General features: G+C 46.3%; 5 protein-coding genes and 1 long non-coding RNA gene across 11 annotated transcripts in view; 2 read left to right on the top strand and 4 right to left on the bottom strand.

The window, feature by feature from the left end:
* Positions 1-4,298: 4,298 nt before the first annotated feature.
* On the bottom strand, positions 4,299-12,186 carry LOC142581823 (cholinesterase-like). Its single transcript, XM_075691271.1, has 3 exons — positions 12,087-12,186; positions 6,893-8,392; positions 4,299-4,961 (listed from the first exon to the last, which is right to left on the bottom strand). Exons 1-3 carry the CDS (start codon positions 12,101-12,103, stop codon positions 4,823-4,825), a joined length of 1,656 nt encoding a protein of 551 aa, XP_075547386.1. The 5' UTR covers positions 12,104-12,186; the 3' UTR covers positions 4,299-4,822.
* Positions 12,187-40,105: 27,919 nt separating this feature from the next.
* LOC142581822 (uncharacterized) lies at positions 40,106-41,378 on the bottom strand. Its single transcript, XM_075691270.1, has 2 exons — positions 40,953-41,378; positions 40,106-40,304 (listed from the first exon to the last, which is right to left on the bottom strand). Exons 1-2 carry the CDS (start codon positions 41,324-41,326, stop codon positions 40,151-40,153), a joined length of 528 nt encoding a protein of 175 aa, XP_075547385.1. The 5' UTR covers positions 41,327-41,378; the 3' UTR covers positions 40,106-40,150.
* Positions 41,379-53,587: 12,209 nt separating this feature from the next.
* Positions 53,588-73,428, bottom strand: mRpL41 (mitochondrial ribosomal protein L41). The gene is made up of 4 exons (XM_075692024.1): positions 73,108-73,428; positions 71,542-71,636; positions 69,393-69,526; positions 53,588-53,753 (listed from the first exon to the last, which is right to left on the bottom strand). Exons 1-4 carry the CDS (start codon positions 73,268-73,270, stop codon positions 53,645-53,647), a joined length of 501 nt encoding a protein of 166 aa, XP_075548139.1. The 5' UTR covers positions 73,271-73,428; the 3' UTR covers positions 53,588-53,644.
* An 824-nt stretch (positions 73,429-74,252) lies between these two features.
* LOC142582373 (protein Aster-B-like) lies at positions 74,253-215,718 on the top strand. 6 transcript variants are annotated; one of them, XM_075692016.1, is made up of 18 exons: positions 74,257-74,545; positions 169,316-169,561; positions 179,272-179,442; positions 185,021-185,086; positions 186,053-186,239; positions 187,372-187,605; positions 187,793-187,877; positions 188,325-188,428; positions 193,755-193,931; positions 194,560-194,730; positions 196,394-196,783; positions 200,357-200,549; positions 204,645-204,698; positions 205,363-205,509; positions 206,674-206,740; positions 210,047-210,148; positions 210,524-210,644; positions 214,525-215,718. In XM_075692016.1, the coding sequence occupies exons 1-18, from the start codon at positions 74,427-74,429 to the stop codon at positions 214,633-214,635; spliced, it is 2,745 nt and encodes a 914-aa protein (XP_075548131.1). In that variant the 5' UTR covers positions 74,257-74,426; the 3' UTR covers positions 214,636-215,718. The 6 variants fall into 6 exon arrangements, with proteins under 6 accessions (XP_075548136.1, XP_075548135.1, XP_075548134.1 ...); XM_075692017.1 differs by having other exon boundaries at positions 74,258-74,545; positions 187,435-187,605; XM_075692020.1 differs by lacking the exon at positions 196,394-196,783 and having other exon boundaries at positions 74,254-74,545.
* A 1,360-nt stretch (positions 215,719-217,078) lies between these two features.
* On the bottom strand, positions 217,079-219,507 carry MED6 (mediator complex subunit 6). The gene is made up of 2 exons (XM_075692023.1): positions 219,008-219,507; positions 217,079-218,054 (listed from the first exon to the last, which is right to left on the bottom strand). Exons 1-2 carry the CDS (start codon positions 219,272-219,274, stop codon positions 217,665-217,667), a joined length of 657 nt encoding a protein of 218 aa, XP_075548138.1. The 5' UTR covers positions 219,275-219,507; the 3' UTR covers positions 217,079-217,664.
* A 38,321-nt stretch (positions 219,508-257,828) lies between these two features.
* The window catches only part of LOC142582372 (uncharacterized), a 74,838-nt gene continuing 72,804 nt past the window's right edge, over positions 257,829-259,862 (top strand). The window contains exon 1 of the long non-coding RNA XR_012828424.1: positions 257,829-258,109. This is a non-coding gene — a long non-coding RNA (uncharacterized LOC142582372). The remainder of the gene's footprint in view (positions 258,110-259,862) is intronic.

Raw genomic sequence — 259,862 nt, 5'->3', positions numbered from 1 at the left:
TGTCTAACAACATCATATTACAATTTCAGTCGGCCTTTCTAGGGACCTTAAGTCCGCCAGCAACAACGCGCCCTCCGTAAAGCAACATTTTCCACCTGTACGTGTGCGCAGAATTCCTTAGAATTCCACCACTTGGCATTTGACGGCATCTAGGGCCTTCATGACACACCCATTTCATTTTTCTCATCACATTCCGTGGAGGTAGTGCTCTGATTGCGGCCACCCTATGTCGACCACTGATGTCACACACCGAGATTGAAACATACAATTGCGTAGGACAAAATGATTTGTCAAGACAAAGCAGTAACAGAAGTAATTTAATCTGGGTCAGTTGCTTCAATGTTGGCATGGAAGCTTATGCAGAGCAGTAGACAAGGATGGAGACAGAAATTTACACACACACACGCACGCACGCACGCACGCACACGCACACACACGCACACACGCGCACACGCGCGCACACAATCACACACACACACACACACACACGAGCGCGGCAATTTCTTATTGTCATAGCTACGTGGACGTTCGAGGAGCATTATGCATGCGCAGCCCATGTGCGGAGGATTGGGAGGCCTCCGGAGACTCGCAGTGCGTTTACCTGCAAAAGCGACGAAGCCAAGTGGACGCACCATTCCGCACCGCTCCGTCACCTCTTCTAGAGTTATGGCAGCTTCCGCTGCTAGCACGATAGCTGTGCGCACACACATCGGCGTTCCTCCTGAGGAGCTCTGTGCTTTAGCAGTACAGAACGGTTAGGTTGTTACGGAGATATGTGAGAAGAAAAGGAAAGAGCGGTGCCGTTCTTTCTCTACTGCCTGCACCCTATCTAGGCGCAGAGTCGTGCCCGCTAAAAGGTTGCAGAATGTAGCGCCTGTTACCTCTTCCCAATCATTCTTCATTCTGTGTCGGCAGCACATGCGAGTAGAGAAGATCGAAGGGACATAATGGGACAGTCTTGTTATCTGCCACGCTCACTTTCCCCGAGGCTGCGATGGACACAGTGCGTCCGTATCAAACATGAAGTAGTTCTTGTTTGCCTAGGTATGGCCTACGTATGGGGAGTGCTTAACGCCTGCTTCACCTCCGCCGCGGGTCGGGTCGGTATTGCACTATCTCCGGTATCGGCCCGCGTATGGGGAGGTTTTCGCTTACAATGACACGAAAATTTTCTTGAACGGCAGAAGTATTCAGCTTCGCTGTGAAAGCATTAATGCCCAATTGAATGCCGCTGAGCGATCCTTCTATAGTTATCTCCTAGAGGGCAAGCGTGCGCGTTGACACACTTGGCGCGTTTTCATTTGGCCTAACCGAGGAGCAGTGAAAACGCTGACGAGAGCTCACGCGAAGAAGGAACCCGCAGAAAAAAACATTTCGCCGAAGCGTCTATAATACTTTCGCATTTCCACACGTAAGCTTAAGTGCCTCGGCCGAATGTTTTCTGATATGTGGGTAAAGCAATGATATTCGATAATTTCAACGACGCTGTACATCATAATAAGAATGTTGCTTTCGACTGCAGAAGCAGCCGAGTTGGTTTACTGTTAGGTGTTATGTCGAAACGCAGTTTTATAACAGATTTTTCAAGGGCACAAAGTTAGGCTAGTTCATAAGGATTCATGTTAAAAGAAAGTGAAGTGGGCAAGCGCGGTCACGCGAAGTGGAATATGGACAGCACAATGTATACCCGCCGTGGTTGCTTAGTGGCTTTGGTGTGGCGTTGCTAAACATGAGGTCGCGGGATCATATCCCGACCACAGCGGACGCATTTCGGTGGGGGCGAAATGCAAAAGCACCCGCGTGCTTAGATTTAGGCGTACGTTAGAAAATCCCAGGTGGAGAAATTATTTCCGAGTCCCACACTACGGCGTACCACATAATCAGATGGCGGTTTTGGCACGTAAAACCCCATAACTGAATTAAAAAACACACAAACTCTCTTCATAGTCGGCGTCTGTGTTATCCGTATTTTTCTTATTGTGTCCGTGCCTGCACGCATATCTTTTTCAACGGAAGCTTGTATTGGCTCACAATTTTCGGTAGCATTGTGGTCACGCAAAAAAATCCACTTGTTCCCAAAACAGAGCAGCTAAGCGAAAGGGCGGTTTGATGAGCTGACAGCTGCGCCGGCACTGGAGCGTGAGGTGTTAGCAAGGATTCAAGCTGCATAGGCGCGCGCTCACGCCCCGTGCGCAACCAATCAGAGCCATTTCGATTTCGCCGGAGGGGGGAGGGGGTGTAGTGCAGGAAAGGGTGTCGCGCGCACTGCGCCGGCTTCGTTTCTGTTCATGTCATTCTCGGAAAACAGATGGGACGGCCCACGCGTTTTGCGTTCCCCCGAGAAACTGGCAGCCTTCGAAGAGTGGCGCCGAGAACTCGCCCGTGAAAGGGCTCGCCGTCGGCGCGCCGATCCAGCCGTGAGAGCCGCCCGAGTCCAGACAATCCGACAGCAACCAGAAGATGCCGAGCTGAGGGAGCGGGAGGCTTAATCAATCCGGCGCCCTTACCTGTGGGTTACTTAAGAGTGACGAAGGTCAGGTGCACACAGGACAAGCTTCGCTTACCCCCATTTCCCGATAGGGGAATGGTCGGTCATTTTTTTCTACCAAAATTTTCATTTGGTTCAGCTATGAGGTTATTTGCATTGAGTTCTTGAGTACTCTCTGTGCACTTGAATCCTTGTCATTGCGCTTAGTGAATTTGATCAACTCTGATCTTTTGGTATCGCTTGTTCCGACTTATAGCAGGAGTGCCGTGACTGCCTTGCGCATTAATTTCAGTACTATACTCAAGTTACTGCACCTCGAATACTTCTGCGAGTGAATGGGTTTCTTCCGTACAGCTTTGTTCGTACTCTAATATAGCTACTTGTTGATTGCGTGATGGTGGAGTAGACGGATGTCTGCGACTAGTTGCACATTTGCAACTACAACAACAACACACAACAATCACCAAGGGATACAGTATCTTCTACCAGTGGATACCGGGTCACTGCGGAATTTCGGGAAATGACAGGGCGGATGACGCTAACCGGTCGGCCCATGATGGTGCCCAGATTATACCCATACCGCTGTCAAGAACAGATGCAGCCACAAGTCTTCGCTCCCTCGCCCGCGAGCTTACGCAGAATCTGTGGAACACCAGTGAATTCACGAACGCACGTCTCCACAGACTGGATCCACGTCTGCAACTCCGCCTACCACCAGGGTTACCACGAGCGGAAGCAACACTTCTGTGCCGCCTGTGGCTCGGCGTGGCATTCACGAACTTCTATTCATTCCTCATTAGAATGGTCGACAGCCCTACTTGCGACACCTGCGTCTTCGAGGAGATGATTGAGCAGCCCCTTTGTGACTGTCCCCGTTAGGAAGTGCCAAGAAAAGTGTTCGTGATCGCGCTCGAAAAACTGGACAATCGCCCCTTTACAGAGGAAAAAGCTCTATGACACTGGTCCAGACGGGCTTCGGCACTCATGTCCTTAAGGGCTTTGCTGAAGTTTTTAAGGACATGCAAATTCTGCGACTGCCTTTGAATGTCGTAGCGCGTAGTTTCGCGTTACTGTGTGAATTTTCTGGTTTCCATTCTTTTTCTTCTTCTTCTTCTTTCTCCTTTTATTCCCTTTACCCCTCTCCCCAGCACAGGACAACCAGCCGGTAATTACACTGGCTAACCTCCCTGTCTTTCCTCCGTTTTGTCTCCCGTCTCCTCCTGATATAAGTACTTCTTGGTGTAAATTTATTTATTTATTTATTTATTTATTTATTTATTTATTTATTTATTTATTTATTTATTTATTAAAATGCCTTGCAGGCCCGAAGGCATTCCAGAAAGGAGTGCTATACAGGAAGAACAATGATATGCATGTGCAGCAAAGTTTTAACACAACGTGTCATCTACGCCTCTTTTGAAACTTGCAAAGTCCGGGAAAGCGACGATAGAAACAGCTGGTGGTTCCAATCCAGAGTTGTTCTCGGAATAAAGGGATTCAGGCACAACTTTGTGCGATCAAGACGGTACACCAACTTTACGTTGGGGATCCCAACGGGATGTTCTGCATGATGGACGTATTATAAACTACGCATTTAGGGCGGGGTTCAAATTATAGACCTTATGAAAAAAAAACGCACAATCGTGCGCATTTATGACGGGATGAGAATTCAGGTAGGCTAAGGGTAAGTTTCGTAGGCGTAACACTGGCGTAACGAGAATAATGAGACAATATAAAACGCGAAAAACGTTTTTGAACACTTTCAATGAGTTGTATGTAAGTAGCTTTATAAGGATCCCAAGTGGCCGAAACGTACTCAAGTATAGAGCGAACAACTGTTTTGTTGAGGGCTAGCTTATGTTCACTCAGTACGGCTTTAAAAATTCGACGTAATTACCCCAGTGCACCTTTGGCATTGTTCGTACAGAACTCGTTAACTACGTTATTTGCTAGTTGATTGTGGCATCACGGGAAGCGATCTGCGTTTGCGTCGAGACCAGCCTTGGAGCCTGCGTGAACGCGGAATCAACGTGCTGAAGTCTCTCTGGTTTCAGACAACGCAGAATTCAAAGCACTGTAGAAACCTCTAACTGTTAAGTGCACCTACTAAAATTACAAATCGTCCTTGTAGCAGTAAAGCTACTCACTCGACAGTCATGGTCCCTCGAGAAGTAATTCTAAGTGCACCAAAACCAGTAAGTTTATAACTTCTCTCTCTAAATGTTATTCGCAGCTAGTACCCCGAGAGCTGTTACGTTTATTTTTACAATTCTTCTTGTTCATTAACGTGAGTTTGGCTTCTAAGCTAAGTAAAAAAAAATAAACAATCAGGTGTTAGAAGTTTCGCCACAGGGCGCATGCGTCTCCTTCCATGTAGTCCACCAGGCTGTAGTTCCCTGGTTGTAGCCACATAAACTTCGGCTCTTCGGCTGAGTACGCCGGCCACTCGAGCCCATCAGGTGCGGCAGGTTTCCTGCACAGTAATTAAACGACTGGGTGAGACACTGAGCTATTTGTGTATGAACTACTATCAATCAGTGAGCCGAGAGAAACTGGATATTACATGGACACTACAAGGCAAGGTCTAAATAGTTAATCTAATAAACCTAATGCAGAAGATTATAACTAAAAAGCTGGAACACACCCCACGTTTTCAATAAATATTGTCAGCCGTAAACTGGCCCGCATAAAAAGCAAATAACAGAAGCAAGCAATGCTTACGTCAATCATTCTTCGCAGTTAGTGACAAATACCAACTGGGCACATACAACGCCAATAGCATTTCACTGATGCCACGCTAATTTCTTTTGTTGCGTCGCCATCAGCTTATAGCACCGTTCCGCCTTCAGCTTTGGTAACATCCGACTAATTATTTCCTTACTTATCTATGCTTTTGCACCGCCAAAAACTATTCTGCGCGGGGAATCGTGTGCATCAGGCGATAAATAAATCCCAGGCCGAATTCTGAAACAATGCTATGTCTCAGCATAGGGATCAAATCGTGACCTGTATGCCCTAACCGAACCAATTTGTACTTGTTTTATTGAGAAGACAGCGCAGGATACATGACATATTAAATGCATACGATTGCAATAGTAATGTATTATTATTCAATATGGAGGTAACTGTGAACAAGTTTATAAGCGTTTTGTTACGAACTAATTATTTCCGACAAAATAGATTTCCCGCAAAATAGATGTATATCCGACAAGACGTGCAGAATTGAAACATATATGGTCGAGCACCGTAAGTGGCGGAAATGTTTGACGTACCATTGGTATTACTTTGAACGTCAGTCTGTGTTCGTTAATCTGCATGCCAAGATAAACTGAGATTTTGGTTGCGGTTTCGGTTTCATGCATCAAATGCTTCTTCACATAAATAATTATAATAGATGACGCAATCGTTGCAAAGTACTAAGCAGGCATCGCATAAAAGTTTTGTCAATGCTTTTACTAAAACAGCCTTGCTAATTACATCTTCCACTTTATCGAGAAATGATAAACCCACCAACGAACACTCTGATAAAAGCAATGTCTGTCAATAAACTTGCAAATAACGACCCACATACTTAGCACACTCACGAATTCATGGATAGCGATGAGCAAAGTTAGAGTGAGCACGCTAGCGCATGACCATGCTCCGTGAAGCGCCAATGCATCCAGCGTGGCCGCGCGTCGAAGCAAGCCCGCGCAGGAGCAGTGCAGGCCTCGCGTCGTTTGCTGCAGTTTTGTGACTCGCCAAGCATGTGTTGCGTTGAAAATAATTCCGCTTTCAGTAACCTATCGCCAGCCTTATGTTTGTGTACAGCTTGTAAAAGAGGCGTTAATAAATCTTCTGTTACTGAAACACACTTTGATCCTATCGGTACCTCCGGCTGTTCACGAAAGGAACCAAATACTTTCCCCTCATGAGAGAACAGTTTGCTTGAGGGAAAGCAGTTCATTTGAGTCTGCATGAGGCACCTTCTCGCCGTATGCATCCACTGCTCGCCGTTTTTATTTGACTAGCCAACGAAAGGGTGGCTTCGCAGCTACGACTCGGATCGTGCAGCTCTACTACCAACGAAATTTGATTCCACGCGCGTATTTTTGGCGCGCCTAACAGTGTAGCAGACGACACGAAGCCACGCTTGCAGGCTTTACTGCACCAGCGCAGGTTCGATTCGATGTATGGTCGCGCTAGGTGCACTAAAGCACCCTGGAGCGCGGGCGCTTGCTCGAGTGTTCACTCTTCGTCGACCTTTGGTCTATTTATCGTCACCCTTGGTTTATCTATCGTTGCACATCTCGTGTGCACCTAAATCTGGCCATTCACTTGAGTATCGGCTGCATATATTGACGTAAATCAGAATGTTACACCCACCACCGCATCACCGTGACTCAAGTTGCAATGTTCACTTACCCATCTCGAGCAAATGACACCAAAACCTCCATGGCATATGCGCTGACTTGCTGGTCCTCATCAGTATAATTAACACTGTTCAGAAAGGGGATTCCAAAAAAGTATGGTATTTCTTCCATATGCGCAACGTAAACCCATTCCGGATCAGCCGACTTTTGAGACCGATGGCCAAACACCATGCCGTACACGGTACCTCCGTGGTCCGAGTGGTCTTCACTAAAGAGCTTCGTTGGGCAGTAAAAATTGTGCATGGCGATGAAATCGGCCGTTGTTTGCCTCAGGCCCGCCTTGCTTGAAGAATTGCTGTTCTCCAAGTAGGATAATCCTAAAGGAACGATTTTTTTCTTGAGCCATCTCTGAAAGGTGCTATCCAAGGCAGTAAGGAAAGCGGAATATTCGTAGTCACTCAAGTCATCTTGAAGTAGTTGTTTATCAGACTGCATAAGGAAGAAAAACCCCCCTTCGTTTGCTACAACTGAAACAACTACATCCACATCTGTATAGAGGCCTTTATCAGACGCAATTGATGGCAGGTACGGGATAAACTCGGTGTTGAATGTGGGGAAAAATGCTAACGTACATGGAGTGGTGGCATTTTCTGTAGCATCGACAATTTCCTGCGCCGGCTTGCTTCGGAGACACTGCAAAACCTTTTCTGGGTGGGTTGTCAGATCTTGGAAGACATTCGCGCATCCCAGTAATGCAGCAACGGCGTTCCCTCTGCTTATGCTTTCGAAAACCGAGTCGACATTGGAGTTACTGGTTTCCGTCCCACTCATTGAAAACATGCGATGGAAAAGGCCCGCACTAAATGGTGACATGAGATGAAGGTGAATGTCCATGGCTCCAGAACTCTCTCCGACGGCAGTGACGAGATCTGGATCTCCTCCGAACGATTTAATGTTTCGCTGAACCCATTGCATAACCATACGTTGGTCCCAAAGCGCCACATTTCCTGGCGCTCCTTCGGTGTTTGCATCGAGAAAACCAAACATGCCTGATCTGAAATTGCAAGAGACGACGACGACATCTTTTAGTGCCGCTAATGCAGCCCCATCATATCTTCTCTCGTAAGCAGAGCCAATCTTGAAGGTCCCGCCAAAAAACCACACCAAGACAGGAACCTTTATCTCTTTTGTCGCTTCTGGTGTCCACACGTTCAAGTAGAGGCAGTCTTCTGAGAGAGGCGTTGGTATGTAAAAAATCTGGGGGACACGCGGCTGCATGCATGAGTCTTTAATGCTGGTCGCATTGTAGATCCCTTGCCATGGGGCCACCGGCTTTGGTTTGCGGAAACGTAGATCTCCGGTCGGTGGCACAGCGTATGGAATTCCGAGGAATACCTCAATGTCTTTTCCCAGGACTGTTTTCGAGATGCCACGCACCTTTCCTTCTGTAGTCGAGACAACCACGCCCCCCAGCGGCAACACCCACGAAAGTAAAACAGCGGCGAAGAATGAATCCTTCCACGTGCCTGAACTTCTCTTTCTTGAACGTGGGCTGCATGAAAAGAAATTATCCAGATTAATTACCTGCAGAGCAGCCACAGAAAAATTGTTTTCTGAAATGTACAGATGCCGCCCTCTCTACCACCTCACTCAATAAAGTGCCACACAGGTATTGTGCATCTTTCCTTCTGGCTGACGGTTATTTGAATTGGTTTTGCACTGCTGAATTCTTTGATATATTACTGTATTTACCTAACAGTAAGGAGGACTTCCCAATATATATTCATAATCACTGCTATGCTCCGCTTTTACATGATGTCATCGTTCTCGGTTAGTTCTGTTCCGTGCTTTCCCTATTGTTTGCCAATCCTAAACTCCACTTCACAGCTTGGTGACAGCCCTTGGTAATATCTTCGCATACATATTATAGGTATTGTTACCTGTCGAATACGAAATCAACAGCCAGTAAATACTACTTAATGTGCATATTATTTTTTTCCAATACACAAAATTAGGGTTTATGCATTTTATGTGAAAGCAAACACCGTCTCTTTTAATCGTTATATATTTAAATATGCATTGCTTAAACATTCTTCTTTTAAAGACAGCACGGCTCTCATTGTATGAAATGCAATAAAATTAGAGGACCAACATCATTTTGGAATATGAACAAGAGTATAACATGAACCAACTTAGTTTGGAATATTTGTAAAAGTGACACCGTTATTATAGTGCACAATTTCTCCTCTAGCCGAAACGAGCAAGCGCAGGCGATTTCATAATTATTTCAGTGCACAAAGCTTGGCATAGGCCCTATTCGTTTAGAGTATTTATCAAGCCAAAGACACCATAATATACTTCCATCAAGAGCTCCACGTGAAAGGTCTCGACGTTGTGGTTTTCTTACAACGTGTATCAGTATTTTCGCTTTCACCAACCCTATGTGCTAGCTTTCAAATGGGTCTTAAAGGTGTTCTTGCTAGCCCAATGCTCATACTTGCTAGCCCAGAGATTCTGCTCCGCACCACAAGAAACATCTGTTCAAATTTAGATTCTGGAGTCTACACGTGCCTAGTGACACATTAAATGGTAACGTTAAGGATAATCGCACCCAATATATAGTAAATGCGTATTAGAATTGGAAGGGTTGTGTACGTACACCATGTGGGCGTGCCACAAGGGGACACGCTTACTTAAATTTAGTCCTCCCACGATTACTCAAGCCCCAGAAATTTCTGACGATAGGCGCAAATTCCCCACAGTAACCACGTATAATTAAGGTTTCTTTCATTCGTCTGCGAAAACCCGAATATTTATTTCTCATCGTTCATTTTAATTGGGTGCTTTGCCTGCTTTCAATTAGGTCTTAATTTCGTTCTCTTTGCGTATCCTTCCGTATTATCCTAAAATTTTATTCTGACAACTTACGTTTTTTTTTTCTGCTCATCGCAAGGTAAACAAGCCCTCGCTAATTCGAGGCATTCGAAGTATACTAGATTGTCGTTGTGCGCAAGATCCATGGCTGTCTTTCTTTCCCTCTATCCCCTCTCGTCATCTGTCATTCTTATCCTACGTACAGGCAATATTTTACTTAGGTACAGCACCCTTATTATACGCCCATCATGGCGATTGTACTTGTAGACGTCACAGTATGGGCTTGTATTGCTCTATTCTCCCCACAACGCTCATGTCCGACATCGCTTCTGCAGCTGGAGGCAAAATAAAGTTGCTTTCCAACCGTTGACCTGCGTACCTACACATGTCCAAAAAGTTTTACGCTATAAACAGAGTCGCCTATGTGCCGGCGGATATGATTCATGAATGCAGTAAAATATTTGCCGCAAATTCATATGGGGAGTGAAATAGAGAGAAAGAAATCAATTACAGGCACTTTGCAGGGCTGCAGTGTGACGAATTATGGACGCATGGTAACTTAATTTGACCCCCTTGGTGGTCAAATTGACCCGGAGCACTCCATAACGGCGGCCATCGACAGGCACTGTGTTGCTCAGGGAAGGGAAACGCCATCAATCAGTAATATCGAAGTACTCCGTGTCCCGCTCACCCTACGGATGGAATTACTATGTCTTTATATAGTTGTCGAGTAGCTGCCCTACTTGATCTTGCTACACCCCTCGCAGTGGCTTAGAGGCTATGGCGTTGTGCTGCTGAGCACAATGTCGAGGCTTCAATTCCCTGCAGTGGTGGCCACAATTCAACGGGGGCGAAATGCAAAAACACTGGTGTACTGTGCTTTGTGCGCCCATTCGACAACCGCAGCTGAACAAAATTATACAGGAACAGCCAACTATGGCGTGCCTCATAATCTGATCGTGGTTTCGGCACCCAAATTACCAGTACAATTTCTTTTATCTAGCAACAAGGAAGTCTTTTATGCAGCTGCCAGAGTATCTGACTGAAAAAAAAAATTCGGCGAACATAATTAAGACTGCTTACGCCTGGGAATGCGACAGCATTGCAGTCGCTTTAGTTAAGTGTTCTCGCTTAGGTATTTATCCGCATGTCGTTGTGCACGTTGTAAACTTGCACGGCATTCCTTTTCAGGCATGATAGCGCTAGTACATCTCATTTTATACGCTCATGATTTGGCATCGAGAATGTTGTTGTTATTGTTGTTTCCTGTCACGTATGTGGCTCCTACACACCATGCAGAATTGGCCAAGAAATGTATACGCGGAGCGCAGTGGTGCCACATCGTATTTAACAATCATTAGCGCGTGATAGAAGACGATGACGACAGTGACTCGAACACCATCAGAAGTGTTGCGTGACGACTCTGAAAAATTTGTCGTCAATCCGAAAATTTCTGGACGTGTTTATGTTTGCGCCGTCCGCCATTTTCGTTACCATGTTTTGGTCACGCCGCCACCGTATGTTATCGAAATGGGGCATGTAATACTTTAGCATTTAAAACAAACCATTCGTGCGTGAGCCTCGCCTAGTTCAAAGGCATTTGCAAACGCTGTAGCGTTTTCAGTGGTGAATACAGCTCCTTACGCGTGTACAATTTTCATTTCTCTTTTGAAAAAATAAAAATTGAACTGAATTAAACATTACGAGCAATAAAAACAGCGCTAAACGACGGGACAAGTGAATGGACACAGACAACAGCGCTGACTAACAACCAAAGTGTCTTTATTCTTTCAGTCAGCATATATATGCTCCGCCGCTATCTGAAACCACAGAATCTACAGAATTGGGCATGCGCAGGGGGAATTGCAATTAATGCGATAGGAAGGCAATCTCCTTCGGAAGGAGAGAAATGGACGGAAGGCTTACACATGCTTCGCCACTAACGTGAATGTGGAAAGCTTCGGATATAAGGCGTGCGTGGTCATCACGATATTTTGACAGGTAGGTTAGGTAGGTTAGGTAGGTAATCTGTGGTTTCAGATAGCGGTTAAGCATATAATATGTTGACTGAAAGAATAAAGACACTTTGGTTGTTAGTCAGCGCTGTTGTCTGTGTCCCTCCACTCGTCCTGTCGTTTAGCGCTGTTTTTATTGCTCGTAATCATGAACTAACCAGCCCAAATGCGTACTCTTTTGAATTAAACATACGGCGTTCGATAGCGGCAGATAAGTACCATCAGAAATTGTTCAAAAAGCTTTGTTAAGTCGCTTGCGTTGCATAACGCTAAAAAATACAGTGCGAGTACGACAACTGTTTTAAACACACTTGTCGCTATTGAATGTATCAAGAAGCGCGGTAACGTTTCACTCACCCTACAAAGCAGTGCATGGCTGAGAAGCGTATGGTTCAGCCGTGAACATGTGACGCTTTAAATGTCTAAATGTGCTTGAAACCGGACCACTTTCCTCTTTCTGAACTCTAGATTCACACTGCCGAACAACTAAAGGCATCCGCACTAAACAAAACATAGAACGTGTGCCCGTACGACTTTTCCAGGGTCGCTAAAAACAGCTGCCGCCGCATGATCAAGCTTCAGAGGACTTACAAAATGGAATAAGGCCTGTTGTCAATTGCTGTTTTTAGCTTGTGTTTTAATCAAAATGTCTTTCTTTCTTTTTTCGCTCTCTCGCTTTCGTGGTCGGAGGCGGCGGGTTTTTGGTCCAACTTTCCCCGCAGATGCGAAAGGCACGTGCCCTCACACAACCGAGTTCCGTGTCACGTCTGTCTCCGAACGACAGCAGTAAATATGTCATATTACAAAAAAATAACATTTCATGTGAGCCTCACAATCTTATGAGTTATAGATATGTTATTTGCAATGGTAAAATAAATATTTCATCAACTTTCAATAAGCATACAGGGCTATTGCGGAGGTTGTGAAAGTGGGCAATGGGTGACAATTCTGAAGGCACTCCTCGGCTTCGTTGTAGACATGCCTTTGTAACATCGTATTTTAAGGGTAACGGATTTGCCAGTGTAAGCGCACAGCCGAGCCTGCCGGAGCCTGCTGTCGCGCCCCAGCTTAGGGTCGTGTGAAGGTTAGGTGGTGCTGTGGCGCACTCCGGTATGACAGTCCTTCCCCCTCTTCGGCCTCCCTCTCCACCTGTGGGGGCGAGTAGAAGGCTCCTGCACAACTACACGTGTACTCCATAAGAGGAAGCGTTAGCTCGGGTGCTCCTATCTAAATACATGTAAAAGGAGAACTCGTTTTTCTCGGTAACCATTGCACGAAATTTGGCGTAGTTTGTTGCATTTAAAGCAAGAACGTAAAATCTAGTGGCTGTTCGTTTCGAATCTTTTATTTAGGTGGTCAATTTTTTATTAAAAATTGGCAAAAATTCACAATTTTCCGGAAACGGAATTATCAAGTTTACCGCTCTGTAACTCATCAATCAAAAGTGACATCACAATTCTGTGAATCGCATCTAATAGTACATCCAAAGCGGACAAAATTGATATGTTACACATGAATCTCAAAAGCTTTAGTAATATGAAAATTACGCTTTTGCAGAGCCCTTGTGAATAACGTAACAAGTTCACGTAATATACAAAATAACATATCAAATTTGTCCACTCAATGATCTACAGATATCGCGGTCTACAGAACCGCGATATCTTTTTTTTTTTTTTGAGGCAAAGCTAATAATTTGTAAACTTCGTGATTATATCTTCTTTTCAAACTTCCGAATTTTTGAAAATTCTTGTAACAAAATTCAGACTCTAAATCGGAATTCCGCTTCCTACAGTCACTAGAATTTAACCTTCGCTTTCAAATGCAACAAATTTCATTAAAATTGGTCCTGCGGTTATCTCAGAAAAGAGTTTTTGCGTTTTACATGTATTTGAATAGGCCGCGTCGGAGTTGGGCCTGAGCTAAAGCTCTACTCTGTAGGTTGTTACGCAACGAAACAACAAACGCCATTAAAATGTTCTCACTGCAACAAATATAGGCTGTATTAATGAACACCTTCAATTTATTTATTTTTTTCAAATTGCCTGTGGCAGGTAACACAATTCTAGTCCATAAGGCCATCTACTCGAAGTCTACAGCGCTTGTCTTCGTCGTTCTTTCTGTCTCCTTGGCTATGTATGCGCTGTAAGTCATCTTCGCAAAGAAGTACCAACCAGCGCGTACTCAAACCATGCTACTTGAAGAGACGTACATTACTTGCAAAAACATCGATATCAGCACGCGGCTAAATAACAAAATTTCATTAATTAGGTCCGTAACAAAGAACTTGTGGCACATATTGCAATTTAGAAATTCTAGCGGGTGAAGCTGCAAGGCATGTCCACTTGAAAAGAATTGTGTGGATGACGCCATTTATGAGATATGCACCGTCCAACTTGAGGTAGAAACGCTCTTTCGTTCCACATACATTCTTAACAAAACGTCGTTTTATGCATTGAAGCACAAAAGTAACCGGAACGCCAATTCATTTCTACGCAAAGTTCGGGAATTAATATTTCCAAACTGATGCAATCCTGAGAATTCGTTCCAAGTGGATCCGCCTTGGCGAACTCCCAGGCTAGAATGTGTAAGTTGCAATAGGTGTTATATTATAGTTATCTAAAACTAAATTATTTACTACTAATAATGACTTCTATCCACCTTGCATGTTTCCGGAGAACTATTAGGTCAAACTCTCGCCTTTGCTTCGAGTTCATGAATTCGACTTCACCCTGCCATCTGCTAGCCGCCTGGTTAGCTCAGATGGTAGAGCGGCTGCCCCGGAAAGGCAGTGGAGTCCCGGCTTGGAGTCCCGCACCAGGACAAATTTTTCTTCAACTGCAAGGTTTTCTTTCGAGGAATCCGTATGGGTTACCTATGTATCAATTAGCTACGACTGGGTGGATGTCTCATTTCCCGTTTATTGTTAAAGTAGGGAACTTTTGTCAATTAGTCGATCATGCAATAATTTTTTTTCTTGCGCAAGTTATGTCCGCCCTTTCGGATAGACCAGCTCATGCACTAGAATTGTGCGATCTACCCTACACTGGGGGTGGACGAAAGGGAATAGAAAGAGGAAAAAAGGAGAGAGTAAGCACTGAGTGCGAGTGGGAGGGAAACTATGCACAGGGACACTATAAACGGTCTCTTAAGCCGGTGCACTTCAAGTATTGCACTAGAGCACGAATCTCCTTTCGGGCCAGTGACTGGTGTGGCCACGGTCCGAGTATCTTTGACTCGGTGAACGGTCTCGAGCCCAGTCGGTGTAAAGTTGCCCGCAGAGAGAGGCGTTGGACATCGTAGCGAGTGCAGGTACTCAATAGGTGCTCGATGGTTTCCTCGCACCCACAGGAGTCGCACATCGGGCTCTCGGCCATTCCCAAACGATAGGACTATGCGTTCGTGAACGCCGCTCCCAGCCCCAAGCGGCACAGCAAGGTTGTTTCGCCGCGGGAAAGGCTAAATGGCAGTTGTGGCAGTAGCACGGGGCCCAGTTTACGTCATCGGCAATCAAAGGCACTTGAACTCCAGAGATCTTGTGACTTCTTGCGTGCAAGTAGGCGAAGTTCCCTGGCAACGTCCGACCTCGCTAAAGGTGTTAGAGGCATCTGTCTGTCTTCGTGGGCAGACCGGGCAGCCTTGTCAGCAAGGTTGTTGAATAGCTCTTATGAATGTGGAGTAATTTATTCTTATTCTTTTATTAGGTAGTGACGTGTACAAGGGCCGCCGCGATGGCAGATGGTAATTCCACAATATCTACAACTTCACTGTGAACTACCTAATTAAGAAAAGTAGATTAAACTAGGCGTAACATCAGAGTCGTCTTAGTGGCCAATTTCAGTATGATTTGTTTCGGGAAAGTTTCGATAAAACGAGTTACAGCAGTTTTCTGTAACCATACTCCGTCGGTAGATGGCCATATATTGACAGCAGACGGGAATTCTCTAAAGTTTACAGCTTCACCATGAACTAACTAATCATGACAAATAAATGACAATGGGCATAATGTTAGAGTCATCTTAGCGGCCACATTCAGTATATTTTCTTCCAAGCTACCGGAATCATATTTAGAGCTAAAAAGCATTCGCCAGAAACTGGAGACGAAAATTTTTTCATGTCGACGCGACGCGTACACGGAAAGAGATCGACCGCTGCTGGAGGGTAGCTATATGTAGCTTCGCAGTAATATTTTGCTGTGGTTGAACAGGGTTAAATCAAGTTTGTCGAGCGATAGCACAGTTTTTCTTGCTGTGCGAAAGGACACAGACGCTGCTCCGTGCCGTCACCAATTGCGGCATTTATAATGGCATCACAACACGCAGACACAGCTCGGCGCGGCAGCAGCAGTGAGCGAATTGACCTTAATGCTGTGTCTTGCTTCAACGCGAACTAAGCATCGAAAGCACAGCTCATACGAAGCTGCCAGCACTCGGCTCACTTTGTACACATCGCAGATCGCTTTCAAGAAATGAGACCCACGCTGCGTACGCATGCAGCAGCCGCCGCTAGTGGCAGGCTAAGTGCACGTTCGACCTTGGCTGAGCTTGACGATCAAGTTTACGGAACAAGGCGAGGCGTATTCTGGGTTTGTCTCTAGAGTAGTGGAGCTCTCGCTCTCAAAGCAATAATGTTCAACTTAACGCCACTGAGAGTCCAGTTACAGAAAACGGCTGTAACTCGTTTTATCGAAACTTTCCCGAAACAAATCATGCTGAAATTGGCCACTAAGACGACTCTAATGTTATGCCTAGTTTAATCTACTTTTCTCCTCGCGTGCAAGCGAGCCCGTTGAGCCGCTGGGTGCGTTTTCATTTGGCCTTACCGAGGCATAGTTAGAAAGCAGGCGAAATGTTGCATTGACAAAGCACGCGTGGGAAAAGATATTTCACCACCAGGCAAGCCGAAAATGCCGCCCGAGACCAAGGACTACGAGCCACCACCTGAAACCACCACAACAAGAACTGCTGAATGATTTTATTCAATAAAGTTTATTTTCTTCTCCTTCAAGGGGACTATAATGCTTTCGTATTACCACACGTAAGCAGTCTTACGTGTCTCTGCCGAAATATTTATCTACCTCCTACGCATCACTCTTTAATTCGCAGCTCATTAAAGGGACACTAAAGGCAAATACTAAGTCGGCGCATACTGACCACTTCACAAGCCTCGCAGCGCTTATTTCGTACCAACGAAATGCTTAGATTACGTGAAAATTGCGTCTGAAAGTCTGCATACATCTGCCCCCGAGGTCTGCTCCCGAGCGGTGAAGTCGCCATGTTGCACATGCCAACACCGCCTTTTACTGCCATCTGTGAGTAAAATATTTTCCGAAAGACGATGTTTCAGTTTTCTGTGCAAAACGTAAACGCATGGTCATGGAGAAACCGAGCCAACACAGTGATAGAATTATAATTATGAGTGTTGTCGCCATCGGGTTAGTGCTTGAATGTCCCGGGGGAGTCCCTAATCGTACCCTGCTATTATCTCAATTTCTCGATTACCAAAGCTTTTTTCGCGATAATAATGACGTCTTAGACGTCCAACATCAATAATCTTATCCGTCAACTTAACTTAATATTTGCCTTTAGTGTCCCTTTAACCACTACAACCCACAACAGCCTGTTCGCAAAGGCTACGAAGGCGCATAAATGGCATGCTGGAGTACATGAATTTGCCGATAATATATATGTAGTTTATCAACATGATAATCTTAACTTGCCTGATCAGATATTCTTCGTAACCTTTCAAGGAACCTCCCGCCGAACTCTGCGGTTGTGCTAGGTCTACTCGGAATTCCCATGTTCCATGAGTCAGCTTTTTCAACCACTGAAGATGATTATAGACTGCCAGAACCGTTGACCTCTACCACTGAGTGAAATTTAAACAGCCCGTAATAGTACAGATTTGAGAACATTGAGGAAAACGTGAAGCATGCTCGAAGCACGAAAATCAACATGAAGAAATGTATGAATAGACCGAATAATATGCGTAGCAAGAACTAGGGATGCCAACGTCGGTAATAACATCTAACAAAACAGAAATTTAGCTAGTTGGTATCGTTATAGCACGTTAACTATAGTGCAAAAATACAGAGCACAAGTACAAGAAAGAGGCGCGTATGAGCAGCGCTCGTGTGTGTCCCCCTGTAGTTGTTCTTCGTCTTTGAATTCAGCTACATTTCTTTGGGAACTTCGCCCAGTTTGCTCAGTATACTGACTTCTTTCACATGTACAGTTACACCAAGTTGCAGCTACTGCCTCGTTCCACCAAATATACGTGCTCGCTGCTGTCTTATCGAGCAGACAACATGAGCCGCTGCGTATGTACCACTTGGTATGTCGCTGAACAGACAACTAGGGTCGCTGGGTATGTGATATCAGCTTGTGCCCATTCTTGGCCAGTCTATCAGAATGGGTACGCCAACGTATACTACGGGTATTTAGCCTTCAATATATTAAAGCTATAGCACCCCATCCGCAGCGGACACTTTCCTGTTGAGCGTGGTCAGTTGATCGATAACCGTTGCTGCAATGATTACCAAAAGTTACTAATAGCAAACCATTGTCGTTTATTTTATTATTTCGTTACTTTAGAGAATCTCGGAATTCAGTGAAGCCGTCGTAGGGTATATTTCAATACTGGCCACTACTGGATGCACTCTACCGCGCAGTTTAGGTCTGCAGCTAAAGCGACAGCTTCGAGCCTGAGTTTTAAGACCATCAAGCCCTTACTTGACTTCTTAAAAAGCATGCGCCTGGACTGCAGGCTTTAAGTAGTCCAAATTACTTAATATATGCTTTACATCTTTCCTCATCATCGCCACCTATTATGCGCCTTTTTCTTCCCTCTTTCTATCGCTCGTCTTCCCCTTCCCCCAATGCAGAGTAGCTCGCTAGAGGAACTTATCTTAGGCCAACCTCTCTGCAATTATAATCATTAAACCTTTCTATCTATCTCTTTCGAGCCCAAGTAATGGAATGTATTTGAAAGGCGCCTCTGCGTCTTGACGCCCCCTCTCGTCAGCAAAAGACAGCGAAAAGTACAAAGTATTCTCTTTTTTCTTTTGGAAAACTTCGTATGCAAACCTGTAAAAAGCACGACGTAGCTTATAACATTCATATCATAACGATGCGGGACTACGTTTTCTGTGCGCAGACGACTGTCGCGACAAGTTTCCGAGCATTCTGCTTAGCCGCCACCTTGTAAGGACGCGAAAGTAGCGCTAGATTGTTTTTTACTTCGATACTGTTTTCGCGAAGTTGACTTTTATAGCGTTTCGTCAGAATTTAAACGAGACATAATATAACAACTTAGCTGTACGTTTAGCCGTCTATGGGCAATATTGGAATTGAGCCACAGGCAGCCAATTTGTGTGTTCACTATTATATGCTCGCCTAAATGACCCATTTATGCTTAGCCACAGGCCACGTGGGCCCAAGCGCTAAACATTTCGCCACAAGGTGCGAGCGCCTCCTTCCATGTAGTCCACCAGGCTGTAGTTCCCCGGCTCCAGCCACATAAACTTCCGCTGCTCGGGGTAGTACGTTGTCCACTTGACTCCACTAGGTTCGGCCGGATTCCTGCGCAGAAGTGAGCCCCCACAGTTTGAAACGCACTCCTGCTTACATCAAGGACTAACACAAATAGGTAGACAGAGCAGTCGTTTTCTGTTGTTAGAGGAACAGTTCTTAGAAACTCCATGCAGTCTGTTCAATTTATTTATTTAGTTTTTATTTGAATTTTATTTATTTATTTATTTATGTTCTATGTTTGTTTCTTAGGTGTTTGTTTGTTTGTTTGTTTGTTTGTTTGTTTGTTTGTTTGTTTGCTTGTTTGTTATAACGGCCACGAGCCTTACAAAGAGAAGTGGGAATATAAATAAAAAAGATGTGAGCAAGTACAGTTCGTTACAATAGTTTTGCATTGCTGTTTGGCTCAACAAGGTAGGTGCATACACACTCTGACACATGTTCAGTGACGGGAAAAGGTATTGTTCGAAGTTTTTATGGGAGTAATAAATTTTGACAAGTATACAGAAACAGTATAGGTGGCCACGTGCAAGGAGGCCAGGAAGCAAGAGAAAGAGTAATATTTTAAATTTGAGCAAACAAAATGTTCTTCACCCATCTTCGGCAGTTTCCTCTTTGCAGAATGGCCCAACCTGGCCTTTTTTCTTTTTGTTTACTTCTTCTTTGTCTCTTTTTTTTTTTTGCGAGCCACCGGATGGACGCGGCGAGTAATTAGAAAAAAGAAAGCCTGCGCAAAGGCAACCGTGTGATTGCTCGAAGCACCCAAAGTCAGCCAAACTAAATATCTCCCTTTAGCTGTTACTCGTTTGAGCTCGTTGAAATAGCGAACCCAAGGCAAACTCTCTCTACGTTTCTTTCATTGTTCTTGAGGTAATTTTCTTTTCCTTTCTTGCCTGCTACAAATATATTTGCAATATAGACAAATGCATTCAAGAACAATTCGCGGATTAAAATAGTTATTTACCCATCTCGATCAAATGGCACCAAAATCTCCATGGCGTATGCACTGAACTTCCGATCTTCATCACTGTAGTTGCCATGGTCCAGGAAAGGTATTCCAAGGAAGTACAGGACACCTTCTATATGCGTAACGTAAACACATTCCGGATCAGTTGACTTTCGAGGCCGATGACCAAACACCATGCCGTATACGTCACTTCCGTTCGCTGGGTTGTCTTCACGGAAAATCTTGCCTGGGCAGTAAAAATCGTGCATTGCAATGAAGTCAGCCGTTCTTTGCCTCGTGCTCGCCTTACTCGTCGAACTGCTGTTCATCAAGTAGGCTTCGCCTAAACGAACGATTTTTCTTTTGAGCCATCTCCGAAAGGTATTGTGCAACGCAGTAAGGAAAGCGGCATATTCGTAGTGACTCAAGTCATCCTGTAGCAGCATTTCGTCGTACTGCATGATAAAAAAAGTTCCGCCTTCGTTTGCTACAACAGAAACCATAGCATCAAAAGCTCGAACTAGCCCATTTTTAGAGGCAATCTATGGCATGTGCAGGATGAACTCTGTAGTCATACATGGCGCTGTCGCATTTTTCGTGGCATCGACGATATACGAGGCGGATTTGCTTCGCACACAATTCAATACCTTTTCCGGATGTGTTGTCAGGTCCTGGGAGGCATCTACGCATCCTATTATTTCAGCAACCGAGTTTCCCGTTGTCATGCTCACATGTTGACACAGAGTCTACGTATGGATAAGTTGTTTCCGTGCCACTCATAAAAAATGCACGATGGAAGAGACCCGCACTAAAAGGTGACACGAGATAAAGGTGACATAGCCATAGCCCCAGAACTCTGGCCTACCACTGTGACAAGGTCGGGATCACCTCCGAACACTCCGATGTTTCGCTGAATCCATTGCATAACCATATGTTGGTCCCAAAAACCAACGTTTCCTGGCGCCTCCTCGGGGCTTGTGTCGGAGGAGCCAAACATGCCTGATTGGAAATTCAAGGACACGGCGATGATATCCTTCAGTGCAGTCAACTCGGCGCCATTATATGCTGCCTCCTAGGCCGAGCCTATCTTGAAGTTCCCACCATATAACCACAGTAAAACAGGTACTTTTTTTGTCTTCCTTATTGCTTTTCGCGTCCACACGTTCAAGTAGAGGCAAACCTCCGAGAGGGCTGCGAACATGTGAGCAAGCCAGGGCAATAGTGGCTGCATGCATGCGTCTTTTACGCTGCTTGTATCGCGTATTCCCTTCCACGGTGGCTGGTGCTGCGGTTTGCGAAAATGTAGATTTCCGGTCGGTGGCACCGCGTACGGAATTCCAAGGAAAACCTCCATGTCCTTTCCGAGAAGTGTCTTGGACATGCCACGCACCTTTCCTTCCGTAGTCGAGACTAGGACGCCGCCCAGCGGCAAGGCCCACGAAAGCAACAAAGCTGCGAAGAATGGATTCTTCCGCGTGTCTCCACTTCTCTTGCTTGGATATGTGCTGCATGAAAAATTTCATCGAAGTAAGCTGACTTCCGGACGAATATGTTCTAAGATGTCAAGTTTGTATGCTTGCCGTCACATCATTCATCGGAGCCTGAAAGACGCGTAATAAAACCTGCCAGTGCCGTAGAAGATAATGTCATTGTGCTTTACGAATACCTCAACCTTTAATATAGTTAGGAGCACATATTGCCAAAGATATGTCATTTCCAGAAAAACGAAAGCCTAATTACGTTGCTGTGGCTCCTTCTGGTAAATGCTACGTCCTTTTGATGGCTGCATCAATTTTTATGTAGTGTGGGTGTGCTTTATGTTTCTTTTTTCATTATTGGCATAGTCCACCCTTGGAGTCACACCCTTAGAGAAGTTCTGGATACTAAAGAGCAGAAAAAATCTCTCGTTTTGAGATTATTTTTGCTCTATTGGCCACGTATGTACATAGTATAGAAATGTCTGGAAACAAAAAATTCAGTGCCCTTTCACTCTGTGAAGAAGGATGACCAACGAAACTGTGTCTGTGGGGTTCTTAATGGCGAACTCCACCTCCGCCGCGGGTCGGCCCGGCATTGTACTACCTTCGGGATCTGCCCACGTATACAGAGTGCTTAACGCCGCCTTCAACTCCGCCGCGTTTCGGCCTGCCATTGCACTATATTTGGGATCGACTCACGTGTGGAAAGTGTTTGACGTTTGCTTCACTTTCGCCACGGGTCGGCCCGGTACTTTACTATCTTCGCGATCGGCCCTCGTATGGGGTGTGCTTAACGCCTGCGTCACCTCCGCTGTGGGTCGGCGCGGCATTGCACCATCTTCGGGATATTTTCTCTACACGCGGAGACAATAGTGGGTAAAGTAGCCTTTCACAGCTTCGCTGTAATAGAACTCTAGGGGAACACTTCGCAATGTTATCAGGAAATTTTACAATATACATGTGTTCTACGCTAATGCCTCCCTGCGTAAACCGCCAACGAGTTCATGGTACATTTGAGTGGCGGCAAGTATTTTAATGCCACTCTAGCTTCTTTGAGCGACCTTAAAACGGTGAGGGCGGATTATGCACTTTGCGGTAGGTCTCTGTTTTCTGTGTATGTTAACAAACAAATCTTTTTTTTTTTCAAGCATGGCATTTACATCTACTGCAGCTGTTTTCAAGCATCTTTGAATGTGAGTGAACAAGTGAACAACAGCAATTCTTCAAGCAGCGTTTCTTGACATCCACAAGTTCAAGAGTACAGTTACGTTTTACTTACCGTTTTCTGCGCCTCATAGCTTATTGGCGTTTAAGGTGTAACTCGCTTTTGTAGTCTGTGCGCCTCATAGCTTATTGGCGTTGAAGGTGTAACTCGCTTTTGTAGTCTGTGTCATTTGTGCGGCACCATCGGCGACTACAGAAACTGACTAAAGTTGGTGCGCTGGAGAGTATAGACCTCGCAAATTTTTTCTACAGCTTCTGCTACATTTCCAGGCTCTAAATTCGTCTGGAATTAATCATGGGCTGTTCCGAGCCTTTAATCTAAATCATACAGTCTAAGCACCTCCAGCCAATCAGCGTTCAACGTCGTTGCAGCTGCGATGCATTTTTGTGGTCATGGTTACGTATTTTGCCTATGAGTTGCTTCCTCGACCAAATCAATCTTTTTACTGTTTCCTTGTGTTTTAGAGTTCACTTAAGCTCTAAATAATAACGATTCGGGTTCCCGCTTGTATTTTTTTGAAGTTATTCGTTACGGCTCGACTACAGAATTCAGAAGTCTGTGTATAATTGCCATTTTATATTTTTCTTGTTTGTCTCCGCAACATCATTCACATTAATACTGATTTGCGCACCGACCAAACAGAAATCATTATATTCCGTTTTCTTTTGCGGTAAAAGGCCGATAGCGGGAGAACCGATGGAACACCGGTCGGCAGAATGCTTTTAGTCGTTGGCACGAAAGCCATTCACATTATTTGCAACCATCGGTGGCATCGTTGTCAGCTTAGTATGACAAGGTTGCCTCTAAGATAAATTCTCTACCAACAATTTGGCCAGTCATTGGCATCTTGGCGTCATCGGTACCATCCTTAAACGAGCACGTGCTAGTGGTGTGCTAATAGTAAATTTTGGCACCAAATCGAATACGAATTCCGTATAATGTTAGTCAGTTTCACAATTCATGCGTAAAGACGTTCCCGTCCTATAGTATTCATATCGTTAGTAAGTTTCTGTCATGACATGCACGTTATGAACTATTTTTTACATGAACTACAAATGGAGAATACGTTCAAATAAGGTTGTCTGTTCCATGCCAGCAGAGTCAAAATTTATTGTACTTTGGCTCCAAGTATATGTTTGGACGCTCACATTTGACGTTCTGAAATATTCGAAAATATTATTTACAAATACTGACAATGGTATTTCAAGATCGAATCACATAGGACACAATTCGATTCCTTAACTGAGAGTTTTGTATATTCGTACACCCCTAATACCTGCAGTTGTGAATGCGTTCCGACTGCCAGCTAAACAGGGCCGAAGTTCGAAGCGACGAGGCAACATCCTCGACGTGCTGTTTATTTAAATGCGGCCGCAGAGTGATGTAAGGGTTTTCTGACCTTCTAGCTTGTCTTCAGTGATGGACAGGCCGTCGCAGCGTAGTTCAATCTGTAGTCCGGGCGACACCCAGACGTAGCACTTCGCCGTTGTAGGTTGTAATTTGTAGCCGCAGGCTGCGCACGTTTTCCGCGTCATACAGACGTCGAGCTATATATGGTGTCCTACCCAACGTTAGCAAAGTGTTTCAACAAGCAAATTATTTAATAATCACAGTGCAAGATGCAGTCGTTGTTCTGTTGCCAAACCTTTGACAACTGAACTCCACAGGTCTTATAATTATATGTCCCACAGTGTTTTAAAGCGAAGCTTTCTTTGCCTCTTTCTTCGACTTTCCTTTTATCCTACTTGCTGCTGCTTGAATATTCAGCAGCAGCATCGGATAACAAAGAGCAGAAACTTAAAAAAAAATTTTTCGCCTTGCTATATAGCAAGGCGAAAATTGGTCCGTGCGCAAGACATATGTCTTGCGCACGGACCAATTTTGTTTCTCTGGTCTGGTTTATTAAGCATGAGTCCTTTCAGTAGCTGGCGGCATTATTTATGAACATTGCTGGCTTTTCTGAACATGCTGCTACAGTTATGCCTCCATCTCTAAAATATACGAACACGTGTTCTCCATTGATATACACTGCTTGACATACACAAGTCTGATAAACCTGTTTTGGCAATAATCCAATTGGTTCAGTCGCACTTGTTCGAATGATTGCGAGATCAAACTGTCACACAATGCTATTGGTGTCAAAGCATATTAACTTCTCGCACCAAGTAAAACGATAAACTTATGTCCAAACACACATATGAAGCGCGAATACTACGAGAGAAACTTGTATCACGACGAGCAAAGCATGGCTTCCGTCATAGTCAACGAAGATGATGGTGTCCAAGTAGTAAGTACTGTGCCACTTGTATTTGGTCATAGAAGCGAATCTACGCATTCTTTTGACCAGTGAAACAAGGTCTAAACCAGAATACTGTGCCGGCACACCGTCTTTTTCTCTAATGTCGTATAAACAGTCATGAAATTTTAACCGTATTCCAAAACTGTTAATAATCGAAAAGAAACCTTATTTTTTCATTTATTTTGTGCTTAGGAAGGTATCCTCAGCGATACAATGCGCATCAAACCTGTGGCGCAAATGGAGCGTTCTGAAGATGGCCGAATTGCTCATACTATATACGAAATCAAATCGCCTTTGTGGACAAAAGAAGCTCACAGAAGACACAGGAAGGTATGTATTACTGAGTTTATGCCGCTTGGCGTCAATGATACTTTCACAGTACCAGTTGAAGACGAGACATATATTCACAGAGTTTGCACAGTGCATATGCACCTGTGAACTCAGTAAATTATTTTCCAAATACGGGTCACTAGTGCATGCTTGGATAAAAAGTTAATTCTTTCATAAGTTCTCTGAAAACGCTGACTGTTTTTGTGGTTTTTGTTTTCACTTATTTGCTGGGATAGTAGGTGGATACCTTGAACAAACAAACTTCCTCTGAAGTTTTTCCGCATGGAGCTTTAAAAGCGTCTTTTCTAAGCTCATTATATCCACCAAGATGTAGCATTACCCGCAACCTCCGTTAAATGTACAAAAAAGTACTTCCCGCCTTCTAACTAGTACTATTACTACACGAAATCTTTCCCGGAAGAGCTGTCAGGGTTCAAGCTCATGGCGGAAACTGTCGAGAGCCACCGAAATGTATGGATGCAAAAGTGCAATTCAGAATTGTAGAGCTCACTGTGAGGAGTCTTGTCAAGTCAGGAGTGTAATTCGATTTTCTTTTATCCCGGCCTGACATGAAACTGTTGAAATGAACCTTCTTTGGAACGACATCATCACCACCGATCATTCCAACCTTATTCAACGACAAGGTAACGCAATCACAAGCTCTAGCGAGATTTAGCACAAATTCCTGGAAATTTTCTGTGTCGGCACCTATGCCCACGCAACGACTGCAATCGATGTGCCTTTTGAACTTTGAAACGAAAGGGTTGTGAGATAGAAAGCATGTAAGCTAAGCCATGGAAACAAAGTATGGCTTAAACAGGAGATACAAGAAATGTTGGATTCTGGTATCGTCAAATCTTCGACGTCTCCGTTTGCCTCATCCACTACCATAGTGTCGAAAGAAGACAGATCCTATCACTCGTGCAGAGATTACAGAATTATCAACCGACAAACGGACTTGTTCCCTACCCCGATGCCCCGAAGTGCTGAAATAATTGACGAGACCGGTGGGTGTCAATGGTTTTCCATGATAGACCTAGGTAAAGGGTCCTTGCAAGCACCACTAAAGAGGAAACCAAGATATTAAGTGCATTTATTACACCTTTCAACATCTACGTGTATAACCAGCTGCCATTTGCGTGGAAAAACTGAAGTTCATGGCTCCAGAATGTGATGAATTCTGTGCTCAAATAATCTATTGGGAAATTTTGTAGTTCGTATGTTGACGACAAGCTCGTCTATCCTAGAATTATGAATGAACGCATTACTGATGTATCAATAATTCTAAGTGCACTGAGCAGGCCAAACCCCATTTGTGTGGTCTAAAGGGTGCGAGTTTTTTTACGCCGAACTTGTTCAAATTTGTTCTTCAGACCCTGTCTTGATGCTCACGGATATTAAACTGTACACTTACGCCTCTCATTATGGAACCGGAGCCGCTTTTTATCGAATACATGCCTACAAGCATGTTGCGAAACAACTATCAGTGTTAGAATACTTTCCTTGCATATTTAGCAAGGCCGAAGTAGACTATGCTACGACAGAAAAAGAAGCATTAACTCTAGTTATGGCCCTCAAGTATTTTATAAGCTATGTGGAAAGAAGAAACTTTAAATTGTTTTCTGATGACCTAGCCCTACGTACCTCTTGCAACTCGCACAACCAAAAGAAAATCATCAATACACCTTCGAGACAACGCATCGCCAAGGACGAAAGCACCAGGGCACAGATGTCCTCTCTAGACTTCATGAACCAAGAGAAGCTATCTCTGAAGAAGTGAGTATGAGTAAATTGGGGGACACCTGAAAATACAAAACGGCAAGGTGGAAGAGCCCGAAACAGCCATACTGATCACACTGCGACTCTACTATATGACAGCCCGGAGTCGGGACGTCCTGATGGATTCATTAATATGTACCGAAATTTAACGCAAAGATTTCCGTGAGAAGTCGTGAAGACAAATCTCGCCAAACACATGAAGACGTGTCACAACTGCAAACTTTGCAAATCCAAGTTCAGGCCGCGTGGAAACAAAACGGTCACGCCGGAATATTCGAATGTAGCCTTCGAAATACTACATCTTGATCTTGCTGAACTCAGAAACAAATACGAGTGGGTCAAAAAGATGCAATCATTCCTAATTGCAGGGGACGAGCGTACGCGGTTTGCGGCTGCTCAAGCTGGCAGGGAAGATCCGAACTGCGTAACGTATTTTATTTCTGTAGAGAGATATATTCCCCAATGTCAAGGTAATCGCTGTCGGACAATTGACCGGCATTCCGGAGCGAAAGATTGCGCCATTGAGCTGAAGCAAGAGGCATCGAGCTGCGTTTTCCAGCTTCGTATCACCAGGAAACGAATTCGCTTGTAGAAAAACTAATTCCCGACTTGGAGAAACTCCTAGCTCTATACCCTAACTTCAAAGACGGGTGAAAGTGCGCACTGGAAGCAGCTGTTCGTCGCCGTAACCGATCTCAAACTGCAGTATTCGGATGTAGCCCTTACTCCATCGCTTTCCAGGAACCCTGTTGGTTACCTATGAACCAATAATTTGACACATTTGAAAAAATACCACTTTCCGAAAAACCAGTCGATGTGCACCAGAAGAAAAAGTATCCTAAAACAATGAAAAAAAATTCGACAAACGTCACCAGTCCACGATGACCGATATTGAACCTGGAGACATAGTGATGGCCTGAAAGGGGCTGGATTCAATGTGCCCATTTGTAGGCCCATATTCAGCATTGAAAACAGCAAAGCACCAAGGGATTTCCAGGACCATGTATTATCAAGGATCCCGAGGGAAAACAGAAGAGGTGTCGATAGCTAATATTCTTCAATATCATCTCTGGAGGGATGATATAGAAGAATTCTTTTATAATACTATTTATTAAATTATCATTCCTACTGGGATGGTAATAGAAGCCCGAGAGGATGTATTGATCCTGGGTGAACAGATAACGAAGACAGCAAAGAGGGAGAAGAGCGGAATGAAGACATGGAGAACCGTAACTGGCAGCTAAATAGTATAATTAAAGTCTTGAAGGCTTTTCACCTGTGTTGGAATGTTATATGATACTATAGCTGAAATCTGCGCAATTTGGTTACTAACATTACGAAACATGTTTACAGCGCTTCCGAATGATCGGATGACGAAGCACAAACACGAAATGCCCCAGACGTTATGCCACGAAGCATGAGATGAGAGAAGCATAACGAGAGATGCTGTTTTTTTTTTCTTTCGCATATGAGCGCTCAAAGGGAGAGATTTATTAAAAAGGAAGAACTGAGCATCTAGTTTAGACCGCCTGTGTAAAACATGCACTAGAAGCTATCTAGAACGTGATGCAGAGCATTCGGACTAGCGATGAGGGAAGTAATAAGTAGTGGTATGAATGATGGTTATGATTGCGAGTAAAGGTCATGTGCCTGAATAAATTAGAGGAGGCAATTAAAAATTGGGAGCATTTCTGAGTCACGCATCAAATTCGCAATACGTTTTACATGTGACGTCGCTGCGAGGGCCACATGCGTTTCCGGACAAAACGTCATTGTACGAGTGTACTTTGAACTTCTTTTAACTTTGTACGTGTCTTTGAACTTCGCTACCTTCAAGAGCTGTATCGGTTTTTCGCACACCGAGGGTGATAAGTGAAAATTATAATTTTAATCCCCGTCTTATGCTATTTAAATATGCATTACTGCGAAGGAAAGGCGAGTCTCTGCATGTTGCATACATGTATTGCATAGATACAGATGCGCCGCGCTTGTGACGTCAACCGCAGTCGATGCCTCATATTCTTCCTGAGCATCAAGGAATTTTACGTTGAGGAAAATAATTGTTCAAACCTGCTTACCAAGATTTTGTGCATCCTGGGTTGTCACTTTTTTTCGTAAGACTTACTGAATTTTAGCACAAGAATGCAATGTGATGAATCATTCTTCGTGCGAAAACAATTTTGCAAGACAGAGACGAGGGGATGAGAGCAGCTAAACGAGAGATGCTGTGTTTTTTTTTTCCGCATATGAGGCTCACAGGGAGAGATTAATTGTAAAGGAAAATCTGAGCAGTCAATTTAGACCGCCTATATAAAACATGCACCAGAAGCTATCTAGAACGTGCTACAGAGTGTTAGGACTAGCGCTGAGGAAAGTAATAAGAAATGGCGTGAATGACAGTGATAATGATTGGGACAAAAGGCCACGTGCCTGAATAAATTAGAGGAGGCAATTAAAAATTGGGAGCATTTCTGAGTCACGCATCAAATTCAATCTCTCTCTCTCTCTCTCTCTCTCTCTCTCCCTCTCTCTCGCTCGCTCGCTCGCTCGCTCTCCGATAAGCTACAACGGCATTCGCCTCCTGACAAGCTGGTTATTTCGCTCCCGACACCCTCGCGTGTGACCACGCGACACCCCGTGTTGTAAACGTTACAACAATACTTTCACCTTCTTCCCTTCCTGCGAGTATGGCAGTTAAAGGAAAGATCACGCAGCACGAATACCGCCGTGTACTCGAGATTTTTTCAGTTCAATTCTTTGGTTTTTCGTGCCAAGACCACAATTTGACTATGAGGCACGCCGTATTGGGGGACTTCGGATTAATTTTGACCACTAGGGCATCTTTGACGAGCCCCCAGTGCACTGGACACCGGCGTTCTTGCATTTCGCCCCCATAGAAATGCGGCCGCCGCGGTCGGGCTTTGATCCCGCGACCTCGCGCTTAGCAGCACAACACCGTAACCGCTGGGTCACCGCGGCGGGAACTCGGGATCTTTAAGAATACCACAGCATGTGATACTGAAGCAGTTGCACTGTAACTGCGTTGAGCCTAAGATTGCTTTTTATTTAGTAAAGCGATTGTAGATTTTACTGTACTATATCGTATGTTTACGTTGCGTTACTCGAATTAACTTGTGTGCCAATTATTGCTCATGTGGGGTTTAAATGACCATTTGAGGTTAGGATGGATATTTGGCGTGTTGATTAAGCATGATCTGAGGTGAAGGCGTTGTTGTTGTGAAACATTGTTGGAAGTGGCGCCCTGTGTGTGTGTGTGTTCCTTCTTCGTCCACCGTCGTTTTAGCGCCTTCACTTCAGATCATTAACTGACCAAGAATACTTGATTATTTAAACGCTTCCACATTCATGATGTTGCTTTGAAAATTACCTGGCAACCTGCAATACGCTCACTGAACAATTCACAATGACAAAAGTCCCGCACTGTACCCCTCAAATAACCGATTATAAGTCCACCTAGACCCACATTGATTGGAAAGGTACTTGAAGTCTTTAAAGCAGTCCTTATCAGCTCGCACATATATAGTCATTTCGAGGCCCGCCACTGTCCAGCATTGTCCATCACAGAAATCCTACGGTGCTTCGCGAAAGGTTTATACAGAAATAAAGAAAATTTGCTGGCTCATCCATAAAGTTCAGCAGTGACGCGATAGTTGGCGCAATAATATGCGCAATGGTTCTTGCGCACGCTTGAACTCCTTTTTATCTCGGAGAACCTCTGATTGCTCCGAAAAAAGAATGGGAGTCAAAAATAAGCAAAAAAGAAGAAAGAGAAAGGAAAACTAAACTCACGCGCCAAGAATAAATAAAAGGACACACGGCATTCACTGCTATATTCAGGCGATTGCAGAAGAATAACACGACAAAAAAATGAAAGAAATGCTTGATAAGATAAATAGAGATAAATATGATGCATACAGTTTTCTGATTGCACGGACCTTTAATAGGTATCTCAGGAGAAAATATTTACAATGTGTTACAAATCGCAACTACATGGCTCACACCATTTCTTTAAAAATTATCGTGTGTGCACACATCGCTCAACTCCACTTTTTTACGCAGGTCTCCGAGAACTATCGACGACAATTCTGCGCCCGGAAATTCACGTCGTTGCAGATTGTGCTTTTTCACATGAATTTAAGTTTAGTGAAATGGCCATAACGTTATACATATCAGTTTTCATAAACGCAGTGAGTAATGCCTTGCGTGGTATGAAGTGATCTCGAGTGTGAAGTTGATTCTTTGCGACTTCCACCGACACTGGATCCATTTCCTTTAGTGACTGCTCCATTGCGCTGAAGCAGTGTGTGTTTTCATTGAACATTATTGTGCATGAATTTGTTTAGTTTGTGCGCGCATGAAGCGGAATTTTCTGCTTTTGCCCGTACGTGCGTCTCTGTGTGTGTACGTGTGTCTGCGCGTGCAAGGAAGCAAGCGCTTCTACATTGATAAGATATATAAAAACCAAGATGCCAACATTTTTTTTTGCGTACCATACGTCATGCTTTTCTCCCAGGTGAACCTTCGCTTGAATAGTATCCGCAGACCTCGAGTCAAGCTAAGAGTTGTGGGAATCACAATGTCGAAAAAGGTACAAACCATCACCACTGAAAAGCTGCCTATTCTTTTCTCGATGTATTGACCATGATAAAGTATGCGTCGATATTTTTTGTTCAGAAGGAGCCGTTTCTTGTATTATCGTTGCGTGGCAGAGATACACCCCATAGGTGTAACTTTGCCTAAGAGTGCACTCTTAAGCAAAATTACACCCGTTTGCCACACAACGATAATCGTCATCTGTCTTGTCCACATTTCTTTTAACGCGGCGAGGCCGATACTTCCCAGTAACGAACGGCACGCGCGTTATCAGCATGACATAGCATTCCCGGCAGGAAAGTAGAGGGCGCGGCGTTTTCAAGAAAGGAAACGCAAGCAAGGCAGATGACGATCGTTGTTGCGTGGCAGAGATACACCCCAAAGCGTGTAACTTTGCCTAAAAGTGTACTTGAAGTATACATACACCGCACGCCTCCGTTTAAGTGGAAGCTCCCGCTCAAAAACCCGGGACCGTCACAGTGCTTCCTGCATGTTTCGTTGTTGAGAAGCATACCTTTGAAGGAATTTTTCCTGACTCATGCATCTGGCGGACCGAAAAACTACGAATTTTACTATGTCACCGACAACCCGAACCGCCACTTACCGAAAATTTGTCCGCTTGCGGGGGAACATCGAGGCAGTAGCTACTGATCAGTGTACAGTGTAGTTCAAGCGAATACCAGTAGTCGTGAACATTGATCATGTAAACATTTGTTCAGTTGTATAACTAGGGTTGTTAGGACTTGAAAAAGTACTCTGCACTGGAACTGCTTAGCGCACTAATTCATTTGGAGCTGCTTGGTATGCGTCTTTGTTCTGTATTACCGCTCAAAGATGTAATATCCGCGCCCAAAATGTACACGTCGTGCAAGATCAGCGACAAGCTGGAATTCCCTGAAGCTTAGTCACACAGCAACGAACTCAGAGATGCAGATGCACAATGTAGGTGCAATTGCGAGCAAAATCTTGTAGGGCACTTGTGCCCGAAAAGGTCTTAATTTCCAGCCTCCAAACGACACTGTAAGGGCGGCATGTTTTCATGTTTCACTGCGGAAGGCGTAGTTTTGTACTAGGAGATCGGGTAAGAGCTTGCTATTGCATATTACAGCGAAGATGTATATGGCTAGGTTTATGGGTTTTTTTTTTCTGCGTGCGTAGAAGAGGTTCGCGTAGACCAAGAAATCGATGCGCGCGGCGTCGAGGACGCTCGCCCGCGCGCCGATAACGTCGGACTGCCAACACTGAAGGAGCGTTTATAGTCCGACGTTATGCGTGCACCTCTTTACTGTGACGTCAACATCGCCTAGTGACGTTACCAGCAGTTGCGTTCTGGCCGTGCTATGGGTAGGATGTATATTGTGTGCACCGAGGAAGAGCAGCGTGCTTTCCAAGAGCGAGGCATGAGCTAAATCGGGAATGGGCGCCAAGACGCCGGGAAGCCGCTAACGCCTAGCGCGCGTCGGTCGATGGGCCTAGACCATCGCGTAGCCACCTTCCGTCCTACGAATAGCAGCGTGCCCGTGAAGATTGCCTTCGCGAACATAAGTGGAAATGGGCACGGCGGCGGCGGAAGGAGACCGCCTGTAAGGCGAGTGGGCCGCCAACGCCGAGCGATGCCCGTCGGGACCCCGAATACCGCGAGGAGGACAGGTTCGGCATTCAATGATATACACACGTCAATATAGCAACTGCGCGTCATCGGTCATGTTTCAAACGTCATCACTCGACGTTTGCTAAATATCTTTCCAGCATCGTCGTTCAGCTCATGGCCGTCTACCATAGTGACCATAAAGCTAGGATCACTATGGTAACAAAATAAAATAAAAGACTAGAATCACGAAGTCACATGTATGTGTCTATTCAATCAATATAGTATTCGCTATATATTAAATCAATATAGTCATCACTACACGCAGCTTCGCTTGTCATCCACCTTCACAGAGTGGAATGGCACTAAATTTGTTTTCCTCTGTTATCTGCAGGTCTTGGCTTGGGTATGTTCATCATTTCTGCCGCTGCCTACAAACTGGCTTTTTTCGACAAGTACAGAGGAACCACCATGTCATTCATCTATATCGCCTGGAGCGCCGCCGACATGGTTGCTCCGTAGTTGTTGAATCGCCTCCGCGTCGCCTATTCTCTCAAGGGAGCGCTGCTGTTGACCGGTGCCCTGATGATGCAGGCAGTACCCCTATCCATGCTCCTCAGCAATCCATCGCCAGTAAATATTGGCCGCTTTGCCGCTTGGCGACCAGTTACAACGACCGCGTCGGCAAATACTGTTAGCAAGGAACAACTTCCCCTTCAATATCAGTGTGCACCAAGACATGATCGCCACAGTGACGCATGGAGAACTGGGTCATACAGCACGACCAGGGAGTCGGTAGGGGAAGTTAAAGCAGAAGAGTCACTTCGCTTCAGTGACAAGCGTCCAACAAGAGGTCACTCTTATGAAAGCCTGGAAAGAACGAGCAAGTGTTCTACAGGTCCCGATCCTGGGAATGCGTCGAGCCCGCTGAAGAGCATGGCAAGCCTGCTCTCCACGCCCGCCTTCTACATCCTTCTTGTCGCCACTTGTGGCGACAAGAAGGATACTTGTGGCGTTCAGCGGCGTAGGGAAGCTGCTGGGGCCCGTCGTCGTTGTGCCGTTGTCTGACATGGCTCCTGCTAGTCGCTGTCCCCTCCTGGCGGTCGGCTTCGCACTCGAATCCCTGTCATCACTTATGATGACGGACGCCAGCTCTCTTGTGAGCATCGCGGCCCTACAGACAACCCAAGCTGTGGTGCAGGGGTATTCTGCACCAGCGCGAAGCATCCTGGCTGCCGAATATTTAGGTCTGGACAAATTCATGGCCAACGCGGCCTTCAATGGTCTGGTCATGATACCAGTATCCTTTAGCGGTTCTTCGATTCTGGGTGAGCCCAAGCAGCTGCGTCACTTGTCCCGACACGACTAAATGGCTATAGTGTTGTGGCAGTTCGAAGAAACTTTCAAGCCACCATTGCGGTTAAGAGCTTCCAAGTTTTTCCCCAGCCCTTGAGGGTTATGACACAGGGAGCTTTATTGAGGGCATCAGGGGAGTTCTCGTGGTTCTCGGTAATCCTGCTCTCCCTCGCGATATCAACTAGTGCGCCGATCTGGAGGAAATGCAACCGCGAGAGCTCGGCTACTAACTATATATACTTTTCTGTTGGAGGACCCAAGAATAAATTTCTAACGAACAGTCAAACCGATAAAAACAACGGTCACATGTACGCTGCAGCAACAGCCGTAGTATTCGAGCGCTCACCGCTAATACTACTGACACCTTTCACATAGAGTGACATAGTAAACGCCACATTACTGTATGACTTCCACATGTGCGCAAATTCTAACACCACAACTTATCCACAAAACCATCACTGCAATATAACTAAACCCTGCCCATTATTCTTGTGTATCGTATAATCAGTGACTTAATTAAGCTTCGATGCCAAGGTAACAATTGCAAAAACAACGCTCTTTTTAATCATGGCGTATGTTGCATCGGAGTAGTGTGCAGTCATACTGCTTATGAGCCTATACGTGTCCAGGACTGTTGTATCGAGCGGCTACTCGGAAAGGTACGTTTATATACGTGATCTACGCGTAAACACTTAAATATGGAGATATACTGCCAACTGCACAGCCATGCGAAGTTCGACAAGGGCCATGCGCTAGGCAATCTTAATTTTTTCGTTGAATCACACAGGACACCGAATTTTTCACTTCAATTGTATTTCATGCACAACGAAAACTCCGGCCACACTTACACATTTTTCAGAACACAAGGTTTCATAGACATAAGACAGAAAAATGATGGAACTGAATAAGAAATGTTGCAAGGCCAAATACGAGAGTGCTTCAAGTGTTATACAATCCGGCTACTTTTATCATGCCGCTCACAACACACCAACAAAGGGTAACTGAGAAAACCCTTTGAAATGTTTTCTCTTTAGCATAATACAAGTCTGTCAACTCAAGTTCTTGCAGCGTTGAACGTTTTGTACAGCACATAGTAAATTCAAGGACAACAGGCATAGTCAATTCGGCACATTTTGTCCGCGTAAACAACGTTGGGATGAACAATGTCGTCCTCTTGAATGCTAGGCACCTTTTCTTTTAAGTTGACAAAGTTTACCGAGCGCAGAACGTTGTCCGAAACGCACGTACGCAAACTTTAGACTGCTTCTGCGCTAGTGTCCTATGTCGATGGGTTTTCGCCTACGACTCCATGTCATCATGTGGCATTTTTGTATATCTAGGTCATGGGCCTGATTGGGTTTGGTTCTTGCTGTTACAGCGAAACATGCAGTTTTGAGCCCGCATGCACGACCCTTCTAAATGGCCTACTGCGCTATTTGCAGGCTTACTTCGTGACAGCAAAGGTTCGTACGAAGGGTTCTACCAGATGCTGGCCAGCGTGAACACCGCAGTTGCCATCATGCTCTGCGTGTTCTTTGTTCTTCACTGCACCCACGCCAAGCGAAGTAAGGTGTACCAGGTCAGCACAAAACACAAGACTGCAGACCCTCACACGGTGCGCAACCTCGCGTTACCTCTTTATCACACCATGGTAACTGAACTGACCTTGAGCACTATTAGACCAGACTGAAAGATGTGGAAGGATATTGACTAGTACGAAGGGAGCGGACACAGTCCAGGTGGCAGAATACCGAATGCCCAGTGAGAGCTTGTTATGTGACTATATGCTTTGCCACCAAGACACAGAAAATAAAAAGATATGTAGAGAAGCCACCTTTGTATAACTCCATGAAAATTGCTGTTGGGAAAGTTCAAGTTTGAAATTGGTGCACCCGTCGAACTTGGTTATTCCTAGACAATATCGCTGGTTTCGCTGCCCGTGAAACAGCTATAGGCTTGGTGGAATATTAAGCATTGGGACCGACGTACAAAACAACGGTAAACTGACTCGACGCCAAGCTTCAATGCGTACTGAAGATCCGAAAGACATAGAATTGGCATACTTTCTGCTTAGCTTTGTTGCAGAATTTTTCGACAAATAATGTATTGATTGTTCTCGCATTGCCTGAATAAAGCGAGATTTATTTAAACGAGCACAAAACCACAACCCCGCACCCCCACCCCCCTTCCCAGAGAAAGAAAAGCACGTACGACTGTGAAATCAGTATCTCAAAAATTGCACGTTAAAAGGGCACCTGTATCTCTTCAGTGAAAATAGGTGTGAGCGTGCGGCTCTTTAACAAATTAGTACCTCAGCACTCTTTTGCAGCTGCAGCAGCGATAACAGAGTAACCATCTTCCTTTTGCGCGACCTGTAGACTGCATGCCATGCAGAGGCGCCTGCTGCTGACCTAGATAAGCGAGTAGTGGTGCGCCTAGCAGATGAGCCGCTTGCTCCGACACGTGCAGCACCACAGCATGCACGCAGCGCATGCAATCCCCACGTGAAAAATTCTCGATTCCTGCCGAGGCCGACACAGCGAGCATGCTGCGAAAGAAAAGGGGTCAACAAAGCAAAGGTTGAGACTACGTATATACTTGCAAAAGGATAGAAAGTTAGGCGAGTTGGTACGGTAACATATTCTTGGATTGTAGCGAGAAGTGACACCCACACGAACTAGTACCCAGGACGAGCGCTAACTCTCAACTAAATCTTTATTGAAACTATCAACATATATATAACTGATTCTAAATGCCGCAAGCATACGAACATAACAAGGCCTAAAGACTATCGGTTAAACATATCAAGAGGTAGGGAAGCAAAAAAAAAAGGCACTATTTGAGATTGACACACGTGCTGAGAAAATATTGAAATTAGCTTTCTAACAGAGATAATGACGCGTAGTCTCTCCTAACCTTTTAATGCGAAATGCCTCAATTATTTCACGTGTAGTTTGGCATTTGTGTCTTGAAAGGACTTTTGTGTCTTCAAACAAAGGTTTACAACCCCAATTGAAACAATGCGACGCTAGATGTGAAGCATTATGGTTGTTAAGTGATCGTTTGTGTTCTTGTAGTCTGATATTGATACACCTGCCACTCTGTCCAATGTAGGCTTTCCCGCACTTGAGTCGAATCTGATAAACTATGCCAATTTTACAAGACACTAAAGGGGACACTTGTCTAACGCCACAATCACTCTTTCTTCTTTTGCCCCCCTGTTCAAGTTTCCTATTTATCATAGAGCACATCATAGACTGTTCATTTGTTATCGCTAACCTGTGAAAAGCTTTGGAATGTGTAAAAAGTGCTGCTAAGAAACAAGAAAAATAGAAAAAGGAAAAAAGGTTTGGTGTGGTGCCCTATGTACGTAGGTTGTCACACGGTTTACGAAACGTGGCCAGTATATACGACGTTAATGCAGTTTTCTCTTCCCGCTGCAAATTGTCTATGATGTGCCCTATGATACATAGGAAACTTGAACAGGGGGGGGGGGGGGGGGGGCAAAGGAAGAAAAAATGATTGCGGCCTTAGGCATGTGCCCCCTTTAGTGCCTTGTAACACTGGCACGGTTTGTTATATTCCGCTCAAGTGCGGGAAAGCTTACATTGGACAGAGCGGCGGGTGTATCAATCTCAGACTAAAAGAACACAAACAATCCCTTAACAACCCTAAGGCTTCACATCTAGCGTCGCATTGTTTGAATTGTGGTTGTAAACCTTTGTTTGAAGACACAAAAGTCCTTTCAAGACACAAATGCCAAACTACACTTGAAATAATTGAGGCATTTCACATTAAAATATTAGGAGCGACTTGTGTTAGCGACGCATCAATATCTCTCTTAGCGAATTTCAATATCTTCTCAGCGCGTGTGGCACTCTCAAGTAGTGCCTTTTGTTTGTTTTTTCTTTGCTTCCCTACCTCTTTATATGTTTAACCGATAGTCTTTAGACCTTGTCATGTTCGTATGCTGAAGTATTTGCTACCAATCATATATATGTAAATAGTTTCAATAAAGATTTAGTTGAGAGTTAGCGCTAGTCCTGGTCTTCTTCTAGTCTGTGTGTGTGTCACTTCGCGCTACAATCCAAGAATAGGTATATACTTGACGATATCACATGCTGCAGACTGCAGTGAGAGTAACAAGCAGTGTAGATCGGAGTTAAATGCAAGCAACACCTGAAATCGCCATATTTCCTCCTCTAGCTATCTAGCCTGTGAGCCTTTCCAGCCAGATATTTTGTACGCCGATGGTTGTTATTGCCGGCAAAAAAGGCAATCTTAAGTAGTGTATTGCTCGCATACAATGTGAACTGCAGTATGTATAAATGCGTGCGTCACAATTAGAAATAAGGGATGTTGGTATGTTCAAGAACTATAACAAATCGAACAGTCATCTTTCGAACTTAAGTATTAGTTTCAAAACTTATCGATTTGATGTAGAAATGCTTCATTTCTAATCGAAGTATTTGATTACCGGAGCAACAACGCTGATGGCGAAGTCAAGTGGCGAGGTGATGTCCAGCTAGAATTCCGCAGCGAAATTATTGCGCAACTTTCCTAGGCAAAAAAAAATAACGAAGGAGAGTGAACGAAAACCTTCGTGGTGACCACGTCGCACCCACACGTTTGCGAGAGAGGTTAAGCTGAACTTAGCCGCTCACTGCAGTAGGTATCATACGCTTTGGTATAACGAAACGGAACAAGATGTCGCTTACCGATGCTGATGTATCCGTTCACGTCGTTCACTAGACAAATACGCTAGTACGCCTATAAGATACTCAGCGTGTTAAATCTGTTTGATACCATGAAATGCTGTCACAGTTATAACGGTTACAACACAGTTATAGTGTTGGTATGCAACTACACAAAGCCATGCATATAGTTAACGACCCATCACAGCAGGACTAAAACGCTTCCTCAGAGGTGTCCATATCGAGAAACTCGGGCATACTCGTCCCCTCGGATATAGTTTTGGCTACGGTGTGAGTAAACCGGAAAAAATACAGAATATTGTTTTGTCTTTAATTTTATGTCGCATTAACTTCAGGAAGCTTAGTGGTGCCCCGTGAAGGGTGCTTGTCGTGAGCTGCGTTAATGAGCAGCAAAGCTTGTTTCAGAAAATGCAACGGAGACAGACACCCACACTGACAGCACTAGGTTACGAACCTAAAATCCTGTAAAATATAAGAAAATCACAGCACAAACACCAAACGTGGGGCTAACAGATGCCAGCCATCAAAACGAAACAAAGCAATTTGTCCTAGTGAACTATAAGGATCAGAGCCACCGAACATGTGCGTAGTTTGGCAGTTCGTATAGAGAGACGGGACACTGGGAGTAGCCGACGTCACACTCTCCAAGAGTACGACCCCGCTTGGACGCCTTGTAGTAATCGTCCAGAACTGAGAGGTTGTGATGGTCCTTGGGTATCCTGCAGACACAAAGAACGGCGTGGCTTGGAGGATTCTTAGTGACCAACAGTAGCTCTTGTCAAATAGTAGCAAGAATGTTGGCTCCTGTCAATGCAGTCGTCTTAATAAACGGCCGTATGGTTTTATGCATCAGTTTACTTCTTCACAAAAATTTATCGATGGTTTAGCGCTATGTCGTATTACACTGTAGCAATCGCATAAGTTAAGAAATATCGGGAAAATTCCTGAAATTGTGGAAGCGATACCGCAATACAGTTTTTGCCTAATGGCGTCTCTTTATGTGCACTAAAGGTATCCTGACCATAGATGAGCACTACTTTGATTTTAAATCAAATAGTCAACGCAAGAAAACGTGATTTTAGTTGCGAAAGAGCTAGCACAAGGCTGACAGATTATGACAGATTAATCTTGTACATGCACAACGCCCGACTTTAACTGCTCTAGCTCGCATTTAGTAAAGTCTTGCACAAGCCTAATATCTGCCAACATGTGTCTTAACTGATAGCCTTGTTCGTCTTCGATGGTATCCGTGTCCCTTCAACCCATCGGCCCTGTTGCAACGCATGGCGCAAGCAACAGCTGATGCGCGTACATGAAACGCGCGTAGAAGCACTTAACGTGCTCAAAGCCTTGGCAAAGTGACTTACGTGAATAGCGCATCTACAACGTCTCCCAGCAGGCCTGGAATCCTGGGCATGGAGGCGACTTCGCACAACGACCTCTTGACGCATGCCTCGCCGTCCAATCCGAAACGACGCATCAACCACGAGAGGCCCCGATACAGCGCCCATCGGTCGTGTCCGGGCTCCAGTGAGCGCATGTTGACCATCAGTTTTCCCGGGTCTGGCACAACGACCTCGAAGGGTATTGCAACGCCGATATTGGAGCCGATCAGTGGGGTTCCCGTCGGCACCAGCGTCTTTAGTGCCGGCATGACTGTCACTGAGCCGAAGAACGGGAACGTGTGCTCGCTCGAACCGGGATGCCACAGTAGGAGGAGAGAAGTCCAGAGAAGCAGCATGTTCCAGGAGGCGCGGTCGCTGAAGTGCTGGCCCGCTTAGTCACCTTGGGGCAGCCGCCTTTTTTTACCACGTCTGCAATGACCGAATCGATTGTCTCAGTCGCCAATGACACTGAGGCTTTCACGTTTCGGGTCAGCGATTATAAGTGTTGCCGTGATTATAAGTCTGCGTGTGCTGCCGAAGAGCACCGAATTTCCAAGACCTCACTGTGCCCTGACGACAAATCAACCAGCAAGATCGTCTGTGGTTCGACCCGTAGACTATAACTGCACATCGTTACAATGTTAAGAGGAAGCGTCAGCTCGGAACCAAATGTCATTTCCCTATTGAAATACATGTAAAATGCATAAATGATTTTATGAGAGACAAACGCTGGACCTCCTTGAATGAAATTCCTGGTATTTGTGAGAAAAGGTTAAATTATAGCGACTCTGAGAAGTTGGATTTAATTTAGGGATTGGAGCTTTTTTTCGAAAATTCTTGAAAATTGGCAAGTATAAAAGACTGAACCATGAAGCTTACATATCTGTAACTCCGGGCCGAAAACAGATCTCGCAGCTTTTTAAGCTGCGTGCGTTAGAGCATTTAAAGTGATCAAACTTGATGTGTGAATTTGCGGCTTAAGTGAAATTGTTACAAGGTTTGCGAAAGTACCACAATTTAGTGGTACTTTTTAGAGCGGTGTTAAACACATCAATATTTTCCACTTTAAATTTACTATTGAGTTTACAGAATCGTAGTATTCGTTTTCATTCCTGAGCTGTAGAGTTGTAAACTTGATAGTTCAGTTTTCTTGGAATTCTGCAACCTTTTATTATTATTTTGATTGACGGCCTAAATAAAAGAACGACTTCCTACAGTCACTAGATGAAAGTTATTTTCTTTTACGTGCAACAAACCTCATAAAACTCAGTGTAACGGTTACTGGGGAAAAATTATTTATCCGTTCCCACGCAAAGATAGGAGCTTCCGAGCTGAAGCTTTTTATGCACCGGTGCTATCCGATACTCTTAACTCTGCTCCTTGCCAGAAAAACGCCGCATAGCCCGTCTTAAAATTTAAATAATTATATTATATGGTTTTAAAGCGCCATAACCACGATGTGATTATGAGGCACACAGTTTTGGGGGACACCGGATTTATTTTGTCCCCCTGGGGTTCTTTAAGGTGCATGTAGAGATGATTACGAAAACGAAGTAAACGAAGATTGCTAGGCATAACGTTAAGAGATAGAAAGAGAGCGGTTTGGATCAGAGAGTAAACGGGTATAGACGATATTCTAATTGACATCAAGACACAGAAAAATGGAGCTGGGCAGGTCATGTAATGCGCCGGTTAGATAACCGTTGGACCATTAGGGTTACAGAATGGGTACCAAGAGAAGGGAAACGCAGTCGAGGACGGCAGAAGACAAGGTGAAGCGATGAAATTATGAAATTCGCGGGTGCAAGTTGGAATTGATTGGTGCAGGACAGGGGTAATTGGAGATCGCAGGGAGAGGCCTTCGTCCTGCAGTGGACATAAAACAGGCTGCTGCCGATGATGATGAAATCTAAGTACACGAGCATTTTGCATTTAGTCCCTATCGAAACGCGGCCGCTGTGGTTGGGATCGAACCCGTGACCTCGCGCCCAGCAGCGCAACGCCATACTGCCGCGTGTAGATCCGGTTTTCCTGGATCTTGCATTTGCGAGCGATATTTACTTTTACTCTGCTTATTGAATTTTCGAACAGCCTTCGCCTTCGGCCCATCTTGTGTTATTGATGGCTGGTTCAACACGTCTATTAAGGACAAATTACGCTTAAGTATATTTGCACGGGTAATTTAGTTTTACAAAGCCAAGCTGCTGGCTCAAATTATCGCACTTATATCTTTATCAACTCCAGATCTTGTGCTAAAATAACAATGTGCTGGGAAGAAAGAAGTCACAGCTGTCCCGATTACTTCTTCACCTACAGTCGTCGATACTCCATAAAGAGGACGTGCGTCAATGCAGATCAGATTATCAGTGACTGAAAAAAATAAGCAGCATCGGATATATTGTGCAACGCTCCCGCACAGAGTAAGGTTAGGTACTGTGATGCACGATTCAGCTACTATACGTACGTGTGAGGAGAACGATGGTGCCAGAAGTCTTATGCAGAACACGGTATTCCCTCTGCTCTCGGTTTAACCACTGTACAGCCACCACAAGCATACCAATCGTACATATAGAGACACCGTAGGTGGTTCGGGGCGATGTGGTGTCTTCGGGTTGGTCCGATTTCTTGATAAGGGCCGGCCGGAGAGAAACCTCTCTGATGCGCCAATCGGTTGGCCAGTGCAGCATCCGCGGTGTAGGGCTTCTTTATAGACGTCTGAGAGGGCCGGGCCCCGCGGTCTGGAACGCTTGACCGAGTTGTCTTGTGCAGGGAGGAGCTTCGCGTGAGAAACGGATGGTCCAACTGTCCACCGGAGCCGACTGGCCTTCCTTTCTTATCGCGGCTGTCTCGGCTCGCGTGAGCTCGGCGCTGAATGGGAAGAGCAAGGGACGAGCGTCTGCGGGCCATTCGAAAGCGAGCGGCAGGCCGCAAACAGCGGCACGCAAGGCGCCGAACAAAGTGAACGAGCACAATGATTGAGAAACCTTAGCTGGGGAAGTTGATCTTGTGCTGCTCCTCTGCCGATTCACGTCAGTCACGCAGCCCGTCTGGCTCACGCCGAGCAGTATACGAGGGCACCTCTGGCTGTGGCAAGTTCAAGCGCTTGCATTTCTTGGATTGAAACATTCAAGCTAAAAAGAAGCGACGGAGGAGATGAAAGGTGCAACTAGAAACACGCAGGGCTCAGTTTATTTTGTATTCTTCATTCGGCTCTCTAACGTTCTCTCGCTCTACTTTATGCACACGTAGAAGCCTGTGCTGGCGGCGCAATGCGCAGAGAAGCGCGTTACGTCATTTGTGGACGAAAGTTTGCGTCGAGCGACGCTTCTTTCATGCGCCGTTTTGCCTTTCGGGACTGAGAACACGCGCACCGCTTTCGACGCCCTCGTTCCTTTCTTCGCTTTCTATAGCGGCGTTTTCTTGCGATTGTATACATATACCAAAACCGCGGATGCGATGTAGGCGCAGGGTTCTTGACTCACAGGTAAATCAAATCCCAGCGCCGTGGACGCGTTGTGTAGATGCAGACGCAATGCTGTCGTTGTTACATCTGATGCTGTTGTTGGCGTCAAGGGCAATGGCACTAATCACGTTGGGTGTTGGCCAATATCGGTTAGTCCAGAAAAGGCACACAAAAGAAAGGTGTAATAAACAAAGTGAGTTGGATTAAGACTACATCAAGCTGAATCGAATTAGGGAATATTGTGCATCAATTAGTATTAAAAAATCATGCAAATTTCGCAAAAAGAGTAATTAAGTAAGTAAAAGTAGTTTTCACTGAACAGTAATACCTGCGAATAAGCCGCGTGCAATATCTCGCTCTTTACTCATTCGTCAACGTATCCCTGCCCATATCTCAACTTTGCAAAGGATACTCCATCACGTACGATACTGCATCTCACCACTACATTGCAGCATTTCCGTAGGTATGAGATGCACACAGGCATTATCCTTGCGCAGCGGTGTATAGTTCCGGGCGTAACTGGCTGATTATTGGCAGCTTTAAAGAGTTTCATCTTTGCTCAGCAGCTGAGCGGAGCGGAAGCACGAATGCGCATGCGCCCTCCGCTTAGCCGCAAGCGGGCTAGCGAAGCGAGAAACACGATCCGCTTACACAGTTTTAGCAGAGCGTTTGCTTCGCTCCGGTCGACCTGAAGAAGGATTTTTTGCTCCAGCGCGGCGAATGCAAATTTCACTGAAGCGGGTTCACGCTTTCCACTGGTCGTTTCGGATCAACTCTCTCTGTGCCGGATCACCCTCACTTGCTCCGCTGCCAAGGTACGGATTCGGGCGGAAATAGGACGAGAAGCAATACGTCACTTCCGCTCGCTGTGGGACGATTTTGGTGGCCATATAAACGCACAGAGCGAAAGTCGGTTTCTGTGACGTGTGCGCACAGACTTCCAGTACGATCCATCGCGGATCATTTTCGCTCTCCGATGGCAGATTCGAATTGGTGAAATGCGAGCACTCGCTCCAGGATTTCGGCGACCGACCCAGATCGACCAGTGAAAAACGCCATAAAACACTATTGTGAGAGTTACCGCCGGTAACCGCAATAGACATCCGCGCCCTCACAGCGCCGACTACCCGCTTCGATCTGAATTAGCGCTTGTTACTGGCTTCCCGCCCTGTCAGCAAGAAACAGGTGGTGGATTCCGTCCTCGCTAAGTCTCATATCAAGATGAGGACAAATCATTAGTTGTGTATTGTCGTAATTATTCAGATATGCTGTTTGTTTTCACACTGCTAGGGCTACAGACGCAGCGCCAAACCGTAAAAGTGGTTTGATTTCTATCTAGCAGATGGCGCCACACCATTAACATTGACGATTGATTAATCTCATGGGTGGTGGTAATGGAAAAGAAACCTGCCATGAGTAACTACTTAAGAGGAAAAAAACGAAATCAGGAAAGAAACCATTTATGATAACTCAAAGGAAAGCTCATTACTTTTCGAAGCGAGATCGGGATGCCTTAGAACACGCACCTATAAAGCGAGATATAAGAAGGAAGAAGAAGCATGTGCTTGCTGCGGTAAAGCTAGGGAAACTGTGGAGCATGTTTTATTGGAATGTGAAGACGTCTAACCAGAGGTCCATTTAGGCACCACTGGCCTCCTTGAAGCCCTTGGGTTCAGCAGGAGCAGTAGTAAAGCAAACATGTCCGCAATAGGCATTAGTAAGAGGAGATTGGAGGATTGGTGGAAGAAAAATAGGGAAACGACAAAAGACGGACACGTACAAAAGCACAGTTCGCAATAGGGGATCAGAAAATTTGGGCGTGGTAGTTCAAAGTGTTTTTTTTTTAATTGTTTAGACTAGGTAGGACATTAGGCAGTATAATAGCAAGAGCTTGGTGGCGCAACCCACCGCCCTGTTCCAAAGGGGACGCTCATAACATCCATCCATCCATCCATCCATCCATCTATCCATCCATTACGATGCATTGACGATGCGGAACGCTATAAAGACCTAAGTGTTCATTGTTATACTCTTGGACAACTTTCTGTGGACATGAAGGGAAAGCTACGGGCGCGTGGCAGCTGCACATGTGTTACGGCCCCAAGTAGTTCGCCAGCGTTTGATAGTGCTTTTGGGTGTCGGAAGAGACGCTGAATCGACGCAGCTTCACGTGCGAAGGTTTCGCATTTGCCCCGACGCGGAAGGAAAAAGCGGCAAGTAAACTTTTACAATCAGTGGTGTGTTTTATCTTATTTAACTGTTGCTAATAAGGTGTTTATGTTTTCTCTTTCCCAGCCAAGAGGAAACTTTAACTCGGGTGCTTCTGTCTAAATACATGTAAAAGGAGAATTTGTTTTTCTCAGCAACCACTGCACCAAATTTGACGAGGTTTGTTGCACCTAATTGCACATTATAGTACATCTAGAGCGGACAAAATTGAGATGTTACACAAGAATCTAAAAAATTTAGTAATATGGAAATACAACTTTTGCAGAACCCTTGTATATAACGTAACAAAGTCACGTAAGATGTAAAGTGGCATACCAAATTTGTCCGCTTTCGATGATCTAGTGGATGCCGTTTACAGAACCGCGATATCTGTTCTTGATGCAGAGCTGTTAATTTGTAAACTTCGTGCTTCTACATTTCCAAACTTTCGAATTTTTGAAAATCGTTTTAACAAAATCCAGGCTCTAAATTGAAATTACGCTTCTACAGTTACTAGGATTTAACCTTCTCTTTCAAATGCGATAAATTTCATTAAAATCGGTCTATAGGTTATCTCAGAAAAACATTTGTGCGTTTTACATGTATTTGAATAGGCCGCGTCGGAGTTGGGCCCGAGCTAAAGCTTCCCTTTGGTGGCCCTATCCAAATACATGTAAAAGGAGAATTCGTTTTTCTCAGTAAGCACTGCACCGAATTTGGCGAGGTTTGTTGAATTTAAAAGAAAAACTTAAAATCTAGTGACTTGGTTTCGAATTTTTTATTTAGGTCGTCAATTTTTTTATTAAAAAGCGTCAAAAATTGAAAATTTCGAAAGAACGAAACTATCAAGTTTACAACTCTGTAACTTAGCAATGAAAAGCGATAGCACAATTATTTGAATTGCATGTAATAGTACATCTAAAGTGGACAAAATTGATATGTTACACGTGAATCTAAAAAAATTTAGTAGTATGGAAACACAGCTTTTGCAGAACCCTTGTACGTTACGTAAGAAATGCACATAATATATAAAACTACACATCAAATTTGTCCGCTTTCAGTGATATAGTAGATGCCGTTTCCAGAATCGCGATATCTGTTCTTGATGCAGAGCTATTAATTTGCAAACTTCGTGCATCTATTTTTTTAGGGTTCCGGATTTTTGAAAATCTTTCTAACAAAATTCAGGCCCTAAATCGAAATTCCGCTTCCAACAGTCACTAGAATTTAACTTTCTTTCTCAAATGCAACAAATTTCATTAAAATCGGTAAGGGGGTTATCTCAGAAAAACGTTCTTGCGTTTCACATGTATTTGAATAGACTGCGTCGGAGTTGGGCCCGAGCTAAAGCTTCCTCTTGAACTAACGTGGATGAAAGCAGGGGACTGTTCAGAAGCGCCGTCACTTGCGCATGCTTTGTCGCCGCAGCCTTCCCTTCATTGCAACAGTATGGGCTCCCTGCAGTGGTCAGGCGGCGCTGCGATCGGCTCAGCCGTCAGCGCCACTGTGTCAGTTGCGCGAAACACCGAGGCGGCCACTGCTACGGAGCACGGCTACGGAGGCATGCTTTTGCCGCACTCGTTTGAAACCTGTCGGACGTTCTAAATTGCGGTTTTGAGGCAGTCGAAAACATCGAGGCCTATTTCGAACCACCGACGCTTGAGAAAGGACGACAAATTTACGACTACAATCATGTATATCGTGTCAAAGAAGTAAACAGCACGGACATCACAGTGAGGTGCTTAAGTTAAATTATGGTGTTTTAGGTGCCAAAACCACGATCTGATTAGGAGGCACGCCGTGGTGGGGGACTCCGGAACAATTTAAACCACCTGGGGTTCTTTAACGTGGACCTAAACCTAATTACACGGGTGTTTTCGTATTTCGACCTCATCGAAATTCGGCCGCCGAAGCCGGGATTTAATCCCGCGACCTCGTGCTTAGCAGCTCAACACCATGGCCCCTAAGCAACCACCGCAGGTCGCGAAGTATTTGTCACAACAAAGCAAGTATGCTTACGACGTTGAACTCAAAGTGAGTTAACAAATCATTATTTTATTCCACTTAAGTGAGCAAAAAAAAATTAATACGGCCGTGGACGTCTTTGAACTGTCATTTGCCGCTTCATTACTTGGAACGTGCCTTGCACCTCACAAATGTAGAGGGTTTGGCGAATTTGGCAGGTAAGTGCTTTTTTCTCCGTTGACAGCGCGCCTCGAGCATATTCTGGTATCGTCGTTCGGGCTCGAATGTGAGAGGGCATTACCGCTGAAGCATCATAGAGAGCAATCAGCTGAGACTAAACAACGTGGAGACTGAACAAATATGCGCTAGCATGCGCGAGATAAATGCTAATTTTCCAATACTTGACGTATGCTGCAGTGTACTCTAAGATTAGTTCTGTTGTTCTAAGTGCGAGAAAATATCGGCACGAATAAGCTCGGTTCCAGCATTCGCGTCTTGATCTTGGCGCAGGAAGAAACACAGTGCGTACAAAGCTCCAACACGGAGCGCTTACGAAGCTAGATTTGACACGCAACAACCACTGCGCGTTTGTTTTGGAGCAAGACGAGCTAAACAACCATCTAAACTGATTTACAAGAGCGGGAATCACTTCACGCGCTTTTATGCAGTTGACGCTTTATTGTGTGTTTTTACGGATGCCGCTGCTGGTTCCTTTTTATTTATTTTTTTCTTCTTTTGCCTTTACGTCTTAGTTTGTTTAACAGAAATTCGCAAGACCGACACGAACCGCGACGATCCACTTCAGCCGCCGGGTTGCTTCCCCCGGTTTTGTAGGGAACCGGTACAATTTGATACCGACTTCGCGGTTGTGACAACCCTTAACGCAGCAGTATCAGCGCTTGTTCTTTTTGTTCACACTTCTCACGAAGGAGCTGCCAAGAGGCCGCGGTGAATCCATAGGACATTTGGAAAAGCAGGCTTTCAGGCAGGCCTGAGCGTACCACGGACAATGGTGAAATGACGGTGGGAGCCTACCCGCGGTTGCTCACCGCCGCTGCTAGATGGCGCGACATGCAGGTTGCACCTCAACTGCACCTCCGCCGCGGGTCGGCCCGACATATTGCACTATCTTCGGGATCGGCCCACGTACGAGCAGTTTTTGTTTAGCACAACGATTTAAAACAGTTGCACCCTTTGGGATGTATATTTGTCCCACAACTATAATCGCCATCTGCACTGCTTGCGTTTCCTTTTTTTGAAAATGCTGCGCTCGCTACTTTCCTGTCCAGAATGCTACGTCACGTTGATAACGCACATGCCGTTCATGGCTAGGAAATACCGGGCTCACAGCGTTAAAGAAAGGAAATGCGGGCAAGACAGATGACAATTACTGTTGTGGGACAAAATACGCCCCAAAGGGTGTTATCTTTTTTATGAGTATACGTCTTTGCGGTAAATTGCACCCCTTGGGTCTTATATTGCCGCACAACAATAATTGCCATCTGTCTTGCTCGCATTCCCTTTCTTTAACGCTGCGAGCCCGGTACTTCCAAGTCACGAACGGCATGTACGTTATCAGCATGACAGAGCGTTCTCGGCAGGAAGGTAGCGACCGCAGCGCTTTTCAAGAAAGGAAAGGAAAGCGACAGATGACGATTATTGTTGTGTGGCGAGATACGACCCAAAGGGTGTACATTTGCTTAAGAGTGTACCGCTCTAGTATGGTATGTGATGACGGTAGCAAGTAAATGCCAAGTAGATGCCGAGCAGTAAAAACAGTCGCACTCTTTGTAGTGTCTCTTAACGTTATGCCTAGCATTCTTTGTTCCATCCCTCTTTGCGGGATCCTTAACTTTTTCTCAAGCTTCCTTTTCAGTCTCCAAGTTTCTGCCCCATATGTCAGCACCGGTAAAATGCACTAATTATACACCTTTCTTTTCAGTGATAGTGGCAAGCTTCCGGTCAGGAGCTAACAATGTCTGCCGTATGCACTCCAACCCATGTTTATTCTTCTGTAAATTTCCTTCTCATGATCAGGCTTCCCTTCGAGTAATTGACCTAGGTAAACGTACTCCTTCACAGACTCTAGGGCCAACTGGCGATCCTGAAGTTTTGTTCCTTTGCCCGGTTATTCATCATTACCTTTGTCTTCTGCATTTTAATCTTCAACCACTCTTACACTCTCTCTATAATCCTCAGTCATTTGTTGTAACTTGTCTCCAGTGTTGCTGAACAGGACAATGTCATCTGCAAACCAAAGGTTGCAGAGATATTAATCGTTGATCCTTACTCCTAAGCCTTCCCAGTTTAATAGCTTGAATAGCTTGAATAGCTTCCAAGCACACAGTGAAAAGCATTGGAGAGATTGTGACTCCTTGTCTGACCCCCATCTTTATAGGCATCCTCCTCCTCTTATTGTGGAGATTTAAGGAAGATGTGGAATCTCCGTAGATATTTTCCAAGACATATACGTAAGCGTCGTGTACTCGTTGATTACGCCTCTATGACAGCTGTTAGCTCTACTAATTAAAATGCCTTTTTGTAACCCATGAAAGCCATCTAGAGAGGCTCATTGTACTCTGTGCATTTCTTGATTATCCGATTACAAACATGGATGTGATCTATTGTAGAGTATCTCTTCCTGAAGTCAGCCTGTTCCTTTGGCGACTAAAGCCCAGTGTTGCCCTTATTCGATAGGAAATTATCTTGGTGAATATTTTATATAATACTGGGAGTAAGCTAATGGACCCATAATTCTTCAATTCTTTAATATCTCCCTTTTTGTGGATTAGTTTTGTTTGCATTCTTCCAATTCTCTGGAACCCTTGAAGTAGATAGTTTGTATAGAGAGCCGTCAGCTTTTCAAGCATTATGTCTTCTATATTTTTTATTAAATCGACTGTTATTCCATCTTCTCCTGCTGCTTTTCCCCGTTTCATGTCTTGCAAGGCCCTTCTAACCTCATCGCTAGTTATAGAAGGAGTCTCTGCAACCTGTTCATTACTGCTTCGAATGGAGGTATAAAGTAGTACTTTTTCTTTTCTTTCTTTTTTATTAAGCAGCCGTTCAGTTTCTAGCTCTCATATGAAAGACAGTTGGCAAGTACAATGTATTCCGATTGCTACATATCGAAGCACACATACACAAGCAAATTGTCCAGAGAGTTGAAAGACTGCGTGCTTATTAGGGTATATCATGAATCAGCTAGCGCAAGACAGGGGTAATTGGAGATCGCTGGGAGAGGTCTTCATCCTGCAGTGGACATAAAGATAGGCTGATGATGAATGCCATGCAACACATGGTTCAATATCACAATAGGAAGAAATCTTATATGCAGAAAAACTTACAGAATGCTACGAAGCTTCAAATAGCGCAGCTGCTGCCGTCTGGCTTTTTGTGCATTCTTCTATGCTTTTATGAAGAAATGCAGCCTTGTCATTACATAGAACTTGATGATATCAAGTTCTATGTAATGGTGATACCTTTCAATATATATGATATACATGACAGATACGGTGAAATCTTTTGAGTGTTAGGTGTGTCCAACTGGAGTCAACTTCTTGACAACACAGAAAGCAAATCCAGCCTGCTATTTCAAAGCACTTTTAATGACCAGAAAAACGGTTTGGTTGAGCTTACACTCAGGAGCAAAGCGATGTGTTGAACGCCTTAAAGGTTTACCCACTATGGCTTCTGTCTTGACGGTGCATGCAAGTCTTTTTGAACGAACTGACACAACACAAGGCACAGAGAAAATAGGAGATTCCGAGCCGAAACAGCCAGTTACTGCGGTGCCACTCCAGAACAGGCTATCTGTATAGATGGATGGGTGAATATGGGGCGCAGACCACCGCCCTGTATGGAATGGGGTGGTGGGTTGTGCCACCGAGCCTTATTTCTTATTTTGCTGAATGTCCTACCTCTATTAGTATTAGTATTATTTTTAAACGAAAAAAATTCACACCATCAAACTTTCTGAGCCATTCTTGGGATCTTCATTTTTGTAAGCCTCCGTAGTTTGTGGTCTCCCTATTCTTCTTCCACCAAACTTCCAACCACCTTTTACTAATCTCTGTTGCGGTATAGTGCCTACAATATACTAGTTACGGGCATGTTTACTTTCCGTAGAAGCACGAGCTATTGGGCTGGTTGGTGCAACATTTGAAGTTAGAAGAGTGCTCAATTGCCAAGAACAAGAAAAAAGATGGAAAAAGCAGACGCAGACAAGACATGCAGGTTTCCATCTTTTTTCTGCCTGTGTTCTTTTCATTGGCAATTCAGTGCTATTTTACCTTCACATGTTTGCTTTCCCCTCTGCTATCTTTAAAACCAAATGCATAAAGCCGCACTAGCACCACCCATCGTCATCATTAATTACTGGTACTGGTACACTGAGCACGTAGTTTCCTGGATCAGTCAGCACGCATGCATGTTGTCTGATCTCAGATGCCATGCGCTGCCCACCGCAATAATCCCACATCCTCTTCAAGAGACTGTAAGTCCCCTCGCGGCCAAAGATGTTCCTTTCAACATGCATATGAACCGTATAACATATTGGAACATGCGGGGGCTTAGCTGTCATTAAACAAAAGTACAGTGGTACTACACATGCCTTTCTGACAGTGGCAGTTGCTAAAGGAGCCCCGTGAGACAGATATAATTTGATGTATTGCGCTATGTATGCCACACGTGCGCAAAAAGAAAAAAGGAAAGTGAAGAACAATCCCAAATTTTTTTTGTGAGAGCTTCAACTGAGAACATGTCTTTCTCTTTTCTTTGAAAAATATTTGTTATCAATTGCATTCTCTAGGTAATAATTATCCTCAAGCCGTGTCATCGTAGACAACATTACCTTTGTCATCAGGCCATGCTGACCAAGGTGCACATATTACCACGTGATGACCATCACATTCAGTGTGGTACAGATGAATTCACTCCTCATACTCAGGGCAGGAATACTTTTGTGGAACAGACACAAGCATTGTAACTCAGAAATGGGACATTTAATATGAAATCTACAAATGTAAACAAATCACGCCTATTGATCTTCCATCTTGCGTACCCGCCACAGTGGTGGAAAAATGTCACTGCCGGTTTGGCGTGCCCGCACGCGTGCGTCTTCGGGACTTGGCTGTTCATCCAGGTGCCTGCAGCAATTATAAAAACAAAAAACAAAAAAGCTTTGTGGTCGAGGGCTGGCATATAATTTACAGCCGTCCTTATCTCCAAACTGGCTGATGATGGGAATACATACTATTCTGGCCAATCTAACATTTGTTCCTAGTGAAAACAGCACAGCATCTGCTTTCTTCAAATGTGAAGTCTATATAACCTACCTGGTGAATTTGTTCTGGACTGTGCTGGTCAATGCACCTGTTGAAATTAGGGCTAGATTTAAGCCACCCTCCCCCCGCCCCCCGATTACCATCTGTGGAACAATGGTCCAAACCAAAGAACCTGCTAGACTTTACTGAAACCTCTTCCTCTAGGGAGTTGGTGGGACACATCATAAGGAGAAGAGGCAAAAGACTGGCATAGGTTTGGCTGGAAAAAGCTAGATGGTGTTAATCCCCAGAACTCCTACACAATATGCACATGTAAAATACTTAGCCTGTTCTGCTACTCCACACATCAAACTTCATAATTTAAATATATATATATATATATATATATATATATATATATATATATATATATATATATATATATATATATATATATATATATCTCCACCCATAAAGACTGTTCCATCAAATTCCCTTTATCTTTATACCAGCCCACCAGATTTCAGGCACCAAGAACTTCGTCATAGTGAAGCCATCAAGATATTAAAAAATACATTTAAATGTACCTTCACTATAGCTCTAATTCACCACTTTGCCCTTTTGTAAGTAAGATTAAATTTTTATAAACATGGTTGATCCTGATTCAAAGAAGCACTAATATGATCTTTATTCAAACCCTGATGATAGATCTCTGGGTATGAAGTGCTGAATTAATGTTGTCAACACACTGTTTTCTTCTGGTGTCGTTAAAGTTGTATCAAGTCATGAAAACAGTCTATAATGATAATCCCCAGACCCATGTGCATTTAGTGCACATTAAATCAAACGAAGAACGGAAGCAATCTAGGCTTTGCACATGGCTAAAGACAAATCATCACCTGTCTCACGTTCAGCGATAGTAGATGGGCGAAATGTTTCAGTGCATATATGACCCTATGCCACCTGACCCCAGGCCAGTTTTTGTGGCTTCACTGTCACATTGCACCAGTCTTTGGATGTGCAAGGTTAGCCCCTTAATTGCCAATGACGATGTAACTTGCCATCACAAGAGGCATTCTCTGGTGCTGATGACAAGTTTAATCATCATGAACTTCCCACAATTTTTGCACTTGTAGTTGCTTGTAATGTTGAAAAATAATTAATACACAACAAGCTTCTTTTTTTTTTTTTCGACAAGACCGGTAAAGATGCAATGGGCATTCCTGGTACCATATTTTTTAGAAAGTATGGGTGCAAAATATGTAGGTCTAAATAACATTCCCCACTTCTAAATTTTTTTTGAAGTTTGTCATGTAGGTGTACACCTTAACTACCGATGATGAGTTAACTCAGTGTGAACTTTCCCCGATTTTCGCATATCTGTATATGCAGAGTTTCTTGTAATTTTGATGAATTAATAATACACAATGACTTTTACCAACTCTTTTTAGCAAGACCAGTAAAAATACAATAGGCGTTTCTGGTACCATATTTTTAGGAAATGTCGGCGCAAAGATATGCAGGTCTAAAAAACATTCTGCACTTTCAAAAACATTTTTGAAATCTGTCACAGCAGTGAAGGGGTTAACCCATTTGCTTAGGATTTGCAAACTGCTAGAAAACTTGGGTATTGCTACTGACCTGACCATAATATTCGCAGCAAGACGCATAACAGCTTTTGAGGTGCAAATAGCAGCATTGGATTACAAGAAACGACGTCCCAGGAAACTGCAATGCTGTACATAGATGCAGATCAACGGAAGGGAACGGTGCTATCATTACATGTGGAAGCTGATAGTGGTCCAACAAGGACACCATGGTAACTACCCTGACAGGAACTTAGGGCAGCCAGTGCGTACTACAATTGTGCTGAAACCATAGTAATTGCCATGATTTCTTACACAGTTATTCTTCTGTAAAGTCATAGTTTTTCATGTCTTTTTTTTTTCACTGACACCACTATTGATGTTGTTCCAGAAACTAAACAATGAACCAGGAAGATTTTTTTTCATAACTGAACTATCGATAATTTGATGAGACTAACAAACTCCTCAATTATTAAATTGAGGCATCTAATTTTAGAAAAGTATTGATCGTGTTTTAAAGCACCCAATTCAGTTGTTTTCAGTGTGCTAAGTCACGCATAATTATTTTTTCTGCATTAGAAAGAAAACATGCAAAATACGAAAATAACTGCATGATTACATGTCCATGAACCACGGCACCAGGAAAACCAGGCATTACTCGGAAGAATTAACTCTGCTCAATGCCTGGCTCGGCAGTCACATGAAAGTGGCGAGGTATTGGTAACAGTGTTGGTCACCGCAAACTGCGAGCTGCCTTTTCCGCATCAAGCGCGAAGCCATTTCATTCTTCAGAGTAATGCCTGGGACTGCTAGTGTTGCGGAGCACAAACATGTAATCGTGCGGCTATTTTCACATTTTGCGTGTTTTCTACACAATTATTACTTTCCTATCAGAATTATACCCATCATTTTAGTAATTATGAAGTTTGTTAATTAATCTCATCTTTTGGGAAGTTACCGCAAGGAACGCACAAGACGAAGAAAGGGACAACCACTAAAGGGACACGCTGCTAAATCTAATCTAATTATCAATAGTTCAATTATGAAAATACCCTGCTGGTGCAGTGTGTCCCTTCTGACAGACTACCATTGGTTGCACCCTCACATATTCTATATTTTCTGTTTAAGAGCTTGGCTAACGTTAGCTGGGAAACCCTGTATACTGATATGTTGGTTATGAAGAACATATCTTAAAGGGACCAACAACCAATATCTATGCTAACCGCTTTCTTCTTTTAACACTGTGGGAAGCTTACTAGCCACAGTGTTCGATACCGCAGTGATAACACAAAAAACATCGTAAAACATTTTTGATGTGAAACGTCTTTAACACCGATCAGAGCGAGACACTTGCTAAAAGCACATTGAATGAAAGCATGCTATAGCATCATCACATATCTTTGCAACCATACTAGCTACATGCCTTATTCAGGTTTTGTTGTGTAGAGAAAATAAGCCATTACCCAATCTCTCATGTTTCGTGCGTACAGATGGCACTGTGGTGATGCTACGCATAACACGAATGGAGCTAAAATTAGCCTCATGCTCAGCATTCAGAGAGGCATAGTTCGGAAGTACATTCACCGACCAGAGTGGGAGCAGCTACGTATGAGAGAGCTCACTCAGCCATAGTTGGTATAATCCATCAAACTCAAGCCTGTGTTCATATTAGTGCTCATAAGGAGATATAAGGCCTACAAGTGTGCAATTTGTTGCATAAATTTCACACTTGCTCGGCTATGGTACTGTGGTACTAAGTTGCTGTGGTACCGTACATTCATTGCACTTCACATAACTTTAAAAGAATAGCGGCAAAATCGAGGGTGGACGTGATTTTTTCTGCCCCTGAGCGTCTACAGAAGCTATGCAAACAGGTTAACACAGAGAATAATAAAAAGCATGCATGTTATACTCAACATCGCACACAATTTGCACTCATAACATTGTCTATACCATTCCACTTTCGTGTTGAAGAACGTATGTTGGTCAAACCGGCAGATGCATCAATGAAAGATTAAGAGAACATCGATATAACATCACTAGGGTAATCTCGGGTCATTTGGGTATTCATTGCCGAGATTGTTTCTGCAAACCCATATTTGAAAGTACTTCGATTCTGTATAGGGCTCATAGCAGGATGACAAGGGAGATTGTGGAGGCCTACGAAATTGCAAAATTAAGAGGGAAGGTGCGGAAAGGAAAGTGTCGCTATCCGAAAAGAAGATACGATTCCTCGGTTTATCTTTGTAACCATTGCAGTACATGTTTTCACCATGCCTCGCACACGTATACGGTTCATTGAAATGCACCACTGAATGTTCTTGTTTGTTGTCATGTTTGTTTACGCTCGTACAGTACACATTTATCAATGCGTGAGAAAATAAAACCTATAGTTGAAAGTGAAGCGTTGTCTCTGTGTATCTGTTTCTTTCTACGTCCTCGTTCAGTCACGCTTATACACTCTATCATGGATTCTAACTAACCAGCCCACCAACGTGTCTTAAAGGGGGGACGCGAGGATCAGATCGCGAAAATCGCGAAAAAGAACGATTTTTGGCAACAACGCGTTTCAGTATCTGCAATGCCTGATCTACATTGTATCAAAATGGATTGGCTGAAAACGCACTAAAAGTGCCCAAAAAAAATTAATTTATCAGTGCATAGGGCGAGAAAACAGCTTTAAATCACGTAAAATCACCTCAGTTCGCGGAGCCCTACCTCGTCTTTCCTGGCACCGAACGCAGCCATCCTGGTATCATTCGAAAACTCGAAGTTTCGCCATTCCGTTTCTGAATTCTTCGGTCATCGCCATCTTGTAACAAACACACAAACACAAAAGAAGCACAGGTCTGCGAGAGGCGGTCACACGGGCCCTGCAATGAAAGCGGGCTTCCGATTGGTTGCCGTGTTGAAAGGCGTCTCGCTATTGGCTGCTGCTGCAGCAGCGAGCAAGCTGGCAACCGCAGTGGACCACAGTTGTCTGCTTTGAAAACCACGCCGGCGTCTTTCTTCGTTTGACACTCGCAGAATTTGGATTTATGAAAGCTCTCAGGTCAGTGATGGATCGCCGCTCGTTCGAAAAGAAATTTTAAACGAAGCATGCCTCTGGAAAACGGAAGTGCAGGCCTCCTACGGTGAGGAAAAGACGGCGGCCAGCAGGAGAAGCGGAGCACCCGACTGAACACGCAGATAACGTGCCGCGTTATCTTGCACCGTGCGATTCCAGCAGCGAAGCCAGCAATTGCCCTGTGACATCGACACTGATAACCAAGCCACCGGAAGACGTGCCAACGGAGGCTCTCACACCTGTGTGTACGGCCGCGTGAGTCAGCAACCGAGATAGCATCGTTAGAGGCGATACGGGCCACCATCGCCGGCAGAGACGGTGTACCGTTTCCGACACATCGTGCGTCAGGGACACACAGCCTGCGAGTGAGCCCCAACCGTCGACGAGCTACATACAGTATGGTAACCCAAGGCTCACCAGACGAATCATCGCCCGAACATCGCACGCATGTCGCACAGTTCAGACGCGCCTCGAACCGCATTTTGTGTCAGTAGTGACTGCAGAAGCGTAGGTATGCAGCGTTTGCGACTCCCTTCACGCAATGTCCGCAATTGAGCGGAAGTTCAGTTTGACGGACCAGCAAGGCCAAGAACAAATTCCGGCCCCTTGTGACTGTGATTTCATTATTGTGCAGGTTTCCACGATGAACTCTTTGATAACTCTGTGCCCAAGATGCCAACAGCATTCTGTGGGTGCACACTGCAATACTAGGCTCGGTCTGGCAGTGAAAAGGGTGGTCATGCACTACTCCAGAGGGCTCAAAAAAAGGATAAAGAACGCCTGAAGAAGGCATACAAAGCCCGCCAAACAAAGAGGCAAAGGTGTAAGAAGATGCCTGACAGCAATGATTCAAAATATTGCAGCCCTGGTGCTTTTTAATAAATTTGCAGTGCTTTTAAAACTTTGCAGCCAGTTTTCTCAATTGCACTTTTTTGTCAATCACCTCGCTCGTGGAAAGCGTAGCCCAATGGCTGGACCGATTTTGGTCCAGTTTGTTTTGCTGCGATCCACAAGCTGCGGTGTACTTAAAGACAGTCTTGAAATGTTTCTTTATCTTTCCATTATTTAATTATTTCACAATAACTACATGGCTCCATGCAGTGAAGCACAGTCATGTGCATGTTATGCTGAGCGAAAAATTATTAGCGCACTAAAGAAAAAAAATCGAACACTGTCTTGGTGTAGATTAGACATTTGGACAAACATGCAAAGTATTCCCAGCTCCTTATTTTGTTTCGTTACTGTGCAGGCTTTCCACAAGCAAGAAACATATAAATTCTTATAGAACAAAAACTAATGAAGATATCATAATGAAATTTTAGATTTGTCTCTTTATTACAATGTGCAGTGTGTGCGCCAAATTTCAGCCCTTTCTGTCACGAAACAAAAAGTTATTTCTGATCCCCTCCTCCTCCCTTAACCAATATGCTGTCAGTTATTGAAGATGGCGGTTGTGGTCCACATGTCCACGGTGTACGAGCAATGAAGTACAATTAATTTTTCATGGAGCAAGGGATGAACGCCCATCGAATCCAAAGAGAAGTGCAGCCCACGTATAGAAAGGTGTCTCACTTTGAGAAGTGTCAGGTGTTTCTAACTTCTCATGCTGTCCTTCTTTTGCCGCTTTCCGCTTCAGCCTTAACTTGTTGGCATTCTGCAATATCACCGCTTTGTTTGCCAAGATCGTCTTAAGCTAAGATTCGGGTATCTCAAGATCCCAGGCAATGCTGGCTTTCGTGGCTCCATGCCGCTTTTCCGCTTCCTCAATAACATTCAGCTTATCGCCGAGCGACAGAGCTGTCCGCTTTCGGGACATCGTGCGTCGTGTTGTTCCACACAACTCAAAACCTCCACTGAACGCTGGTAGCTAGGATTACGACGAAGAACACGTGCGATAAACCTAGGCCTCTCTGCGCTACCTTGTCGGCGATCTGCTGCTGGGAAACTGGAAGGAGAGAAACGCTTCCCCAACGCGACAAGAGGCAACACTGCCGAGAAGAGAGGGATAAAGTGATTGCAGAGAAGAAAAGGCGCTATTTCAGCACAGCGGGCAGCTGCTGGTGGGGGGAGAGAAACGCTTCCCCGCCGCGATGAGAGGCGGTGCCACCGTGAAGAGAGGGAGAAAGTGGTTGTGGAGAAGAAAAGGTGCTATTTCAGCACAGCGAGCATCGCGGGCGGATGCTGGTGGGGGAAAGAAAAACGAACGATGAGACGAGGCAGGGAAGAAAGCTGCGCCGGAGCAAACCGGTTGAGTGGTCTCAAGCGCTCCGTATGTGGAGAGTCGGAGCAAAGAAAGAGACCCACGACACTTTTCTTTCATCCGCCGTTCCGTCCCATGCTTTGCGAGGGTCGTTGTATAATGTGGGTCAGGGGTAAAATTGCGTCGGATAACTGGGCTTTTCAATGCATTGCTTCTATGGGGACCTCGCTGGGACTGCGCTAATCCGTTGTAAAACTCGGGTCATCGCAAAACCGGGGGACATATAACTGGGGTTCCACTGTATGTGGAAAAATAGTGTAAGGTAAGTAGAACAGTACATATATCTTTAATTATCTGTATGTGCATTATTTTGGCTAGTATAAGATAGGTGCAAAGACTTTCTGATTTTCCCTCGTACCACAAAGTTCGTACACTCGTCCTCGTTATTGAAGCCCAAAGGAATGGCGCACTTCTGATGACAAGCCTATCTCCAGCTGTGGACGTGTTGGACATATTTCGCGCCACTGCTGCAGTTCTTGGAACTCACAACCTTGGCCCAGCTATCGAAAAGCCCGGCGCCCGCCTGATAGTCCTTAGCCACGGAAACATATAGAAGGAGACACCGCTCCAACATCTCTTTTTGCATGGAGTGCCGCAAATGTGTGACGCACAAGAGCAAGAGCGGCGTTAGCTTCAGCTAGGGTGTACTACACAATTGTCAAGTGGGCCGAACAGTGCTCTCCCACTGAGGCGCCACGTGTGGAAAAATTGTGGGAGAGCACTGCGAGCAAATTGGATTGGGGCGGAGATGTGCTTCGGGGCATATTCAACGTATTTTCGCTGTAGGCACTGAGACTGATTGCATGCCTAAGCTTTTATAATGGTGTTTTATTTCAATTGCAAATTTATATTGACACCTTTTTGCTATGTGTACGTATCTGAGGCATGGATTATACAACATGACATCTTCAATTTTGCTGTTGTTGTCAAGTGCATTTTCTGGTAGCGAACGTGCGTTTGTTGCATGGACACTGGTGGATGCCCAGTTCTTTTTGTAGAAAGTCTGCAGTAAAATCTTTTATGGTTTTTTTGCTTGCTTCGGTGCGCCTGCAACTCTTGTCGGCCAGTAGCAATTGTTTCAGCCAAGTGAACTGCTATTTTTAACATTGTTTTCCAAAAGTAACACATCATTTTTGCCACAGAAGCCACCTATCTGGACCATGAAGCTACATAAGAAAATTTTGTTGATACTGTGCCATTTTACGCGTGCTTCTTGGTGGAATATTGATCAATGACAATGATCAAAGAAAACAATATTATAGTGAAATAAATCAGGCTTATTAACTGTGTGGCACGAAGAGATGCAGATAACCAATGCACTTCTAAGTAAACCTAAAGGTACATAGACATACATATCCACGACATGGGTAAGAGAAAAATGATCAAATATTCTAATTGCACTGATTGAAAAAGTGAAAACTCCCGATCGGAATAAGCATGTTTCTTTTAAAAGCTGCGCCAGTTCCAGGTGAACCAATTGACTTTCCAAGAAAAGGAATCAATCCAATTATTGGACTTTAATATGAACAACAGCGTTAGGATAAAATATTGCCTATGTACTCAGACTAAATCGGGCAGACCAGGAAGTCTTTACCAATGTAATCTCTGTGGCTTGTCTGGTGATCTCCTTCAACGTGCCACCATGTGAAATGTGGCAGAAACATAGAGGCTAATCGAATGGTATTTGCTATTCAGATCGCATTTGACTTCAGAAGTAACTATTCAAAATTATCCAATAGCCGTTTCTGTTCGAATGTAACGCATAACAGCACTTTTGAAGTCTCGAAAGCAAAAGGCTGATGCAAGTGAGGACTCTTATTCCGAGTGACTGTGCTGCTGGAGCGTCGTGGCTGTTGTGCAGAGGCCCACCAGTTTCTGAGAGAATTAATTCACGGGTGCTAATTGGTTTTGCTGAAAAAGTTCCTAGCTGTCATTCAATATAAACACACTGTTTGGGGGCAGCCTGTAAATCTGCTAACTTGATTCGGGCAAGGAAAACATTTTTTTTACAGTCTCACCATGCCTGCAACCTATTAAAACTGGGTGCCCAATGTGGCGCCATACTTATCTTCTTCAACAAACACAGCAGATTTACAAATGTATCTATGTGTATGTGAGGCGTGACATTCCTTTAATTGCTTTGTTAATGTCCTTATGATAGTGCACCGGATAACTGAAAGCAGCCGTTTATAATACAGAAGCTGCTTAGTTGAGCAGACAAACAGCTGGGAATAGCATTACATTTAGGGATGAAATATAAGATAAGCGTAACATGCTTTTCTCGGAAATCAGACTTGAGAATAATTTGTTTTATTTACACCCCTAGAAAAAAGCCAAAGAATGCAGCTACCTTATTTTTTTTTTTCTAGTTAAACAAATTCTGACATTTTATGTCTTGCGAGATGATTGGGACCCCCTGTTCAGTTCTCAACACCTGGAGTTCTTTAACGTGCACCTAAACAGGAGTACACAAGTGTTTTTCAATTTCGTTCCCATCAAAATCCACAACCTGGTTTGAAACTGTGAGCTTGAGTTTAGCAGCACAACACTATATGCACTATGTAGCCACTAATTAGGCTACAGCGTCGCTTCTTTTTTTCTTCTTGTTAAGCATGGACTGCACAAGAAATTTCATAAGGCTTATGGACAAAAATCAACATTATAATGGCTACATAAAACTTTTTTCGACGCCTAAGATCCGACCACAATAAAAGAACCCATACCAATTACTCCGCATTCTGTTATGCGAGGAAGACGGAAACATGAATGGAATGTTGCACTGCAGCTTTCTTTTTTCTTATAGTATAAGAATACTTCCCGTAAATCTGAGTACAGGGCACCAGACGGGGTTTTATTTGTTTGAAGCAGCAAGCAGGAAGTTATCCTTTTCCATCTGCGTTTTGCAAGACCTACTGATAGGAAACTATATAAGCAAAAATACATAGGAGAGATACATGCTGCTTGAAGAATGAGAAAAATATTTGTTTTACAAACGAAACCGTACAATAACATAGGAGAATGAAAGCCGACACTGCGGCGGCAAGGCACGAGCAATCACTAAGTGGCAATAAAGAAAGATAAAAAGGAACAAAGAAGAGAAAGAAAGTCATCTATTCCTAAGGCACAAATACATGTCATGTGCAATTACAAACACCGCTTGAGCTGTCTAAACACATATACCAGCGCATGAAGTAGTACGAATGAGCTTTCTGAGAATTATCGGCAGCAGTTTCCAACAGCGCAACCTTGATGCGGCCCAATCTACTTCGATCGCAGCACCACCGCAGTATTTTTTGTCGTCATGCGCCTCACTGAAAGCATGCACTACCCCAGCAGCCCCAGCTGCTCGTCCCACTCAATTATACTCTCATACAGTTACCGTATTTACTCGAATCTAGGCCAGCCCCAATTCTAAGCGGACCCCCAAATGTCCGAAGCCAGGAAAAATTTTAAAAACTTACTTCAAATGTAAGCCGAATAAAAAGGTAATGACAGCGTTCACAAAATGAAAACAGTATTTAATATGAACATGCCGAGCTCACTCTACATCATCCCAGCTGCTAGGCTCGTATGCTTGCGGATGCAGACAAGCTCACGTCCATGCGCCCACGCATGTGCAGACAGTGCTGCATGGCTCGTACATGTTGAAACGTGGTGCTATCTCAGTGAACAGCTCCTCTCTATTATCGCATGCTTACCTTCCTTATCGCCATCATCTCCTCATTGCAGCACATGCAAAAGGTGTCTCCCATTGCCTCCTCCAACAACGGACATTTCTTTCATTGATGTTGAAGTCCCACTCAGCTTGAGTGTTTGACAATGCCTCTGCGGCTAGCACAACTTTTCGTTTGTGGCACCGTTTGTTTGGCGCCATTACGATAACGCCACGCCCCACACCAATACTTAGCCACCATACCAATTTGACACAGATCAAAATAGCGACGTCAATCGTGTACACCATCTCGTGTTCGTGTACTTCGGTTGGCTCTTGGCATGTCTAGTAACGGCTGTGATACTGACTTTTCTAGATGGCGCTAGCTATGCACCATATTTATCATTTTCAATAAGAAACTGGTATATTTTTTAACATCCTCGATTCTAAGCCCACCTCTTCTTAATCGCAGGGTTTACAGTTTGCCGCATCCTAAACTAAACAGGTCTCAGGCACTTACATTACGCTTACTACAGACTGGTACTTATCCTTGCCCACGGAGACTGAACATGTTCTATCCGGAGACGTATACAGAGTCTTATTGCCAAGATTGTGGTGCTTTAGCCACGCTCGAACACATGCTCTGGTCTTGTGAAAGAATTGAAGACTCGGCAATCAAGGATGCGTCCAGGTGGGAGGCTGCACTTCGCAGCCCGGACCTGGATGAACAATTCTGGGCTGTCCAGCAGGCTCACGATGTGGCCGTGAGGCTTGGCCTTCCGGTCCCGAAGTGGGAGCGGCCCGCTTAGTGGTGGATTATCACTACTTGCATGACCAAATAAAGTTTTCCATCCATCCATCCAAGTCCACCTTACGAGTTTGGTATATGATTAACTGAAAATAATTTTATATAACTATCCGCCTAGATTCGAATAAATATGGTAAATCTCAATATAATGAAGTGTGTTTAATGTGTTATAGTAAAGTGTGTTTGAAAATCAGTCGCCGACTGATTTTCCGGACTCCAAAAATTTGGACATGCTCGATTATTCGGTCTGCTTTGCGGCACCGCCATTCTCCCCATAGACAATAATGTATAACAACTGCCGAAAGTTCGAACGCCTTGCAACCTCTCGTCTGATTTTTCGGACACTCTTTGAGCAAATTCGATTGAGAGCACCATGCACCGACTCTAACCGGTGCATGATTTGACATGCTGGACGCCATTTTCGTTTTGAATGGAGCCTCCTTGCTGCCCCACAAAGTGGCGCTACTGCAAATCCCCGCTCATCATTGTTTCTGCCTGGTTCGTAGCTACAGCAGTTCCGGTCTCAGCTTAGTAAGCCATGTCAAGACAATGGTCAAGACAATCCTGCAGCTGATTTGTTTGTTTCTTCATGCACGACGCTGCAAGTAGGCCACCTTTTTCGTTTGTGCGACTGGTGTCGACGTGGTGATGTTTGCTTTGTGTGCTGTGTTGAGGTTGCGGTGATGCGACGCGGCATATGGAAACATCGCGTCAACTGTCTAATGGCACTGACAGTGCCCGCGCAGACTGCGCTGGGGAATGCCGGCAAGAGGGTGCCAGGAGGCCTAGGATTTGTAGCCTTCTGATGTGCTCCCTACTGACGCCGAAAATGTTCTGCCGAGACCTGCGCAGTGGTTGCATTGCGATTCCGGACACCGTCTCATTTGACAGTTTCACAGGTGCTGATACTGCTGTACTGACATGCGCAGAACTTGACGACGGCGAGATCATTCGTCAGGTTTCTGATGCGCCACCGGACGATGACTCCGAGTCGGAAGATGACGCACCATGTACTACGCTGCCGTCGCATGCGGAGTGTGTACAAGCAGTGACTGTGCTTTCAGCCGCCTATAGTGACCATATGACCCTCTCCGAGATTCAGGCTTATCTGATTGCGCCTAAACGGAACGGCGTGCAACGGCGCATTCACGATTTCTTCAAGCCTACTGCCGAGCCCGAATAAGTGCGTGGAAATAAAGGATTTCTTTTTTGTCTTAATCTGCTTTTTCGGACACCTGTTTATTTGTAATTTTCGCAGTCCCCGTGAGGTCCAAATAAATGGTCGGAGACTGTATAACAAAATTTCACTGCCGCCGCAAGGGAATGCCAAGATAATAAATGGAAACTTCCGTGGATGTGGACGCAGATGGTCAAATGATAGAATTACAAGTGGCTGCCTGCAAACATACCGCAAATCTCATGAGGCGCGACAGGAGCGACAGCCGAAGTGGAGCCACATTATATTCCGTATAAAGTCCAAGTGCAATGAGGTCCTATCGTGCCCTGCGCACGGTGTGCTTTAGGTGCAAGTGAAAGTGCGTGAGGGTGAGACAAGAAAAATTAACGATGGTGGCTTCACGTTTGCCGCCTTCTTCCCACGCGAGCAAAGGGAAAGAGGGGGTGGGGAGCAAGCTCGCGGTAATGTGATCAAGCACGCGAGAAGGGGCAGAGTTTGGTTCAATTGGCACGTGGCTCGATTTTTGGCGCACATCTCAGCCGTGGTTGTGCATAGATGTAAGCGCGGCTGAGCACATACGCAGCTGTGTACCCTGCTTGAGAGGTAGTCTGCCACTTGTGCCAAGAGTGGGCATGCCAAGGCCGCATGGCACCATGTAAGCTGTCTTTCTGCACGTTTAGTATTGGAGGTTGCATTAATTTTAAGTTTGCTGATAGTGTCGTCCCAGTGCAGGCGATGCTATCAGCCGTGGGGGCGGAGTGCATGAGAAACCATGGCTGGCTTCGCTAAATTCGTATCGTTGATGTGAAGATGTCGTCGACGTACACAGCATGAAACCGTATCCTTCGTCGCCGACTTTCAAATTTATCAAAATGAATTGATTTCTCATTCAAACTTGCTTTTTTCCATTGCCCCATCATTCTGAAAATTTTGCAGCCTTCTTCCTTGTGAGAAAAATTGATTGGCGACTGTACTTGCATAAAAGGTTGAATTTCAATACAACGACATTTCGATAAAACGAATCAAATTGCTGATTTTACTGACTTCGTTATATAAAGGTTTAACTGTACACTCAAGAGTCCACCAACACGAAGCGGCAGAAATCGCATCGCCATAGTCATCAGTGGAAATCGTAAGTGACTCATAGCAATGTCAGAACGCTTTGCGCCTATTCGTGCCTTTACAGCCTTTATTCTTGCATTTATCGGTGTGCATAGCAGCGCATTGGTCACTTGCCTTCATGACTGCGTATATAGTTGCCAACCATGATCGCATCGATAGCGGCCAGTTTTGTTCGCAGTGGTTGCAGCAAAGAGCAGTTTCGTTTTGATTCGGCACGCACGTTGGCCACATGCCTTTGTAACTCTGTAGTCTCCATCCATGACCGCGTCGATGGCGACCGTGATGTCATCCACAGTTGCAGCAAACAGTTTCCTTTTGACTCAGTGCGTGTGCCGGCCATGCGCCTTAAGAACCGCATGTCCATGATTACGTTGACAGCGGCCGCGGTTTCGCCCGCGGTGTTTGAGGCAAACAGTAGTTTCGTTTTTACTCAGTGCAAAGCTCTTCAGGATGAATTGCACCATCAACATCATGATGGGCGGCAACCTGGCGACAGCGGCGAGAAAATAATTGGGATGTGCGCGCAGTAGTGAAAAGCGCGTCTCATATGAAGACGTGCACCTCAGCCGTGCTGTGAAGGAAGTTGTGAGGCCTTCGCTGCTGCGAGCGCTAATCAGTCTCGAGATGATGAGAATTGCAGCTTTCGCACTGCTTTTGTGTAAAATACAAACAGGGCTTGCCGATTAATTCAGTAAATAAAAACGTGCTGACGTATTAAGCATTTGTTTATTGTTTTCTTGATACCATCGATAATTCGACATTCGTTTAACCTGGACATTTTCTTTCGTCCCATGAAATCCAGAAGAACGAGGTTTTACTGTACTGCACACCTGACAAGACTTCGCACAAAAGATGTCTTTTATTTTCAGCAATAGTGTGTTGAATGTGTTCCTGCAATCAGCCTCTTTTATGGTAGCCTCTTGAGTGAGGCACACTGGCCTCAAGTAAGAAGTAGGCAAAAGGTGATGCACATGTCTGAACAGGTAGAAAACAAAATTATCACGATTCAGTTGGTGAGGCACATTTGTCTTTTTATTTTCAGCATTTATTTACCTGTATCCCCTTATAGCTCTCCTGGCTAAACGACTGCACCTCACCAGATGCTATAAACATTCCGTGATTTCTGTCTGTGCAGTGCCGTTCTGATGGATTTACATGGCAGTGCTTTCCACGAATACAGCAGGGGTGTGAGCTTTCAAAAAAGTGATGACTGTGGTTTATGCTATAACTAGACAAGAAAATTCAAGCTAGACCATATTAGCTGGATGAAAAAGATAAAAACTGCAGTTTCACACAAGTGTGGAGCAGACAGCATTAGCCTGAACAACAATAAAGACACATCGCTGTGAATCAGCCTTCTTCTTTTGATTGGATTAATTTCATGCTTCAACAGTGTCTAAAGTACTGAGCTTATAAAGACTATACAATGACGGATGCAAATCTTAAATAAGCATAACCTAATGATTCTCGAATGAGTATGTAAATTTTGCGGAGCAAAGTGGCAGTTCCCATTGCAGGTCTTCATTGACACTAAACGTTTACTCTAGTTATGTATCGTAACTCACACTCTGCCAACTGCAGAATGCATTTAGCACACGCTTTAATGATTTTTCGGTGACTGATATATTTTAGTGTATAAAGCCTAGATAAAGGCACAGTGCTCATCAAAAGAGGTGGTTATTTAGCAGATACTTACGTACCAGTGGATATGTACATGTTTCAACATATTGAATTATGGCAAAATATGTGAATGACAGCAACACTGAATGCATCCAGGGGAGTCAGGAGCTCATAACAGCCGATGCTGTAAAACAGAGATGGTGCGTCGCATTCAACTGTGAGCCTGTCACCTGACACTCTTGTCTGCGTGCCCATCCTTGAAGTCCTTGGCCACTGCTTCAGAGTAGACTGCATCAAACAGGTCCCGGGCTGTGAATGGCCCTTGGCACACCTCAGGTGCACGGTATGAGACATATGGACCCAACTGCGCACAATGTAATTGTATCAACGAAGCCAATGGTAATGTTGTAGTGCTGGGAAAGACCCAAACACTGCCAAAAGTGCACACTGAATATTTAAAGCTCTTGAAAATGGCAATGCTTGAATTATACAGGATGGAAAGAGAAGCCACACAGACGGCAAGGTACTGACATACACACAAAATAAATTTGGTATAGGGTAAGTTAAAGCGTTCAAACTTCTGCAACACACATAAGCAAATAACTTTGCACATGTGAAGTTGTTCTCTTTCTTCGTCAGGAGGTCAATTTTTCATGCACACTGATAAACTAATCTATCACCCGATCAATGGCAAAAGTTTTGATGTAAGTTTATCAAAGCTCTTTCCTAACACATTACCCTCATGAAACACGGAGCTGTACAACCACACCCCCAGAAGTGCACTGTCACATGGTCATCGATAGCAACAGGGAGCACAGTTAAAAACAATATGCAAACAAGGATATTAAGGTGATGCTACTTCCAGATAGTACTGAGAGATAAATGTACCAAAGGGTGATAAGTGCATTGGGTATTTTTCAATTCACCATGGTCAAGCCTATCATCAACTGTAGTGGTAGCTCAGTGGCAATGGCATTCTGCTACTGAGCGTCGGGTAGCCAGTTCGCTTCCCAGCCTTGGCAGCTGCATCGCCATGGGAGGTAGAATGCAAAAGATTTTGTGTGTACTTACATTTAGGTGCAATTTAAAGAACCCCAGATGATTAAAAATGAATCTGAAGCCTCCCTGTAAGGTGTCTCACACGTCCCTAGTCTTTCTTTTGGACATTATAACCCATGAACCAATCAATAAAGCCTGTCGTTAGCGGTCACATCCCTGCCCAGAGGTAGCCCATGTGGAACCTGCAAGTGGCTGGGGCACCAGGGTCAGCAGGCCGCTGGTAAACATCGAGAGCATTGTACGACAGCTCCTAAGGGTCTGCCAGCGCCACTGGCGTCTCCAAGTGCTCACATCCGACAAATTCCAGTTCAAATTTATTCACATTTTCTTGCTACATGATAACAACATTAGTGCTGTTATTACATTCTGTGGTCGCATAGTTGTGAAACTGTCAGAGGGACCACCTAATACTATACATATCAAGCATAGATTGCAGCATGCTATAAAAAGGATACATGAGCAATAAATGTTAACAGAAAAGTGAGGGGAGGCAACGCAATAGCACAAAAGTAAAAGCATACAAATGAAAACATGACATGTAATTTTATGACAATATGCAACAATTATTGTAAGCTGGAAAACATATGCAACTGAAATATAATGTGGGCTTCATGAAATTATTTAAAATAATGAATTCAGTAAATATGAAGAACAGGCGCACTGTACAAAGTGGAGCCACAATAAGTGAAAGCAAAACTGATGCCTCCAGGAATAATAAAAACACATACAACTATTACAGCAACGTGCCTCGATCACAGATAGGAAGTGTATGAGGTCGTCATGATGCAAGGTGAATGCAAGACGCCTCATGGCAGGGTCCAAGAATGTTCAACCATTCGAATGGTTTTTCTTTTCCTCTCTCTCATGTTTTCTTCTTTAAGCTTATTTTATTGACTATCACACGACTCATTGCTGTTTTATTCTTTTTCATATTTAAACTTAGTTCTGGGCACAGAGCTTCCGTGGTCCCAGTGTGATTACAATCATGCTTTTATTTCAATGGAACAAGTTTGATCCTACGAGGAATAAGAATAAGGGGAATTAAACGCTTCAATTTTATTTTTTAGTTACAACTACACCAAGCAATAAGACAATGAAGCCAGAGAAAGAGTTAGGGAATCCAAATCACCTTTAGCAGTGGCCAAATGAAAGCCTTTCTACATTTCACATGTAATACTTGAAGCAGAAATTAGAACAGGCATCCAGCTAAAGCTTCCTCAAGAACTTTTGTCTAACAAATATAGATATAGCTCACAGCTCAGACTTTTAAAAACACAATTCACAAGCAGTGAGATATCTTTGTGGAAGTGGTACTCTTACCTGACAGTTTGTGAGGTCAGGCACTACGAGCTCAGGAACCATTTCGGGTATTGGGGGTCCTCGGTGTGACACAGATGGCCAGCGCACTCCATAAGCTGTGCACACATGTCAAAAGTGAATATTTGCTACACTAAAGAACTTCCCTTTAAGGTGCACATCACTGATGCTAAGCCACCTGGCACACCAGACAGCAACACCATAAGTACTACAAGTATTGACACCATAAGCATAATGAGTACAGTAAGTTAAATTCTGTTCATCTTGAAGAATAAGAGCCTGTGTTTGCAGTCTCTTTTGTCCTTATCAGTTTTTTGCACCTATTCTTCAAAATGAGAAATTGACTTTAGAAAATTCTAACCACCTAGTGTCTGGCAAAGGAAGCTCAAATCACTAGCCAAGTGATGCTTGACCCAGAGTATCAATAGCCAGTGCAACTTCTTGGCATGGCCTCAGAGATTGGGTGGTGCCGACGGCCTGCCCAAAGTACACTGGAAAATTTTTGAGCGATATGTTAGGTTTCATATCATGTCTGCTAACTACCAGGCACATCATCTGTGTGGTGCGATTTAAAGGCTGTTAATGATAAAATTAGACAGCTACCAGCCCTGCTGCTTTGCAAAGATTGCTTGAATAGTATATAGTACTACTCATTTATAAATAATTTGGCTAAAGAGACATTTTGTAACAGTTGGCCTTATACATACAACATTGTGCCTATCATTTTTCATGCCACCACTCGATGCATGTTCCTCAGCTTTTCCCATTTCTATGTTATCCAGAATACAAGAACACACTGATAGCAGCATGCAAGCTAGAGTACATAGAACAATCCTCATACTGATGCCAGCATATCGACGAATAAGACATCGCATGAAGGAAACAGCAGCGAGAAGGTGCACAGAAAGGGTGGCAGGGATTAGGGGATTTGACTCCTGAGATTGATTCAGAGCTGCTGTGTACGAGCAAAGAGGTCAATAAACGTGAAAACATAACATTTTTGACATTATCTTGTCCCACCAAAGGTTCAACTACGTGGCACGCATGTGAGCAATAACTGCCGTTTCACTTTGTAAACACAGTACAGGGAGGAACATATTATCGTAACTCGCGAAAAGTTTCGGTAAGCATCATTGCGCAAGAATGCACTAGGCGTATCTTCGCGGTACCGTATAATTCTGAAAGGCATTGAACGCTTGCAAGTGCGAGCGAAAATAGCTAGCCAGCGCGAATATTATTTACCTTATTTAAAGATCGTAGCAGGTAGTTCGTTACCAGTTAGTTTGACATGGTTTTTAGTAAAGGGCTCTATTGCGTTCATAAAGAACAATGGTCACGGCAATCGTAAAATGATATCGTAAGCATGAAATATGCATTTATGAGAGCCTGGCTGAACGTGAAAACTAGTCAATAACGGGTAGTAACGCGAACAACTGTGATATGCAGACGCAGCCAAAGGAACTGCGCAAGCCCCAGTAACGGTTATCCGCAGTTCCAAGAAGTAGAAGCAAGGAGTTGTCCGCCGCTTGCCACACCACGGAGCCGCAACATAGCGATAAGGCGACTCACTCTCAATCACACGATCCTTGCGACGACGATCGTGAAATGTCCCACGAATGTTGTGCACAGGAAACTTGCGGAAGTTTCTCTTTCCGAGGCATGGTCCCGTCGTTGAAACGCGCCTGATCTGCGACCATGTAACTGCTGCTACTTGCTTCAACGAGGAGTTCATTATGAGACCTGTTGCTTACTGTGCTTTGTAGATCGCGGGATTTCTAAAAAAGGAAATGTGTACTCAATAAACTAATTTTCCTGCTCGGCCAAGTTTCAAGCGAGTCAAATGTTTCCGAACTAGATACCACCGCAAACTTCAGTGCTTTCTGTATTTCACACCGCTGCCTCTCTCAATGTTTACAACGGCCTAAATTTTTCAGGCCGTACTTTAACCGTTGTTGCGTTTATAGCAAACAATAAATAATGCCAACTAAAAAGTATAATCGCACGAAAGGGTAGGCGCGCTTTTAATAAATAAATAAATAAATAAATAAATAAATAAATAAATAAATAAATAAATAAATAAAATACTTTGGCAAAATTTTGGTGCATGTTTGTGAGGGTGCCTAAACATTAAATATTGTTGATATGAACCATGTAGGAAGAAATGTTAATTGTTATTGGATACCTTTCCATTTTTTTTTTGACAGGATGAAAGTAAACTTACTTTGAAACCATTTGTGTAGCATATCTTTGTCATCGCCCCAGCGGCTCTCAGTTTCGAGTAGGGAATGTAACGAAGCCAAAAAAAAAGGTCAGATATGTAGTGTTTTGTGGTTCCGCAAGCTACGACATGCAACGGTCGTGTTACGTATCTTAGCAACTACAAACAGAAGCAGAAACGCTATAGTTTATTCATTGTGGACAATAAATTGCGCACTTATCACCAATACTGTGTGTTTCGACGAGAAGCCTAGTTTCGTAAGCACCGATTGCATAGCTTGCTTCTTTCCTGTGTTTTTCGCCACTTCTCCTAGACCTTTTTATCTTTAACGGTAACGGTTTAAGTGGCCAATACCGTCGCTTCAAGCAATGTGAACGCCCACAGTATGGTGTATTACTGAAAGCAAAAAGAGTGACAAGCGACATAGCAGACGGTACGCGCAACACCGGCCCAACAAGTAGTCTTTCTTCCCTAGATCTAGGGAAATTGGATTTGCCATTCGCGCTCTCGCTCGCTGCGCGACTGGAGTGGCTCGGTTCGGACCGCTACGCTTGCATCCCGCTGAGATCAGTTCGCTGGCACCCCTAGCTGGACCGCGGCTACAGTCCCGCAGCTGTTTTGTTTTCGTGTCGTGCGAGCCGCCTCAGTGTGTGACCCGCAACATGTTCTGATGTCCACGACCGAGCTCTTGATGGCTCCTCAAGGAGGCGGCGGCGACCGGTCATCGGAGAGCAGCAGCGGTAGCCAGGCTTCTCTCAAACGCAGCTCCAGCGGGGGAGCGCAGGAAATGTGAGTTGCTTTGGGATTGTTCGGGGGAACGTTTGAAGGCGCCGTCGTAGTCTCGCGGCTAACCCGCGTCGCTGACCGCATACGCGCGGGTTGAATGAGCCCTGATAATCGGCGTTAGCAGCTGGTGGACCTCGCGTTCACCTGTCTGCGTGTCTAGGCGCCGCTGGCGCACGTGCGGCGGTTACGGTGCGGCGACGCCAAGGACGTGTGGTGCGCTGTTCGACCAGCCGGCCGTCCAGCCAGCTGACCGGTCGAGCACGGCACGGCCGGCCTTGGCTTCCAGACGTCTCTGACAGTCTTGTCGGCACGATCGTTTCTCTTGGGGCCGTTGCTTCAGAGGGAGGCTTTTCGTGTTGTCTCGGCTGGCAGATCAGGTGACATGTCTCGAAGCGCTATCACAGGCAGCTGCGATAACACAGCTCGAGGATGGAATCGGTAGCTTGGTTCTTCAATTCTGTGTGCGGGTGCGGGCCCGATGATCAAAAATGAAAGTGCTATAGCAGCTGAACTTTCGGATAGGTATTGCTTCAGCGAGCGCTAGCTCGATCAGTGCTTGCGTCAATTGAGTTCTGGGGTTTTATGTGCCAAAACCATGATTTGGCTATGAGGCACGCCGTAGTTCGGGACTCCGGACTTATTTTGACCACCTGGGGATCTTTGACGTGCCCCCAAACGCGGCCGCCGCGGCCGGGATTCGATCCCGCGACCTCGTGCTTAGCAGCGCAACACCATAGCCGCTAAGCCGCAGCGGCGAGTTTGCGTCAAAATTCAACTGTTCTCATCCTGTCCGTCGCATTTTCGTTGCCTATGTGTTGCTCAATACATAAATGTCGAAAGATCTGGCCATCTGCCGAATGTGTAAGTTATCGTTCAGAAAGTGTCGAATGCCATGCTTTGTACTGTAGAAACCTTCTCCGTGTGCCTCTCTGCCTAGAAAAAAGTGACAGAATGCTGACGTAGAAACAAAAACTGATCAAGGAGACGTTGCGGAGTTCGGCATTGCAAACAAGGTCCTTGCAGGCGCCTCCTTGGAATCTCTCTTGAATATCAACGAGCACGTTGACGCACCTATAGACGAAGGACATCGGAGGCAGTTTTGCATAAGCTGCAATAAGGAATTCGCCTTCCGAGCCGTGGTTTACTAGATCAACAAATATACAGGTATAATAGCTTGCAATCGCGTACGGAAAAAAAAGGGAAAAAAAAGTCTTTCCACTTAGTGCGTCACACAGCTTGGCTGGCCATTACAAACTGCGCTGTTGGGCGCTTTAAAGGCAGGACTACCGAGCCTCGTGTGACGTTCACTGCAATACAAAGGAAGGAGTAAGATAAAGCTCGACAAAAGGAGACAATCGTTAACGCATTTCGCGCAGATTTACGTAGAAGTGCTTGCTTGAACAAGGGAATCGGACAGCGTGTGGAAAAGGTGAAAGGTACGAAGTATTGTAGGTGCAAGCAAGAAATTAGCAAAAAAAGCAAATGTCTTAACAAAGTAATGAATCTGAAAGCAAAACTACATCTTGGAGCAAACTCCATCGATCTCCTCTTCGCTCAAAAGATGTCGTGCTATATGCGGCTCAGGTTTCTGTGGGAATCGCATTGCAGCTTGCCGGAGGTGTAGGATGAATGATACTCGGCTTCCCTCGGTCTGAGCATATTCTGGACCCTGACGAACAGCCGTGCTTCAAGCTTATGCATGATGCTGAGCATCACTGCTGATGATGAACACGTTCTTCCCATTCAAAGCTCCTCCGGTAGAGTGAACATGGCCCCTGTTCACATACATAGTATAGGATATGCGGTTCGCCCTCTTTTATTACGTGTAAACCAATACGCACATCCGATAAAAACGACCTTCGAATATAGAATCGAATACCGAATATTTCCAGTTTCTCAACGAAGTAGAATGCATGGAGTCCATTTGCCTAAAAAAGGGGGGAAGTCGCATGTTAACATAATCTATACGTCGTGCCGTTAACAGGATGGCAGATCAGCTGAGAAGAAACGACTGGAAGGTGATCGTATGTGGTGTACCATGACAGTAATGAAACAAGGAAACGGCACATCAGCGGTGTCGTAGCAGTGTTGTGCTCGTTGAAAGTGATACACTATGCAATACCGAAAGTGAAAAACTACGCAGCACCATACATAAAGTGGCCAGACATGGCGAGATTGGTCAAATAGTAAATGGCTTTGCCTAAACCAGGAAAACAAATTTGTAGTCTGCCTAAGTCGAGGAAAGCTTATTTAACCACATGTGTTATCATGTGTTAACCACAGAAGTTATCTCCTCCATGCGTTCACTAAAGAACTGATGCGTATGCACTAACCGGGATTCTCCTGTTGCTGAATATTCGGAAGTGTCCCCACTTGCATCGGTCTATTTCCTTGTAGACTGCAGCAACGGCTATCCCTTACGGTATTAGAACAGAGACGAATATTCGACAACTTCGAATAGCGAAAATTCGAAAACAATCGAAACTTCGAAGCAATCGAAACTTCGCAACAATCGAAACTTCGAAACAATCGAAAACAGTGACTATTTGATGTGTATTTGAAATTTCCAACATTCGTACATCCCTTGTTGCTGATGACGAGTACAGTCGAGATGCGGAGAATTAATTCTCCGCGTCTGCCGCAATTCCCGGTTCGATATGTGCCGGTCCACAAGCTTGCGGAGCGTTTGCCCAGCATAACTATTGAAAACGAGGAAAGAAGTATAGTTTCACGTCTACTCGTCGTTCTGGTAATTCGATAAGCTAGATGAACCGGTTCGTTAGTTTTAGTGAGAAAGCCCCTGCAGCTGCGAGGAACGAAGGAGGGCGTGTGCCAGACCATTTGTAAATGCATATGAGGCAACATTCAAACAATTTCAAACGTAACCTTAAAACTTAAAATTGCATATAACTGTGCCACATCGCTAAAACTACAGCCTAATTACATAATTACGAAACGTAACTTAATAACATTGCCATGTAGTACAGTGGATGGCGGTCAGGTCGGTAGCAGACAACACAAAGGGGCGCTAAAGAATATTTGCAAATCATTTTAGCTTGGCATGACATTCTTTCAGTATGTCGGTGTGCATTCACAGATTTCAAGTTATTTTGTCGCATTAATAATTGAGCCATTTGGGAGCATGAAGTTATCGAGACGTATAGCATATGCTACATTGGACACTTGCTTCCTGTAGAATCCAGTGTAGTCGTTCCTTACTAATAAGCAATTAAGTAGGCCGTCAAAATTAGTGACGTCATGGCGGGCTAGTGCAGGACCTGGCGTCGCCATCCGTATTTCTTTCTTGCGTATTCTTCTGGCTGAACAAGGATTTCCTCACCGCAGTAGTGGCCGTCTCGCTATTGCAGAGTTGCCATTTACTTAATCTTCTTCAGCATCGCTTCAAGCAAAACTCGAATGTATAGGTTTAAGCAATAACCGCTGTTTGCAGCTATAAAGCTGCGAGTTCAACCGGTAATTCAAGAGTGCACTGATTCCCTAGGCTGCAGTCATGATTAATTACAGTTATGAGCTGCGAGATTAGCTTTCCCGTTTCTTGAACGCATTGGTTTCAGAGTTTACCATCGGAAAAGGAGCTTAGTGAATGTTAAAGATTTCGCTCGCAGATGCGAAGAGTGCTCACGAAAACAAGAGAGTACGGTAGTATTTGAAAGGAGTATACCGATGTGGACATTTTCGAACTGTAGCCTTATCGTTAAGTGAAGCTCCAAATACTGTAGACTATTGAAAAGGTGCTACCAAGCGCCAAAATGCCGTGAATAACACACGCGTGACACTTGTTTATTTCTTTATGATGAATGTCATCATACCTTTAGCCTTACTGCTACACAACGTCATCAAATTTTGCTCTGTTTCATGACGTTGCGGTAATGGCGATGGCGCCTGGTCCGGCACTTTGAGACGAACATGAAGGTCATACTAGTGCAGCCGTTAAGGTAGCGCAACAGATATGAAGGAACAGCTAGGCTGGATTCCTTGTGGCGAGCGACGTAGAAATATTGGCTTAAAGTTTTTATATACAATTTATATTAACCAAATGCAATCGTGACCCCTTCACACTCTAACTGCATTAGATGTGCGCCCGAACAGACCACGCTTTCAAGGTTCAGGAGTACCTCCCTAGGACAGGTCTTTTTAAATGTTCTTTCTTTCCGAGAATGGTTAAGGAATGGAATTTGTTACCGGCGAAAACTGTGATGCTGATACGTTTTCTTCAGTCTGATACATATTTGGCCTGGTATGTTTTATTCTGCGTAATACGTTTTATAATGCCTGTTGGCGCAGATGGTTCTGCCTGGGAAAAAGAGAATAAAGAATAAAATATCTGACATGTATTTCCAAACCTGCTTATTCGCTGTCATCACTTTTCATGCGGGAAAGGCGTGGCAGAGTATCTACGGCTTCTAAATTATGTACAGGCGCTCCTTTAACATCGCCTTCGCTCTTTCAGACATCGCCGCGTTAAAAGGTCACATAGAACATCATACACTGGCTCGTCACGAAATGCCAGCCCTATACGTCGATGTACTGAATTCTAAGCCCTAACATACCAGACAGTGCGTAGACAGACAGACTTCAGTGACATTCCTAACCACCTCAACGTCGTCAAACTATGGTTGTAACGACGAGCGCCGGTTGTCCTGACAGGGCCAGACCAGCAAATGCTAGGGCGAGCGCTCACGCTCGATCGATGCTCGGTGGAGCGTCAGCGACCGCTGTTTGTCGCGCTCGTTTATCTGTACGTGTACACTGCAGCGGCCGCAAAACACGAGTCATTGAGGGTCGTATTCCAGCGCACCCCAAACGAGTCCGGCTCTTTGTTGCTCGCGTAATAATTACAGTGCACGCAGTGTTTCCTTTAGTGCTGACATTCTGCGGGAAGGGCACCGTGTCCGCAATTAGGGCGCCATATGCTTGCAAGTTTAGAGTGACGCCTGACGCAGGCGAAAGATGCTGAGAGCGAGTGGGGCTATACTAATATAGGTACAACCAAATTAGGAAGGCCCACTAAGCTGAACAAAGACACTCCCTCACCAGAACATGAATTGGCCTACCTGGTGCAATATTCGGCCACAACCTCCCTGATGATTTCTTCAATTAACCAATGGCCCTCAGTCCCCAGCAGCTGCAGAGCACCTGACCAAGGCGGCAGTCAGATCTGTCACGCAGTAGAGGGTGCTAAGAATCTCTGGGTCCGGACAGGCCGCCAATGGAAACTGTCCCTTGCAACGTTTAACACCCGAACCCTCTCGAGTGAGGCTAGCTTAGCAGGACTCTTCAAGGAAATATCAGACGTTGTGTGGGATATTATCGGCCTTAGTGAAGTTAGAAGAACCGGTGAGGCTTACACATTGCTAAATAACGGCCATGTCCTCTGCTATAGAAGTCTCCCGGATAAGAAGCAATACGGTGTAGGATTCCTAATCCATAAGGACATAGCGAGCAACGTTGACGAATTCTACAGCATTAACGAAAGGGTAACGGTAGTCGTAATCGAATTTAATAAGAGGTATAGATTAAAGGTAGTACAAGCCCACGCTCCAACATCCAGTCACGACGATGAGGAAGTATATCAGTTTTATGAAGATGTTGAATTAGCGATGAGAAAAGTACAAACTTGGTATACTATAGTAATGGGTGGCTTCAATGCTAAAGGGGGGGGGGGGGGGGAAGCAGGCTGGTGAACAAGGAATTGGCAACTACGGCGTCGATTCTAGAAACGCTAGAGGAGAGATGCTGGTAGAATTCGCAGAAAGCAATAAGCTGAAAATAATGAACACATTTTCCAGGAAACGTAGCAACAGAAAGTGGACCTGGAAAAGCCCTAATGGTGAAACAAGAAATGAAATTGGTTTCATACTTTCTGCCGATCCCAGCATAGTGCAGGATGTAGAATTGATAGGTAGGGTAAAGTGCAGTGATCATAGGTTAGTGAGGTCTAGGGTTCACCTCAATTTGAACAGAGAAAGAATAAAATTGGTCAAGATAAAACAGCTCAATTTAGAGGCAGTAAGGGTAAAAGCAGACAAATTTAGGCTGGTACTTGCAAACAAATATGCAGCCCTAGAACAGAGAGATGATGATGATGACATAGAGGTAATGAATGAAACCGGATACGAGGCTAGCTTCAGAGGCAGCAGTTGAAGTGGGAGGCAAGGCACCAAGGAAAACAGCAGGCAAGCTCTCCGAAGTAACAAAGGACCTAATAAAAAAACGACAAAGAATGAAAGTGTCCAACTCAAGAGATAAGATAGAATTCGCGAAACTGTCAAAACTGGGGGGAGGGACGGGGGGGGGTGTATTCTGTTAGAGTCTACCTAGTGGACTGTCCATTTCGGCCACTGCTCATTGGCTAGGGCCGCTCGTCTCCTCCGCCCTCTACAGCTGCGTCCAATCAGCAGCGGCCGAAATGGACAGTCCACTAGGTGGACTCTTACAGAATACCCTCCCTGATCAACAAAGCGAAAATAAGGGATATTCGAAATTATAACGTGAGAAAGACTGAAGAAGCCGTAAAAAATGGACGCAGCTTGATATCAGTGAGAAGGAAACTTGGCCTAGGACAAACCAAGATGTATGCACTGAAAGATAAGCAAGGTAATGTCATCAACAATCTCGAAGGTTTAGTAAAAGCAGCGGAAGAATTCTATACTGACCTGTACAGTACCCAGAGGAGTCAGGATACCTCAATTAGAAACGTTAGCGGACAGGATAGGGAAACTCCTTCCTATAACTAGCGATGACATCAGACGGGCCTTGCAAGGCATGAAACGAGGAAGAGCCGCAGGAGAAGGTGGAATAACAGTCGATTTAATCAAAGATGGAGGATACATAATTCTTGGAAAACTGGCGGCTCTTTATACGAAGTGTCTATCGACTGCGAGGGTCCCAGAAAACTGGAAGAATGCAAACATTATACTAATCTACAAAAGAGGAGACGTTAAAGAATTGAAAAATTATAGGCCCATTAGCTTACTCCCAGTATTATATAAAATATTTACCAAAATAATACCCAATAGAATAAGGGCAACACTGCACTTTAGTCAACCAAGGGAACAGGCTGGCTTCAGGAAGGGATACTCTAATATGAATCACATCCATGTCATTAATCAGGTTATCGAGAAATCCGCAGAATGCAATAAGCCTCTCTATATAGCTTTCATAGATTTCGAAAACGCAGGTGATTCAGTAGAGATACCAGCAGTCATAGAGGCATTACGTAATCAAGGAGTACAGGCCACTTACGTAAATATATTGGAAAATATCTACAGAGGTCCCACGGCTACCTTAATTCTACACAAAAAAAGCACGAAGACACCTTTAAAGAAAGGGGTAAGAAAGGGAGACACAATCTCTCCAATGCTATTTACAGCGTGTTTGGAAGAAGTATTCAGGCTGTTAAACTGGGAATGCTTAGGAGTAAGGATCGACGGCCAATATTTCAGCAACCTTCTGTTTGCCGATGACATTGTCCTATTCAGCAGCAATGCAGAAGAGTTACAACAAATGATCGGGGACCTTAACAGAGAGAGTGTAAGAGTGGGGTTGGAAGATTAATATGCAGAAGACAAAGATAATGATCAATAGCCGGGCAAGGGACCAAGAATTTAGGATCGCCTGTCAGCCTCTAGAGTCCTTGAAGGCGTACGTTTACCTAGGTCAATTACTCACAGAGGACCCTGATTGATCATGAGAAGGGAATGTACAGAAGAATAAAAATGGGTTGGGGCGCATACGGCAGACATTGTCAGCTCCTGACTGGATGCTTACCATTAATAAAAAGGAATGTGTACAATCAGTGCATTCTGCCGGTGCTAACATATGGGGCAGAAACTTGGAGAATCACAAAGAAGCTCGAAAACAAGTTAATAGCGATGGAACGCTGGAACGAAGAACGAAGATCGATGAAACGAAGCGTGTTAGGCGTAACGTTAAGAGAGAGCGGAGCGTAACATGGAGAGAGCGGTGTGGATCAGAGAGCAAATGTGGATAGCCGATATTATAATTGACATTCAGGGAAAAAAATGTAGCTGGCCAGGTCATGTAATGCGCAGGTTAGATAATCGGTGAACCATTAGGGTCACAGCACGGGTGCCAAGAGAAGGGAAGCGCAGTCGAGGACGGCAGTAGACTAGGTTGGGTGATGAAACTAAGAAATGCGCAGGCGCTAGTGGGAATCGGTTGGCGCCGGACAGGGGTAATTGGAGATCGCAGGGAGAGGCCTTCGTCCTGGCAGTGGACATAAAATAGGCGGACGATGATGGAAAAATTTAGGGCCAACTTTTCTTAAATATTTTTATCCACCCGAATGTAGCATGAAGCTACAAAGAAAACCTATATTGGTTTACTAGAAAGAACGCTTCGCAGTGGAAAAATTCGTCTTGGTCCGGGATTCGAACCAGGGGCAAACGCCTCTCCGGGGTGGTCACTCTAACATCTGAGCTTACCAGGAGGCTAGCAGATCGCAGCGCGAGGGTGAATCAATCGAAAATTAGAAGCATAGGGACACTGAATGTTAAGGAATCTATTAACACCACCTAAAACAAAGTGGTGTTGGTTCAACTCCCTGCCTTTGCTTTCTCTCTCTCTCTCTCTCTCTCTCTCTCTCTCTCTCTCTCTCTCTCTGTGGGGGGGGTATAAATTACCACGAAAAACGAGTCTGAAAGACATTTCAAGGTAGTAGAAATCCCAGCTAAAGGAAGTGGAGGTACGTATAGGACCTTGCGTTCGAGAAACCGTCACAATGCGCAGTCGCAAGACTCCGCAGGTGCAGCGGCGTTTCATAACGCAACACGCACTGCACTAGGCCAGCAACCGTGACTCCTATTGTCTAGTCCGTTTTTAAGGGCTATTTAAATAAGAAATAACGCTCGTAGCCAGGCCGGCGGCCGCACCGTCTCTAATGTTTCCGGCAAGATAGTGCAGAAGCAATTGTGGCGCAACGGCTGTCGCTCGGAAGCCGCCGCAGCTCGCCGAGGGTGAAAGCATCCGACCCGCTCATCCGTAGCGGACGAGCTAGACGCGGGCCACCTGCTACACCACGGCAGCAGCGGCTGAAGCAGGTTTGACCAACGTGACGTGCTTGAGAAAGTGCGACTCCGCACTTATGTGCGCAGAGGTTGGCTTACCTTTCCTTGTGTCCAGGTTCGAGACTCCTCGCAGACGTCTATAGTATTAATATATATAGGGCCAGTTGTTTCGTCCGTATAGCCAACGCGAAGGGCCATTGCTGGATTGGAATGGCTTTTTCTTGATAGTTTGTATTGTCTACTGCAGTATTGCCTACACGCATTACTGCATGGTGCTAACGAGTTTTGTCATTGAAGGGTCATATATGCTCTCTCTCTCTCTCTCTCTCTCTCTCTCTCTCTCTCTCTCTCTCTCTCTCTCTCTCTCTCTCTCTCTCTCTCTCTCTCTCTCTCTCTCTCTCTCACGCACGCACGCACGCACGCACGTACGCAACGTAGAGAAATGCAGTGCTGGCGAATTCGTGGCCATCGGATCACCGAAGCTAGGCAGCACGTGGCCGGTTCCGTCACTGCGTGGTCGGGAAGTAATGTCGTGTGCATTCCGGTTTGCCGACCACTTTGTCTGATGTCTGTGATAGCATAGGAAAACTTGGACTAGTTGGTGATATTTCATATTTGACAAGCAGCAGCGCCAGCTCGATGAGTATGAAGAAATGCGGATGACAACACAAGCGCTTCTTCGTCCTCGTCTAATTAGCGCTGCTGCTTGTCAAGCTGACGTGTGTGGTTTAACAGGTTCGCCTAATTTACACTTTTTCCGGTTTGCATAATGTGATTTGTCTGACGTCCGATTTGTATTCTCGTGAGCAGCGGAATTCTTGTGTCTGGTCCCTTTTACGTAGAAACCGTTATGCTCTTCGTGACAGGGAGGTGGCCCTCGCTTCTAGGTAGAAAGTACTGTTTTACATTAGTATTGGTATTATAACTAATTCAAATAGCATACTAATTGGGCGTGTACAGAAAATGTTCATGAGTATATATAACCATCGTTTTCGTACCTCGCGCACCAACAACTTTTTTTTTAAGTTTGGGTAATTATCCTACACTTCCATCACTTAGCTGCAGACGGGGTCGTACCGACGTCCTCTTTTTATACAAAATCATTCATGCAGTTATTACATATTCGGATCGACTAGCTTCTGTTTCACAGCGTGTTCCGCAGAAGACTACCAGGGAACATAGATCCTTCCACGTTTCTGCCTTTTTCAGCATACACTCGCCTCTCCACAGATTGCAAAGTCTGTATGGGTCTCATTTTCTCCATCTCGATATCTTTCGAAACGTTATGTCTTCTTTTTGTTCCAAACTTCGCGCTTTCTCTTGAGCCTTCTTTCTAGCTGCACCACTCTCCTGTTTTCACACAATTTATCTCTCCTTCCGTATGCGTACTCCGCCCCGCAATCGTATGTTATTGCTGTATTGTTGCTTACCATGTCGCTATTTAAGCAGATTTTTTTAATAAAAGTTTTTTTATCCCATAACTATTGTTGTTGTTTTACGTTTCTTCTTTTTCTCTCTGTGTGCCATCAGTCATACCTCCGTGTTGTTCCTGGGCCCGTTAAATGCATTATTATTATTATTATTATTATTATTATTATTATTATTATTATTATTATTATTATTATTATTATTATTATTATTATTATTATTATTATGAAGTGTGGCATTTCACGTATGCCACGTGCTTTTTGCAGCGTGCTATCCTGTTGCCCACTTCGCCAGGACTATATGCAATAAATTGCGAATTATTTGGGCTGGTCGGTACATGTTGCATAAAAAACGAGTAACAACAGAAGTCCCAGAGCATGAGAAGTCCGTCTCCTTCATAGGTCCTGTGTCTTGTGCTGCCACTCGTGTTTTTTTACAAGACTATAGGTCATTTGACGCTTTGCGGGCCGTACTGTGTAGAACCGCGCCAAAGGTTTGTTGTTATATGTACTGTATACAGTATATCAGGAGCTTTGCTTTACCAGGAATCACGCGGACACTTTGTTTTAACGAAGAATATTGGTTCAGTGCTGAATCAGAAGCCAATTGCGAAGGCCCTTCTTGTAATAGCGAATTTGTTGTTTTGAGTCGTATACTTCCAATATACATGGACCATCGTTCTCGCCGTCTTCCTTCTTTTTTATGTACTCGCTTTTGTAGCACTGCTTACATATGTCCTTTTTCACTTTTATTATTCTTATGGGACGCGGGGGGATGCGTGGCTGCAATAGAAAAGGACATGGGTCGCTTCTGTCACGTCTTTATCATCATTACACCTACTCCCCTTCAAAGCGTTGTTGAGTTGTTCAGATACGTGTTACCAGAGAGATTTAGAAACACCGTACCCAAAGTTAAGCGTATATTCCAGCCGCCCTTCATACTAAAGAACTAGGGGCGGGCGAATATTCGAAGTTTCTTATACGAATCGAATACCAAACACTATTTCTGTTCGTATTCGAACAGGTATTATTCAGTGTTATCGATTATTCGTAACTAATCAGATATTTCGCAACAACCGAATGTTATCTGGTTACTCTTCTCCGTCTTCGAAACAAAGTGTCGCAAATGATTAGAAGCGAGTCAACGACAAAAGCTTTTGAAGCATTGCCGAAGCAAAATGGGTAATGCAAGCTTTGTTTGCGGTTTCGTGGCGGAAAGCCTACGTTACAGCTTGTTGTGTTTGCTTGTAGCCTGTCATTTTCTGTGTTGGCAGTCTAGTTATGTAGCAGTTTTATTTTTTATGCTACAACTTTCGATGTTTTCCTCGGAACGGACCCTTTTACATAGGTGTACAGCGCACAAGTCCTTCAGCAGCTTTCTTTTCCTTTTCTTCTTTTAAGCATCTTCTGATACTTTTTGCAACCATTCAGTTAGATCTTTCGGAAGCATAGTCATACAACATCTATTGTTTATTGAAAAAACTTGCTTTCAATCAGGCTCTAAAATTGTTGTACTGCTCTTCGTGCATTTTTTTAAAGCCAATCAATGCTCTTGTTTTTAAAAAAATTATCCTTTGTCCCTGATAGCTGGCTGTCTTTTTTTGTCCTAGTCGCTGCAGGCGTGGTACCTAGTTATACCGCAATAAGTATTCGTGCACGGGTAAAAATATGCGCCCTTTTTTGACTATTCGATATTAGATTCGATATTTGGTGCTTACTATTCGTAAATTTGATTCGTATTCGAAAAAGTTGGCATTCGCCGAGTTCTCTAAAGAACCCAAGACAAGCAAGGGTTCTGCGCATGGGCAGTGCCGCTTATACTACTCTTTGGTTATGCTGATTGATCCACTTGGGTGGGCTATTTCTCAAGCTATTTGATCACAAGGAACAGTAATTAAATTAACTGCTCGCATGCTTTGCTACATTCATGAGCGTATACATCTACAGCTGCAGTGATTGCGACGTTACTGTTGCGAACTGGGAATTATGATGATGATATTGATGATGATGACGTTGTTGTTTATTGGAACCCCGTTTGAAACGGGATGGCAACAGAAAGTTACTTAGCCTGCCTGACCTAATCAGGTTTTACATCTGCTGCTGTCTAGCGTTTTTCTTGTCTGATCTCGGTCTTTACTTTCGTCACTGAAACCGCTATCTCTATATTGTACCGTTACCTACGCTTGCAACAACTTCGGTTCTGTCAATCTCTTCTCTGCTTTTTTTTCCCCACCAATGCTGTAAACGTCTCTTACTTATCTCGACTGCTCACTATTTAACTCTTTCACCCTCTTCAAATCCCAACGTAAGGAACGTAGGTGGACCAGGCACGTACCCAGGATTTTTTTTCGGGGGGGGGGGGGGGGCACCACCTCCATCATCATCATCATCATCATCATCATCATCATCATCATCATCATCATCATCATGTTTTATGTCCACTGCAGGACGAAGGCCTCTCCCTGCGATCTCCAATTACCCCTGTCCTGCGCCAACCGATTCCAACTAGCGCCCGCGAATTTCCTAATTTCATCGCTCCACCTAGTGTTTTGTCGTCCTCGATTGCGTTTCCCTTCTCTTGGTACCCATTCTGTCACCCTAATGGTCCAACGGTTATCTAACCGGCGCATTACATGACCTGCCCAGCTACATTTTTTCCTCTTGATGTCAATTAGAATATCGTCTATACCCGTTCGCTCTCTGATCCAAACCACTCTCTTTCTCTCTTAACGTTATGCCTAGTAATCTTCGTTCGATCGCTCTTTGCGTGGTCCTTAACTTGCTCTCAAGTCTCTGCCCCATATGCATTGGCATAATGCACTGAGAAATGCACTGCATTGGCACTGGACATATTGCACTGGCAAAATGCACTGATTGCACACCTTACTTTTCAATAATAATGGTAAGCTTCCAGTCAGGAGCTGGCAATGTCTGCCGTATGCGATCCAACCTGTTTTTAGTCTTCTGTGAATTTCCTTCTCATGATCAGGGTTCCCTCTGATTAATTGACCTAGGTTAACGTACTCCTTCACAGTCTCTAGTGGCCGACTGGCCATCCTGATCTCTTGTTCCTTTGCCCGGCTATTTATCATTATCTTCATCTTCTGCATAATAATATTCAACCCCACTCTTACACTCTCTCTGTTAAGGTCTCCAATCATTTGTTGTAACTCGTCTGCATTGTTGTTGAATAGAACAATGTCATCGGCAAACCGAAGGTTGCCGAGATATTTGCCGTCGATCTTTACTCCTAAGCCTTCCCAGTTTAATAGCTTGAATTCTTCTAAGCACGCAGAAAATAGCTTTGGAGAAATTGTGTCTCCCTGTCTGACCCCTTTGTCTATAGGTCTCTCCCTGCTTTTCTTGTGTAGAATTAAGGTAGCTGTAGAACCTCTGTAGATATTCTAACGCGAAAGACGAGTCAGTAAGACGAGAAACTATTTACAGATTATATTTACAACAACAGTTGCAGCGCTGACCGGTTAGATTCACAGCGCGAGCCCAGTTCATTCTTCCTCCTCTTTTCTGGAGTGATGGCGCCTACGCGCCTCGTTCAAACAAACAAATACCTCACGCATGTAGCAATATTTTCGAAGCTTTTTACGTAAGCGTTCTGTACTCCTTGATTACGTAGTGCCTCTACAAGTGCTGGTATCTCTACTGAATCAAATGCCTTTTCGTAATCTATATAAGCCACATAGAGAGGCTTATTGTACTCTGCAGATTTCGCGATAGCCTGATTGATGACATGGATGAGATCCATTGTAAAGTATCTCTTCCTGAAGCCAGCCTGTTCCCTTGGTTGACAAAATCCAGTGTTAAACTTATTCTATTGGAGATTATTTTGGTAAATATTTTATATAATACTGGGAGCATGCTAATGGTCCCATAATTGTTCAATTCTTTAACGTCTCCTTCTTTTTGTGGATTAGTATAATGTCTGCATTCTACCAGTTTTCTGGGACCCTTGCAGTCGATAGACACTTCGTATAAAGAGCCGCCAGTTTTCCAAGCATTATGTCTCCTCCATCTTTGATTAAATCGACTGTTGTTCCACGTTATCCTCCCGCTCTTCATCGTTTCATGTCTTGCAGGGCCCTTCTGACCTCATCGCTAGTTATAGGAGAGTTTCTGTATACTGTCCACTAACGTTTCTAAGTGAACTATCGTGACTCCTCTGGGTATTGTATACAGGTCAGCTTAGAATTTTTCCGCTGCTTTTACTATACCTTCGAGATTGCTGATATTATCCTTCTTATCTTTTAGTGCATAGTCATACATCATGGTTTGTCCTATGCCAGGTTTCTTTTTTACTGATTTCAGGCTGCGTTCATTTTTTTCGGCTTTTTCAGTCTTTCTCATGTTATGGTTTCGAATATCAGTTATTTTCGCCTTGTTGATCAGTTTTGACAGTTCCGCGAATTGCGTAACGCTGTGCGGCCGCCAGTCCCATACAACCGCGTAGTGCGCAGGACTCTGCGATTCTAGACGTACTGCGCTCACTGCGAAAGGTTAGAAAAACACCCACATAAGCACAGCAGAGAAGTGGCTACGTGAGGCGGTTCGACCGATAACTGTAGAAGCGTCATTCAAAACAAGTAATTGTTCTCCACTTCCGGCGGCGTTTTCTCTACTTCCTTTTTAAATAAAAAGATGTTGATCCATAAATATTCTCATAAACAACGGTTAACTTTTTTATTATTCGCTTTTGCTTGCAGTTTGGTTGTTGCCTTGGCTCTCTCCCTTAGTAGATCGCTTAATTTCTCAACTCCTTGCTATTTTTGTTTCCAGTTGCCAATTTTGAACGAAAAGTGCTATACAGTTAGGGAAAAACAGATGAGGTAACGGGCGACAGTCTTCTTGCTTATGGGTTTAAGGGTTATTGCAGGGTTTCATGATGGACGCTCTTTCGCATTATTTTATTTCCCACCTTATCTAACTCATATTACGTGTATATGGTTCCAGGCATCTGCCAGCGTCGCGACGAGCCGTAACTCAAGGAAACAATGAAGCAAAGGGATAAGTTAAACGCAATTGGCGTTTTCTCCGGCCGCAACTCGTTCCATGAGAGTACAGACCAGCTAAGTAACAGCCGCATCTCTCTCCTGGTCCCAGGATCAGCCTAAACCAAGAAGGTTGAACTAACAAAAGCAACAGCTATGCGCGTGACGGTTGAATAGATGGTGACAACTGAACGTACCTCGAGTTAATCGCGCGGGTGCGGAATCTGCGAGAAAACTGTCCTTCACATTACGAGAGATGCCGATAACTACCACCATCTAAAAGGAGTGAGGAAGGCAGCATAATGCTGACCGATGAACAGCTGCGAAGTCTCAACATTGATCTGGCGGTGCTTTAGGAATGTGTGAGGAGTGGTGGCGTGGGTGGGGAGGGGGGGGGTTATGCCACTTGATTTCGGGGGGGGGCGGGATCCCCCCCCTCTAGGTACGTGCCTGAGGTGGACGTTCCCTACGGGTCTCGTTGGGTGAATATCTTCGCATTTCATTATATGTGCTAAGTAGTTTCTGGGATTTGTGTGGCGCATATTTAATTGCTCCTGTATGTTTTTGTCTTCAAGCAGCTAGCTCGTGCCTTTTTTCGCACTTCAACCGGCCGGAGGACGATGATGGTTATTTATTGGCATCACTTTTGAAACGGGGTGGTGACGAATAATCACATAGTCTGCTTGAGTTAAGCAGGTATTCTATGCGTGATTTCCATTCTAGCATTTTGTATGCGTCTCCATAATGTTTTTTTTTATGTTCCTGAAAACATCTACATTTACCTTGCACCGATAACAATGCTGGCAACGGAGTTCGTCGTATCAATCTCTTCCCTGCTTTCTTTTCTACCAGTACTCTAAACGTCTCTCGCTAATCTCAACCCCTGACTGGTTGATGCTTACATTCACTTTAAATCCAAGCGCTTCTGGAAAAGGTACGTTACCTGCGGGTCTTATAGGGGGAATAACCTCGTATTCCGTTAGGATGTGCCGAGTAGTCTCCGGATTTTTGCTGCAGCGTACACATACCTCATTTTGTGTCAAATATTTGCTCCGGTATGTTTTTGTCTTTCCAGCTCGAACCTGAAATAGCAAGGCACTGCCCTTTGTGTTATCGTGCAGATTTTCCCTTCTAATTTTTTTATCATTCTTGGAAATCTCCATTGTCTCTGCTGTCTCCCTTTTTCGCCCGCTGTCCCTGTTTCTATCGCTTTCTTTTTGATGACTCCTGGTTGTATTTAAACTTTCAGTTACACTGTACTTGGTTGCCAGCTTTCTTCACCTCTTCCTCCATTTTGTGTCCACTTTTACTCCTTTCCAGGTTGCACGCACCACCTCACACTTATTGTGGCCCCAAACTGCTCTATGTTTCATAATTGCGGTTTTCCGCTTCCCTTATATTTCAAGTTATCTTGGTGTACGTCTTCAGCAATTCTTTCCTTCTTTTCCGTATACGCCGGGTTATTTACATTGCTTGACTATGGATACGACTCGCCGTTAAATTGACATCACGTAATTAATCGCCTCTTCATTAAAGATCATCATTCTCGATTTCTCTGTGCTGAACTTAAGGCCTAGATTTGTTGCTGCATTGCCACACGTATTTGCAGGTGTCTGTAAACCTCTTGCATTGTCCGCTAGTAGCACTGTGTCGTCCGCGTACATCAGTCAAGGGACCTTCTGTTGCACCATTTGTCCCTTATGCATGTAAGATAAATCAAACCCTAATTCACTCCCTTCCAATCGCCTTTCTATGCCCTCAACTTAAAGCGGGAACAATGGGTGGGTGGATGCTATAGTATGAGCGTTCCCTTTCAAACGGCGTGGTGGGTTGCGCCACCAAGCTCTCGTTCTTATTTTGCCTAATGCCCCCCCCCCCTCCACACACACACACACACTTTCCCCCTGCTACCCCTGAATACAAGGGCTTCAAGTAGGCCAGATGAGCCTAAACCGACAGTTGGGTATATATTCTTAGGTATTTACTCATAGCTCAAAGTAGGTTTTTCTGTTTGATGTTCTTTGTTGTCGTGTTTCTCACTCTACAGGCCGCATACTTGCTGGTAAGCTTTCTAGTTCTTTTCCTCCACTGTGAGTCAATGTTTTTCCTGTACAAATAGCTGAACAAGGGGGAGGATGGCAGCCTCCCATGGCGGCACTGCGAAAAAGTTTGTGCAGACGCTAAGCTTTACAAGTGTATATAGGGCCAGTTGTGCTGTAGACTGATCCAGAAAAACGATGCCATGTCTTTTGACGCATCTGTAGGTGTGAGCGAAAAGTAACTGTGTCGTTGCCCCGAAGGGGTGTGCTTTGGCCTGAAATAGCAATGCCAAGGTCGCCGGTGTTCACAACAATCTGTTTGACAGACCTCGCTATTTACTGTCAATTGGCTCTTTAAATCGAATATCTCGTGACTGTAGTAAGCTTAACTTTCTCACATAGGTAAGCCACTCACTGCAAATAAAAATCAAACAGGAAATTTTGAACTAGAAGATTGTATGTGATATATGTGACTGTCACTCTGTATTAATCAAATATTGTCTTGCGTGCAATAATTAAGGGAAATACACATGCACCATTGTACATCAATGAACAATAATAGTAATAATAATAATAATAATAATAATAATAATAATAATAATAATAATAATAATAATCGGGACATCACTCTTATTTGGCAGCATGTAAGCTAATTATTGTTCACGCTGTGTTCGCGTTCGAACTGCTAGCTGCGTGCCCGCTTACATTGTAGCTGACTGTTCGTCACAAAAGACCGTAGCTGAATTAAAAGCGAGCACCTCAAGACGTAGGAAGATTGTGCACAAAAACTTCTTTGACTGACATTAGCCAACTAATGGAATAAATTGGCCTCGTTCTTTTTTTTTTTCTTTTTTGTTGATAGGTGTAAAAAAAACATGTTAGAGTGCACTGTCCCTCAGAGTGCCCCATCAAGGAAATATTGTATGTGTCGTTAAATAAACTCATGGAACTGAGGAGTGAATTGGCAACTAAGGTGCAACAAGCAAAGCATTATTACTTCACTTTTTCACTTCCACAATTTCTTAGAACTGATCCATCAAAATTTTGGCGTTACCTCGGAAAGACAAATGAGTCTATTCAAAAAAATTTCAGTAAATGATCACCTTGTCGAAAACGCAGCTGATTTAATGCATTTAATGTATATTTTCATAGTGTTTTTCCCCTAATGACAACTACAGCATACATAAGGAACTTTAGAAGACAGATGTACCAGGGATAACAAGCGAGGGAGTTCTATCTATGCTATGTAAATTGAACGAGAAAAAAAGCGCGGGTGAGGATGGCATCCCTACTGCGTTCTTGGAGCGCTTTGCAGCGCAGATTGCAGACTACTTGGCAAATCTTTTTCAGCTTTCTTTAACCACTAGTGAGCTTCCTGATTACTGGAAGATAGCGCGCGTTGTGCCGATCTTTAAGAAAGGCGACAAGCTTAACATACCAAATTATAGGCCCGTGTCGATTGTATGATTTTTCGGACGATCCCACCGATGTTACCTGTTGTAGGAGTTGTCGGACGATCTCGCCGCTGCCACCATTTGTAAGATTTAGAGTCGGGCTTGTAGGACGATCGGAGGAACTTGGGGCGACAGGACTAGGCGAGCCGGATTTATTTACATTATTTACATTTGAACATGTGGATGCATTTACACAGTCTAGCGTGACTCCCAAATGGAGCCCGCCAAACGAAGCATACAGCAAACGAGCACACAGCTCACGAGTACATTTCGAGCACAGAGCACGACGAAGAGCACTCTAGCAGCCGACAATCGCTGCTTATAAGCACTTGGTCCCCCCTTGATTCCAAAGGGACGGAGACGTTTGTCCAGTCATTGTAGACACGCCGCCTCTCCCCGGAACGGCTTATACACACGCACACGCACACACACACACACACACACACACACACAGGTGCATGGCCCGGAGCCGACGTCAGAGGGGCTTCGTAGAACTCGGAGCCGATCCGGGTAGCGCGCCCGGGTAGCACATTGTCTTGCGTCTTGGTCGGCGTGTGGGAAGGAGCCTACGACGACGTTCCCGTGGCAACTCCCCCACCCATAGCAGATCAGGTCCGCGTTGGGGAGTTCCATAACAATAGTCGGTCCGCCGAACTCATTCTGTCACAACGGCGACGAGGCTAGAGCGTAACGGTGGCGGTTTCAGCACAAAGCCTGCTTCGTCAAACGCATCCTAGCTGAAGCGACGGAGAGTGGAGTACGTGCGTATTGTTCCCGGCACAAAGTCGACTTAGTCACGCCGTGGCTAGAGGTTCGCGGCGGCGTTCCAAGATGAGGTTGCCACCGCTGGCGTAAATGGCTGGCAAACTTGCACTGCAGCTGGCCGTTCTTAACACGATTATATCTACTTGTTCGAAACTTATGGAACACGTCATAGCTGTATATATAAGGTATTTTTTGTCTGATAATAAAGTTTTGTTTCCTTATCAACACGGATTTACCAAGGGAAGATCTACTACGACTCAGTTACTCATCACTGTACATGACTTTGTAATGACATTGGACCGCTCGGGACAAATAGATGCATTCTTTATAGACTTTAGCAAGGCGTTTGACAAGGTGTCGCATACGAAACTAATACATAAGCTGAAATTAACCGGTCTTCCTTGCTACTTAGTGAAATGGGTTGAAGCATACTTGCATAGCAGAAAACAATTTGTTGTAGTGGATGAGTGTGCGTCTGATATGCTCCCTGTTTCTTCTGGTGTGCCTCAGGGCAGTGTACTCGGACCCTTGCTTTTCTTGGTTTATGTGAATGATCTCATTGAATTTTTGTCTGATACAGTGTGTATAAAACTTTTTGCTGATGACTGCACTATATACAAGAAGATATTGTGTGAGAGTGATCAGGTTGTATTGCAGGACCAATTGTTCCAGATTGAGCAGTGGTGCGGAACTTGGGATATGGAATTTAACATGCAAATAAACAGTCTTATCAACAGTTACACGTAAATTACAGCCTACTTCTTATCCCTACACTCTTTGTAACCAAGAAATAGGAAAGGTCACAAGCTAAAAGTATTTAGGTGTTTACACTTACTTCTAAATAATCCTGGTCAGGTTACGTTTCCGATATATCTGCATCAGCATTTAAGAAGTTGTTTCCTAAGAAGGAAACTAAACAAAGCTCCAGCAAAGTTATAGTTACTAGCGTGCAATACTTACATAAGGCCGAAATTAGAATATGCTTCCGTAATTTGGGATCCCGAAACTAAGCAGTATATATATAAACTTGAGATGTTGCAATGAAAAGCAATCAGATTCATTTTTGGTAAATATATAAGGTGGGACTCCCCTACCAAACTTACGCAAGAACACGGGATTACAACATTATAGGTGCGTCGAAAATATGTTCGGATAGTGTTCTTGCATAACATGTTGAAAGGTAAATTTGACATATCCATACCTTCATATGTAAAGCCCTTAGACACCACGAAGACTCGACAGAATCATGACCATGCACTGAAACCGATATTTGCTAAAACCAATGCATTTAAACACAGTTTCTTTCCCCGGACAATTTCTGACTGGAACGCTCTTCCTAAAGTCATTTTTGAGGAAGCTGATTTTCATACGGCACTGGAAAAATTGTTGTTTTAGTTTTCTTTTTGCTTGTTACCAAGTACGTATTATATGTGTAGTAATGTAACCCTGTTTGATTGCTAATAGCGTTATTCATTTGTAATCCCCATTTATACTAATTACGTTTTGATTTTCCACTCTTGCTTGAGCCTGTCATGACCTGCAGTGTTGTGAAATAAATAAATAAAATAAACGGCACCACATTTGAAGCACATTTTTTCAAGGCAATATACAGTTAATTACATTACTCTTGCAAACGTTCGGTTGTCACCCAACATTTTATATGGGACGCATGCACGCAGACTGTGGTATTCAGTTAAGTAAACCAGATGTCAAAACCAACCAGCTCGGCTCTAGCCTCTTCATTCATTCCGCGAGAAATTAATCCGAATTTAATTCGTGTAAAGATTGACGTGGACCTATGTAATATGCTTGAATACTTATGTACGTGGATCAATTGTAAGCTTTATTCAGATGAAAACAGACCCATTATCTGGGTTCCAAGCCATTCATTAGCTGCTCAAGCCGATCAAATGTGCATTGTGTGGCCGACTTTGCAGCGGTGGTTTTTCAGAATATTCCAAACGACACTGCTGCATCCATTTCTGCTATGGCTGTAGCTGCAAGTGTTGCGTAGTAGCAGACTACACTCGTCGATGGTATATCCGACACCGCAGGCAGGTTTCCTGCAACGGTTGTTTCCGCGTTGGCGTTAAGCTCCAAGCTGTGTAGAAAACAGGCCTTTCAGGCACTCTCGCTTTAGTCGCTTCCTTTTCATACCTTTCTCTTTGTTTTGCTCGCACTATTGGTGCTGCGTTTCGTACATTTCTTGCGTCTGAAACCTGTCTGTCAACCGCAGCGTGGGACGTCCGTGTGATGTCACTGATTTTAAAGGTGTCTCTCCGTGTTTATAGAGCGTACTTATTAGCGCAGGAAAAGTTGTCAAGGCCTGCTAGGTTGAGTATTTCATTTCATAAAAAATGCTTTGTAACCATTTGTGTTATGGAACTCCGGCATCGGAGCCAGCAGTCGAAGAAGTGGAGGACAAAGTTACTCGTGAGCGCTAGAGGTGGTTCGAGGCCCGGCTGGGCGCTCTTGGGCGCGGCCGGCCAGGACGGGCCTGCTGGCGTGGACTGATGGACCGCGCCGTATGTGGCTCAGGGCCGAGGCTTCAGAGCCAGGGGCCAGCTGAGGCTCTCAGATACGACACAGGGTGCGGGAGACATGCAAAGGACAAGCTTTACTGTCCGGAGCGCAGACCAACTGAGCCAAAACCCAGATTCCTGATCGCCGCTCTCCGTGCCAGGCTCGCTGCGCACGGCCCGGGCGCATGAGCCCCGCTCCGATGATGATGATGATGATGATAGTGGTGGTGGTGATGGTGGTGGCACCGCTTTGCCGCCATGCGGCCGGTGTCCCCATAGTGTGTTTGTGTGCGTGCTCAAAATGGTGCGAACTAGTAAAAAATAAAAAAAAACAAAGCAAAGCACACGACTCGCACCTAGGTTTATTCGGAGGGAACAGATCACTTTTCGAGAAAGGCGTGCGTGAATAACATTGCGCACCGCAGTGACAAACGGATATCAGAGGAAATCAAGTTGTCATACTGCACGTTTATCCCAACAGGTTAAATTATTGGTGTTCTCTCTCGCAGGGTCACAGACGTGTCGCTTATACATATACATATGTCTCGTTTTCTTTTGGTGCAATAATCCTCCACTAACTATTGCGCCAACGCGCCTGTGCTTCTTCCGAGAGGGACGTTGCTGGAAGGACTTGGCTTTTATGTGCATGCACCACCATGGCGTAGGCAAATGAGCGGAAGTTATTATTGGCAGATTTTATTCTTATCTTGATATCTTCCTTTTGATACGGTCTTGTAGTTTTTGACAAGCGAGACAAAAAGGCTGGGCGCGAAGACCGTTCGATCGCTCCGCCAGTTCCCGCACTGCCCGACAGAAGATTACTACTGTACTCGCGGACAACTTTCTGTGGCAATGAAGGCAAAGCTACGGAGGCAAAGTGCGCACAAGTGACAGCGCTCCTGAAAATAGTCCCACATTCTCCATTCCATCCGCATTAGTTTTGGCTTCGGAATATAGAAAGGAAAAAAATAAAAAAAATTAATGATGGGGTTTTACGTGCCAAAACAACTCTCTGATTATGAGGGACGCCGTAGCGAGGGACTGTGGAAATTTGGACCACCTGGGGTTATTTAACGTGCACCTAAATCTAAGTACACGGGTGTTTTCGTACTTCGCCCCCATCGAAATGCGGCCGCCGTGGCCAAGATTCGATGCCGCGATCTCGTGCTTATATATATAGCAGCCCAACACCATAGCCACTAAGCAACCACGACGGGTGGAATATAGAAAGGATAAACACCTTATGTATAACAGCAAAATTAAGCAAAACACACCACTGAGTGTCAAATTTGACTCAATTTTATACTTTTCTCTTCCGCGTCCCAGTGAAGCCACCGCCACAAAGTAAAGCTGCGCCGGTTCAATATCTGCTTCAGCAAAAGAGAAGCGTTGTCAGACGCTGCCGAACTACTGCACCCCGCAGATTTCCCTTCACTGCCGCAACAGGTTGTGCGCGACTAATACCTGCAAGCGGCTGGCATAATAGTGGCGTGCGTTTTTTTTTTTTTGTTTTTTTTTTACGCCACGAAGAAAGTATGAACCAGCTAGCCCACCAACAAGTAGCATTAAGTGTAGCCATTCGTCATCAATAAGTGACTAACCGACCCAAGCAGACACTGTCATTGTGTCACGGGCGGCCCAGTTCTGAACTGAAAGGAAGTTGGTGCCCAGTCGCAGCAGCAAAGCCCCGAGTGCTGCCATCATCGTGGGCTATGCGGAACGCCCTAGCGGGGGGCGCATTTCAGATGCGATATAAGCGAGCAAGCTTCGCTCGTGCCAAATATATGTGGCACCTGGGCGCCGGTTGCTCGGAATAGCATCAGTCAGTCGCTGTGCCGCGACGCGTCTGATGCTCCCGATCGTCGCCGTTTGTCGCGCGCCGCGGAGCATGCATGCGGATCGGTGCGTCGGACCGCGCCACGGACTGTGTGGACGGCGTTCATTGAACCGGAAAAGGTCGCGGACTTCGGGAACCGTGCGAGCATTGTGAGGCCCTCTTTACCGTGGCATTCTTTTTTCCACGTGGTTCACCGCACTCACGGTTACCGTATACGTAAGTCAGCTTGTAAAAGAGAAAGAAAGAAATCGGTCCCACTGGGATTTCTAAAACGTTTTAGCTGCGTGTGCCGCTCGATGCGTGCGGTAATGTGATAATGATGATAATGGCTAACATTGCGGATTTGCAGAATACAATAACTATGTGCTGAGCGCGAAATATTCATTTTGGCAAATACTAGAAAGGTTTAGATTGTCCACAAACACATTATTCTTTATGGAAGTGCCGGGTTATGGCAAGCGTAGACGCCAGTCACAAGGCCGGTAGCGACCTCTTGTGACACTTTGTCCTGCAACACGTGAAACATATTTTTATTACATAGGTGCTTTTGTCTAAGCAACATATAAAAATAGGGGTGTTTGTTGTCAGTTGCACCGCTGCCGGCACTTTACACCAGTAGACAAGTAGACTATAGTTAGTTACTGCTATAAAAACTCGGCGTCCCCTCTAAGTAAACTCTGCGTCACTAAATGGCGCCACGAACCTGAAGTGCTTTCTTTATGCCACTTTTTATTTTCAGTTTTTCTTTTAGATGATTTTCGGTTTTCTTAACATTCTTTTTCTTCTCATTCGGCCAGAGTATACTAAACGCTTGTCAGAAGGGTACGACCACAAGTTCAGTTCAGCCGAAGTTTCCTCCCGGTTAGAAGGGCTGTCTTGCTGCTACTTCGTCGTGCGCAGCAGGTAAATTAATCTTAGCTCGTGCCTTGGTCATATCATCGTGAAAAACGCACACGAGACTTGAACATGCACGGCGTGAACTCCGTGGCCGACATCAGCTTCTCACTGTTTTGGCTTGGTGCAGCTCGGCTCGCGACACACGGTTCCAGTCGAGTCTTACCGACTCCATACCGTCTAGTATGCCGTACGGAAAGTCATACCGTACGGTAAAGTTCGCGCATGCGCAGCCCTCGACCGGTACGATATTGCGCACTTACCGTACCGTATACCGTACTTTCCGTAGCACCCGCTGCCGAAAATTTGCACCAGCAGCGAAGCAGGATAAAGTAGGTTACTGCAATTTTACTTCTGTGTTTGTCTGATTGAGCTCTACAACACCAGGCGGCTGCACCGCTCCGGCCGCTCATGTTTACGCCCCGACCATCCGGTAATCCGCCCAAACTGCCCCGGTTTGCTGGAATAGCGGAGACGCTAAAAACCGGAGTGCACCGCCGTAGCGGTGCACTCCGGATTTTGAGTACTTTAACGTCTTTAACGGGAACCTAAATCTAAGTACACGAGCGTTTTTTGCATTTCGCCCCGTCTAAATGCGGCCGCCACGGCCGGGATTGAACCCGCGACCTCGAGCTCAGCTGCACAACGCCATAGCCACTAAGCTATGGTTCTTTTCATCGGGAGAGGAGGATAGGGCGCGCGGAGAGCCTTTCCTCCTCTCTGGCGTGGGCGATCCGGCGCGGCGCTGCTTGAAAGTATCGCTGTCGCGTGCTGCGGAACGATTTCGAGATGTTTTAAATGGTACTTCATGAAATTTACGCCATCTCCGTTCATATAAGGTCGTCAGGGAAGCCTTTCGGTGCATGGGTAACTACAGTAGGCGGAAATATCTCTTGGGGGCTCAAAAATGTGGCGCGCTTTATCAGCCGCGGTGTACGCACATTATCAGTCGCGGTGTGTCTATGTGTTGTGAACTATTTTGCTTATATCGGTTTTAATTCAACAAAGAAAACCGGTGTTTCTGTATTAGCAGCATGAAATGGTAAATCTGCTCAATATCTGGTCGCTTGGCGTAAGGAGTAAAACATAAAGCATAAGAGCGCATGCTCGTGCACGGCCAACCTAAGGCGACTACGAAACATCTAAGCAGCAGGCGCTATCAAATATTTGTGATGCACCGGCATCGTTGTCGCGCATTTCAAGTCTAGTAGGCTTGAAATTACCATATGTCTACGCTAGCCTTCTTGCGCGTGAGGCCGATGGCGCTGCTCAACACAGTGATCACTGCGGTTGGTGAACCAGAACAATACATATGCAAGGTGTACGCTTCGGCAGTGCCTTTTTGGCCTGTGTACAGCCATAATATATGAGAGGAATCGCATCAAAAGAATGCGATGCCTATTAATGAGGACAAAATTTCCGTAATACGTGTGAGTGCGTCATAGAGAACGGAACGAACACAACCGAAAAAAAAAATTCGGTTATCATTGTCTTTTTTGAAAAAGCAAGAGAAAACGGGCTAACGCCGCAATACGACCTCGCATAGTCACGCCGCACAACGTTTATAAATATATAATTGCTGATGCCGTATGCTTGGACCATGCGGTATATAGAACAAAGGTATCTGTAATCCAGCACCTACCAATTAGGACGCTCGCGCAGTTCGTAAACAGGCCCATTGCTGGACAAGCTTAATTCAGATGGTAAGGTATGCTGCTATTACTTGCCAAAACTATTTTATTCAGGGGTGGAAACCTCATCCATTGAACCAAGTAGTCACGCAATGTAACCTGCAGCGAACAGTTTGAACGGTTGTCAAAGTATAACATCATGGCTCCTATCGTAGCAGAACGGTACCCACGCTGTTACGATCGTCGCGTATGTTTCATGGCTCCTAAACCGCAGCTTAGAAATAGAGGATAATATTGCAATAAGGTCACTATAGCGAATAGAACATTCAGAAATACACAATTGGTCTCCGAAGCTGATTGTAAGCTCAAATATGCGCGCACACATCGCGCTGCGTATTCCGTCCACCTCAACGCCAGCAGAAATTCCGGCCACGACGCCTCAAACCACTTCAGCACGTCTCACAGGACCGTTTACCACGTAGAAGACGCACGTCACACTAAACAGACCGCACGACCGCGAAAACAAACGCCAGAACCTACCGCCGAGCGTATACCTGCGCTTTCACCCAAGCCAGTATGGCGCTGCTCATAGGCGGCGCCACTGCGTTCACAATATGGCGGCGCCTACGAAAAAACAGTCTATACCGCGGCGGGTCAGTATATAGTGCTATCTGTACTGACGAAGTGCTATCTGTACTGACGAGGAGTTGCGTGGAGTAAGAATGAGTCTGTGGGCTGCGTGAACGCGTTATGCTGTGTGAACACGCTATGCTGAGAGTCCTCGCTACGTGTTCAGGTATTGATTGATTGATTGATTGATTGATTGATTGATTGATTGATTGATTGATTGATTGATTGATTGATTGCAACGACGTAAAACAAAAGTCACGGTAATAAAAGGCTCTGGAGAAGCAACCACAGTATTTGCCTCGCAACAGTGCGGGCATCTGGTGATAGTGAATTGCAGCTACGAGAAACGCTGCGACTAAAGGCGCTGACAAAGACAGAAAAGATATGCACGATTGAGAAGAAGGCAGAGAAGACACTCTCTTCTTCCTCTTGGCGCCTCCTTAATTATAGCGCTGTAATAAAGTCGCATTGTCTCAAGCTCGCAAGGTGCGACGCAGTTGTACGATCCGGACCGATTCTGTGCGTGCAAATCATACGGAGGATGCCTGCAGTGACAGCGGGGCGTGCGTCGAGTGACACGGACGGGAGGACACCGGGTGTTATAGTCAAGAGCCCGACAACGCACGTTTCCTGTGCAAGAGCACCCCGGGCACGCGCTCGGCGCGGCTCCGCTGTCGTGCGCCACAACTGTGCACTGCAGCTGGCACTGTTGCTGCGCGCGCACGCCGATGCATAGTTACTCTGCCAACTTTCGTCGCTGTATGCGTGTGCTGACCTAAAAAGAAATCTGCAGCGATCAGTTTACTCGTTCGCTGCTGAATCAGTAGAAACGAAAACAAATAAAAGAATTCTGGCTAATTCTGCTCACGTGGGTGCAACTATACTGATTGACTGTTGCTAGGATTGCCGCTTCAAGAAGCGAAACACGGTAATGAAATTGTAATAATAGTAGTGATGGCAAGTTGGCATCGTTCACTACTCGCGGAGATTTCGGGTGAGATTTTAGCTCTTACTCTGTTGCCTTGCTCTTGGGTGTGCCTTTGACCAAAGTTTTATAAAGGGACTTAAAGAGACTGACAGCTGATATTTAGGGACCTAGCTTTTTATGGCACAACGCAAAGCTCACCCTCGGTTGTGTTTAAATCTGCAGCGGTTACTTCCAAAAGCGCGTGAATATTTAGTAAGCAGAACTTTTCGACCTGAGAAGCCTCTAAAAGAGTAAGGGTCCCTCCTCCAGCAAGGCTGAGAAGTAAAAGCGATGTCGATAGCCCGCCTTGGGAATTGTGACAGCCACCTATCGTTCTACTTTCGCAGGAGTGAGTCCAACTGTGGTTAACCACCTACATTTTAACCTTTTCAACCACTTTAGAAAAGAAGAAGGTGGTACAATAAGTTCACGTTGTTGTACAAACATTTCTTGTATTTCTACCGCGTTTTCTCCCAAGTGCACGCCTACGTCGTGGCTGGCTGGCCGTCGTCGTTGTTCTGTCGACAGACGAGCCAAGCCAACTCATCGAAAACGAAGTTTGCAAAGGCAGCGCCACTTTTCTGCTCACTACAAACGAAAGCTTATCTGCACATTGTAAGTCAGGAAAAACTTATAATAATAAAAAGTATACTGAATTTCAATACTAATCAAAAGTCCAGTAACAGCGTACACCAGTAGAAGGCCACTGGTGGACCTCTTATAGAGCTTCATGTTTTTGCCGCGTGGGGCGCCGAAGGTTATCTTTCGCTATTTTTATTGATAAAGTAAATATATAAATGCACGTTTAATGGGGAAAAAACGGGGCTCATTTTAGCCAAGATTGCCAGATCGCTCCAACCACAGGTAGCCAAATTAGCCTCCGCAGTAGCCCAATTGTAGCCAAAAGCGAAACTTTTGGGTAGCCCAAAAGTAACCAAAAATCTTGTTGTTTTTTTTTGTGAAGTCATTTCTTAAGCATATTGAATTAATTTTCGGCAAGAATACCTACATATTAGTTTTTCCACTCTGACCATGCATGACCTCCGCGAGCATTGTCACGGAGGCCATGCGGCACGGAAAACAGATGCTGCACAAGCGCAAGAAGTGCAGAAACGCACACATGCAGGCAAATTTATGATAAGACAAACGCGGTCTTCATTGCAAATGCACTGTTCTATTTTTCCCAGAACACCAAAAAATCACGCGAAGGACAACACAAAAATAGCACCGCGCAATAAACACGCTAAGCAATGGCATGCATTCAGGTGTTCAGTATTATTACTTGCAGCTCATGATAATTTCGCTTAACACCACACAACGCACTAAACAAAAAATTACAAGAAATGCAAGACAAAGTCCAACACAATAGACGGCGGTTGATACAAAATCTAGTACGATATATAGACGCAAATAAGTGTGCTGTGATTCAGCATCACGAGCTCATTGCGAAATGGAACTTCTTGGTCCATGCAAAATGTCAGAGCTGAAACGGGACAAAAATTCTTGGCCCGATTTAAAATCCTTGCAGCAGCCTCCGTTCCTGGCCAGGCCAAACTTCACGTGGAGGAGCGCTACCCATGTCTCGTTTGACATTCTAGTTCGAAGTCGGTTTTAATGAGCGAGACCTGGCTGAATTAACACTCGTTCGACGGCGGCATGTGATACGGGTAGTGATAGCAAAGACAGGAGGAGGGTTTGGAGATAGGGAACGGATAGCTGTGGTGGCTGTGGGGCAATGGAAGAGGATATGTTCTACGTTGGCGTGGGAGGAGGAGCAATCTGGGCAGGAAGGGTCCGAGCGAATTGCCACGCAAACGCCATGCGGCAGACAGGAAATATGGCAAATTTTGGTTAGGTTCAGCTCGATGTTCTCCCTCCGTTCTGGCACCGAGGTCACCCGCAGCGCACCGTCAACGGGAGCTAAAAGCATCTCATGCTTAAAACGTAAGACGCCGACAGCTCACATGTGGAGACAGCAGCATTCTATGTTCGCTGGCGCACGCGCGCGCGCGCGGATAGCGTTCGTTCGCAGCTGGAGACGTGTTTCCTGAGGCCAGCTTTCTCAAAGTAATTAAAATTATCAAAAGGTCGCGATCCTTGACCTTTTGACATGCATATGTGTTCTCTCACATAGAGCTTGCAAATTTTGGTTTTGTAGCAGACGCACTCAATTGCTTTAACCTGCTGTCGTCTGCATTTTGATTCCAGCTTACTTTTCATTTGTGCTTAACACTTCTTATTATTTTTTTACACAGGAAAAGATGTAGCCCAAAAATAGCCACATAGCCAAAAGGAAATTTCTGACGGCAACTCGGACAAAAAGTAGCCCAATTTGGCTATTAATAGCCCAATCTGGCAACCCTGATTTTAGCCACTACGACAGGGAATCATTCCATCAGCGGGGCTATCTTGATTCATGTTCTGAGCGGTTTTCTGTCCCTTTAAATGTGTTTTCTCCTTTTTTGTAATTGTGTTGCTGAGCTGTTCACTAATGACACCAAATAACGTTGTTCAGCCACGTAGTCACAGTATTTCCTTGCACTGCACATTTACTTTAGGCACTGCGTCTGCAGCTCTCCACACAAATATTGTGTCTGAGAATAGTAAGTACTAAAAAAAGTAATCATGTTGTGAGATCGCTTTAGTTTGCGTAAGGTGTCTAAATAGAGCTTGAGATATTCAAGTTTGGGCGATTGCCACCTGGGTTAGTGCATGTGTCTTCCCTGTATATAGCGTGTTCAGCTGTGTATTTGATGGTAAAACTGATGATTTACTACAGGCTGATTGCTGAAATGACTACGCGTCTACCAAACGCACTGCATGCGAAATAGTAGATTTCGTTTCCGTATGCTCGAGTTGTGGCGTTTGGGTCCACACTGCAAGGCATTGACATTTCTTTTTTTTTTTTTTTTTTGCTTTTCTGCTACTGTGTAGCTTTAATGGTGACGAAAAGTAAAGAAATGCGTTATCGGTAAACTTTGGACCGAATTAGCTGATGTTCGGAAGGGACGCAGGTGTCATTAACGAAAACAGAAGCGAGCCGCTTGATAACCTATATGTAACACACAGCAGGCGCACACAGCAGAAACGAAACGCAAAATATGCATGACGTTATGCGACGCATTACCAGAGCAGACAATGGAAAAATTAAATTATCGGGTTTTACGTGCCAATACCACGATCTGGTTATGAGGCACGCCGTAGAGGGGAACTCCAGAAATTTTGACCAACTGGGGTTGTTTAACGTGCACCGACATTTACGTACACGGGTGTTTTCGTATTTCGCCCCCATCGGAATGCGGCCGCCGTGGCCGGGATTCAATCCCTCGTCCTCGTTCTTAGCAGCCCAACACCATAGCCACTACGTAACCACGGCGTGTGTAATATAAACGGACACGCATTGAAGCACGGACGCCTGATCGTCACATGTATTTTGTGTATTCGGTCACATGTATTCGGTTATCTGCACTGATAATACGTTCGTGTATTGGCGAAGTGCTACGCAAGACAAAACAGCAAGCTAGCTGAGCTTATATATGCTTGGTTACGTACCTCCTGTATACTTTCTGTAACTTTACCACCAGCGCCTGTCATGTACAATGTGTTGTGTTCAGAAGAGAGACCATCGCGTTTCTTGCTGGGTTCAGTCGTAGGGGTCCTACCGTTGGCGTAGTGACTTATATAGGGCGGATACAGAAAAAATATTAGCGAGCTACGTCATTTTTCAGCGCGTATCTGATCTTTAAGCAAGCAAAACAGCAAACAGAATTAACACCTCAGCGGCGCCTCTCGGTGTTCATACAGGCAGTGAATATAATTGTGCGAAGAAAAATAAAGACCTGCCAGTGGACAACACAAGCACCGTAAGATATATGTATATACGTATGTGCATACATAAATACTCTGCACGTGCCGCTCAAGTTGCGACGCATCGTCTGTGTCTTGTCCATCAGCGGAAAGGAAAACACGCGCGAGGTTCGATCGTGCACGCTCGGAAACGTTTGTTTCTTGCCCGTTGTACATTCGCTGACACCAGCTTCCTTCTAAGGCTCCGCGCCTTTCGTCTTTTGTTACTTCTTACTTTGTCTCGTAGGTATACCGCTCCTCACGTGACGTCTGCTGAAGGACATTCTCTCTTGTTTATCCGTCTCGTTGAGATAGCTATGGTGGTTCTTGTGCCAGCGTAAGGTTTGTGCAGGTGATAAACCAGCTGAGCGGAATGAAGAAGCGTCGTTTCACTTGTATAGTTCTGTGAGAAACTTGCCAGTGAGCATTCTGGCCATAAGATCGTTAATTTCAGGACCATGCTTCCCAAACACTCTTCGGCGTGAGTCTTTTGGCACATATTGATCATTTCTATATAATGCAAAGCAAGAACCAGAAGAAAGGTGGAACATGGCACTTTAACTTAAACGAGCAGCATTCACTGTGGGTAATTTCGTTTATGCGTTTTCATCTGCTATATATACCGCTTGTCCCAGCTATCGTTAACCAAGCTGTTCAACGAAAGAAAAAAAATTACCGACGATTACGTTACTTCCTAATGCGAAATTTGAGCGCAGCAAATAAGCTGTTTCACCTTTTCGATAGATTGAGGCAAAGAAATCGAGCAACACATGTATGCGCTATCACAGAATTTTTTTTTTTCACACGTATTCCTTTAACAAAGACTCCACTAACAGTTCTTGACAGTCATGAAGGAAGCTTTGTGGTCGGAGAAATAGACTGATATATGTTCGACTTGGTACACCAATGCTTGATTCTCAAAGACGAGATCTATACAAGTGCCTCGCGAGGTTGTCACAGCCGTGGGACGCGTTACGAGCGAGAGGAACGGGATGTTCTCCCGCATAAGTGTTAGGAAATTGCTGTTTGTCTTTATGTCAACATTAAAGTCCCCCACTACTAACATCGGTGTGGATCGATGGACGGTTAATGCGAGTTGCAGGAAGTGCACGACGTCTTTCGTGAGCGGCGCTTAGCCTCTGCTTCGGCGACGCGTACTCCTGGATCATCTCGACGGCGGCGACGGTAAGCTTCTGCTTCGGCGGCACGCACCTCTGGATTCTGACGGCGACGGCGCTGGGCCTCTGCTCTGGCAGCTCGTTTAGCAGCAGCAGTAGCAGCAGACGGAGGACTTCCATCGGTCGTCTCGCTCATGGCTCAGAAAGAACTGGCAGATAATTTCGCAGTGGCGAACGGCAGCGGCAATTTCGGCTCGGGCGGTGCACATATACAGATCCGCCGCCACCGATCTGGCTCTCTGATTGCCACCGCACAGGGCGAACGGCAGCGGCAATTTCGGCTCGGGCGGTGCACATATACAGATCCGCCGCCACCGATCTGGCTCTCTGATTGCCACCGCACAGGGGTTGCATTGGAGGAGGAGCGAAGAAAGGAATTAAGTTCGAGCCGGCGCTTTGACAACCGGAGACTCGCAGGAAGAGGGGGGAGGGGGGCGGCGTGTACACCCAGCGGCAAACGATGGGGGCAGAAGCGCGCGCAGCAAGCGGACAACACGATAAAGGGAGGAGGGAAGAGATAGCAGCGACTGACTGATGCCGCTGACGCCGATAGTGAGTCAACCCCAGCTGCGGAGTTGGTTTCAGGGACAACGCCGCCGATGCCGACACAAACAATATGATACCCTCGCTTCCGCAGCGCTAAGAACCAGGTCTAGCCGTGGGAAGGTGGTCACGTATTCGTCGACGTGCCGGGGCCTACGTGAAATAACCGGCGCGTCGGCAACTGAAGAGCACCCTATCCGCCACACAAGAACAGGGGGGGGGGGGGGGGACCCTTTCCTCCTATTTCTGCATGGCGGCGACGGTGTTCTATGCAGTCACGTTATCTTGACTCTCTAGCGGCGTCAGCGGCATCCAGCGGTATCAGTCGGTCGCTGCTAGCGCTGGGGGGATGAAAGGGGGGCGGAGCTGGTTACGAGGCCGACGACAACGCCGACGACGACGCGAAACCCAGGAACGGACGCCAAAGAGCTGCGCTCTAAAAAAAAGAGTTAAAGAAACATTCTGCAGAATACGATTTTAAGACTTGGTGTTCAGTCGTCAGAGGTCTGACGACTTTCTTCTTCGTTGAACAACTTGCGAACGCTAGCTGTGACAACAGTCAATCCTATGAAGTCTGTGAAAAGGTAGCGGCAATATCCGCTTATTGTTGGGGTCACATAAAGTGTTCGTGATCAATAATTTCATTCAAAGGGGAACAGGTATCATCACAGAGACACTGTATCGTACAAAAACTCACTTGGTCTTGCGCCTAGTTGGCGCGTGAGATAAGTATACCGCACAGGAAAATTCCCGCTTTCCCCCATCGTTCTTTTTTCGTTTCTTCTTCTTTTTTTAATTCTAAAACACACGGGGAACAGCTGAGCGGAGAGAGAGGCGTTGTCCATTCCTGGTCTTTAGCCTCTCTCTTACGTGAGTGCGTGCCTGAAGCGGAAAGGCGACGCGTGGCAGCCCTGTAGCCTCTGCCACTCCTTCGACGCAATCACAAAGGCAAAGCCGAAAATCGTGCGCAACTCACTCCGGCCGCCGCGGCTACCGGAGGATAATCGCCGAGTGCGCCGGACACTACGAGGGTCGATGCTGCACAACGTGTAACCCGTGCCCCCGACGCTCCGTTCCCACCGCGCGAAGTCCGGAGACTGCAGCGGAACCAGTTCAGCTCCCTTCGTCAAAGAGGTCGCGTACGTCGCGTCACCGCCGCACACTGCCGCATTCAAAGATGCGGGCATCGCGCCGAACCGTCCTCGCACTCGAAACCGGCTGGCCAGCCGAAGCCCCTGCTCGGACCACGCATTCTGCACGTTCTTCCGTCACGGCCTGAACGCACCAAATCTACCCGCTCCCCAGAGCACGCGGCTTACGTACATTAGCGCGGCTGGGTGGGCGTGCCAGGTGGGGGCGGGAAAGAGGTTCTGACGCAACAATAAGCCAAAGGAGAGACGACTCAAGGACAGTAGGAAGAGAGACAGGGAGAAGGACGGCGCTCGCGGCCGCTCCAGACGCGAAAGGAGGCCAGTCAGTCTATTCGCACCGTTCTGGCGAGGCGCACTGTCTCTTTGTTCACAAGTGCGCGAGCCGGTGAACTCGCCGGAGCGCAGTCGTCGCGAAGTATGCGATAACGGGTTCCACTGCGAGCAGAGGGGAAAGTTGAGCGCCGCTCGAAACTGGGACGGGTCAAGGGGGCCAACCAGCTTCCCGAGCGCTGCGTGGACATCGGTGACGCCGCCGATCAGAGCGCGCGGTCAATACACTCACGTCAGTCACCCCTCTCTGAAGGCTTATACGTTACAGCATCCACCAGCGTCCATGTAGATGCAATGGCGCGATTGTGCGTATACAGACGTATACATGTGCATACTGTGCATAAATAGCCACAGCGATGAGCGCATACTGGGGGTATACGCGCGGTGCTCACAATAGGCAAATTGAAGAACAATCGCCGCGCTGCATCGCAGTAAGAAAATACTGGCCTTATAGAGTCAATTGTGTTTGCGGGGGAGGGGGGAGAAAAAGATATGCAGCGTGTGCAAGGTAGCGAATTACGGTATTATCTAGCAGCGCGCCCCTTGAACACTTGAATTCTTTATTTCATCCTTTTTGTGTTCTCATGGTACCGCTAACACCACGGCGAAAACAGAATGGAGATGATGACGATAATCATGCGCGCAAGAGCAATACAACGCTATAAAAAAATAGCCTTGTTTCCCCCGACATGCATGTAGCGATAGTGGCGCGTGTAGCAGCTTAAGCGGATGGGAATGTGTGTGTCTGTGCGTGTGTGAGAGAGTGAGATTCAGATTTAGGTTACAGGACACACGCTCTTGCCGTGATGACTCAATGGCGATGGCGGTTCGACACCCTGCCGTGGTGGCCACATTCTTGTGGGCTCGAAATGCAACAACTTTCGTGTGTTGTGCTTTTGGTGCGTGTTGAAGAACACCAGATAGTCAAAATATTCGGGAGCCTCCCATTGAAGCGTCTCTCGCAACACACATGCATTTTCGAGGCGTTCTTGTTTTCATGGCGGTGTTGAGTGACTATAGAAGATTTTACTAATTGCCAAGCGAGTTTTCTTACTAGTCAGTATAAGAAGCGGTTGGCATATTGCCTTGGTGCTAGTTGCGCAGTTATGCAGTGTGTATCAAAGTGGCTTCCACGATCAGACCACGTGTGACTGCAAGTTACTGAAACTTGCGGACTTCACGCTTCTTTCTCTGAACGGTGACCTCTGCCGCCATTGTAGTTGGTGACAAGTGTATTGTGAGGAAACGGACTTCTGCATTTAGAGAAAAGATGGTCTGGCAGTCACGAACGTACAACCGGAGAGCCAGTACTTGACGCTCGTCGCGAAAACGGAGAGAACAATAGGCTAGGCGTGATCGACTCCCAGGAGTAACTGTCCTTCCCGCGACACAGACCTCGCGGCTGGCGGCCCTGAGACTCCGTCGGCGTCGTATTTCCGTGTGTGCAGGCGTCATCTGCTCTGTCTCCTCATTGCCGCCCTTAGCCATCCTTTATTGTTCTTTTTTTTTTGTCTCCTTTCTGCGCCTGCGCGAAAAAAAGACAAAGCAAACCGCCTGAGGCCAACTTAATTGTCTGCATTTCCTTGTGACATAAATTCTCTCGTGCTCTCAATGATCGTCGGAGACCTTCAGATTGCGCTATAGCGTGGCCTTCGTCCCTCCGCCTCGGCCTTTCTCTGACGCCGCCACCGCCCCGACGCGGTTTGCCATAGAAGTGTTCCGTTTCCGCATATGTAAGCTTCCACTCAATGAGCAGTAGCAGCCTCGAGACCGTGGTGGCCGGGTTCGCGTATAAAATGGATATGAGTTTGTTATTTTTGCCAGGTTTCTTCTAATGCCCTGCGGCCGCTCGTCGCAAAATGTTATTTGGTCTTCTCATCCGCCACAGTGATTCATTGACTATGGTGCTCTGCTGCTATAGAACACAATGTTGCGGGTTCGAGACCCCGTCGCAGCGGCAGCATTCCGATGGGGCGAAATGCAAAACCGTTAATAGACCATGAATGGAATAGTGGGCCAGTTGGGACTTATTCATGATTTACTCCGCAAGGAAAGACACAGGAAAAAGTAGGAACGACACGATCGCTATCTTTCTTATTCTTTTTTTTTCAACAAAAGGTTAATTGAAAACATCCGACGATTAAGTATAGATTCAAGCATGGAAAAGTAGAACACCCCCCCCCCCCTCGCAACTCTAAAAAGTGGAAAAGGGGTGTGAATAGGTGGTTGGGCGAGGGAAGGAGTTGCGTGGCTAAACACCCAGAACATGTGTCAAAATAAGGTACATTGGACGAGGCGTAGTTACGTGCAGTCTAGATAGGCGAGCTCGTGATTAGCGTATACCATACGTTTGTTGCGTGTTAAAGGACCGGTCAAAATTAATCTGAAGTCATCCGCTGTGCCGACCCTTTTCGCGGTGATCCCGTGGGCGCTGCCATGTTTTATCACCTGGTGACGCGTCCATTACTTGCCCCAACTGCCTCCATTGCCTCCGTGTTCACAATAAATGTATATGACGCTGGTGTGGCTTAGCAAACCTCCACTTCGGGAGATATAGTAGACGGTGACTGGGTGGACGACACGAAGCTTTGGCCACAGCTTCAGAGAACATGCAAAATAGCTTTCATAGCTAATTAAGCTGTGTTCAAACGGCGCGAGCAACGTATATGATGCTTGTTCTAAAAGCAGGTCCAGATATGTATTCCAAGGTATCCAAATTGACCGATCATGAATTGAATCAAGATTACTGTGTTTTACTATTCGTTCATCATTTGGCAGATATTCTGAAGCAGCGGCTTGTCACGTTTCAGACTCAGTAAAGTTCTTCGGTGTGGTCACTATCCGATTATTTTCTGGCTATATAGTCGCTCGCGTGTGTGCTCAGTTCCGATAGATTTATTCTTGCTGCGCACAAGGCTTGCAACGTAACTGTTCTATACATTGTAATACCTTTTAGCAAAGATGTATTATCGGTAGTAACTCGCTTACTCTTGTGGACCATCACGAAACATTGAGCTTCGACCACTCGTGCACCGTCGGTGTAGTCCGTTATTTATCGTGCGTATATAGCTCGCGTATATTGACTTATTCCTGACACGTTGGCGATAGAGTGCGCGTAAGTTACCGTGCCATTTGTGGTAGATGTGCGTGGACACTGTGCGCGAAACTCACTATATATGATAGGAAGCGGCACTACTCGCGATTTCATTGTTTAACGAACGGTGCTCACTCTTGCCGGCGTCTGGGACTCACGCCCTCTCTTTGAAGGTTAGCGATACAACGCTGGCGGATGAGCAAATTTCTGCATCCTCAAGGAAAGCCGTACATCTCAAAGTGCCGGTGACGCGTACGCACAGGTGCACCAGCGGTTCGCGAACTTGGCTACACAGGAGCGCTATAACGTAAGGCTATTCCAAACATTTCTATTTAAATTCTGCAATCCGCCCTCCGCGATTGGTCAAAAACATTTTTGGACCACGCCCACTTCGCCTGTCTGTCACGCGACGTCACGTAAGCCACGATAGCTCCCCGTCTGATGTGACGTGTACACACTGATTATGCATGATTGGACCGAACGAAAGAAAAATAGTTATTTCTCATTCGACGCCTTTTCTCCATTAGCCCTCGGCTATTGGTCAAAAGTTTTCAGGCTGCATCCACTTCACCTGCTTTCCACGCCACGTCACAAAACCGCGAAAACTCACCGCGTTAAAGTGACGTGTACGCGTTAAAGATGCATTAATATGCCGAACAAAACTGAATTTTTTTTTATGAATAGCCACAGGCTGCCCCGTTCCGAAAGGAATAAAAGATGGCTGCCGCCGATCTCTCAGGCACTGGCTACTCACACCTGCCGGAGAGCATGGGCTTATTTGCGTGCAATAAAACTTTTCATGTGGCTGTGTAACGTTATCGAGCACTTTCGACACGTTTACGACCTCGCTCTGCCAACTCTTCCTTGCTGAGGATCCGTTTTAGCAACATTCTTAACCTTCCGTTGCACGCCACCGCGATTTTCGACCAGCCACCGCAAGCCAAGTAAGGGAGAGCGGACCAATCGCAGACGCCGGCACCACGCTCTTCATCCCGTTATCTATTTTCATTGCGCTGGCTCGGCCCCATTGAAACCCCCTCCACTTGAGCATGCTCCACGCCCCCTGGAAGCTAATTACAAACGAAAAATTGTTCAATGTAGGCAATGTTATTCGTTTTGAAAGCTAAGAAAAGTGCCCTCCAATAAACTAAGAGAGCGTTTGATTGGACTGTTGAGGCAACACTGCGGGTTACCGCCCGATACTTGCGTCGGCGGTTACATAAGTTTGACGTCAGGAGATTGGAATAAAAACACGTTGGAATAGTTTTACGTTATATGGCCCCAGATTAAGTCGATTCCTTAATATGCCAGTCACTATTTTTGCAGCCTACTATTACAAATGTTTTTAATCCACATGATTCAATTCAGCATGATTGGAGCACAGCGCGCTAGCGAAAATTCAGTTGCATTTCGGACAACTGATCGCACAGAAGCAAGGTAGAAGAGTTAATGGTTTCGCATTCGTGCGCCGCCGAAAGCACCATCTTGTTTCTCTAGAACAAACTGCTTCGCGAAAAGGGTCAATATCTTTCATAGCCCCTGTGTTGATTCGAAATGTTAAATGTCAATGAGTTTGTTGGTAAATCACGCTTTAATTAGTTATGTTTTTGTCACAGATTGGCTACTTTGCCTTCCCGAGTCTTTCTTCGTAGTGTAACTTAATTACGATTAGAATCGGGATCGAATCCCGGCCACGGCGGCTGCATTTCGATGGGGGCGAAATGCGAAAACACCTGTGTACTTAGATTTAGGTGCACGTTAAAGAATCCCAGGTGGTCAAAATTTTCGGAGTCCTCCACTATGGCGTGCCTCATAATCAGAAAGTGGTTTTGGCACGTAAAACCCCATTAAAAAAATTACGATTAGAATGGACTAGTACACCCATTTCAGTGCGACACTGGCAAGGAACGAGAATAGCAGACTGCATGAATGCTATCACCACAATTTTTAAGGCAAGGCACCGTAGCAGTCAACTTATGGCAGCCGGACTTGGGCCTGTTTCTTCGACGATTTTGCAAGTTCGACCACCTTCAGGTATGATAATGTGCAAAGTGCATTTTCAATTCAGGCGAGTCGGATTTTTCACGAGATTCCCAGGACAAAATTTTCCGCTGGTTTTAGGCAATTCTTGGACATGACGTACGCGCCGTCTCGTTCGGGCTTGTTTTGGTATAGTGCCATGCGCTTATTGGCTCGAATTCATCTTCTAATAGTGCTATAGAGGTTGCTGAAGAGCAGAATTCGTCCAAGCGCCACCGCTGTACGCTGCATCCAAAATGTTTAAGTGAATTGGAACAGACCCTTTGTGCTCGTAGAACAAACGCCGTCGCTCCTTTATACACAAGTGTCACGAGGTCACACTTCCTCGTTTGCCAGCACTGAGTGCATTACAGGGCGCTCTATCTTGGCAGAAAGCAGCCATCGCAAAGGTAACATATTATCACGCGGGGCAGTGTGAGATATCTCTCAAGCATCCACGTGGTACGCAGCCGCATGGTCCGCATGGTCCACTTGGCTGCCCGGCGCAAGCAGTTCAGGGCTCACGTTCGCAAAGTACTTTATTGCGCCAACGCCGTACCACGACTGAAGATTCCGTGCGACCAAGACGATGATAGAGTATCTCGCTGTTCTCCGTCACTCTAAAGATAACACGGCTTGGTAAGAACGGGCGCCGTGCGTTCCATCGTTAGCAAAGGCAGCTGGCCATTGTCAAGCAGTGCTTGCGGACGAAAAGCTTTCCGAATTCGTCCCCCTCGCATAGCTTTTCGCTAGTATACGAGCTGTGTTACTGACTGACCGAATTTGCTAACAATATGTTCGCTTTTAAGTTTATTTATTTATTTATTTATTTATTTATTTATTTATTTATTTATTTATTTATTTCCTAAAGGCCCTCTGGACATTACAAAAGGGGGCGGGAGGGGGCGATACGAGACGTGTGATTAATAGAAACACTTGACACTAAGATTGCATGCATTAGCCAGCTTCTCTTGCGAAATAGCGTGCGAATTCTTTCGTGAGTTCGGCTCACAAAGCGTTCGGCCGCGCTGCGCTGGCTGGTGTACTTCCACCTCACGGCTATAACCATATACATTCGCGCTTCGAAATAGCTGTGACTGCTATCGTGGCGGCCTTCCTCTTTCTTAAGCCGCACCACTGAAGCTACTGAAAGTGGGGCCTGTATTGACATGAGCCGAATTGTAAAGCATATTGTAACATTAGAAATATCTGGATCTGGCACTGCCAAAGTGCCGGCCAATCAGATAGCCGGCAGTATACCACAGCGAAGACGCCGGACAGTCTAATATGCGAAAACAGCTTTGCGCATTCGGCTCTTCATTTCGGCTGACGCCTCCTCGCATAGCGTCATCGGTAACGTCGGTAACCTCTTCGGTGCAAAACTTGCGGTCTGCAGTGGCTCCGTATTAAGGCGCTATCAGTGCACCCTGTTTGCCGTCCAAGCACAGAGCAGTGCGTATACGAGCAGCTTGCAAACATCCACGTGTTATTTTTGTTATACAGCCCACTATATATCGCCCCAATTTGCGGCGTTGTGTTACTTGCTCTCGGCGGCCAGGGGTGCGCACCACGCACTCCGAGGACGCTTTAGCATGCCGTAGCGCGACCTTCGCATTCGCCCCGTTACCTTGATCGGAGACCGGTCGCCATCGAGAAACGTCATCACGCGTCGCGACATTGGCGCGAAGGGGAGAACGGTGGCTGAGCACTCTGCGGGCAGCGAGCGCTTCTTGCTGCCCGCAGAGCGCTCCTTGCTTCTTGCGCGCGCGCGCGCGCGCGCGTGCGTGTGTGTGTGTGTGTGTGTGTGTGTGTGTGTGTGTGTGTGTGTGTGTGTGTGTGTGTGTGTGTGTGTGTGTGTGTGTGTGTGTGTGTGTGTGTGTGTGTGTGTGTGTGTGTGTGTGTGTGTGTGTGTGTGTGTGCGTGTGTGCGTGTGTGTGTGTGTGTGTGTCCACACACACACTCAAACATTCAGGTGCCGCATATTCAAGTGTCGTTGCTACAACACGCGCTGTGGCTGCTCGCTCGCTGCCCTGTTTGCCTCTTTCAATGAACCCCACAATGGATGTGACAATCGGCTCCACTCAAAAGTAAAGCGCCGCTTGCGACGCGTCGCAGAGCCGCCCGTTCGCACGAATAGCGGTGCGCCAAGGCCAAAGTCCGCCGATCTGTGCATTCTTCGTGCGAAACATCGGAACTGAAATAAGGACGGCAGGAAGTTTGGAGAGACGTTCTGTTCAAAGCAACACGAACATTTGGGGAGTACAAACGAGTGACATTCCCGTAAAACCGCTGGCCGCCTCAGCGTTGTGCGCATGCGCAGTCGTGTCTCCGCTCGCCCGCTCCGCTCCGCTGGCCGTAAACCCGCTGGGCTAATTGTCAGTGGCAGCAGTATGTTTCGTCGTAAAGCACCGATCTATTCCGGCTTGATATTCTGTTGTCTAGCTCAACTTCATGGTTATTTTTACAGCGAAGCTCTATAGGTTAGGGCATTTCCGTCGTCCGCGAAAAACCCGCGAACTGGCTCGTTGGCGCCCCTCGGCGCAACCGCACGAAGTGCCGCTGCTCACGCGTTCGTCGTCGTCATCAACTTCCACAGCTGGCTCCGTTGCCCCTCATTGGTTAAGTCGACGTTAGCCATTCATTGGCAATAGAAAAGTATCATCGTTTCCGGTCATCCAAAGAGGCGCCGTCGCAAACAAGAGATGTTTCGCGCGCAGCGCGAACTGAACGCGGGCGCGATCGTGAAGGGAAACGGCGGCGGAACCCTCCATCCGTTGGAGGTGAAATCGTTCCGCCAGGGGAGAAACGAGCGCTGGCGTCTGGGATGAAACTTGGCGTGCGGACGTCCATAAGTTCCATTCATATCCGGAAGTTTGCACAGCGCCATGTATAAAATAAAATAATAAAATAAAGACATAGTGAAGGACGCAGCATGGCGACTTCTATGCATTTACCGCTTCTCTGTAAGTAAAAGTGCCAGAACTCGAAACACATTGGGCGTACCGATTTGCTTTTTGTATGAATGTTCGATGGGATACTTTATATGAGGTAGATTTTGTCTCTCTCTTTTTATTTCCTTCTTCCTTCACTGCACCTAATGCTTGCGTTGCCTACAGCAAGTGTGCTTGCCGCCTCTGTCGCACACGGAAGGGGTTATATATGGCGATGCTCCGGTATCCATATATCTGTATTTTTTTTTCTTTATGTTGTGTACCTTATGTTACAGTATACACGGTATATATAGGAAAAGCTGCGGGGGCGTAGGCGTTGATTCAGGGTCGCGATCGTTGCACCGTTGCCTGAGAGGATTTCTAAGAACACATGTTCGGAAGATCTTATTGTCCTATTTTATCGCACGTTGAGGTCACTCGGTCACTGTTATCGTACGTTTCGCTGACAGTAGCTTAGATTGCCTGCATTTCAAGGCACGTGTAAAGTACATTTCAGATAACGAACTGTCGACGTAGGCATGCGCGAGCCTTGTGAGTGGACGCCTTTTGTTGGGAATATTTTCTAAATAAATTTTTGTCCGTGGTTAGACTGATATCGACGGACTGCGACTATCCTAAAACTCTTTCTCGTTTATTATTATTCTATTTTTTTTTTAACATTGGAATTGATACCGTTACATACTTCCGCGGAGCGGGATTTCTTTCCTCCGTCTTTACTTCTGCAATTACTTTTTGAGGCGAAGGATGTGAAAGTGCGAAAATGAATCGCTACAAAATTAGCTCCCTTTATACTCGGCGTGCAACCTATGTGTGACTTCTTGTACTCGCCCTGCGCACTGAACGTTGTCGCCTGTATATCTTTAAATGTATTCGCCGAGTGATTGCAGCGCGCTGTACTGCGAAATAAGACGCTCGGACACAAAGAAAGCACGAAGGCGACACTTTGTCCACTGTCTTCTTTGTTCGCTCTTTGTGTCCTAACGTCTTATTTCGCAGTACAGCGTGCTGCAAAGATTCAACATGTACAACCAGCTTGCCCCAACCTTAGCTCTTCTACATTAATCTCCGGGGAATCCTGACTCGAGACTTGGAAATTTCGAGCCCCTCTTATATATATATATATATATATATATATATATATATATATATATATATATATATATATATATATATATATATATATATAATTAACGAGAAGAAAGGGGGTTAACCGAGGGGCCCGATTTTTATTAGTCATATCATAAGAAGCCAACGAACATTGACACCAAGGACAACATAGGGGAAATTACTTGTGCTTAATAAATGAAATGAAGAAATGATAAATTAATGGAAATTAAAGTGGATGAAAAAACAACATGACGCAGGTGGGAACCGAACCCACAACCTTCGCATTTCGCGTGCGATGCTCTACCAATTGAGCTACCGCGGCGCTGTTTCCCCATCCACTTTCTTGGCTATTTATGTGTCCTAGTACAACCCTAGGAGTGTTAGCCAGCGCCACCACTCACTGACCTTGGCGGCAGACGTGGAACGTCTTTTTCTGCCGCAGGCGTCACGAGACCGTGATGATATATATATATATATATATATATATATATATATATATATATATATATATATATATATATATATATATAATTTGTCTAGTTGGGTGTTATTGTGTGAATTCTCAATAATTAGAAGCATCCGGACACTGAACATCTCCGGCGCATAGGAATAGTAAGATCACTTTCCACAGTATAGGGCTGCCGTCGCTCTGGTGATCGAATGATTCAAACTCCTTTATTATTTCATGATGAAAACAGATAGGAAGCTGCGTGCATGCTTTCGCGACAGTGCTGACTCGAATCGCTGCTCTCTGTCCTGCGGTGACGGAATCTTCGAAGGTTCGCGTACACGCGTGCGCTATATAATAACGCGATAGGGGGGGGGGGGGTGCACCGTGGATTAACTTCAATCAGCTGATATTCTGCAACTTGTACCCTATATAGGCGCGCTACTAAAGTGTTTTCTTTTTTTTTTAATTCCGTCCTGCCGTAAATCGAGCGGGTCCGCGACCTCTTGCTGAACAGCAGACTTCCGTAGCACATGGAGCACCGAGGGTGCCCGATACCGCAGTTGGGAAGGATCCCAGATTGGCTTCGGGGATCGTGGGGATCTCCGAAGTGCACGTGACGTTACGCCCACGCGAGCGTTTTCGCGCTCCGCCTCTATATCAGAATCACGCCGCAGAGGCCAAGGCCCTGTTTTTACCAGCAGAACGCTATGCAGAGCTAGCCACTACGGCTGCTAAAGGTTGTAAGACAGAGACCCTGTTGAGCTTCCTGTTTTCCTCGCCCAAATCGATCGGGCAAGAAAGGTAATGGCGAGCCGAATCATTGCAGAAGACGAGAAACCCGCAGATTTTCACTGGTTTTCCTTTGCCGCTAAACATAAATTTACAAATAAGTTTACATGACCATATTACAGAAAATTTTAAATATATGTGCCTGAGGCATAATGCTCATTCATTTTTATTTAAAAACGTAACGTCGGGCCTCTCGTACGCTGACACAACTTGAAAACGCGTTTTTTGTTGTCTTTTCTCGCATATAAAGATCGTTGATAAAACACGAAACCGGAAGTTTATTGAGGTCGCATGCTACAGCTGCCTAGGCGCGTGCGAAACCGTGTATGATCCAAGGAGGTTCATTGGTATAATCCTCTCAGTCTCGGTGTTCCTATATGCTGACGCAGCTTGCTTTTGATTGTTATGGCTAGTTACGAGCGAATAAAAATGTTGAACATAGCGCTAAATGCATAAACGTAGCCTTTTTCTAACCAAAAACAATAACCACAATCAAGTTAGTATGGAGAGTAAGGCAAAACAGTGGTAGCTTAAGAGGTGTACCAGGTTTGACGAGAATGTCGTCATCTTGCTCAGTATGACTGGCTGTCAGTTATGAGGTGTTGCTTCTTGCATCGGAAGAATGCCGAGCGTACCTACTTATAACAATTATTGCAGTTCTTTTCATGGTATAATAGATTGTCAGTGTATACGTAGTCAATATCCGTAATAAATTGATTTCTGTAATATGGACGACTTACCTGATGTGACTTAAATATTCATGCAAGAGGTTTAAAATTTTGTCTGTAATGTTCGCGCCATGTTTTCATAATATCCACAGGTCTTAAGGCCTTATGAACGCTCAATAACTTCTTAAATAAAGTTGTGTTGCATGTCATTAGCCATAAGTATTCGTAGCACATCCTCTCACCAGAGGCTGCTACTGGGATAGCAGCGTTTTGTAGAGCACGCGCCTGTTTAAAGGGCCCCTCACCAGGCCCATGGCAAATTTTGGTTATACGCTGGAAGTTGTTACTTATCCTCTAGGGAGCGTTCTGCCGCAAACATTTTTCAAATCGGCTCATTAATAGCCGAGATAGAAATATTTCAGTGCCACGAACCCATGATTTCAGAAGGCGAGCTCCACTGCATAGCGAGACACTTTCTCCACTCGCCCCGTCTAGCCTCCGGAGGCGAAATTCCTTCCCGGCGTTCTCCCGTACCGGACCTCGAGGATCGCGTGACGCATACGTCACGGGCCCCGCCTTCATTTTTTTCTCCTGGCCTTTTTCTTTGTCTTTTTTTGCTAGCGTTGCGCGTGAGCTGTTGTGATGTCTCGTTTCGCGCAACGCACGCTTTTGCGCGCTGTGCACGAAAACACAAGACTAGCAGTATAATTCAGTGCTACACGAACACTGACGCAGAACAAGCGGATCGCAGAGCATGCGCTGGAACACGGTAGAAAATGGCATAGTTTCGGTACCCGCACACGTGACTGCACGACCGTGGGAACAAGCAGACGAAGCGGAAGTACATCTTTTTTGCTTCGGTGCGAAGTAAAACAAAGAAGACGCAGACATTCCGTTTGTATTTTATTAATTCTCTAAACTTCAATTCTTCAATTCAAGCAACAGATCACACAGATAACAAATGTTGCTTTCAATAATTCTCGAAGTCACGTGCCACTACGAGCGGCGTCACACTGCGGACACGACTGCGTAGGCGCAGGGGCACGACTACGTCAGCGTCTGGCTTGGAGCGCGGCGGCCGCGAGAAGGGAAAACGGCGTTCGGTTTGAAATTTCAGATGTTTCCGCGGCGCGTAGCGATCTAATACTTTGCAGACACGATCTTTAGCGCGCATTGTATACGCCCTGCGCTTGTCAGCTCAACATGGCCAGACCTGGTGAGGGGCCCTTTAAGGGCCTTGACGAGGCAGTAGTGTTATAGTGACACTTATACGTTTCAATATATCAGTTCATTCAAACCATACCTTTCATATCCATAACATACTTCGCCAGTCATTGCCATTATTCTAACTCGTATATAGTTTACTCACTTTATGGCGACAGTTTTTAGCTCTCTATACAGCCACGCTACATCTATACAGCTACCATTTGTCATTAACCGCAGCGTAGGCTACATTGTACCATTGGTTGGCGCTCTTTGGCCATCGTTGGCCCCTTGCGCCGTAAAACCCCGTACATCACGATCATAATCATCATAAGCACTCAGTCCTAATTCGTGGCTGAATGGGATAAACGAGCCGTTTCTGCAGTCGCGCGACAATCGTTTGCGCGAAGCTCTGTGCATCCTCGAGGAGGCGCATGCCGGTTTCACGTGGCGGGAGAACGGTGCGACGACGCGACGTACGGCTGGCGGTAAACAAGCGTCGCGTGCTTGCATTCGTCGAACTGGCGCAGTGCCATGTCGCTCCATTTTCTGGCGTTCACCTCTTCCAGCCGTGGCGACGATTGATCCCCCAGGGTCGAGCTTTGCGTGAAGCAAAAAAGTACGTGTGTTTCTTTCTTTTCTTTTCTTTTCTCTCTTTCTTTTGTTCTTCCGCTCAACACATCGTCGAGAAGGAACCTGCTACGGCGGTGACTGCTGTATAAACAGCGCCAGTGTGCGGGGTCGGGTTTACAAACGCTTCGCCGAAGTTATACGAAGCAAGCTAGCTAATGTCAGATTTAGTGAAAATTTGGGGAACATTGTAGCCAATGTTCTTGAGAAGTAAAATGTGCGTGGATGAATTTACTAACATTGTAAAATATTCATTAGCAAGTGCTATAAAGCGCCATATGCGGGCAAGGCTTTAGTTAAGGTATCTGATTTAATTACAAACAGCTGAAATTTCAGCTGTTTCTAAGAAACAGTGTCGCTCGAAATTGAGTCGTGATTCTGCAAGGTCGAACGAGTCTGCTATCTATTCATGATCGGCAGCGCAACACTTACACGCAGAAAAGGAATGGGACACATGCGAATTTGTTCGCAGAAAGAGCTTTAAAAATCTCGCGATGAAGCATGAGCACAGCATAGCCAGCTCATTGCTTACTGTTGTGATGTTGGGGGTCCCTAGTTCATTGAGGTCAATCTCACCGCTGCTTACCACTGTTGTGCAACCGGGGGGTCCGTGCGGCCAACTAAGGTTCCTTGGAGGGTGCCGTGCCAGGTGCCGAAAGAAAGAAGGGTTCCGAGCGACGTTGAAGAGAATGAAAAAAGGATTATATTAAATAAAGTACATGGTTCAGTTTTACAACGCGGCTCCAACTATCGGACCACACTACATGCTAGCATCTTTGGATGTCCGAGCGTCTCCCTCTCACAGCCGTCCGTATTCGCTTTCTATGTCCTTTTCTTCCTTCTTTCCCTCGTTGGGGAATCCAGTGGCCGATCACAAACGCTGAATCGTTCACCACTTCTATCACCCCTCACTGGTATCCAACGTGCTGCTCGGGTCTCCAACGTGGCGCACCTGTCTCCAACGTGGCGCAGTAGGAGGCAACCACGTGCCAAACTGAGCCTGCCGTCGACGCTTTTCCCCGGCAGTTCTCGACGATGACCCTGTCATCGACCAGTGGCCTCTTCGTGATGGTCAGAAGAGGCGACGTTGCTGTCTTCAAGGGGAGCTGCCTTGAAGTGAATGATGAGGCGTGAACATCAACCGTGACAGCTGCGTGTCGCTGGCGGGGCATCCCCAACTCTGAGGGACCGCCATGCATAACAGTGCAAACGATAACGACGGATGGCTTTTACACACCTGCTGTTTTGTGGAGTTTAAACATGCTTCTGCTATCTCACGCTACAACACCTGCTTCACCGCGAGATAAACAATTGTTGAGCCATGGTCAGCACGCAGGAGCACGCTACGCACGAGCAAAGTACGCATGTGGTTTTTGCTTGTTCTATTGGGCACGCATATATAAGCTTTTTTTTCTATGGATAAAAACTTAATTTCTTTGTAAGCCCATGTGTCGTCTTCCTTTTCTGTCTGTAAGTGTCTCCTTTTGCACTACCGATCATGAAAGCGTCCCGACTGCCATGTATTACGTCTCGCTTCTGCATATCATTCATTTATTAAAATATTTATTTATTTATTTATTTATTTATTTATTTATTTATTTATTTATTTATTTATTACATTCTATATTATGTAAATAATTTCCTTCATCCTAGTCTATCCTCGCTCACTGACCCTTTCTAATTGTCTAATAAACGTAGACGCGGCGTTACTTTGCAGGGTCCGGTGTTGGCGGTCACGTCGATGCCCGGCTCGTGTAACCTGGCGGGTCGCACTTGTGCCCAAAATCGCATAAACTGCATATGCTTTAGTTACGCGCTCATATTGATACTGGCTGGAAACCGTTAACGTGTGCAATGAAATCGAATCGTGTGCTGCACACCGCACCTTCGGAATTTCATGCTATAGGACTCTCCCTACAGGCGCACGCCCAGACTGTATAATAAGTATTCTAATAAATATTCATTACTTGTCGTGATTATATGTGTCTATTCTTGTGGGGCTATAAAGGACGCTCTATTTATTCTGGGCCAGGGTATTGAAAAGTTAACACGGAAACGGTAGAAGCGTATTCTCTTTACCACCTGCCATTATAGTATGTACGCCCACTGACTCCCAGGACAGCATAGGAAGACAGTGAAGCCTCTATCGAGGTTGGTGATTATACACCTTAATCACATGTATTGAAGCGTCGCGGTACCGGGCGTTCTGAAAGTCGAGCAGAACGGCATACATCAGCGCCCCTGTGTAAGCGCACGACACAGCGGTTCATCGTATCAAAGCGTCTCCCGCTGAGCCGGCCTAGTCCAGACCGAATTGCTCTAAATGCGTACCTTTCGCGCCGCGTGCAGCGCGATGATGACGATATCCGCGTGTTTACCTTATAGCGACTGTTCGGAATATTTGGAATGCTAACCGTAATCTTTCTTTGCAATCGAAGCATTCGGCCGACTCGACAGATTTTTGTATTCGGTTACGGTCGAATATTCGGCATTTGTACGATTCCTGCAACGTGCCCGCGATGAAAATGAAATGAAGGTCGATGCATACAACATATATGCACTGGGCGCTTTAAAACAGCGCCAGCTTGGAGCATATAGGAATTTTCATGTTCTAGTTCACTTACGAGCTGCCCAGTTCAATGAACTTCCAAATAGCTTTGCCTGTATCCAATGAAATACAGCTTTACCGCCTTCCGTCTCCACGTTGCTTTTTGTGCTTGTGGAAGGAAAACATACTAGGTGTTCGTTGTGCGAGCCCCCCCCCTTTTTTTTCTTTCGTATTTTTCTTCTAATATTCGAACAAGAATTTCGCCATAGGAAGAACCGATATGTATAATGACGAATCGGATAAGACCATCGGTCGATATTCCAGAATGAAACGTGCACAGGTGTCGCTCGTCGCACATCAGTCGCAGGTTACGTCAATAAACCGCTGAACTTGGGCGACATATTTGATAATTATTTAAGTTAGGGGGTTTTACGTGCCAAAACCACTTTCTGATTATGAGTCTCGCCGTATTGAACGACTCCGGAAATTTCGACCACCTGGGGTTCTTTAACGTGCACCTAAATCTAAGTACACAGGTGTTTTCGCATTTCGCCCCCATCGAAATGCGGCCGCCGTGGGGAGTCGATCCCGCGACCTCGTGCTCAGTGGTTTGATAATTCTGTCTGCCGGTTAGCGCTCATCCCGTGTCAGTCTTGGTCTCTCTCTCTCTCTCTCTCTCTCTCTCTCTCTCTCTCTCTGTCTCTCTCTGTGTGTGCGTGCGTGCGTGCGTGCGTGCGTGCGTGCGTGCGTGCGTGCGTGCGTGCGTGCGTGCGTGCGTGCGTGCGTGCGTGCGTGCGTGCGTGCGTGCGTGCGTGCGTGTGTGTGTGTGTGTGTGTGTGTGTGTGTGTGTGTGTGTGTGTGTGTGTGTGTGTGTGTGTGTGTGTGTGTGTGTGTGTGTGTGTGTGTGTGTGTGTGTGTGTGTGTGTGTGTGTGTGTGTGTGTGTGTGTGTGTGTGTGTGTGTGTGTGTGTGTGTGTGTGTGTGTGTGTGTGTGTGTGTGTGTGTGTGTGTGTGTGTGTGTGTGTGTGTGTGTGTGTGTGTGTGTGTGTGTGTGTGTGTGTGTGTGTGTGTGTGTGTGTGTGTGTGTGTGTGTGTGTGTGTGTGTGTGTGTGTGTGTGTGTGTGTGTGTGTGTGTGTGTGTGTGTGTGTGTGTGTGTGTGTGTGTGTGTGTGTGTGTGTGTGTGTGTGTGTGTGTGTGTGTGTGTGTGTGTGTGTGTGTGTGTGTGTGTGTGTGTGTGTGTGTGTGTGTGTGTGTGTGTGTGTGTGTGTGTGTGTGTGTGTGTGTGTGTGTGTGTGTGTGTGTGTGTGTGTGTGTGTGTGTGTGTGTGTGTGTGTGTGTGTGTGTGTGTGTGTGTGTGTGTGTGTGTGTGTGTGTGTGTGTGTGTGTGTGTGTGTGTGTGTGTGTGTGTGTGTGTGTGTGTGTGTGTGTGTGTGTGTGTGTGTGTGTGTGTGTGTGTGTGTGTGTGTGTGTGTGTGTGTGTGTGTGTGTGTGTGTGTGTGTGTGTGTGTGTGTGTGTGTGTGTGTGTGTGTGTGTGTGTGTGTGTGTGTGTGTGTGTGTGTGTGTGTGTGTGTGTGTGTGTGTGTGTGTGTGTGTGTGTGTGTGTGTGTGTGTGTGTGTGTGTGTGTGTGTGTGTGTGTGTGTGTGTCGCCTCTGCGATTTTGCGCTTACAGTGAGCAGCAGATCCTCCCGTACCCGCCATATGGGTCTCTCGCTGGCAGGCAGGCAAGGATGGCTTAGCTCCGCTTTGGTTTGGAAAAGATCGACGCGGCATTTTCGCACGGCTGTCGCACCACTGTGCAGGCCGGCTGTTATAGCCTGAAAGCACGGTTTGTTTTCTTTTCTCTTCTAATTTTGTTGACATCGTCGTTTTCTGTGCCGGCTCCGTCTAGACCAGCTGCGCCTGTCTCTCCACAGTGAGACAGACGCAGCTGGTTTTCGTCCTCAGAACAAAGCACTGCGCGTGGATCACATGTTGACTTCGTCGGAACCAGCGCCGTTCTGCATTCGCAGCAGTTGCATCTGTGTCTCTTATTTCCTCGCTTTTGCTTTATCGAAGCTTCTTGTTATTTTTCGAGTTCAGGTTTCTCGTAGTTTACATATATGTCGCCCCGCCTCGGAGGCCATAGTCTGCATCAAACTTAGTGGTCTGTACTGTTCGCTAGCCATTTCTGCAGTCAGCGCTGATATGTATGGCATGGGTAGAGTTCGGCGCTTAGCGTGCTTGACGCGGCGTCGCATAATAGGCGATGTTCAAAACATGACAGCCGTGACGTCATTTCTGAGTCTTGCAGAGCGCAAAAGCATGGCCTTCGAGATTACCTTCGCTAGCTGCGAGGGAACCGTCGCTGGGGTATGCGATGTGGACAACGCATGTTGCTCTTGAGGATGCCGCAATGACCGGTGCTCACGCCAAAAATACCTCGTTATGTTGTTTTTTTTTTGTTTTTTTTCTTTGTGGGGTTCAGACTGGAACTCTCCTGTAGACGTGGCTGTCACTTGCGTCGAGCTGTCACTCTGAAGAGCTTGAAGCATTGAAGAGCTCAATCGCTACTTTCACTCGGCTGTATAAAGTTTCGTACGGTTACCTATGCGGCGCTGCGGTGCTGCTGCTTGCGTTAAAATGCAGAGAAGTGGAGCAAGCTTCGAATTGTTTGCTCTCTCACAAAGCCTCGAAGACTCGTCTGTCGACCAATGTCCCGTCTCTCACAATGGGTCAGTCTCTACCAAAGCAGCATGTAAGATGCTGTACTTGCAGCATTTATTATCTGAGAATTTGCGCTTTCAATGTAGGGCTCGCGCTATAATGTGTGGGAGAATGTGAACAGTGTCACCGTCGGGCCACTAAAATGTGTTTAGATAGACGAGAAGGTCTCGCTGTGGGCCGGCTTCAATCGTATATTTGGTTCGTTTACTTGTTATATGTCACCAAACGTTAATGCAATATGTACAAAGGGGGATCTGGCTGATACGTTTCATGGGCACTTAAAGGAACTCTTAGTTACGCAGCCATGTATATATGTGTTAGGTTACGCCAGGTGCAAGACAAGCCGCACTTTCCATATCCCGGCATTCCTTTTGTGTTGCGGTGCCCTTTAAGGAACTTGCATAGACTGTGGGGCCAAGTTTGCTTGTGAACGTAATGATGCGAAATGATGATAATGATTCCGATTCTTCAAGCGCCGTTCAAGCGCTGTTGCTGTGTACACATTCGTTGGCGCTTGTGGCGCCATGTATTCGTTTCACTTAGGTGTAGCTTCACCTGTGTCTGTAATGTGAAGAGGGAGTTGTTTTGGAGCCATCAGAAAATGCCACAGTCTTCGCGTCTCAGTGTTCAGTGTATGGCGGTGGGGAGCTATTTATATAAAGAATCCAGCGTTGAGTAAGGTGTGTAAAATGGCGTTTCGGCACTGCGTTGGGGTGCGCAACTGAATATTTTAAAGCGCTTTCGCGTGTACTTTGGTGGTACCGTCGTTACCGTCGTACACGCCAATGCATTTGGCGTGTATATTTCTGCGCTCTTCCTTACACCCTTGTGTCAAGCCGACTAGAGGTACGCCATTTGTAACGGGATAAACGTAAGGGGCAGCAATTCGTCCGACGGCGTCCCCGCGCGCGCTATGTGTGTGTCTAGGCGGCTGCCGAGTTCGCCGCGTATATGCACGTGCTAAGCCGTTTAGGCCACCGGTACTCGTATATGTAGTCCAATTGAGGCTGCGCGCTTCGCGGTCACGCCGGCATGCGAGTTGGAATGGGTCGGTGATAATAAAGAACGACATCAATATCGAGGTTTTGCACTCGCTTAGGGAATGCAAGCACGCGATCCTTTATTCCTCACTCATCATCTACACTCACCATCGTCATTGTATTGTATCGACGTTGGGGTTACGCTTCATTCCCCCGAGATATGGGATGAATCCCTGACAAAGAGTTACATTAGCCTTACCTACGTTAGGTTTGTGGCTCTTGTGTCATGGGTTATGACATGGGAGGCAGGAAATAACAAAAATGCATAACAACCAAAGGAAATTTACACACAAGTGCAGTAACGTAGTATTTCCATACACATAAACCCTAAAAATGAAATAAATGTAAGCACACATGCACGATACCCAGAACTAAATAAGAAGAAAAGACTTTCAAATATACAAGCAGTGAAGCATGATTACCAGTCGTGAACAGAAAAACTGCGGTACGTACTATATAGAACGTAATCACCGACAACAATTAATGTTTTAAAGAGTCCATCGGTAAATTTTATCAGCTCTTATTCTCACCGCGTAAGTTTCTTGAGCCCTTCTGTATCATTACATACTTTTTTGGACAACTCCATTGCTCCGTATGAGCTCTTTTTTTATATATTGCGACAACCGTTAAAAGATCAAAGCGGATTGCCGTGCGCGGTTTTCTTTCTTTTTTTTTCTTTTACGCGGACGACACAGCCGTCGCCACCAGGTTACCTCCTCACCCTCTTCTTTACCCTCGCCGCACAACGCTTACACAACGGAAAAAGAAAAAAAAACGTTACCCACCCTTGCCACTGCAGGGATTCGAGCTCGTGCTCCTGCAGTATTGTTCATTTGTTTGGAAGATGGACAAGCTAATGACTCCGCGATACTTTGGCGCTTGGTAACTTGTCCGGGACCTTGCGCCCCTCATAAACTTCGAGACTGGTGGTTTATGCGCGTGCATGTCGGAGGCCACGATAATCAATGCTGTAGTGAACGAGGACGACGTCATGTGCGTAGCAGAGAAGTTGTTCTCAGGAATATAGCTGTGTACGCTGTGAGAGCCTGCAAACGCTGTCGCAGTAAACAACCACATCTCATTTTGCGAGGATGACGTCAAGTTAGGCTTGAAGACGTCCTTGTGAGGACGAGACCACGACGGGATGCCCATGGCCGGTCATTAAAAGGGGCCCCTTCGAGCCGCGGTTTCGGAAAATATATGGCAAAGCTATCGCGTGCGTCAGAATGCGGATAACGCAATCAACGGTTGGTGGTCAGCATTGCACAGTCACGCAAACATTGGTCCGTCAACTGTATGATATCGGAGTCCTAGGACTGCTGCACCCGGCGGCGCGTACGGTGGCATGCTCTTCTGGGCGAGTTAGTGCATTGGCGTACGAACAGAGTACAGTAGCACGCACGCAAACTCTCAACCGCGGGCATGCGTCCTTAGATACGTGCAGGGGTTGAACGATGCTCACGTGGTGCTTTGTGTCGGCGCCTGATTTTTACATTGTTTAATTGTTGGAGAGAACGAGGAAACCATTCTTTGCTTCAGAAAAGGAAATAATGATAACGGTCTGGCTATACTTTAGACCATTTCATAAATGTATAGCACGTCTCTCCAAGCGCATGGCGGGTCGTGTTTAAATTGCGATTTCAGCGTGGATGACGTCGGAAATGTGCATATAATGTGCAGAGGCAAGAATTCGTTTACCTCTAGGGTTCCTGCGTGCATACACTGCAGCGCATGTCATATCAAGGGAGACCACGCCTGAGAACGCATGCGTCTGTCCCGCTTTCCTTCGCTCGTTAAATTTGATGATTTCCTTATTGTTTTCTTTTATTTTATTTATTTAGTGCTGTGAAACATAAAGACCCCATGCGTACACCGACACATATTGAACGTAACATCGATATCATCGTGCAAAAAAAGAAAAGAAAATAGAAACAGAGCAGTAGAATACAGACGAAGGGAAGCAAAGTGCATATTTGACCACTCTTGTTCTGCGCGCTGAAGCAAGGAATGACGATGATGATGTATAGGGTCTTGTGGCAAAAGGGCCTATGATGGCCAAAAGAACGCCAAAACATGATATGATGTAGTCGACGGCGCGATCAATAGCAAAGGGTATTTGTGACATGGTTGTACAGTGGCCTAAAAATATTCGCTGTAAACAGCGTAAAATGTGCAATATGTGTATTAAAACTATGACGATGACATGTGAAGTGTGCTATGAGAACAAAAGGTAAGAGCTATCACCAAAACAAGGAAGCGAGCTACTAAGTAGAGTATATCACTAAGCCTGTTGTTATGTGCCTTGTTTGAATGCGATGCACACAGCAGAACCACAGCAAAGGCACACGGACAAACGCTCCATGCGCCTGTTAGCCTCGACCACGTCAGGTTCTTTCTCTTTAAAGAATTACTGACATATATCATTGTTGTTGTTGTTGTTGTTGTTGTTGTTGTTGTTGTTGTTGTTGTTGTTGTTGTTGTTGTTGTTGTTGTTGTTGTTGTTGTTGTTGTTGTTGTTGTTGTTGTTGTTGTTGTTGTTGTTGTTGTTGCCGCCGCTGTTGTAGTCGTCGTCGTCGTTGTTGTTTCGTTATATAAAGCCCAAATTCTGTAAACGTTTAGAAAATGGTTCGTATACGAACCAGTTTCTGATTCGGTATCCTTGAGGTGGATGCGTCACGGCGTCGTGACACAGTGGCTGGTCCAGTTCGCGTGATTACTGCTGCTAAACTCGCAAACGCAGCCACAAGAAATGCGCACTGGGCTCTCGTTTATATTATGCGCGACACCGTCATACCTAGCTGTATCGCTACACGTCAGAAAAATTTAGCTCTGCGTCAGGACGTTACGATAATGGCAATGATGCCAGGTTCGAAATTTCAAGACAGCTTTAGTATCAAATTAAAATATCTTATGATTGTTTCCCAGGCTTCATAATTGCTGAGTGCAGTCCCTTGGCGTAGGGGGGGGGGGGGGGGGTAGGGAGGAGTTGCTGCAGTTTCTACAACTGCTCAATATATGGGTAATTACTTCTTCAAAGGAGTAGTGACATGGCATTTTCGATTTACGTTAACTCTAAATAAAAGACCGCGACCTCATAACCATAGAAAAACATAGTGGCAAGTTTCAGAACACGTTAAATAATTTGCTGTAGTATTCTACGAACCCCTTTCTTGCTTTGTTTGCAGAAAGTGGTTTGCAAAAGGTGTTTTGCAGAAGGTGTCGCGACACGATGCAGAAGGTGGTTACGTGGAAGCAGGACACCGCGACGTTTTGGCACTCGCTCCGGCTCGCTCGATCGTCTGTCGTGCTGCTACATCGGGCCGCATAATGAGTATAGCAGCATGTTGTACTCATTGAAATGAGTAGTGTGCGCAATAAATGCACCATGACAACGCTTAGAAGTGCTATGGTGAATTTCTTACGTTATATGCGGATCCTGCCAGGATATGCACGCCGTTAGTAGCGATGTGAATGCGAGCTATGATATCCATTGCATCCCTCCACCGTAGGCACTGTGCAGTTGCGCTCCCGCCGTTCACGGTGTCATCGAGCACGCGCGCATGGTTCGAAGAACGTGTGGTGCATGCTCGCCAGTGCCCCAGCACCAACGCGCCCTCAAGCGTAGATAGCTGCGCGAGGTTGACGCAACCCAGCATTTCGGTGAATGGAGCGTGGGTAGCGGTTGGTACGCACACAGTGCACTTGAATGACCTTGCCGTTGCAGTTTGTTGTTTACTGTCCCTTCCGTGCCCCTGGTGCTATGTGAGGGGACAACGAAGCCCTTGAACTCCATGGCTTGGCTTGTGCGGTGTAGGCAGCCTGCAGATGTGACTCTCCTCTCGCAGTTATGTGTGTTAGTCCATGGTACAGACTCTTTCAACTGCGATCTCGCGGGCGCCGCCATGTTTGATAACGTGGTGACGGCGCCATTGCTTGCCTCAGCTATCTTTTTTTGCATCCGTGTTTACAATGGTTTGCATGACGCCCAGGTGCGGCTCAGCAAGCCTCTGTTTCGGGGGATACCGTAGATGGTGACTAGGTGGACGACACGAAATTTTGGCCACAGCTTCAAATGACATATAAGCGCCTTCTGAATTCATGACGCCTTATTCAAACGGCGCGAGCAGCGTTTACAGTACTTGTACTAGACGCACGGCATGAAATTTATTCCAAGCGGTCCACACTTTCCGCTTATGAATTGAACCTGGTTGGTGTGTTTATTTTTTTCGTTCTTTATTTGGAAAAGACCTTGAGGCAACCGCTTGTCGTGCTTCAGACCCAGTAAAGCTCCTCGGTGCGGTCGCTATTTGTTTATTTTCTGTCTAAACGCTCGCGAGTGCGCTCAGTTACGATAGACTTGCCGCGCACAAGGCTTGGAACGTAGATGTTCTGTACTTTGTAACAGCTTGTAGCGAAGGCGCATTATCGCTAGTCACTCGCTTACTCTGTGAACAGTCAGGAAACGTTCAGCCTCGAACATTCGTATGTTGTCGACGTAGTCACCGTCACCCACGCTTCGGCGCATTGATTCAAGTGCGGGCCCAATAACTTAATTGTGATAAGTGGGCGATAGAGTGGGCGTAAGTTTGCGTGTGAGTTGGGGTCTATGTGTGCAGATAACATGGAAGAAAATATGTTAGAAAGCGGCGCTACTCCCTTTGTCACTGTGTAATGAGCGGCACTCACTTTTGCCGACGTTCCGGTGTTGAATTCCTTTTTTTGGAGGTCAGCGATACAACGCTGGTGGATGAGTGGATGTTTTTATCCTCGAGAAAAGCCGTGTATCGCGAAGGTCTGCCGACAACACAGGCAGTCATTATGTAGCAGTGGTCCGTGTACTTGATCAGACAAATTCGTTCCATTACTTAATACGCCAGCCAGTATTTTAGCAGCTAAATACTGCACATGTTTTCTGTGTACCACTCAACGTTTCGCAGCATGAATGAAGCACAGTGCGTCAGCGAACACCCTATTGGTTTCCGACAGCTGGTCGCACAGAAGCAGAACAGAAGCTGCAGTGGTTCCATATGCGTGCGATTTCGCTGAGGCAAGGTGCAGCGCGCCGCCGAAAGCGCCATCTCGTTCCCCTAGAACAAGCTGCTGTGCCAAAAGGGTCAATAGGTGGGTTTTGGAGTACGCCAAGCAGAGCCCATGAGAGCAGCTGAAAGTGTATTGTCCTAGAATGCGATGAGATATGCGCATTGCTACAGGAGGTGTTTACACCTCCTCAAGTGCTTTTATATGTACCCGTCGTCTACACACCCAATAATAATTTCCTAACTTCAAATTATTACGACGTCTCACAAATCTGCAGAATCAGGTTCCGAATTCTCAAGTTCTTTCGTGCTTAACGGCAATACATCAGAATGGCACCAACCAATCACCGTATAATGAACGAAAAAGTATAGTTTGTCACGAGCTCCAAGCTTATCGCATCCCACCACAAAGTAGTCCTTCCTTCGAATTTACTCAGCTCGAGATGAGTTGGCTTCGTCGGGCCGAGCATCCGTTCATGTAAACTCTAGCTGGGCGTGTCGTCGAGACGGCCCACCACGCTGCGTTCACCTGGGAGTCCGCCGTACTGTTGGCAAGGTCATCCTGTACATAGCGCGCCTCTATTGCCGTGCGGAAAACGCACCTAAAATCAGAAGGAAGTCGGAAGGGTCACTCTCCAAGCCCCAGCGATTGCCTCAGGCCTGTGAAAGTGTTAGTTCTGGGACATGCTGCACCCCGGATGCTACACGGCACCGTCGCATGACGCTCGCGATTTGGATCTCCCTGGCGAAGGGCGAAGACCGCCTGTCGTGCAAAAGGTACAGGCGTTTGCGGCGGTCGTGGTCGCCGGTTTCCGATTCCGTGCACTGGGGCTCCCGGACATGCACGTGTTCATATATGAAGGACGGGTGTTGGAAGCCGCTCCCGGTCGCTCGTCTTCCTCTTGAAAGAGAGAGAGAGAGAAAAGCAACGACAAAAGGAAAAAAGAAGCACGTTCTGTCGCTCCAAACAGGTGTAATGTATTTGCGCGATAAAGACAATTAAATGTCATAAGGCATATCACACCGATCTATTGCGCACACCGCGATTCGTGGTTATCCATACGCACATCTCCATTGAGCTGCTTGCACGTGCCGTCGGCTATTTCACGAGCTTACCTGACGTTCGTCTGACGTAAGAGTCTTTCGTAGGGCTGCCTTGACTGCGTATAATTATCTGTCCTTCCATCGCGTGAGAAATCCAGGCGGCAGAATACCCCCTTTGCGCCGTAAGGCCGCTCAATCTTTACTCTCCCCCCCCCCCCCCTTCGTCCTGAGCAACCACTCAGCCCACAGAAGTCACGGATGCAAAGCAAAGCGGATATAGCCGTTGCTTAAATTCTGTTTTACGTGCCGAAACTAGGATACGATTACGAGGCACGCCGTAGTGGGGCACTCGACCGCACTAACTTTGACCCTCTGGGGTTCTTCAACTTGCACCCAATGCACGGTAAACGGGCGTCTTTGCATTTTGCCCCCATTGAAATGCCGCCGCCGCCGCCGCCGGAGCTCGATCCTACGCCTTCGGGCTTAGCAGCGAGCGCAACTTCAAAGCCACTACACCATCATGGCGGGTTCTAGCCGTTGCGTTTCTGCATGTAGGTTTGATGATCATGTAGTTAACAGCCGCTTTCGTGGGACGCGGTGCTGAGCACGAGAGGAGACAGAGTGCTGCTGAAGAATGTATAGTCAAGCAATAAATATAATGGGTATGCGCGCTGACTGGAGGCATTGGCTACTGAATTTTTGAGCTTTCGACATCTCTGTCGCTCAGTCACTTCGAGGCATCGTACTCCCCAATTTCGCGCGCGGTGAGAAACGTATCGAATACGTGTTCTACTTAGTGTCTTTTATGTATTTCTTGTTGATTTCTTTATCATTTTATTCCTCATTCATGATATACGCTATAGAGTCCTGTGTCAAGTCTCGCTATGTGTTAACGCACAGTGGAGCGATGCAAGCCGGGATGCGAATCGATAGCGCGCGTTCTCCTAATCTGTTTCTCCTATATAGCTAATCCGTTGATTGACAGCGTCCGTGCCATAATGACTCGAACATTACCTTACGTTTCGGTCTTTGGTGTACCGTTCACCATTTAGTAACTGCTAACTCTCCCGAATTTTTCGTAACGCTTACGAATTTGGGCTCTTTCTACGATTTTACGAGTCTATCGTCAAAACTTTTGTTCACGAATAAAGCTTAGCTCGCCGGTTTCCGATCATACCCTTGGAGGTGTTTTGATAGTGGAAGGACACCAGGGGTAGTTGCTTCGAACTACTTTACTGAGACAAATTCTTGTAAGAAGCAAGATCGGCAGCAATAAAATCGCTGAAGAAGTCACTGCGATCTAAAAAATATGTGTTACTTGTCAGACTCTGGTGTTCCTATAGTGTTACTGCGTCTTCTGTGCGGCTCCTAAAGGTAAATCATCGTGAATAAAGCGCAGTTGTATCCTATAAAAGGCGTGTGCGCAGGGAACTCAAATTTAATTTATTAACGTTAGCAGTGTCAAAGTACAAAAAGTGTACTTGCATGAAGTCTGTCAAGCCGCCCACGTGGTGGAGGTAGAGAGAGGATGGGAGAGCTTAGAAGAGTATATATGATTCGCTCCTGGAAAAGGCATGACGTGTGTATTTGCAATAATATGGTGAACGCGGTTGAAGGCATCGGTCCGGGACCTCAGAGAGGTGCGACGGAATGCTAACGCATTTGCCGCTAAATCGCCGCTGATTATTTTTTTTAACTCGTGCTGTTCACCCTCGCCACTTCTTCCGCGTTGTCGTGTCCAAGGGATTTTAACGAAATTTGTGTCCACCGGTTGTCAGGCATGCCAATTGGTTGGTTCGTAGCGTTTTGTGTGCCGGAGACATGTTGGCCACGTTGTGCGCACAGAACGCGCGTGCTGCGGGTTTGTGCTTCCCTCATTGGCGTCCTTATACGCTTGTCGTCATCGTCGTCGGCAAACGCTTTTCTTGGCGTTTTGCTTGTCCATCCATCACGCCCCACTGTGGTTTAGATTGACGGCCGTGCGGAGGAAGGTGGAGGTGAGGTTCGCCTTCAACGATGCACGCGCAGTGCACTTGTTTGCAACCTTTTTGTCCGCGAGTGTAGCTGTGACTGGCCCCGTTCTTGGCACCCTTTCTTTGAAGGCAGTTGTTTGGCTTGTACATTTTACTCAACGCAACCTTGAAATAACATTTTGTGCCTCAGAAATCTTCCTGATGTGTGCGTACCTTTCTGCGACACCTTTAACAGCGGATCTGTTTTAAAGGGACACTAAAGTGAAAGATGATTTCTTCTGCATCAGTAAATTACCGTTCTACAACAGCGAAAACACCACTCTTACAACGATAAGACGTGTGGTAAGCCAGAAAAAGTGCAAGAACGAAATACGGGTGGCGACGCCTACTTAAGTTCCCGCACTTGGGGGCTGTGACGTCTTAGATTTTGATGGCATCTTTTAGAGCCTACTAATTATATACAGCAGTACAGGTTGACTACATTGTGTTCTAAAGGAACCAAATATTAAACATGGCAAGTTTCGGGAACCTTTTTTCAACCAACGCGGCCCAAATGCGAAAACATACTTTGGTATCCCTGACGTCACGCTGGCGTAACGGCGCTGGGGTTTCGGCGCGAAATTCACATGCTGATACTTGGTACTTCCTTTTCTCAGCTAATAATCAAACTATTTTTTTAACTGAATGCCTGCAGAGTTCTCAAACAATGCTTCATTAGTCTAAACTGATTTATTGTTTCGCTTTTGTGTCCCTTTAAGCTTTTTGTTCCGCCGTAGAGCGTTACCAGAAAGAACAGCCCAGCTATGCGCCGCCTCGCGTTGCCTATTGGCGGCGAGGAATTACGGAGTCGCCATCTATCGGAAACGCCTCGTTGGCGTAGTATGAAGGATCACGCGGCGCGCTTCTCATAGGTTTTGCTGGCAGCGCTCACAGAAAACACCACGCGCGAGCTCTCCCGGACATTTCTGTAAGTACTTTCGGAACGAGAGAAGTTTTTTGCTGTCTAAATAATAATCTTGGGCAAACTGAAAGCACAGAATCGTTTACAGACGCTATCTCTTTACCGAATACGTACAGTGAACGCCACTGCTCGCGGTCGCCTCGATGGAGTCTCTGTAACCGGCTTTCTTGCGTGAAAGGTAGGGAAACGGTGAGAGCAAACTATGTGAAATATGTCCTTATAGTGTTTGTATAACTAAATGGAGCGTAACAGAATGAAGCGTCAATGCAGCGATCGCACAGATTCGCAGCGACCGACTGCGCGTCTGCATGCTTGTCTGCGCACTGTTTCACTTTCGCCGCGTGCGCGTTTTCGCACCGTGCCATGAGCTTTAGGCCGCAGAATATGAGCATTTGACAGTATACAAGCAACCATTGTTGCGTGGGCGCTATCAGAGCTGTTCAAAAATAATTTCATTTTAGAAACTTTGACGCCTACGGGGATGTGCCGTCGCGACGATTCAATCTTTTTTTTCTTCTAAATTCTTGGACATTTCAATATTATTTCTCGTGTTGCGTCGCACTGTATGTTTATCGGTGTTCTCAGCGTGCGATTTCCCGCTGCTTCTTCTTTGTAATCCAGTGCATTAATTCATAACACAAACATGACCTTATGTCATACTTTTTTTATAATGTGCTTCTTACGCTCCCTTTCCGCTCCAGTGAACTTGCCAGTATCTATAGCATCGACAAGTTCATCGACCAAACCTTCATGACATTAGTGGGGTAGCGGACTCGGGCGAGCGTCTCAGTGCGCGCTTTCCGAAGATCGCAGAACCGGCGCCGTAGCAGAAAGCTTCCTCGCGTCTGTGCTTGCTGCACACCCGAGTTGTAGCCGATGACTGTTTGCCGGTTTTATGTTTCGCGAGCCAAGCTTCACTCAGCTTGACCTCCTGCTACGTGTGAATAAGGCTGACACCGGGCTCCGTTGCGTACGTCCGGCATTGCGGCACCGAGCAGAAGCCTACCATGTTGCGCGCCTTCAAAGGCAGCCACTACTTATTGTAGTGCTTTCAAGCGTTGTAAAGAGAGAGAGCGAAAAAAAAAACTTTATTGTTCAGTTGATCGGAGTTATGGCAGGTCTGGGTGGGGCCCTCAGTCCAGGGCTCCACTGGCTCTTGCGGCTCGCTGAGCTTGGTACAGGAGGGCCAATTGGCTCCCTTGATCCTCGCTTGCGAGTAGTGCCTCCCACTGCCGTACGAAGTCTGTGACGCTTAGAAAAGGTGTATTGACGTTGGTTGGCCGCGCCGTACATTCCCACGTTATGTGGGCCAGCGTGGGTTTTGCGCCGCACCACGGGCAGGTGTCGGCGTAATGTGTCGGGTGCTTCTTGTATAAGAGGTTTAGGTGTGGGTGTGAATTTGTTTGTATGCGACGCCAGTCTTGGGCTTGTCTTCTATTTAGTTTGCAGTGCGGAGGGCCGTAGGTCCGTCTAAAGGAGACACTCGAAGCGGGAAAATCTCGCCACTAAATGAGGACCGCAGCGTACGAGGGAATTTAAACTTTCGTTTTCAGCTCGCTTCGGCGCTCCCGTAGCAGCCAACGCGGCCGCTATGTCCACGTGATCCCTAATAGCACGTCACGCCGATGGTGGCGCCAGCTTTTCCAGTGGTGGAGCTCGAGGCCAATAGCAACCACCTGCGAGAGCACCGAGAGACGTAACCTCCTCGCACCCCACTCGCGTAGGGCGGAGTCGTGACGTCACAGGCGAGTAAAAGCTCGGAACAGCCGGCGAGGCGACACACCTCTCGCCTCTTCTACTCCGTGCGTGCGTGCTGCTGTCTGGGAAGACTGAAAGAAGTCCGGACGCCCGAAGGAGAAGCGACTTACCAGGAAGAGCTCCGTATACTGCCAAGAAAGAAGCGATGCGTCGCCGCCGAGCTGATCCGGAACACCGCGCCGGAGCTCCGACTGAGAATAGGCGACGCCGAGTCGAGGATCCCGAGTTTCTGTCAAGGGAACGCGAAAGTCGGCGCCTGAACGCTCGGGGTCGCGGAGAAAGCGATCCCGGCTTGCGACTGCTCGAAAACTTCCGACGTCAAGCCCGCCGAGACAACAACTTAGCAAAATCTAGCATAACTTCGCAAAACTTAGAAACAACTTAGCCCCCCCCCCTCCCCAAGTCTACCATAACTTTGCAAAACCTACAAACAACTTAGGCAAGCCACGTAAAAGCTAGGTAATCACAAGCTCCGCCGTTGGCTCCAGCCTTGCACCACTAGCGCAAGCTGCGCACGTTTCTTTTTTTTATGTTATATAATTATGCACTATATATACACAGAGTATATGGTGCTTCGGTTGTGAACCTTAACTCGAACGCTTCTGGTGCGTCTGCATCTTCAAGGCTCTTTCTATTCTCCCGTGTTTGTTTGTGTGTTTGCTTGCTTGCTTGCTTGCTTGCTTGCTTGCTTGCTTGCTTGCTTGCTTGCTTGCTTGCTTGCTTGCTTGTTTGCTTGCTTGCTAGCTTGCTTGTTCAGTAAAGACTGCAGAATAACTGCTGCTTCGCCGTTGCTTTCAGCTACCAGCTACACGACAACGTAATCAGCTTGACCAATCTATTCACGCAATGTGCGGAAGTTTGGACAAAAGTCTAAGCTCTCTCTTTTTGCCAGCTAAATAATACAGCGCATTTTTGACGTGTGGTCGAACGAGTGTCATGTGCACCGAAACTTGGGACACGGGCTCGTAAACCGCTATGCAGGGCATCTCGTTTAACTTATGCCAAGCTTTAAAGCAAACGAGTTGGGCACCGAAGATGGATGAGTCGAGCGGCTAGAGTAATTGCTTTTGCGAGGCGCCTAAATACATATTAATCGAGGTCAGTCATACGAATCTTCAAATACGTTTTGTAGGATGAAATTGCTAAATTTCAGGTATTTCAAAAAGATGCTCACTTGGCGAAACGCCTACTAGCACTCGGCCTCCGCTTCCACTGGCGCCCAGCCAACGGGGCCGCACAAGTATCGCCACGGGTCTCGTTAATTAAAGTTTATCATCATCACTATTTCCAACCGGAACGAGGCAGGGAGACGTATGCCCTGAGCTCGACACTGCTTCGCTTTGTTGCCCCCTTTCGGCTGGGTTAGTCGAAAGGCGGAACTGCCTTCCATTTTGTCGAATGCTGCCGTTAAACTTCTTTATGCTGAGGTGAATGCTCGTCCTTCGCTGAATTTCTTTTTAAATCCCTTTGGTGCTTATCTTATCATCAAACAATAATTGTCCTAAATATTGCGTTCATATTCCTTCTCTAGCACTGTGGGCTCGGTAATTTCCTGCCAGGAACACTTATGTCACGCATGCGGTTCCTGACCTTCAGGTACCAGGCGCGCAGCATTAATGAAAAGAAATGCAGGCAATATAGATGACGATTATTGATTAGGAACGCGATAAACTTCAAAGGATGCAATTTTTTCTTGTACATTTTACCCTGATCTTGAGAGCCCTTATACTTTCCTATGTAGTACGTTTAGTTTGGCAGTTCCCAGGTAGAGTGCATGAACTCCCGGGGGAGTACGAGAGCACTTGAAAATGGAGTCAAGCTTGAGACAAGCATTGACTCCTTAAAGAGTAGTCGGAGGTACTCCGTTTATTTTGAGAGTGCAGTTGCGACTGCGCTTAACTAACACTTGGCTGCGATTCTGGCGATGAAGGGTTGCTTGAAGAAAACCCCTTTTACCCAAGTGCCTCTGAGGAGACCGTCAATATGTCATTTTACCAAATGAAACATTAGAAATAGCTGAAGTGAGTTAGTTAAGCCTAGTGACTGGTCTAGTTGAGGAACGACGTTGCTTCATTCGGCGCACTTGAAGAGAAGATTCGAGTCGAGGGGGTGGTTTACGCATGAATACTGCGGGATAAACGACGTCATGTGGATGATGAGTTTTCGGCATCAATTTCCAACACGCTAACAGTATCGTGGTCTCCAGGCAGTTCATGCATGGCCTCATTTCGATGAAAGCCAACGGAATTACTGGATGGCAGATATATTTGCAAAGAGGGCTCAGTACTGTCGGCGACTAGCGCAGTTCCGTACGAATCATCCCGTTGAGCTTTCTTCCGCGCCACCTCAAGTTAGGAGAGGGCCGTCAGGTACCGCGTGATAGCACGGTCTCGTTTTCGCTAAAGCTCTGGTTCTAGCTTCACGTATGGATCGTCAAAAAGCCTTCGCCGGCTAGACTCCCACGCGCGCAGTTGCGAACGGTCCTTGGCCCCGCTGGCTAGAACGCTTCCCCTGAGTCACTTCCGCCCCCACGTTGTCGCAATAAACGACACACGGCCCGAGCGCCCTTTCACTGCGACCGCTGTCACCGTACGTTCATCGTTGCTCGTTTGTGTGTTCATGGGTAAATTAAAGCTGGTTAGGTTTCGAGGCCACGTAGAAGTAAGGTGAGTGCGAAGCTCCTACGTGGCACATTTAAAAGATAAGTTTTAGCTCGAGCCCTTCATCAATTCGCGCAATTAGAACGCATGTGAAACGTAAAAATGTTCTCATCAGCCAGTCGCTTGACCGCACTGAGGGAAAGTTGTATTGTGTAGCAAAATCGAATGCAGCTGATACACGGCGGAGGTAACTTGCATGTTTCAGTGAGGTAAACCGAAGTTTGGCCTGGATTGCGTAAGGCAGGCTTTATGGGAAACTATTCAGTGGAGCACTAATGCTATGCAGCAGTGGTCAGCATGACATGGTGCTTGCATTTTCTGCAGAGTCGGATTTATCGCTACTTTCCTAAGGATGGAATGTGTCGCACTATAGGCTGATGCAAAAATTTTCGGTTTGCTTTAGCACACAGCAAGAGAGCCGAATTAATAAAACAAATGTGTGCGAGTCCCATGGGACAGCTAAATATAGTAACAGCACATGAGACAGCTGACGCAAGCGAGTCGATTCAGAAATCCGGTCGAAAGTGAGACAGCGCAACCCGACGGCGTCTAAACACCAGGCTCACTTCAGGCAACGTTGTTTCAGGTTTTCCGGAAATCTCAGTGGCACCCTGCGTCGATGTAAAGAGAACAGTTCGCGATTACAACGCGCGGTGCTTTGTTCCTTTAGTGGTACACCGACTCGACTCGACTGCGTGTTATCGCGCTTTATCAAGCAGGTTTTGATAAGCTAGCCTAATCCATGCACGTATAGGCTAGCCGATGTGACTTGTCCCACCGAGCTCCGACACGATGCTCAGTCACGATCCTCTGCCAAGCTTTTACGAGCAGTGTTGACCCGCTTTTGTCCAGTTTATGCAAGTGTGTTTATATATTGTCGCGGCTTTGAAGTATTAATAGAGAGTTTTAGATAGGGGCCCCAAACGTTTTGGGGCCCCAAAGAAATAGCGTCGAAGCCACTGCGCATGCCCGAGACGCAAACTGCGTTTGGGTTTTGCGTTGGGAACGCTATTTCACCGATTTAGCGGAAGCCCAAATAGCGGCCCCAAAAGCTTTGCGTCAGCTAACAGGGCGGCACCCATCGAAGCGACGGCGCTAACCTAGCACAAAACGGTTCGATTCGTGGTAACGCGTGAAGTACGCAAGCTAGGAGAGGTGACTGCGATTATCGCTTTCTCTCAACTAGCGCGTGCTATGAAGATTGATTCATTAGACGCCGCTGATTCCGAATTCGATTGTAGATACTAGAGAGTTTTAGAATAGGGGCCCCAAACGTTTTGGGGCCCCAAAGAAATAGCGTCGACGCCACTGCGCATGCGCAAGACGCGAACTCCGTTTGGGTTTTGCGTTGGGAACGCTATTTCACCGATTTAGCGGGAGCCCAAATAGCGGCCCCAAAAGCTTTGCGTCGGCAAACATGGCGGCACCCATCGAAGCGACGGCTCTAACCGAGCACAAAACTGGGTTCGATTCGCGGTAACGCGTGAAGTTCGCAAGCTAGGAGAAGTGAGTGCGGTTATCGCTTTCTCTCAACTAGCGTGTGTTATTAAGATTGACTCATTAGACGCCGCTGATCTTGAATTCGATTGTGGATTTTATGGCTCGTAGGCCTAACACGGCTAAGCTTGGCTGGTGAAGGCTAGTAAAATTGGTTTGCTCAAAACTAAGCGCAACTAATTGTTTGCTGCTTACAGAGAATAACCTCTCAATTGTACTTAAACGCGAATACACGCAAGTAAAAATTATTATTCCTATCATAAAATGGTATATTTTATTTAATTATTTCTAATAGTTTTTCTTTGACGCCGTAGTGGCGCTGTCAGCGCAAGACGCTATCCGCAAACGTCAAACCCTATTCTAAAACTCTTCACTCCTACGTACCCCAACGCTAACACCCGCAAAGCTCTTTGGGGCCCCAAACTATTGGGGCCCCTATTCTAAAACTCCCTACTATGGCTTGTAGGCCTAGCACGGCTAAGTTTGGTTGGTGAAGGCACGTAAAGTTGGTTTGCTCAAAACTAAGCGCAACTAATTGTTTGCTGCTTACAGAATAACCTCTAAATTGGAATTAAACGCGAATACACGCAAGTCAAAATCACTATTCCTATCATAAAATGGTATTATTTAATTATTTCTAATAGCTTTTCTTTGACGCCGCAGTGGCGCTGTGAGCGCAAGACGCTATCCGCAAACGCAAATCCCTATTCTAAAACTCTTCACTCCTGCGTGCCCCAACGCTAACACCCGCAAAGCTCTTTGAGGCCCCAAACTATTGGGGCCTCTATTCTAAAACTCTCTAATGACAAAACTGTCTGTCATGGCAAGTGTGTTTGCAAATCATGACAAGTCAGTGTACGGCTTAATGTCACTGTTTTGACTGGCGTTGCTGCCTGTTTCTCATGCCGCCCAGCAACCGCAGGCGTGCGCGCTGGCAATCTGGACTGAACCTTCTTGCGGCCACTCGAAACTCTTCCGGTGCGAAGTGTTTACCGTCGCGACGGGGACAAAGGAGCTGCAAACACCGCCGTGCACTTCGTATTAGCGTGTCTCTTGTGGTCACCGGGCGCCTGCTCAACCTCGCTTCCGCGTCAGCATCGGTGCTGATATACTATATACCTATACTCGCTACCATTGCAAACGTTTGTGCGCGCGCGCTTGAAGGACCACTGTATTCTCGGGCTGTTCCGAGCTACACGACTGCGCAGCGCGGAGGGGGGGTTTCAGCAATTGACCAATTACTTTCCTGGGGCGGTAATTGGTCAGTGTAATCGGTAACGGGTCTTTTTTTCCTGTAACGCATAGAAGTATGACTCGGACGCGGCGTGTCACCCTGTCCTTGCTTTCTCCGCGCCTTGTTTCTCGTTCTCACCTTTCGATCCGCCTTTGCCAGAAATGGCACTGACTTTGCTGTTCTGCGTGTGAGAGAGAAAATTGCTAATGCATGCTCCTTTACCTCTATTAAGTTGTACCACTTACTAGGGAGAGTGACCTACTTTATCTAAAGGAGAAGCTAAGAAGCTAACACTGGATATTTTTCGAGGACCTTTGTCAAAATAATCACGAAACAGTGATGTTTCATAATTAATTCGGACAAAGCTGCAATGTCATGGAATTTGCGGTACCGTCCTAAATCTAGTTAAAAGATGTTTAGCAAAGCGATATCAGTATTTGTAAATAAATACTATCCTTTTCGCAACACGCGTTAAGGTAGCATATAAGACCACTGCTGTTCAACGTGTTGATTAATCATATGTAAGGATTTACCCATCTGTTGATTACATTATCTACGCGAATGGCAAAGGCTTTTTTTTTTCGGCACGAATATTGATAATTTTGTTGATACAGCTAACATTTCATTAAATAACATATATGTTTGGACACGGAATTTTTCAGTTCTCTGCAAACTGATTGTTACAAAACAAAAGCTGTTATCTTGCGCGATGATTCCTCTTTCTGTGAACTTCCTTGTCCTCTAATAATAAATAAAAAAATGTGTTTTCTTCCACCGTAACGACTTTGGGTCTTATTTTCTACGCATGCATGGGATGGGACCGCCATGCCGATTTATTACATAACAAGCTGTAAAATTTTAGGATTTTAGAAATTGCCAGTGGATTTTACCACTTTCTTAGAAGTTTCTATTGTATAACGCGCTTCTTGCTTCTAATTTGCGTTATTCTCATTTAATTTGGGGTAATGCAAGTGAGCAATCGATGTATAATTTGTTTCTCCTGCAAAAAAAAAAGAAGAAAATGGAAGAAAAATATAAATGCTCTTCGTTCGACTGCAGATCGTCCTTGCGATTCTCATGTTCCTCAATTTTTCATAAATTTTAAAGTATTGAAAGTTAGCCTTCTATATGGATTCGAACTACTGCTATCCTTTTGATTAAAAGCCGTGAGAGATGGCGTTGATATGTGCAGTGCAACTAGATTAAAACACCATTCTTCTCGCTCAGTCGACACTCTGAGCACTAGAGTATATTCCACGGCCGCGCACTAAGCACTAAGCCCACGCACATTATGTAGTGCCTTTTTACTAAACATGCTGTTCCTGCACCTAATTTATTAATGGTTTTCGTTTAATAGTTTAATAGTTAGTAATGGTTTTCGTATTAATCGTTTTCGTTTTGGAGAGTTTGTACTTCCCTATAGAAAAATGTGCAAGCGGTTACTCCCGCTGAATAATTTTTCGCCACTCACTTTGTCAGGGTACTGCCACCGCTGGCGTACAGTCAGTTTACGTTGGTCCGGACCTCAACTTTGAAGGCGCGCAAGCGATCGTCAGTTTTTTGGAAATTCGTGCAGCCTCTATGCGGAAATGGGAGACATGTTTACTTGTCAGCGTTGCTCTTTGAAAGCGCTGTCGCCCTGCCGTCAGCCGTCGACAAATGGCGACGGCTTGTGTCATCAGCTGGCCAGCCGCTGTGCTGTTTTGTTCTGTTTCTTTTTTTTTTTCCCTTGAACGGGCCAAAGACGTGCAGGATTCCCGCATTGCCGTCAAGAATACCTTTTCGCGCTTGCCCAGACAGCGCTTTCTCACCGTATATGAAAGGTGGGCAGACGTTGATGACAGCTCGTACGGCGGAATAGAACGCTTGTCCCATCTGGTGGAGTATTCTCCGTGTTATTCCCGCAGAGCTAAATACCCGGATGAGAGAAAGTGAAAATGTACAGCCAGCAGTGGCCTCTGCGGCTGCTCAGTGCATGTGAAGTTGACGGGAAATGACAGGATCACGGCGTAGTGATATGAATGCATTGCGTGGGCGCGCGCTGCCATTGTTCGCTGTGAGATTTGCACACGACACGCTCGCAACGAGGGCTAACTGGAATCGTCTCACTTTTCCGCTACGCCCACCCGTTTGCCTTAGGGGATAGATATTGTACGAACCGATGCAAGTGGCCCACCTTCTCCACGTGGCCGATACTGTGCTAGGAAAGCTGCCACGACCTCGCTTCTGCCTACCTCTTGACCTGGTCAAGATTGTCGCTATGCGCAACGTGTCTCACAGAAGAACCTTGCGTAATCTGAAAGACCGGACAGACTTTGAACGGCATTCGATTATATCATAGCGCTGTCTGGTACACGCGCTCTGATTTGGATATGCCCTGTCTATTAATTTTGAAGGTCTCGTGGATGCTGGAACGTGTATACGCGATGACACGTGTAGTGTCTCACATTAGAGTGCTTTTTCTCTAAGAGAGATTGTTCTTAAAGCTGTATGCCATAGCTCCCTTATGTGCTCCGATAAGCCGCATTCAGATAAAAGAGCGTTCGCTGTGGACGCCATGCAATCTACCCCTGCGTGACATTATCGGGATTATTGTTCGATCCCCGGTATCTCCCTTGTTCGAGCAGTACGTCCTTGTTGCGAACTTTGAATGCGCATTATGGATTGGTGTCTACGTATGCGGGCTTGTTTTTATGTAAGCCGTGCAATTTCCATGGCAGCCGCCGATGTACTGTTGTCACCAAATTTGACGATATCTTTGTGGCCGTCTTAAAAGTGGGCGCATGGCATGTCAGGCTATTTCGAGCTGGAATGTTTCCACTTAAAATTGCGCGCGCATTTCAGAGGTGCCCATAAACGGCGCTTCACTGCTGCATCCTGCGCGGTAGTTTGCCTAAAGAATTCAGCGTTGTTTGTTGCCGCACACAACGCCCCGGAAAACAAGCAATATACAGACCACGACGTCTGACGACATCTTCAACCCTCTTGTTGTTGGTCACCTCAGCAAAGGTCCAACGTGCACATGATCGCATATACATGCCTTACCGACGTGCATGTCGGACAGTCAAAGCAAGGATGGAATAGTAGTGGTAACTGGCGTTTTGTTACCGCTAGTGTGCTGCAAGTTATACACGCCTAACTCGAGTTGTACGTATTGTACGTATATGATTAACAAGGGGTGTGCGAATAGGTATTTCTGAGACCGAATCGAGTACGAATCGTATAGTGCTTGAAGCGAATAGAATCGAATATCGAATACTTTTTTTAATAATGAATATCTGTTATCACAACTTTTATAAAACGGTGATCACATCCCAGTGTTCTTAACGTTAGCAAGAGTCTGTTATTACATAGTACGTTATGAGGCGTTGTTTATTAAACGCACAAATTGGGCATTAGGAGCAAACAAGTTCCTTCGCATGAACATGGCTCTTCATAGAGTCGGAATGATTGCTGTACAGTCTGTAAAGCATGGCTACCTAAGTGACGTACCCTGCTGCACTACGCAAATTCTCGTATTTTATGTCTATACTATGCCTGCAAAGGTGAAAACTTGCGGTACTTTTGCTCCGATTTTACCTTTATTTGGGCGCAGTTGACGTAGTGAAATATTCGAAAAGTATTCGAAAAATATTCGAATTTATGAATAGTGACTATTCGATATGAAGACCAAATCGAATGGGACACTATTCTATTCGTTATTCGAAAATTTTGAATATTCGCACACCCTTATACTCAAAGTGTGTTACAGATACGGAAAATCGCATTGAAAATGTTGGCTACTAGTTAATGGAAGTATATGCAGTGTGTAGTAAATTCATAACGCATTTCACTATGGTACTACGTGTTCTGACGGGCTGTTTCGTTGTCTCACTGGTGGGTGATAGTTACCGCGTATTCGGCCGCATAAATATCATGAACAATACCGCGCCAGTTAATCATCAAAAGGCATCACGTATATCTTGTATTTAAATATCTCGTCTACATGGTTGCAGCATATCTTAGAGAGCACCTCGTGATTCTTATGTATCCCCCCTCCCCTCTCTCCTTTTTTTATTTTTTTTTTTTTGTACAGGCATTGTTCTACTATGCAAGAAACGCGGCAAGTCCAGTAGAGTGTCCCAACGGTCGTCGAATGTTACCGTGGGTCTGAGGGGTGCCCGTGATCTATCCCTCCTTGAGCCAGATAGGCAGGTGTACTGTTCCTCTCGTCCCCTGATTGCCCCATGTGATCTTACTGTTGGCCCCCTTATGCGTCTTAGTGCTAATCTTGATCGTTTTGTTTCCGAGCTATCGCGTCGCAGCCATGGTTAGTGCAGAGCTGTCTGCCCCTTAGAGTCGTTTGGCGCATACGATAGGGCTCATTATCAAGCGGCGGGAAACTGGCACACACAAACAACATTTGCGAACTCTGTCTGCGAGAGCATCTGGCCAGAAGTACCGTGTTGGGCTACAAACACTCCTTTTCGGTGCATATCGATGCGAGGTCGTTGTCGTTTCCAGGGGATGCCTCTTCTGTATGTGTAGCCACATTAGCATGAACTGTTCCTTGAGGGTCGAGCTAGAACAATACCTGCTCCCTCTCTTTTTTTATCTCTCTTTCTCTCTGCCTCGTACATCACGTCTGGCTAAGCAGTGCTAGTTTTGTGCTCAAGCGTCGTGCCCACAGCAACGAAGCACAAAACGTTTCATATTCACGTCCGCGCTTTGGTACACACATAACCGAGATCAAAGAACACGGCCACGCGTTTAATGTAAATGTAAGTGGCGTGTGTTCGTGCACGCTCACAGCACATGGTCTACTGTAAACCACGAAGCTGTGTTTATACCCAATTATATGTGCTTGTGTGTCACATGCTTATAATATGAATGAGAAGCCGGGGAGCCCGATTTTTTGTTAATCACAACCATACGAAACCAACAGATAATGCAGCCAAGGAAAGCATAGGGGAACTTATTTGTAGTTTTAATGCGAAAGTATTATATGGCTCCTGAGGCGCAAAATCCGGCTTTGGCGTGACCACGCCATGTTCAAAAGGCTTCAAACCCTCGACCTATGGTGGGAGTCGAACCCACGATCTTTGGAATTAAGGCGCAGTTAATTGGAGCACATATAATTAAGGGATAGTTAATAAGGCACTCGAACCCATGACCTTTGGTGGGAATCGAGCCCTCAACCTTTCGTGTTTAGTTAAGGCGTAGTTGATCAAGGTACAGTTAATTAAGGTAGAGTTAAAGCACTCGAAGTCTCAACCTCTGGTGTTCAGTAAGGCCGTCGTTATGAAGGCACGTACAGTAAATTAAGATAGAGTTAATTAAGGCAGTCGAACCCACAACCTTTAGTAGGAGTCGAACGCACGACCGTGCGTTGTGCGCACCGCACCTTATGACGAACACCGTTGGTCGTGTCGCGGCGCTTCTGCTGACGTGGCCGCAACGCTTTCGCATTCATCCACGTAGTACCCCTTGAGTTTTTTTATTTGGAGTGCAGAAATAACAAGCCAAAGAGAAATGAATGTGGACGAAGAAACAACTTGCTGCCGGTGGGAGCCGGACCCACAATCTCCTCATCACACGTGCGTTGCACTGCCAATTGTGCTATGGCTGCGGCCCTCCCACGTCCACATTTTTTGGGCATGTATGTGTGCAGGATTTGGCCCTCGAAACGCACGCTTAACGCGGAGGTTGCAGGTTGGTCTTCCACCTGCTGCAGGTTGTATTTTCGTCCACATTCATTTTCCTCTAGCTTACATTTCTGCACTTAAAGCAAAAGTCAAAAATAAATTTCCCTATGCATTCCCCGAGTTCATTGTCTGTTGGCTACATATGTTTATAATATCTATGGCACACTGGCGTTCTTGCAGGTACTTTAAGTTCAAAGTGAACCTTTTACTCAATACGGTAAACAGTTGTATGTGATATATATATATATATATATATATATATATATATATATATATAACGTAGTAGTTCTGTGGAAACCCGCAAGGTGAGAGAAATAATGAATAAAGGGAAAATCAGACATCCACCCGTTCGTAGCAATTGCTACAAAGGAAACCCATACGGGTTCCTCGAAAGAAAAGCCTCATAGTTGAAGAAAAATTCGTCCTGGTCCGGGACTCGAACCTGGGACCACCGCCTTTCCGGGGCAGCCGCTCTACCATCTGAGCTAACCAGGCTACGTACGGGTGGATGTCTGATTTTCCCCTTATTCATTATTTCTCTCCACCTTGCGGGTTTCCGCAGAACTACTACGTCAAACTCCTGCCCTTTGCTTCGTGTTGTCGACAAATTCGACTTCGCCCTGCCGTCTGCTAGCCGCCTGGTTAGCTCAGATGGTAGAGCGGCTGCCCCGGAAAGGCGGTGGTCCCGCGTTAGAGTTCCAGACCAGGACGAATTTTTCTTCAACTATGAGGTTTTCTTTCGAGGAACCCGTATGGGTTTCCATTGTAGCAATTGCTACGAACGGGTGGATGTCTGATTTTCCCTTTATTCATTATATATATATATATATATATGTATATTTGCTGACTTCTTTTTACATGTTGGAGCTGCTACGTGGCCTTGCCTCTAGTGAGATCGTAACGCAGAGCGGTGAGCATTGCGAAGTTCGTTGTGCCAGCACCGGGCCCCGAAAACAAGCAACTCTGTGTAGTAGAGCACAAGTGGTGCATGCGTCGGACGCTGGTGTCGGGGTTAGTGCGAAGAGGAGCTCGACCAGCCTCTTTTGCGGAAACGCTGCTGTTCCGGTCGATCACCTCTCACGTTCAGGAAGAATACTCGCCACGGTGTCTGCTCCTTATCATGCGCAACCAACCTGGACAGCAAAACAATGCCCGTTTTTGTGTACATGTTGTGTCTAAAGGCAATATTTGCTCGGGCTTTCTTTCGCAGCTGTGTTTTTCAAGCGACCGCTGCTCGCCCTTCTCTCGTGATGAGGTGCACGAAACGCACCGGGTACTTTGAGGATAGGACGCCTCGATGACGAGCAGTCAGAGAAGAAAATTTGCCGATGACAACGATTCTTCTATAGCTAGTGGTTGTGCTGTAAGAGTGGAAAGGTAAAATACTGTAGTTGGTTCTCGTTGAGTCTGAACACTGCTTGCAGGAAAAATGCTATCGAAGCGACGACGACGCAGTACACTCGCTGAACTAGAAGACATGCAGGGACCATTGAGCGCATCTTCTCGGAAAGTCGCAGTACCCGTGACGAACTGAATGTGGACGCACCTACTCCCCACTGGCAGTGTGTGTTTGGTATTTGAGGATGCTGAGCAAAATGGGAATCCATTTGTGGTGAAGAAAGACGGCTGACAGATTAGTTGTACAATAGCAGGGAGAACACAATGAAGGGAACAATATCTCGTTTTTTACAGCGAAGCTGGATATGGCTAGCCGATTCGTCCGTCCGTCCGTCTGTCGGTCGCCTGTACGCCGAGAACTCCTCCGGCGCAACCCCATGTGCATGCGGGAAAAAGAGAGAGAGAGAGGCGCGCGATTAGCCAGCACCACCTAGATAGCGCAAGGCATGCTTTCTCCGGTCCAAGATGTCACGCTACCTGGCCGGAAATTTTCATTGACAGGGTGACGTGATGAAAGCGGTGACGCCAAAATCACTGTTGCCTACTCGGGAGTATCCCCATTAGGTTCTATGGTAGTCGTGCCAGGTGACATGACATCATGCATCGGAGTGAAAAGGCCCTGTGTTATCTAGGTGGTGCAGGATTAGCTGCGCCAATAGTGACGTCGTTGCTCTCTGTCGCAGCCGAGAGCGCGCGCAGCAGTTTCTCTCCGGCTCCGAAATGGGTAGGCCACGCGTCATACGTATATTCCTTAGGAGCAGGAAATTTTCGTTAATAACGCCGCGAGCAGAACCGGGAACGAGCTTGTCTACGCCGTGCCGATGCTCCAGCCCGGCCACAAGAGCAGGCTCGTGCAGACGAGCGCAAGCAGCAACTGCGCACCGAGGATCCGGCAGTCTACCTAGGAGTCGTTTAATAAACCGTCGGGATAAACCCAGTGATAAACACACCGGGGTCGCACGTTTCAGCTTCGCTGATTAACCATCTGTACGGAGTGCTTGGCCGGTGATTTTTCTTCTTTCTCTCTTTTTTTTTCTTTGCTAAGTTAAACTTGTACAAAATAATTTAAGGTTCTATAGCTTGTTGTGCCACGAATCGCGACATTTAAGGGTCGAGACAAGAAACAGCGGAAAAGCAAGAAAGACGATCCGTAGAGATGGCGTTCTCCCCCCCCCCCCCCCACCCCCCTACCGCCACCATTTACTTCACCGTTTTGCCAACAGAACCGAAAGAAAAGGCTTTCGCTGGAGCCAGAAACATTGAGCTAAATGTGGGCGCGCTTTACACTGCTCTTTGAAAGATTCACAGATGCTCTCTTGCTGTATACCGGACAGTCTTGCGTCACTGCCAGTCGATTCCCTTCGAATGAACTGAGAGATACGAGGATTTTAACTTGCACTGTCCGTCCACGCTTCACTGGATGTTTTCCTTGAGCCGAGCGTCGGCTCGCGTGCCTCGCATTCTAGCGACCGTCGTATGGGCACAAAAACCGCGAAGCATAACACGGCAGTGCAGTCAGGCTGCTAACATACCTATAGTTCGACGTCGTCTCTAAATGTCGCCGACCGACAACTTCCGGAAGTTTATTACGTCCCCGTGAGTCCACCTCCGACGGAAGTAGCTTTCCGGGCGACAAGAGTCGGCCGAAGAAACTTCCACGTCCGGTTTTGCGGCGAAACGATCGTGTTGTTTTATAATACCCCGCTGCTCGGGGTCAATGTCCTGACGGCAGCCGATATGCGACTTTTTCGTGGCACGCCTTCTTGAAGCGATCGGTGGTCAAGAAGCTCCCCGCGTGCTGGCACGTAGCTTCGAGTGGCATCGTCTCGCAGTAACTACCCACTCGACCTTGTGGGAACCGCGAAGTCGCACATGGCTGTTCCTAGCTTTGAGTTCAGACTTCGTCTCAAGCTCAATGTTGCACCACTGACGTTAATCTCTGTCTAATAATAGCAGTTCCGTACTTGGCTTTAAGGAGGAGTATATAGCCATAGTGGAATGCGGCTTTTACTTGCCGCCGGTTCACTGGCGCCGGTTTAATTTTAACTCGACAGCGGACGTCACGTCGAAATGCGCGTAATTATTTGGTCTCTTTGGAGCCGCATGACAGTTATATGAATGTAAGTACCGTGCCTAGCTTCCCTGCCGTGTGGCGGAACAATCGCTAGATGAACAGGCAACCTCGAGAGCTTTCCCTACGGCTGCAGTTCTTTGCGAGTTGAAAGGGTTATTATCCGTGTGGCAGTCCAATGGTCTTTAACGGCGTCTTTTCGCGAAGTACGCAGACACGAACAACATCTCGAAACGCCGAGTTTATGTTGCGACAGATACCTCTTCGACAAACTTATAGTGCAATGGGGCTTGCACAGATTTGCCCCTTTCAGTATCATTCCATTGTTTTGTTGGCAATTGACAACTCGATCGTATACATTTATCACCCATTGCATCAACTAACGGCATTTATTTCTCACCTACTTTGGTCAACACTCCGGCAGGTATACCTCCGGCTTCATGTTTTGAACTCCCGAGCTCGCACGAGCCGATATGAACGCCGCTAATCGCGTGTATTCGTTTTCTCTAATCGTTTTTCTCGGAAGCCTGTGAGAGTGCATGGATTTCAGCTGCAGAACTTTCTCAGCCTGCTATTTGACTACGCTGTTCCACCAAACGTTCACCCATTTTCCAAGGAATTCATCTATCCGGTTCCGTCTGTGCGTTAGTTTGCATCTGAGCATAAAATCGGGCACGTTTAGCATTCAACAGTCTGTCGCAGTCGACGCCGTGTTTTAAAATGACAGCGAGGCTGGCGCATGCTCGAGGCGCTTTTGCTTGCAGACGCCGGCCTTGGCGGCGTATCGATACAGCGCACGTACGCTTGTGTAGCTTTTTCGAGCCTATATATATATACCGATGGCCCTGTGCGCTTTTTTCGATGTTTTCCTCCAACGCTTGTGTCATTACGGCAAGCCTCTGGATGCGCTTTCCCGTTGCGCACTAATGCCCAGAGGCAGCGAGCATAATACGCAGTTGGGGTAGACTTGAACGGCGAAATTGACTGCGCATCCCTTTTCAGTGTGCAAACTTGCATGGCACCTTCGAGTAAAGAAAGGAGAGGAAAGAAATGCTGATATCAGAGGTGGCGGTAGATCGTAGGAAGGCGTTTTCTCTAAGCGAAGCACGTTTAACGACTGAGACCTCTGTGCTTATGGACTCACTCAAACATGCGGCGCGAGCGAAACGCGCTTGATCTTTTCTGATGTCGGCAACCCGGCTTAACAAGCCAGCGTGGTTTCACAAGTGTTTCGTTTTAGGCATATATATGCTTGGGGCATTTACGGGGTGGCGAGATGGGGTTGGGTGCAGGGGCTCTTTACGGGTCTTGTTCTGACTTCACGAAAACTTTTTCACTGAATTGGCCTCTGCGGAATATCGCGTGCGCGTACTTGACAAGATCCAAGCTCCGCATCAACCGTTTAATTGTACGGACGGCATCATCACATTGTTAAGGTCGACGAAGTCTTCACTAACGGCCGGCTGCTACCTGTAGCTTCTTATACAATCTGTGTGTCTATGATATTCTGTGAGTTCGTTACACGCCGCGGAAAATGCGTGCTATTACGATGTTCGAAACGCACATCGGTAACTACCCAGTTTTCGTGCTCTGCAAAAATGCACGCTCCAACGCGAGGCCACTGGGCGTCAAAGATACGCCGAGAAAGCGCCGCTGTGCGGTTCCCCATTCATTATCCCCGTCTAACTGTGAGTGCTGCAGCAGGACTTCGGCTTCGACGCTGCGTTGCAGCGAGCACAAGTGCACGCTTGTACGCCGCGGGTGTGACAGACGCGTGGGTAAACTTCCGTGCCTGGCTAATTGCCGCGCTCGGTCGCCCGGGCGGAGGTGCCTCGCCGTCGGCGCCGTCGATAGCGCGGCGTCGCCCGCCCGTGCTCAGACAAAAGCCTTTTGTTTCCTTTTCGGAGACTGCGCCGAGTCGCGTGCGTTGCGTGTACGAAGAGGTCCCGCGCGCCGAGCGCTCGCTCTCCGATATGCGCGGCTGGTGTGCCGCAGACTGAGTAAACACGACGGGTTGTTGCGGAAAGGTGACCTGCCCCCCTTGATAGGACGCGCGGAGAACTCTCCTGTCGCGCCACGCTGCTACGGGGTTCGCGCGGTGTGCTCCATGCCCCCCTCCCCTTTCTCCTCCTCTCCCCGCACTCTGCTAAATCGCGTCCCACGTGACCACAACAAGGAGCCATCCTGCGCGCACAGTTATGCGCGGCCGACCCGAGTGCAGAGCACGTCGACGAATGAGCGCGCTACAGCAGTGCACAGCATGGTGGGCGTCCCCGTTGGTGCCCTAGCACCGAGCATTCTCGAAGCACTCAAGAACCGCGCTAAGGCACCTCCGATCAACTACAGGTGAGCTCCTCAGAAGCTGATGTGGACTTGCGTTGGCGAGCTTCCTCGGTTTCGTGTCTGAGGGGCCTTTCCTGTTGTCCGCTTGCCGACCCGGGCCCAGTAAGATGGTGAGAATTCAGCGCCCCTGTTGTCGGTTTATTTCTTCGTCCATGGTGTCGCCTGCGCTGCAGAAAATATAGTCGAACATGACGGACAAGCGCGCAGTTAGTCTTCGATCCTTTGCTCGACAGCTGTGGTCGCTGAGGAGGGTGAACACTTGAATTGTTCCAGTAGTCTCGGGCGTCCGCTTCTTTTATCTCTCCCGTCGACCCTTACACTCACAGTTTAATCTTTTCCTGCATTTAAGGGTCGCCCAAGATTGTTGCAATCGCTACTGCTAGGACACTTATGTTCCGCTCGCACTAGATATGCCGTGCATCTTCGCGAGTCATACTACAGGCTGGAAACGCCGTTGCGTGCACGAACGGTTGACAGTGCACCGTCCCTATAGCAGCGCCGATGGCGATAACCGCTCACTCCCATATTTCGCGTGCCAAGAACGCGCAGCGATCCGACGGGAGGACGGTCCGAGCCCGAATTCGGTCCACACTTGGCGTCTTTACCTCAGAATCCTCCCATCGGGGGTCCATCGCATTGAGCCGTATTCTCGTTGTCATTTCCACGAAGACAATCACCGATACGTGTGGTGTGATGCTGCTAAAGTGTTGATGCATAAGTGTGGCGCTTGAAAATACAGTTCGTTTCCTGATCTCGGAGGCCACGAGACGATTTGCTGCCACCGAAGGCATCGCTCGTCCCGACTGCGAATCGGTCTGTCCGCTTTCGCTGCTTCAGTCTAGGGGAATCGTCTTTGCGGGCATAGGATCGAATAGAAAAATGGCGCCCAGAGTGATCACCGGGCACGCCTGCTACCTGCTGCTCTTAGACGATGGAAAGGTGATTGCGTGCCGTATTGTAGACACGAACCCGCAGTTCGGGCGTTACGCGTCCTATCCACCTCGGACCGCCCCATCACGCAGGTGTGGGAAACGCACCAGATGTACCCTATGTAAGACAAAGGCATGCCGTGGTGCTCTGGTGGTTGCTTTCCTATGCATCGCACCGCTTGTCTTCAACGCGTTATGCCTGCCGCCGTGATTTGCGCACGACAATAAAGGCCGTCGCACGACGAACGAGAAAGTGCGTGCATGCGTTTCTTGCTGTACAGAGCCTGAACACGAAGTGCGCTGTTTCCGGAGCACACAGTTCTGAGCGATTTTGGGTGCGCACGGAACTCGGCGTGTTTCCCGGCTCCCCGTGATTCCTTTGGCATCGGACGACTTCGGCTGCAGGACTAGGCTTGCGAGTTCGGCGCAGGAAGTTTTAAACCGCGTAATTGCTATTTGAAGTTGTTACGTTGCAAGCGGCAAGCCTGCACCGAAGGTGGCACGCATAGGCGGAAAGTTTTCATTTTTCCGGGCGGGGGTGGGGCACTTGAAGAAACTTTGTGTTACTTGGAAGAACTCTTCACTGAGTGACGGCCTTATATAAACATTGACAAGACGCCATAGTAGGAGACAGTTCAATTTCCCAACCTGAGTCCTCTCCCACCACCAAGAATCTGGCGTCTCTCGGTGGTGTAATCTACCTTCGCGTAATTGTCGTATACTTCGCTATCAGTAATACTGCTTCGCTTTTCAGGCGAAACTGCAGCCTTTCAGTTTTGTTTTTTTTTTCTGTGAGTCCGAATGCAAGCGCTTCTGCGCATGACTGCTGTTGATTCTAATTTCGAGTGAATCCGGCTTGACCTCATTTCGGTTACTGAGTCGATTACGCAGGGTGCCCGATTTGTCACGCACCAAGACTTAAAGAAACAGCACTTGCGTTACTCGAAGAAAACTTAGCGCATATTGTTTCCAGTACAGTGGAGTAGCCGCCAGCTATTCTTTCGTTCCTGAAGTTTCATTCGGCAATTGCAATTAATGATCTAATTCGAGAAGTACTGCCCTAATTATCAGTGTCAATGGGTCATCTGAACGTACCCCCAGATGACATCTAACTGCTGTGTTTTCAGCAACGCACTAACTGCGTGCAATTTTTTTCCGCCTGGCAAAAAATTAAACCTTATGAAACATGAAAAATACCTCGGGACTGCACTCCCACCCGTATCATATAGCAGCGCCCTCGAGTAAGCTGATTGAGAACAACTGCATTGCCTGTCGCAAACCCGAAGAGACAGCGCATCACCTTGATAATGGTACGGAAGGAGCACCAATAGCAGGCTTCGCGGCTTTGCAGCTGTTCCTTCCTTTCTACGTCACACTTATGTCTCTCAAGGCCGACTGATCACACTGATAACAAAAGCCACTTGATAAGTGGCCAAAGCGCCGCTCTGAGCACGCACGAAACGCGAAAAGCAGTGTAATTAAATTATGGGGTTTTACGTGCCAAAACCACTTTGATTATGAGGCAGGCTGTAGTGCGGGATTACGGACATTTGGACCATCTGGGGTTCTTTAACGGGCACCTAAATACACGGGTGTTTTCGCATTTCCTCCCCATAGAAATGCGGCCGCCGTGGCCCGGATTCATCCCGCGATTTCGTGCTTAGCAGCCCAACACCATAGCTGCTAAAAAGCAATGTAATAGGCATATCATGTTTCAAAATCCCGGTTTTGCTCGCACGGCATCGACAGAGTGCGCTCGCAGCTATATTTCGTGCCAGAAACTAGCTACGGACCAAAGCCAAAATTAAGTGACTGTTTTAGTTTTCATGAAAATGTATACGTGCTGCAAAAACAGGTTCAGGTCATAAAATAAAAGAGTTATAAACAGACCGGAAAGGAACCCACCTGATGAGGAAAGGCAAAACCGATGCGGTCAAGAAAGTAATAACCACTTCTAAATGAACCGAAATTGCAATCGGGACGCCTGCACAAAAACAAACAAAACATACAGCAGATTTCAGTGTGCCCTTATTATCTGTGGATTCATAAGCGCCGTTGAACACCAGCTGCTGCCTAGAGGACGTGTTCGAAAAGGTGTGCTTCTGCAGCTACGCAGTAGTGAGTCCGCTTTATCACATTTTCAGTCATAATAATAGTCATGTAAATAAATATGCTGTGAAAATTAGCAAAAAGCGATTGGAAGATTGGTGGCTAAAAAGCAGAAAGGTGACATAAGATTAAAAGTGTAGAAAGGAGTATTTAAAGAAAATGGCGAGTTTTAATAACTTACAACGCAGTTAAACAAAAATAAAAAGCTGAGCATGGTGGCAACTGCCATCACCCCGTCTCAAAGGGGACGCTCCTACCTTCCATCCAGTGGCTTTCTTGGTGACCGACGCTCGAATTTACAGCAGACATCGGTTATCCTTGCCTTGAGCTAGTCTGACGTCCGTCTTGATGATCTAAGCACGATCTTTTACATAATCCCAAAGAAAGAAATCGAGTGGGAAGAGGTCAGGTGACCTAGCCGGACAATTTCCAGGCCCGTGCCTTCCAGTTTATTGCGGACGAAGAGTCGCATCCAACAAGTTTCATACTCGGCTGCTGCTGTGTGGTGGGGCTCTATCTTGCTGATACCACAGATGTGGAAGGCGTGACAACGGGACTTCGCTAAGAAACTCATCCACCACTCCTTCAAGAATTTCGTCCACGTAACGCTGTCCAGATAGTGTGGGATCGAAGAAGACGGGACTGATTATATATTACCGACGTAAATCCCGCACCCCACATTGAACGACCACTGGTACTGGTGCAGATTGCGCTTTACGCAGTGTGCATTGTAGTCGCTGTAATAGTATGCATTATGTAAATTTACATGGGCGTTCCTTCGAAAATAGGCTTCATCTATGTACATATGATGCTGCTCAAAAAGTGCGGTGGCTCATCGGCTTCTGTGAGGACCCAATTCGAGAAATCTATACGATTCTACAGTCCCTATCTTCCAAGCATTGGCGCTGGTTGAGGTGGTACGGGTGAAAGGCCGTCGTTTAGAATCCTCCAAACTGATTACTTGGAAATTGGTACCTGGGCGGCCACGTACCGCATGCTAGCATGAGGGTTTGAGACCATAAATGCTAGAACACTAGTGTGTAGGCTAGGATTCAAAGCTTCTCTGGTACTTCTAATGCGCTTGTTCTCCTGTTGTCAGGATTTACAGAAATAAAGCAAAATATGAATTAAAAGCCGTGCACGTCCGCGCCAACAATGATGCAGTAAGCTATTAGCCACAATAAAATTGTAAGTGAAAAGGTCTATGCAAGTCAAAAGAAACCTCAAATGATGTGGGTGACAAAACTGTGGCAGTGGCACGTTAGGTGGGGGGGAGGGCAGGCGTCAGCATCGCTCGGGGGGGGGGGGGGGCTGCGGAGACTCTCCCTCCCCCCCCACCCCCTTAGTCGGCGCCAATGGAGACAGGCGTCCTTCCGGTTATTGCATTTTCATGATTCGAGTAACAGAACGCTTGCTCAGTTTGAACCATTTCCATGCGTGCAACGTGCGCTCCTCAGTGACAAAATTGCATTGACGAAATTGTGAGTAAACTTGCTTTTTGACACAATTATGAAGCTGAAGGCTTTTAAATTATTTTTTAGCTTAAGTAATCAAATAAGTTGACTGCAAACAGAGAACCTGAAGCCTTGTATTGTTTCAGTAATTGCCTCATTCAAGTGCGCTCGGTATATTTTCGTTCCTTGCTTCATGCGTGTCTTAAAACTTACAAGAACTGTTCAACTCCATGAAGAAAGAAAAGAAGCTGGTAAAATAACGTTCCAGATTATTGAGAACGTAACAATTATTTAATTCACTGTCTACGATACGGTGTTCTAAAGCGATGGTGATGTAAAGCGGTCGCACGAAAATGCGGGAGAAGAAAAATTTGCTGCAGCAGAAAATGCGGCAATTGCGTAGCACACTATAGCGTAAACGGCTGCAAAGCACTTAGAGCTGTGAGTCTCTCACACCTGTAACGTTGCCTGCACGGTGCTCACGGGTGATTGTCGTGCGTATGCTGTCAAGGATTTGCATACGTTCTCTGCGACTAAACTGATATTTTCGCAAAATCCCCCCATCTTAGCGACGCGGCAATATATTTGGTTTCTGAGTTTATAGTTAAGGCATGCACATGAGCGCCAGCGCAACTTGATACGCTAGCCAAAATATACGTTTGCGCTAATTCCCTTGATTGACTAAAGAGAAACGACTCTATACGAGAAAAGTACTAATCGCAAACCCTTTCTCGTGTTCTTGCCTCTTGTTGATGCGCTCCTGTTATAAATGAAATCCTGAAACCGTGATTTTGGGTCCTCTATATCGATTTATAACTTTGTGGGACGTCACTCTTATACGTTGACTAGCTGAAGCATACGGAAGCAGTCGCGACAAGGTGGATTGCACGTCTTTGATTCGCGCTGTAGTCACGTCACAAATGTATACAGTTATCGAGATCATTGACAAGACGTCCCTCGCTGTATTGAAGCGTCACACTGGACGTTACGCAGTAAAGATATTACTCCTATAAGGGTGCTGCTAACACCCTCAACCTCGATAGGTTAAGATCAAATCGTTAATGGAGCCAAACGAAGTGTTTTTTTTTTTTTTAGGCATTCAAAGCGAAGTTTTTCTTTGCCTCTTTCGGCCACTTTTCGCGTGCTAGCTGCTGTCTTCCACGATTGGCTGGTGCCGGACAAAGTCTTGGCTGGTGCCGGACACGCCGCCGTTGTCGTCGTTTCATCTTCGTCATTCTGTCGTATCCATTCCAGTGCCATCAGCCCGTTGTCGTCGTTCCATCGTGCTCAGACCGTCGCCGTCATTCCATCGTCGTCGTACAGTCGTCTTCATACTGTCATCGCACAGCCGTCATCGGGCCGTCATTATTGTTCCATCGTCGTTATTTTATCGCAGTCATTCTAGTGTCGTCACCCTATTGCTGTCATACAGTTGTCGTCATTCCAACATCGTAATTTCACTGTCATTTTTTCGTTTTCGTCCGGTTGATCCGCACGTTCGAGCACCACAAATAAGCGTTGAGCGAAGTGTCTTCCGCTTCAAACGTGCCCAACTTAATCGTGTGCTTTATACTCGCCAAACGAGGACAACGTTCTTCGCAGACATCAGTGAAAACTTCGCTTAAACCGATTGTCACATCGCGTGGGATCAGCATTTTTTTCTATGGCGTGTAAACATAATTGGAGCTGCAACAGACAACTCTAAAGCTGCATGGACTGCACTTTCATAGATATCGCTCGTGCCGGATACTTTGGTACGTACCAAGTTGTCACAATGGGTTCAGTATTCGTCCACGGCTTCAGCTGTTATTTGAGGTCGCGTTCATCTACAGTGTCTTTTTTTCGTTGCTTTTTTTCACTCACCGTAAGGTTAAGGGTGCTAGGTGACGCGAGAGTGCAACTCGATAAAGTGATAGATTGAGAATATGTTCCCTAGATCAAGCCCCAAAAAGACATTCAGTGTTCTTTAAATCAGACCGGGGTCGTCTCATGTGGTATGCCCATTGATTAAAGAAACAGTTAAGGGTGTCTACCAACCGGGAAAACCGGGAATTCTCAAGGATTTTGAATAGTTTGGGAGAAACTCAGCGACAACTCGGGGAATTTGTGCTTCAATCAGGAAAAATTAGCTATCATTTTATTGAAAGAGAACGAAAGTCGCCCTACTGCTGGCTCGAATAAAAGAGAGGAGTCGTAACGAATTGTCTTTGACGCCGTGTCGTCGGCTGGAGGAGTTGCCAGGTTACAGTCAAGGACCGATTTTCCGGACACCTGATTTTTGTGAAATGCCCGATAATGTAGACGTCTTTGCGACACCACCACGAGTCAATGTATATGAACGTCTGTAATTTCAGACGCAAAAACCCTTCGCCGTCCGATTTTCCGCACTTTTTGCCGCTACCGCAGGTCCGAAACGGTATTAATCAAAACCAACACCGCCGTTTTGATTATCCCGCCGCCTCGAACCGGCGCTCTCGCACGCAGATCCGCTGGCAGCCGTAGCCACGACCCCGGCAACGCGAAGCGAAGATCCTTCGACGTTCGCTATTAAGGTTTTTGCCGTTCGGTGCCGTGTTTTTCATTGAACGAATTCGCCGCTCTCAGTAATGGCACCGACTACGCCTCTGTAGTCCTCACGATTGGCTTCGAAGCTTAGAAAGCGTGCGCGTTGCATGACGCCGGTTTATGAATGGCAGCTTCGCCTCAGCACAGGGATGTTACGCGGTGAAGCGTACGTGAAGTATTGCGGTGAAGCTTAACAACTGTGCGAAGGGGCAATTGTCACGGGACACAGTACGTATTCCATAATTATACACGCGTGCACGCACCGTTCCCTGTCACAGTACGAGCACCGATATGCCTAATAGGTGTACTGGCAGGCCTCCAGAGATTTTTCGGACGTGCCTGTGACGATTTGAGCCCTTAAGGGCAGTAAAAGACACGCATCCATTTTTTCGGAATGCCCGATTTGATTTTTCGGACGTTTTCGTGTCCCCTAGGGAGCCCGAAAAATCGGACGTTAACTGTACAACTGATCGAGAGGACGCTTCAAATGGTCCGTGGGGCGAACGCACGGTGGAGCGAGGACAAGAACAGAAATTACCGTCGCATTGAAGGATTATCGGGAAAGGAACTGTGCCGCTTCTTCTTTGAAGGACCTCGAGCTCAAAAAGCAAAGTGTTGGCTGACACAAAGATGCAGGTGACCCTCATCCAAACCAAAATAAGCTCTTAAAAGCAGTGAAACACGAAAAGGGGCATTGTGCGTGGGCTGAGAGTATGTGAGGACAGTTGAGGTGGACTTTCCAGTTGCTGAGAAAATCTCACTTGTGACAAAGTTCGGGCCTAATGCCTATGATCTTGCTATCACTTGATAGAAATAGTTGATTTTCAAAAATATTTGCTTGTCAATGCATCTCTTTTTATTCGTATTTGAAGGTGTCCGACTCTATTTGCAATGGCCTTTACCATTTTTTTTCTTTTTCGGAGATATTTGATGCGCAGTTTACTATCCCCTCCCTTCAGTTTTCTATTTTGAATAAAATACACTACTTCTTATTATTCAAACTGGATTAAGCTTTTTTTTATTTGCTTAAAATGCTTGCTTGAGAGTGACAGCATCGGGCGACGTGGCGTCAGCGTGTCTTGACATAAAATAAAGTTCTGTGTCGCTCAGGGAAAACTTGGAAAACTCAGGGAAATTGAAAATCTCAACTTGGTAGACACCATGAAGATGTTTATGCTGACACACGGGGTGTCGTTGGCTACCCGGTGGCGAATATCGCTACGAAATCGCCACTCCGCTCGTAGATAAGGGGCTTAGCTTTGATCAACACAAGTTGGCAGCCTATGTTGGTTTACATGACATTTGGCTGCAGCGCATTAAAAAAGACGAGGGTGCGAGAAAAATAAGGTGACACCAGACTTACCGAAGAGCTCCGGCTTGACTTGTTCCGCGTGGTCGCCAGTTTGACAGCTTCCGGAATCAAGCTGAGACGCCGGGACTAGATTATGGACAGATTTTGCATGCTTCACTGTGGCATCGAGCTTTCGTTTAATCACGTGTAAATGCCCATCCTTTCTTTCTAAATGTTAGCATTAGAAGCGCCAAATTTTTAAAAAAAAGTATATGCGTGTAAAGTGTGGGAAGCCGGTCACCTGGTAGAGATACGGGATGGGAGAGCTTACGAAGAGCGCGTATGGTATGTATATATTGTGCAACTGAGGGTGGTCTGCTCCGGGCTACCGTCAGCTGCACTTGGTTCTTCGAAGAGGCAAGACGTGTGTCGAGTGAGCTTCTGAACACTCTGCGATGGGGTGAACGTGGTTCACATCGTGGATCTGGGACCTCAAAGAAGTGCAACGTAATGCTAACGCGTTTTGCTCGCGTTTACCGCTAAATCGCCACTCGCCCTTAAGAGCTCCGCTGTAAAAAATCATGCTTCCCCCAGGATTGTGACCGTGTGTCAACACAAAACTATCACGACTGGCTCCAGCGTCGTTACTGCTCGTTGCTGCTGGCTCGTTGGCGACCCGCGGGGCTGCGAGGTGGCTGACACTTATTACAAGGTGGCTGACACTTATTACATGGTGTGGGCCTGCCAGAAAAATTCGGCACTCACCCCCCACCCCAACCCTACCCGAGAGGATTGGAAGGCGGCTCTGCTTGGTTGCTCCGACCTTCAGGCCCAAAAGGCCTTGGTCAAGAGGGCCAGGCTGGCGGCTTCGACCAATGGGGTCCCGGACTAGGGACTCCACCTAGTATGTAGGGCTCCTGCGCGAGTCCACACCTCTCTTTCTTGTTTAATAAATGCTTTCCACCACCACTACCTGCCGGACGAACGCGCTCATGCCACTGGTCCTGCGTTCGTCGACGTCATTAACTAATTAATTAAAACAGCAATATTACAGCGTATTTCATCGAAGCTGTTAAGTGAAGTGTTAAATGAAACAGACTTCACTGGTCATCCTTCTTCACCGAGTAAAAGGACACTGCGATTATTCTTTTTTTTTTTTTTAATTTTATTCGTTCTGGTGCTGAAGGCTTTCAGGAAGCAGTCGCGCATTCGTAGGTGTCTTCTGCATGCCAGCCGTCATCAGTTGTAGTAGTGCGCGCACTTCCTCTGACAAGCGACAAATAATTCCTGGATTTTGCAGTTACACGCGCATATGAAGAGCAAATGTTTCTTTGCTGTCCCCCCCCCCCCCTTGTCTTTGTTGATTCATGACGTTGAACGTCCCAAAGCATGGAGGCAGGAAAATGTAGGAGAGGCCCCAGCCAGCACGGACGTGTTGGAGATAGTGTGGCGGATGTCACGTGCTGTTTTTCGCAAAGGAGCACTTGAACTGGTACCCCAAACGTCAACGTTGCCATAGTAGCCGCGTTTCTGAAGCTCCGGCTGCTGCTCTGGGCCTTTGAAAAGTAAGACAAGTTTTTTTTACGCCCGTGTCATTCTCGCAGCACACCTCGTTCGTGAGACAAGCTGACTTTGGAGCGCGGTGTGTAAACTTGAAAGTTGTTTGGGGTCTGTGAGTGTGAGTGTTAGTCAACACCAAACACACTCTAGTAATCACGGCGCGGATCTGCTTCACCAAAACTGTTACAGAAGTTTCGTAGGCTTTGTTCTAACGCACGTCAGCAGCATGCACTTCCGGCGGCTCGTAGCAATGCCAGTTCAAAGCTCGCGCCTATCTGCTCCGGCAAGCTGATTGGAGGCGCAGAGGGAGATGGCACACCGACATGGCTGTATTTCCGGCTTCAAAAACATGACATCGGGACCTCTCCTATTTCGTTTCTTTCCTCCATGTCCCAAAGCAACATTGAGTTTATGAGACTCCGTTGTGGATGGCTCCGGATTAATTTCGGTCACAAGGGGTTCGCTAACGTGCGCACGCAGCAGATACGGTATGAAAGTACGGGACTGTTCGCAAAGAAATCCTCGCCTTAAAAATCTTCTTTTTCCCGCGCAGTGCGCGGCTACAAGACTGCACTGTGATGTTTTCACACATCCGCGAAGGGACGCCGAATAGAGCGCAGAACGAAGAATTACACCTAGAGCCATTCAAAGGAAAGTTCTGTCCCTGCAATGCGTAAGATTTCCATTTCCTCTTAAGAGTGAAAGAGACGCCAACCTCAACAGTGCAGGGCTAATGATTAGGAAGAACCACAGATCAGAATGATAAGGCACCAGCCGTGGTTGAGCAGTGGCTATGGCATCCACCTTGCTGAACACCAGTTATCACCACCCGTGGCGACCACATTAATTACCCAACGCTCACCGGTAGCGTAATAAGCGCCGGCCGCCACGCAGTCAGTTTCGTGTTCCATCGCTGAGCATTGTAGACTGAGTTACGTAGCTTTTCTGTTTCTCTGTTTTTCTGTAGTTTCGCTAGCATTTTCTGTTCACGACTTTTTCGTCATTTTACAGGGAAAAAAGTATATTGCACGGCTTACTCTCTTATGTTAGTAACTTTTACTCTCCTCGTGCTTGCAGCTTTCCTGGTGTACGAAAGAGTCAAATGCTGCGTTGCCGTTGTAACACTAGCCTAAAAGTACAGATAAGGACGTTATATGGAACGTGTGACAAGACACCCAGCAGCATTCTGCGACACACCTCTCGAGTGTCCACTTCACGAGATTGTACAGCCATCCTCCGAGTGGTATGACTTGACCGAACAGCGGCTGTAGTTGCTTTCATAAATTAAGACGCATAGGCTCGTGCATACGAAATCTATCTGCCTACATTGTGAAGCTGCACACAAATATTATTGAGGATAGTAAAGAGACGAAAAAATCTAATTTCGCGGGGACCATTTATGTTAAAATCAAGAAAATTTTTGTCTTTCAACTTAAACAGTCTTCTTTTTTACAAATAAAAAAAAAGTTTTCTTTTCTTGAAATATTTTTTTTTTGTAATAGAAATATCAATTTGCTCTTCTTGCTTGGTTTCGTTCTCTCTTTTTTTTCGCTTTATCTTTATAGTGTATTGTTGAAATAAAGAATTTGACTACATCTCGTCTGGTCGGGAACTAGATTCATATTAGATGCATTATTCATATTAAATTTATTATGTTGGTCGGCGTTCTGCTTTTTTCTGTATAGTACTTCTTTGTGGCATTTGTTTATTCATGCTACCACTAAGAGGCAGTGTGTGCGCGGCCCTGGCTCCAGGCGGGGCCCCACAGACATGGCTTTCTTCGTGACTTGCACACAACTGCCACTTTGTGTGTCGTTTACGTCGTAGAAGCAACGTACCCCTTCCCTCGCTCTTTCGTTTTATTCACAGCTGCTATGACGTGTATCAGCGCATCAATTTTGCCACCAGTGTAGGTCACCTGCAATGTCGCATAGGCAGGTCATAGGACTCGCCTTGTGTCGCTTCTCGTATGCGCTTGATTGTTATGTCGATTTTGCTTTCCAGAGGTCCCCGGCCTCGACTGGGACGGCGTGCACGCCCGCCCATTCATCTCTCTAATGCGATGAGTAAACAAACACTGTTAGTGCATGCTTCCAATATTAATGGGAAGCCTGCCCGGCGGAATGAGTTTGCGAGAGGACGCCGGGCAGGAACCAATTTCGCTCGCAACCGCAAAGTTATCCAACTCTGTTCTCCGACGCCCACCCCTTTCTTTGATCGTGCAAGGTCCATCGTTGTTTTCTCTGTTGGAAGCGTTATTTTCTACGTGGGTTGTATTTTGTACGTGTTGTGTGTGCGTGTGCGAGACGAATTTGTCGTCGTGCAGCTAAACGTATCACTTTCGGGGACGGAAAGAAATGACGCGAACATGCCAATCTCCCGAGGCAACGGCTTGCCCTCTCTCGGTAGTCATCCCCATTTCCCCATTTTCCCCTTTGCTGCCTCATTATTTGTGTCCTTCCTTTCCTTTTCTTGGAACTGCACAGCGCCGTTAAGGTGGGCCTCTGGAGACAGTTCCAATTGCCGTGTAAACTCGCGTACAAGCCTTCTGGCGGTACCGCATCAATATTCCAGTTCCTCTTCCTTTATTCCCGAATTTGTTCTTAGCATTACCATTTGTCGGTACCCCAGTAGCTGCGCGGTGCTGTGGATGTGACTTCGTAGCGATAGGTAGAACTTTGTTATAATTTGACTCACACGCTGTTCTTTTTTTCTTTTCTTCCCCACTTCGCAGCAACGGCGTCACCCGCCGTTCCTCTCCTCCCGCGGCACCGTCTCCCGAAGGGGCCGCTGCGGTCGTCGTCGCCGGCGATGAAGGCGCCCCCAACGGCGGCGAAGGTGGCTGCGGCATCGCGCAACCCGCCGACGCCGCGATGGCGGCTGCTGCCCCACGCCGCATCGCTGCCGCCGCCACCGAGTTGCAGCCTCCGCAGCCAACGTCAGCGGCCGCCACACCGTCGGAAGAGTCGGCGCCCGCCTGGTGAGTGCGCTTCGCCGCGCGGCGACCTTTCGCGGCGTGTGTGCCATGCGGGTGAGCCTCCCGCTTCTTGGAGTAGTCGGGAAAAGGGGAGGTTGATCGACAGCGGCGGCCCGCCTCCCGGGTGAAAGCCGCGACGAGGGACACGGAAACAGCCCCGCTTTTTGAGGTTTTAGGAATCCGTGAAGTTCGGGGAGAATGACGGTGGCTGCGTCCTCGGAGAGCGAGTGCAGGCATCGTGTGTGCGCTAGTCGGTTCGGCATGCCGTCAAAACGCGTTGACAGAATGGCTCGAAGAAAATGGCCCGAGCAACCTCATGTCGAGTGACCGAGCGACGGCGCGACGTGGCGCGGGATCAACACTCGCTGAGCTAAGCGGTGACGTGCGCGAGTGTTGCTTCGCTCGGCGCTGGAGGTGCCGAACGCCGTTGTCGTCGTCGTCATCCGGGCTGCCTTGCGCTTGCACGCCTGGTCGCTGCGCGGCTCTACGCATAGCAAGCATTGTGGGTACGACGGCTGCCGTGCCATGCACCCGTCGCCTCCATCGAACGCATCCCGCCTGGCGTCGCGGTGGCTCCCTGCGAGCCTGCGCGGGGCGCTTCGCTGCACCGCGCCAGTGCGGCCGGCGGACGGGCGCAAAACATTGCGCGCTACAACATATTCTTGATGAGAGAACGCAGGAGTTGGTTTCTCGCTCGACGGCGGGTACTACTTTGTGTACACGTCACACGCAGTGATTGAGCAAATAACTGCTTCAGATATCAGTGTCGCGAGCAATAAAGCAGCAAGTGTTGGCCAGCGCGCGCGGATCTCGTCTCAGCGTGGCATGCCACCAGGTTACTGCTGTCGTTGTCGCGTGCGGAAAGGCAGAAACGTTGTTCGTGCAGCGCTCGTTCAGGCGGCCCCAGTTAACGGGACGACGGAGGGTCGATTACGACGGTGAGCTGGCTCGTTGCGCTCGAGCAGCGGAAGAATTCATTTGGCGAACGTTCTCACAGAGCCCGCGGGGAACGGCCGCCCGCGCACGCTGAAGTATAACGTCGCACAAAGTGCCCTACGTCCTGACCAGCAGCGACAGGCCAACTTCTAACCGAGATCGGCGTTCGCGAGGCGGAAGTTCTGTGCCCGGCGCTCGATCATTTCCCATTTTTCTTTTCTGCTTTTTCTTCTTTGTGTGTGTGTGTGTGTGTGTGTGTGTGTGTGTGTGTGTGTGTGTGTGTGTGTGTGTGTGTGTGTGTGTGTGTGTGTGTGTGTGTGTGTGTGTGTGTGTGTGTGTGTGTGTGTGTGTGTGTGTGTGTGTGTGTGTTTTCTTGCGAGTCGTAACAGCAGTGCGCTACCATCACGCGGCTAAAAACGAAATGACCAGCCAAGCGGTTGATGCCTTCCCACGTGCGATGCATCCTTCTTGATTCCTCAATCCATGTCATTGCCCTGCTGGAAGTACAGTGCGAGGAGGCGTTTGGTTCTTTATGGTCCCGGGTCGTGTCGTGCGGCCTTTATAGCGGCGAAAACGGTCTCCCCTCCTCTCCCACCCTTTCCTCCGGGAAATGTAGTCCGCGTCCTTGAGCACCGAGGATTTGAGTGAGCGAAGCGCGGTAGCTGCTTGTTGTCAGTGAATTGCCAACAGCGTGGCGCAGGCAGCCTTTAAAAAAAATGGAAAAGAACGCTTTGGCGGGGAAGATCTACGACTGACACCGTTGTTCAAACGTGGGCGCTGGACGGTGTGGCTGGGCCGCTATTGCATAGATTGTCGAAGCCGCAGGAAAAAAAGGAAAGGGTAAACGCTGAGCAACGTCCCAAACCTCCTTATTGAGCGCATCGCCATCTTGGCACCCATCCAGATACGGCTAGCAGTCACAAGAGAGCAGCTCTCTGCCAGCGCTTGGAAGGCTTCAATCAATTCGGACGACAATCTGAGGAAAGCTTCTCCGGTGCGGATCCGCACGCGTCTCCGAAGGAAACTGAATATATGGCCCGTTATTCGAGATTCTGTCTTATCTTTTTTCATCATCTTCCTCTTTAGCGCTATGAAGTCTGCTGAATGGCTTCGTATTGCTTTCTTTAATAATGCGTGTGCTTTGTTCTCAATGTTTTAGGAAGGAGATCGTAGAAATGTGCCTCATAATGTCTAAATCGGCAGGATCACCGAAGCTTGTCACATTCGCAAACGTCTTGCTCGTGTTGCATGTTTGGTATATTTACAAGGACAATTTATTGCCGCGTGTCGTTGTCGAAGGCCCTGTTTATAGTACTATGAGGAACGTCATTGTTAACTTTACTCATCATGCTTTTTAACCTAATCATCTGTACAGGTCTAATTCCACGATACTTTTTTTATTTGGATCCATTTGCTAGTACCTATCGGCGCCCAGCAAGATGAAGGGGACAAAAATTTGTAAAGGAATATGTGAATGAAGCTTGAGAACCGCGCAACGAGTGATGGAGCGAAAAATGACAGGCGTTACGTTGGGAAAGAGGAAGACAGCGGTTTGGATTAGGGAGCAAAATAGTGTAGCCGATATTTTAGTTGACGTAAAGCGGAAGAAATGAACTTGGGCAAACCGCGTAATGCGTAAGGCAGAAAACCGATGGCCTACTAGAGTTACGAAACGGGTGCCAAAGGGAAGGGAAGCGCAGTCGAGGACGACAAGGTTCTTCGTTCTCGCATAAAACCCGATAATTCCCGGTTTTTGCGCCCGCGAACAAGCTTTATGAAAACCGGGGTTACACACAATTCCTCCTCGAATTCTGCCGTTTCGTAAAGGATAATAAATGCAGATGTTACGAAATTAATTAATGCTACCCACCTTGTGTGAGGAAGTGTCCCAGATATGATATTATTAATAGTATATATACATATACACGCCTTGTCTCAAGCGCCAAATAGGCATATATATATATATATATATATATATATATATATATATATATATATATATATATATATATATATATATATATATATATATATTCAGGGCCTACCGGCCCTGAGTGAAAGAAAGCTTATTTCCTTTTTAGTAGCTGCGTTTACGTAAATGCGACAATCGCGCATAGCGTCGCATTTGTCGAATGTCGCATTCTTGTATATAAACGGCGGTAATGCGCTAGGAAGCGAACACAGCACTTACGTTGTTCGGCATTGAGAAAACGTTTACCCAACTATATGTTACGTTCAGAAAGGGTGCCAGATTCGGCTAATTAGCACTCCATTAATTTGTTGCACGAGCGTACAGCGGGAACCAGTAAAAGAGGACGACAACCGACAGGAACGAAAGGCCCGACAGCTCTGGATAGACACAGAAATACTCAATATGCAGATGATAACGTCCGTCAGAAAGGGGCTGTAAGCTAAAGAAAAGCATCAAAGCTCTTTCAAAGCATGTCTTTATGCACTACTATTTGTACATTATTTTTCGTGTTAAAAAAAAAGATACACTACAGAGAACAATGTAAAGGGATCGCCAAACACGTGTCTATTGTTTTTGTCCATGTAATTTTTTGTACATATAAGTTCATCACATTATTTCCGAGGCGCTCTTTTTGTCATTACATGTATACTTGTGAGTGATCTGTCTTGTTTAAATAGGGCATTTCTGCACTAAAGGTGGCCAGTGCCTGTTTTAATAGTTTGTGAAAGATACCACAAAATTCCCGAAGTTTCGGCTGCTAGAAAAAAAAGTAAAAAAGAGAAAACAATTTCTCCCCGGTTTTCCTCTTTGAAACCGATTTCTACCCACGGAACTAAACAAAAGAAAAGCAAACGAAGGACCCTAAATATATAGGCAGTGTAATGAAATTAAGATATTGCCAGTCGTAGGATGGTGGCAGTGGCGCAAAACATGTTGCTGGAGGTCGCTGGGAGAAGCTTTCGTCCTGCAGTGAACATAAAATAGGACGTTGATGATTCGAAGGCAAAATGTTCATCTTTCTTCTGATTAGCAAGTGGTGCGTATACGTAGGTGACATTTATTGTAGGCTAGAAATATGAAATCGCGGAGTGCGTGTCGTTAGAAGGAAGATGTTACGCTCACCTCTTTGCGCCGTTCTGTGTGCAAATGTCACCTTCGGAAAACTCTTGGTTACACCGCATGGCAAGCTCGAAAACGCAGTCTTCATCCAGACCAGTCTCTTCATGAGTGGAACGGAAGCGCGATCTTTCTATAGTCATAGCGGTCCAGCTTGTGTGTTGTGTTCAAATCGGTGAAGCGCGTTCACCTGCAGTGTGGCAACGGCAGTGCGAAAGACGACGACGGCCCTGGCGATGTCGTCGGTTACGAATTCCGGAGACACAGGCCTTATTCTTCGAGCGATAAGCGAAACGGTTCATTCGCCAGAATCGTTACAATCTAGCCATATAACTGTCTGTTCTTGTTATTAGAAGGAAGAGGCTTAGAAAGAATGAAGTTCCAAATGAGTGAATGAAATCGTTGGCGAAACGCGGTGCAGGTCACTCGTCAGGCGCCAATATTTGTTGTCGCACTCTTACGCTCTTCAATCGCGTCTGCGTGAAGGGTTTTATCAAATAAACTATAACGCCTCTTGACAATTCGTAGACGTGTTGGGCCCTTTACAAACCTGGAACTCCGCAGCCGGACGCTCCCTACAGTTTCTGACATGCGCAGCCCGATTCTCCCCAGGCATCCCCTGTCGTCTGCTCCGGTACTCTACGCCAACGAGGTCCTCCAGTCTTCAGCGGCAGCGACGACCATGACGTGGAGGATTGGCTCTCGTCATACGACCGCGTGAGTGCGCGTAACAAATGGGATGACACAGCTAACGTCATCTTCTATCTTTCTGGAGTCGCTAATCTCTGGTTCCGAAACCTTGAATCCAACCTTACCATCTGGACAGCATTTATGAATTGTTTCAAAGAAGTCTTCGGTCGCCCTGCTGTGCGCAAGCTTCGCGCAGAACAACGCTTGCGTGGTCGCGCTCAGCAAAAGGATGAAAACTTCACCAGCTACATAGAAGACGTAGTTCACCTTTGCCGGCGCATTAATCCCGCTATGCCCGACGCTGAAAAGGTAAAGAATGCCATGAAGGGCATAGAGGATGACGCCTTCCAAATGCTCTTGGCGAAAAATCCTCAAACGGTTGACGAAGTCATTACCCTGTGCCAGAGCTACGATGAGCTCCGCAAACAACGCCTTACTACGCGCCGAACTGTCGCGCCAGACGACACGGTTTCGGCCCTAACCCACAGTTCCAGTGCTGCTCCCGCCCACTCTCCGTTCCACGACCAAATCAAACAATTCGTTCGCGAAGAAGTCGCGCGCCAACTGTCACTGCTGCCTGCTACCCAGTCGTCTGAGTAGTCTTTGACCCTGGAACTTCGACGGGTCATACATGAACAAGTCAGCGATGCACTACCTCTCGCTAATCAGCCACCTTCAGCGCTGGTTCCACTCACGTGCGCTGCCGTCGTGAACCCCTTGAGCCGCCTTCGGATAAGCGCCGCCGAGGGCGAGAAATCGTGCACGTTCAGCGGCTCAAGCCGTACTTCGATCCACGTGTGCTATCCTGTCCGTAGGTCGCCGAGACGGCTCTTCTTGTCCTGAAGAACGAGCAACAGGCACTGCTCCGAGAAGGACGACGACGAGTTGTTCGAAGCCTTGTGCCTGTGTTGCCTAAGCTGTGTGACCTCTCGCTTCAGTGCTCTACTCTCTCTGAGGGATTCATCAGTTAAACTATAACGCCTCTTGACAATATGTATATATAATATCACGACCTCCTTGAGGCATATTATTGTACAATGTCGTTCGTTGTATGCGCCACTGTGTTTCACACTGCCTTTAGCGCCCCACTGTCATTGCTAGGCATGAAAAATTAACGTGTCTTCGCAAGTAAGGTGCACACCGATGAGGCCGTCTGCGCGCCCCGTTGCGCCAGTACTATGCATTCTTGTCTGGCACTAGAACACGGAAGCGCGGACAGTGGAGGGTGGAAGCGCCTTCTTAGCAGGGCGTTCACCGAGAGACGATCAAACGATTAACCCTTGTCTCCCATGGCAACGGAGCGTCCGGTCAGTCGCACAAGGTGCTGTTATGGTACCTGGTCGTGCGCCCATATAAATGTTGAGCTCATTGTCGCATTAAACGGTCACAGAGACATCAAAATTTAAGATTTTGCGTCTGCTTCAAGTAACAGAAGTATGTGATTGATTTTGCTGGTTGTATTCAATTAATTATCCCGCCAGTCTTTTTGTGAGCCCTTCGGAAGCCCGAAATACGATTATGCAAGAGTTAACTTCTTAAAAACGCACACGTGTCTTAGGGGATGCTTGCACTGCGTTATACATGTCTCAACATTACTCATAAAGGTACACTCCCAGGAAGAGCAAAGAATGTTTTTTTCAAAACGCAGTCTAAACAATACAAAGCGTTCGCAGAAACATGGAGACTTCAGTTGATCGACAGCCGGGTTCCCTCGTTCACCCACTGCGAGTTTGTTTTTTAAAACACAGTCGTGGCGCATTTTGTAGCCCTACACATTATCTTCGATTACTGCATATGTATTGTTATACTTCTGCCTTAAATTTGCCTGTATTTAAGAGCAGACTTCGAGATCGCTATCAGTGACGGACGGGTGACCGCTCTCGCACTGCTGCCACAGCCGCCGAGCACTTCTGACGTCCCCGGTGTGCATGAGCGCGTGCTGTATCTGTTGTTTAATTCTGTTATGACACCTCTTGATTTAAGTCCAATGCAGAACGAAAGCCTCTCCCCCGATAGTATCCAGTTAACTGCATCGGCTGAACCCATCTACGCCTGCGAATTTCCTAATCTTATCACCCCGCCATATCATACGACGAAACTCAGAGCTATGCAATTGCTGAAAAAGAGGGAAACATAAGCGTTTGTTCCCTGAAGCACCCGCTCCGCGGTCGACGGGAGGTTCAGCGATAAACGGACACGTTTCGCTAAAAACGCGCCACTTACAAGCGCTACTTGAAATACTGAGCACGCGAGCAGGTTTGAGCCTGGGCGGCGTTTATCAGCTGCTACAGAAGCTGCTTGCTGGCCCGCTGGGTCGCGTGTTGAAACGGCGTCTTTGTGCGGTTCATCTCTGGACACTATACACACAACATTGAGCGGAAGATTCGCTGCTGACACAGGCGCGGCACGTTACAAGGAAAGCGGCAGTTCGCGCCAACGGCGGCATTTTTCTTTCTTTGTCGGAAATCTCTACGTTCACGTCGAACGGGCGAAGATGTCTTCGTGTGCCGGTTGTAAGGTGCCCGGGCAGCATGCGTCCAGAGCTGACTTCGCCTTGACTTCTTGCCGCGCTGATGCTGCCGTGTGATATACGGACACTGGTCTTCTTCATTGGTACCGACTATCGTGTACAGCTTTGTGCCTTCCTAATGGTGCGTCTGTATTGGAGTAGCAGGAATCTCCATACTGCTGACATTGTCTTCGTGAGGTAAGGTGAAATAATCCGACCTACGATTCAGGAAAATCTTGGTGCTTCGATAGCGAACTTGCATGGGCACTTGCGGCAGCGGCTCAATATCAATGCCCTGCTGCTGGGCGCGAGGTCGACGGTTCGATTCCTGGCGACGGCGGCTTTACGATGCAGTCCGAGCGCAAAAAATGCAGAATGCGTACGTTTAATAACAGAATACAGATAATCAAAATTAATCCGGAGCACCCGATCAAGGTGTTCTCCACCACAGCGCTGACGTTTGAATACCAAACGAAAGTAAACTTAGTTTCATACTGTAATTAATGGATAAATTTCAGGGTAATTTAACGCAAGGAATCAAAACAGAAGGAACACACCCCGGTCCGTATCTTATCTTTTTTTTTTTCGTACGATGTTTTTGACCACCTGTTCTCGCAGAACCTCGCCTGAGATCAGCTACGAGAGGCTGTCTGCTTACTGCATAACAACATGCCCTGTTACACACCGGCTCCATTGCCAGTCGCAGTTTACTGCCGTTTCTGCGTGGTAGTGACGGCGCAGCTAAAGTTATTTGGCCCTGTCGAAAGTTGCCGCTGTGTATCGAGAGTACTGCGCTACAAGGAGATCAAGTTAAACTTGTGAGGGCAGTCTTTGCTAGATGGTTTTGTATAGTCTCTTCAGTGCACCTTTTTTTATTAAGTGCTTTATTTGTGGTTTACTTGTATTTGCAACACGGACGATATCTTCAAAGAGCTGGCCACGAAAGAGCGTCTAGCTACTCCGCTGCTACGCGATTACGTATATCTGCCTTTTGCATACAGTTCCTTCGCTGCAGTTAACATCGTAACTGTGTACAGCGCACGAGCTTCAGCATAGCGCGACCTGTGCCGAAAGACGAAGCCGCAAGCAGCAGTGCTGCAGCGGTGACATTTTTCTGACGTTAACCGAAGTGGGCGGAAATTGTATTGCATTCACTAACCGTATTTCGCTCATCTGCTGACGCTAATTAGCAGGCATCCTCAGGATCGCCACGAACGCTTTCTTTTTTTTTTTTTTTTCGAGAAAAAAATTCACACCACGAGAGTGTTTCTGTAGGTGAGCACAATCTCCCAGGAATTACGCCACCGGTGCTGCTGTTCCTGGGTTCCTCTTAAACTATTCCCGTATGCGTTTTCTCTAGTAAGGCTGCAATTTACTGAAGCTCTCTGCACCCTTGGCTAATGTGGTGATACTCCGGACGCTGCGCACGGCCGCTGAAACGTTCTGAATGAATTCTAAGGAATTTCGAATGATACATCAGCAGCGACAACGCCGCGAACCTTGGAACACAGCGGAGCTGTAAGAGATGCCGTTGTGGAGGGCTCCGGTTTAATTTTTAGCGCCTATGCTTTGCCTTTCACTGTGCACCGAAATACGCAGTTATAACCTCACAAGCGCTCTGTATTACGCTCTCGACGGAATTCGGTCACAGCGACCGGGATTCGAACCTGCGAGCCTATAGTGTCTCAACAGCACAACGCCGCAGTTACTGCGTTACCGCGGTGGTGATACAAATGCACTGATCTTGCGCACGCATCGAAAATAAGGCACGCTATCAATACGCCTGCGAGCACTAACGTGCTCATTGCCTTTGTGGGCAAGATAAGCGGCCATGGTTACTTTCGTTGTTTTTTTCTTCTTTTTCTTTTCATCAGCGCTTCATGTGTCTGTTTCGTCTCACTTATGTGCTTCCAAAAGTGTCGTTGCATTGACAGTGCGAAACTTGTCCATATCTGTGGCGTTTGTGAAAACCTTGTAGCACGCCTGTGTCCGCTGTTGAATGTGAAGTGTGCGCCGACCTGTTAATGTATATCTTGTGTCAGTTGACGCACAGCACGGTAACTTGCGTGTCATCCCAAAGTTTGGTCATGTATGGGGAAAAGGTATGAGACGATGTTCGTTCTATTTGGAGAAACATGCATGAGAAAGGCGTAGAAAGGTAAAAAGGGTATATAAATTACCGTAAGACGGGTTGCGATAGGGTGGCCCAGGGCTTGGTGGCAGTCAAATTGTGCACACAGAGAGAGCGTAGAATAGATGTAATGGGGAAGAGAGGAAAGGGGGGATTAAGATGGATGAGAAAAGTAAAAAATGGTAACAAAGGTTGAGACAGCCGTCAAACGGGCTGTGATAGGCGCATTGGCCATGGTGTAACAGCAAGCGATGGGTGAGCAGGGTGATGGGGCGCACATGTGGAAAGGGGCGAGTGGAAGAGAGGCTAGACAGGGCATCTACGCGCTTACTCGATGCTTGCGTGCTGCATCATCGTAGCCCCACGCCGGTGGCCGAGGCGTCGGACCGGCTGCGTCCAAGGCCCGCAGCCGCGCCGTCCTCCACGACACCAGCGGTTAACGCAGTGGCAGCCACGGCGGTGGCGTCGGCCGAGCCGGACGCCGCGTCTAACGCCGAATCGACCGGCCAGCGGACACGCCGCCGTAAGAAGTGAGTTGACTTGCTCTGGACGATGCCGCGACGCCAACTGCTTGCCGAAACCACCCTAGATACCCGCACGGGATCCGCTAATCTTGCTATTACCCAAGCAGTGCAGCCAGAACTATTCCGAGTATTTTCGCTTCTTTGCGCACATTTCTAATCGCTCATAGCTGATAGCGCAATACTGCCACTGACAGGTTCAAGAAATCAACATGACTTTCTTGCCCGACAAATCGCAGTGTTCAGTGAGATATTTTACAGCTTCGCAAATTAACATTTTTTACGCATGTCGTGAAGTAATGTTTATATAGTATAAATCCTGATACTATAGTACCAATATTTAAAACATGATTCCAGAACGTGCTACGATATAGCGCGTTGCATGGGCGCACAGGGAGTGTTTCACGGCATTCAGTGTGCTACGCGTTCTGCATGAAACTTTAGCCCTTGCATGCCCGTGCTAGCCCCCAGGTGATAGCGCTTATTCTTGTGTAGCTTGTGTAGTTTGTGTCGGCTATGTCATTAGCATTCGTCAGTGTTGCGTACATTTTGTGCGACGTGCTCGTCTCTCTTGCGTCGTGTGCTTTCTGTTGATCAACATTGCTAGTCGTACCGTGTTTGTCCAGCACTTCCTTTCTTTTTCATTTCAAATTATCGAGAGCACGCCGCGGTTGTCATTCAGGCATTTCTCTAAATGAAGCACGAAAATTCTCCTTTAACTTCTCGTCCGTCGATTCAAAAGTGCGTCGAGCTCAACCACTAGTCGACAAAGCTATGATGAAAAGCCAGCTTATTGACATCGTAAGGCAAAGTGGACGCAAACGCGCACTAATCTGTGCAAACGCCTATGTCTCTTTGGTATATTGCATCGTTGTTTTTTGGAGCACTAGCATAGCGCAATTTGTTGCCGCCATAGGGAGGCGCCATATACGCAGGCAGCCCCGCAGGAGCGCGAATTGATGTGTTGGATTCGACATCACTGTATGCTGGAGCTGTTTATTTAAGGGCCGCTACTGCGGTTGCATATGCAATGTCAGTTCGCGTTATTATTCTCGTGCATTTTCTCTTATCGAGATCGTCAGGTCCTTATTTTGCGTCCTATTCGCGCAAATAAAGTATTATAGCAGAAGGCTAACGACATTCTTTTAGGCTTGCATTTGAGCTGTTCCTTGGATAGAACGAGATTCCTTATATATATTTTTTTCGTTGTTTTTTGTTGTTTCTTTGTGATTACCGCTGCGACTGTTTTGTCCTAGCTAGAAAGGCACGACATCGCCACAGTGTAATACGTCGACTATACACTAGGCGTTATCTTAGATTCGTGTCATCATCTTAATATAGGGACACTGAAGAGTAAAGTTCAGTTCATTTGGATTGATGAAACTACATAGCTAAAATATAAGAAATCTTCATTTTGGCACGCCACTGGAAGCCAGAAAGGGTGCAAAAGCGAAATACAGGTGGCGACGTCAGGAACAGAAAGGAATATTAGTTAACGCTACGTTTGTAAATTGCATTTCTGTAATGCCGTAAGTGTCACGGTTGCCTCGAGTGGAGACTTAAGTCAGAAAATTTGTAAGAACGGGACTAGTCCACGTCACGCTTCGGGAGAGCTTCACATAGCGCCCGCGGTGGATGCACCGCCGCGCTAGCGCAAGTACAAGGTGAACTGGAGCAGACGACGAGCGGACGCCACAGGCGTTCTGTACGTACGCTCGTCATTGCGCAAGGGTTGACTGCCTGTATCGGCGTGTGAATATTGCCGAGACAACGTGCAAATCGCCTCCCTATTTATGTGCAGTGTTCAGAAACATAAACGCGAACAATTTTGAAAGAACTACAACGCCTTGTTTCATTTACAGGTTAAACTGCGTTCGCAACAGCGGCTTAATTCATAATTCAAATTGTACACCTGGACTACTCCGGTGTTAGGAACCGACTACACAGGAAGTTCATGTCACACTTTTATGTAAATGTGCGTAAAAAAATTCAGCGCTTATCCACTCTGTGAAGAAGGATGACCAGCGAAGCTGTATATGTGGGCGCCTTAACGGCGAACTGCACCTCCGCCGCGGGTCGGCCCGGCCAACGTTTGGCCCGGCATTGCGCTATCTTCGGGATTTTTTTTTTTTTTCTACACGCGCACGCGATAGTGGAGAAAGTAGCTTTTAACAGCTTCGTTGTAAAAATCCTGCGTTTCAAACTAACAAAGCTAACCAACTGATTACTAAACTAGTAATTACCATATTGCTAGACATACTACTAATTATTAATTACATGTTATTACGAAAGTATTACGGATTATTACTAAACTAATTACCAACGAACTACTGTTTATTTTACTAACAAATCTAACCAGCTGGTTAGCTAGCCAGCCACATAGGTAATTACTAAACTAATTCGAACTAATAACCAACCTAACTTAGTAACTATAGTCTAACAACTACGAGTACATGAACTAAGCTTAATAAGTAACGTAACAAATTACAGTAAGAAAACAAACTCAACCACTAAACTAATCACATAATAACTAAGTAATCTACATACCAACTAAATAAATAAGGTAACTAACAAAACTAATTAGCTAATCAAATGAATAAAGCTAACCTACTGGTTAACTAATTTCTCTAACTGAAATAACAACTATTCGCTTATAGCCTACCTAACTACAATAACTAAGCAAAATTAATTAACTTACCAACTAACGACTAATACACTGAACTAGCTAACCAAATATGGCTTATCCAATTAACTGGACAAAGTGCAAATAGAGACAGTTGAACGAAATAGTTAGTGCAAGGAAGGCTACTAGGGGGATAGGGGGCGACGTCGGTCATAAAATGTTGCCGTGCACAATTTAAACACAAGCGCATCGCACATTAAATTATTTTGTTAAAAGTTACCATTGCATGATCACTTTACAAACAAGCTGAAATAATAGTGGGAGAGGCCTTTCCAAATGAAAGATTTGCATGATTGCGCCGCCCGGTCATCTGGTGCGGCAGATTGTTCACCTTCTACTGAGGCCGGTGCATCTGGTGCCGCTTTCTGGCCCTATATGAAACTTTCAGGGAAGTTTCATGGCCAGATTAAAAGTATCAAAGGCCTCTGCTATTATAGTAGTGACGCCAACCTGCCGCTACCGTCAATGACGCCATGGATTTTGACAGCGCCTTCTCGAGAATGCGTGGCTAAATGCTTGTCAATAAATATTTACTGCATTCTTACTAAAGCCTCAATATGGGAAGTTTGAAAACCTTTTATGCACAAGAACTGCCCAGATACGGAATCCATTTTGCAATCTGTGACGGCACGTTGGCGTGCCGGCATTTTGAACGAGAAATTTAATGGCGGATGTGCTTAAGTATGCTTTACCGCAATACAGAAGCGGGGTGTGGTGAAGAAGTTTGCAATTGTGTACTGCGGTGAAGCAGAGTGACAGAACCTAATAGTTGATTCACCATAAAAAAAAAGAAGTGTACCGCGCAGTGCGCCATGAAAACGTGTATTGCAGTAAAGCATACTAACAGTCGCAAGACCGAACCACCGTTCAGTGAAACATATTAAAAGTGGGAAAGAGCGAATTTGGCATGTCAGACTAGATCATTCTATTCAAAAATTCACCCTTTCCATTTATCTGCGCATGCCTTAGACAGGCACGACTCACTGTGGCTAGAAGACAAATTTTGCCTGCATCTACCTGAACATTTGTCCTTTTTCTTTCTTGTTGTTTTTTCTCCGTTACGCTCTGCTGCTCCGTGTATGATAGAAAAAATGCCACTATTTATCCTAGGAGCGCAATCACAGTTTCTCAGTGCACATTCGTGTTCAGGTAAAGCAGTTCTTTGCGTGGTAATGATATCGATGCAACACTTGCACACTTATCACCTGCCTTAATGATCCTTTTGGCCTATATTATTAATCGAACCCATTTGTCATGGCTTCTGGCAACCACAGCAATTTCCGTGGTGGGCGTTGTATGTGGGAAAAACAGAGCAGTGCTTGAATGACAGGCTGAGGCAACGTAATAACAAAGTTAAAATGAGGAGGGAGGGCCATCTGGCAATTCATTGTAGAAATTGCAAATGCAAGCCAGACTTTAACGCCTGTGCTGTGGTTGCCAGAAGCCATGACAAATGGGTTCGATTAATAATATAGGCCAAAAGGATCATTGAGACAGGTGATCAGTATGTAAGTGTTGTATCAATATTATTATCATGTAAAGAACTGCTTTGCCTGAACGCGAATGCGCACTTAGAAACTGTGATTGCGCTCCTAGTATAAATAGTGGCGTTTTTTTCTTATTAAACATTGTTGGAAGCGGTGCACTGTGTGTGTGTGTTCCTTCTTCATCCACCGTCGTCGTCGCGCCTTCACTTCAGATCATGCTTAACCAACATGCCCAACTATCCGTCCTAAAGTTGTAAATGAGGGATCCAAAAGAACTTTGATTGTTCTGCAATCATATATATTCCTCTATAATTCTTCCAGGGCTAATTCAAAAAACGCTACTAGAAATCTTTAGTTTATACTTTCGCTTGTTTACTTGTTCTTGGCAGAGTTCTTCCTGCGCTTCTGTCATGCACAACTCCATTTGATGTGGTTTCTTGTTCACCAAGTAAAGGAGAGGTGTATCTCACAGGCGTACCTGTGAGGTACACCTAATTTCAATTTTCTTTTGCGGGTTTACACGTCTTTATGGCGAATGGTGCGCATTATTCACATTTGTACTAGTAGAGATAACTCCCCCCCTCCTCATTTGCATAGAAAGAGTTACCTTGGATTGAGCCCCCCCTCCCCTGAAAAAAAAAATCCTGATACGAACAATCTGGCAGCCTGCGAAGCCGTTGTTTAACGAACCATGGGGATTAAGTCGGTGATAAACACCGGGGCCACATGTTTCAGCTTCACTGGTTAACCATCTGTATGAGCCAGAGAGAAACTGCTGCGCGTGTGCTTGGCTGCGACGGAGAGCAACGATGTCAATTACTGGCGCAGCTAATCCAACACCACCTAGGTAGCAGAAGGCCTTTTCATTCCGATCCATGACATCATGTTACCTGGCTCGACTACCATAGATTCTAATGGGGATGCTCCCAAGTAGGGAGCAGTGATTTTGACGTCGCCGCTTTCATTGTGCCAGCCTTCTTGATGGAAATTTTGGGTCAAGTAGTGTGACGTCATGGATTGGAGTAAACAGGCCTTGTGCTATCTAGGTGGCATTGGCTAATCGTGCACACATCTTTCTGTCTCTTTTCTTTCTGCACATGCGCATGGGGTTTTCGGAGTACAGGCAACAGGCAGACGGATGAAAGAATCGGCTAGCCATATACAGCTTCGCTGTGAAAGTGAACCATCATCAGCTGTGGCACGCTTCCACAAAATGACGCTCACTTCATCACCTCCAGGCATTAGCTTCCACCAGTTTGCCAAGTCTTAACGAAACTATCGCTTATTTATTTCTTCTGTGGATGGGGGAAACTCAACGAATTCAGATTCCTCCGGGAGTCTCTGCCATGAGTATTGGTTGCGCTTGCAAATTACCATTGCCTGGCATGAAAAAAGCCTGAGTGCCTATCTTGTGCAGGAGGAAGCCTGAGGGCTCACCAACTCTCCAGGTGTCACTGCATAGCAGCCGGAATGAAGCTGTCAGGTGGGTTTGGGTTTCGAGCTGTGCTGCTGCAGGGTGCTCTGGCAAGCCTGTAACAGGGCAGTTGCATTGTTCCATTGCTCCTGTAAATTAGTACTCGCAAATTACTATGTTTTCATCCATGCAATCCCCAATGAAAAGAATAATTTTGCCTATAGCTGCGGTCTCACGAAAATACGTTCAGCACTGCTGTGAAGTCGCACCTGAAGCTACATATAATTCTTCTCTATATTCCTGTGAAACCACACTTGGCTTAAACAAATAACAGTGAAAAATGTACTTCTATTCCTTTGTGCAACAGTAGTGCAGAATTTTTTATTCACATTTTATTGTTGTCAAATGTCTTGCACAAAGATTGATAGAAGGGATAAAGAAGCAACACATCCTATCTGATACTATGCTAAAATGTATCACTGAAAATGATCATTGCAACCTATAATACATATGCAGGTAACCTTGAAATGACCAGTTAGTTTTTTAATGTGTAAGCCAGCTTAGGGCATGTTTTTTGGGAGTAAGCTTATCCCCAAGGCCTTGTGATGTTGCGATAGTAGGATATTGAAAATGCCACTGGGAGCCATTTGTCTTGGCGCAAGCATTGATATATGTCTCCAATGCAACTGGAAACTTCATTATTCCAAGGCACTTGGTTTTAATATGAAAATCATGGCAGGGTCTCTTCAGCCATAAGTCTGTTTCATCTAAGTGTTTGGAAACAAATTTTTGGCACACCTTGAGATGTTTTCTGCACATCATCTTTTTGTAAATAAAAGCAACTGGGATGCGTAAAGTGTGACAGAAAAGCATGCATGACGGTACTATCAGTTGGCATCGGCTATTGCACTACGCTTGTGGTTCATGTGCATCCTACTGTGCTCGCAGGCATGAACTCTGATTACAGATATAGAGACTAATAGAAAGCACCACGAGAACAGCTGTAGCCCTTGTCCTTACCTGTACACACTGCAGGTGCCCATCACCATCAAGCCCAAGCCAAAGCCCACAGCTGGGTGCTCGGTCTCCATGTTTCGATGGGGATCGCACAGCGACCTCAGCTGCAGTGCTATCACTTGATGCTTCTTCAGAGAATGCGGCTGCAGTGGGTGACAGCCAAGGATCTCTGGATCGAGCATCAGACTCATCTCGTTCTTCCCAGGTAACAACTTATTCTGCACTTTCGTTAAACATGAATTCCATAGAAATCCACTAGAGGCGTGTCCATGAAAGGAAAGTTGCCATTCATGTGGAAGTCAGAGTTGTCTGTCAATTCGCCCTTTCCCTGCCACCTGCCAGCCTCTTGGTTGACTGAGCTAGTAAAGTGCCCAAGAAAGGTGATAGCATTAGGTTTGATTTTTGGGTGTGGACAAATTCAACAATAGGAGTTCGTTCATGAGGAACATGTGTAGGTTCCTGTTGTAGTTTTGTGCTGCTTTTAGGAGGATGCCCACCTGCCCTTTCATTAGGGTTACTTTATGAACTCTTGTGAAGAAGGTGTGTGTTAAAGCAGCCTCCTTGTTTTATTGTCCTGAAATTTGGTACAAGAGTGGCGATGACAAGCCATTGGTGTTTTCTGTGGTGTTTGGCATACACTCTGCCATGCCACTTTGAAGCTGTAAGCCAAACATAACATGTACAGAACAGCCGTACAGTATTGCAAAACAGCATGCCTTCATGCTGTACCTGGCTGCTGCTTTATCTCAGTGCCCACTCAGATTTACTTTCTAAAATATGTGTGAAATTCAAAAAATCTGTTCCCTGCACAAAAATACCTTCATCTTCATTGCTGTTTAACTTACCGTAATTAGGGGAGTGTGCGAATATTTTGCATGTGCCTGGTGTCAACATTTCTGACTTTCTGGATGGAATCTGCCAGGTGCACTTTTGCTTTGTGATTTATTTCCTTAGCTTTAGAGCACATCTTGCTAAACCGCCTTTTGCTGTATTCCTTGGCACCTCTCACTCGTTCAGTGCATTTCTTCAATTGAGGGCAACCCTTTTGCTGCGCGCTCAGTCTGTAGGGATCAAAGGGCACCCAAGTTATCATTTTGTAGCAGAAGTAGCACAGCCAGGGAAAGAAGCATGTGGACTGTGATTTCCACAATAGCATTAGGAGCAGCAAGTTAGACTAGGTGGTGCAGATGCATAGTGTGACCTTGACATGTGCACCAATATGTTTGCATGCTGAAGTTTTGGGCGCACGTGTCAATAGTAAGTCAGAGACGGACTGTGATACTACTTCTAAGTATTCTTTTTTTGCTACCTCCGTAATTCACAAACTTTTGTTCCAGGCTATATATGAGGGCCACATACAACTGACCTGCCAACTCATGCCTGGTATGCATGTTATGCAGCCACTGGCACCACCCTCTCTTCTTGGCTGCCCATCGGAGATGGGGATTTCGCCACGGCCCAGTCCTGAAGGGACACGCGAGCCCTTAACCCGAAGCCTTGAGAAATCTACAGACAGCAAAGGAAGTAACAAGATGCTTGAGAAGAAAAAGAAGACATCATCCTGGTACAATGTAAGTTGAGGTTCTCCTCATCTAGATTGAGTTTTCTTAAAATGGTCAAGTCTACAGTTGCACATGTTCGTGACCTTACTTTCATTGCTTGATGATGGCGGCAACTGTTGACGACATGAATGAAATGAAACAATAGTACATGTTGGGCAGTGACCTCTATTGGCGTTACTTTTGGCTGGCTCTGCAGATGCTGAATCCAACGTACAAGTCGCGCAGTGAAGACTTCAAGCGGCTCTTTAAGGACTTGCCTGAGACAGAACGACTCATTGTTGGTATGCTCCGCCTGCTTACACAGGACCATGTGCATCTACCCTAACTTTATGGCAATGCAATTAAACATTTAGTTATCTCTCAGCTTGGCACTCATCAGCTTTCTTTTTTTATTGCAATGATGTATGCACAATTTTCAGCAGATGTAATACAAAAGGGATAATGGAAGAATGTTATGAAGTGCACCAGTCATGACTGGAGAAAACCAATGTCATCATTTAATATCCTTCATTGACAAAATTAAAGCAAACCACTGTGACAAGTCATGAACATGCAGCACAATCTAATTTTTCTGTTATTTGAATTTGTTCATTCAGTTTTTTTATTTGCTGCTAATCCAGTTTTCCTTTCTTCCTTTGCAATTGTTATGCGAAAACAGCTTTGTGTCATGCAATCGACCTTTTCAAAAGAAACAATGAAGCCAGTAACAAGAGCCTGGTTTTTTGCAGACTACTCATGCGCCCTGCAGAGGGACATCCTTGTGCATGGGCGCCTTTATGTGACACAGAACTTCATCTGCTTCTACGCCAACATCTTCCGCTGGGAGACCAATGTGAGTCGTTAGCTGTCTCCAGCCTTGCATGCAAGCTAGGCATGGGTGGCAGCCTTTTATGTGCAGGGTCTTCCACTGTTATGGGTGTGCTCTGATTAGTTTTATAGCACTATTAGCTGGCTTCATTGTGGCATCAGGGCGCAGAGATGATTAGTCTGTCATCAAAAGTAGTCTGCTTAACTTGTCATATCTGCTATTTCTTTCAAATGAAAAAGAGAAGATAAATTTACACTGGCTTGAAATGTAAAACTTTGGAGGATGCTTAAGCTTCACCTTTAAGGGTGGAACACGATATGCATAGCATTCCAATATCCCTGACTGCTTCTCACGCTTCCTGGCAACTGCAGCTTATGTAACTGTAATGTTTACCGGGAATACTGGCGATGAACGCTATGCACGAAGGCAAGCTTTCTGGCAAAAACACGGCCTCCTGTGTGGGCTAATCTTCTGTTATTGTTTCATACTTTTAATATTTCAGTCTGAGAAGATTTAACGTAGAAGGCATGCACTGTCGGTGTTTTGTCTCATGGCGTCTGTGGGTTGTCATTCTCAAAATTCCGAGCAATAACTTTGTAAAAAACATAAGACAGGGCATGAGCAATTTTAGTGATAAAAGAACTGTAGTGTCATACAAAATATACGTATATGGCAATTTTTACTCACAGGATGCCCGGCACTGACGGCAGATGCCGACACTAGATTTTATGCGACACAGGGCTGTTAATGCTATTTCATTATTACTGTGGTCCCCCTTACAGTGAGAATAATCCTGTACACACAGACATGTGAACAGAAGTGCAAGCTGACGGGGGAGGAGGGGGATAGTTTAAGGAGGCCCAGTGAAGAAGGCAAGGATTTGTCTCGTGACGTCTGGCTTGCTATACAACACGTTGTTCACTGTGATAGAAAGGTGACATTGATAAAGTTAAGGGCACCGAACATTGAATGTGAGTTTCCTACTCATTTCTGATTAAATAATCTCGAACAGCTCCACTTGAGGCACTTTTACAACACTGCAATGAGTTTCAACAAGACACTTCAACAAAGCTTCTACAAGGCACTCCCTCACCAGAACAGGAATTTGCCTACCTGCTGCAGTATTAGGCCACTCCCTCCCAAATGACTCATTCGACTAACCAATGGCCCTCAGTCCCCTGCAGCTGCGGAGCACCTGACCAAAGCAACTGTCAGATCTGTAACACAGCGGAGGGTACTAAGAATCTTTGGACCCAGACAGGTCGCCAATGGAAACTGACCCTTGAAACGTTTAACACCTGAACCCTCTCAAGTGAAGCAAGCCTAGCAGGACTCTTTGAGGAACTACCAGCATTGTTTGGAATATCATTGGCCTTAGTGAGGTTAGAAGAACTGGTGAGGCTTATACAGTGCTGACAAATGGCCATGTCCTCTGCTACAGAGGACTACCATGTAAGAAGCAGTTCGGAGTGGGATTCCTAATCCATAAGGACATAACGGGCAACATTGATGAATTCTACAGCATTAATGAGAGGGTAGCAGTAGTCGTAAGAAAGCTAAATAGGAGGTATAGAATAAAGGTAGTACAAAGCTTTGCTCCAACCTACAGTCATGATGATGAAGAAATAGAACAGTTTTATGAAGATGTTGAATTAGGGATGCGAAAAGTGCAAGCTCAGTATACTGTAGTCATGGGCGAATTCAATGCAAAAGTGAGGAAAAAGCAGGCTGGTGAACAAGTAATTCGCAACTATGGCATGGATTCTAGGAACACTCAAGGAAAGATTTTGGAAGAATTCGTGGAAAGGAATAAGCTGCAAATAATGAACACCTTCTTCAGAAAGCATTGCAACAAAAAGGGGACCTGGAAAAGCCCTAATGGTGAAACAAGAAATGAAATTGATTTCATACTTTCTGCTGATCCCAGCATAGTGCGGGATGTAGAAGTGTTAGGATTCACCTCAATTCAAAGACAAAAAGAGTTAAATTGGTCAAGAAGAAACAGGCCAACTTAGATGCAGTAAGGGTAAAAGCAGACCAATTCAGGTTGGCACTGGCAAACAAATATGCAGCCTTAGAACAGAGAGATGAATATGACACAAAGTCAATAAATGGAACCGTAACCAGGCTGGCTTCAGAAGCAGCAATTGAAGTGGGAGGTAAGGCACCAAGACAACCAATAGGTAAGCTCTCCCAAGTAACAAATGACCTAATAAGGAAACGACAGAGAATGAAAGTGTTCAACTCAAGAGATCAATCAGATAGAATTTGTGGAACTGTCAAAACTGATCAACAAGGAGAAAATAAGAGACATTCAAAATTATAATGTGAGAAAGACTGAGGAAGCACTAAAAAATGGACGCAGCCTGAAAACGGGGAGAAGAAAACTAGGCATTGGACAAACCAAGATGTATGCCCTGAAAGATAGGCAGGGTAATATTGTTACGTAGGAAGACACCGACGAAAAGCTATTTACAAGTATATTTACAAGGCTACAAGGCAATACGCTGCGCTTGGCCAAGAGGCAACAGCCCGCGCTAGCTTCTAATCGTCGTCGTCGTCTTCACACTGCTCGCCTTTCGTGATCGCACATACTGTGCCGTAGCACTACCCCCGGCGGCAAAAGCGCCGTCCCGGAGCGACTAAAGATCGGACTCGGAAGCAGTGTAGTAGGCCTTGAGCCTACTGACGTGTACGACATCACTAGATGCCAGAGGAGTGGACGAGGTGGAACCCACAGGAGCAATTTCGTAAGTCACAGGCGTCACCTGGCGCAGCACGCGGTAGGGCCCTGTGTATCGCGAAAGGAGCTTCTCTGAAAGTCCGACGTGACGAGTGGGCGACCACAGGAGCACGAGCGCACCAGGCGAAAACTGTACGTCACGATGGCGGGTGTTGTACTGGCACTGCTGAGTGGTTTGTGAGGCCGTCAGTCGAGCACGGGCAAGCTGGCGTGCATGGTCGGCGAGGGCGATGGCGTCGCGCGCATACGCGCTTGTTGAGACCGAAGCAGGAGGAAGTGCCGTGTCTAAGGGCAAGGTAGGTTCGCGACCGTACAGTAGATAAAAGGGAGAAAATCCAGCGGTGTCGTGCCGGGAAGAATTGTACGCAAATGTTACGTAAGGAAGGGCAATGTCCCAGTCGTGGTGGTCCTTGGAAACGTACTTGGCCAGCATATCGGTAAGAGTACGGTTTAACCGCTCTGTCAGGCCATTGGTTTGAGGATGGTATGAGGTAGTCAGTTTGTGTTGAATGGAGCAGGAACGCACAATGTCAGCGATAGTTTCGACCACGGTCAGTAAGGAGCTGTCGTGGGGCGCCATGAAGCAAGATAATGTCACGCAAGAGAAAGTCCGCGACGTCAGTGGCGCAACTGGTAGGGAGAGCCCGAGTGATAGCGTATCGGGTGGCGTAATCAGTCGCGACGGCTACCCATTTGTTCCCAGAGGATGACGTGGGAAAGGGACCGAGCAGGTCTAATCCAACACGAAAGAACGGTTCCACAGGGATGGTGATCGGCTGGAGATGACCGGCAGGTAGCACCTGAGGTGTTTTCCGACACTGGCAGGGATCACAGGCAACAACATAGCGTCGAACGGAGCGAGCGAGACCAGGCCAATAAAAGCGGCGGCGGACGCGGTCGTACGTGCGGGTTACCCCAAGATGTCCTGCTGTGGGTGCATATCATCAGCAATCTCTAAGATATAGTAAAAGCAGCACAAGAATTCTATACTGACCTATACAGTACCCAAAGCAGGCACGATACGTCCATTCGAAGCAGTAATGAACAGGTTCCAGAGGCTCCTTCTATAACTAGCGATGAAGTTAGAAGGGCCTTGCAAGACATGAAATGGGGAAAAGCAACAGGAGAAGGACTACCAGTCGATTTAATCAAAGATGGAGCAGACATAATGCTTGAAATTTCAGAAGCATGGGAAGACAGAGAAACAAGCTTAGAAAGCTGAACAAAACGCAGTAGAAGAAAGGCAGAGAGCTGATCAAAAGGAAGCTGCAGAAAGAAAGGAATGAGAGGAGCAGAGAGCTTTTGAACTAAAGCTAAAGGGACTAGACTTGCAGTGGGATCTGGCCAGGCAATCGGCAAATAACATCTCAATAAATTAAAGGCATTCAGGTGAAGCAGGAGTAAAGGGATCGCATGCCGTCATACAAGGTAAATAATGACATGGGATTGTTTCTCATTACTTTTGAACGAACCTGCGAGAAAAACTGGTTGGCACTAGAGTTGGCCACAGGTTCAGACCGTTCTTCCTGGCAAAGCAACTGAAATAATTGCAAGGCTAACGAGAGACAATGCAGATGACTATCGGGAAGTAAAAGGTGCTTTGCTAAGGAAATATCGGCTCTTAGCAGAGGCTTTCTGGCGTCATTTTCGTGAGGCAGCTAGAAAACCGCGCGGGTCTTTTCATGATTTCACTTATAAGTTGAAAGTCAATTTAATTGAGCAGCTAAAAGGGGAAGATGTGTTCGGTTGTCACGACAAAGTTGTTGATTTAATCTGCATGGAGCAATTCTGTGGGTCCTTGAACGAAAAGATGCGCCTATGGATTCAAAACAGGTCAGAAAAAAAAGGGTTTGAATGAGCTGCAGTGCTAGCAGGTGAATTTGCTGCACGTCGCAAATCCGAGAAAACACACGTCAGGCTGTTCACTAAATTCAGCAAAGAGGAAAACACGCACCCCTTTCACAAAAAGAAAGCTGAAGGTGGGACAAAAGATGTGCAGACCAATAATTCAGGACAGAATAACACCGCAGTGAAAGATGAAAGAAAAACAGGAAAAGTGTTTAAGGCTAGAAAACTAGTTGATTGTTTCAGTGGCCAGGAGACTGGACACCTTGCAATCTGCTGTCAGAAGCCTAGAATTGTTTTTTCTTTCTTGAAAGGTGACGATGGCAACTTGGCCCTCTTAGAACCCTACCTTTGCGACCTAGTAGTGAATGGAATGTCGTGTAAGGTACTTAGGGACTCAGCTGCATCAGTGGGCATTGTCCACACTGCGTATGTGAAACCTGAGGATGTCTCTTAATGACCCGCCATGGTTGCTTAGTGGCTATGGTGTTGGGCTGCCAAGCACGAGGTCGTGGGATCGAATTCCAACCACAGCAGCCGCATTTCAATGGGGGCGAAATACAAAAACACCTGTGGTACTTAGATTTAGGTGCACGTTAAAAAACCCCAGGTAGTCCAAATTTCTGGAGTCCCCCACTGTGGCGTGCCTCATATTCAGATCGTGATTTTGGCACCATGTAAAACCACATGGTAAAACCACCATGGTAAAGCCCCATAGTTTAATTTTTTTTTGTCTGTTAATGGAGCTCTGATATGTGACAGGTGGTGATCCGGTGCAAAGACGTGACCAGCATGACCAAGGAGAAGACTGCCCGTGTGATCCCCAATGCAGTCCAGGTATGCACGGACCATGAAAGGCACTTCTTCACATCATTTGGCGCGCGGGACAAGACATACCTCATGCTGTTCCGCATCTGGCAGAATGCACTCATGGAGCAGGTAAGCTGCGTATGCACTAATTCCTGCACTCTGATATCAGCCCCCTTGAGGACTGTGCCCCAAAGGCATTTGCTGAATGTCTGAAGTGTGGAAGTGGTTGGGCCAGTTCTGTTACGATGTGAAGTGTTGGTGCAGGGGCAGTCATGTTCCACCAAGATGGCCTTCATATAATGCATTCCACAGCAACTGTTGTGCTGGACATTCTGTATCACTCAATCAGTTAACATGTCATGGTCTCAAACATCATGCTTCTGCAACTGAACATTCACCCAAACATGGGCTGCAGTTGTAGAAACAGCTGTCAGAACAACTCCAAAACTTGTTGTATTCACCTTTATGCAGAAGCCATTTGAATGACTAATGCTAAAGACTTACGTTATTTGGTTGTGGATGTTGTGTTCATATTACCTTCTGTAACTTTAGGCAACTTTCTAAAACTTGGGCATGAGGGTGTAGTCAAAGTTCCTGCATACTTTATTATAACTGAATCGACCCAGCAACTTCCACTGCCATAGCTAATGCACTGTGTGTGGCCAGGGGACAGACTTTTCCGGGTACTGAAATCGGAATGCGGCTCGGGCAACCTCCACTAGGGTAGCCCTGCTCACTGTGGCCTTGCTCCGGGCAGCCCATGTCAACACAGGAGCTGTGGCAGTGGGTCCACTACAGTTACGGAGATGAGCTGGGGCTGACGAGTGACGATGACGACTACGTCGCACCGCCATATCTGGAAGACGAGGCACGCCGAGGACGGCTCGCCGCTGCCCTCAAGGCTGGCCCTCAGCCACCTAGCCTCTTTGTGAGTAACAGTGTTGGTAACTTTTTTTTTACAAAGTCAGCTGGTCCCGGCCCAGAGCGCTCCAGTGATGACAATGATTGACTCTCCAAATTTTGTCTTGTTTTAATTGTTCCTAGGCACCTACTTTACTATTTCTTAAGCTAACTCTAAATTACCTCCTGCGGTTTTTGAGTCAACAGTTGGAATGTGAAAAGGCAAAAACAACCTCCAATCTTGAAACAATATCAGATATCAAGGTTTTGCTTTAGAGAAGAAACTTTGATGCACCCTTATGGCTTACTAATAAACTCTTCCATATACAATTAGGGTGAATGCCCTCCTTGGGGATAAAATTGTGGCGAGGCATTGACCTTAGCCAAAGTCCCTTGAGGAATTCTACCACAATTCTGTGGCTGTTTATGTCACTAAAGTAGTCTACAAAGAGTCAAAGTTGTTGTTAAGGTGAAAATAAGCTCGCTAGATTTAGCAACTTTCTCGCCAAGTTACCAACACTGGTGAGTAACATGGGAGCAGGACGAGTGGTCTCACCATGTTGCGAAACGCTGTCTCTAATGAAATTACACCATTGCTTGTGCTAGTTGGTACCTCTTGTGTAGTGGAATAGGCAACTTTATCTTCACATAAGTGGTGTCTTTGAATGCAGGGAGCTTTTGTGGGTGGAAATCACGCAGGCCTGGAACACTAAATCTAGCCGAGATTTTGTGGACGGACCCGAGTTGCCATTTCTATGTTGTGTGCATATTGCACATAGGGGGGCACTTAGTGGGCAAAGGCTTTCCCCTGGCTGCTGTTTGTCTTCACCTATTTTTTACCACAGTAATGAGTCATTCAAACGTCAGGTAATTCAATAAAAAAATATCTGGTTTGTTGGAGCTTGAATTAATGCTGCTCACCAGTCATTAAAAATTCTTAGCAATGAAGCAATGTTTATAACTGTGTGCCACCAAATGTTGGTGTAGCTCCACAGATAGAGAAACCATGAACATGGTTGTTCTTGGAAAGCTTAGAAAATGCTATCATTAGAAAACAGTAGTTAGGCACAATGCAGCTTTTGTAATAGGCTTGGATATGGCATTATGCACAGTGCACCACCACTACGCATGCTCTCTCTGTACAATCTGTACATGCTCGAGCCGCACATTGTAATTAATTGCATGCAGCAATCCTTTTATTGCCTGTGCGTCACTCAGAGGGACCATTTTCTATGTGTAGCAAAGGCAGCTGCATAGATGTTGCCATGCAGATGCATATGGTGATGAAAGCCCTAGATAATCCTCAGAAAAGGACTTCCTTCCTTTAAACAGGTTCCTTCCTTTGTCATTGCACTGAATTGTGCTCAAGTTTTACCGTGTGCATGTGTTTTCTTCCTAGAGCCTTGGGAGGCTGGCTTTCCCACAAATCTCACTTGCATAGTAGTTGCGCTTGCTATATCTTGATGTGTGGAATTGGTGAAATGATCTCACATTACATCCAGAACACAAGGTTCAGAATATCGCAGGTTATATTTGTGGGAAACTGCCTTTACATTTGTGCAAACACAATGTGTTGGCTGAAACTCTGAAGTTGAAAGCGAAACTCTAGCCTAAAGTTTCCTGATCAAGGCTATTCCCCTGTCGGTCCACAAAGTTGTGCCACCTGAGACCTTTGAATAACCATGTGCCAGGAGGAAGAGCTTCCCAATGGAGAAGACGACGAAGATGAAGAGGCCTCGGGGCCTGAGCTGTTCGCAAGTGCCCGCGAGGCTCAGCATTCGGAGATGCCAACAGACTTGAGTGACTCAAGCGACACAGCCGAGCCACCCGAATGTCCGTCGACACACGAGGGCAGGCAGATCCTGAACCTGACGCTGCCACTGTCTGTGGACCAGCTGTTCACGCTGCTGTTCACAGGGTCGCGCTTCTTCCATGACCTTCTGACCTCGCGCAAGACGTACGATGTCACCGAGAGCAACTGGCAGCCCTGCCCCGAGACCGGAAACAAACTGCGCCAGCTCACCTACACAGTCACCCTCAACCACGCCATGGCCAAGGCAGCACAGACAACAGAGACACAGGTGACGGAGGCTTGGTAGCCTTTACTTGTAGGTGCCTGCTTCGGGTCTGAGAGTGCAGTTATCCTTTCATTGAAATGAAAATAAGAGACTTCGTCAACATAGAGCTACTCGTTTTCATTTAAGTGCAAGGAAAGTTCTAGTTAGTAAATAAAATAAATGAATACGCACATAACCTGAGTAGCACAAGCGTGCTTGAAAAGTCCAAGAAAGCACACAGTGCCCCGGTACACTCCATAATGTTGAGGGTACTATAATTAAGTAAAGGCCAGTTGACCATTGCTGGCAGGGGTCGACTGGTATTATTTCTTTACTGTAGATTGCACATAAGCACCGCTCATAATATAGATACAAGGGATCGTAGCTGTAAATTAATAGCTAACAAAATGGGTAAAATTATGAAAAGAAAAACAGACTGAAAAAGTTAAAGCATGTTAAACAATTTGCATTGTTCATAACACTGTGTCCCTACTCATACATGCCAGTTGTGTTGCTTGCTTTTCAAGAACCACCCAAACAAGTGCACCGCTTTCTGTTGTGCTGGTTTCCATGGTCCGGGTAGCTTGACAATCATTGCAATTGGCACTTAAGTTCAATGGGAAGCATTTAAGATTTTTCCCTACAAATACTGGCTTCATATTCCTGTTGTGGACTGTGTCCATTATTCCATGATGTGAATTAGGAGGAGACGTTGTGGGAGACTAGATTACATGCTGTGCAGATGCCGTTATATGTATACCTTGCAGTGAGAAAGTTCTGTGAAATGTAAAAGCTAGGCTGTTAACAGCTGGTACTTTTGCAGTCACTTTCAAAAAAATTTGGAGGATGCTTAAAGGGACACTAAAGCCAAATACTAAGTCAATGTGGACTGTTTAAATACCATTCTAGAAACCGTGCAATGCTTGTTCCACACGAAGAAAAGACATAGTTTACAAGAGAATTACATCTGAAGGGTTTGAATGCCTTTTTCGAAATTCAACTCTCCCACCACCCAACCGGGGGAGTGGTGACGTTGCATACGCCATCACCACCCTTTGCTGCCGTCGGGGAGTAAAACCCCGCCCGACAGACGGCGCTACCGAGCCAAGACAGAGTGGTGGATTTGCCACTGCAGCTGCTTTTTGGTCAAGTGGCGTAGACCGTTCGGGCATCCCGCGATGTCATATGGAAGTTGAATTCTCTGCTACTTGAAGTTGTGCGAGTTTCGCGAGCCAGCGAAACCAGTGCAGCACTGCACGATAACGAAACAAGTGAAACGCAAAAGCGTGGGCTGTTCAGAGTTGAGCAAAAACGAAACCTTTCGACCGCCCGCATCGCTGTCAATGGTAACTTCAATTAATTTTTTTCTCGAAAATGAAATAGAACTGGACAAATAGCATTTTCTGTCATTTTATAATACAATACAAAGATGTTTTTTGCAACGAATGGTTGAGTACTAATGACAGAATTTAACTGAGGGGTGCTTTCGTCATCGGGCAAGTGCTTGCATGTCCCGCAGGAGTCTCTAACCATGTCCTGCATTTACCTCAATTTCTCGATTTTTAAGGCTCTGTTCGCGATAATATTGGCACCTTAGATATTCTAGAGCACTAATTTGTCATTTTAGCTTGACTTAATATTTGCCTTTAGTGTCCCCTTAAGGTTCGCCTTTAAGAGTGGAACGCGATAGCATTAAAAGATCCCTGACTGCTTCTCATGCCTCCCGGCAACTGCAGCTGATGTAGCCGTAATGTTTGCCAGGAAGCACTGGCGGTGAACTCTGTGCACGAAGGCGAGCGGGCGAGCTCTCTGGTAGAAAAGTGTCCTCTTGTGTGGGCCGCGGATGCACGGAGGCGAGTGCGACCTGAATGGTGTTGTTGCAAGGAACTGAGGGCAATATGCCGCTCCATGAATGGTAGAAATACTGGAAAGGGGGTTTATGATTCCACGTAACAGAATTACGTTTTCTGGTATATTCAAATTACAATCCAACGCTATTTTGTCTGTCGGTTGTGTGTAAGCCGTCCTTAACGATTTTTCTGATGCATCTTACTTTGAGGAATTCAATTAGTTCAGTAATGCCTTTGCAAAACGCAGAGGGCCTACGTGGTTGTGGTTCGGAATGATTTTTCACCAAACGATATCCAATGTGAGATGCCGACACCGCATTTCTTGCAACATGGGGCCCTTAACGCTATCGCGTTACAGCCAGAAGAATATACTTTATTCATAAGAAGGGGGGTATAGTGCTTGCTGTAGGCCACTCGTCCATGGCCTTGCTGACTGAATGCTCCAGGAACTGTGTAACAAATTCTGCCAGGTACATGATCTAAGATAAGTGCTTGCAGTAGGCAAGCACTTAGGAGAGTGTGGGGTTTAGTTGGTAGTTGTGGATGCAGAGGAAAAAGTATTAGTGGCATTGCTGGAGAATGGGAAGCGGGGTTTGTTAGGGCATCAATCACAGGAGTCAGAACATATGTATGTTAAATAAGATTACTGTGTAAAAAATTTGGATTGTGTGTCACAGATGTGCAAGAGCTCACATTACACTATCACAAGGGCCACACCATGGGTTCAGGTTGCACAGCAAAGGGAACAGTAACTTTGTAAGCTACATGTCATGCTAGCTTGGCAAAAACACTGGCTGTTTTTCACAGCTGAGCAAGTACTACCAAAACAAACTGGTGATGTTATCAGTGTGAAAGATATCAAGTATGAACACACTGCATTGGTAGCCAAGAAGCTTGTTAGTTTCATGGAACACATACCTTTATATACTCCATTTCATACATACAGGCAGTGTTGTGAAAGCTGCACAAGTTTTGCAGTTATAGAAGTCTCACTCTGTATGTTTCACAGTTCAGTTGTTTTAGACTTGTGATGGTTTCTGCGGAATAACTAGTTAAATAATGTATAACAACTACAACTTGTGGACATAAGGTTAGGTGAAATTACATATCTTTCCATCTTACACTTCCAGTATGCGACATACTATGTCTTGGTTGTGAGCGCAAGCGGAGCACTGTGGCTGCTCGTCACAGAAACGTGTCAACCCGCTTGTTTGGTGGTAAATAAGTTCAGATCTACGACATAAATAGCATGAGACTTAATGTTACATAGAATTACATGACACATACCAATCTCTCTCTTTCATGTGACACACTATTTTGTGGTGGTGATTGTGAGCAATGATGGAAGTCACTCTAGCCTTCATAGTATTGCCTGCTTTGTGTGAAATGGAGTACTGTAGTTTGCAAGTGTAGTGATGCAGTGACTCTTCATGGCAAGTTCCGGTCACTGATTTTGCCAGTCCCTTAAGCTTCCTTCATGCAATACTAGTATGAAAGGGTACAGGGCATTCCTTTTTTTCTTTTCTTTTTTGCAGAAATGGCCGGAAATTTGGGAGCTTACAAAACTACAGCACAAAGTTCCATAACTGCACACAAAATCCATAACTCAGAACCAAAAATAGATTTCACAGTTCTGTAACATGAATACAGCATTTCTTTTCCTGCCATGCTGTCAACCTTCTTACACTCGACTAGCTGCTGTGGCATTCATGCTAATTTGCAGTTACTGTATTTTTTTCCACATCAGATTCTGCACAAGGCAAGCCGACCGGGCCATGTCTATGCCATTGACTGCGACGTGCAGAGCACAGGCGTGCCATACTGTGATGCCTTCTGTGTCAAATCCCACTACTGCCTGGCTCGGCTGTCCGACAGCCGCTCCCGCCTGTGCATATATGGCTGCGTCCGCTACAAGAAGTCTGTCTGGGGGCTTGTAAAAGGTGCCACACTTCCGCAATTATGTTGCAGTAGTCCTGGCTTATCTTGAAGCCCGAGAGTTGAACATGGCAAACAACACAGATGATGGGACAAGTGATAGGAACAGGATGGATGCACTGTCCTATTTACATTACTTACTCCATTGCCTGCAGTTTTTGTCGTGATAAGCCAGCTAGCCCAGCTTAGAACCCTCGGACATAAGTGTTCCAAAGACTCATGGAATGAAAAATGATAAATGCAACATTTAGAGATAGGACAGCAGTATGAATTAGATAGCCACATGAATAGCTCATCAAGCTGAGATCAAAAGTAAGGAGTGGAATTTGGCATGTCATGTAATGTTAGAACATACCAGGTGATCTTTTTAACTGAAACAGATTTCTAAAAATAAGGTCCGACTGTTCCGAGGATGATTCTCCGCTACTCGTCCCTTCAGCACGGCAGACACTAGGTAGGCATGAAGCCATTGCAGTCCGTTTGCATTGCAATTTGTTAACTTCCGTTATTGGGTTTAAAGCCCATGTTGCAATGGAAGTATTGCAGCGGAATGCTGCAGGGGGCTAGAGCAATTTACATTATTTTATTCTTTAGGTATATTCTGACAAAAGTTTGTCTTTCTTCATTCCAATACCGAAACAGGGCACACAAACAGCGCTGCCCATGTTATTGTCAATTCTGTCATGAGGTAGAAGAAAGTCAGTGCCTGTTCTCATCTTCTCTGTGTTCTGTCTCGCATTATATGCACTAGTCATAATAATGCTGAACCAACTCACCCAAAGCCACATCTTACTGCTGCTGCTGATGGATGCTCTGTGGTCACTCTTAAGAAGCAGCATTACCTAGGCCCCAGCTCCCATTTCTTCATTCAAATACATGTATAACTTGGGAGCAGTCTCGTTGGACAAGCACTAATCTGTTTTAAATGGAATTTGTTTTATTTCTGAGAAATCTGAGTTGTGCAGGAAGCAAGATTGAAATTTAGCTTCTCAAATCTGTTACGAAAAGTGCCAAAAATATTTAAATTGAAAAAAAAATGAAGCACGAAGTTTACAAATCCATAACTCTGCACCAAAAACAGAATTCGCAGTTCTGTAACCTGCATCTGTTAGAGCATCCACAGCCAACAAGTGTGATATGTGAGTAAACAGCTTATGTGACATTGGTACAGTTTATACAAGGACTTTGCAAAAGTCCTACTCACAAATTAGTCGCATATTTCAGAGCAGTGTATAATACATCAATTTTGGCCACTTCAGAGGCTTCATAGGTGCAGTTTACAGAATTCAAGTAGGATTTATTATTGCTGAGTTGACAGTACTTCTTGATAGTAAACTTGATATTACTTCAGGTTTTTATTTTCCTTTTCGCAAATTTTTTTTTGTAAAAGAATTCATGGACTAAGTAAGATATCTACTTCCTACAGTTCGTGTACTATAGATTAACTTTTATTTTTAAGTGCAACAGACCTAATCAATATCAGTGCAGTGGGTATCAAGAAAGACTGCTCGTTCCTTCCGCATGTATTTACATAGGAGCTCCTGGGGCAATGTTTTCTGTAAGAGCAATAGCAATTTAGCAGCCAAAGTGTGCTCTTGCACTGAGCATAAGATTGTTCAACCAAGTTGTTGCAGTCAATGCGGGCAAGTCTTGCCCCTTGCAGTTGTTTTTTAAGGCTATCACATGACTCTGCAATGTAAACTGCGATCATTTGGTTAGTCTATTGTTGAGCTCAGCCCACACTCAGTTATGGCCTCGTTCGCGATTGATGACAAATGTTGAAGGAAAAAACCAGTCACAAAACACAAAGGACAAGAGGAGAGGTCCACACCACAACGACTGGTTGCAGAAGGGTTGAAATCTGGGCCATTTGGTACATAGTTGAAGGAAAAAACCAGTCACAAAACACAAAGGACAAATCATTGTGGTGTGAACCTCTCCTCTTGTCCGTTTTGTTTTGTGGCTGGTTTTTTCCTTCAACTATGTACCAACTGGCCCAGATTTCAACCCTTATGACAAATGTGCCATCATATGGTGCCATTTGCTCAGCGACCCACCATGGTGACATGGTGGCTTTGTCATTGCACTGCTAAGCCCAAGGGCATGGGATAGAATTTCGGCCATGGTGTTCAAATTCTTATAGGGGTGAAATTCAAAAACACCAGTGTACTGCGTAGCAGGTGCATGTTAAAGAAACCCAATTAGCCAAAATTAATCTGGAGTTCTGCACTATGGCATCCCTGATGATCATATTGTGGTTCTGGGATGTAAGACCGGGCCTCGGCAATTGGTCTATAATTACCGTCCTATATCCTTCATAAGCAATGCCTGTAAAACCCTGGGGCACATCCTATATACAAACATAATGAATTATCTCAATCTCTTATTAAATCCAAATCAGCACGGCTTCTGGCAAGGAACATCCTGTGTTACACAACTCACCGAGTTTGTACATGAGGTATGCGAAGCTTTGGACCGTTGTAGCGTCATTGACTGCATATTCATTGATTTCAAAAAGGCTTTTGACGTAGTAGATCATGGTCTCTTAGTCCACAAGTTTCGCTGTTTAAATGTGAATGAGAAGGTTGTTGAATAGATTAGGAAATATTTAAGTTTAAGGTGTCAGTATGTCACAATAAACTGAGCCAAATCAAATGTAACTTTCGTCACGTCAGGCGTCCCACAGGGGTCAGTTTTGGGACGGTTGCTTTTTCTTGTGTTCATTAATGACATATCAGAGAATATTACTTCCCACATGAGACTCTTCGCTGATGACTGCGTAGTCTACAGAGAAGTGAAAAATTCCCAGGATTCACTTGGTTTGCAGGAAGACCTAAATACATTGCACCGGTGGTGCGAGCAGTGGCGCATGAATATAAATTTGCAGAAAACAGTACACATGTGTTTCACGAGGAAAAAGAGCATACCTAATTATGTCTATAACATAAACGGCCGCTTATTGGAAACTGTTCTCGAGTACATAAGTATTTAGGTGTGTACATCACCTCAAAACTATGTTGGCATCGACATGTTGATTATGTTGCTGGGAAAGCTTGCAAAATGTTAGGTTTTTTGTGCCGTAACACGACAATGTTTCCGCAAGACTCTAGGAATTTACTATTTAAGACTTATATTAGGTCTACGCCGAAATATGCTTGTACTGTATGGGACTCGCCGACAAAGACCAACAGACAAAAATTAGAAAGAATCCAGAACTTAGTGGCCCGCTATGTTTCTGGGAATTATAGTAGATACATTGGTGTGTCTGGCATAAAACAGGAATTAGAATGGGAACCCCTTGAAGTAAGAAGAAGAAAGCTAAGGCTTAAATTTTCTTAATATATATTACGGTAAGATTGCTATTCCTAGGAAGTACACTTTTCATCCACACTGTAGATCCAAGCGGGTTGATTATAACCATAAAGTGCGTGAATTCAGGTCAAGAACCAATATGTTCAAGATGGCGTTTTTTCCTCACACTGTTCGAGAATGGAATGCTTTATCTTCATTTCTTGCTAATATTACTGACAATGAAGTGTTTGGATTGTCATTATGACTGCCCTTGTAATATTTTTTTTTTGTACAACCCCCCCCCCTTCACTGTAATGCCACTGTGGCGCTGTGGGTAAATAAATAAATAAATAAATAAATAAAACCTCGGAATATAACTTTAAAATTTGTGCAGCCAGTGAAGTAAGTTCATTGGAATGAGTTGGTCTCTGCAATAAAGCTTGAAAAAACTTTGTTGTAACGTTTGAAGCAGGTGACAAAAGACAATGCACACACATGAAAAATACTATCTTATGACATTTAACGTGTACAGTACAAAAGCTGTTCTCACTTAACCTTTGCATGTCTAGTCTTTTTTAGTATATAACACAAGGTATTAAGTGCTTTCCCTTCGCAGTACAGGTTCAAGGAAAGAAACATAGTGATCATATGGTACTCTGTTTGGTGAGAAATGCAGAATATTAAGTGGTTAGCTTTACCACAGCCTCACACTGCTTCACTCACATGGTTTCACTCGCACTGCTTTATAGCATCTCTGTGCTAAAATACATTGCAGTCATTCTTTTTCTCACTGAATCATTTCTTTGCAGCTGTAATAGAGAAGAATACCCAACAGGGCCTGGAAGGCTTCTGCAATGATCTCGGTGAGTTAGGTACAAAGCAGCACATCTGACTATGTACACATACTAACACATATCCTGTCTTGCTTATTGAAGGTGTATCATCTAGTCCCACACTGATTTACTTCAATTAAGACTGCACACTAATTAGGCAGACCATTTACAAGCTCAGTTAAGATTCCTCTTGCTTGCTGGCAGGCATCAGTGCCTGGCATACAAGATGTATTCACTTTGTGTAGGAATGGTTGTCCAGCCAAAGTACTGCTTTATTTGCATATTACTATATAACTATATGAAGGACAACCTTGGGGATTGTGTTTTTCCCTTAAATGTTGTCGGATGAAAGGGAAAGTGACAAGAGAAAGTCTTCCTTGTGGTAGCATGCAAAGGACTGCTTGCTCAAGTATGTATGTGTTTGTATCACAGGGGCTGGCAGTGCTTACTGGCAAAGGCAGCGAAATCCTGGCTGTGGCGGCCGCACTTCAATGGGGGGCTAAATGCAGAAACGCCTGTGTACCATGCATTGGTGCACATTAAAGAAGCCCAGGTGTTCAAAATTAACCCAGAGTGCCCGGCTGTGGCGGGCCTCATAATCATGTGTGTTTCCCATGTAAAAACCCAGAATTAAATTTTTGAGCCACCTCAGAGTCCACCTGCATATTCTGAGTAGTTTTGGCAATATCTGCAGAGTCAGCACTGCTGCGAGAAGCAGAACGACTGCAGCCGTCTGGTGGTAACCTAAAGCAACGGCGGCGGCGCCTTCAGGGTACCAAGCGTAGCAATGCCAACCGTGATCACTCCAGCAGCTCCCAGGCCGGATTTGGATCCTCCTTTGGTAAGGGCTGCCTTAGAGGCACTGCTCTTTGACCATGACAAGTACTTAGGCTATGCAGTCATACCATGGTTTAACGAACTTGGATCTAACAATTTGTCACATATGATGAGGTAAACTCAAGATGCTTTTTTGCTGATAACAGCATGTAATGAATATATGCTTATAATGAATATTAGACATAACTATGGCATTTTTGTGTCAGATACAACTTCGTTATTACGAGGTTTGACTGTAGTTAGCTCTGTAGTTGGGATAACAAAACTGCATCAAGGCAGCTGAGTAGAACGCTTGCATTACAGCATTAATCAACTCTGTGACTTGATGGAATGGAGCAGGTTTACACAAAAAGGGTCAAGTGTAAATAAAATTGATGTCATCATTGTGCACGCTGCAACTGTTCATTTGCTTTGATTAAAAGAATGCATTATAGTAGTGTACATTGTATCTTTTGTAATAGCTACACACTGACATTTTCTGAGGTCAGCCAAGGGCCCATGGTGACCCGTTGGTCCAGCATAGCTTGCTAGTCATGAATTTTAATCATCAATTAAATCAATTTGTGTCATCTTCAGGTCGAGAGAAGCACTGTCATGTCAGTTGTGAAATGGAGGCCAAAATTTGCAATGCTCATTTGACTGCACCACATACTATAGTATGTTTTGTCGAACGCACTGGCAGAAATTTAGGCCTCAGTCCTTTTTTGTCATCGTGTTTTACTTGAACAGGTAAGGTTGGTTAATGAGCAGCAGATAAGTTAAAGAAATAAAGTGTAGGTACTTACAAATTTAATTCTCGTCTTGCACATCCCGACCATCACTGCATCACTTTTTTTTGCATTGGTGGGAATGGTTGCAGGGGAAATGTTTACAAACCTATTGTTTAGGGTTTTCATTGTTGCTTTATTATTCAATGCTCAATCCTTTTCGCACGCAGATTTTCTTCATCTTTTCAGCTGTGCTCTTTCTGAAATGCTGCATGTTTTGCTTTAGAGATTCTATGATTGTAGTATGAAAGCAACCAAAGCAAGTTGTAGAGCAGCTCTGTGTCATTTCTTGAGCACTACAGTAAAAAACCATCCCTAACTAGATCCCAGACATAGCAGAAAGGGCACAAGTTTCATTCAGAAAGAACCTTGACATAATGGTTCCATGTTTTCAATTTCAGTGCTTGCCAGGAGCTCAGAAGGTCGTCGTCTGGCAACTAGCACAGCTGTCAAGGTCCTGCTCGTGCTGTGAGTCGCATACTCTGATCATTGTGTACTATACTTCATTTTGATCTTGCATGGATGCAGACCACTAAGCAGAGCATTAGGTTTGTCTTAAAGGAACCCTGAAACGATTTTGACGATTTTGTACAAACGTACTGAGTCATTAAAGTAGGTCCTTCTGATAGTTAATTGACACATCTAAATGCTCCGATTAAAGCGTGTAATTTATTATAAAGTTTTAAATATGTACATAGCTGCCGATCGCAGCACATCGCTGGGCTGAATTTTAAACCGCCCCTACCCATTTGATGTCATTTGCCCCAATGACGTTAGTAGGGAGAGCTATCCGATTGGCTGCCCAGGGCGCATCATCAATCATCTTTAAGGCATAAGCCTTTAGTGGCTCATGAGTGTCCGGGCACAGTCCACGGTGGCAAAGGAAAGTGGTGATCAGCAGCGAGGGGAGCAAGGAGAGGAGGCGCCATGCCAGTAGCGCCGTGCAAGTGGGTGCGTGGGGGTGCGCGCATATCGGGTGCGCGCACAAAGCTTGCAGTCGTATGGGTGTGACTGCATCCCATGCTCACGGCCACAGCAGCATCCATTCACAGAACAGTTCAAACAGCAACAGAGGTAGTCATAGACAGGCTTTCACCCATCACAGTTTAGCTCAGCAAAGTGCCCATAGATTTTTCCAACTTTATGGTGAACAAATGTTGTTCGTAATAGTTGGAACGTTAGTTAATTTGTTTCTATAAAAAGAAAGTAACAGAAAGAGAATGCACAAAAACAATTTCTCACTACACTTAAGCACTTCCAGCACACAGCAAGCGTCGTCTGCTTGTGTTACAACATGCTCCATTTTGACGAGAGCTTCGCGAGCACCATGATTCGACTTTGTTGTGTTGTGAGCTGCAATCGTAACGACTGGCGACATGTCAAGCTGCGACATCGTGTCCCTCTGCAAGGCAGCAGACGAGCAGACTGGCTGCAGCGCATTGGACTGTCGCTATCTGATCAGCACCAGGATTTGCATGTTTGCGGCCATCACTTTACACCGTAGGATTACTACCACAATAGCGTTTTGCAAGTACTGCGTACGGCTAAACGCAAGCGCAAAGGGACAGGACCTGGCCAAGTGGTGCTGGCTGGTGGTTTCAGCGGCAGTGTAACTTGAACCCGGAGTGAACACCCTCCTGTGCCCGTGGGTGTGCGTGGGAAAGGTGAACAGAACAGGGACGGATGCGCATCTAGCGAGACACCACATTCCAGTCTCCCTGTCTTACTTTTACTTAAATAAATGTTGTTTTCGTTAAAGTAACTGCTGTTGCAGCTTCGCTCTCTCTCCAAAAGTGTGTTTAACACATTTGTTGAATTTAGAAATTGGGGATAATTGGAGCTGTGGGTACTATGGGACAGGAAGAATCTTAACTCTTGCAGGTTTGCACTTACGTTTTATTTTATTAATGTTAATTTCGAACTTTCACAAGCACTCATCAGAGGTGCTGCGCACCTATTGATGTTCAGTCAAATCCACTTATAACAATATTCAAGTGCCATGAAAGTTCCATTGTTGTAACCATTAATTGTTATAATTGGGTTGCATGAAAAAATCAAAATAGGGAAATGTCAGAGCTGATGTGAGAAAACTATAATGGTGGGGAGGCCAGTGCCCATCCCCACCACTTTCCTCCATCCGGCTGATGACTGTGTTCACTTGTTTAGCTGCTTCCAGGGCGCTCCGATCGCGTGCAACAAGCCACGGCTGTCGGCGTTAAAGAATGGCACTTCTATAACAAATGCAATAAGGGGCCACGGGTAGCAAGTGATGTGTGAGCACCATTGAGGCATCGCATTGGTGGCCCCAAGAAGGGCCTTTTAAAAAATGCGAGAAGGTGACCGCGGCAGCCTGCCAGCTTGAAAAATCAAGAAGAAACCCTGAGGCAAGATCGCCACAAGCATCTCGCCACGTACTTCTCACTGGCTTGCACAAGAAAACCCTGTCTGTCAGCCTTCCATGCTTTACACGAAGCGTGCTGACATCCTTGCCGGCATCCAGGTGCTCCACGTAGTGCAGCAGGAGGTTCCTCACGAAAACGAAGCCTGGGAGGGACTGAACCTGCTGCTGGGCCTCCTGTGAGGACAACATTGAGGCAGACTGCCCTACCACGTCAGCGCTGCCGTCGTCGCCCTCGCTATCAGTTAGACGCAATTAGTTTCCAAATCTATAGCTGTGCGCTTTCTTTTTACCAGCAATGTCATGCATTCTGATGACAGCGGGCGGATCGCCATCTTCCGTTTCGGCGGCAAGTCAAACGAGGCTGAGAAACTACGTGGCCAGGAACTATTTCGACACAAACAGCAAAGATGAATGCGAGTAATTAAGCTGTTTGCAGAACTGCGTTGATGAGGAGCCAGCGAGCAACATGCAGGCAGCGCAGCTGGTGCAGTCCATTTGTGTTTCGAAGGGTGATGGGGCATAGAGCTATGGGCGCAACCCATTCGTGTTTGGAGGGGTGGAAGAGTGACGGGAGAGAGGCGTGCGGAGAAGGCTGGAAAATGAACATGCGATGGCTGTTAGAGCAGTGGGCCATCGTGCAGCGGCTCGAATGTCTCGTTTTCTTTCTTTATTTTTTTTTTTTTCTTAAGAATTTCGCATTTCACTACCTTTTGGCTCGGACACCCAGCAGCCAGACTTCGTGGTTATAATTGATAATGTGGCATCGGGGCATTGTAGTAAGCGGGTTATTTCACCACGGAAAACATACAAAAGTAACGATGGAGCAGCTTCTCATCGTTATGACCCATATATTGTCAAAACTAGTATTGTTATAGGTGGGTTCGACTCTATATTCATAGCCCCGTTCAAGTGGCGACAACCAACCTGGTAAAGGGCGAAAATATCTGGTTGATTATAAATAACATGAAACAAGTAACAGTAGGAGAGACTGAATGAGCTTAAGTATCGTAAATTTACGACTGGCTCACAAGGGATTTCATGCATGTATGGTTCACTATAATGCCATGGTGACTTTGTGGGGTTCCTGAACATGCACCAAAATTTCAGAATTTGGGTATTGTTGCTCTGTTCCACTGTTGAACTACATACAGCTGCTGTTACAAGGAATGGAACCCCCAACCTCATGTTGTGCAACATGTCATAATGGCTGAGCCACCAATGGAAGCATGAGTAGGAAAATTATGAGTGTGTGTCATTATACTTTATCTTTCATAGTTGTCCATTTAATGCTGTTGCTCTTCATTTGTTTTAGTGGTTGTCCATCTTTGTGAAATGTGCACCTGAAATGTTGCACTGGTGATGTTTTATTGCAGGGTGAGCCTGGTGCTATTGATGAACATTGCATTGCTCTACTGGCTGTGGGTATCGAATGCTATGCCCGACAGATCGCCCACGCTCGATGTCTGGGTACTCGAGTGAGTATGCCTATATTATCAAAATGGATGTGGTAGAAAGAGCTGTGCAAGGTTGTAATTACAGTGTGCTCTTTTTATTATGTTACACTTAATGGCATGCTGGCTCTACCATTTGGCCACTTGGCAAGTTGCTTTTGCAATTTCAATATTCAAAAATAGATTGTATGCAGAGGTGTATTTTTCTATCTCACATTGGACGTGACAATAAAATCCGGGATATTGAATGGCTGTTTTGTGGGAAAACTGGCTTTCAAATGAAGTGCTGTAGCTTTAATTAGCAAATCATGGCTATAGCTTGAAAAAAAGGCTAAGCTTGAAAAAAAGGCTAAGCTGGATGGTGTTTATAGCCGCCTCCTCACTTGCCCTTCACGGCAGGCCGCCTCCGCAGAATGCTGAAGATTGGGTGCGCCTAATGTCTCAGCGGGAGGCATTCCACCGGCAGCGCCTTGACCTGTGGCAACGTGCCCTGCATGACCTACGGCACCAGTTGCATATGGTGAGCCTAATCTTGTTGAGTGCTTCTAGGTTTACGACTGCAGTAGCTCCTATGGGGCCCTTTGCCCCTTTGGAAATCATGATGGTATCTGATGATAAAGGTTTATTAGTGTCCCCTTTGAAACGGGGCAGTGGCAAATAATCACCTAGCCTGCTTGAGTTAATCAGGTATGCTATACATGCTTTTCATTCTAGCATTTTTGTATAGATATATATCCTTAATCTTTCTTCTTTTCCTCAAAACTTCTCTATCTACCTTGTACGACTACCTATACCTGTAACAGATCCGGTTGTACCTCTTCCCTGCTTTTTTTCCACCAATACACTAAACATCTCTTGCTTATCTTGACTGCCGACTGGTTGATGCTTCTGTCCACTTTAAATTCAAGCGCATCCGGAAGGTGTACATTACCTACGGGTCTCAATAGGTAAACCCCTTCACATTCCATTAGGATGTGCTGAGTGGTCTCTGGACCTTTGTGGCAGCATACAGATACCTCATCTTGTTGCAAGTATTTGAGTCAGTATGTTTTTATCCTTAGGCAACCAGCTGGGTCTTCAAATAGCAAGGCACTGCCCTTTGTGTTGTGATACAGATATTCCTTTACAATTTTCCTCCCCATTCTTATAAATATCCACGGTATTTTTTGTTTCCATCCTTACATCTGTTGCCAGTGTCGTGTGCTGCCTAGTGTGAAGATGCAAGATTATATAAACTAAGAGGAAGATCACATTTTTGGCACACTTCCCTTGCTTCACATGCAACACATGAATGATACCAGTATGTGACCTTCGTCAGCCATGTTGTTCTGGCCCTTCCTAACGACCGAACTTTCCTCATATATAGTAATACATCTTTTCTTACTCAGCAGGCAACAGTATGCATGTAGTGTGGTCATAGAAGTCTCATTCTGCACTTTTCCCGGAGCAGTTGCCTCTCATCTGTGATGGTTTGCATGGAATAAATACTTTGTGTACTATGATTACAACTTGTGGATGTGAGGCTTTATTAAAGATCACATATTAATTATGTACTTTTGTATTTCCAGTACATTGCATGCTATATATTGGTTACAGGTGCAAGCAGTGCCCCATGACCTCTGGTCACAGAAAACATGCCACTCCACTTGTTTAGTGGTATCAGTAGATATGTGACACTTTAGATGTAATAATTACACCATGTTTTCTACATAAAGTATGAGACTGATGCAAAACAAAACTACATGGCAAATGCCTGTATATTTCTTTGATGTGTGACACACTATTTGTTGGTTGCAAACGCGACCAGTGAGAGAAGTCTCGCTAACCTTCCTAGTGTTGCCTACAATGCATGAACGGGGGTATAAAAAGGTAAGTGCAGTCAAGTCAAAGAAATAGACTCACTTGGGCCGTTAATGCTACAGCTATCTGTTTTGACAAAGTGACCCGTCTTTGTCTCCTTGTTAAAACCTTGGCTCCAGGCTGAGGCTTTGCTTGTTTGCCTGTTGTTTATAATGTTAAATTTCCACCTCCTGCAACTCCTTTTTTGTTTACATAATTCTATGTGGTATCTAGGAGGAAGTGCAGTTCTGTTAACTGATGTAATTGGAAGCAGTCATCAGCTGGACATGATGGCGGCCTTAATTCCTGGCAATTGCTGGCTGTACATTGCTGGACAGAAAATTTACAAATGTGTATAATTTGAAGTTTGGATTTATTTAACATCGATCTGCAACAATGGTGAGCTGACAACAGGGCACTCGAATTGGCCAAATTTATAGGGGAACGTTGCTGCATTGACTACACTACATTATTTTAAAAAATGCTGCATGTTTAAGTATAAATGCCTCGCCTGTTAGCGTTAAAGACATGCACCTTTTTTCTTTTTAAGCAAATAACATTCTCTCGCTTTTTCATCCATTATTGTGGTCGGTGGTTGGCAGTCGAAGGGTGGAACAAGGGCACCAACACGATGAGCGTGCGCTCACATTGTGGGGAATGTCCTTGCCAAGCACCAACTACCATAGCCCTTTGAGACAAACATTCTATATACCTATACTATCGCTGGAGATGTGCTGGTTAAGAGCTTTGTTCTGTACGGAATTACGTAATGAAACAGAAAACTATACTTAAGTATCCTCATTGGGAGAAATGTATGTCATCAAGCGCAGCATTTCTTTAATAAAGTGAATAGCTTTCTTGAAGCGTTCGACCATTCACTTGCATTGACAGCCATCATTGATGGTATCTGCATATTTTTTTTTCCCAGATAAATACAGTTGTCTGTCTTTCAAAGTTTCCTACATTGTCCCGTCAGTGTACAGTACTCATGGAATGAAGCATGACATTCAGAAAGTCGGGCCTGTGGTGAATCACGGACTCGTTCGCCAACACCCACAAGCAATAATCCTGCTCCAAAAACATTCTCACCCTCGCAGTACACCACTAGGCAACACCTTACTTCCACAGGCAGTGCTGCATGTGCCGGGGGCCATGCACTCACTGTTGCATTTCACTGCGCGAGTAGGGTGCATCCTGCTGCAGGTTGGTAGGGATTCAGGGTATGGAAAGGCAGACATGCATTGGACACAAAAGAATGAGAAGGGACAACAGAAGTGCAGACTACGAACTGAAAGGTCATACAGTGGCATCAAATAAAGACACAAAACCTATCCCATGCTCAAGGCAAAGCATATAATTAGTACCATAATAGTGGTAGGATGTGCATACGTCAGCCCTTCATTATATTGCACCCACCGTGGTTGCTCAGTGGCTATGGTGTTGGGCTGCTGAGCACGAGGTCGCGGGATTGAATCCCGGCCACGGTGGCCGCATTTCGATGGGGGCGAAATGCGAAAACACCCGTGTACTTAGATTTAGGTGTACGTTAAAGAACCCCAGGTGGTCGAAATTTCTGGAGTCCTCCACTACGGCGTGCCTCATAATCAGAAAGTGGTTTTGGCACGTAAAACCCCATAATGTAATTAATTTAAATTTAATTTAAATCATTATATTACACAAAAAGGAATTGTCAAGCTTAAAGGGGCACTGAAGATGGAGCTTTAGTAATCCAGAAATGAAGGTAAATGCAGGACACAATTAGAGACCTCCTAGGGACGTTCAAGTACTAGCCAGATGATGAAGACATTCCTCATTATGATTCTGTGACTGGTACTAAATCACTCGTAATAAAAATATCATTGCATAGTGTTATAAGATGAAATAAAATGCTACTAGTCCAGTTCTATTTGATTGAAGAGCAGCTGCAGTGGCAAATCGGAACTCTGTCTTGGCTCCGTTTCACCATGGCTGTGCGTTTGCGTTTTACTAATGAACGGATCAACGGCAGTAAAGGGCCGTGATAGCGTACGCAACATCACCACTCCCCGCTCGGTGGGCGGGCTATTTGAATTGCACTAAAGGTATGCAGACCTTTCAGACACGATTTTTTTTCCATAAGCTAAGTCATTTCTTAACATAAAGTACTGTGAGGTTTCTGGAATAAGAAGCCAACAAAGACACAAATTACTAAGTACAAGTAATTTTCCCTATGTTGTCCTTGGTGTCTTTGTTTGTTGGCTTCTTACAATATGATTAATAAGAACGTCATTTTAACAGTCCAAGTGGACTTTGCATTTACCTTTGTCCCTTTAAACCATTGTCTTCCGCGAATACCTGCAAGTGTTCATGATGGATGGATTGACACTGGCTGTTTCACATCTTTCTTTTTCACCACTGTGTGACCTTTCATTTCTTAATCAGCATTTGTATTGTCCTTCTGGAGTCCATGTTTTTCTTTGTTTTACATGCCTGCCTTTCTATACCATGTAACCAAACTTTGCATCTGGTTCACTTAGTTCGCGCCACAGCTATGAACAAAGCACGTTGTTGTGTTCGTGCAGATGGAGTCCTCCCTGCAGCGGCTGCAGGAAAGTCTGCAAATGGCCCCCGTGACCAACAGCAGTGTGCCATTGCCTACTGCCCCTTCTTCTTCTTCGCCCGGCGACTTATGACGCGCTGTCTAGTCCGCGAAGGCAAAGGGGAGGCATCTTTCGTCCTCATCACCGTCCCTCCTCTCTTGCCTTCGAAGCAGCAGTTTGCCTGTGCTAGAGAATGTGTGTGTGTGTGCACAGCCACGTGTGATAGAAAGCAGGGGACGCTCCCTGCTGTGCAGGGGCGCGCCCCCGACTAGGTTGTGCCCTCCTAGTCTCTCTGCTGGCACCAACCTGCCCTGCCTAGAAGCTGCGTTGAGGTGCAGATTGGGACGCTGGGACGCCTTGAATGAAAGCAGTGCGAAATGTGCAGGAGTTCATGGAAACTGAGATTTGCGCTAACACCCAGTCTAGTAACTGAACATGTATATCTGTGCCGTAGATCTCTCAAGTGCCGGCACTTGCTTGATCAATGTATGACAGCGAAGCAGCCACATGATGCACACACCAAGATCTCCGAAGCCCTAGGTATTCACAATCGAAGTGCATCAGTAGCAGCAGTCCCTTCGATTGCATCTGCAGAACGGAATGAATTGCCTTTCTTTTTTTCTTAAGTTATGCTCTTAATAATATTTATTATGGCACATGGATTTGTTCAGTTGCTAGTTACGACCTGTGTGTCCCTTCTTCTTGTAGTTTATTTTGCACTGTTTTCTTTTGAGACATCTGGATATGCTAGCGTGCCAGCTCCACCACAAAACCAGCTTTCGCCTCCTGGGCAGTCGTCCTCGTCAGCAGAGTTAGAAGTGGCAGCGGCCACACCCCCTTGTGGAGCAGTACACCTGGCAGCTGGTCTGACAGGCACTGTGCCCTTTCTTCTTTTGGAGGGGGGGGGGGGCCCTCCCTCACCTCCACCAATCAACCTCGGCGCGTCACGCCCAATATGTGTGTAACGCATCGAGATGCTGCAGAGTATTTTGTTGTTTCACTCTTGTTGCCTAAATTTACGAGGTGTAGTTTTGACATTGTTGGTTGGATTTTGCGTGTTTCGAAGTATGTCTACCCTGGCATAGCTTACCAAGCCAAAGCCTGTCGTGTCACTCCTCCTAACACACACACGATCATAGACCTGTAATTTAAGGGCAATAAAATATTTTTCTCTGATTTTTCTCGAATACACCTTTATTTTCTTCAGAGTGCACCTATTGAAAGAAAACGTATGACTGTCTTGTTGGGATGTGCTGTTTAAGCAGGCTTGCAGCTACATCTATGGAAAAGCCTGCAGTTCAAGATCCATTGTGGAAGCCTGCGATTTCACTGTGACAGCAGCATATGGCTTGTCAACTCTCCTTGCCTTATATTCACTGGTGTAAACAACAGAACATGGGACTGTTTCTCACCCCATCATCGTGTGCGGAAGACGGTCACTTCATATGCGGTCGGTGGCATAACCGAAATGAACTGGGATCCAGCCCATTTTCAGCATGGGAGCGAGTGGCGCATATTTGTTCTCAATCTGAGTAAGGTGGCATTCCCCACAAGTTTTTGTCTGTCCGATAGTGGAAAGACACCGTTCACGGGCGCGAGCTTGGGGCGGCAATGTCTTTCATTGAAAGTAAACACAGCTTTAAAACAAAGCAGGCATGTTATGCTACCATGACAGAAAATGGTCGCACTGCATGTACCCGTGCGACTTGATCTTGCAGGTCCATTTGATCTTGCAAGAGACTAAGTGGCAGTAAGAACAGAATATAGAAGGCATTGTTGTTAGGCTCTTGAGTCCAGAGAGATCAGAAATAGTGGGAAGCCTCAATGATGTTATGCATGGCAAGCTTTTGCAGTCAACTGCTTGATCCACTGGTGTATATTTCAGATTTACCTTTCGGTCAGTGAAGCAAGTTATGGTGTTATTTTAGATACTATGTGAAGGCACCTAAGCACACAACTAAGAAATTCTAGACAGTCATAATTCATTCATGAAAAGCTTTCTGTACCAGCTGGGAGTCCTAGTGAATGTGCCTTCTCAATAGCAAGATAGCTATGACCTTCTGTATGTTTATCCGCCGAGTTGTTATACTGCACGGCTCCACGAGAACATAGCCGGCCATTAGGGCATGCAAACAGGCGGCTCAGCCATTGTGGGACGTTTGCAGAGTGCCGACTATTATCGGATACAAGCTCCGCCACTAAAAATATTTACAGACTTGCATGTTGAATGTGACAGTGCCACTGAAGGGCACAACTCAAATTTTTGTGCATCAATGTGTAAAGGGAAGTGAGGTGGAATCCTGAAGCACCTAGAGCACAAAAGGGCAGCCAGTAAATATTGTGTAATCCATTCATAATCACTGCGTCAATAGAGTGACTGTTGTCACTCCTAGACTAGGTGTTGTAGATTGGGAAAAGTGATGAGTTGTGAACTTAGGTATGTCCCAAGCCAAGCTGCATAGTGAATTTCCTATGCCATCTGTTTCATCGTAATAGCAAGAAAAAAAAAGCACTTAACATATGACAAACGGTCAGCAGCAGTAGTGTGTACACTGTATTGGAGGAATATTTGCAAAAGTTGTTCCACAAATGTTGGCTTAATTAAAAATAACCACTTGTAGTGCAATGTTCTCATTATGGTGCAGAGGACAGGGCTGCCAGACTGCAGCATGGGATCATTCCAGTTAGCAGCGATTAAATGTTTACTTCAATTACAGGAATGATGAGGTCTGCATTTGGAAACTGTCACTGAAGGGAGAGAATATTGTATATGTAATGGCTTGCAATGTCTTGATGTACAATGCAAGTAAACATTGTACTACAGTAGATTACCTTAGGTACAGCTCTGCACAACTGCAGCAGAGATCAGAATGCACTGTTTACACAGATGTGCTGCTCCATGTTGCTTGCAAGAGCAGCACTTGAATAACAACTTGAAACACTGTTGTAATCAGCAGAAGTGGTGCAAGGTGGCATAGAAACAGGTTTTCGAACTGCTCTTCAGACAGGACAGGTGGCATGGCTGGCTTTCTTCATGGAACATGTGCACAAACCATGTCGCTCAGCCTTCTTGCAGCAGGGAGAACTTGCAGAAAGGCAGTGACTAGGCACCATCTAGTGCACTAAGATGCGGGCCGGGTCTGCTTCTTGTCGGCGGTCTTCGCCGGCTTGACGTCGGCGGGCTCCGGCTTGGGCGGCTCGGGAGGGAATTTTGCCGCCAGCTCAGCGAGCAGCATGTCAACGCGGCGCCGCTGGAACAGGCTCGCGCCTGTGTTGCTCGGCGCGGTGCCGGTAGCGGCGGGCGTCGTGGTAGTAGTAGTAGCAACGGGGTTGTCCTTGAAGTGCCACCAATATCCGCGCGACGGGTGGTACCTCGCGTAGCCCATTGCTTCGTGGAGCGCGCCCTGCAGCGCATGAGCAGCACCCAAAAGTCTCGAGTTGAGCACTGAGCCGAGGTCCGGCGCCTGGTAGACAACGCCTGCCAGCACGTAATAGTCGGCCAGCGGTGTCACCTGGGTGGCCACACACGCACAAAAAAAAAAAAAAAAAACACTCTTGAGCTGAAACAAACATCCAAGCAGAATAAAAGCCAGCATTTACCTGACGAAAAAAAAAAGTTGGGAATGAACGAGCGCCAGGACGTACGGCCAGACCCTGAGAAGCTGGCTGCCGTTGCGGAGTTCTCACGTCCTACAGACAAGAAAGCTCTTCAGCTGTTCGTAGGCATAAAAATTAACGACGGAGCTAAAGTTGCCAGGGCATGGTAAGACACTCTACAGAACCCGGCGTGAAGCTTAGATGCTGCAAAATATAGGCTGGGTTTGCCAACTACTTAGAAATTTATTACAATTTTTTTTTAATATATATGTACTCCGATCTTAGACAAGATCTTAGCAGCGTGGTACACGAGTAGGTTTACAAAACGAAATAAATACAAAAATTGGGACCTGCACTAAAAAATTTCTTCATACAAGGGTAAAAACAAGCGTTTCAACGTTATTTCAGCGATTTTTTCAATCGTAACAGTCAAGCAGTGTTATCACTAACAATCTCAGTAAGCGCAAAAAAAAAAAAGATGTTTTTTATTAAAGATGTGAATACCTTGCTAAATTTATGAAATTATCCATAATTTATATTATTTCATTTCTTTACGTTTACTTATTTTATCGGAATTCCTAACAATATTTAATTACACTTCTAAATTACAGTACTATCGTCCCACGCTCCACTATACAAATCTAGTTTCTCTCTACTTCTAACCATACGGAAAACCGCCTGCTTCTTGGCCAATCCCCCATAGTGGGTACGCGCCACTGTCGATGACACAAGACAAGATGTGTCTCGAAAAGTGATAATGAGTCCTGTGTTAGTTTTATCGGCCAGCTTATTCAAGTAATACGTTTGACAACTTTGTGCTTCATATAAAGGTAGCTCTTTCACTGTATACATTACCGAAGTTAATTACCTGGGTAGGCGAGTGGCGATGCTGTTTGCGCACCACGTACAGGATGGGATCCTGTGCGTGCAAGAGCACGTATTCCAGGCCCGTCATGTGAGTCAACTGGTCGGGGTTCAGACGCTGCATCTTCACAATCTCATTGTTGCACGTGCGGTCATAGAACGGATTGCTACGTTCTGAGAAGTAGTCCATCACATTCGACGGGTCCAGCGCGGGCAACCACGCTGTGTCGTGCCACGAAAGGACCAGAGGGTTTTCTTTTCCCGCGTCCATGGCTGTGTGTCGAGCGAGAAGGCCCCACGCTACGATGTTGGCGCACGCTAGTTCTACAGATGTTTTACAAATTGCTACGTGGTTCACCGCACAACACTTAACGCGCCACTGATCGATCACGGAAACGAGTACAGCTACAGTACGAATACACCTACAGCACCTAAACACGACCTCTGCAAGCACAAGGCAACCGAGACAACAACAACAATGCGACAACGCCAGTAGACACGCCGCTCTACCAGGGCCCGCACACTCTCAAGTTCAACAAATGGCCACAGAGGGTGAAAAATCAATCGAGGCGCGTTTCAGCGTAAGCGCGCAAGTGGAGCTACTGTAATTTGGTCGAATACTTTAATTTGTGCTTTCTCTGCTAGGGGCGCTGAACATGCTGAATTTTTTACTTTACACAAACCATTGACATAAACAATCGAGGAGTCTAAGGATGCTTTTTTACCTCAGGCAAATAGGCAGTTGCTTTTTTTAAAATTTGATTGTTGAAGCTGCTTTTTAGTCATAGCGTCAAGGTTTTTGTGCTTGATTAACTACCGACAGCCTATTGGTATCGATGTGTTTCCTGGCCGTTGGCGTTCGAATACTACGGCGGTAAAACATTTTCGAAAGCATGCTGGTTTCGTCTGCGAGTTACTACATAGACTTGCTGTAAAGAGGTCTACTCTTGGCAAAAAATAGTGCCTCATTTTGTGTAGGCGTTGATTATCATAATGAATGCGGCGGAGGTTGAGGGAGTACGCTTGAAGGTACGTTTTTATGCCGTTGATCTCCATAACACCGTAAGTACGCAAACCGATGTCACAGAACACTCGATGCATCACTGTGTGTTCTTCGTCATCGCTTGTTTGCTGTACGCCTACTAATTCTTCATTTCTTCTTCAAGTGTTGTATCCTCCTTTTGTCCTTGTTCTCTTGTGCTTCACTTACAGTATGTCGTTCCGTCAGCTGTAATGCGCATTTCCAAAACCAATACGTTTGATAAGACGCAGTGGTTATCATAATTTCACTACACATGTATTAAGCTGGCACATATGGTTCAGATACAGATACCTGTATGCGGACTTGCACGACGTTGATGCGGAGATTAGGATAATTATGACACCCGTAAGGAAGAGGCAGCTGACGGCCGTAAGCTGTTGCGTTCTTTCCGCCAAACTACCCGGCCTGGTAGTGCTGTAAAGATGCTGTATAAAAGTGACACGCGGTGAGAAATTATTATACTTAGCAGCCGACCATACGTTTTGTAGCTTAGGTCTTCTTGTGCGTTTGTGCTACCCTTATTAATGAGCCATTTCTTGACTATGTAACCGCGTTTGTGTGGATGCGTAGACGTGTGCTTTTTGTTGTACTTGTAAAATGCAAATAAAATATTTTCAGGCTTACTCAATCTTTGGTGTCGTGTGCGTTTATTCCAGTCTAGGCCATCGTGCCACCTGGAAACCGCATTCTGTCAGTAGCCCTACACGAAATGCAACAGCTGGAGCGCGGCGGCACAACTCGGGGTAACGGCGGCGTAATAAACGAAAAACCGCTCGGGATGCCCTTAAAAGTCAATTGAGAGTGTGCCTTAACTCGATATGACTCAGCGCTACATGTATTCTGCTGCGCCTCGATCGTGTTCCCGCCAGTTCGGTTGCTGTGTGGCAAACGTAGCGCCTACTTATATATGTAGGCGTTACGTTTGCCACACAGCAATTAAACTCGCGGGAGCACGATCAAGGCGCAGCAGCCAGAAACCCAGTAAAGCCACAGAACACCTGGTAAACTGTGCAAAACCCCGTTTCCGTTTCCTGTTGTACAGCGCCACCCGTGGTCGCATACTTTAGTTCACGACGCCACCGCTACGCTTATTTCCGTAGCACTGTGGAAGGTACAGTTTCCCTTCTCTAAGTTTGTATAGGTGTTCTGTGGCTCTACTCTGCCATCTTAGTGGTGATAATGATGATAGCGTTGGTGAGTTCTAGTTTCGGTTTCAAGTAGCACGTGTGTCCCTAGTGGTTGTTGAATATTCTAAAATACAGTTGGATAAAGTGAAATAGATGTGTTTCGCAGCTTTTGGAAGTCACTAGTTTTCACAGCTAAAAAATTAAGCGGTCGGCAAAGAACACTTCTTTTCGTTTATTCAGTTTTCGGCTACTGTTGTTATTCATTTTCAATCGGGCATAGCTCGGGAAACGGCGGACGGTGTAAGTCCATCGTACTTAATCTGCTTACACAGCAGCACAAAGTTTCATACAATAATTCACAGCGGTAGTGATGGCAGTAGAATATAGTAGGTAGTATGGAGGGGTTTTATGTCGCCATTGCCTCCGCCCACCGTCGCCGTTTGCTCACTGATACTGCAGGTCGGCTTGCGTCTAGCTTCGGTTGTTGGGCTAACTATGAAGCTGGTAAGATAAGACAAATAGATACAAGTGTCGAGGTACGGTAGACGCAGAAAAGCAAGCCAACGAAGCATTGGAGAGGCATGGCTAAATAGAGGCATCATATGTGCGGCTCTATGGCGTTCGAACACCAGGATATCTTGATTGGCCACATTTTTCGGATTTGCCTTGGTGACAACAGCTAGGTAAGCACAAGTATTATACTAATGTCCTTAGCAGGTGCACGTTTTGCATGAGTGCAACACTGTTGTATGGGGCTAAGTTTTTGGGCAAGCCTGCGTGGCATAAGAGCAGTGTGGTTCGGTTCTTTCCTCATATGACGGTCACTAGTCTGTGCTGCCGATGAAATACATGTAATAACGAATGGGCATATGGAATGGGCTTCAGTTAACATTAGTTCGGCTGCATCTTTTGTTCACAGTTTGCTTTGTCCTCGTGTATGGCGAGGACTAAAATCGATTAAAGAGTGTGATCGATCTATTTTATTGAGCTCAGTATTCATGTGCCGTTACTGTGGCATCGATGCAATTAGCAACCCCATTTTGCGAAATTTTGTACCGCCGATGGCTGCGGGAGCCATTAGAAGACAGCTTGAATAAATTTTAGCAATAGTTACTGGTTTTCACATGGCTTACCGAGATTGGAAAACAGCTACAACATTTACGGTTAGTTGGGACATACTGATACCTTTGTTCGCTTCTACGTACGAAATAGGGAACTGAATGAAAATGGCTTATGTATTTTGACATTTTCACCTTGCTTCGAGTCATCTTGCAGTCACACAACGATAATCGTCATCTGCCTTGATGCGTTTTCCTTTTTATGCGAAGCATATTAACGTAGGTTTCGGGCCTTCGCGCGACGCCCGGCGGTGGCCACCATTGACCCTGAAGTGGGGTCACAGGACATGACGTCACGTGATGACGTCACAGGCTGCAGATGGGGCCTCATATCGCGCCGTCGGACGTCGCCCGGCGGAGGCCTCCACGCTTCGGTTCGCGCCGTCGCGCGTGACGCGGCGGCGGCGCCACCATCGCTGCATCACGTGATATGTGACGTCATGTCAGGAATGAAGCGGCGCGCGCCCGCCGTCGCGTCAGTCTCTGTGCCCGCAACCGCGCCAGCGTCTTTGCGCCGGGCGTGTATGCGGTCAAGATGCCTCCAAACGCTAAGGATACGCTAAGGTTAAGCCCAGTGGATGCTTCGCATCCACTGGGCTTAACCTTGATAAGCCTCCAATTTTTTTTGAAAACGCCGTGCCCGCTACTTTCCTGTCGGGAATGCTATCATGCTGATAACGCGCATGCCGTTCGTTACTGGAAAGTACAGGGCTCGCAGCGTTAAAGAAAAAATAATAAAAACTTTATTGCAATGGAAAATATTTGTAGGAGGGGTGGTCGGAGCCTCTCAGTCCAGGACCCCACTGGCCTCTGCCGCCTGCCTGACCTGGCTAATTAAGAACTTTTGTCCTGCCAGGTCGGAGCGGGCGTGCTGTGCCTCCCACTGCTCCATTGTGTTACTGGTATTTGGCCTATGAGGGTGTTTAGTGCACTCCCAGGTTATATGTATTAGGCTAGGTATGCCACCGCATCAAGGACAGTTGGCCCTATAACGAGTGGGATACATGGCGTTTAGCAATTTTAAATGGGGGAATACCCCGGTCTGTTTACGCCAATCGGCGGCCTCTTCCCCGCTAAGTTGTGGGTGAGGCGGCGGGTATTTTCTGCGGACTCCGCGCTGACGAGCGAGGATGTCTTTGGCATTTAAATTGGTGGAATTTTGTGAGAGATAGTGCGCGTGGTTGGGGTTAGAAGAGGACGCCGTCGCTCGGTTAGTGAACCCTCGAGCTAACGCGTTAGCCTTTTCGTTCCCCTGTACCCCCGCGTGGCCCGGGCACAAGAGTAGGCGATGATGGTGGTTGAAGGATTTGGGGATTATCGCGAGGCTAGCCGCAGTCACGTGCCTCTTGAGAAACATGCGACATGTCTCCTGAGAGTCCGTGACCACGACCGAGTCCCTTTGCGAACGCTCCGCGTGAGCGAGTGCGATCGCCACTGCTAATATTTCAGCCGAGGTGGGGGATCCCGCCGTGGCCGACGCGGTAATTTGCTGTCGGCTGATCGCGTTCACGACTGCCAGGGCGTACCTCCTTTGGTAGCGCTGCCCGGTCGCTTCTGCATACACAGCTGCGTCCGTGTAGTACGTGTTGTACCTATGGTTATTAGAGTACGCTGATTGAATGTGTTGTGCGCGTGCTTTGCGCCTTTCTTTGTTGTACTCGGGATGCATATTCTTTGGAATTGGGGCTATTGTAATTTTGGATCTCATCGAAGGAGGCAGAGGTACAGCTTGCTCTGTGAGATAAATGGGGTATGCTGGGATATTGAGTCTAGCCAATATTGCCCTACCAGTTTTTGTGAAGCTGAGGCGCTCCCTCTGTCGCATCAGGGTGGCCTGCCTCAGTTCGTCGAAAGTATTGTGCACTCCCAAAGCTAACATGCGCTCCGTTGAAGTACACTTAGGCAGGCCCAGAGCAGCTTTGAAAGCAGTTCGGATTATTGTGTTAGCCTGCTTTTCCTCCTCCCTGTTCAGGATATGGTACGGTAAGCCATACGTGATTCGACTAACCACTAAGGCCTGTACGAGCCTTAGGGTATCGTCTTCTCGCATTCCCACTTTTCGATACGTCACGCGACGTATCATTTGGGCTATGTTGTGGGCTGTGGATTTTTTAGTGTCTGTAGTGCTCTCCCGTCGCTCTGAAGCCACAAACCCAGGACTCGCATCGTGGGTACCTCTCGGACTGATTGGCCCTCAACCACGATGTTAATCGATCCACTGGATTTGTAGCCTTTCGCGTGCATCCGGATGACCTCAGATTTTTCGGGTGCGCACTTCAGGCCACTTCATGTAGAAAATTTCTCCACCGCTAATACTGCGCTTTGGAGCGTATATTCCTTATCCCCTAGTGAACCTCTGCTCGTCCGCAGCGTGATGTCGTCTGCGTAGAGCGTGTAACCTAGGTCGGGTATCCGATCCAGATCGCGCGCGAGGTGACACATCGCCATGTTGAAGAGAAGAGGAGATAATATAGCTCCTTGAGGTGTTCCTTTGTCAGGAATTTTAAATAAATCCGAAGTGATTTGGTCAATACTGATGCTCGCCTCGCGGTTGGAAAGAAACGCTCTTAAGTAATTGTATGTGCGCTCACCACAACCGGCGAGTTCGAGTTCCTCTAATATTGCGGCGTGAGAGACGTTGTCGAAGGCTCCTTTGAGGTCTAGTGCTAGGACTAGTCTCTCGTCGCTGTACGGTAAATTAGTTAGAATTTCCTCTCTAAGTAGGAGGAACGTGTCCTGGCAAGATAAACACGTGCGAAATCCTATCATGGAGTCCAGAAACCAGCTCCGCTCTTCCAGGTATCGCTGCAGTCTACTATGATACCCTTTCATAGAGCTTACCCAGGCAGGACGTGAGCGACACCGGCCATAGTGTATCAATCGAGGGATTCTTTTTTGGTTTGGGGATCATGATTATTTTAGCCAATTTCCACTATTGGGGCAAGTCTCCCTTGGCCCAGCACTCGCTATTGAAAATCTTTGTTATTACCGCTAGGGCTATTGAATTCATGTTTCGAATCATTGCATTTGTGATCGAGTCTGGGCCCGGTGCCGAGTTTTTAACTGCGGATTGTGCCTCCTCATACACTTCCACGTACGTTATTTCTTCGTCTAATTTAGGGTTCACATCCCCCGCATATTGTCTCTTCGCGTACGACGATCCCGTGGCAGGTGAGGGTCCTATGTACTTTTTCTGAAGAGCATGGACTAGATCTTGACCTGTACCCTCGAAGTTATCTGCTATAATTTGGAGCTTCTTGTTATTCTCAGTACGCGTGCTCATCGGGTCTAGCATGCTTCGTAGTATTCGCCACGTATTGGTCGTTCCCAGAGTTCCTGATGGGGTCCCACAGAACGTCGCCCACTCGTTTTTAGCGGGCTAGTTGACGTGGCCTTGGGCTTGCTCTGCCAAGAGAGCGATGCGTTGCCTCAGGTGTTTGTTTAGACGTTGTCTTTCCCATCTCTTGGCCAGTTTCCGCCTCTCTTCCCATAGGCTGACCAGGTGAGAATCTATCACCGGCACTTCCGCTGTACGCTCAATGGCTTTATAGTGGTGTCCCCGTGTGCTCGTCGAAGGAATTCAGTCCATCCTCGCATGTTGGTCGGGGCTGTATCCGACTCCTCCAGCGCTCTCTGTAGTTCTCTATAACAAGGCCAGTCAGTTAATTTAGTCATTCCTATTGTTCTCCGTATGTTGGGCGTGGAGAGCGCTACTCGGATTATGTCGTGATCTCTTCCCAGGTTTTCGTCAAAGGAAAAGAAAGGAAACGCATCAAGGCAGATGACGATTATCGTTGTGTGGCAGAAGAGGCACTCCAAAGGGTGTAAACTTTTCTTAGAGTGTACGCTAAAGAGAATAGAGGCGAAAGCCTGAGCTCTGACGGGACATTCATTACATTACTTGACATTTCAATTCGAAGGCGTTGTTACTTCCTATTACTTGTTTTCTCTCACCAAAAGTCGTGGGTTCAAGTGCCTTAACTCGACCTTAATTAGCTGTGTCTTAATTAACTGCGCCCTAATTCATACCAAGGTCACGGATTCGACTCTTATGAAAGGTCGAGAGTTCGCCTGTCACCAAAGGTCGTAGGTTCGAGTGCCTTAATTAACTTTATCCTAATTAACAGTGCCTTAATTCACTTCGCCTTAACACCAAAGGTTGTGGATTCGACGGTCGAACTTCACGATGTCAATTGGAATCCAACATGGAGATATGGCCGGTTCGCCCGTACGTACGAGTGGGTTCGACTCCTACCAAAGGACGAAGGTTCGACTCTCACTAACGGTCATGGGCTCGAGTGCCTTAATTAATTCCATCTTGATTAACTATGCCTTAATTTGTCTTAACTTACACCGCAGGACGTGCTGACGTTTTTTCGCATCGGCTTCACGCTTTGATGTAAAGAATTGATGGCCTAATTCGCCCTAACTCGCACCAAAGGCCATGGGTTCGACTCCCACTAAAAGTTGACGGTTCGCCTGTCACCAAAGGTCGTTGGTTTCAGTGCCTTAATTAACTTTGTCTTAATAAATTGTTCCTTAATTACCTTCGTCTTACCACCAAAGGTAATCGGTTCGACTCTCGACCTTCACGATGTGAACTGGAATTCAACTTGGAGATATGGTCGGTTAAGCTGACGTTCGCAAACGCCATTTTGTAACTAAAATCAGATACATTGTTGGCGTTGGAAGTTAGCCAAAGGTTGGTGGATTGCTTGGCTTTATGTGTCCACGGCAAAACCACAAATGAGGCAGTGCGAGGGGACATGGGTTGGGCCTCGTTTGAAGTCAGAGAAGTGCAGAGCAAAGTTAGTTTTGAAGAAATAATCAGGAACTAGGATCAAAATAAGTGGGCGGCTAAAGTGCAAAAGTATCTGTACTTAAATAGCGTCGACACAGAACGGCGGAAGAGGTCAACAAAGTTAGCAGCTAAGTACAGGGAAATTGAAAGTGTAGATAGACAGCCAGGAGTAATCAGAAAAAAAGGGAGAGAAACAAAGACAGCAAATTAGATGCAAAGAATGGAAACGAAAAAGACCATGGAGATTTACAAGAATGAGAAAGAAGGAATTAGAAGGGAACATCTGTACGATAATATGAAGGGAAGTGCCTTGCTATTTGAGGCTCGAGGCCTAAATACAAAACATGCCGGAGCAAAAAATTCAGCGGTGATTACGATACTCCCTACAACGAAATTTGAGCGCAGCTCTATACGTGGTTTCATTTCGTGATATATTGGCTGGCGCGGACACTGTTTCTCGTGTGGCACGTTGCAAATGGGGCGAAGCTTTGCCAAACAAGTAACACTCAAGCACATCGATAGCGGCGAGCAGAGTCGATGACCGTTGAAAATCCGATCTGTTGTTCAAGCGCGTCGGCTTTTATAGATGACTCGTCGAAGGCTCCAGTGTAATCGCTGGTGACCGCGTGGCTTCCAGAAAGTACGACATAATTCGCCTCTCGCATGCAATCAGATTACAAATACTATGGCGCCATCTCGTAGCCTAGCGCGGCACTCTGCTTTCCTCTTCACTCTTTCGTCATACTTTCCTCCTCAGCTTTTCTCCTCGCGCTCTCTTCCTTTATCTCCCGCTGTGCTCAGCGTTCGCTTTTATCTTTCGCTGTGTTCGTTTACTCAGTTACGAGGGACAAAGCTGGCGCTCTCCGCAGGAAGGGCGCTTAGGATCTGCGCTCTAATATTCGCATTTAGATGAGGCATGTGTATGCGGCTGCCGAAATCCGGAGACCACTCAGCACATCGTAATGGAATGCGAAACAATTCATCTAGCGAGACCAGTACGTAACATACAGCTTCCTGTAGCGCTTGGATTTGAGGTAGGCAGTAGTATCAACCGGTCAGTAGTCGAAATAAGCAAGAGACGTTTAAAGTATTCGTGTAAAAGAAGCAGGGAACAGACTGATACGACCAGGCCCTTGCAGGCATAGGCAGGGGTACAAGACAGATAAAGAAGAATAAAGGGTTATATCCAAGAATGCAAGAAGGAAAAGCATTGGTAGCATACCTGGGTAACTCAAGCTGGTTAGGTGACAATTTCCCCCACCCCGTTTCAAAGGTTATGCCAATAAACCATCATCGTTATCATCCTCGCTCGACGGGCTCGGCGGGCGAGGAGGACATCGAAGCACCACTACTTGCAGGTTACACTGATTCGACTGAGTGTTCTCATTAGTCTCGCTGGAGAAAAGATGTCCTTGCGATGCACCACACTGGTATTAATTTGGACAATCTAGTCAATTGTGAGTGATGCACAGTGAAAAATAGCTGCTTCAAGGTTTTGGAAGCGAAAATGCGCTGCTGTTGTGTGCTTTCCTGCGAGTCCAGCCAGCAAAAGAATGTACAGTCGGCGTTCGTTTGTAAGCGATATAAGCTGTTCCAGACTCTGAACATAGAGAAAGAAATTCAACAAAAGCGGACATTCCCATAGAGACCAGCGGCCGAATCGACTGTAGCGCTGCAAGCCACCGGCATTAATACCTGAACCACACTTCCGTATTCAGTTTTGGGCGCGCGCGTTTTGAACGCTAGCTGTTTACGCCGGCTGCGCTGATCGCCGCGGCATATTTTTGCTTCTACTGCTCTACCGCGCCCGCTCTTGGTGCGTAATCGCTTTATATTTAAGTAATAATGATTGTGAACGATCTTTACAAGCCCCCATCGAATCTGCAGTTTCATAAAGTAGACGCAAGACGCCTTATAAATCAGGAAATGTTTATTTTGTTCTATATAGATGCTCGTTCCGGGCTTTTGGTGCGTTTATCCAATGTCGTGGCACCAGGTTAGCAGCAGTACTTCCCGTACGAGGCCCCACCGGACGCCGTCAGGTGAAAAAAAAATTAATAGCATGTGTCATTTTGGTATGAACATCTTATAGGAATACTGCGTGTAAAGGCGAAACGTGCGAAAGTGGTGAATGGGCGGCATTACAAACAAAACTAATTCGCTTCTACATACACATGGAGTACAAAATACCCGACTCCAACCCAAACAATACCATATATAAAACGTGAAGAAAACATCCGATTGCCAAGCATTCCTCCATTCCCGGGCCGTATTTCTTGCACATTAAGAGTACAAATACACGGTCGAGCGCGCGTTTCCTATAAAACTATACTTGGCCTCAGCCGACGCGACGGTATACTCCGTACACAAAGGTGGCCACAACGCAGCCTCTCAACCAGCAGACCATGCTGGACGTAATTCTACTAGTACGCAAGACAGATGCGTGGGTGCAAAGCCTGTTTTCAATCGTTCAGAAGACAGAATTTTTGAGTCACAAGTTCCTCGTGTTTGAGGTCCTTGGCGTTATCTTTCGCGCGTTCTGCAAGCGCAAGCAACACATTGCAGTCCAGTGTTGTCACTCCTGGCAATCGTTAGCTCGTCGCGTTTTCGACGAGCGTGAGTGCCGAAAGAAGGTATATGCTGTTTCGGGGCCATAAAACGCGTCACAAACTTGTCCCACTAAGATTTAGTACACGCTAAACTGTCACCACCGCCGAGCTGCTTTTCGCTAACTGTACCACAACGCCAGACACGACGAGTGCGCCCAAAAAACACCGAAATTAGTTACAATAACCTGGGACCCGTAGAAAGCGTCGCAAACATCTCCCAGTAGGAGTTATTAACTCCAATTAACTGCGCCAGGACGGCTGAGCTGTTTTACGCTAACTGCGTCACAAGTCTGTAGACTTGTGACGCAGTTAGCATGTAGGGCACGGAACCTTGCGGCACGGAACCCATAGGTTCCGTGCCGCAAGCCTAAATTGTTTGAAATGCGTCGCAGGCTGTCAAACAAGATTTCTCACCTTGCCGTAGTCAAATAGTGCAGTGGTACGTGCCGTCTCGAAGTGCAGAAGAAACGAAAGAATACGCCAGGAGCTCTACAAACCAGGCTAAACCCCCCTAAATAAAGAAGAAAAAAAAAACAGGCAGAAGTCTTGCTGAACAGGCCAACGCTCACATGAACAACCGGCTTCGCTCGCTTCGGTCATAGAGCCGTATGATAGAGCTTCGGTGGCGTGTCTGGCGCATGACGCATGCATCTGGCTCGTCTGGCGTGCCGTTAGCGTGTTGCTAGCTAACGCAAGAAAAGTAAGTCGCAAAGCATAAGTTCATTTATACGCAAAACTTTTTTTAGTTTTAGCGGCAAAGAATGAAAGAAATATAAAACGATGGTCGCATTATTATTTTCCGATGCTCGCGGCAGCAAACGGAGGCCATTAATAATAGTGTGACGTATTTCCTGTTGCCAGTTTTCGCCCAGTGTCCTCTCTTGTTGAATTTTTTTTCTCTATGCTCTGAACAAGAAGGCGAAAAAGAAACCATACGCATGCGCTTACATCTGCTTCATCTTCATCAAAATTTTACAAAAGTATTGCACATGATGAAAACGAAGAAATTCGAGAATATATATATATATATATATATATATATATATATATATATATGTGTGTGTGTGTGTGTGTGTGTGTCTGTGTGTTACGAAACTCATGCGAGAACAAAACAGCAGCACTATAGCGCAAAACTTTCAACATTGTGGGCATTATTATTTTTTAAGGCGAAGTACGTCTTCCTAGGCGACTTACTCCCACTTTTCCGTGTGGGCTATGTGCATTTACAGCATCCTTCGTGGGTCGATCCCGGAGATAGATAGCGCTGTAAGTGCCACTGGGGCCACTGCAGAGTATGTACCCATAGGGTTACTGCATGGTATATGTGCCCCTCAGACAACTGAGTATGTGATTCTTGATGATGATGATGATGATGATGATGATGGTGATGATGATAATAATAATAATAATAATAATAATAATAATAATAATAATAATAATAATAATAATAATAATAATAATAATAATAATAATAATAACTGATGATCACTGACGACAAATATGTGGAAGGCATGTTTACGAGTTTATGCATGAATATGTGATGGCTCGTAAAAGGCATGAACTGTCTGCGAAACTTCGTGAAATATCTTGCATGTCATTTCTCGAGGACTACCTAAAGAAATGTGTTTTTTCATGTAGCCAAACAATACTGTGAATAGTGCACGCAGACATATTTTGTTCCACCGTTGTCAGGTTATCAAACAACTTCTTCCCAATTGGGCAGGGCTTCGGTAGACAAAACGGGCAAGTTCACTGATGGCAACGCGGGGCATACTATTTACTGTGAATGAGGTCACTGTGCTATTTGCTGCGCTCCTCCACAAATGAAGCAACCTGTTTAGGATTAGACCGAGACAGCCTCGCCCTAGCCGCTGGCATGCTCGGCCGCTTTTTTTCTGCTCCGCAATGTAACTGAGTTATCGTTTATTAGACATTCTCATTGTTTAAAAGCTGTCACTTCCTGTCCAATCCAAGCTTCACACTTATTAGTCATTTTTATGTATTTGTTCTAGCTACATGCTCGCACAATGTTGCGGATACCCTTGCATAGTCACATCGCCGTGTGGCGTTGTGCCCTTTAGACTGTTTCGTGGAAACTTTATTCTGCGCACTAAATGCAGTCGCAGTGCAGAACAGGATCTGCAGTCATGCAGCATGTTTCAATTTCAACAAAATTTGCGGGCCAGGCGTATTATTTTTTTGATTTAGGAATACTGTAGCCCTCACTTGAGGACTATTACACGAGAGGGATTGAATTATTGAATTGAAAGTATTGAATTAAATAAAGGCGCAGTCTCGCCAGCAAAACATGGTGATAGAAAAGTACTCTTCGGCGATTGCACTAAATGTTCGTAGTTTGCTAGACCGTATAAATTGCAGTTATGCCCAAGCTTACATTGCCACAACTTACCTAACCAAACTTAACATTCCTTGCAGTAAGCATTTGCTTACTAACTAAACATGCATAACGTCACGCGCTGATAGAAAAACATGAGAACATCTCGCTCGATGACAGTGAGCATTTGCTGTCATCATGACTGTCATAACGCTCGCGTGATGAGAAATGCCGGCAGCCGGGAGTGCTTGCAGTGCTTCATATATACTTGGTACAGTATATACACAGGAACTTATCCCAAACTGGGCGCCCCTTGGTGCTGCTGCTGCGGCACCAAAACTTACGCAACCTCCCATGCTATGCGCACGGGAAGACGGCGCGCATGAGGCCACCATCCATGTCGACTCGCCCTTAACCTTGGCACCGACTGCAAATGACCTCCAAGTACCCCAACATACGGCGTGCGGGCCGCTCAGCCGCGTGGACAGCAATGTGGAGCCATGGCCGAGCTAGGGGAGAAGATGCGTGCTCTCCTTCATAACTTTAGTATAGCTGAGTGTTAAAAATTATAAAATAATAAATAATACGAGTGTCATAAACACAGACCTTAAAGAACTCGCAATAAGCACGAATAGCATCCTGGAGGGCGGGAAGGTGGCGATATAGCATTGGCCGTAATTTCTAACCGGGCCTCGGGACAAGTCACGATCATAACAGGCCGCCTCTAGAAGCTCACGGCGGCCGTATATCTGCCAACATCAACCGCATTCTCTAAGACACCTTCTCGACACGCTCCCAGCTCCCTGACGCCTACATAGTGTGGACCCCTGGACACGAATCCCTTCGCGGAAACCAGCGTGCCCACACTGTAGCCCGATCCTGCGCCTCCCCGGCACCGCATGAAAAAGACGACCACCAAGGTGGAATCTACACGGCTACAATACGACACTACACTAGAACACTGCAGACTCACTCGACGAATTTGCTTACGCCAACGCCACACAAGTCCCTGACATGGAAAGAAGCCGTGGATGGCGACAAGTCGAAGCAAACTCCTTCCCCCACCTCAGTGTTTACCTCGCCATACACCGCACTCTTTACTCATACAAGTGCTCGAATATGACTCGAATTAAGCCTCGCTCTACACTTGGTAATGTCCCCACGCACCGAACACACCTCCCATCACCAAATCTACACAGGAACGGTGGGAGGCCGTGCTGTCCAGCTCGGACCCGCATGACTAGCGCGGACTGTTGGCAGGCCCGGGAGTACGCTCATTGCCGCTGGAGTACTAGACTAAGGACCCTGCGGACAAATAGTCACGCTAATTTCGACGCGGACAAAACAGACAGACATAGCGCAAACTGGGTAAGTTCCCAGGGAATGCAAATCGCATTTAAAAAATCCTTTAAAATTTATTCGGTGCTGGGCGGAATCAAATCCGCGTCACATTGTTCCGCATGACGTTGCATGTCATGGCGATCTCAGGAATAGGGAAGGGGTGGAAAGGCTGAGAGCTGGACGCATATTGCGGCTTGCGGCGGCGGTCGACGAAACTCGACGGAGCGTAGGCAGGGTGGGCCGGCAGCGACGTTGTCGCAGCACGAAGGGAGTTCTAGCCGGAGAAGTCCCGAGGAGCTGTCGATAAGGGCAGCATGTGCGGACAGAAAGTCAATTTCGAGGAGGAGGTAATGGGGGCGCTGTTCTAGGGCAGCAAAGAGAACAGATGTGTGGTGACTAGAAATGGCGATGCATGTGTAGAGAGAGAGAGAGAGAGTTTATTGGAGGCGTAATTTAGTAGTTGAGACCATGGCTGAGGAGCTATATAGCGAGGAGGCCACGTGACGCGGCGCAGTTAGCCCACTCTACCGGCATGACATGGCATTCTGGGACATCCGCCTTGATCTCACACTCTCAGGCCTCGAGCGTGGGCGCTTGCCGAGCAATAGTCCTTGGCGGGGAGTTGGATGGGACCCCCAAAGTATGTTATCTTGGTCTGCGGTTAGTGCTTCGCAGTGCCTGTAGTTAGGTTCGAACTCTTGCTGGGAAATTTCAGCCAACCTTTTGGAACGGGCTGCGGCGGAAAAGGCGGCGGTGGAGGTTGGAGCTCATTAGAGTGACTTGTGCGCCGGTATCAACAACAGCAGTAACTGCCACACCATCAACCATAACTTCAAGAAGGTTATATCGCGTATCGGGGGAAATCGGGGGATTTTCAGGCCGGGTCATGAATGCAGCGTCACCTCTGGGGGCTACATTGGCTAGTTTTCTGAGAGGCGGTCGAAGGGGGACCGAGAGCGGCGCGTCTGGGGCTGCGGGACTGATGGCGCTTGCACGATGGCGAACGGTCGGTCTGGTTTTCCTTAGATGAACGTTCAGCACCTGAGGCCTCAGTACGGAACGACGGAGCATATATGGTGCATGATCCGAGCGGAACCGAACTCGTGCGAGAGCTCATGGAAGCCTTCCATATGCGTATCAACGGAGATATATGCATCAGTCAGACTTCCGTCCGCTTCTCTGATAGGGAGTTTCGGTTCTTGGCCAATTCAATCAGGTACACGGAGTAACACACGATGTTCAAAATGATAGCCTTGTTTTGTTCTGTCTCGGTTTTTCTATTTATTCGTGTGTGTGTTTGGAATAAACTTCAGTTGTCAGTTAGCGCTCGTCCCTGTCTTTTCTCGGCATTGTCCTCGTGTCACGCGCAAGTTTTTTTCGGTATGCATACATAGCCACCCAGTCATCAACGTCCACGCTGCTTGTGTCTTTGTACGAGGGTGCAAGATAATGACCGGTGACGGGCCTTTTTCAGACTGGGTCGCTTGGTCCGTCATCGAGGTGGCAACAATGGGCCGTCCGCAGCGAAGATCCAGTCCCCGGTGTTGTGGATAGCGAGCCCGCATTTCCACCAAATATGTTACGGGGCGAAACTATATACAGAGGATATATTTATAATCGTTTGCTTGCTGGCTTGCTTGCTGGCTGGCTTGCTTGCTGGCTTGCTTGCTTTCTCGCTTTGCTTTGCCTTGCCTTGCCTTGCTTTGCTTTGCTTGATTACTTTGCTTTGCTTGATTGCTTTGCTTTGCTGGATTGCTTTGCTTTGCTTTGCTTGTAGCGCTTACCCACTACGGAGGATTAGCCACGAAGCCGGCGGTTAAAGACTAAAGGGAAAGGGGAGCAAGAAAAACCTTAACGAGAGCGTAAATCAGGGTGAGGTATATACGTTTATGATAATTGGGAAATAGTTTTACCTGGCAGATACAAAAATTAAAATAACTCCAATGATATCTAAACAGCAATTTCTTCGTTTTTTGGTGGTATTAGAATAATTTCGAACACATAGTCAGCGATTTAATGAGCTATCCAATTATTGATTTCGATAGCTAACATGATAGCCTTTTTGTGTCAAAGAGGTACTCGCAAGGCCACGCAGGTGTTCCTAAGGCTAAAGCCCAATGAAGAAGCCCCGAAGGAGAGGATATTTTGAGAAATTCGGAATGAAAATTTCGGAATGAAAATTCAAGTTTCTTCCTCTGATCTCTAAATCGATGGCATGGAAATAGAAAGTGGTAAATGTTTTCTTGTTCCTCGCAGGTAGGACACAGAGGGAACGGTGCCAGACCCGACTTGTATAGGTAAAATTTTAATAGTAGGATGCGGCATCGTGATATTATGCAGATTTTTAATTTACGTGTATGACACCATTTATTGTTCCGTGAAAAGGACGATCAGCTAGCCACACCGTCGTCGTCGTCCTCATCGACCGCAGGATCGCCGCCCATGACATTAAATATTCAATCTTGCCTCAATATATGTTCAGACACGCGCCATGTGTGGATTTCGCGTAGGCACCGCTAGATTGCGCAGCGTGTCCAGAGGGACGCTCGAGAGAGGAGCCCGGCTACATACGTGACGCATTTCAGCGGTGGCAATACGGTGTACCACTACATTGCTTCGATGCTAATGCATTAACAGCGACAGTAATACTGGGCAGAATTCTGCCGGAACATATTTTCCTATAGCAGAACTAGTACTAGCTGCACTCTATCCCAAATTTTCGTCTATGAGTGAAGGCTGGCTCATGCGGACAGATTTGGTGAAATATATTTATGTTCTAAATTTCTCGCATTCCCTAGGATACGTATTCAGAGATTACATTTCACCAATCATCGGGCGTCCTCCGAAAATCCCGCGCCCCTGGCAGATCGACTTCACAAGAAGAAATCCTGGTTCAGACTCGGCGCCCTAATGTCATGAACGAATGGGGAACGTACGAACAGAAACACACAGCCACTGCACGATAGCATAGGGTGTCTGCCTCTGAGCCTCAAGATGAGGGACTTGCTCCTGGATAGCAGGAGCGAAGTTCCCGTACCCAGCCTCCCTTACTCCATACGGGGCACTCTGCCCTTCGTGCTGCTATGCTGATGTGCACTGTAAAGCCTGACCTTCAACTTCTACGAGGACTGCACCACTCCGAGAAGCATCGAAGCCCAGAAGTTTGCCTTTACGCTCATGAAACTGGGGTTTTCTATCACGTCTGAAGAACCTTGCTGCCGGAATTGCAATGCCGGGCCTCTTGTTATTTCTCTGCACAAGTGGCACATACCCCGCGTGGGAGATCGGCCTAGAATAGGGTGGTTTGCACAAAATGGCTGAAAAATGTTTAGAAAAACATACTGGGGAAATGATGTATTCTGCTCGGTGTTCAAAGTGGAACAGTCAAACTGCTAAAGTGAATCGAAAAATAGATAAATAATTGTCATAAGCTTACTGTTTTATGAAGACAGCCGATTGGTGTCAAGAATGGAGTCGTTCGTCGCTGTGCAAACATTATGATGGCTGTACCACAACGTGAAAGTTCCAAACGAAAGCAGGGCGGGGATGTTCATGTTGATATCAAGCTTGTTTTGCGTAAACCTGACCCATCTTCCGCTTCCCTAGTGAAGCTTCATTCTGCTTCATTCATTTAATAATTCCGTGTTTTCGCCAACTATAAAATAGGTTATCCCATGACCTCGCGTGCACCATTGGCGAAGAAGTGGTTCGCTCGAGACATCAGTGAAGAAGAAGTGCTCGTGCGTTCTGAGAAGAACAGCTTCCCTACGGCTCGCTGCGTAAAACGAGCGATGATGGAAAAGCTAACGCAGGGTGATCATGGCCGTGAAAATACCGGTTTTACGAATGACGTTTCACGAGGTGCAGTACCACACGAGGCTCCCCGGTCACCGAGCGAGATGTCCCAAATTGTCCAGAAAGTGCCCAATTCTTCAGTTGCTGGCAACAAGAACGTTTCCGGGCACTCCGGGCGACGTAGAAGTGAGTCGTCGTCCATTCCTTTGCCCGTCCCGGAAGTCCGCGTAACCATCCCGGAGCAGTTGACGAGCTTGCCGAGTCACACACGTATGCCCTTGCGCTCTGGCGAAGCCGCTGAGCCTGTCGCGGTTTCCAGAAGCGGCAGGTCATCTACTGAAATGTCGACCGCAGCCGAAATGGGAGAGACAACGGCGGCACCGACGACCGCCAACCGGACCATCAGCGGCAGCGGGAGTCATCACGAACATGGCCGCTCGCACGCTGATCGCAACAGGCGAGAAAGTACTGCATCTATCAAGGAAAACTTCGGGTATCAAATACTACCAGCGACGCGAGAACAGTCTCTCCATAACACTGGTCGAGACCGCGACAGCAGCGAGCTTCCCAGAGAGACGCCGAGCCATCCTGAGACTAGGGTTAGTAGCGAGGCGTGTATCCGGGAGCTGCAGGTGCCGGAGCGAGTGACGGAGTCACGGACGAAGCCGATCATCAAGGCCTCTCGGTCAAGTGAGTACAGGTGGCCGCTTGCATGCTTACCAGTCGGTAAATTAAGTTCCACTATAAACATTTTCGCAAATGACAGTAAATTATTGGGAAGTGTGTTGCTGCTGTCATAAAATGCTCTAAGTGGCAGCTTATTGTCCCTTGACGTATTGTTTGGATCGGACTGCTGGTACGATCTGTTGGGAACTCGGCGCTGACGCCCGTGGTTGTACCTGGGTCGCAAGCCCCAAGGGTAGCGTTGGCCTGGCGGCCTGGGGTACAACTGGAAGCATCCGAAGGTCCCGGCAAAGCATGAGTCGACTGGTAACAACAAAACAACTGGTTTATTTTAACATCGCAAAGAGTTGGCGGTCAGGTTGACCGAAGCAGAGAGACGGGAGAGCACTTCACTCAACAGAAGAAATCGGAGCCCTCCCTTTTGCGTCCGGGGGCAGCTGTTTTTATACTCTCGCAGTTGAGGGCAAGAAGGAACCCCTCAAAAGACGAGCACGTGAATGTACAATGGGCTAATGGTGACGCACACTGTCGTAGCGATGCCGTAGCACCATGACGAGCACGATCTCGTAGCACCCTGTCGAGCACGATCTCGTAGCACCCTGTTGTAGCGCTGCCGGTCGGGCACAATGACTGTAATGAGAGGATGGTCCCTGCTTTGGCATCGCCTGTTTCGGGCACAAGGACTGGAATGAGATCCCTGCTTTGGCATCGCCTGTTTCGGGCACAATGACTGGAATGAGATCCCTGCTTTGGCATCGCCTGTTTCGGGCACAATGACGGGAATGCGAGGATGATCCCTAGGCGGTCGCATCGCCGCAGTCGCGCCTGGAAACACCTGGCGATGAGTGTTGCGGCGACGACGATCGGGCCAAAATGTCTGCCGCCCCGCCGCAGTCGCGCCGGCAAAACCACGTGTCGCAGGCGAAACGCAACAGACCGCCCCGCCGGGGGAAGGAGATCCCGATGGACAGGGGACTGCATCCGCTGTCCGGAGGGATGTCGCTCGATGATGCTCATAACCGAAGTCGGGCGTCCCTCGACGTTTCTTGAGCGCAGCGCACAGAGAAGGCCTCGTTCTCTCGTTCAGGTTCGCACGGGACACTGCAAAGTGACTTCGGGAGAGTTCACATTTTTGTTCTCGTTCCCGGCAAGCGTTAGAACTACGCTGAAACTCAACCGCTCAGTCAGCAAGCACGGCACAACCCTCACTAAGCCCTGCCAGGCTCTTTCCCCTTTTTATACCACTGCCTAGTTCCTTACAGTAGTCTAGCATCACTCAGAACGCGTCCACAAATTGAAAAATTGCACTAGAAAGCATATCATCACTTTGAAACACTAAACAAAAGCAATATGTTAAAAAAAATCCTGCCTCAGGAAGAAAAACATCAGTAACAAACAATTTTGAGGCTGATTCCTACGTTAGGGGCTTCGACTTAAGCCATCGGCGTTACCGTTGAGACTCCCCTTTTTGTAACGCACCTCAAAGGAATATTGTTGTAAAGCGAGGCTCCAGCGCAGGAGGCGGCCATTTTTGGGAGAGATGGTCTGCAGCCATTGGAGAGGGCAGTGATCCGTCTCAATGATAAACCTCGAGCCGGCTAGATAGCATGACAATTTCTGAACGGCCCACACGAGACACGCACACTCTTTCTCGGTGGCGCTATACGCCTGCTCACGACTGGTCAGCTTACGACTAGCATACAGGACGGGGTGTTCTACTTCTCCATTTTCCCGTTGGCACAGTACAACGCCCATGCCTCGCTCACTAGCATCGCACTGAACAATGAACCCTTTTGTATAGTCTGGCGATCGTAGCACAGGCTGGTTTGTTAGGGCACTCTTTAGGGCGCTAAAAGCTCTTTCCTTTGTCTCGTCCCAGACGACTGTTTGAGGCTCTGTTTTTCTTAGAGCATCCGTCAGGGGAGCCGCGATATCAGAGTACCTAGGGATGTACCTCTGATAGTAGCCGGCGACACCCAAGAACGACCGAATATCGGTCTTGGTGCGCGGTTGCGGAAAGTCTCGCACAGCGGCCACTTTTATTTCAGAGGGGCGGCGACGACCCTGACCAATCACGTGACCGAGGTAGACAACCTCGGCCTGTGCTAACTGGCACTTAGGAGCCTTTACTGTCAAGCCCGCTTCGCGCAGGCGGGTTAGCACTGCCCGCAAGTGTGCCATATGCTCAGACCAGGATGCGGAGAATATCGCTACGTCGTCTAGATACGGTAAAGCGAATTCTTGCTGTCCCCGCAACACTTTATCCATGAGACTTGAAAAATAGTATGGCGCGTTCTTCAAACCAAAACTCAACACTTTAGGACGGAATGTTCCCATTGGTGAAATGAACGCCGCATACCTACTAGCCTCTTCTGTAAGTGGAACCTGCCAATAACCCCTGACAAGATCTAGGGTGGAAATAAACTGAGCGCTACTAACTTTCTCAAGGCGCTCCTCGATGTTAGGGATCGGATAAATTTGATCCTTAGTGATGGAATTAAGCCTGCGGTAGTCGACGCAAGGACGAGGTTCCTTGCCCGGTACCTCAACTAAAATCAAAGGGGAGGTATAATCACTCTCACCTGCCTCAATAACACCGAGCTGTAGCATTTTCTTTACCTCAGCCTCCATAATATCGCTCTGGCGGGGTGACACCCGATACGCCTTGGATCGTACTGGCTCTGGGGAGGTAAGTTCTATATCATGAGTAAGTACAGAAGTCCTACCAGGCCTCTCAGAGAACAGACCTTGAAACTCTTGTAATAGCTGGTGTAGTTCGGTTTTCTGCTCGGGCGACAGCGGTGCTTTACTGATAAGGTCACTAATGACTTGACCGGTGTCTTCCCTGTTCGTCACTGAGCCTAGTCCTGGAAGCTCGACCGGAAGCTCTTCAGGAACGTTTACCATCATGCACACCACTGCTTCCCTTTGTCTATAAGGTTTGAGCAGATTACAGTGGTAAACTTGCTGTGCTTTCCGCTTTCCTGGCAGACTTACCACGTAGTTAACGTCCGACAGTTTCTGAACAATTCGTGCTGGGCCCTCCCACTGCACGTCTAGTTTGTTGTTTAGCGATGTGCGCAATATCATGACCTCATCGCCAACCTCAAAACGACGGGCCCTGGCTGTCCGATCATAATAAACCTTGGCCCTCTGCTGGGCCTTTGTCATTGCTTCACCTGACAACTCCTGTGCCCTTCTTAAGCGTTCGAGGAGCTTAAGTACGTACTCCACCACGACTGGGTCGTCGCCCCTACCTTCCCATGATTCTCGAAGCATGCGAAGCGGAGACCGAAGCGAGCGACCGTACACCAGTTCAGCTGGCGAAAACCCCGTAGCTGCATGCGGCGCGGTCCTTAAAGCAAACATCACCCCAGGCAGACACAGCTCCCAGTCAGTTCGATGTTCAAAACACAACGCTCTCAACACGCGCTTCATGACGGAGTGGAGCTTCTCAACGGAATTCGACTGTGGGTGGTACACTGAGCTGTGTAGCAGCTTTACCCCACACCTTTCGAGAAAAGTTGTCGTCAAAGCGCTAGTAAACACTGTGCCCTGATCTGATTGAATTTCTGCAGGAAAACCAACTCGCGCAAATATGGACAGTAGTGCATTAACTATCTCAACTGAGCTGAGTTCTTTAAGCGGCACTGCTTCAGGGAACTTTGTCGCTGGGCAGATCACAGTCAAAATGTGTCTGTACCCCGTGGCTGTTACCGGCAGAGGTCCCACAGTATCAATAACGAGCCGTCTAAAAGGCTCCGTAATGATAGGTACCAATTTCAACGGCGCCCTCGATTTGTCCCCTGGTTTGCCCACCCGCTGACAAGTGTCACATGTCCTCACGAAATGGTCTGCGTCCCGAAAACACCCTGGCCAATAGTACTCTTGCAAGAGACGGTCCTTAGTTTTCTTAACTCCTAGGTGTCCGGACCACGAACCCCCATGCGACAAGCGCAACAGATCCTGACGATAGCATTGAGGCACGATCAGCTGATCGAACTCCACTCCTCTTCGGTCTAGATACTTCCGGTACAGGACTCCACCTCTTTCCACAAAACGCGCAGTTTTCCTGGCGATACCTTCTTTGACATTGCAGCGCACGTTTTCCAGGCTGCCATCCTTTTTTTGCTCGGCTATCAAAGCCGACCGGCTGACTTTTAGCAACCTATCAAGTCCGTCTGACGTAGGCGCGATGAGCAAATCAGTAGATAGCTCTTCTAACTTTCCCGAATCGGGATTTTCCTCTCCAGTATCTGGCGCCTTCAACGCTACAGACTCAATTTTATTCAGTTCGGGCGTGCTCTGAATATCAGCTTGCTGCGCCTCTGACCCTTTTTCGTTGTTTGATAACGTCGGCCCCGCAACTACCGCCTTTGCAGCGAGCTCCCGAACCTTCGACCTGGTTAAGGCCTGAACACTAGCTTCACCAAACAAAAGCCCCTTCTCGCGCAGGAGGTGATCGGACCTGTTTGAAAATAGGTACGGGTACTGGGGTGGCAGCATAGATGACACTGCCGCCTCCGTCTCAAGCGCTCCGAAAGGTCCTTCAATAAGCACTTTTGCTACCGGCAGACACACGCTATGAGCTTCCACGGCTTGCTTGATCCACGCGCACTCGCCCGTGAACATATAGGGTTCTACATAAGACGGGTGAACTACATCCATCGTAGCTGCGGAATCGCGAAGCACTCGGCACTCTTTCCCGTTCACGAAGAGGTCTCGCATGTAAGGCTCGAGAAGCTTCATGTTCTCGTCAGTGCTGCCTATTGAAAAAAACACAACTTTTGGTGTTGTTTCCGGACACTGCGCCGAAAAGTGACCCGGCTTCTGGCACGTATAACAAACGCCCGCTCGCCTCATCTCGAACCGCTTTCTGCGTTTGGCTGCCGCCGTCTCTTTACGTCTGGTCGGACTGCTTTCACTCGCATCCTCCCTACGCGTGTCCCCCTTTAATCTCATGGGCGTGAACCTCGGCCTCTCAAACTTCGAGCCAAATTCACCCTTTTGACCGTCCTTAGCTCCGCGAGCTCGACTCGTCACAAACTCCTCGGCTAGCTCAGCGGCTCTAGCCACCGTACTCACGTCTGGCCTATCCAAGACCCAGTATCGCACGTTCTCAGGTAACCGACTATAAAACTGTTCTAGCCCGAAACACTGCAGAACTTTATCGTGGTCACCAAACGCTTTCTCTTCTTTGAGCCACTCCTGCATGTTCGACATAAGCCTATACGCAAACTCTGTATATGACTCACTTCTGCCTTTCTCATTTTCCCGAAACTTCCGACGGAACGCCTCCGCAGACAGCCGGTACTTTTTTAGAAGACTCGATTTCACTGTGTCGAAATCCTCTGCCTCCTCTCTATCCAAGCGAGCGACTACGTCGGCCGCCTCGCCGGGTAACAAAGTGAGCAAGCGCTGTGGCCACGTTTCCCGAGAGAACCCCTGCTTCTCGCACGTTCGCTCAAAGTTAACCAGGAACAAACCAATGTCCTCTCCAAGCTTAAACGGCCGCATCAGGTCAGTCATTTTGAACAATACGCGTTCTCCTGCACCGTGTGCCTGACTTCCATTACGAGCGCGTTCCATCTCTACCTCAAGACGCTTCATTTCCAAAGCGTGTTGACGGTCACGCTCTTCTTTTTCTTTCTGCTCTTTAAGTTCGCGCTCCTGTTTCTCTTTTTGCTCTTTAAGTTCGCGCTCCTGTTTCTCTTTTTGCTCTTTAAGTTCGCGCTCCTGTCTTTTTGACCTCTCCTCAATAGTCTCAAGGCATTCCGACAGCTCGTCATCCTCAGCCTCTAACTCAAGAATAGCCTTTAGCAGTTCTGGTTTTCTGAGTTTGTCTGAGACATCCAGACCCAACTCTCTTGCAAGCTCCAACAATTTCGGTTTGCGCAACGACTTCAAATCCATGGCTGCTCTGAATGCTGCTTTCTCTACTGCTTACTATTGTCTTGCCGCAAACTAACCCGGCAGCAACGACAACCACAATTACCAGCTCTGTTTCTGACACTAACAAAAAGCCTGGCAAAGCTCAGAAGAAGAAAGTCCCGCACTCACCAAACCTCGCAGCCAAGAGTCCAGCGCAGTCGTTCCGCTGCAGGCAACCAGTCATCACACAGGGCTCGTTGCACTGCTCCCGGATCGTCGATGAGCTGCTCAGCATACAGTCAACTGCATCTCTTCGCTGCTGGCCTCCGTTGTCGCGATCTCACCGCTGGCAGACAGTTGTTTGAAGTCGTAGGCGATCTCACCGCTGCCAACCAGATGTTTGGATCGGACTGCTGGTACGATCTGTTGGGAACTCGGCGCTGACGCCCGTGGTTGTACCTGGGTCGCAAGCCCCAAGGGTAGCGTTGGCCTGGCGGCCTGGGGTACAACTGGAAGCATCCGAAGGTCCCGGCAAAGCATGAGTCGACTGGTAACAACAAAACAACTGGTTTATTTTAACATCGCAAAGAGTTGGCGGTCAGGTTGACCGAAGTAGAGAGACGGGAGAGCACTTCACTCAACAGAAGAAATCGGAGCCCTCCCTTTTGCGTCCGGGGGCAGCTGTTTTTATACTCTCGCAGTTGAGGGCAAGAAGGAACCCCTCAAAAGACGAGCACGTGAATGTACAATGGGCTAATGGTGACGCACACTGTCGTAGCGATGCCGTAGCACCATGACGAGCACGATCTCGTAGCACCCTGTCGAGCACGATCTCGTAGCACCCTGTTGTAGCGCTGCCGGTCGGGCACAATGACTGTAATGAGAGGATGGTCCCTGCTTTGGCATCGCCTGTTTCGGGCACAAGGACTGGAATGAGATCCCTGCTTTGGCATCGCCTGTTTCGGGCACAATGACGGGAATGCGAGGATGATCCCTAGGCGGTCGCATCGCCGCAGTCGCGCCTGGAAACACCTGGCGATGAGTGTTGCGGCGACGACGATCGGGCCAAAATGTCTGCCGCCCCGCCGCAGTCGCGCCGGCAAAACCACGTGTCGCAGGCGAAACGCAACAGTATGCATGCCGCCATGCCGTTGTGTGCGGCGCGCGAAGAGCCGTGTACAGCTAGTGCTCTACATTGTGCGGCTCGAGCTTGACAACCCTGGTATTGCGTTGCTCAGCCAGCATGTAGTGCTATTATGAACATCGTTACCAACACAATAATGGACGTCGTGAAAAACGACACGGGACTGACGAAGAGTAACGCGACGGTCTCTTACTGCGGCGTATTCTTTTTACAAATCAGCCCCGTGGAACGCAGCACCAACGTGGCAACACCATGCAAAGATGCAATTTAGAACGCTCCTCGAGCCAGTGTACTATAAATCTAAAGTTCACTTTCATAGCACGCATTCGGGTCGGCTTTGCCAGCGTAAGGACTAAACGTAACATCGAAGAGCGCAGCGCGCGAGCATTCAACGAAACGTAAGCTATCTTGCTGAAGTACTAAAGACGACACAAGAAGAGACACGGACAAGCGCTTACTAACAACTGATGCTTTATTGATGGAAACACACAATATCTTGTGTCGTCTGTTTGGCGCTTTAGTACTTTAATAACATGCACCAACTAGCCCACCAAAGAGTTCTGCTGGTAAGCTATCTTGAATGAGGGTGACGTGGCTTTAGCAACCAACCTGCTACCAAATCGCCTAAATAAAAACTTACGTTTCCACATTTCCAGCTCTGTTTTGTTGCTCATATGCAGCCATTCCAACTTTTGTGTTGCATCGACAGCAAAATCCTTGCAGCACAAGATGTGAATTACTCCTTGTACCACACTGCCACACGCGATTCTTTCTTAGCCAGAACCGTTAGCCTCAAACCTTTTTATGTGCTGCTGCATACTGCGCTCATTCGATCTATTTGAAGGTTTCTCGTAATTGTGTTTTCACAGTAATAATTGCCATTTCACATCGGTCTGGTGCATTAAACATTGCAACATACGCATGGAGAGGAGGTGTTCTGGCAAATATAGCACGCATCACGCTAATGTTTACGGACTACCGAAGAATACGGTCGCTTATTTTATTTTGTAGTTTTCTTAACAGACGTCTCTTGTTGCATGTGCGCACTAGAACAACTGCAGCCATCACAAACCAGCCCGTGCCTGAGCCAAATGCGTAGCAGCTTCGTGGGTCATCGACGTATACGGACTCCTCGAAAGCGAGCCGCGAGCTTTACAAGAAGCAGCTTCAGCACAGCCACCGCCGAAACCAACCTAGAGGCGCAGACTGATACTGGAGGTGGCGCAGCTCACTCAACTCAGGACATACGATCGACCCTCCTTGAGCTGGTCAGTGCAACAGTTTTCGAGTGTACTGCTTTGCTGGATGCGCGCTAAGCAGAGGTGTTGAGGCACACACTTCTACATGAGTGAAAATCGTCAATGGCGCTAGCATCAGTAATGAGTTTTAACATAGCACCAATTAACAAATGAGAGTACAAGCTTGGGCTCTGTGGTCGTCGGGGAAATCTTAATTCATACGAAAGTATAAGCATAAAGGCACCAACCCTATAGGGCTCGTAGCTATATAGTGACGTTTCATCATGTTAAGACAGTGTGCCATGAGACATCTCTGTGTTAACGTCTAAAGTTGATCTGGTGGTGTTTTTATGAGTCCGTGCGTGTGCGGGTATTCTGCGATTACATCGTGGACATAAAATTAGAACAACGAAACAAACTGATATTTTGTGTTAAACTGGGCATATACACCGCGGAGCGATTGAGCATCGACGCGAAATGCGCATGTGTTAAGTACTCTTCTTATCAAATAACACGAACGGAAATACATTCTTGATAAGTTTCTTCCCTTCTACACGTTTACGCTAGAAGGTGGGACGAATGCGGTCGCTAATCGTATATAATGAACGTTGTTCACGTTTTAGTTACAGGCAGTGTCACACGAAGTTATCTCCAGTACTTCCCCTTGCGTCTACATATGCCTCTAAGCTTACAAGTTTCAGTTACGCCGCCGCTCTCTGAGTGTGCCACGCCAATAAAACAACACCTTTGTTTACCAATATGCGGTACGAGGACACACCGGCCCCCCAGACTTCCCCGAGACTTATAGGGGAGGGGGGGATGCAGGAACCTGTGTAAGCTAGGGGTTGACGCAGCATTGAACATTGTTTGTCGAAATGGAAAGTAAGTGGGATGACTAGCTAGGCAGTTCCGATTACCTGTTTTTGTTAAGCCTGGTTCTCCGCGTCAATTCCAGTCGAAACGGGCCGATATGTTTTATGCTTAAAGAGACGAAGTAACTCTTGTACTGTTCGCATGACAGCCTAAACGTCGCACTGCTTGCTTGCGACACGTAACATATTTTTTTACCGTGGTCTGCAAGTGGCTTAAACCTCTAACTCTCCTGGTTTGCATATATATATATATATATATATATATATATATATATATATATATATATATATATATATATATATATATACACACGTATAGAAAATGTATGTGGGCTCTTGTTTTCACTTGTTCTAGACTCAGCGTTTAGTTTTCTTCCGTAGTTGGAAAGCTCCTGTGAAGTATATGAGTTGAAAATTCGCTGATACTCAAAGCATTGTGCATGTTCGCGTGTATATTAAACCACATAACACAGGGGTCAATACACTTTGCACTGCACATCCTTCACCTGTAAAGGAAAGGACATTGTTTATACGAACTTAGTCGGATGCGAGGTAGCGAGATATGCGAAGAGGCAAAGAGACCCTCTGTTAAGCTGTACTTTACAGAGCACGATGCCACAGCGAGAGCGAATAATTTTGTGAAGTCAGAAGACTTTTCCAGCATCATGCAGTGAGTGGACTGGTGAGCCGTGCAGTGGTATACCCTTAATTCCAATCTAAATGCTTGCGCGTTACTTCGAAAAACAATGCAATTAAAGTAAAGGCGCACCGTGTAACAGTACACACTAAATAAATTCGTAAGGGAATTTCATCTGTGCTTGCTGAGAGTTGTGCCGCACGTACGTAAAGTGCTAATATTAAGTACATGGAATTAGATATCAGTTATGCAACCACGAGTATTCTGGTGACGGACACCGATCTGATGCTTATGTGTGTCTGTACCAGAAGTACACATTTTCGGGGATATTGCCCAAGCTGAAGTTCTGAGGCATCTCACCTATGCCAGGTACGAGCAGTTGCTCTAGAAATGTGCTTTCCGTACATGTCAGATGGAGTGGTAACGTGAGCTGAAGTAGTGATCGACTGCTCAAGAGTGATGATCTTTCCTGCAATTACTTTTGCAGGAAAAGCCTGCAGTGAAGAACCAGACATTTTGGGGAAGCTTGCAGGCACTCATTGTGGAGGAAGCACGTCACCATCGCCGCAAGTTCGCTTTGCTTGTGTTCCTATCTACAGTTGCTGGTGTTCTACTTTTATGCTTGGTTATAGTCGGTGTCATCTGGAGAAATGGTCGCAACAGAGTCAAAATATGCGGGAATATCGATTGCGTCGACCATGTTACGGCCCTCCATTTGACGCACAACGACACCAACCCCGCTGCTTGCCAAAACTTTGCCTCGTTCGTTTGTTCTGCAGTGCGGAACAGATTTGGCGCCTTGAGTGAAAGTGTCATTGCGCAGAGAATCATGGACCATACGTGGACGACGATTACGCAGCATCCGGGCGGTTCCATCTTCAGCAGACCACTCGAAATGACCCGGAAATGCCTCTACGGAAACGCTGACGACAACGCGCTGATTACTCTAGTCGAATTCTTGCAGGACAAGAGCTTCGCGTGGCCAACGCTTAATGACGCCGGCTCCTTCCCGGACGCCGACTCTAAAAACTACTCGCAACCCTTGAAAATTCTGCTCGAACTAGCGGTCAGCTGGCAAGTGCCATTGTGGTTCCGGTGTCACCTTTTCCAGGCACAAAAAGGCCGTCGTCGCACTATCATACTGAGGCCGTCTTCAGCGGGATACTTGTCGAAAAGGCTTAACAGTATGTTCCTGAGTTCCGGCTCCTATCCTACCTACGTTTCGGTAATCGAAAGCCTCATTTTCCCACTTCGCAAACCAACGCCCGAATTTCTCTCATTTGTCTGGCGCAGTGGGAAGATGCAAGATGATGTCTTCAACTTGTTCGCAAACGTCTTCACGAATTCTCTTTTCGAACCGAAAGAAGTACCGTTGGAAAAAATGCCTTTGCATGTGCGCCGATTGACGGCGGACGATTGGCAGAGACCGCTGCGAATAGTGTACGACATTGATCCACTCATTGACCGCAATGACGTCGTGCTTGCGACAAACCATCGGCTGCTAGCTATCATGGACGATCTCTTGGAAGCTTACTCGCCGCAAGAAATTGCGTTTCACACCGTCTGGTGGTTCGCGCAGTACATCTGTACCATCGCAAGCCGCGTCCTATTTGACGCTGTCGCTAATTCCCGGTTCGGAACGCAGATGCAGAAAGCATACTGCGTTACTATCAGCAAAGAAGTCCATCACGTTCTATGGGCAGCTGCGTCTAAGGCTAGTACCTCAGTAGAACATCAGATTAGTATAAACAGCTACTTGGAAAACATCAAGGCTGTTGCTGTTGACAAACTAGCGTCTTCGACAAGAATCGATAGACTAACAAGACACTCATTGGAGGACATGCTCAGGCAGATCGAAACCGTCGTATGGCCCAATGGCAGCTTGGGAAGTCCCGAAGGCTTGGAGCATCACTACGGTCCCCCGTATAACGGCTTGGGCGGACTGTTCGGCGAGGTATTTGCGATCGCGGAATACGTGCGGCGTTTCATCGGCACGTACCATGGCGACCTTGTTGCCGCGATATTCATAGCTTCTGGCAGTAAGCTGCTGACTTTCTACAATCCCGTGCTCAACAGCATCGCTTTGTCGGCAGAGGCGATCGGGCCACCCCTGTACTATCCTAGCGGAACCAGCGCCATGATTTACGGTGGCCTCGGCTTTATCTACTCCATGGAGATTGCGACGGCGTTGAACAGCATGAGCGTTCTGATCCGCGACCACGTCTCCGGATTGTCGGCCCAGCCGCTAAACACAAGCTTTTCAGAGGCCCCGCCATGCCAGAATCTGCATTTACTTTTTCCGGAGCTACCTGCGCTCGACTTGGCCTACGCGGCGTACCTCCGTTTTCGTGATGCGCAGTCGGATCTCCCTCTCAAAGGTTTGAGCTACAGCCCGGAACAAATATTTTTCATTTCCTTTTGCCACACTACGTGTTTATTCTACCCGAACAGTAGTAACAGTTTTTCTCCCCACTGCAATGAAGCAGTCAAGAACTTCGCGCCATTTTCGAAAGCGTTTTCCTGCCCACAAGGGTCGGAGATGAACCCTACAACGAAATGCCATTATTTTGAGTAGTTCAGATCATCAGTGCTGGTGACGAGTAAATATTTACCGTATACTTTATTTATTTAACTTTGTTATTTAATTTTATTTCGAAATAGGTCATGTCTCTGTTCGTGGTTGGGGTATAACGCAGGCTGGGCGTATACCATTACGCCGGTGTTCTATAGGGCATACACACGTGGCGTGTCAGCGCTGATGGCGGCTTATCAGCATCAATGATGGCCAGTCTGCTTTTCAATCAAATTGAGGACTGCGCTAGGAGAATGTGGGGGAACGTAGTTGGCCTTGATATACTGGTTTTGGAACACTTCGATGATGGAAAAGATCTATTGTAACGGCTTATACGTTGACCAACACCAATCGTGTCAGCACGATCTAAGAATAGTTCGATTTTTGAACAATGGTATGCAGGTTTCACGAAGCGATGTCATTAAAACAGCTAGCTCTTCTATCTCGCCTAATATACTAAAATGGCGTACACATGCGCACATGCCTGTGTGGCTTGTGATTCACTTGGTCATGAAAAAAGAATGAATTTCTTTTAAAGGACTTTTTTTATATACTGGATATTTGCCGCAGTGCACTTGGCAGTAAAAGAAAATTAACAGAAAGGGACATCACATAAACGCACGCAGCCCTGTGTGGTGCAGGTGTTGCTGCAATTAGCTTCCGAAATTGTTGCCCGTCCCGTTATCAAACTGGGACCAGGATCGAATATCTGCCACGGCTGCCGCATTTCAATGGAACTTGAATTCCACAACAACCGTGTGCTTAGATTTAGGTGCTCGATAAAGAACCCTAGGTGGTCCGAATTTCCGGAGTCCTCCACTATGGCGTGCCTCATAATTAGATTGTGGTTTTGGCACGTAACACCCCATAATTAAATTTTTTTATAATCCAACTGGGACCGTCCTATTACCCGTTGTTAAAGGACATCGCATGTCGATGTTGCTCCAATGTATGAGAAGTTGTATGTACTGAGAAAAAGTTAGTTCGGACACAAATTTCGAAAAAAATAAACACTGTTAAATATCGAGTAGGACGTGTATAGGGGCCGGCGGCCATCACAAGTGGAGATTTATAAAAAAGAGTGCACCACGAAAGGGCCACATCCACAATCCTCGTGACATTAACTTGTGGTTCCAAGAGCCATAGTGTTCAGGCTGCCGCCGCCGCCGCGACACCATGCACCGCCGCCACCACCACCGTCGCCGGCAAGTTTTAGACTTTAGTGAAAAAGTAAAAGCGAAGAGCTTTGCCTGCTCTAATTATTTCAAAATCGGCGACCTACGAAGTGCTTTATAATTTCACGGTGGTCACATGAAGTGTGAAGACTACGGCGAGGCTAACTAGTACGAAAATATCCTGGCGCCTACTCTTTGCGAGTATTAGGAAATTGATAAAGGACTACTTGACTAACCGGAAAGAATTTGTGCACATTCGAATTCTAACTCAGGTTACCTCTGGTGCGCTTCAAGACAGCGTTCTAGCACTTGCACTATGTTTATATTAATGACTTGTCCACTAACATTCACGTCAACATACGACTCTTCGCTGCCGATTGTATACAGTATAAAAGAATTACTTCGCTAGATGACCATGTAATTCTAAACAATGCACTAAAATTAGTCTCTGCATGGTGTATGAAGTGGAAAATGACTCTCAATGGTAAAAAATATGTTCTTTTGAGAATAACAAGAAGCCACCATGTACAGGAGTTCCCTTGCACCGTAAACGATGACCCCATAACAGCAGTCACAGAGCACAAGTATCTCGGTCTAACACTAACGTTTGACTTTAGATGAGACTCCCATATCATATTACTTCTACGGCCCTAAGTCGACTTTTCTTTCTTAAGCGGCGTCTACGCCAAGCTCCACGCTAAACTAATTTACTAACCTATAATGCACTCGTGAGTTTCAACCCTGGAACACGCTATCTCGGCTTGGTTTCCGTCGACTAACAAATTAATTAACATGCTGGAGGGTGTACAAAGAAAGGCAATCAGATTCATCTTCAATAAATATCGCCTTACAGATTCTCCAAGTGCTCTACTAAAAACTGCCGGAATACTCGCCATCCAAAACCGATCCACACTCACGCGGTTGGAATTACTGCACCAGTTAATTCATAAGAAGTTAAACGTTCATAGCTCCAAGTACATTACCATCGCAAACACCAGAATAACACGACTTAAGCATTCGTAAAGCCTACATGAATATCGTTCTCAAATTGACTGTTTTAAGTACTCTTCTTTTTCCGCTAGCCATAAGGCAGTGGGATGGTTTAACTCCCACTATCACCAATAGTTTGTCGCTTACACATTTTTTTTGTCACTTCTTGAAAACTACTTACTGGTTTCTCAGTTATGAAATTGAACTCTTGCGCGCCTTCTTCAATTTGGTAGCTCAATTTGCTAACCTTCGCTCCTCGTGAGGGGCCATCCTAGGACTCGGGCCTGCCAGATCATAACTGAGCAGAATCTCAATAAAGTTGTTACCACCACCTTCTTTGCAACGTTTTTGTAAAAACTGTAAATGTATAGATATACACATTTCCTTCTTTATATTTCGCACTTTGATTTTGCTACTTAATATGTTTGCTATTCAGATTATGTATTTGTATCTCGTATTTCTTTCACATTTTTACTACGACTATATCATGCTTATTGTTTGACCTTGTGCCCTTCTTGCAATAATCCCGTGTAGGATTGGCAGTATGTTCCAAATAAATAAATAAATAATCGTGACTATTCGTTTCGGTGCTAGCATTGCCAGTGTTCTAAGGGAGTAACGGCGTAAATGGGCGAAGGCAGATATGTGAGCACCACTGGTACCTACGTTAAGGGGCAGAACATAGTACAGATCCGTGGTGAGCACCCCGAGTCTGCAAGTATCTTGAATGTGGTGCTGAACCACTGCGTTTTCGTGCTTCTGCTTACCAGACCAGCCATTGAGAGACACTTTGGCTCGCAGAATCCCAGTCTCTTCGTTGCTGTCGCGGGCAAACACACACACACGTTAAAGCGTAGATTTTATGGAAGTCGATAAAAGCAGCTTTTGCAGCGTCACGCCAACAGTGGAGAGTAATAACATCAATTTGATGTAATCCGCGAAGGACATGACGTCTCGCTGTGGTGCGTCTTACGCAAAAATCTCGAAAGCTTTTGTGCCTTTCTAGAGGAGAAAATAAAAAGCTGTCACAGATTTACGTAGAGAGATGTTTTATGAAAGGAATAGATTTCTGCCAGCGTGTTTTTTCTGTTGCTGACTTGTATACACTGCTTGTCTATTGGTTCTGCTTGTCTATTCGGGCGCATATCTAGTGGCACATGCCCATTCTGAGTGATATGGTGAAGTATGGGCACATACATGCCCAGTAGAAAATGCATGCACAGTGACCCAAGTTGTTCTCCACTCAGAAAGAAGCAGCGCCTATAGCACTTGTAAAGTAGGTATAAGAGGCTCTGTTTGGTTTCTCGTTTTTTTTAAAATTAATTTGTGTACAGAGCGATTGGCAAAGTAGCAGAACAAGTGCGCATCGATTAAACGCAGACTAAGCACAGTGGGTCGAGTTCACCGAGCGCAGGGTCACGTTGCTGGGCCGGCATTTGGAGGCTTGGGAGAGGAAAAACCGCAAAGGCGACAACTTCAAGGAGAGCTGGCTTGCGAAGGCTTCCTGTATAGTGGCATGCTTCCTCCTAGTTTATTTTATTCCTCCACGGTGAACGCGCTGAATGCTTTGCAAGCGTGATCTCTGACATCCTTGGTCGGCGCTATACACAAAGCGCGGGAGCCCCGAGTCAGAAAGGGCAGGTAGACGTGAGGAAGAGTTTCCCATAAATAGGGTTCAGAGTTTTCGTTTGAAACTGATAAATAAAAGAAAACTGTTAAAGTACGTGTAATTACGTTTCGGAATTCGGTTTAGTTTTTAACCGAAGAGGGTCAGCGGAAACAAATTCACCAGAGAGCTAAGACGGCCCGATAGGAGAGCGCGCAGATGCTGTAGCCTATAGATGCGCTATGATGCAAGGACCATCGTGAGGTCAATGTCACGCGTCATCCTACATAGCAGTATTTATTGGGTTCTTATTTGCGTCTGTTTTGCCTGCACTGCGATGACAACGAAAGGCAGGGAATAGGTGGGAGGTACACAGATTGTGAGGAAGTTCTGTTCCGGGTCTTGAAGTCTTCGAGCTGCAGCCACCAAGGTGGATGAACTGGGCAAGTTCCTTAATCATAACATGGGGTGCTATCTAACTATGACCACTTTCAAAGATTTCTTGGCTTCTTCCACCCAATTTGCGGGTGCTGCTGTCTTGCTGAGTAAACACAAGCTGCCCACTACCGGCGGCAAGGATTAAAGAAGCCGGCAACAGAAGTAGCCGAGAATACGGCCAAAGCTTGCATTGAGTGCGGAACAGATGGTAGCCTTAAAGAAGCGTCGAGTGCAACAATAACGTATTCGTTGCGCTACTAAGCCGGAGTCGGAACACGAACGTTTTCTGGCTCGTGAGCGCGAGGCGGAACGACGACGCTTGGCGGCCATGTACAACGAGGACAACGACGAGCTCGTTGCACACAAACGTTAGGCGAAGCGGCGACGGGTGGCGACGTTGAGAGAACAGCGCGTCTTGTTTGTAGGTGCGAACAGGTACTTGGACGAGCAGCACACGTGCGGGACGAATTTGATTCGATGAGCGGCGTCTGAGATAGAATACGCATGGTTCAAATTCGATGCGTCGTCGACGTTGAAAGCGCCACAGGTACATAGTGAGTCGGGTCTCCCCCGGGAAAGATGTGTCAAGCCAACACCTCCTAGAGGGTGTTGGTCAAGCTCCGTGGTGTGCCCCAGGTGTGAGGGATCGGTGAACAGAGACAGCTAGCATGGCTTCGACTCCCGCGAAATAATGGCGAAATTGCCACGCCAGTGAGTCGGCGTGACAATTTACAAGGACGAGACTGAAACGCACCTCGGCTGTCCGCCCCGTGAAATTGTTGCTATACCACTCACTAAAAGGTCCAGAAAGGGTGGAGAGGAGGACCTGTTCCCCCTTCCCCCCAAGATACGCTGGTCGATAGTATTGATATTACAGGGACCTTAATAGTACTGAGATCGACGCGAGCCATTGAAAAAGGCCGCTGAAAGCTAAGCGGGTAAATAATACTCCGCAAGAAAAGTTATTTTCGAACGTAAATAGAATTTGACAGCAATGCACCATATCCAAATGGTCGGGGACTCCAGCCCGAGAAGGCTTCGCGGACATTGATGTGTCTCTTCTCAGTTCCTTTTTACAGCGAAGCTCCATGCAGCTAGCCGATTGTCCGTCCGTCTGTCTGTCGGTCACCTGCACGCCGAAAACACTTCCGGCGCAACCCCATGTGCATGCGCGAAAAAAACAAAGATAGAGAAAGAGAGGCGCGCGATTAGCCACCACCGCCTAGATAGCACAAGGCCTGTTTACGCCGATCCATGTTGTAATGCTACCTGGCTCGAAATTTCCATTAACAAGGCTGGCGTGAGGAAGGGTGAGGATGAAAGTGGTGACGTCAAAATCACTATTGCTTACTATATATAGGGAGCATCCACATTAGATCTACGGCAGTGGAGTCAAGTAACATGACGTCATAGGTCGGAGTGAAAAGGCCTTGTTCTATCCAGGTGGTGTTGGATTAGCTGCGCCAGTAGTGACGTCGTTGCTCTCCGCCGCAGCCGAGCGCGCGCAGCAGTTTCCCTTCGGCTTCGAAATGAGTAGGCCATGAGTCATACGTACTACTTTGAAGCAGGCAGCTTTCGATCAGCAACGCCGTGAACAGAACCCGGAACGAACTTGTCTACGCCGTGCCGATGCTGCAGTCCGGGCACAAGAACAGGCTCGTGCAGCCGAGCTCCAGCAACAACTGCGTACCGAGGAGCTGGCAGCCTACCAAGCCGTCGTTTTATGAACCGCCTGGATTAACCCAGTGATAAACACTGAGGCCGCAGGTTTCCGCTTCGCTGGTTAACCGTCTGTACGGAGTGCTTGGGCGGTGATTTTTTTTTCTTTCCTTATTCCATGCTTATTTGTATCGCCCTGTAATTTCACATAATTGACCACTGTTGCGCCTGCGCAGTAGCGTAACTGTAGCAGCCTCCAACCGACCAGTACTCGAGCCTGGTCCGCGACAGCTTCATGCATCGACCAGATACGGCGACTATTGGACCTGCAGCGGCCTCTGAAAGAATCGGTCTGCACTCAGCCGCACGAAATAGCAAGCTGAAGGCACAGGATAACCCTACAGTACCGGAAGTTGTGTAGCGGTATAGACTCGAAACATGAGGGACCTCCTAGAAGTGGTCACTAAACCGTGTCGTTTGAGATCTGCTTTGATTGATACAGGCTTTAGTGGACCATTCAGTGTTGCTCAGATGTACAGATAACTTCTTATATACTCGATAGCTAAGCGGCTACGGTAACCTGTGGTAATCTGAACCTGCCTGCCCGGCGCACTCATTTGCTCAATAAATGTGCTCCAAGTTTACTCTACCGCATGCAGAAAACGCCTAGCTCTTGCCACTGTATTCGTAGTATATATAACTCGTACCTGCGCTTTCGTGCAGCTATGCAGATAAAACGATGAACTATCTCATTTCCGTCCATCAGATTGCGAGTTTTGCCCCAGCTTGCCACGATTAATTGAGGCGACAACGGTGTGCTGTGTGATGACAATAAAATAGAGGTCGGCGTAATGATTGCTTGCGGCGATAAAGCGCTCCTTCTACAGCCATTCGAAGGCAATGCTCAAGTTTTAAAGGCGTTTCAGACTCCCGTTACGCGAATATGGACATTAAATTAAACACAGGATAAGAAGACAGGAGAATTAAAAACCATGGTCAACAAGACCAACGTAGCGCACGCAAAGCCTCAGAGGGGTCAGCAGTGATAGGCTATGAGAGTTTCCTTGGCCATATACCTCGAGCCTTACAGAACAGCGAAACAAAGGTAATCCTTGGCTTAGCCAAATGACTCGCGAAGAAAGCCGATCAGTGCCAGTATTCTTTCGGATCGCGTTCTATGCAAGATGTCACTGTCGTGTATATCGTGACAACGCTGTCGGAAGAACAGTGTCGCAAACGCTTCAGTATAAGGCTCGTGGCATGGAAGTTTCATCGCGGCGATCTACCACTGCCTGATACCATTCGATCCATTTGATTACGCAACACAACGTTAGCTTCCGTTTTCAGCGCTTCGCAAATTGGGTAGAACTGCGACTGTTACATAAAGAAAATGCAAGACGGAATCTGCTGCGATTTCTGTTATATTGTATTACAAAAGTAGTTTTAGACAAAGCAATTATGCAGATCCGACGCACCTATTGAAATCTATGTAAATCGAACTAAAGGCTATAAAACTGCTCATCTACAACGCGCGCTTCGCAGCACATTGATGACGTGCCTGCACGGCCAAGATGTAGAAACCTCCACCACTCAATCCATGCGATCATAGCGACAGCGGTTTACACTGTCTACGGAATCAGTCCACTTAGTCCCGCCCGTCTCCGGGATCAGCGAACACCTCCGTAGATAAAACTGAAGTCCTCTGCTTGGCTTTCCGTATGACGTCACGCGCGTTATTTTTTATAGTCCACCGGCAGTAGGCGACGAGCCGCCGGCTTGGGAACGCGTCTTTTTGTGATCGTGGCATGTCGTGCCTGCAGTGGTGCTACCTCGGCGTGTGATGAGTGCGCGCGCGATATTGCAGTCTCTGTGTGGTCGCGTTACTGATTTATGAACATGAGAGACGTACCACTTAAGCGTTGTGTGCAGAGGTGCCGCGCAAACTACCCTATCGAACCGGTGTTGTTCTACTTCCCGAAGGACGAAAGCCGCCGTCATAAGTTGTTATGGGCTATACCGGGGAAGCAATACGAAGCGAACAGCTCTACGGAGGTAGGTGAAGTTATTTCTATTAACTCTTCAACAGATAAAGCGCCAATTACATTGAAAAGAAAAAAAAAAGATCATGCTGCTGTGCGCGTAGCGCACCCTGGCCAGCTTTCCTCGAAGGCGTTTCTCTCGGCAGTTTCTATAATAATAATTATAATAAAGAGCGGCGTTTGTCCTTGCTTTATCTTTCTGGCCATTGCATGACAGCAGCATTCCGAAAGACGCTTATACCGAGAAATGTGCCCTCTTTTGTTGAGCTTCGAAAGTGGCGTTGCTGCTCAGTCATTCTTGTGCCCACAATGTAAAAGGCACAATTTTGACCATTTCCCTGCAACGTAATTCACACAAACAAATGAATTGTTCATAATTGACTCGAACTCGTGTGTTGCAGTGTAGTGCAAGCTACGTTTTCTTGAAAGAAATCGGCGTGGCTGTAGCATGGATACCGATGAAACGCCCGACTAATAATTTTGCTTTCTCAGGTGTCTGTGCTGGGCGTTTCAAGAAGTTCATCAGGCGCAAGGCGCCTTCGAGTCGTTTCTTGCTGCAATGCGTTGGCTCCCCAAGTAATAAATGAAACGCCTACCTTTAGTTTTTGCTGGCCGACAAGGGACACTAAATCCTTTATATTCTTTTGCGTTTGTTAGCGCAGTTGCACTCGGATGTAAGTACACGCGGCCACGATTAGTTAGATTTGCAGGAACCCCTGTTCAATTTATACCGAGTGTTAGTCTGGTCTGTTCAACGCGCCTTCGCATCGGAGCCGTGACTGTGTACGTAGAAAAGAAAACTTAACAGCAGGCAAAAAGAGCACGATCGCTCACGGCTCAAGGAAGATGCCCACCGCAGAATGTCGCTAACTGCTAGAAGCGTCAAACTGTAATAGTGACGTCACAGTCGGAGCAAGCAGGCTTTGTTATACGTAGGAGGTGTTGTATCAACCAAGTTTAGAAAAGCCGTCTGGGGTGCTTTTTGCTTAACAAACGTTCGAAACAGCATCAAACAAACTATCGCACTGTAGGGCCGGCCCGCCTTGTACACGCTTGTATGAAGGCTCCCTAATCGCTGCCGCACAGCAAGCGCCTGGAAGTGGCAAGTTGTGTTGTGCTGGCTTCTGCTGATATCGAGATTCGTGTTCCGCGTGGCATGACCGCGTGTTACGCGCGCATGGCCCGGCGGTCTCCGGGTCAGGCAATGATCGAACAGAGTTCCTTCAAATCCCTTCACTGGTGTCGCGCCGCGCGCAATCACACCACGCTTCTCATATTTCACGCACTGTATACGAGTAAAGAGCGGGAAAAAATAGTTGCGCAGCACGTAGCGGGCTGAAAACGGCTGATAAGGATGTTTTAGGACGCAATGACAGCGTTCCCGCATAAGAAGTCGTGTCCTAAATTTGAAAAAAAAAGATAGTTATTTAATGTCGTGTCGTAACCTATACGTCTCTCATGTCGTGCTCACTCCGTGGCCGTTCCCTGTTATACCTACATATAGACAACCACCGCGCCGGGTGGTGTAATCGCAGCGCGCTTTATGCGGCGCTATCGAGCGGCCATTCGCGTGGCAATTATTCGTGTACTCGCGGACTTCTTTCATGCTTGGAGAAACACTTGCATGTAGTACGTACTGAGCAACAGAAAGCTGCATCGGGAGTTTTGCATGTTGCTCTACAATTTTCTCATCGATACTTTTCGTCTAACTATAATATTTGAGAAGACGAATAATTAATACTAAGTTTGTAATTAGGTGGAATGTA

This window comes from Dermacentor variabilis, chromosome 5 (assembly GCF_050947875.1).
Source record: "Dermacentor variabilis isolate Ectoservices chromosome 5, ASM5094787v1, whole genome shotgun sequence".
Taxonomy (NCBI): domain Eukaryota; kingdom Metazoa; phylum Arthropoda; class Arachnida; order Ixodida; family Ixodidae; genus Dermacentor; species Dermacentor variabilis.
Note: the sequence above shows the minus strand (reverse complement) of the source record. Positions and strands in the feature narration are given on the sequence as shown.

Excerpts from the sequence above, each read along its gene's own strand:
- LOC142581823 (XM_075691271.1), bottom strand. Across the intron at positions 4,962-6,892 it reads GTGTCATTTGCTCGAGATGG|GAAACCTGCCGCACCTGATG; the intron begins GTAAGTGAACAT and ends ATTACTGTGCAG.
- LOC142581822 (XM_075691270.1), bottom strand. The coding sequence starts at position 41,326 with ATGCTGCTTCTCTGGACTTCTCTCCTCCTACTGTGGCATCCCGGTTCG. Across the intron at positions 40,305-40,952 it reads GTTGTAGATGCGCTATTCAC|GATACCCAAGGACCATCACA; the intron begins GTAAGTCACTTT and ends TTGTGTCTGCAG.
- mRpL41 (XM_075692024.1), bottom strand. The coding sequence starts at position 73,270 with ATGAACTCCTCGTTGAAGCAAGTAGCAGCAGTTACATGGTCGCAGATC. Across the intron at positions 69,527-71,541 it reads CTGACCTCACAAACTGTCAG|TTGGGTCCATATGTCTCATA; the intron begins GTAAGAGTACCA and ends CATTGTGCGCAG. Across the intron at positions 53,754-69,392 it reads CACGCAGACAAGAGTGTCAG|GCACCTGGATGAACAGCCAA; the intron begins GTGACAGGCTCA and ends TAATTGCTGCAG.
- LOC142582373 (XM_075692016.1), top strand. The coding sequence starts at position 74,427 with ATGTCCACGACCGAGCTCTTGATGGCTCCTCAAGGAGGCGGCGGCGAC. Across the intron at positions 187,606-187,792 it reads AGACATCATCCTGGTACAAT|ATGCTGAATCCAACGTACAA; the intron begins GTAAGTTGAGGT and ends CTGGCTCTGCAG. Across the intron at positions 187,878-188,324 it reads GACAGAACGACTCATTGTTG|ACTACTCATGCGCCCTGCAG; the intron begins GTATGCTCCGCC and ends GGTTTTTTGCAG.
- MED6 (XM_075692023.1), bottom strand. The coding sequence starts at position 219,274 with ATGGACGCGGGAAAAGAAAACCCTCTGGTCCTTTCGTGGCACGACACA. Across the intron at positions 218,055-219,007 it reads ATCGCCACTCGCCTACCCAG|GTGACACCGCTGGCCGACTA; the intron begins GTAATTAACTTC and ends GTGGCCACCCAG.